The sequence below is a fragment of the Amphiura filiformis genome, chromosome 12 (assembly GCF_039555335.1).
Source record: "Amphiura filiformis chromosome 12, Afil_fr2py, whole genome shotgun sequence".
Taxonomy (NCBI): Eukaryota; Metazoa; Echinodermata; class Ophiuroidea; order Amphilepidida; family Amphiuridae; genus Amphiura; species Amphiura filiformis.
This window is the reverse complement of record NC_092639.1, coordinates 1,140,937-1,393,107: the sequence shown is the minus strand read 5'-3', so window position 1 is coordinate 1,393,107 and position 252,171 is coordinate 1,140,937. Positions and strand designations below refer to the sequence as shown.

Below are 252,171 nucleotides of genomic sequence, written 5' to 3'. Positions count from 1 at the left end.
ATCGATTTTAAGCGGATTTAATCCACCCAATTTGGCAATACTTACTCGTTTTCGTTCGTTGAAACGGCACACCATACTTCCTTATAAATCGAATGGCAATACTTGTAAACATTTTTACCACAAAAAGTAAAATAAAATAATTCATACCAATACCAGTAGGCTATAATCTTATATATAAACACAGCCGATCTACGAACCAAATGCCAGCCCGTATGGGCTGGCGAAAATTCAATTATTTAAGGAAGTTTCATGGCATAAAAATCAAACAATGAGAGACCACTGATATCAGATGGTGTATCAGAACTCATGAAAGAAATGAATTTTGGGGACTCGGTTCGGAAGATATTTTTGACGAATCTTATCAAAATACTTGCAGACCATTACAAAATGATATTCATCTTCAATATTCCCATCCCTGCACAGATCACAGAACCGGTCCGCCTAATCCAATTTCAGTCCTCTACCTGTTTCAATCTTGAGAATATGACTGGAACACCTTAATTTTACTAAGAACGCCTATATGAGGCGTGTTTACTTCAAAAAGATATTTTTCTGGAGTCAAAAACCCCGAGTTTTGTATGAAACCCTGGGTTTAGTACGAAACCCCTGACACTCTGGATTTGGTACGAAACCCTGAGTTTTGTGTTCTGTATAAAACCCTGGGTTTGTTATGAAACCCTGAGTTTTGTGTTTTGTATGACACTCTGGGATTGGTACGAAACCCTGAGTTTTGTGTTTTGTATAAAACCCTGGGTTTGGTACGAAACCCTGAGTTTTGTGTTTTGTATGACACTCTGGGTTTAGTACGAAACCCTGGGTTTTGTGTTTTGTATAAAACCCTGGGCTTGCTACGAAACCCTGAGTTTTGTGTTTTGTATGAAACCCTGGGTTTGGTACGAAACCATGAGTTTTGTGTTTTGTATGACACTCTGGGTTTGGTACGAAACCCTGAGTTTTGTGTCTTGTATTACACTCTGGGTTTGGTACGAAACCCTGAGTTTTGTGTCTTGTATAAAACCCTGGGTTTGGTACGAAAGCCTAAGTTGTGTGTTTGGTAAGAAACCATGGGTTTAGTACGAAACCCTGAGCTTTGTGTTTTGTATGACACTCTGGCCGGGTTTGGTACGAAACCCTGAGTTTTGTGTCTTGTATTACACTCTGGGTTTGGTATGAAACCCTGAGTTTTGTGTCTTGTATAAAACCCGATGCTTCGTCCGCAGCGCTGAGTAGTGTTTTTTGTAAGAAACCCTTTGTTTAGTACGAAACCCTGAGTTCTGTGTCTTGTATGAAACCCTGGGTTTTGTACGAAACCCTGAGTTTTGTGTCTTGTATAAAACCCTGGGTTTGGTACGAAACGCTGAGTTTTGTGTTTTGTATGAAACCCTGGGTTTGGTACGTGAGTTTTGTGTCGAAACCCTGGGTTTGGTACGAAACCCTGAGTTTTGTGTTTTGTATGAAACTCTGGGTTTGGTACGAAACCCTGAGTTTTGTGTTTTGTATAAAACCCCGGGTTTGGTACGAAATCCTGAGTTTTGTGTCTTGTATGACACTCTGGGTTTTGTACGAAGCCCTGAGTTTTGTGTCTTGTATAAAACTCTGGGTTTGGTACGAAACCCTGAGTTGTGTGTTTTGTAAGAAACCCTGGGTTTAGTACGAAACCCTGAGTTCTGTGTCTTGTATGAAACCCTGGGTTTGGTACGAAACCCTGAGTTTTGTGTCTTGTATAAAACCCTAGGTTTGGTACGAAACCCTGAGTTTTGGGTTTTGTATGAAACCCTGGGTTTGGTACGGAACCCTGAGTTTGTGATAGGGTTTTGTGCAAGGTAGCAACTGAATTTTAGGTTAACAATATTTTGTACAGAAAATGTTACATATTTCCTATAAAACCGAGAGTTTTACACTGAAACCGAGAGTTACGTCTCAGATAAAAAAAAACTGATCAAAACCATGGTGGCAAAGGGTCATTGTGATTGAAAACCCCGTTTTTTCACAAAAACCTGGAGTTTTACAAATTATTGGACAAAATATACTTCAAGCTTTGTTGTACATATAAGTATCCTTTTAAAACTTCAGCTGCAGTAGGTCTGAGTTTTGGATCCTTACTACGACACTTTTGATGAAGTCTGGACAACATGAACATGACTTGTTTTCCATAGGCCACGTTTCCCATCAAGTACTCCACTACAACTGGAATCTTCCAGATGTCTGTCTTTTCGTCAAATTGTGCTCTGTGAAGCCTACCATGTATATGTTTATTGTATTGCTCGGGAGCAGCAAATCGTTCCCCACGGACTATTCCCAAGATCCACAATCTGTTTTAATTCCCTTGGACGAATCAACCACAGGAACCACATCTAGATCGTTAGCAATAATATGAAGATCAGATGTCACCAAAAATTGTGAGAGAGTTTTAGTTAAGAAACCACTATCGCACATGACATGAGTACCCGTTGGACTGGTATGAAGGTAATTTATTATTTTAACATAATCAAGAGAGATTCTGAATCTGGTGGCCACATTGTCTTGATGTTGATCCTTTAAGATTCTGTTGATGTTTTCTAACGATCCAAAGCTGTGATATTCCGTGACTAAGGCCGGAATTGATGGACAAAAACCAAGAAATTGAGTCACAAAAGGACTTAGTTGAAACTGTCGCATATGCCTTGCCTCAGACAAAAGTAATCGTCTATGCGAATACGACGACGGGCGATTCGAACACACGAGGCTTACTGTGTAATCCTTCCATCTAGCAAGATAAACCTGGTCACAAAATGAAGAATATTATTTTCAATAAAACAATGACATGGGTACACCTGTATGGGTGTTGTTAAAGGAAAGAGATCATAGAATGCGTGTTTTACAGTCTTCTGTTTTTTGTTCTTTGTTTTATTAAAAAAGGGATTTGATCTCCAATAAAGTAATTTTAACATGAATTTGTGAAATTATCCACTATTAGCGGGATGCCCGTGCGCTCTCCCAACGCGGCATAAGTACCCGCTATATGCGTGGTCCAAAAAAGCGGAGAAACCTGGTTTGTTGGTCGAAAATCCCGGTCCAGGATTTTGGATTATCGACTCAATTTTGGATTATTGACCGTGATTCTTGATTCCTCGTTCATGTTTCACTCATCGTCTCTCGATCAAAAATCCGTCGATCGAGAATTCTGGAATCTTGGAGAGAAACCTGGTTATTCATTCGGGAGCTCGAGAAAACATGGTTTCTCAATCACACACACACACATAAAAAAACAAAAAACCCGCAAATCAAAAAAAACGTAGCTGGTCATTAAATTGTCAAATTAATATTTGGTAAATCTTAATTTGGAAATAAAGGCCAATAAAAATTAAAATGTAAAGAATATAAATAAGAAAATTTTACTTCGTCTCTCTCAATAACTCAACTGAAGAAAAATACTTACTGTTTTGATTGCTCCCGAACCGATTTTTTTAATACGAGCGACGTTGTGCTGAATATCCTTACAGGTTAACCAACGATGACAAACGCCATCATTATTGAGTTGAAAATATCCCTTTCTACAATGTCTGTCAGTGTCATTCAATTGGTGTTTAGTACCATTATCCTGAATAAAACAAAATATGAAGAGCAGTGGCGGACTTAAAGGAGGATTTCGTGATCCTAGCATCCTCTTTTTATGACATGTTTCAGTACATATCCACGAAAAAAGCCTATTCCCAAAATTTCAGTTGATTCCGATTTTGCGTTTGCGAGTTATGCATTATTCTGTGTATTACACTGCTCCATAGACAATGCGTTGTAATTTCGTTCTGGTGCACCAGAACGAAATTCAAATTTCACGATATCTTAGCTAAACAAATTACTCTGCAAGAGATATTTTGTACATAAACATTATGTAGCTAGAGGTTTCCAGCGATATAAAAATCTCAACTTTTTTTGAGAAAAGTGGGGGATGAGGCTGTGGATCACGAAATGCCCTTTAAGCTTTTAGCAAATCAGCTGGTCAGTTGCTGACACCTCTTGATATTTTGGCCTTCGGGCCCCCTGTTTTGTTTTGTCTATAGTAACTTCTTACAGATACGTTACAGACGTCTTCAAAGGTGGTTTACTTATTCTTCTCTTCCTTCCTCATTACATGCATGAATGACATATAACAGCCCTAGCTCTACAACTACAAAAGTCTGAGGTCCAGTATATATGACACCCCTAGGGCTCTATACCTCGAAGATATGCATTTTGGGCATTTTGAGGCCGAAGATCTGGGGCCCTAGGGGCCGAAATGTAATTAAACAGTCAATCAAAAAGATCAGGACTCCAAGTTGGTATTTGATGTGATCATTTATTAGTTTTTCAAACAAAACATCATGTACAACCCAATTTTAGGCTTAAGCAGCTAAACGCGATATCATGATAATGTATACAGATGCTTTTGAGTCATTTTCAACTTTAAATTTTTTAAAGCTTTTCGAATATAAAATGCATCTATTTATGACAAAATTGGTGGCGCTATTTAGTTACTGAAAATTACTCTTTCAAGCTTTTTACAAACAATTTCTTTTATTTTTTGATGAAATATGTTTATAAAATTTATTTGCTGCTTGTTTCACCTATTCCATCTGTTTTAATGGCAGTATTGATCACCTAACCTTGCAAATTAATACAATCAGATCAAACTATTGTTCACTGGGCAAATTTTTGAGAATACCTTACTATTGGGCCCCAGGCTATTTTGCTGACAGTGCCCTTGATGAAGAGTGCAAAATTATAACCAAAGCCGTGCTTATTTGTGCAGAGTCTGTCAAAGTTCGGTAGTATTGTTGAAACCGCGCATCTCAGGTCTTGAACGATAGCGTGACTTGAAAGCTACCAGAGTACTGAAACTGGCTTCGCATCAGTTTCAGTACTTCGGCAGAGACTTCTATATGAGCGTGTTTATAGTGAGCCAGCTTATCTGTTATTAAGCGTATATTAGCGTATAAGTACTGCGAAATATATTGTTATTGCAGTAAATTCTTTCCGTATCAACATGATATTGAAGTGAGTAAATTGGTACCGTTATCCAGCTAAAGCAAACGCTCTAAGCTAAGTGACTTCTTTACTCGAAACCAGAAGTTCCTTGGAACCACTGCCCTTTTGTCCTTTTATTTATGTCTACCTTTTGTTTGTTTCTTTTCAGTCAAATTGCGAAGAAGTGCTCGCGACACACAGTTTGTGAAACTTTGCCTTTGCTTTAGCTGGATAACGGTACCAATCTACTCACTTCAGTATCATGTTACTCAAGTTCAGCATGTGAATGTAAGAATCATCTACATACCGAAACATGAATATTCTTCCTTACCTAAATCAAATTATAGTTGATCACTCTGACCACCTGGTGTTCATCTCGACGACGCAAGGGAACAGGTGCATCGGTTACCAGTGAATTATTCACCACAACAAATATTTCCCCCGGTGAAAATCTAATGCTGTTCCATCATGTGAATGTAAGAATCATCTACATACCGAAACCAGAATATTCTTTCTTACCTGAATCAAATAATAGTCTGCCACTCTGACCACCTGCTGTTCATCTCGACGACGCACGGGAACAGGTGCATCGGTTACCAGTGAATTATTCACCCCACCAATCAATTTCCCAGCGGATACTATATCCCTCATCCGTGGTACATTATTATCCGAAGGTACTCGTGTTCGTAACAAGCCAATAGCAGTGAATGTTACTGATGCTATCAAGACGAAGTAGAACATTGATTTGATGGTCATTTTGAATAATCTCATCTGTGGGCAGATACAATTCAATTAAAAACGTATTTTGTGATTCTAGTATCCTCTTTTTATGATATATTTTGAGTAGATATCCACAAACAGTTTATTACCAAAATTCCAGTTGATTTCGATTATGAGCTTGCGAGATATGCAAATCAGAGACATGTTAGGCACCACGTCTTATGGTCATGTTGAGGCATGTGGTGTTTAACTCAAGGACATGAAATCGTGAGTTCGAATGTGCTGGTTAGAATTCAAACGCTTCTGATTTAACTCTGCTTTGTTATAGTACAATTCCGCATGAGCTTCACTACTTCATTTATTAAATATTTCTTATGCATGTATCTTTTATGATCCTCGCACACATTACTTAATATTGAAGAAGAAGAAGAAGAAGACGAAGAAGAAGAATGAAGAAGTAGAAGAAGAAGAAGAAGAAGAAAAAGAAAAAGAAAAAGAAAAAGAAAAAGAAAAAGAAAAAGAAAAGGAAGAAGAAGAAGGAGAAGGAGAAGAAGGGTACGATAGAAAGAGTACTATCGGTACCTAATGGGCACCGATAGTACTATGGGGCCAAATTAGACGCTGTACCTTAACTTGGGTGGAAACGTGACGTCCTTGAATTTTAACAACTTAAGGTGGTACTACACCCCTGATAAATTTTGTGACTAATTTTGCATTTTTCTCAAAAAATAACTACACACTGGTAAAGAAAAGTTATGCATATTATAGGGGCAAGGAATCCAATTACTTTACTGAAATTTCAGTGATTCAAGACGAGTGGTTCATTTATATATGTTAAGAAATGAGGTACATTCTAGCGGTACCTCTTTTGCATCATAAGTAACGTACCGCTGGTCTTGAGTCACTGAAATTCCAGTGTGGTAACTGGTAACTGGATTCCTTGTCCCTATATAATATGCATAACTTTTGTTACCAGTGTGTTATTTTTTTTGTTGTTGTAGAACAATGCAAAAATAGTGACAAATTTATCAAGGGGTGTAGTACCACCTTAAAGTAGTACAGTGACAATTGATGCAAATGAAACAAAAATCTCCTCATGCGTATATGACTGATACAAATCGCAATAGTTTAAAATAGTTGCTACGAGTACCTTGACAATATTTTATAATAGAAAGACATTTTTATGTCCTCTTCAACATTCAAGTTGGCGCAATCAGCGTCATAACAAAAAATCCCGAATGGAAGTATACAGATCGCTGCTTCGAGTTCCTTTTATAGACGAATCCAATTTCACGCATTCCTACTCCTCAATGGCAGCCATAGCCACGACGGGGACGAATCTATCTCACCTAAAATGTGAAATGATGCGGCCTTGAAGGGTATTTGAAACTGCATTCTATCACCCGTGTTATACGTAGACAAAAGACTGATGACAGTTTACAACACAAATTATTCTAACCCTCGTTTCATCTTTTCTGTTTCGGGATTTATGTGAATTCTGTAGTCAACAAAAGACTAGAATAAAAGGATTATTCACACGTTCCATGCTAACACTTCAAAATAACAATGAGATCCGAAACCGAAACCGAAACCGAAAAGATAGAACGACAAATGGGGTCCTTTCATCTTTTCTGTTTCTGTTTCTGTTTCCGGTTTCGGTTTCGGATCGATGTTATTTTGAAGTGTTAGCATGGTACTAACTAAGAAGTGTCTAAATTTTACGGTCGTAAATTCGCGATAAATTGTACAGCTTCAATTGACTTGCGTTGGGTGTATAGGTACTTCAGCCTAGGCGGGAGTAGCTCGTGAAAATAGCCCAACGTAGAAATATACATTAATCACTAGTAATCAGTGTTGCCAAGAATTACGCAGGTGGTGTATGACATGCAGTCCCTAAATTCAGTAAATTTTCATCGTCAACCGTGTAATTGAATGGGATTATTTTGAAATTTTAAAACGCTTGAAATATCACAAACAAATAGGCCTATGTTGATAAATAATATAAATACAAGCTAAAACCGTTGGGGTTCGATAATGAACCCCACAAAACTAACCTAGTATATGGAAAATGCCATACGGCCGGGCGGTTTCACGAGTTGCCGGCTCGATCATGTCATCCGCCGCCTGGAATTACGTATACTTGTTCGTGCAATTGCGCAAAATCGGTCATATGATTATGTAGAGATGAAACCGGGAATTATTTTCGTCTCAAATACACCTTAAAACTTGGTAATATGCAACACCAAAGAAGTGCGTTGAAGTGAAACTAATTGGATTTCTTTCATCGGAATTGGTAATCCGATAATTGCTTCAGGCAAAATTGCCAAACTCAAATCTATTTTAAATGTATATTATTTGTCATTCATTGGCCAGCGAAAGGGGCGCTAGACCACTAAAAACACCAGTCTTCCACACACTGTGGGTGTTCCCATAATCTTGTCTTGTACAATCCATCTGTATTGAAATCAAACTTAACAATGAATTCAAGGAACAGATCAATTCACATAATCCCCTGCGTTTTCGTTTCTGAACAAAAGAGCTCCCGAAACAGAAAAGATAAAACGACAGCAAGATTTCCAGGCATGGACCATGTGGACGTTAACCTTATGTTCGTGGTAACGGTCACATGATAAAGTGTAACGTGGGGAATGTTTGTACTTAATACAAGAATTTGAACACACTGTGTATTAACCCACTTGATGTGTAGATGCGTCCTTTGTGTTGTATCGTGGCCGAAAGGATACTCATGATACTTGACAGTAACAATGGCAAACTGTGGTAGTTTTTCTACTCAAAATTCAGATTTTGGTACCTTTGTCATTGTCTTAGATGTGCTAACATAGCCTACTGGTGGTTCAGCCGAAAGCTGTGTATTTAAGACAAAATAAGGTATTTACATAAAATCTGTATAATCTATATACCGACAGTATATAAATTAGCTACATCTACATGTATTTGAATGGGGCTTCAACTTTGACAATACTGCTGTTTTCCCGCTCATTTTTTTGCCAAATTTCAAAAATACCAAATGATAATTTTAATGACTTATCCTTCACTTTTAGGCAATTTATAAATAATTTTTTTTTTTTTTGCACTTTCGCTGGGATCACTGAAAGGACCTTTAAGGTGGTACTACACCCCTTGATAAATTTGTGACTGTACACACTGGTATAAACAAAAGTTATGTATATTATAGGCGGGCAAGGACTCCAGTTACTACACTGGAATTTCAGTGACCCAAGACACGCGGTACGTTATTTATGATAAGAAAAGACGTTCCGCTAGAATGTACCTCATTTCTTAACATCTATAATGAACTGCTTGTCTTGAATCACTGAAATTTCGGTGAAGTAATTGGATTCCTTGCCCCTGTGATCATCATCAGTCGGCTGCAGAGCAGGCGACTACAAACTTTCTCCAACTAATGCGATCTTGGGCAAGCGAAACAATTTTGTTTGGCTGCAGCATCCCTTCAGTATCTCCCAGGAGGTGCTGGACAGTACAGTGTAAGTACAGTGTGCGCGGCCGTCCCGGTTTCCTCTTCCCATGTGGTGGAATATAAAGCGCATATTCTTTCACAGGCTCGCCTGAAATATACGTAACTTTTATTACCAGTGTGTACTAATTTTTGAGAAAAATGCAAAAACAGTCACAAGTTTATGAAGGGGTGTAGTACCACCTTAAAGGCCCGTCAGTGATCCCAGCGAAAGTGCAAAAAAATAATAATTATAAATTGCCTAAAAGTGAAGGGTAAGACATTAAAATTGTCATTAGGAATTTTATCAGGGGCTGTAGTACCACCTTAAGTGACGCCTAAACCATGTAAATTGACAGTCGAGTTATTTCTCACACACTCAATAATTGTGATTTACAAATTACAATGTTTGCATCTGAAAATGAAAAGGTAAAAAAGTAGTATATGATTCGGTAAAGATATATATAGTAAAGGCGATAGGGCCACAAATATCACTAAATTTACAACTATTACCACAAAATAGTGTGATTTAAAGAGAAAATATCAATTTTTTTGCCCAAATATTTTAAATATGTCCGATCTAACCTCAAGGTGGAGCGCATACGCGTAGCCAAAGCGTATGCACATTCCAATAACACAACCTAACATTCCATTCTCCCCTATAAGCAGGTATGCACATACAATAACACACCCCTGACATTCCATTCTCCCCTACATAAGCAGGTGTGCTGTGCGCTCTGCTGTGCGCTGTGATGATAGAAGAACATAAAGTTCGTTGCCCTTGACACTTTATAGCTAATTAATGGTCTGTCACGTGACGCGTTTCAACAAATCACAGTGCGCGATTTTGAATTTCGATGGGTCGTGGGGGTAATAGAAAATAGAAATAAAGGGTGCAGTATTATCCTTTACACGCAAATAATGTGTCCTCGGCAGTAAAACGTTTAAATAATGGGTTCGGCTGCGCCTCACCCATTATTTACGTTTTACTGCCTCGGACACATTATTTTCGTGTAAAGGATCATGCATTACCCTTTATTTCTTAAATATATAAACTTACCTTTCCCATCATCAGATTATTTTACCTACAAGCAGTAACTTTTCTAAGAATTAACCTGGTTCCATTGTGTGAATTTACATAACGGTACTGCTTTTGAGTTGATTGTTGCTCAAATAACAAAAAATACGTCAGCAATGCATACCACCTGACGTATTAAATACTATTTAGTTGAAATGACCCTCGTAATAATGGTATGTAGGAAACATGAAGCATTTATCATGTTAGGCTTATAGTTAAAAAATTATAATGACAACACTCGTTAAAACCAAGCACAAATTGGCACCACTACACAAAACAGCCAGTTATAATGGTGATTTAATTTATATTTCGTTTTAATTAATCTTGTTAAAGGAGGATTTCGTGATCCTAGCATCCTCTTTTTATGACATTTTTCAGTAGATATCCACGAAAAAAGCTTATTTTCAAAAGTTCAGTTGATTCCGATTTTGCGTTTGCGAGTTATGCATGATTATGTGTATTACACTGCTCCATAGACAATGTGTTGTAATTTCGTTCTGGTGCACCAGAACGAAATTCAAATTTGGCGATATTTTTGCTAAACGAATTAATCTGCAAGAAATATTTGGTACATAAACATTATGTAGCCAGAGGTATCCAGTGGTGTAAAAATCTCAACTTTTTTTGGGAAAAGTGGGGATGAGGCTGTGGATCACGAAATGCCCCTTTAAATGAACCCAACGAAAGTGTAAAAATATAAAAATTGCGTATAGATTGTATAGAAGTGAAGAAGATTAGGTCATTAAAATTGTTATTAGGTATTTTTGAAATGAAAAATTTGGCAAAAAACAAGGAAAACAACAGTATTGACAAAGTTGAGACCCCATTCAAATTCATGTAAAATGTCTTATTTTATACACGGCGTTTTCGGCTTCTACCACTATCAGGCTATGTTAGCACATGATAACAACAAAGGTAGCTAAAAGGTGTCAAAATCTGAATTTTGATTATTTTCATGATCAGGATTCTCAGGATCAGTAAATCACTGAATAAGCATCTAAAGTAACATAGTAGAATAGGCCCTATTGCAAAATAATTAATTCAAATGTACAGGACGGTAATGTTTTAGGATTTTGTATTACTTGTATTATTTTGGTTTCTATCGATTGAAGACATTTAAAATAGTAAACCAAAAAGTGAGACTGACTTTAACCCCAAAATAAGTTTCTCCTTCGGGACAACTAATCACAACTTTAGGATCTCCAAAAAAAAGGACATTCACCTATTGAGCAGTACAATAAGGGAGCGATCGTTATTTATAGCAGGGGGATGGTAAACTTTAGGGGGGGGCATGAATTTTTAGTTGAATCAGGAGGGGATTGTTAAGTTTTAAATGGAGAAAATTGGGAAAACAAGGGGGAACACGAATTTTTTTGTCGATATTTTTCCAAAACGCTCATTACCCCCTGCCGTAAATAACATTGAATTAACCTTCCACACATGCAGGCAAGGAGGTTGTAATAAACACGGAGATCCAATATATTACATAACACATTTTCCTTTGATGTCGATTTGATTTGCAGACAGGCTATTCATAAAAGCGGTACCATTGTTTTGGACGAAAAGGCTTCGGCAATTGAATTGGTTACATGTAGGCCCTACCATAGACTGTAATTACGGTCTATGCATGTACTGTCCTGCCAGCATAATTATAAATGTTCTACTGCAGGTGACTGTGTCAATAATGAAAGAAAGTTATGTATGAGCGCCCCCACTTGAGAAAGTGGTGCCATTGTCCTCACGTACCCCAAAAGTGTGTTTTATACGCCAACACTTTTGATTCAAAATACAGAAATACAATAATTATATTTATACACAAAAATCAAGCAAGCAAATGAACAAAATGTAGATAAAGACAGGCCTAAATTTCTTCAATTTTTGACTGAAATTGGCATCAATTTAAGGGATCGGATAACTACTATTGGAATCATAAAACTAATCATCTGGACCCACTTTTAGAGAGACTACGGTATCGCACTTTATCTTGGTGGCATCTTCAGGCCGTCTGATGATCCAGCGGGAAAAGGTCATTGACCTGTGACAAGGTGGTGTTGCCAGAGGTCGTTGATCTTGAGTCAAACTTCTAATGTTCTTAATGGCAGAATTGTAGGTTCCCGGCCAGTTGTGGCGCAGACCGCCTCCCCTGTTCAATGAGTGTTGCTCTTTCTTTACGTGGATCACTTCTTTGACGCCCCTTTCGTACCACCTGCGTTCTCTGTCCAAAATCACAACGTCTTTATTATCAAAGTTGTGATGGGTAACCAGTAACCAGTACTATACTAGCACGTCTGTGTTGGTACATGCGTTTGGTTATAGTCTGGTAGGTTTCACTCGCACCACCCCATAGTACACAAGCTGGGGGGGGTTATTCGCACACTGTTTCACAGAGCGGACACCATCTCTTTGAATGAGACCTTGAAGAAAGAGGAACACAATCACCTCAAATCAGGGCGGGGTGTGTGCGGGTATCGCCAATGGACTTTCCGCAAAGCTCTTCCTGTCAACAAAGCTTCCAAAGAATCCCAACACTCGCGACACGCGAAGCGACGACACGCCTATTGAGTGAAAGAATATCACCATACCCTACGTGTCTGAACTGTCGGAGAAACTTCGCAGAATCTTCGGATCCCTGTTTCGTTCAAACCAACCAACATCTTGAGACAGAAGTTGGTTTATCCTAAAGACAAGCAGCCTAGGATAAACAGAGCAATAGAGTTTATGCTATACAATGCAAGGACACTGATTGCCAGGACTTGTATATGGGTGAAACCAAACAGACTTTTGCCAAACGCAAGTACCAACACAGACGTGCTAGTAGTGGTTGCGAGGATTCAGCCCTTTGCACCCATTTGGTTAGCACTAATCACAATCACACCTTCGACAACAAAGACGTTGTGATTTTGGACAGTGAAGGCAGATGGTACGAAAGGGCGTCAAAGAAGTCATCCACGTAAAGAAAGACAACCTTCACTGAACATCAAGTTGTGGTCTGCACCGCAACTTGGCGGGCCGACAATTTTGTCATCAAGAACATTCCTAAGAAATTTGACTCAAGATCAACGACTTTTAGCAACACTACCTTGTCACAGGTCAATGACCTTTTACCGCTAGATCATCCGCGACGGCCTGAAGATTCACCTACGATAAGGAGCGATACTGTAGCCTCTCAAATAAAAGTGAGTACAGTTCACAAACGTATCATCGGATAGCAACGTTTGCACAGTATTATTGTGGGACCTGAGAGCACATCAGGCACACAAAATTGCATTCTGAATAATAATACTGTTGATATCAAATAGCCCATGGATAGATGGAATAAATGCTGAACTACTTAAACACGGACCAGAGAAACTGCACGAGGAGATTGCGGACATATTCAACGAAGTAGCTGAAACAGGACAAGTACCATGTGAACCTCAGCATGGGAGTCCTGATGCCGACCCCGAAACCTGGGAAGCCCCAAGGACCCCCGGGAAACCTCAGGCCGGAAATTCTACTGTCAACTCTCAGACAAATATTAAGCATTTGCATGATAACTCGGATTCATCAAAACTTTATTTAAGAATCCCGAACTCTCAAGCAGTATACAGGCCTGGAAGAAGCACCACGGCACATGTCTTTAGCATTAAATGATTGGCAGAAAAAGCAATAACATCGTCAAATTACGAAATTATCATTGACATACTCGACATGAGCAAAGCTTTCGACACGGTAGACAGAGGAAAACTATTACAAATACTGTCAAACGCGCTAGACAAAGACGAACTAAACATAATGAAAATACTCATACAGGACGTCGAACTTCAGGCATGTCAGGTCAAGATAGGAAGCAATACTGGACCCGCCATCAACACGAATGTCGGATTGCCACAACATGCACAAGGTGATTGCCTTATCCCAGTTTTATTCACCCTTTATCTTGCCGCAGCACTTGATGACAATAATAAACCAGCTACAGGAGAAGACTTACTTCCTAAACACCTGAAAGATCATAACTATGAGAGAAGTTGAAACGGCTCATGACAACTGTAAGCACAGTCAGAGTTGGAGACTGATTAATGACATTACAGGAAGAAAATCGTCAATGAGAGGCCAACTGAAAGGAGACACTCACATGGAAAGTTAAGAGTTAACAACTGGTATCATGATTTCAAAGATCTACTAGGAAGCTCCCCAGATATAGAGGGAGAAGATGATATGATAGAGCCCATCACAGGTGATCTCACGATTGAGCCATGAAGAATACACTAAGGCAAAGACAGCAATAGCAGAAGGAAAGAGTAGTGGAGAGGATGGCATCCCACCAGAAGTCTTAAAGAGATAATTACCGTGGCATCAGCCTATCCTCAATAGTGGCCAAAACCTTTAATAGGTTAATACTCAACAGGATAAGACCCAAAGTTGATGGACTTCTAAGAAACAACCAGAATGGCTTCAGAGTGGGAAGAACTACTGTCAGCCACATACCGGCTCTTAGAAGGATAATAAAAGGAGTGAAGGCCAAAAATCTACCAGCCATTATAACATTCATTGACTTCAGAAAAGCCTTCGACACTATTCACCGAGGCAAGATGCTACAAATCCTCATAGTCTATGGGATACCAAAACAAATTGTGGACGCTATTGGAAGGACATACAAGACAACCAGAGCCAATTTCCCCTGATGGAGAAACTGAGCTGTTTGACATCGTAGCCGGTGTTCTACCAGGAGATACCCTTGCCCCGTATCTGTGTGTGATAGTGCTAGATTATGCCTTGAGAATGGTTATATAGATGGTAAGGAAGAAGCACTAGGATTCCAGCTAGAAAGGAGAAAAAGAAGACGAGTTGGGCCAGAAGTGGTAACAGACCTAGACTACGCTGATGACATCGCCCTCCTGTCAGAAGAAATAAAACAAGCTCAGGAACTGCTACAAAGGGTAGAAACATCAGCCGGAAGAGTCGGCTTAAAGATGAACGCCTCCAAGACAGAGTTCATGTATTTTAACCAAGATCAGTCAGTTAACATCAGCACAAATAATGGCACAAAGCTAGATGAGGTGAAGGACTTCAAATATCTTGGAGCATGGATGGCTAGCACAGAGCATGATGTCAAAACACACAAGGGAGCAGCTTGGAGAGCATGCAACAGCCTAAGCAAGATCTGGAAGCCTGCTCTATCTTCAGCGCAACAGTAGAGTCTTTATTAACATACGGATGTGAAGCCTGGACCATAACTCCCAAACTATCTAAAGAGCTAGAGCAGAGCTGGACGGCTGTTACACCCGAATGCTTAGGGCAGTGTACAACATCCATTGGAAGCAGCACATTAGCAACAAAGAGCTGTATGGAGACCTTCCAAGACTCTCACAGAAGATCAGAGAAAGGAGAACACGCTTCGCTGGGCACTGCTTCAGGAGCAAGTGTGAACCTGTAGCCAACTTGATAAACTGGGCACCCAAACATGGAACAAGAAACCCTGGTAGACCACCCCTTACATAATAATAGATATATACTCAAGCAAGACACCGGACTGGAAGCATCTGACCTGGGAACGGCGATGTAGACAGGAGGATATGGAAAGCTGTTGTGGTTCGGGAAAACCACCCAAAATAAGCAAGTAAGCAACTTTTAATAATTTGCCATAAAATATGTATTATATATAGAGAATGTATTCAGTACCAATTTGGTATGTCTGATGTCCCACAAAATACTGTGCAAACGGTGCTATCCAATTCTTTAATTGAAGTTCCAAATTATTCGGAGCTGTATAGCCTAATTGTTTCTACATCGGTTTCTTCCTTCTTTCTTCAGTCAAGCAGAACGTTGGCCGGACTATTAATGTTTTTCGGCAGTTTCTTTTTATAATTTGCTCTAGCTCCTTCATTATTTGACCGATTATGATATGATAAAATTGTATCGACTGAGCGCATATATTTTGGTCGAACTTACGAGCTATGAGTTTTAAAATTGGAGATTTTTTCTTGGTTTTTTTTTTTTGTTTGTTTTTTTTTTGCTAAAACCATGTAAAATCAGCCGTTTTGGGGGCCAAACTTGATTGATTTTGACTGAAATTTTTTGAATATGTTTGCAAAAAATAATCAATTTTTTTGCTAAATTTTCAAGCTTTTGGTGATATTTTAGGGTCATTTTTATAGCCTGTAGAAAAGAAATCACGACCGACCAATCCTATACTTGAAAAGTCCATCCCATGGCTAAAGACTAAAGAGACGAAAAAAAGACAAGGCCCAAGCATCCTACTTATCTGTTAAAGCCTTAAAGACCCATTCATTGATCCCAGCGCAAGTGTGAAATAATTAAAATTGTTTATGAATTGCTTAAAAGTGAAGGATAAGTCATTCAAATTGTCATTTGGTATTTTTGAAGTGACAAATTTGGCAAGAAAACAGCAGTCCTGACGAAGCCCCATTCAAATACATGTAGCAAATTTAGGTATCTAAATTACAAATTCGTGTAAAATGTCTTACTTTGTCTTAAATACACGGCTTTCGGCTGAACCACTCGCAGGCTATGTTAGCACATTTATGACAATGACAAAGGTACCAAAATCAGAATTTTGATGATTTTTACGATCAGCCGGATGAGCAAATCACTGAATGGGCCTTTAATGTACGATTTCCTTTGAATTTTTAATTGGTTACTCTATACTCAATATGCTGAAATAACACTTATCGGGAAGGGTTTCTGCCCATTTTGAGCTGAAATAATAAGGTATAAAGTCTTCTTCTTCTTCTTGTTAGATACTGGCCAACATCCCTTTGCGGAATCAAGCGGTCAGGGTGTTGCGCATGCAGATGGTGATTTAGTTGTTCTGGTTGGTTGCTTTGCTTTGGTATTGTTCAACTGCGTTTTTAAATTGGTTGGGGTCTGTTATTGCGACAAGTGCTTCAGGTAATGAGTTCCAGTCTTTTATAGTTCTGGGAAAGAAGGAATGCTTGTAACAGTCCTTTGATGCTGACAGTGGTGTATATGATCTGGAGTTGAAGTGCCGTGAGGATCGTTGAGTAGGCTGAAGGAGGGTTCCAACTGGTAAGGATAGGTGACCGTTGATTGCCTTGTGGAGAATGGTGAGACGCCTTGATTGTCTAGTCTTGACGCTAACGATTCCCATTTCAATTTCTCCAACATTGCTGTAACACAGCCTTTTGACCTGCTTTTGTAGTCCTTTAGGCAGAACCGAGCACCTCTCCTTTGTACGCCCTCCAATTTATTTGTGAGAACTTGGGTGTATGGATCCCACACACTTGACGAATATTTATTTATTTATACCATTCGGCCCGTAGGCCTGGCACAGCCCAATATTGCAAAAGCAATAAATTAAAGGGAGGCTTGATTGATTTTGACTGAAATTTTTTGAATATGTTTGCAAAAAATAATCAATTTTTTTGCTACATTTTCAAGCTTTTGGTGATATTTTCGGTGATTGGTCGAACCAAGGTTTTAAATGCTGTCTCTTTAATATGTTGTGGGCATTGGTACAGATTTCTTGAAATGAAGCCAAGGGTCCTATTTGCTGTTGCAGTTACGTTGTCAATATGCTTATTCCAAGTGAGGTTGCTGGTTAAGTTATCAAAACTCCAAGGTATGGGTGACTGTCAGTCTGCTGCTGCTTGAGGAAGCTAGTGATCCAGGCATGTGTTTTGTTATGAATGCCGTAGCGTTTGAGTTTCTGTAAAAGGCGATTGTGAGGGACGACATCAAATGCCTTTGAGAAGTCCATTATTACCATATCAATTTGTGTTTTGTTGTTAAGTGAAAGAGCCAGGTCTTGAATGGTGAGAATGAGTTGGGATTCTGTGGAATGTTTACTTCTAAAACCATGCTGTTTGTCTGTGAGAATTGAATGGAAATCAAAGTGATGCATGATATTTGAATGAATTATATGCTCGAGGACTTTGCAGCATATGCTGGTTAACGACACGGGCGATAATTAGATGCCAGGGTCCTGTCCCTTTTCTTAAAAATTGGGGAAATATTTGCTTGTAACCAAGACTCAGGGAGCTCACTGGTGTCAAGGGATCTCTGAAAAATGACACTGAGTGCCGGTGCTAGTTCATCAGCAGCCAGCTTGAGCAGCCGGGAGGATATCCCGTCAGGACGTTGCTTTACTTGGATCCAAATCGTTAAGCAACTTGGCAACTCCCTCAGTAGAGATGAAGATCTCCCGGGGAAGATCTCTGGCATGCTGGGAACATGCGAACTTGATTCCTGGGGAAGATTTGGGTTTTCATCAGTGAAAACTGACTTAAACTGATCATTTAAGATCTCGGCCTTGAATCTGTTTTCCGATTCAAGTTTGCCATCCCTTTTCAAGGTTGGAATACCTGTTGTTGTCAGTGTTGAGTCAACTTTCAGACTCTTGATAAACGACCAAAACTTTTTTGGTGAATCAGAACAAACAGATGATATGTAGCTCCTGTATGCATTTCTTGTGACCTTGTGCGTATTTTTACGCTCATTTGTAAATCTTTCAAAATTTGGTTGGGTGTTCTCCTTTTTCAGAGCATTAAAAGCCCTCTGCTTGTGTTTATGCAAGCGACGGATCTTCTTTGTGATCCATGGGGATTGAGTACGTTTGGAAATTATTTTTGTGGGTATGTGGCGGTCCATGGCTGTTTCTACAGCTGTTTTGAAATCATCATATAGCTCAATCACTGTTCTCTGGTGTGAGTCCTTGTTGGTTTGCACAAATTCATTTGACCATTTATGATAGTTTAAGATCATTTTTTTAAAGCCTGCTCATCCGCTTTATGGAACAAATATCTTTTGAAAGGTCTGTGTTTCACAATCTTGGGTTTAGCACTTATGATTATTAGAGGGATGCTGTCATGGTCACTGATTCCAGGGACGGTGGTAGATCTCTCAACAAGAGTTGGATTCGTTGTGAGAAATAAATCCAGAATATTTTTCATTCTGGTTGGCTGTTTCACAACTTGTTCAAGACCAAAATCAGCTGCAATTTCCAGAAATTGTTTAAAAATTGCCGGGTAAGAACCCCCTGGTTTAAAACAATTCTGATCCCAATCAATGTCTGGGAGATTAAAATCTCCTGCTAGCCAAATTTGCCCTTTATTAGAGCGCTTAATTTTGCTAAGTGACTCTTTCAGCTCATTCATATAATCAGAAGTGTTCCCAAACTGCTGAGATCTGTAAAAAGATCCTATGGTTATGTCTTTAGTACCTTGGATCTTTATAGTGACCCAAACAATTTCACAACGAGAGTCCTGGTCTACCCGGTGGGTCCCTATAAGGTAAATATTTCATAGTATTAAAAATCGTTGTTTCATAATTATAGTGGTGTGCCCCCTTAAGACTAGAAATGGCATGAATCGTTTCCAAACAAGTTGGTGCATAACTTCCGTGCGACAGGTTGATTTGGCCGTGAACTTCGTGCCGTGTCAATGAACACAATGAATGCAAAAATGCCACTGTAAATATCCTTATTGTACGTGTCATATGCCCTCTCAACCGTGGAATAATCCTCATGATACAATTGTCTTTGCATTTTAGTTTTTTCTATTACTTGTCCCGTAAATATGGTGTAAATCATCCCAAGATGAGGCGTCGAAAGAGGGTACTGCTCATCCTGTTCACGGCGGCTTGTGCCGCTGTTTTCTACGGGTACATGCGGGGCAGCGAAGACACGGAATCTCGGCATAGAGAGGTAAATGTACACGGGCGCAAATTTCCATTTGATAGATTTGACGATACGCCTTATGATATAATAAATCGCAAACCAAATAGTAATGGTATTGGTGATGTTGAGAAAAATTTAAAAGGAAGACAAAAACCTGGAGTTGTCGAATGGGCAGGCCAAAATGACAGACAAAATAGTGGCATGATTGATGGCAATGATGCATTCATTCAAAGTGACACAGATAGTGGCAACGTGTTCAAAGGAAACAGAAAGAAATTCCTTGAACCAATTAGTCTAAAGCCTCAAGCTCCAAAGGTTGAAGATGGCAAGAACGCAGCTGATGTCGTTCACGTTCAGAATCAGCAAAATAGCTTGCACAATGGTGCAAAGAAGCAGGTAGGTCAAAAGTAATTGTGAGTGAAATTCTGCACAGCACAGAAACTAGCACGTTTTGTGCTATATCAGAGTGAATTCTTGAGAACTGTCGTATCTTTGAATTTCTATTTTATTGGTCATTACATTTACTGCCATCAAACGTTTGCCATTTGCTCGAGAAGTCTAGCCAAGAATTTACTCACCGATAGCTTCACATTCTAGGGCTAGGCTAGAGGCCATTGCATTCAAAATCTAGTTAGATTCGCTGAAGCAAGACACTGTGTAAAGCAATGGAAATTCAGAAGTAAACACAGCCGATCATGACAGGCAATTGCATCAACAATTAATGTTGGTAAAATTACACTTCAGCACGCGTGCTAATTCGAAACTAGAGTTCTCGTCTCTCGAGTAACCGGATACCTTTAAATCCATTGGCAAATTTATGATCTGGTGAATAACCGATTGCCGATAATTTCTTCTTAAATCCTGATTCCGAGAGGAAAAATAACCATGATAACATGTCCTACACTCCCTGAGAAATAAATTAGGATGCCCTCTATAGTCAGCAATACCCGAATGTGCATCATTTTGAAAATGGAAAATCAATTCCTGTAATAAACAGTATTAAACACCTAATTAGTACCGGTAATCAATATTTGCGGTACCGGTAGGCCTACATCAAAAAATGACACCAACTTTACTTTAGGATATTTTCTGTAATTAATCAAAATTGAACCATAAAAAAAACTTGTTCACATGAAATAAATGCCTCATCTTTGATAGCCCAGTTCACATGTGACCAATAGTGTTTCAAACAAAAATTATATTTAAAAAATAAAGATTTTTAAAGAATTACAAGAAATGTTTGATATTGAAACAATGTCTGATAAAAGTTTATGTACCATATAAATTATTGACATGATGGTACAATTTTCTTGCACTACACTGTACAGTGTATCATATAAACACAGCCAAATTAAAAAAGTCTCCACTAGGCACTAGTGTCATCCCCATAATCAGAGTCTGATGAGTTTGGCAAAATGATTTATAATAATTTTCTATGTATAGGCCTACATACACTTTCCTTCGAAGGGTGATACCAAATTTGATATCAAAAGTTTAATCATCGTGAGCATATATAGGAACCATTGTTTGTTAATTCGTGCAATTTAAAAAATGACATAGGGAGTTGTATCAAGCGGCAGAGCTAGCGTGAGTGTCAAGAATTACGTCGCCTGAATAGGCTGGTAGGTTAATCGATTATAAACCACCTCTTTTCAACATCTACACATCTACACGCATCTGAGAGGTCTAATTACCCTTAATTACCCATGCACGAGATTGCACGTCAAAATGCAAATCAAATACGCCGCTCTTTTATTGTGAGCAGGCAAGTGTAGGCCTACAATGATTCCTGTATGGGTTGATTATTGCATTATTTGAATAAATAACAAATAAAATAAATATTGCTTGACATGATGACTTGGAAAAAAGTTAGAAACAAGTATGCAAATGTGAAATTAGTTTTGCCACATGATCTTCTCTCCCGTCAAGCTAATGTGGACCCTTTTTAAAAGTTGTCACAAAAACAATAACAAAATTATGGTTGCAAGGAGGATAAAAGTGTGCTAAAAACACAATAAAAAAGAAATACTGCATGTAACTTGATTTGAAATACAAAAATAAAGATACATGTACATAGCTTTTTGCCAAATGTTTCTGAGACAAACTACTTTGCAAAATGTTAACTTTCTCACTGTCAAAGTGTTCTTGTTGATTGGACAGCTGGATATAATGATTTTTGGTCAAACTTTTTACCTTGGAAGTATTATGTACAATATTTTTGTAAAATTGTTATGACAGTTATGTACATTTTAAGGGGGTACTACACCCCTGCCCAATTTTGTGCCTATTTTTGCATTTTTCTCAAAAATTATAGCGCATTGGTGACAAGTAAGATTTATAGGGGCAAGGACTACAACCACTGCGCTGGAAATTTTATTTCAGCACATACAACAATTGTGGAGTTACAGTCAAAAATGAGGGAAAACCAATATTTGATCAATAAGTCAATAACTACTTGCCTTGACTTGCTGAATTATCAGTGCAGAAGTTGTAGTCCTTTGCCCTATAATATTATATCTTACTTGTCACCAATGTGCTATAATTTTTGAGAAAAATGCAAAAATAGGCACAAAAATGGCCAGGGGTGTAGTACCCCTTAAATGCATAAATTTACTCATCAGTCATATTTTTGCAGGTAGCAAACATACATGTACATATATATGTACATTTTTACAATGCATAATGCGTTCCATTTGCTTTTATGTTAATGTGTTTATATTGCACGCATATTATCACAAGCTTTATACATGTAGTTTGCAATATGCTGTCTCTTTTGATGGCTATTAATTTTCAATGTTTTATAACATCTTAATAATCGGTGTTATACAGGCCTGGGATTTAAGCAACTGCTCCGCTATCCTACATGTACATGCACACTGTGGACACCAAATTTACTTAAAAACTTCCTAATATTCGGCGTTTCCTCATTATAGGCCCAATCTTTCTGCCTGTCAAGAGGCCTTGACTGCCATGGTCCGTGGCATATCCTGTTAGACCATGTTTTTAATGGTCCGTTGCATATCCTGTTAGACCATGTTTTTAATGATACCAATTTTCATTCAATGTTAACATCTGGAACAATATTACTTGTACATCTATGTATTTAGGCGAGATACGTGTATACATATTTTTAGTATCTAGCAACAGTTAATTAACCATTTCTCCACACTTGTATATCAATTGAAGAGGCGTGACCAGGTCGACAGCCTCATCCCCTCACTTCAAACACATTTTTGCGTCTATATCAAAAATGTTTGCACAATAATTTATCCCAAAACTAAAACTTAGGAATCACATATCTTATTATTTTGATACAGGCATCAATGTGTACGTAGTACAAAAACAATGTGACAAAATCGGACCATCCACCCATCTTTAGACAAGTATGAACTTTCTTTCTATCGAGTGCATAATGTATTTACTAGATTATTCTCATAAATGTTAATGTTGAACTGACTTGTTCATTTCAGGATGCAGCACCTCCAGGGTACGTCCCACCAAAGAATGGACCAGCGCCCCCAGGAAAGCGTGAAGACCAGCAACGACTACAAAGACTACAGCAGGAACTCGAGGACCATCAGCGAGAGGTTCAAAGACAGCAGGCGCTGATCAAAGCACAGAATGATAAGATGCAGCAGTTGCAACAGCAACAGCAACAGCAAGATGATCAGTGGAAGAGACAGCAAGAGGATCACCACAGACAGCTTGAACAGTTACGTCAGCAGCAATTGCATTTTGAGCAACAGCAGCAGCAGCAGCAACAGCAAGGTCAACAAGGATTCCAGCCAGCTCAACCACAACAACAGTTTCAACCCCAACAGCAACCCCAGTTCCAACCACAACAACAACCCCAGTTTCAACCTCAACAGCAACCCCAATTTCAACCTCAACAGCAACCCCAATTTCAACCTCAACAGCAACCAGGTCAGTTCCAGCCACAGCAGCCAAATCAGCAACAGCAGCCAAATCAGCAACAGCAAGCAGTACTTGGTAATCAGCAACAACCACTTAATATTGTTGTGCAAAATAACCAGGGGGCACCACCCATGAACCAAGGTGGGAAGCAGCCTAGTGGAGATGACTACATAAAGAATCTACTGAAAAACAAGTAAGAGCTATATTTATTTGATTTGTGTAAGGCACCAGAACCAAATTTGTTTGATCTTTTGGATCGACCGTCGATGCTGCTTTGATGCTTGTTATTAATGAACTATCAACTACTTAATCAGAATAAAAAAAATAGTAAATTTGTATTGGTCAATATCATTACATGCAAAGATTCATATATAATCATAATTAACAGAGTCAATTAAGGGGGTACTACACCCCTGTCCAATTTAGTGCCTATTTTTGCATTTTTCTCAAAAATTATAGCGCATTGGTGACAAGTAAGATATGTATATTATAGGGGCAAGGACTACAACTACTGCACTGGAAATTTTATTTCGCACAGACAGCAGTTGTGGAGTTGCAGTCAAAAATGAGGGAAAACCAGTATTTGATCAATAAATCAATAACTACTTGTCTTGAGTTGCTGAATTTTCAGAGCAATAATTGTAGTCCTTGCCCCTACAACATGCATCTTACTTGTCACCAATGCGCTATAATTTTTGAGAAAAATGCAAAAATAAGCACAAAATTGGCCAGGGGTGTAGTACCCCCTTAATCGATTTTCTAAATAATAAGGATCAACCCAAGCATCAATGGTTAATCAAAAGATCAAACTAATTGGGCTCTATTGCCTTAGAATCCATATGTGAGGTCAAATTTTGCTCAGTTACGGGAACATAACAGAAACATTTAAACATTTTTTATTAATTTTTTAACATTGATCTAGGCGACAATTTCTTATTTTTTTAGAATTTTGACCACCTTGGAGAAATTTTCACCAAAAATGGTTGCAAAATAAATATATTCTTTCCAAATTTCAACCATTTTTAGTGAAGTTGATTAAAATGAAAAAAAAAAAAAAAAATTAATAAAAAACCTGTAAGAGATATTGATATCTAGTTTTTGAAAATAAAAAAAAATGAATAAAAACATTTTTACTGAAGAATGTTTTTGTTTATATGTGGTCTGCAAAAATTTTGTATTGATTTTTTTTGTATTTTTTCCAAAATCTAGCATTTTTGCCCAAATTTGACTTCACATAGATTTGTCAAGTCTTTCCTATTCTAAATATGTATATTATATACTTTAGACCAACAATATACTAGTAGTAGTTATGATGCCCAAAAGTTTCCATACTTCAAGGATAAAGACCAACCTTAACATCCTGGTTAGTACATGTACATGTACATGTACACATGTTGTATACTCCCAATGTCCTATTTTATACATATAATTTAATTAAGAGTTTTATTAACCACCAGATGCTCTATAGGCCTACAGATTAGTTACCATGGTTACTGCATGAATATCCCATAATTGTTCTACAGATAGTACTATGCAACATAATAATTACAGTTTGTCTGCTATGCTTGCCTGCTTCATTTAATAGTTCCAAATACACCATGGTGTGATCAATGATGTGATCAATTTACTGGAGGTATGGCATATTGTGGTCAACATGCACAGCAATTATACATCAAAATTACACATGCGTATCATTTATGCCATACCAATTGTGTACCACATATGTGACCCGTTCTGACAAAACCAGGAACAAGTGGCATTTTTGACATTTCATGATTTGAATAAAAATATAAGCACTAGACAATAAAGCTTTAAAATGATACCAAAATTAGATACATAGCATCAATACTCTTCAAGATAGGGATAATTTTGTAAATGATACCTTGATAGTTTTGCCAAATTGCTACTCTGAGTAATGGGCTAATTAGTTTCCTGCCTTACACAGGATCGAATAGGGATTATCATAGTTCAATTGTTAATTATAGATTTAATAAACCTTGTTTTGATAAGTACTTTCAATGATATGAATGTCCACTTAGTCCCACAGTCAAATACCATGAAATTAAGAATTCCAAAATTTGATTTCTTTATGGGAATGTCATCTTTAAAGGCCTATAAATAAAAACATGCCTGGCGACTTGTTCCGGATTTTGTTGGAGCTGGTCACATATATGTGAAAAGTTAACTTTCACTATCTTACAGGGATACTTCAAAAATGACTTGAAAATTTAATGAAATAATAAAGTATAAATTAAACAAAAAGTAAAGTCAAGAATAAAAAACTAAAAAGTAAAACTAAAAAAGCATTTCCAAAAAAGAATTCAATTATGTTTTCTGCTATACTAAGTGCATAAATATAATATATGAGCAAATAATTGTCATTGTGGATAATATTTGTTACACCCCTGACAGAATTCATTTATCTGTGGTATGTTGTGGAGACAGACTTGAGGAGACCACCATTATGTTGAAATCAGCTGTGGTTTTCACTCAAACACCCATGCACTTTCACATTTTTGCCGAGGACCAACTTCACCAAGATATGGCTAGTAAGGTGAGTGTTACACTTAATACCTCAGGGTGGTTTGCTTGGAGGTGCCCTATGTGATGCCTTTTCAGAGTCCATTTTAACTGGCATCGCATTGCAATGTGCTACATAATTAAGCATATTTGGGAAAAAAGTAGGTAATGGTGAATCCAACGGACGAGGACACAAAACACATCAAGGATCAATAAATGATACATGAGGATATACCTTGAATATGAACAACTGAAAAGAAAGAGAGCAAGGTATACCAACTTGATGTGGGGAAACAAAATACAGACTAGACGGTATGCAGAGGGGGTCAAAAACATCAAAAGTAGGCATAGAAGTAGGTAAAGTTCGATAGCCAAAAATTACCAATTCCAAGGCCCACAGAAGTGTTAATAATAATAATAATAAAACAGCATTTATGTAGCGTATTGTGAATCTCAGATTCCTCAATGCGCTTTACAGAATTTAAAAACTACCAAACTTAATTTACAATATATGATTTTAACTTAAGAATTATACAAACAATACTATGCATAAAAATAGCAGACCAGCTGCAAGCAAACAACTTTAGAAAGGCAAGAGTAACACTAACACCAGTGAGAGACCCACCGACAAAATCCCCAAGTGGGACTGTCGGTGCACCTCACACCGGCATCATCAATACATCAATATATAGCAAGATCAAAATAAATACAGTTTTCCATAATAAAAATTACACTAATAATCTCATATAACAAAAAAGCATACTGAAACCAAATGCAAAGGTACACAACCATCTCCATCCAAAGATGGAGATGCCAGTGTAGAGTGTGTGAGAGACTCATTGATGTAAACACATCCATGAGCCTCCCACACACAAACAAAATTATACTCAACAGCAGAAATACATGGCATAACAAATAAGCAAAAAATAAAACCTACTCCATCCAAAGGATGGGCGGGGATGTCTATGTAAGAAGCATGAGAGACCCACCGATGTAGCATAAGAGCCAATCCGTGGGCCTCCCATGCCCCTTGAACATAATCAATGTAAAACCAAATGACACCAATGTAATATTATGACCACACTAAATAATACATTATTCCTGGTGTGTAAGAGACTCATCGATGCAAACATCCATGAGCCTCCCACACACCAAATAACAATAACCACATCAATAAATATGACACCAATGTAATAATATAACCATAGTAAATAATACATTAATAAAAATACCACACACAAAAATTGATAACATATAGGCCTACAATATTGAGCTGGGAGACTACTGTACAATTTAAATTGCACTAAAAACCACATATTAAAGATAAATAAATGACACTATTATCATCATATAGCAAAAACACACCGAAACCCAATTTAACTATACACAACCATCTCCATCTGTGGAGAGCCCTGTGTGTAAGAGACTCATCGATGAAAACATCCATGAGCCTCCCACACACCAAACAAAAATATACACAGCAGCAAAGTATGGCAAAACAAGTGTTAAACATTTGGGACACAACATTCTTACATGCATCATATATTTGTGATGAAAATATTTGGTTTTGAACACTGATATTAATCATGTTCACAGAAGTACAAAACAGACCACAAAACCCAGCCAAAATGATCCCTCGGAGGTTTGGCTCATCTTCGATCAGTAACACAACATCCGCTTCACAGATCAACAAACTTTTGCTGCTCTTAACATCAGTTGGCCTAATGAAGCATCCGATCTAGGATGTGAAATATTGCCACTCATAAAATGTAAGTCCAGTAGATCAGATTATAATCTTAAGCTCATAATTTCAAGAGAACAATATTTTTGTAACTTAAAGGTCCGTAACCCGATCGACAGCATCATCCCCGATTTTTTCATTGTTGATGAGGTTTTGGTATCACATAATAGATACTATTTTTCTCATTACTATCCTGAAATTTGACGCTCCAAGTCGATGTATTTCGGAGAAATCATGAATCACAGCGGTTTTACAGGTATACCAGTTTGTAAACAATGGTAAATACTTTGGAATTCTGGGAGGGAATTATGAACGAAATATCAGTCACCGCAAGACGGTGCGCCGTATATAGTTATGAAAACGGCAACGATAACCGTGGTGTGCTAAATAGCTCAATTGACTAGCGCGTTTGTTTTTTACCCGAGAGGTACCCGGTTCAAAACCCGGTCTCGGAAGGGTTTTTTTCCTCTCCATTTTACCCAAACTTTTTATATTCATTTGAAATGTACATATTGCAAGGGAAATATATTTTGTTTCCTTTTTTTTTCTGAAACGGTACGAAAATAAAACATTTTCCGTTCAATACGGGCCGGGCATTGTACAGCATGTCAGCATTCGTCATTGCTCTGCCCAGAATGCAATTCACGATACCAAGGTATTGGATTGCAAATTTGGCTATTTATTCACATTTACGCTGAAAATGCTCTCGTTTTTTCACAAAGCAGCATAAAGGAGGCGATATTTGATATTATTATGTAATTTTAAAGACAATCCATATCCAAAACCAATAGGGTTACCCCCCTTTAAAACACATGCGTTTTTGCATCTTTTGTTTTTCAGTTAAATAGTTGGCCAGCAGCTTTCAGGAGGAAGTTTTCTTTCAACATCTACCCCATTACTTTCCCTCCAGGTGAAGATCCTGCAGAATGGAAGAAAGTCTTCAAATTGTGTGCAACACAGAGGTTATTCTTGCCAGTAAGTACAGTAGCCAGGATCTTATGCATCAGATCCTGGATTAGACTAATTCCAATCAGCCGTCTACACTTCGCATGTACTGTGTATGCTTCGTAGTGACGACTGATTATCTTACAGCCAATATCATGACGGATTTCTGAAAACTATTCAATGCGACTTCAGTTGTGCGCCGTAGCGCGACTGACTAGCGGCGCCCGCATACCGCGTCGCTGTACCGCGCCGCTGTGACAAGATCGCGCTCTGAACTTCTAAAAACAACAAACTCGGTCAAAAGGTCAATTTGGACACAACTGCGCATGCTCTATGCCACAGGAATCCTGTTGCAAAATCCGTCACTTTTTTTCCACGTAGTTTTCTCAGTCGTCAATCCAGACGGTTGACGACTGAGGGCAGCAGTCTAATTCTGGATAGTCATAGAATATACAATAGAAGAGGTGGCTGCTCCATCTATCGTATGTTCTACAAGGAGGCTCCTGAGTTGTTATGCCAGCTGATGCCAGACATCCATGTCCATGACCCACAGGTTACGACGGTCTGTGAGATCCCATGAACTAGCAGTGGAAGTCCCAAGATCAAACCTTGTCAGCCATGAAAGATACCATCTACAGCCCAAATATGGAATTCTCTTCCTGCCCAAATTCCACCCATTAGATCGAGGGCCAGCTTCAGCAGGGAGGTTAAAGGTCCGTAACCCGATCGACAGCATCATCCCCGATTGTTTTCATTGTTGATGAGGTTTTGGTATCACATAATAGATACTATTTTTCTCATTACTATCCTGAAATTTGACGCCCAAGTCGATGTATTTCGAGAAATCATGAATCACAGCGGTTTTACAGGTTACCAGTTTGTAAACAATAAAAATTTCTTCGGATCATGGGAAGAGAAAAAGCGAACTACGCTAAGTGTAGTCTCGCGGCCAGACTGTATGTGGCTATCACGAGGATCGACGAGTGTCAGACCGACGCAAACTGGCTGTGTAGGAGACTACGCTAAGTGCTGAGGAGACGGTCCGCCGTATATAATTAAAACAATTCCTTGATTATTTCAGTTGGTGAAATAGCTCAATTGGCTAGCTCGCCGTTCTTTTACCCGAGAGGTACCCGGTTCAAAACCTGGTATCGGAAGGTTTTTTTCCTCTCCATTTTTAACCCAAACTTTTTTATATTCATTTGAAATGTACATATTGCAAGGGGAAATATATTTTGTTTCCTTTTTTTCTGAAACGGTACGAAAAAACAAAAAAAAACAAAAACAAACAAATATTTTCCGTTCAATACGGGCCGGCATTGCAGCATGTCAGCATTCGTCATACTGAACGGGAATTGTTGTTGTTGCATGCCTACCCAGAATGCAATTCACGATACAAGGTATTGGATTGCAAATTTGGCTATTTATTCACATTTACGCTGAAAATGCTCTCGTTTTTCACAAAGCAGCATAAAGGGGAGATATTTGATATTATTATGTAATTTTAAAGACAATCCATATCCAAAACCAATAGGGTTACCCCCTTTAATCACTTCCTGGTGCTTCCTCGTTAGCAGCTTCAAAATGATTTTTTTTTTGTCTCTGCTGTTAATGCCCAGTTATGCCATGTCGTAAAAAAAAAAATAAGGCTCTTTTTCCTGATTTACCTCCTCTCCATTGAGTCCATTCAGATTGATACATATGTAGATGGGTACTTTTCTAGATTATTTTACTATGTGCCTGGCAAATTCAGATTAAAAGTGTGTGGTTATTTGTACTCTGCATGTAGCACCAAAAACCCCTCCCTAAGCAATACATGCGAAAAGCTTTGTAACACTCAAGCCCGGGCACTCAAGCCTAAAAATACGCCCGTTGTTCTATTTCGAGGTTTAATCAATAAAAGTAATTTTGAGTCGGTACTCTTTGGGTTATAATGCCTTTGGTACTGGCGTATGTTGGGAATGTAATGAACTGGGAGAAGAAACTCGCCCACAGCAACATATTACACATAAGTCTGGCCGAAGAGAAATTGGTGTGCATCTATGCAGCGGTATCCAAAAAATGTGACCAGATATTGTTATAATTGTGCAAATTCTAATCATTTTGCTTATTCCTTGTTGCCAAAGGCAAATAGTCTTCAAGTTTGATCAATTGCCTATTGAGACTAAGGTGTATGCTGTTACTAGGTAAAAACAATTATAAAGAAGCAGGATCTGTATTTCTAAGATTGTTTCCACCTTTGTATTTATTTTCAGGAATTACTGTCGAATGTGGATTCGGTTCTCTACGTGGATACCGACATCTTGTTCATGCGCCCTCTAGAGAAAATCTGGCATTTCTTCAAAGAGTTCAACTCTACGCAATTTGCAGCCATGACTCCTGAGCACGAGATTGCCAACATTGGCTGGTACAACCGATTTGGGCGTCATCCGTACTACGGTCTAACGGGTCTTAATTCCGGGGTTATGCTGATGAATTTGACAAGGATGCGTTCATTTGGCTGGACCAATCGGATCATTCCATTGTATAGAGAGTACAAAACTAAGATTACATGGGGTGATCAGGATCTCATTAATATTCTGTTTCATTTTCATCCAGGTAGGTTGATTACCCTTCCCAGAATCCTTTGCAACATGATGCATCACCTTATTATAGCAAAGGACACTATTATTACTTTGTACAGGTTCTCTTTTATTTCATGTTGAGAGTAGACTGGCTAAACATGGGTCGATAGTCAAGAAATAATCACGATTTAGATATGCTGTATTCATTGAGGTACATTTTTTCACTAGCGACCCATGTTGAACTAGATAGCAAATCAGTAGAGAAAATTGAAATGGAAGAAATGCATTATGGGAAGTGCAAGATATCTACTGTGGGTTGATTCCAAATTGATACCTTTCAATCAATCTGCTTATCAAAAGAATTGTCCTGGTTTTAGTTCTTGTCCCTTTACGAACGAATAAAATAAAGCCAATTCAGGAAATCTAAAAATGTTTGAAATTAAAAAAAAATTCAGTATTTGCATTCTTTACAGCTTTCACAAGCCGAATTGGACTAACTCTACTGCCAACATTAAGCCTATGAGAACTACCTGCCGATTGGCCAAAAAGAAGTTTTCATTATCAATTGGACCGATCAGCAACATTGTTATTGTAACATTTGCAAAGCTCCATTCTGATTGGTGATTAAAGTGAAGATATCATGCAATCAGAGGCAATGTTAGATCGGCAGGTAGTGCTCAGGGGTTAGTGCTTTGTTAAAGCCAATAGTATTTTGGGGAAACTGTCTGCAAAAAAATGTAAAAATGACTCATTAATCAATATGACCATCTTCCGTAATAATATTAATGTCACGCCATTTTCTTGATTTATTTTGTACAGAGGGTGTTTATGTGTATCCATGCGAGTGGAATTTCCGTCCTGATGCCTGTATGTACAGTCTGAATTGTCACCGTATTAATGACCATGGTGTGTCCATTATTCATGGTAATAGAGGGGTCTATCATAACGATAAACAGCTTCCATTTAGAGCAATATACGAAGCCTTTCGAAGTGTAAGTATGGAATTGATAGTGTTACATTATAATTGAGTTTTGTTTTGAAAGAATGAAATTTTTGTTTACTCCCTTTGCCCCTCTTTCAGTTGTTTTTCCACTGGTGTTAAATGTAGACTGTGTGCTAGACTGTTGTTACATCTTAATATAATTTGTTACTATGTTTAGCCAGGTGGTCTGGGTGGACACACACTTGGGTCCTGATATGACCAGGCTCAAGCTAACTATTCAAGCCAAGCTGAAAATTATATTAGCATGTTGGTCTGTATGAAGAGAAAAGAACAAAAAAGAATTGAAGAAAAGAGCAAGGAACAGAAAGGCCACTCCCAATTAATCAAGTGTAGCCCAGGTCGAGAAATACAAAATTTGAGAATTCTGTTTCCATGCTCCAATACAAATGCTTGAGTGTGTTTGTCACAAACAAACAAAGATGTCATGAATTCCTAAATTGTAGGTGTTCATGTTGCAACACTTTCCAATGCAACAACTAACATGCTTTTGTTGTAAGCAGGGTTTCAAGTCACAATGGTATTTGGTGCATTTATTATCTTAAATTAATTTACTTTTTTGTCAATCGATAATTATTAATTGTTTTGTTGCATTATAGTTGATTTTTGTTTTGCAACTCAAAAAGTAAGGTCACTTTTACAAACACTTGTGTTTGGATCTAGTCTTTATAAACATAGTTAATTTAAGATTCCAAACTTGAAATCCTTGACCTGGCCTTACCCTTGCCAGGACTGTTGTTTTTGAAGAAAGTTGCTCAACCATAACTTGTTTATGTATTTCTTGGTTCACAATTTGAACTGTAATTGTTCATAATTATGATTTTGTTATTCTCTTGTTTTCTATACAGTATGAATTTGGCACCGATCTAGAGATAGGCCTTGTACAGGGAATTAAACAGCGGTTTGGGAACCCTAATCTCATGTCTATGTACTGCACCAAGGCCTTGTCAACACCGCTCATGAACACGCTACGAGAAAGTACTAATCTTGTCAATGGGTTCATCAACACGTCGTGACGACAGTGAGATGTCATAGGGTAAGGTAAGAAGTGTGAGTAATAAGGTAGCAATTGGGGTATTTATCTAGGAATGGGGCTCTTGCATCAATACTCTACAATAGAGATGTATATATGCAAGAAAGGGGATCTTGCACTACACAGGAAAGTGCTTAGTCAATGGTCAGATCAACTGTCATCATAATAGCCATCACAGGAGCAAATGTCTACTGCAAGTGCTGATCAGACAACTAGTCTGGGAAAGGGGATTTTGCACTCCACGGGAAAGTGCTTAGTCAATGGTCAGATCAACTGTCATCATAATAGCCATCACAGGAGCAAATGTCTACTGCAAGTGCTGATCAGACAACTAGTCTGGGAAAGGGGATTTTGCACTCCACAGGAAAGTGCTAAGTCAATGGTCAGATCAACTGTCATCATAATAGCCATCACAGGAGCAAATGTCTACTGCAAGTGCTGATCAGACAACTAGTCTGGGAAAGGGGATTTTGCACTCCACAGGAAAGTGCTAAGTCAATGGTCAGATCAACTGTCATCATAATAGCCATCACAGGAGCAAATGTCTACTGCAAGTGCTGATCAGACAACTGTACTAACAGTGGTGACTTCAAGTGTGTGTCCGGCTGGATAGAGTCCCCTCCAGGATCAGGGTGTAAACAAGATTTATTTTCTTTTGATAAATATGTAATAAGCCAGAAACTAACAGTGGAATTGGCTAAGTTAGTGTTTGGTCTATCCTTTATGTAAGCCTACACAATACTGCAATCCTAGAAAAAATAGTTGTGCTAAACAATTGAAATGTGTACCCTATAGCAACATTGGAGAGGTGAGTGAAACATGCATGCAATATATGTGAAGCACAGACTCCCTTCTGTGTCACACCCTTCCCCACTCCCCATCTTTCAATGTTGGAGGGTCTCACAGACCTGCCGACAACATGGCTTTGTCCAACATTGAATTGGGAGAGCGAGGGCAGAGATATACCAAAAGACAGGCAAAGTGTCAACATTTTTGGCAGGATTGTAGTCTTATTGTCATTCAATACAGCTTTATTATATATGTAGCTGTGTCGTCAGGAAATTTCCTGATTTCAGGAAATTTTGCTTGGTCTTCCCTGTACAAAGTATAGGGAAATACACATTTTCAGGAAATGTTAAAGCAGTTTCAAGAAATTATGTCAGTGCTTGTTTTCATCCCTGCTGTCTTGATAATTAGGCTGACTCCGAGTAGGCTTACATGAAGGTAGTTGGTAACAGTATGTAATTGTTGAAATCTAATCATAACACATGAAATATTGTAAACTGCTATTCCACATTATTAATTTCGTAACTTGAATGCAAGAAGGTTTTAAGTGAATGGTGAAGTAGTAATAAATATTTAGAACTTTCTTGCAATCAAACTTCAAATTAAACGGTTCTATCATTTTGAGCTTTCACATATTGAATATTGAAGTGTGTGCAATTTAATTTTGGGCCAAAATTATGAATACTTTGGTGTGAAGAATGCCAAAGCACTGATTTCAATTTGGTAATTGATATTTGTGAATGCAATGCATAACACTTTTTAATCAAACTCTTCATATTTTCTAATATTCCAACGTACTCTTGTGGGGCATTAGCATTTGATTTTATAATTGTTTGTTGATTACGATAGGGCTGCTAATATATGAAGCACAACACTAAATGGATTAGGTATCACTTTAAAATTTATTTTGTCATTGTTCAGGAAATTCTCATATTTACATTTTGCCATTGAAATCAAACATCATAGTGATCATTGGCCCAGTGTGAATCCCAATCCTATCAGGGGTGTGAGTGACCTCTATTGAAAAAAAGAGGAACTTTGTTCAAAAAAGGAGGAAAAGCACTGAAATATGCTCAAAATGGGCTGAAAATGAAAGAAAAAGCTAAAATTTTGCCTCAAATTTCCAAAAAATAGGAATTCAGCTTCAAAGAGGAGATTTCACACCCCTGTCCTATGTGCAAAATTTGTTATAATATCAAACTCTCTTTAGTGTGGTTCGTCTGAAGTTGAGAGTAATGCCATGTGGCAGTGGCAGTTTTGAATCACCTGCGCTTACCTAATCCCGTGGGGCGTATGCACAGTTGTAGAACACGGCTGTTTGATGTATATATAATTGGCTTCATTATTAACTAAATGCAAACTATAGGTGGCGCTATTTATCCTAAATCATGTTTCCTAATTCGCCAGGGGTAGGTAATCAATACTGCCATTAAAGCTGATGGAATAGGTAAAACAGGCAACAACAAAATTTTATAAACATATTGAATAAAAAATAAAAGGAATTATTTGTATTAAAAGCATGAAAGGGTAATTTCCAATAACTAAATAGCGCCACCAATTTTGGCATCAATAGATACATTTTATATCCGAAAAAGCTTTAAAAAATACTATAAAAGTGAATAATTTTGTAAAGAGGGAAATTAAAGTTGCGAATCGACTCAAAAGCATCTGTATACATTAGCACGATATCACTTTTAGCTGTTTAAGCCTAAAATTTGGTTATACATGATGTTTTGTTTGCAAATCTAATAAATTATCCCATCAAACAACCGTGAGAAGGGAGATTTTGTCTGTATGTTTGTGACGTAACTGCCTAAATGCACCGATGGCACCCTTAACAACTTTCAACTTGAGACGAGACAAACTAGAATGAAAAAAAATCTGAATGTGGACATTCTGATGTGAGTTATGCTCTCAGAACAGTCGCAGTGGACTATAATGCCAGAGGAAATCCATACACCCACTATGGAGGCATACACCCACCGTGGAGGACATAATATCCCTGCAGAGGTGTTGTTGGAGTAATGTTTTGCACATAGAACTGGTTTTGAACCTGGGTGTACGTTTACATACGATGTATTGATTTCAAAGGTCAAATAGTCATACAGGTAGGAGGGGTTTCCTGCCTGCCCAGGAATGATTGCTAAAATGACTGATACCTGCCAGGATGCAGGCTAGTTTGAATTTGAGCCTCGAATGCATGCAACCTGCATGTACAGGCATTCAATGATGATGCAGTTAGCAAAAATATCTAAAAATAGCTGGGCAAGTTGAAATGCTTGATGGGCAGAATCACATAAATATACCGTAATTGGAGTCAGAGATAAAGAAACTAATTTGCGTCTGACATCATCTGTCAATCCAAGGTCGGAACGATTGTTTACAATAATGTTATGATGATTAAAATTTGTAGTGATTACAAATTTTCACATGTATAAACATGCAAACCATCTCAAAAGTCAGATCTTAGTAATAGGAAACTCTCCTTGTACATGTACCAAGTCAACGTGGTAAAGAAAAGTTGCTTTTTGCTTTGTAAAAGTACCGACATTGTTTGACATTTTCTGTGATTCCTTTTCTCTGATGAAGGCACCAGATGAATCAATCTTCCTTTTATGCGCTACTAACTAATCACTGGCTGTGGGGATGTGGTCGTCAGATGTATAGTGTCTTTATCACTGACTTTTACTAAATCCAATCTGGGCCTGTAAGTATGGCAAGCAATAAGTTAGGTGTGAGTCATGTTCTATACACATATGAACTCTCACTGAATGTGATTACTCCCCGAGCACTACCTGCCGATCTAACATTGCTTCTGATTGGTCAATTACATGATATTTTCACTTTAATCACCAATCAGAATGGAGCTTTGCAAATAATTCACCCCAATTTTTTGTGCGGTGAAATTATTCTAACAATGTTGCTGATTGGTCCAATTGATAATGAGAATTTCTTTTTGGCCAATTGGCAGGTAGTTCTCATGGGGTTAAGTAGGGCTTTTTATGTTCCTGATTGAAATGTACAAAAATAGTTTGATACTATTGCAGAACTATTATGCCTCTCTTCTGAACATAGTCAAAGACTTGTTATCTATGTTTTTAGTAAATAGGCTATTTTAGCAATTGATATTATGGAGATAGTGTACACATGTATATTTAGTTAATTGGAAATGGCAAGTTTAGTTAGAAATGTGTGTGGTGTGTATTACAAAAATAGCAAAACAAGGTTTTAAATAGCAGGCTGAAAAAAGAAGATGTTATTTCACATTATGTGCCTTCAAATGAATTTTTGAATTATTGATCTGATAAAAATGAATTCTATCAAAACTGATTGTGTGATATAGAGAAAATAATTTTTATTAATTCTAACAGAAAGAGGAGAAAATTCACTCAGATTTTCTTGTACTTAAAGGAAATCTCCGACAATCTTGACATTATGCTTTATATGTTAGAAAATAATGATCAAGTAGAACTCATATTGACCATAAAAAATGAATAAAAACAGTCGTCTCTCAACATGCGATATTCAAAATTCCCGGGCGCCAAAATTGTCTAGTGCAATGATGTTATGGTTATTTGTGCTAAAATGTCGCTAGCATCCATTGTATTACTGGGACGTTATTGCACTAGACAATTTGTCGCCCGGAAATTTTGAATATCGCATGTTGAGACACCGCTATTTTTATTCGTTTTTTTATGGTCAGTATGAGTTTGTTTAAAAATAAAACCATGTGATTCGTGCTCGATAATAATTTTCCTAACATATAAGCCATAATGCTGTGCTTGCTGGGGACTTTCTTTAACATTTTGGATGAATTTGGAATACAAATGATTGTATGATATTTATATATGTTACTTTTGGGTGTGTTATAAAAGGAAAAGCCAGAGTTTTATTTTGGTATGTGTTGAAAATATGCCATCAACAGTGTAAATATTATTATGACAAATTAATTCTATGAATATAGAATAAGATACCACCTTTGATAGATAATATTTATAGGGATGTGTGATGTGAGTGTGTTTAGTTATTTTTGTATTATCAGTACACAGGGTCAACGGATCACTAGATATACTTGTAATTGATTATTTTCGCCTATGATACATGTATGTAAACAATTCACATTTGAGGGCTTGGAACCTGTACACTGACTGTGTACAACATTAAAAAAGAATATAGCCAGGTTATGGTTTTAACCCCCTGAGCACTACCTGCCGATCTAACATTGCCTCTGATTGGTCAATTACATGATATCTTCATTTTAATCACCAATCAGAATGGGGCTTTGAAAATAATTCACCCCATTTTTTTTTGCGCAGTGAAATCATTTTATCAATGTTGCTGATTGGTCTAATTGATAATGAAAACTTCTTTTTGACTAATCGGCAGGTAGTTCTCATGGGGTTAAACCTTCAAACTCTAGCATTACACAAATTGTATTATACAAACTAGACTATATTGTAATACTGGTAGCATATATGATATGTATAGTGTATTTTTTGAAGGGATGTATTATACACATTTGTATTAACTATAAGGTAATTGATTTGTAATCGTATTGTAGATTCAACCCAATTTGGCACTTGTTTCACTGGGACGAGGCTTAACCCAAATCCAAACTCCTTATAGATGTAGTCATTGTGACGTCATCGCCGCCATCTTGGTTGCTAAGATCACCGCCGCGTTGACGCTTGACTGAAGAGGTGGGTCACGCGCTGCGACTTCCGCGTAATCGGGGGCGTAATGTAGGGCTGCTAAAAATACGCGATTTTGGAGGCCAAACACGCACCCCGATTTTCCAAAAGGACATCTGTATTTTTTTTGCGATTTTAAATTTGTTTTTCGCAGATTTGGAGAGTCCATGGACCTAACATCAAGTGCTACCATCATTAAAAAAAAAATTAGAAAAAAAAAAATTAAACAATTAAAAAAAATTAAAAAAATTAAAAATTGCGTATTTTAAAGATATTTTGTTGATTTGGAGAGCCCCTTGACCTAGAGTGAAGTACTGCAATCATTTGTGGTTGATTTTAATACATTTGGAAAAAAGTTACCAAAAAATTACAAGTTTGTATCCAAATGGGACCGATTTGTAACTTGTGTTCACTGCATAATCTATTAAAGATATAAAAATGCATTAGTTTTGTACACAAGTCTATATCTTAAATAGATTTTGAAGTGAACACAAGTTACAAATTGGTCCCATTTGGATACAAACTTGTAATTTTTGGTTACTTTTTTCCAAATTTTTAAAAATCAACCACAAATGATTGCAGTACTTCACTCTAGGTCAAGGGACTCTCCAAATCTGTGAAATATTAAAAAGAAAAAACACAATTTTTTTATTTTTTATTTCAAAATATCAAGGTATCATTACAAAATTATCCATATCTTATAAAATATTGATGCTATGTATATAATTTTGGTATCATTTGAAAGCTTGTTTGGTGCTTACATTTTTATTGAAAACATGAAATGTAAAAAATGCCCCTTGATCCTGGTTTTGACAGAACGGGTCACATATAGGAATATTACAAGGTGAACCTTGAAAACACCTGTTTACAAGCCAGTACTTGTTAGCTATAACCTATTAAAAATACCTAATCATCTCATCTCCCATCACCAGGCCATGTGGCATTTGGGTTGAATCTATCATAGCAGTGTGTGCAATGGTAGCTTATAGTATATGTTCTGTGTAATTATTATCTCATTATGTAGATCATTACATTGTAAATCATGCTTAAAACCCCCCAGTCTTGTTACTTTGTAAATTTTTGAAATAAATATTGTAGATGATCGATTCATTTTCATAACATTGGCAGAAGTAATATTGAAATGTGTGAAATCATGAGAAAACTGGGATCACTATATTCAATATATCGTCACTGGGCGGTAAAAACCTCATTATGTACATTTGGCCCTTGAATATGGATGAAGCAAACCCTTCAATATAAAGTCTACACCCACAATGCTTTATTCATGTTCAAGGGCCAAAAGTACATATGAGAATTTTCCCGCCCAGTGACGAATATAGTTTGTAAATATTTTTTGTTCTTTTTGTTGTTTTGGTTTCAATGAAAGTATTTGATACTAAATTTGTCTGTATTGACAATCTGCAAGAAAAACAGCTCATATTGCAAATTATGGTGGAAGATTTTAACCATCTTTATTTGTATTTTTTGAGCTTTGACTTCAAGTCAAGTTGACAATGTAGCTTGTACATATGAGGCTTGTAACTACAATCCCCGAAAAATGTCGTTGAAACGCTTTAGGCATCTTGAATGAAATCCAAAGTGTATATTTAATGTGGATAAAAATGTTCAATATTTGGAGTTAGAAGAAAGCTGGGCCATCAATTAACACTTTTCCTTCCCCACCCCCATCATTCAATGTTGCGACACTTTGGAGACACGCTGAACACATTTGCGTTTCAACATTGCACGGGGAGTGGGGGACTAATTTCCCCTAAAGGCGCTTTAATGTTTCAAGACATATTTCGGGATTGTAGCCTTACCAAAGGCCTCACAGTTTATAGCTCAATCAGTGAAGTGGTGTATATACAGCCAGGCTGCATTATAATTTGTCAAACTTTTTTGCGAATTGACATATGGCCAACATTCAGGTGGTAGTCGCATTGCTTTCTCTAAATTCAGTAAATTTTCATCGTCACCCGTGTAATTGAATGGGATTATTTTGAAATTTTAAAACGCTTGAAATATCACAAACAAACAGACCAATGTTAATAAATAATATAAATACAAGCTAAAACCGTTGGGGTTTGATACATACGGCCGGGCGGTTTCACAAGTTGCTGGCTCGATCATGCCACTCGCCACCTGGACCTGTTCTAAAAGAGAACCAGACATTGATAAGAGAATGCTTATCATCAAAAAAGATGTATTGCAATTTGAAATACACCTACCTATACCAGCTTCCAGAGAAGTATGGCAGTCTTTTGCTACGATTGAAGCGAGTACCCTGTTAATGAGCGACATACGCGGAGCTTTGTGTTCCCTTCAAGAGCGCTACTCTGCAGCGACAAACGTTTTGACACGTAATCGGCCAATCAGATTATCGGTTTGTTGATTGTCAGACGATTGAATCAGCCAAGAACCCCACTACTTCTGTGTTTACACTGTGCACGCTCTCAAAATGTAAACAAATGCTGTTCTTCTCTGTCAAAAAAAATAGGATGGATACTTTTTATTCTGAAATTGAATAAAGTCCTGTAAACATGGAAGAAGATGACTGTATCAGTGTATGCCGTTTTAGAGCACATTAAATGTGCATATTTCATTTTTATTGCATTTAAATGCAAAAAGTGCATAAGCAGTTTATCAGACAAGCTTCCATGAGTATCTTAATTGGCTTATTTGTTAATTTGATTTTGCCAAATTTTGAATGAACAGTGTATGATTTTCAAATAATGTGTTGGTTTAGTAGTAATGATTTGTAAATGAAACCCGGGGGGGGGGGGGGGGTACGCACGTTGGGATTTGGAAGGGAAGGGCCGCGGGGATTTTGGAAGGTGACCCATAAATATACCAATTTTTCAAGAAATTTGGACCCATTGATATACCAAAAGTCAAAATGTTCGACCGAATTTAACCAAAATTGTCTTAGTTTTTACAAATTTTCCCAAAATTTTGGGAAAATTTTAGCTAGATTACTGGAAAAATTGGGCTGTTTTCCGAAAAAATTGAGAACATTTTGAAAAAAGGACCCATTCATATACCAAAATAGGCTTTGAAAAGGGGTCATTGATATACCAGAAGGCTGAAAATGCTACCCATATTTATGCACGTCCCGTATGGTCATTTGTACTGAGTACCCCGAAATGAAAATACAGTACTTTTGATTTTAAGCCAATGGATTGTATGAGAATTATACATACATATATATGAAATATGGCTAGCATTTGGTCATTTGTGTAGCACAGACTATCTAATTTATGTGTGAAGGAATAGCCTGCGCAATATTTGGGTCGATTATAATAATAGAGTAGTAATTGTGCATAATTAGTTACAATAATTATAGCTCTGTAATTGTAATTAATTGCAAAATTTGAAGATTTTGGTGGCACATGAAACTGTTATTAATTGTAATAGAATCTTTTTCATGCATTTGCAATTGGGCAGTTGTTGTTAATCACAGGCTATAAATTGCTAATTGTCGTCTGCTTCACATACTGTTGTATCTCAAAAGCTGCCTTGTGTGGTTATTATTATTATTGTTGTATTTTTATATTTCAGCATGCTTCTTTCTTTTATGAATGGATATGGAGTTATAATATTGTGATATTACTTCAAAATTAATATATCATGTTAATTTTACAGTGTATGTCATCACAATTAGATAACATTAATAAAAATTAGATAATATAAAAAAGATCACACAGGGCAGCCGTTTGAGATACGACAGTATGTGATACTGCAGACGTTTTAAAAATGTCTGCTTAATATAGTCAGACAGAATTGAAAACAGAATTGTTGTAATTGTGACAACTACATCAAATTTCCTAGATCCGTTGCTGATCTAATCACAGTGTGTTTATATCAGAATAATGTGTCGGGTATATTTTGAATGATCCATTCACATGTATTTTATATTCTATGTAATTTAAGACGTAGAAAAATCATTAAAAATAAGCAATTGATGTTATATTCAAAACAAATAGATTGTGATGATAATTGATATGAAGTTGCAACATTTGATAAGATATTTCTACATAATCATGTTATAACAAAAATTGATAAAACAGCAGGGTATAGAAATCTAGAGAGTCATTGTTTATATGTACAAAATGTAGCCTCTCTGCATCAGGAGTAACTAACTGCTTTGTATCTGGGAAGAAGAGAATATCTTCTACAATCAAGGAAATTAATGTTGGCACACTCTGGCATACGAAATGTAAATTGTCGCCCCTCTCCCACAGTTCAATGTTGATGAAAGCACTTTTTCCCATTGGGCTCTCCAGTCTCCCCAACATTGATTGAGGGGGAATGGGGGAAGGAAGGGGAAAGGAGAAGGTATGTACATCTCATCAAACATGGTTAAACTAATTACACTAAACTATCAGAGCGGCAATGAAGAGTTCCAACATATTGTCAAGGTGTGCCAACTATCAATTATGTTGATTGTAAAAAAGTACTTGATCTATTGTACTAATGTGACATCATCTCATCCATTGAGGTCAAAGGGCAGGGGTATTTGGGATTTTGGAATAATTGCCAAAAAAATAGGATTGAAAAGCAATACTTTTTTTACATTGCGCATATTAAATTGCAGTATTTAGATTGAACAGGTGGTATTAATGAAGGCACTTAGTAGGGCCATACTCTACACATGCTGTATTATGACGACATTAAGAGATGGATGGACCGTAATTCTAGACTGGATAAATGTTTATATATTATCGGCCTGCTATGCTAATTGAGAGCAAAGTTCAAAATATGGTTCCAGCATGCATTTATACATAATTATTCACCAATAACAAGAACAAATGATAATGATACATTAGGGTGATTATGTTACTGATGCATGCTTGAACCACAATTTGTACTTTGTTTGCAAAATTACAAAAAACAAATTATTGTATTAGGTGACGATATACATTTTATAATGAACTGATATCTTATGATGATATTTGCATTAAAAATACAAGAGTGCCATGTATAGGGCTATTGCATTTGAAATCCATTATTACACAGTGGGTGTGAATTTCAAATGGATTTGCCCATTCAGGTAACCCCATTTGAAATTCACACTCCCTGTGTAGAAAATTAAGGTCATGTCTTCCATAGGGGGTGTATGGATTTCAACGGGAATAGTCCCACTTCAACAAAAACAAAATTGTGTTTGGATCAAAAGTTTAAATCAAAATCATGATTTATACCAACACAGATGAACTTTCATGAAAAACCAAAATTGGTTTGATGAAATGATAAGTCTATTTCCAAAAATGCCTTCTTTTACTTGGCTTGCATAAATCTGATGATATCACATATTTATTGTTGTAGTTATCATGGTAATAACTAGATCAGTATAAAAGATTATAAGCTTTACTTTTATTGTATTACACGTCTGGCTGAATATAGTATAAATTAGGAACACCACAGTCTGGGCATGTCAAATTAGTGATGTGATATACTGGAAGTGGCATTGGTAATTATTAAGTTTCTTTGGTACTTACTGTTTTAAGATAGTTTCAAATTCTATGCCTCTAGCTGATATTGATCTTTGATCCATAGGCCAATGCCCATTTTCAACTGAATTGAACTGAACATATCAGACTGGTATAACTAATATGTTCAGTTCAGTTAAAAATGGGCATTGACCAGTTGTGTCATTATGCAAACTGGGGTGTTCTTGGTTACACCGGTAGTTTAGAAATAGATTTAGTGCATAACCTATCAAGGTCTTTCAACGTTATTTGTGACTCATTCTCATAAAACCAGGAACACTTCCAAAATTAAACAAAAACATGAGTGTTTGGTATCAACAAAGAAAGTATATTCTGGGCCTTAATTTCATGAAATCATGCATGTTAATTAAAAAACCTGATTAGATGCACACTTTCTGTGTGTGCCATGTGTAATACTGAGCTTAAGCAGGCTGTCAGTGCCCACTGCCCAAAATGTATTAAATTTTTTACTGAATTGTGGATTGAATTTGATAAAAATAGATTTTATGACAAAGTAGATACATATATTTTCACATTTCAAATTGACTACAAGCAAGGGTGGGGTCAGTTATCAATTGTCAATTACAATCCCATTTGGGTTACATCTATATATTATGAATGTGTAATTAGTTAATTGAAATTATTGCAATTGTCCCTGCTTAAAAACAAAAAAGTTTTTTCATGCTTCTAAATTTTCAGTTAGGCAGTCATGATCCAGGTTTTGTAGGAATGAGTCACTGGTTCATATTGTATTGCATGGATCCTTTCCTCATCACCTTTTTATACTTTATATATGAAATATTTATTGTCTTTCTTTGAGCATGTATATTATTATTCTTGATTACAGTGAAACACTGAACTAGATAAGTTCATAGTGATTATATGACATTTTTTGTGTAAATGCGTAATAATGTACACCCATCTGTATGGTTGAAGCAACCTTTGCAGGGTAGGGCTTTACAAAAAATGCTAACACCTAGATTTGAGTAGAGCATGATTTGCATTTTTTAAAGAATTTTTTGCAAGTTGTAAATATTGCCATTGGTTTGTTATGCTTTAGGAAATTTCCTGCAGGTCTTGATGTATGTGCAGGGTGAACACAATGTCTTGCATTTTACATTCTTTATTGTCCATATATGCATTTACCTACCAACTGTACTGGTACCAAATTAATCTGATTTTATCTAGATTTGAGTTTCTGAACCACCCAAAATCTGAACAATCAATTGTCTCAAACTTGACAAGGAACATATTACGGCCATCGTAATGATTTAAATTTAGGACAGACACAAAATGACCAGTGGCGTAACCAGGAGGGGGCAATTTCCACCCCCCCCAAATATTCAGGGATGAAAATGTGGATGGCAAAGAGTGTCACTCAAATGACTAAAAATGGGTCAAAAAATTGGGAATGAAAATTTGACTTTGCTCCCTCACACTAAAAAGCTGGCTATGCTGCTGCCCATGACATTTGTCTGATATCAATAACAAGGGGCTTCTGGGTTGCTGCCCTTGGACCCATGCGAGGGCTCTGGATGTTCAGATTTGGAATTGCCCAATGTTGACAGGTATTGCATAGGCCTATGTGACATGAATATAAAATGTAAAATGTAGAGCAGGTAATAATAGTATTGCAAACATATTCTTTCTTCCATTACTATACCCACCACTTTGGAGCATATTAGTTTTGATGTCATTTCATCTGTCTACTTGGATTCTATATTATGATGACATAGCCTGACTTATATATATGGCATATAACAAAATTATGTTGGCTGGGGAAAACGAACATACAATGTATGGGAGAGAAATGAGATGAGTGTACATATGGGTTATTCCATTTAATATCCACACTACCCCTGTGGAAGATTTAGCTCAAGTCTTCCATAGAGGGAGTATGAGTTTCAAATAGAATAAGCAATTGGACAACTTCCACTTGCAATACTCACTCCAGGTGTGGAAGATTTAGGTAAAGCAATAATACAGGGGGAGTATGAGTTTCAAAATGATTAAACCTGACCAATTATAGTATACCCCCTGGAAGCTATTTCCAAAATCTTCCACAGGGGTAGTGTAGATTGTTACTGGAATAGCCCAATTGCTAATTCATTTGGGGTATGGGGAGGAGGAAAGGTATGCCCTGTTCCCGTCTAGGTATTCTTCTACTCCATGTGATTATTATTGAGAGGGGAACTGACAACAAAATGCTTACTAACAGTCAACATTAAGAGGTAAATTTTCACGGGAAAATCTTCTGGACACGTGACCAATGCGTATCAATGTGAGTGTAACCTCGAGCCTGATATTTGACCCCCGGCGGTGACCTCGCTATTCAAGTCTTTAGTAATTTTGAATTGGAATAGTATTTTTGACCGCAATTTTGATAGAAATTTGTGCATTGCAAATTTATTGAATATTATGTTAACTTAATTTTTCACAATATCATCAAAACGTAATTTCAAAAATATCTATCTACGGAAAAAAATATTTATCTACGGAAACTCTTATCATAACATTATAAACTTGCGACAAGTAACTTATTTTGCATCAAAGAAGGAATTTTTCCTATTCAAATACATTGGAATAACACCCGCTGTGCTAGGGGTCACATTCCATAATGCTAATATGTCTGCGCCCATGGGTGTCAGGTGTCCAGAAAATTTTCCCGTGAAAATGTACCTATTAATTCTGACTGACTAATGTGATTTGTGTGCCTTTACAAAGTTATGTTTACTGATTTGGAGCAAATGTTAATTAGTTTTGCTATAAATTGCTGCATGATTAACATTCCTTTTCATTTTTGACTTTCTCGGTTTATTCCTTGGTTTTAGTTCATTTCACAGAACTAATGACAATCCAACATTTTATTATGATATTTATCTGAAGTTCATGTTACAATTTTTCTTACGCTACAATTTTTTTACGCTACAATTTCCCTTTGCTACAATTTTTCTTACGCTTCGTATTTTCATTTTCTGTTTGTTTCATTTTGCTTGTAAAATTTGTAATATTTTTGATACTTTAGGTTACAGGCATTTGTATAAAAGTAGCTACTTCATTTCTGTTGCATTTATAGCTCACCATTTTTTTTTTAATGCTGCACGATGTCTGGATGATTCCTAGCATGTTGTATCTGTATATATTCTGCTCACCAAATATTAAGCTTGGAATCACCAATATCTTATATTTTAGCATTAATTTTTCAAGCAAGGTTAACCCATTTGAATAGTACCAATCATAAGTATACCCCGGGGGGGGGGGGCACTTGTATTTCAAGGTGGACACCATGCTCGTGTAAAAAAACAAGTAAAAAGGGTTGTTTTTCATCATTGGGCAAGTACAGCGCTGTACCTGTTTAGGGTGTCAAAAACGCCAAAAATCAGGAAAAATGGTATACTTTTCCAAGCAAAATACTTGCTTAGGCCTTTTTAGGGTACCAAAGTTTAATGGCAAAATAAAAAAGGGTGAAATAGGCCCTATGTTTGGCTTCTATCAGAACAAATCGTAGGGTAAAACATTAAGAAACATTAAACTACTTATAGTAAACAAGAACCTGAACATGAATTTTAACTTTCTTAGTGTTAAAAAATGGCAAAATACTTGTTTAGGGTATGTTTTGCACGCGCTGAGTAATACTCGTTTAGGGTGCGTTTCGAGAGTCCATAAATGAGCATGGTGTCCATCACGTAATGTAATTGCCCCCCTCCCCCCCGTGAGTATACCAAATGTTTGGATTTCCCCCTTTGTAATTATATACCTTATATTGGCATGGTTTTTACAATGACTGTGATATTTATGGTTATTATCAAATTTCCCATGCTCCTATTTTCTATAAAGTGAAATAAAAAATAAGGACAATGATGTTCTGATTTTAATTCAGACAAGCTTTCAAGACAAATTAATTTGAAGGTGGTGTGAGGCTGTAAAAAATACAAGTTTGTTTCTTGTAGGTGTACCAAATGCATGGTGCATTTTGTTGTTTATTTGTTTTTATTTTTATTTCTTTGCAACAGGATATAAGGCATAAGATGCTTCAATGACAAATATATAATGTCACATCTGGTCAAGATTGATTTCAACAAATGAAATTATTTTCATGTAAATGAATTCTAGGAGAAAATCTTTTTGGAAAATCTTTTGGTAAGCTTGTTATGCATAAAAAAACTTTTTTTTTTTTTCAAAAAGAAGCAAGTTATCATGTGCTTTCATGTGTGTGTCCTACAAGAAAAAAACTGGGTTTTTTTCTGTTAGCCTAACATTACGATGTAAATTTAAGTTCTTTGATGATAAAAACCCAAATGTGCCTTTATGGATATGTAAGTTGACTACTGTATCAATAAATCTATGTGATTATCCTTGCTGAAAGTATGTAAATGACATTGTGTATTCTTTCTGTTTGTTGATGAAAGCATGGTATGGGAAAATGTTCAACATTTTTAACCACTTCCTCCCTGACTACTCCCAATTCCAGAAAAATACAGCACTAATTTTTTGGGATTAAAAAGTATTATCCTGTTTTGCCAAATGAAACAAAGCTAAATCCTAATCCTTTAGGTAATCCTAACTAGCAATAGAAGTCGAATTTAAATATTTGGCCAATTTTTATAAATATAAAGGCCAAAAACATGCGTTTTAGGGTGTTTTTGGTATACTGTGACAATCAAGCCCAAAGACTTGTACTAAGACTTCAGTTTATGCATTCTAATTTTTGGAAAAGATGTGTTTCATTCAAATAACCAACCATTTAGTTAAGGGATCTGGAATGAGCGTTTTGAGCGTTTTAGGGTGTTTTTGGTATACTGTGACAATCAAGCCCAAAGACTTGTACTAAGACTTCAGTTTTTTTCTAATTTTTGGAAAAGATGCGTTTCATTCAAATAACCAACCATTTAGTTAAGGGATCTGGTTTGAGCGTTTCGACAGTATTTTTTGTGGGACATGAGAGCACATCAGACATATCGAATTGCATTCTGAATATGAAGAATGTCTTTCTGATATCAAATAATTTTCATTTTTTGAAATTCACGATATAATACAAATTTTATGACAAATTATTAAAATTTGATATTTTTCACATTTTTGATACGGTATATAACAGTCCTCAAAGTAAATTTGATAAATCTAATGACATATTCTTAAAGTGTATGTAGCTGGGAGTAAAAGCCATCGATCAATTGAAAATTTTGACCTTTCATATTGAAGATATGGATTTTTTTCCCAAAAAGACCTAATTTTTGTGTGTGTTTTGGGGAAAAAATCCATATCTTCAATACGAAAGGTCAAAATTTTCAATTGATCGTCGGCTTTTCATCCAAATTACATACACTTTAAGTATAAATCATCAGATTTATAAAGTTTACTTCAGTACTGTTAAATATCAAAAATATCAATTTTAATCATTTGCCATAAAATGTGTATTACATTGCAAATTTCAAAAAATCAAAATAATTTGATATCATCAGGACATTCTTCTTCAGAATGCAATTCGATATGTCTGATGTGCTCTCATGTCCCACAATATATACTGTCCAAACGTTCATACCCCACCCCTTAAAGTATTGATTACAAAAAAGTGAAAATTAGAGCAAAATTTCGGCAATATACTCAAGATTTTGAATGCTTAGACTTGTTCAAAGTCTTGCTTTTTGTGACTTGATTGTCAGAAAACATGCCCTAAATGCATGTTTTTGGCTCTTTTTTCAAGAAATTAGTAAAATAGTGAACTTTTTCTTTCATCTCCAGTTAGGACTAAATGAATGGTTAGGATTGAGCTATGTTTCATTTGGCAGAACTTGATAACATTTTTTAATGCCCAAAAATTAGTGCTGTATTTTTCTGGAATGTGAAGTAAGTAGCCAAAACAGATTGAATAAAGATTAATCAGAAAATAATAGAACACCAGAGAAGATGATAAAACAAACCAACCAAAAAATGTATGTATTAATTATTAATCATCGCATTTTAAACTTTAAACCCTAAATATCTCGGAATGCCCAAGGGTACCCACTGGGCACCTGTAAGGGGCGCACCATTTTGGTTTCCGGCGTGTGAGTTTTTAAAAAATCGCCCACTTGTGAGATGAAAAAAAAATCGACCCACCGGTGAGTAAAAAAATGTCCCCCACCCAACTCTGCATAAAGGTAAACATTAAAATGAAAAATAAGATGCCACAATCGCCCGACCCAAACTCCCTGGAAATCAAGTGGTGCGCCCATTTTTTTCATGTTGATGTCAGAGGTATACGGTAATTATTATAGAATTATTAGAACCACAATTCTATACCCATAATTCTATACACTTAGCTTTACACCCCCGACCCGGGACTCACAATCAAATTCTATGTGGCTCTTATTCGCACCCATGTAGTACCATGAAAAAATAAAACAAAAAACAATGACACAAAATTCAATATGTAAACTTTCTCTGGTGCGCCAGAACGTAATTCAAATTTCACGATATTTTTGCCGTTAATCTGCAAGAACGTTTTTGTACAAAAACATTATGGAGCCAGAGGCTTCCAGATCACTTTTTTGAGAAAAGTGGTGGATGATGCTGTGGATCACGAAATGCCCTTTTAAAACAAAGGTCATTTCTTAAAGACAAAACAAAATTAACAAATAAAGTGGTCGATAAGATGGGGAATTTTGTTCTGCGTATTTTGATACCTCATTTCGCATGATACGACTCTATTTCCCTAACTTACAGTAATTTGAATATAAAAAAGCTTTTCAAAAGTGAAAAAAAAATTACATTGACCTTTCCCTTGAAGCGTGCAATTTAGTTTCAGTGTCGTGTTTACTTGCTAAACAAGCCTCTTCTCTTGTTTGACTAAAATTTAGTCAATCGTGCCTCCCCCTGTTTTAATCGCAGATTTCTCCAACATCACCCCTCTATGACAATACGGACTGCCATAGTACCCCTCTGCATTTCGCAGCCACGCAATGGGGGCGTAAAACATTATACTCGTTGTATAAATAAAACCACTAAACCAAATCGATACAGACCAAACGCATTGAAGTATTTTACTAGTGATTTCTATAGACTTGAAATAGTACAATAGTAAGGAACCTCACTTTCCAACGTAGTACACATGGTACAAGGACAGACACCACTCTCAACTAGACTCTGACTCTCAACACAAAATATTCACCAAACTACCAACCAACCCGGAAGGATGGAAGTCACAGTGCAAGGGAATCTATACCAGGTAAAGCTACTTTGCTAACGTACCATACATGTTGTTGCTTCCTGTTATGAAAGTGTTTTTCATGTTGTGCGCCTTCATGGCGCAGTATTATTAAAATGTATTAAAAGGCCATTATCATTCATATCATCATTATTGACAATATATTAATAGACCTGCCCACACATAGTGTTTCTATACTACGACTTGTAGAAATTGAACTGAATATCAGCTTGGAATTGAATACGGTTATATATATTTACTGATATATAATAATTTTAATACTTTCATGATGTCATATTGTTATGTTAGGCATAATTATGTTAGGCTATTGGGTGCATTGTCACGATCATGTCAGTATGAATGTTACTGCCTATTTTTTTACTGGAACTGATTACTCGGTATTCGGACTTGTGCATTGTTATGCAACATGTCGAAACAACCCTTTTACAGTTAAACCTACATGGTTCAACTTAGAGAGTTTTATTTCACTATGCGAAATAATATTATTTCTGATTAGCTGGTTTATATATAGAAGCTTATAGAGTGGTTAATTTATCGTATAATTTTTGACCCACGCATTGCATTTACATGACTATTTGAACAGGTTATAAATGTGTTCATCAGGGCGTAGCATAACTTGAGCACTTTTACTGTATAAATATGGCGTAGCTATATAACGATATAAAATATTGCATAGAAGGTATTATGTTTAATAAATTGATTAAATTAATTTGCAAATTCATATTCAAATTCAAACACAATGCATTCCTGGCATTATTGTGCTTGTATAATCGATGAATATAACGTCGATATGTGTTCAAGGCATATGGATATCACATATCACTATCGCGTAAAAATTGACTTTCATGATTAGCAAATTTTTCATTTTTGTTTTTCAGGAAAAAACAGTGTAAATCCGAGATTAAATGAAAATCAACCTTGATCAGTTGATATCCAACACGCATAAAGGAAAGCCAGCTTCTCATGGATAATCCGGGTGAGCAACATCAGAGAGCAGATGCCGAGGAACTTGTCGGTAAAGTGCAAGAAGATTGTAAGAACCAAATTATTCATATTCGTCACCGTATTAAAATAGTAATATACAAAAGTCATATTTGTACCACTTTGAGCTTTGCCTAAATCAGTTCTTCATAATGAGAGCCACCTGCAGTCAATTCACACTCTCACTCTGAACATTGCAGGTATACATGCTTTGTTGCCACACTGTAAAAATTTGACCGTAAATTTTTACGGTAGAATACCTGGCAACTAAGTTGCCAGCATTCAATGAGGAATAATTGCATAAGTCAAAAAATGACAAAAATGACGTAGGCAGATCTAAGTTGTTTCTAGTTTTGTCAAAACTATATAATAAATATGACTTGTGCAATAATATTTGAATAAGGTGACGATATACAATTTCATTGCAGATAGCCGAGCTATATAAATCTCTTATCTATTTATTTATGTTGTCGTGGGGATAAGAAACTATAAGAAGCTATATATAAATTATAAGAAGCTATATAACATGTGTGTTTAGAAGATACCCGAAGAATAAAGAGTCCCAACCATACGTTTAGGCTTCATTCTATGCTTCTAAAACAAAACTTCATCCACTTTCGAAACTTATCAGGGTACTTGTTCTTAAAAGAGTGGATATTCATACGTAGTGGTAGATAAAATGGATAAAGAGTTTAACTTGGACACTACAGTTTTTTTCTCTCACCTGAAACGTTTTCACTAGTTCGACATCACCATCTCAGCAGATGGTGATGCTGTGATGATATCTTGTCCACAATCGGGATATTCCTCACTGATGACATGACGTCATGATTCATGAATATCCCGATTGTAGACAAGATGACGTTATCAGTGAGGAATATCCGATTGTAGACAAGATATCATCATAGCTTCACCATCTGCTGAAGACGCTAGATAACTATACTGCGCCAATAAAGTATCCTTACACTTGGAAAAATAATCATAATTTCTGAAAAATATTGGGGTAAATTTGTTTTTTAATAGATGCACTATCTAATCATGCACATTATGACACCACATTGAATCCAATGTGACCTCAAGAGGTAAAGTTACAAGCAATAGACAAAGGTACAGTTTTAAAAGTGACAAACTGGCCTATACAAGGCGCACAAAGATTCCAACAAGCGAAACAAAGAGACAACACAGCTTCTTTAATGAAGCGTTATTTAAAGCAGTTTTTATTTCAATTTTTGCTTCTTTGTACTTTTCATAACTTTCATTGTATTTGTCAGTTCTTTTGTTTCAGTTTTCTTTTGTTCCTTTTGTTCTTAATTAAAGCCAAACGCATAAATTAGCCATTCACCACTCTCAAACCCAAACCAGATGTCTAGTCTGTGGAGTTCTGAATAGGCCAGTTTGTCACTTTTAAAACTGGACCTTCGTCTAATCAAATACTTGTAACTTTGCTTCTTGAAGTCACATTGGATTCAATGTGGTGTCATAATGTGCAGGATTAGATAGGGCATCTATTAAAAAAACAAATTTACCCCAATATTGTTCAGTTTGGAAGTTGTGATTATTTTTCCACGTGTAAGGATACTTTATACTAAGTAAATATGAGTAAGATTTAATCTTTCCCTAGAGAAGTCCTTTTCAGAGGGCAGAGCTTTCGGAACTCTTGCAAGTGCCATCTTCATAGCGAAGATCAACTTTTGGCTATACAGAGTTCTGAAAACTCTGCACTATGAAAAGGACTTCTCTGTGGAAAGATTAAATCCTACTCACTATAATCATACTGTTTGTATGAGGCGATGTGTTATTATTTCAGCGTTGGTTTGTTTGTACTTGCAGCGCCTTGGATCATATTTATTTCTAGATAAATGTTGCTTTACAAATGCTTATTTCTATACTTCTATTTCTTTTCACAGCCTCATCTTATGATCTGATACAAGTCCAGAGCCAACTGAAAGCAGACTATAAAGCTAAGCGTAATGGTTTCGTATTTGTACCTGGTGTTACAGACCTGCCACTAGAGGACTACTTCGTAGATCTCAGTATCATACGACGAGAAAGTAGACCAACGGAAGTTACGTTACACGAACTGACAACGTATACAGACCTGGTCACTTTAGAAGACAATAGGAAAGATCAACTAACCCATATACTTGTTGGTGCCGATGTTGGGTTAGGTAAAACAACTCTGATCAACAGACTTGCACTTGACTGGGCTTCATTACCACAGGACGACAATAGCAATGATGTTATCTGTTTTGATAAAACTCAAAATCCTTTAGATAAGTTTGAGCTTGTATTTGCTTTTGATGCCAACAAATTACAAACACATATGAATCTTATTGATGCAATACATAATCAACTGCTTCCTGGTATGTCTAAGTCTGCGATAAAAGCTATGCTTACAGCTCATGGAGATAAGATTTTATATCTATTTGATGGGTATGATGAGTTGAAATCTCATCAAAATGTGCTGAACAGTAAACACTTAAACAGAGGTTATGTAATAGTGACAACGAGGCTGAACATGGTTGACGAATTCTCCTCCCATTACGACAGATACGTTCATGTCGCAATCGTGGGAGTGGTATGGAAGAGTCGCAAAACATTTATAAACAACTTCCTCAATCAAGCTGATAGACGGGATCATATCAGTAAAGATGCAATTGATTTGTGGGAACATTTAAACCAATCCCATCTTAATCAAATATCATGTCATCCATTAATGCTAGCAACAACATGCTCGATATTTAAAAATAGGAGAGAAATTCCACTACGCATGACGACATTATACAGCCAAGCAATCTATGATTTTGCTATGCATTTTTACGCAAAATCGATCCCAATAGAAACGTGTACTGAGAAAGAAATTTCGGAAGTAGATGAACTTATCTTAGCTCTCGGATCACCAGCGTTGAAGGGTTTGCTTTACAAGGAAACAAAGTTGGTGTTTGATAAAGAAGATATTGATACTATAGGTCGATTTCAGTTTGTACCTACTAATGCTTGGCTTGTAGTATCATGTAGTGTTTTGTGCGCTTGTATCGGATTGGAAGTAGGATTACGACTGGAATCCTTGCAATTAAGCTTAATATTAGCAATAGTTGGATTTATTTTAGGTACCATCCTGTTATCAGTCAAAATCAATCATTTCTTTAATATTACAGAAAGAGGTGAAAATATAGGACTACTAAAAAGGGTAAGTAACCCAGGCAAGACCGCTACAAAAAGAGCACAATATGTTTTCCTTCACAAGACATTTCAGGAGTTTACTGCTGCTAAGTATTGGTCAAGTCTGGTACTTATAAACAGGGCCAAGTTCGACTATTATCTGACTCATATTACTAGGGATAATGTTGTGGATGTACAATACCTTATTAGGTTTTGTTGTGGGTTGGACAGTGAATCGGCTTCAGTTATTCTGCAGCACGTAGGTACTAATTGCGAGGTAGATGGACATTTCATACAAACGCTTTTATTTGAGGCTGAAACAGACTCAGATGAATTACCGAATCTACAAGACATATTAAGCTGAAGTTGCCTAGTTGTTTGTTCTGACAGTTTCGTTGATGTACCACTGATTTCATCAAAGCTGATATTGGTGTGACGATTCATTAGCTGAATGGCGGGAAGTACGCTAGATAAAGGAGGTTATAATTTTAGTCATGTCTGATACACTGCTTGAGACTGCAACATGCAACAGCCTATCATTCCTGGAGTGACATGACTTTTCGCCACTCAGCGGTTCGATCGTCACATCTAAATCAGCTTTGAAAAGGTTGTGGAACATTACCGGAACTGTCAGCAAAACAATGATGTAAAGGGTTGGACAGTGAATTGGCTTCAATTATTCTGGAGCACGTATGTACTAATTGTGAGATAGACAGACATTTCATAGAAACGCTTTTATTTGAGGCCGAAACAGGCTCAGATGAATTACCGAATCTACAAGACATATTAAGCTGAATTTATTTAGATGTTTGTTCTGACAGTTTCGTTGATGTACCACTGACTTCACAAATGCTGACAATTCATTAGCTGATTGGCGGGAAGTACACGAGATAAAGAGCTTACAGGTTCAGTAGTGTCTGATACACTGCTTGAGACTGCAACATGCAACAGCCTATATTCCTGGAGTGACATGACTTCCCGCCACTCAGCGGTTCGATCGTCACATCAAAATTAGTTTTGAAAAGGTTTGTGGTACATTAACGAAACTGTCAGCAAAACAATGATGTAATGGGTTGGACAGTGAATTGGCTTCAATTGTTCTGCAGCACGTAGGTATTTATTGTGAGGTAGACGGACATTTCATACAAACGCTTTTATTCGAGGCTGAAACAGACTCGTATGAATTACCGAATCTACAAGGAATATTAAGCCGAATTTACCTAGTTGTTTTTGTTGATGTACCACTGACTGAATCGCAAAGCATGCCGTTTTGCCTGGTTTAGCAGATAAAATATCGTTTTAAATTTTGTTTAAATATCTCACATTATTTGTGACATGTTCGTATCGTGTTGCATATCAATTTATTCTCCGTTACAATGACACCACATTGGAAACAATCGCCCTTTCAACGGCTGAGTACACGTCTCGTGAATGTAGTGAGGTGTCAAACAGGATGTGCCAAATTGACAATTATTCTGTACTCAAAAAACACTATAGTCGCTAACCTCAATAGTGGGTGGAAAAAACAAACGCAGCCACAGCAACCTGGCACCTCCTCATGTTGCTCACACAGCCTGGTCACACGTTGCTGTGTGATGGCATTTCATTCTTCATCGCAGGTCATTCAATGTGGTTGCATTGGTTACTCTGGCACGCACAGCACGACCAAGCTGGTACCACAAGTGTTCAATTGAGTTAAAGTCTGGGCGGATGTCAATCCATTCCATTCTCGGTACTCTGTACCTAATTCTGAAGGTAGTAGTTGATTACCCTGGCTCTGTGGGGGTGAGCATTGTCAATTTGGAGGATTGCATTAGTTCCTAGATTGCGAAGATATGGGATTGCAGCTTGCTGTACAGACAAATATTATGGTCAATTTGGCACATTGTGTTTGAAACCCCACTACATTCACAAGACGTGTACTCAGCCGTGTAAAAGGTGATTGTTTCAAAAGTAGTGTCATTGTAAAGGGGAATAAATACGCTGTTCATTGATATGCAACACGATATGAACATGTCACAAATAATCTGAGATATAAATACTTGAAAAAACTTTCCAAACCTTTGTTGAGGAGTTTACAATCAAATAAAGTGACCTGTTTGCCTGATACTATTTTCTAAATTGTGTAGATTTTTGTTACATCCTGCATATATCTGCATGCAACATCAAAACACTTAACTTCTTTTGTTCCATGATGGTTTTCACTACTTACAACATGACTTACAAAATATATCTAAACTATGCTTCATGTATTTCAAACATTGAGCTAGACAAATCCAATGAGGAAGTAACTCACTACTTTAGCTTTCGCCATCAGGGCTGACGGCTTGATCACAAGTGACTTGGTCTACTGCTTTTCCCGCGAAACGGCTTGTTGACATTTCCCGGAAGTGATGATGTTTTTAGCAGTGGATCGTATACGTGATCTAGAGAGACCATACCATCGTCACGGTTGATTGCTTTGGCCCCCTTTTTGCGAATTTGGATTGCTTCTCTTATTCTCCTGGCGAAATGGAGCTGCCATGGGCAGCCCAGTCAGTGCGATTGTCGCAAATTTATTCATGGAGTGGCTCGAGAAGGAAGCGGTTGCCACAGCGCCTCTTGATTGTAAACCTAAGATCTGGAGAAGATATGTGGATGACGTGCTGGAGATAATACAGAAGGACAGTACTCAAAAGCTAACTGATCATCTTAATTTAGTTGATCCGACGAGAAATATAAAGTTTACCTTCGAAGAAGAAGACCAGGGTAAAATCCCTTTCTTGGACACATTAATCGTCCATAAAGAAGACGGGTCCATGAAGCTTTTGGTCTACCGTAAAAAAACACACACGGACCAATATTTAGATAAACTACCAAAAGCAAGACAGAAACAGAAGGACGACGCCCCATCCAAAGGAATGGTGGTCATTCCCTACGTAGAAGGCTTGGCGGAGAGACTCCAAAGAATATTCAGGAAGCACAACGTCACCACAGCAATGCGACCTACCAACACACTTAAAAGCCTGCTTGTCCACCTAAGGACAAGAAGGACATAGAGCAGACAAGTGATGTCGTATATAACATCCCGTGCAAAGGGTGTGATAAGTCCTACGTAGGGGAGACGGGAAGACAATTTGGGACAAGGCTCAAAGAACATAAGAAAGACTCTGAAACAATAGCGGAAAGAAAGTTCACAAGAGCAAACAGAAAAGAATCCATTTCTGAACAACACAAATCAGCCATTACTGACCACGTCGCACAAGAAAATCATATCATCGAATGGGAAGGAGCAACAATACTTGACAGAGCCTCAATCGCGTCCACCAGGAGAACAAGAGAAGCAATCCAAATTCGCAAAAAGGGGGCCAAAGCAATCAACCGAGACGAAGGTATCGTCTCTCTAGATCACGTATAGAGGCCCTGCATGAAATTATCGATTGGCTCCAAACAAAGGATTTGAGCCGGTGTCCTTCACCGTAGTTATGGAGGAGTGCAGTCCATTCAATCAAATGTTGTCATCAACCTATTTGATCGTAGTGCAGGGTTATGTGTGTGAGACGAACTGTCACGGTAGATTGCAATCATGATTTTGTTGAATGCATTTGAGTAGTCCGCCATATTTATGCAAGGCCTCTATACGCTGGCGAAGTTACGTAATAATCGGATTAACTACCATAGCAATAGGTGAAAACAATTTTTGAATATACCGCGCTGCACTGATACGTTCACGCGGTACCTCTCTGCATTGAACCATATCATGCTAATCACCTGCACCTGTATGATTAGTATCATTACTGAAAACGAAAGTTGGTCAATTGACTAAAAAAAAATAGTCATTTGCTATGTCTTATTTGACTAAGAAATAACTAGTCATTAGTTCTTGAATTGACTAATATTAATTAGTCCTTCAGCTTATGTCTTATTTGACTAATCCAGAAAATGATTAGTCTAGCACAAAATTAATTAGTCCGTAATTAGTCATACACTAAAATCGATTAGTCTTGTATTAGTCTCTTGACTAATTATCAACTAGTCAAAGGCATTAAAATTAGTCTTAATTCGTGAACGAGTGCCTGCAGCGTATACGCAATGGTCTCTGACGCGAGCGTACATTTTCAAGGTCGTGGTGTGCGCGTCAACTCAAGACTCTCGAGTACGCGTTCAGGAATTAAAATCCAAAAACAGTAGTAGGTCTATTCATGTCATGATTGACATGAGCATGTACATAATCATGCAATGCCAATGCTTTCTATTTTCTATAAAAATGGCCACAGATTTAATTTTAAGATTTTAACTACATTCCCTGGCAACACAGACAATGCCAGATGACTTGCATAAAAACTTACATTCACAATGTCAAAGAGACGACCGTCGTGGAACGAGTCGTCTGCTGATAATTTACATAAGCTTAAGCCCCATAATCATGACAATATGCAGCATGAGCCACGACGACTCGAATTACCTCCAACAATGGGACTAAAATCTGAGTTAAAGCTACGACCGCGAGTGTAATATATAATAAAATGTACACCTTTAATTTATGTTCCATGTGTACTTGTTAAAACGATTTTATACGTGTAATTCTGGAGAAAAAAATCACGAAAGCTTACCTCCAAATTTTGCCTGGCACAGAACTTTCCCGCTGGCCCCGCTGTGTTAAGTTGGAAACCCGTTTTGTCTGGACGAAATTAGTATTTCGACAATTAATTAGTCTTGCAATTAGTCGAGTGCGTGATATCAGTCAAACCTGTTCGTATTGACGAAGCGCCATTAGTCAATCAACACTGAACGAATTAGTCAAGAATTATCATTTGTCCTGCATTCGTAATGACCAAACTTTAATTAGTCCATCATTAGTCGACAATATCATGAAATTAGTCCTGTGCCGTTTTTAATAGAAGACTAATTATTTCGACCCACTTGACTAACTATTTTCGGAAAATTACTAATTTTCGTTTTCAGTGATTGAAAAGACCAGTATTGTATTCAATCTATGATTGCACACATACACAGGTGATGAGTTTAACCTGATTGTAGTGCAGCGCGATATGTTCAAAATTGTTTTCACCTATTGCTATGGTAGTTAATCCGATTAATTACGTAACTTCGCCAGCGTATACGATCCACTGCTCAAAACAAAAACATCATCACTTCCGGGAAATGTCAACAAGCCGTACCGTTTCGCGGGAAAAGCAGTGGACCAAGTCACTTGAGATCAAGCCGTCAGCCCTGATGGCGAAAGCTCAAGTAGTGAGTTACTTTCTCATTGGATTTGTCCAGCTCAATGTTTGAAATATTTAATCTACAATCGTACAAATGCATCTATTTACTAGCTTAATGTATAATGTATTTAGAGTCCTGAATTTAATATTTTAAAAGAGTCATTTATTATTTATCAGTTAATTGACACCAATGCAGTGCTAACAGCCATTGTTTGACAACAAACAAACATTCTCGTTTCGAATTTTTAGCCACGACTGCAGCTATACGAATTGGTTCTTCGCCAATCTTTGGTCAATTATGCCCTATGTATCCTGAGACCCACCAGCACTGCACACACATTGTGAGCCTCAACATGGGATGGTCAGACTCGTTTTCTAGTTAATCGGACATAACTTTTTAACCTAACCATTATATTTTAAGAAACCAATTAAACAATTTGCTAAGCAATTGCTTCTGGTAGCCAATATAACATTACTTTAATGCAATGAAATATGAAGCTGTTGCGCACTTGCGCTTTTTTATCTTTTACTTTGAAACAATAAAATGATTGTATACTTTTTTGTTGAAACAATGTGATTGCATACTTCTGTTGTTGTTTCAGCCTGTACTGTTCCCATGATTTGACGCACAAGATAAGTTTTTGTGGTACCCGTATCTCTTCACAATAATATATTTTTGTAACAACATACCTGGGTGAGATAACACTATTTCATTTGATTTTATCGAGCTTTGTAGCTTTCATTTGATTGCATATTACGAAGAATAACAATAAATAATAAATGGATGAAAAAGCCCAGATATTAAAATTCAAGACTGACCTATCAAAAGAATCCAAAAAGTGAGCGTTTGCACTTCAAACCTAAACTAAATAACTGGATCCTTTGGTATAACTATTCCATAACCATACTAACTGCATGGGTTGTTATTATTGAGTTTTGTACAAGTACAAAAGAACAAGTACAAACTGCAGTTGTTTAAAAACTGGAAAAATATGGCCTTAACAAAATTTAAAGCATACATGAAACAATAAATTTTATCCGTCCTCTAAAAAAAGCGCAGTGATTTATAGTGCGCTACGCACAGGCACAACGCCTTGACGTTGATCCACAAGCCTCAGCACACTTTACTAAGTATCACCTATAAGTGGGATATCCCCATGGAAGCAGGAAACATAACAAAGTGTAGTGTCATGATATAACTTATGCTATCTTGTTATTAAATCCAAAACATGAGTAGGCCTATTGATTTGGAAGGGGTCACAATTTTGGACAGGGCGGAGATTCCGCAGGGGCGTCAAGGAAGCTATCCAAATCAAGCGCAATGAGAGTGATTTAAACAGAGACAAGGGGCGCCACCACCTCCCATCCATTCATCTGACCGCGTCGGAGGTCAACATCCGTTGCTACTTCCGGTCAGATGACCCGATCTCCCGCTACCAACAAACCAACATCAGCCGGCATTGAAGACCAGTGGATGCTGGTCGCAGGCCACCAACCTCCACAATGTAAGTTGTGAGAACTTTGTTTAAATATGTACTTTCCAGATATGAGTTTGATTGTTTCAGTTTCATTATCTTTTATCTCTGATACTGAACCTAGAAGTACCACCCAAAGTAATAAAAAAACAAACCGGCAAACATGCCAAAGCAAACGCACTGTACGCACATCTGATGTAGCCTTTCAATGACAGTTTTAATTATCACTAATATGCAAGAGAGGAAGAAACGGTATTTAAATGAACAGTATTGCCTGTCGTTTTTAGAAACAGGTGAATGATGTAAATTTTCCTTATTTTTACACCGTTTTATTGTAATTTTGTGTTAATGTATATGCGATGCCGAGCAAACGCACATCTGATGTAGCCTTTCCACAATAGCTGTAACAATAGTTTTAACAACAATATTCAAGAGAGGAAGAAAAGGTATAAATGAAACATTACCGTATTGCCTGTTGTTATCAGAAACAGCTGAATAATGTAAAACTTTCTTATTTTACACCTTTTTATTGTAAATATTACAATGGAGGCCTATAATGAATGCGATGCCGAGCAAAATTAGTTTAAAATACAGAATAAGTCCAAAATACTTTGCTTGACTCATAATTAGAAAGAATTGAAAGTTTATGAGACGCATAATTACTGTTATTTCACCATTAGAAACGTCAAATATCCAGTTCAGAATTTGAGTTGTTGTTTTTGCTTTGCTGGGGGTAAATTCGTGCGGATATCTGTAAGTCAATCCCATAAATGTGGCGGATAATACTTAACAGTTTCATTACCAATAAAACTATAGTCAATAATCCAAAACCCCAGTTTCTTAAATCTATCAACTTTGACATCATGTCCAATAACCCAGTTATTATGTAGCATAACCGGTTTAACATGAGGATTTTGCAATCGCCACTCGTCGTTAAAATAATCACGCCCAGACACAAATGTATCTGGTTCCATAACTTTCCACTTTAAATCTGTTATAGATTTATTCCTAATAAGTCTATTTAACATTTGTTGATCTGGTATAGTGTGATTTGATGTTTCCATTCTCTTAATCCAAGTTTCGATAAAAGTGATCGTCATTTTTGTAGCACGATAAAATACGAAGCCAGCACAGAGTACTTGAGGTTTTGGCGGTCCTTGGTCTAATTGTATAAATATATCATAGTTTTCTTCAAAATATGGGAACGGATTGCTCACCCAATATGTGTCAACGTCAGAGAATAACACATTATATCCACTCTGTAGATATGAAAGGATGTATTCCGCACGCTTATTTACAAAGCGTTTGTACTCCGGTGTATCGAAAACGAGGTTCTCACCAGACGATAATTGGTCAGCTCGAGTCACGTGAATATCAATTAAGTACTTCCGGTTTCGTAGCGTTTGGTAAGCAGCCTCGTCCTCGGCGATAATGGTGACGTTAGGCCACACTCCACAGTCTTGCATACTTGCTATCCAGTTTTCAGTAAAATCAAGATAGGCTGAATTAGCTGTTGCTAGGACGACGGTTTTAGGGGGACCTTTGGAAGGCACTGCCACTAATCGTAGACGTGGCTTTCTTTGAGTTATATTCTGGTTCGTTTGCTCAAATTGATGACGTAAGGATAGAGTTCGATCCTCCTCATGATCACCACGTGAGACTTCACCTAACATTCCTGTAAGTAGAAATAAAATTAAAATTAAAATGACATACGAATTGAATTATGTTACTGTTATGTACCCCCAAAATATTCCATAATATTCATTAACAGTTATGTGTTTTGTCATTAGACATTAATATTTACTTGTTCTGATATTCATCTCTTATGTGCAATATTCTAGAAATTCAATGGAAAATGCTAGTAAATAATCGTACTAATGTAAACCACTAGAATGATCATGATTGCCACACGATGACGTGGTGGCGCTATTATAGTAACCATGTACAGGTGAATGATTCTGATTGGTTTGTGTTGAGGTAATGAGCTATTTTTAGAAATTATGTAATTAATATGTTGTAATATGCTATAAATAGTGATGATAATTCTAGAATGGTAACAAATTATATGTAAGGTCTGGAGAATCGGTAACAAAAGACACCAGTGTAGAGTTATAACAGGGAACTCTGTGAAACTTATGTTAGCCAGTGGTGGTACAAAAGTTACCATATGCCTATTTGTGTGAAGTTTTCAAACTTCGGTTCGAGGTTTTGTGTGATGGAGAGAATAAAATACGCCAAAGGCGGTAGTGAAAGCCAAAAGTGCTTAATTGTCTTGTCAATTCAAAGAAGTGACAGACTGAAATCTACAACAATGAACTGTGGTATTTTGCTGGCGTAGCAGTATGTTACTTGACTGTCAAGTAGAGCAAATAGTTTGCTCGAGTGATCTCCAACAGAGGAGCTTACAAGGTCAACATAAAAGACCATTTGGAAAACACTAGCATAGAAGCTAGGATATTGACTGAGACTGTGGCGGACCGGGGATTTCCATTGGATAGACAGGATCTCGGACATTGCCGGATCTTGGATCAAGAACTGAGACCATCAAAGGAATCTCATCAGAAAGTCAGCCAATCAAGATCTACAGGCCATACAGGCTGAGATATAAGTAAGCATATAGCGGGGCATATAGCAAAAGTAAATCTTGTATGATCTTATATTGTAATTTGTTGACAGCCATACTGCACTAATTAATAAACATAAGTTGTTCTATATAATAATAGTCCGACGAGTATGACCTGTATTTTCTTAGTTACCAACTATACTCAGACTCTGATCGCTCAAGAAAGATTAACCACGAAAATGCACTAACCGCCCGCCCGAAAAACACAAACGACGTTACTGTCGTTTATTGTAGGGCCTTTTTTCGGGCGACGCGGTCATTGCACTTTCGCGATTCCTCTTTCTTGCGCCATGTGAGATAGCGATAATGGGCTGAGTATAGTCTAGTAACTAAGAAAAGAGGTCCTACTCATCGGACTACCAATGAGCGTCAAAGTGGAGTGAGTATCAAGGAGATGTTTCTTTACCTGTTATCAGGAGACAAATAGATGACAACCCCACGATGGATAGGATCACATTCTTTGCATTAAATCTTGAACATGCGCTGCGGAAACAAGTAAAATAAACACAGATTTTTTCAAAAAACATTTTTCAAAACTAATAATAAACTATTGCATTTACCTTTTCAGTTCTATGAATTATAGGAATTTTGAGAGTGCAATTAAAAAGCTTATCAACTATCTGCCTACTATTACTAACTGATTGGAACTGATGTAATAATGCAGACTTGTTCTCCTAAATCTTAGTTTTCTGACAATTGGATTTAGTATTTTTACATTTTTGCTTAAGGGGGTACTACACCCCTGCCCAATTTTGTACCTATTTTTGCATTTTTCTCAAAAATTATAGAGCACTGATGAGAAGTAAGCAACCACTGCACTGGAAATTTTATTTCAGCACAGACAACAGTTGCGGAGTTACAGTCAAAAACGAGGGAAAACCAATATTTGATCAATAAATCAATAATTACTTGCCTTGAGTCCCTGAATTTTCAGTGCAGTAGTTGTAGTCCTTGCACCTATAATATACATATCTTACTTGTCACCAATGCGTTTTAATTTTTGAGAAAAATTCAAAAATAGACACAAAATTGGCCAGGGGTGTAGTACCCCCTTAAACAAATAATGTTTATTGTTTAATACATTTGAATAAACAGGACAATGAACACGTACATTGTAGGTTGGATGGTTCAATACGAAATATCCAGTAAGTTAACTATATCATGAACACAAAATTGGACTTGGAGTTGTGTTAGCCTTGAAATTGGTTACTAAGGAAACGAAAGACAGAACAAATAAAGCTTAAAACAAGTTCAAGTTCAATGCGGGTTCCTTAAGTAATTTTAAACATCACCGTTCTTTGACCCACATATAAGTTTTCAAAAATTAAAAAGTTCAACGTGGTCATGGTGGTTCCATATTATTAAGACGTATTCTTTGCTAATTTTTTCACCCATGGTTGTACAAATCACCTGACATTGGTAATTTTAGACATAAAGTTCGAATAATATTATTTAATTCACACAAGGTTACTAATTAGAATTAAGATATTATTCATGTAAATTTCGAAAATTGACAAAATAATTCAAATTTTGGTTCTGAAATAAAAGATGATGGATTTATTGCATACATGTTTTTCGGAAAGACGGTGTTGGCAAACATATACAGTACATTCCTTAGTTTAAGGTGGTTCTGGACCCATTTTGGAAGTGCTCTATTTATGTTTTAAACATATTAATTGAGTAGGGCAGAGAACACTGTTCCATATGCCTTTTGTTTGAAGCTAATCGGACATACGGTTTTCATAATACATACATTTTAAATGTCTTTGTATTGTATTGTTTTTATCAATAATCAATACAGTTAATGAGCTAATATGACTTGAAAGTGCTCATTAATATGTAATTTTGCCAATATTTTGCTAAATCAATGCATAAATGTTCATAACATTTTTATTTAACAGAATATTGGTTTCAAACTTGGTCAAAGTGTTCCTAATGACTTCCAGATAATTTATGCATAATTAATGAGCTAGCCGCCCTGATTTGCATAATTAATTAGCATTTATGCAAATTAGCTCATTAATTATGCAAATATGCAAATGAGGGGCGGCTTCACTATATAATACATTAGAACATATTAGAAACACTTTGACCAAGTTTCAGGGCAAAAGTATGCAAAATAAAAGTACCATGAACATTTATGCATTGATTTTTAGCAAAATATTGGCAAAAATTACATATTAATGAGCCTTTACAGTCCTTTTAGCTCATTAACTAAACACAGCCAAAAAAGAAAGTCTCCAGTAGTTTCCATCCCCATTTAATCAGATTTGGATGAGTTTATGGCAAAATAATTTATATAATAATTTTCTGTACACTTTCCTGCGAAGATTGATACCAAATTTGATATCAAAATTTAATCATAATGAGCAAAGGAGCCGTTGTTTGGAAATTCGTGCAATTTTGAAAATGACAAATTACGAATTGACCACGCAAAAATCAATGCATGGTATCAGCTTATTATGTGGCCTGAAGCATGCCCGTACAGGAATCATTGCACCCTTGCCTGCGCACAATTGAAAGAGCGGGGTATTCGATTTGCATTTTGACATGCATGGGCAAACCTTTAACCTGCCGGCCTATTCAGGCGACGTAATTCTTGGCACTCACGCTAGCTCTGCTACGTGATACAATTCCTATGTCATTTTTAAAATTGCACGAATTTCCAAACAAATGTTTCTATGCTCACGATGATTTAACTTTTGATATCAAATTTGGTATCAATCTTCGAAGGAGAATGTATAGAAAATTATTATATAAATTATTTTGCCATAAACTCATCAGAATCTGACTAAATGGGGATGGAACTACTGGAGACTTTCTTTTTTGGCTGTGTTTATATTGATTATTGATAAAAACAATAAGATACAAAGAAAATATAATTTGATGTAGTATAGAAACCGTATGTCCGATTTGCTTCAAACAAAAGGCATATTGATCAGTGTACTTTACCCTACTCAATTAATCTGTTTAAAACATGCTCAAAGCATTTCCTTATTTCTAGAAAATGCATCCAATACCACCTTAAAAGAAATCATTAGTGCTGTATAAATATGTGAACAAAAGACTCACTCGACATGTAACCACTACTTTGATAAATAATAACCATTCATAGCGTATTTGCCTCGCTACCACTTGTATAGCTATTTGCTTAAATCAGGGATTTGAGAGGACTCAAATGTTATAGTGTTGTAATTGGTGATACGTAACATATTCATATGTAGCCTATCAGTTATTCTTTCTAAAGTGCTTTATCATCATGTTTACTAAAAGCATAGCTGCGAAATATGCGTTTAAGTAGTTTCTTTAATAGTCAATGGAGAGTGTATCCATCCACGTGGCAGGTTCCAATGTATTTTTCAAGAGGATAACTGCATAATTATTTTTAACACCATAAAATATTCTCTAAAAACACAAGATTTTACCAAAATATTAAAGTTATATTCACAACTGTTTAATACTTGCATCTATCTCAGTTTGAAAACGTTTGAATCGTGGTAATGTACAGGGTGTATGTTCATGCAAGATATTAAAAGTAGGCCTATTGTTGCTGAAAAGGACACTAGCCAAGGAATCTATAAATAAACACATAATTTATTTGGTGTAAAAACAACCATTTTTGCGGAAAATCGCATTTTTTACTTCAAATTATTTGAGGCAGACTATAAAACAGAGAAAAATCCAAAATTAGTCAAGAAATCTAAATATAAACACAGGCTTGGTGTAAAAAGAAACATTTTGGAGAAAATAACAAAAAAAGAAAAAAATTGCCTCAAATTATTTGGAACACGCTAAAGGAAAAATACAAAATTTAGCTTGTGTGTAATATAAATTTAGACACTCCATTCTAGGATGATGCGTTTTCTGATTTTTTTGGTCATTGGCCTTATTTTGTGATTTACTGACCAAATAAGGCAAAAGGTCATTTTCAGTCCACAATTGGTCTTACTTAATGGGTCTAATTCCAAAAATTTAGCCAATGTCCAAACAAATGAAATAACCTTTCCTAAAATGGAGTGTTTAGATTACATAAAAACACACAAACGACAGATTTCCTTTCCAAAATGTATGCTTTTATATATTTTACATCAGTTTTGATTAACGCATTATTTCTCAGATTTTTTTTCAATATAAATAATCAGAGATAAAATATTTGCGAATTATTAAGCAGTTTAATATTGCCAAAAGCAATTATGGAGACAGAAACTGAAATTTGACTGTGGTGTTAAAAAGAAGGTGTTTGTATAAACTTACCACAGTCTGAGTGTGTACACCACCCGTCTTATATCCATGGTCAGCCGTGCAGTGGTCAGTGGTGATGAAGATTTAGCAGTGGCAAAATAAGTTCGCACAATTGAACATTCTTCAGTTGTAGCAAGCGTCATGAACACACGGCTTGGCATTAGACATTATTATGAATCACATAGTAGACTGAAATGACCGATGTTCTTACACGTACGTAGCGTAGGCATATCTCGTAATTTAAAACGCTGATCGATTTGCATATTTATCGACGGACACCACTAGGACACACCACTTCACAACACTCATCAAGCGACTATTCAACTTATCAAACAAAACGACTGAACAACACAAATTACCAACATCACCATGCCACCGTCACGCTCAAACGGATAGCATTTGTCGTGCTTCTGAATATAAATGTACTGTTTTGACTTTTCTAGCTTTTTCTTAGGGCATAATGGCATGTAAATGTAGACCAAAATGATCTTTAATTAAAATTATGTTCAAACGTTTAGCGCGCATGTTCGCGATGTGTGGCGTGTTTTGTTATTTTGGTACACTCGTACACTCCGAGTTTACCAAAATTAAAAAATATTTGAAAAATCCTGCGAAGTGCGAACACATGGCTCAAGGTTCATATTTGTATTGCATGTGTTTGTATAGAATCTAATAAGCATTTATATTCGCTTCTCTTATCTGTTCTTTAATTCGGGAGGATTACAACAGAAATACGCATTGGAAACTTTGTTTAAAATGCGTAGGAATTCCACAACGACCAGTGGAGATGGTTTAATCGGCTCGCTCGCATTACCACTACCGCTATTCACGTCAAGCTGGCACTCAACAAAGACTTTTATCATCCGGGCCGGGGGCACTCCAACTTTGGAGGTGACGCGTATGTAGGGCTGTTAAGACCCCTTTTCAGCATCGCTATCACCCAAAGACCCCATATTTTTTGATGAGCGCATGCTCTCTTACCCGAAGACCCCATATTTTGTCTTTAGATCTGTCACCCAAAGACCCTTTTATTTCCATTTGAACAGCAACGAGTCATCTATAGTGATTTATTGCGCCATACAGTAAGACTTACGCCATGCCCAGCGCCATGACAATCCTTTTTGGACAGTACAATGTTTGCTATAGCCTTTTTAGTAGGCCTAACAACCATGGAAATATTAATATTATGTTGTCTGGTCAAGTTGTACAATCAAGGTTGGAATACAGGAACACCGAATTGTTCACCAAAATAAGGAAATCGGGCATCAAGGTCATGATAGATATCAACAGCTCGTCTCATCCTCAGTTTGGGGAAATCGGACGGCGTACCCATTGGGAGATTCCAGGGGGAGATTCGCATTCCTCTTAAGCCCAAAAGATATAGGAGAGCATTAGTATCTCTGCGTCACCTAGAATATTTTGCATGACATGGCAACCCTAAGACTACTAACAGTTATTGTCACCAACTGTCCTACAAACGTGTCTGAGGAAATAGATGGGAAACACTATTCCAACTAGTACACAGAACGATAAGACAAGTTTCAGCACACAACTTTCTGGTCGTTATGGGCGACCTCAATGCTCGTGTAGGCAAGGATTACTACAACTTTCCACCATCATGAAACCACCAACAGAAATGGCAAAATGCTTCACAATATAGCCGGGCTGAAAAATGATCACAAAATGTTTGTTTGAAGAAAGAATAGAGACTTTGAAAGTGTAGCTTACCATCTGGATTTAAGGCGCAGATAGGTTTCATCCTAGTACGCAGAAAGTACAGAATTGTGTTAGCAGATGTTACCAACTCCTTACCAGCTCCTACAACCGCTTTGCTAGCATAGGATCAGACAGCTTCAGAACACCGCATTCTGACAGCCAAAGATTAAGTAAAACTAATTTACAGGATGGTGAACTTCAATTGCGTTAGACTGCAAGGTCTATCCAATGCGGTGTACTAAAGCAGAACTGTGATGCTACAGCAGCGTATGCTTTATCCAGGCTAACGAGGACGATGCGGAGGAGCTGATTCCAAAAGCTCGGACCGTCTTAAGGAATCAATCGGGAATGATCCCAGGATTGAAGAAGCGAGGAGAAAATGACATCAAGTGTAACTCGTGGATAATCAAGAAGGTTCAAGCATGTCAAGACCAGAACTGTACTAACTATAAGTATAAGAGGAATCATCTGAGAAATTAGTATGAAGAATCCAATAAAACAAATCCAGACAAGAAAGATCAACGAGGTGGAAAATTGTAAATTCAACTGCAAGCTTACGGAATTAAGGAAGCCTGTGACCTCGACAATGAAGTCAGTGAGCGTAATAGGCTACTAAAAAGGTCAAATAAAAGGAAACACACAAGATGAAAGATTGAATGATTATGTTCCAAACACTTCCAGCAACTACTTGCAGACCCACCAGATGTAACCGGTGAGTATGAACATGAAGCCATAGATCAAGTATACCAAGAGTTTAGCATGCAAAATGAACCTTTTCATCATAATGAATATGAAGCTGCCAAAAAGGACATTTCCGAAGGGAAAAGCCCTGGTGATGATGGGATTCCACCTGAAGTCCTAAAACCTTGCAACCTTGATGATATAGCCCTAAACTTCTAATGAGGCATTGATGAATGGAAAGAAACCTGAACAGTGGTCACTTCTAATGCCAATCCCCCAAAGTGGAGATTTAAAAGAAGAGATGAGTAAAGGGGAATATGTTTGTCATCCATTGTACACACCATAGTCTTATGGCCAGTTATTGGGTGGCCCCGCATAGCAGGGAATGCAGGGGCTACTAAAAGCTGGAGTAGCTCGACAGTAACATCAGTGCTACTCCACAGCTACTTCACCACTATGCAGTTCTACTTCACCACTATTGTATAACTTCCATAATTAATTAAAATAAAACGTAAAAAGTGGGTACTGGTGAATCCAACGGACAAGGATACAAAATACATCAAGGATCAATAAATGATATAAGAGGGTACCTTGAATATGAACAACAGGAAAGGAAAAAAGCAAGGTACACCAACTTGACCATGTTGACGTCGGGAAACAAATAAAATACTGTAACAGTAGACAGTATGCAGGAGGACAAAACAACAAATGTAGGCAAAAGAAGTACAGACCAAAGTTCGATAACCAAAAATTGCCAGTTCCGAGGCCACAGAAGTGCTAAACCTGTAGAAACAACAAGGATCAATGGGAATACAAAAGTGCACTAGAACAAGTGATGAAGATCATTGTGCATATAAAACACCACCAAACAACCACTGTAGGCACAAAACAGGCAAAGTTCGATGGCCAAAAATTGCCAATTCCAAAGCCCACAGAAGTGTCTGGAAAACAGTACAAAGGTACACTGGAAGTGATGAAAATCACTGTGCACATGGCCCGGGCACATAGCAGACAGAGAACCAAACAGACAAATACCACCTTCAATTGGAAATGAATGCTTCAAAATTACAGGTCAGGTTCCAGTTTTTAATTGGAAAGGTGTTCGAGAAGACATTGATTACCCAGTTTAATGAGCACATTGAACAAATCGATCAGATCAAATCTGCCAGTCTGCGCGTTAGTACCGAGTTTGCTTTACTGAAAGTGAAAGATCATTTATTTGTGGAATGTCTAGGGTGTGCGATCTTGTAGCAGCAAAGTCCCTGATTTGTTGTTAAATGGTTTATGGAATGACGTGGGGCCGTAGTGGTTACCCAGCAAACACAAAACGTTTTCGACATCATTCGCAAAAGGTTATTAAAGGTTGTCAGAAAACGTTTAAATGTCGGGGTTATATAAAGGCTATATTAAGAGTATAAAACGTTTTCATAACGTTAAAAAACATTTTTTGATTATGTACTGCTCAGCAAACAAAAATGTTTTACAGAAAACGCAGAGGATGATTTAAGGAAGCCCCATCATGCACTGTAAAAGTGTTATCACTAGAGTTTCAACTGCCACTTTACTTTTCAAATCCCATTGAACTCTGTGCAAAAGATGTTGTTTTAGAATTGCCCGTGTGTCATTATTACTCAGTCGATTTCAGATCTAAAGTGATGTATGCATGAAGGATAATTCACACCGTCTGTAGATAACATAAAATGTGAAATCGACCAACCTTTTGAAGGAGTTTTTATTGTAAATATATCTGTCAAAATTCAAATATCACCATGCACGTGTGTATGCAGTGGGCGGGCAGTGGTGTCATGTTCACTCACGCAGCTGTGCTAACCGCAAGACTTGCTGGGAAGTGCTTAAATCATCCTCTGCAGAAAACGTTTAAATGTCGGGTTATATAAAGGGTATAAAAACGTTTTAATAACATTCCAAAAACATTCTTGAAAACTTGATACAAAACATTCTAAACAGAATGTTACTTTGGGGTTGAAAAAAAAAAAAAAAAAAAATGTTTGCCCAAAATATTTTCAATAACGTTTTAAAAACGTTTTCATGACCTTTATATAACCCGACATTTAAATGTTATTAAAAGGTTTTGAAAAAAACATTTTAAGAACATTTCTGTGTTTGCTGGGTTCACATATTTTAACATAATGATATTTAAATGTGGACACAATATTTGGCAAAAATGTTTGCAAAAATAGTTTACAATAACATTTTTTGAAAACATTTAAAAATATTGTTGTAGTGTGTTGTCATACAAAACGTTTTAAAACGTTAGGTGACCTTTACATAACCCGACATTTTAATGTTATTAAAACGTTTTTACCTAAACCCATTTTTTACCTTTTTCCCATAACCCAATGGGGTTTCTAGTCTGACCTTGGTATGTCTGGCTTTTGTACACATGTGGCACGGTTTACCATACCTTGCATTGGGATTGTGTGCAAATATCTGGTGTTTTCATTCTTTTATTTAACATTCAAAACATTGAGACTTAAGAATAAAATTAATGCAGTGGGACAATATGAATGTTTCCTGTAAGAAAGTATAAGTTATAAGTCACAACTATTATAGCCCGTTGGCTGCAGTTTAAAATTAGCATTTTGTGTGTGTGTGTGTGTGGCAACTTTGCCTTTAAAATAGTGCATTGTAGGAATGCCTTTAAGCCTCCTCTGACTAAATATATTGAACACCTAACCATGGATGTTAGCCACTGATCGGAAATGAAAACTGCACCGTGCATTATAGTGCCCTCTTTGTCTGGCTACCGAAAATTAGTAAAGCCGTAGAGGGTTGTATTCTGGGGTTGGTCTTGTCCTTAATCTCTGGAACTGCTGGGTATAATACCATTGCAAGATTTGAGTCTTAAATATATAATGTATTTTCAATTCTTCATTCATAAGCTAAATTAAAGGATGACTCCGGCAATCACAACATTATGCCTCATTATTATTTTAGAAAATTAATTATGAAGCACGGACCACGTGGTTTTATTTTAAAGAAACTCATATATTGACCATAAAAACGAATTAAAACACCCGTCTCTCAACACGTGATATTCAAAATTCCCGGGCGCCGAGATTGTCGAGTGCAATGACGACCCAATAATACAATGAAGGTTGACAACAACTGAGCACAAATAACCACGACGTCATTGCTCTGGGCAATTTTGGCGCGGGAATTTTGAATATCGCGTGTTGAGAGCCGGGCTGTTTTTATTCATTTTTATGGTCAATATGAGATTGTTTTAAATAAAACCATGTGATTCGTGCTTGATAATTTTTTTTTTTAACATATAAGGCATAATGTTGTGATTGCTGGAGTCATCCTTTAAGGCCACCGAGGGACGTAGCCAAGATATCGTTTAAATGGTTCTGACCGTTATTGTAGACTGTTTGGCGCAAAACCAATTGCGTTAGCTCAAGTTCAATTTTATTTAGAGAATAAAAGATAGGATTTTGTCCTTTGCCTTTCCAATATCGTGTCATAATGGATGGGCTGGCCAATATTTTGAGTAGTGGATGCGGCCTCAACCAACGGTTGTGCGGTGGCGATGTGTCCTAATATTAAGAGGGAAGAAGAGCATCTTCAATTATATAACCAGTCTAATGACACTCATCGCGCAATTTGACCCGATTTCTTTTGCATGCAATCGGTCGTTGTTTGAAGTTGGCTAACGGAGCTCAAAGAAATGGCAAAAAGTAATGAGGCGGGTCTTATTTGAAGAAGAGCCTTCTTAGAGCTTGTTCCTTTGTTATGCTAAACCCTTTCCCTATTTTCTGTGCACAATGTCCTTCCTATACAGGTGAATGAAAAGAATGTATCGCGCGAGTTTATCGTGCGGAGTAAATATCAGTGTACCACTCAGGGAATGTAATAAGTAGACCATTTAAAGCCTGTGGTGATTTTTGGGAGGGGCGACTGCGCCCTTGGTATACACACTGTGGGGACAAAGGTCATCTGTGTCGGATATTTGTATCGTCCAATGTTTTGTTTATAATTTTACTTTTTTTATAATGATAACACAACCTTAGTAAATCAACACGGACAAGTCAGTTTATTAGCGCAACAACTAGTTTATTTGACATCACGCAAGAAAACGAGAACTATAACGAGAAACAACGAGAGTTGATACTACTCAGCAAATTCAACCTTTGCCTGGCCTGAGTCATTTCCGCCCTCTGTTCGTCATAACATTGAATAACACAGAATCCATCTGTGCGTAATGATAAACGATGATAAGGACTCATCGGGCCGCCCCCATAAAAAAGAATAATCATCTCGAATCAAGAGTTCGCCATTAATTTATCCCACAAGTGATACGATACGGTGGTTTAATTATAGACTCCATTGTGTAAAAGTAGTTCCAACTTTCGTTCCTTCAAGCATAGAAATTTACACCACAGAATAGGTAGGTTTATAATTAATATCATACATCGCCATCGTTCAGCCTGCTTATAGCTTGCTACACTGCGTTGGTTATATCGAGTGAAAAATTAAGCACTGGCGTAAGAGATTAATTACTCTATTCCAAACCAATATCGGTATAATTGGGTTTATTATTTCGGAAGGGTTAACAATTCTAATTGATCACATTTCTGAAAGTAACAAGAAAATCGGAATTTGACTGGTACGATCTTCCCTTGAATAGATCCACGTGGACTTGTGGGTGTTTCATCTTCTGCAACCAAGCAGTGGAGATACCAATTGGGCATAACGACGTTTCCGTGGTTGACACGCAAGGTTCTGTATAAAATTCCCATTAAAGGGAAAGCGGTCGTATCGTATTTTTTCTGCAATGCATGTGCAGACGAACTGCATTGCTGAAATGAACGTAGCGGAGTATGAGAAACCGAAATACAATACGGATTACGTTGGTTACTCGCCCAATTGCAGAGACTCCGTCAGTCTATTTAAGGGGTTGATTTAACAACCAGTCTTATTCCTAAAATAATCAAAACACAGTGTAAGTTACATATAATAAATTTTACAAACATTTACACTATATTATGTATAATTGACATACAATGTCAAAAAATCAAGTAAATCAGATATTTTAAGCATTACACAGAAAGTAAAAACGTGGAAAACTTTTAGGTTACTAGAATCCACCTGTATAAATTATCCGCACTAGACCGTTTATACCTACGTTTAATCTTAAGAAGCGATTTTTCTCTTATAATAATAATTTCAAAAATTACTTGAAGCATATTTTTGGAAGTTTAAATGTCAACATCAAATAAATAATGGAAAATTCGTTTTGAAGGCACCTCCGTTACACAACTTTTAAATTCAGTGTACATTACCTCAAGACTTTAGTACAACTGTAACTTTTTTTAGCAAAACATGTGATGCCACTATAGAATAAGGATTGATTACGTAATCTTAGCAGCATAATATGTACTCAAATGACATCATTTAGTCTCTGTAGAGTTATCAGATCTCGGAAAGGAAACATCGGCGTAGTATCATCATTTTATACGATAGTAAAAATTTGTCTTCAAAATAGTTTGTTCTCTCATTTTATGAAGATAATATTGTTGTACAAGTCTTGGTTCTATAATGGTAATGTCTTACATTACAAAAGGCCCTTTCTCATGAACCATAATGCTTAAGTATTGCAACCAATATGACGTCATCAGTTTACAATATTACGTATTTCATCCACATTTCATATTGGTACTGATGACGTCATATTCGTTTGTAAATCTTAAACATTGTGTTTTATTCAAAAGGGGGCTATAGTAGGAGCGAAATGCACCGAAGTAAAGAGGTGGGTCTGATTTGAACAACTCCCGGGCATCGAAACAAAAATGATCAATATATAGCTATAGATAATAAAATCGTGAAATGTTGTCCAAAAAAGAACAAGCACCATTTCAAGTCGAAAGCAAGCGTTATACCGCTACAGCATTGGTATAAGAAGTAGGCACGGTAAATGCCTCATCTCATGCAAACGTCAGCCATTTTGTAATATGACATGAAAACTGAGTTCTGATTGGCTGTCTAGGAAGGTGGTCACACAACACCAAAGTGCTCTGACCTTCTCAACACTAAAACACATTGTGTTTTCCCATAATACATCTTACAGCAGCGTGCCACAATACCCAACATACAGTTGAACTGTTATTTTGAAAATCTGGGAAAATATCATCCCCAGTGGGCATTGTTTGTGTGCCAACACATCTATTAATACCCGAAAGGGTAATGAGGTTGGCCAACTTAAACTTGAAGTAAATCCTATTTTGTGTTTGTGACGTAGCATATCTATGAATGACTGACATGCAGCTCTCACGATGTCTTGATGTATTTTAAATGATACACGAGAACAGATACAACGCCCTACAATCGGTTTGCTCAGTTGACGAAACACTTACTCGATGTTGGAATCATGCGTTTTTATGCGTTTGTTTGAAAGGAAATAACCCGTGGACGCTTAAGTAAGTTCAAAGGCTTGAAGTCTAGAAATTGTACTTTTAAGAGCTGTCCAAACTTGGCTTGCATGTATGCTGATTCAAATGTCGGGTACATGCCGTTTAAGATGAAGGGCGCAAACGCCAAGAATTCAACGGCGCATTTTATTTCTTCAAAAGAGCCTCGGGAAAAATACTGAATGCTATATATTCCACACGCATAATAAAAATCTTAAAGAGCAAAAAGCAGAAAAAATACAATAACATTATATTCCCAACTAAAAGAAACAACATACTGTAAAAATTATACAAAAATAAACTTAATATTAAGCAAGTAATAAAACAATAATGTTAGACTTTTATAATGATGCTGGTAATGTCAATTCAATTTTGTCGGTGAAAATAATGCCACAGGGAAAGCTGGAAGCATTCTATATAGAATTCGGTGATTTTTTATGTGGAAAATCCACCCACAGTCTTACAGTTGTAAAAAAATCTCTTCTATCTATTCTATTATCAATCTCTAGAAACACCGATACTCTAATCACGTCATAATGACGTAACGACCTTACCCATAAACAGACCAAAAAGCACCTTTTTTGTAAGACAGAAAGAACATAATTGAAAAATGTAAGCCTACAAAACTTGAAAATATTGTTAACTTAGAAAAAAATCAATGTAGAGAACACTTAAATAAGTATTAAAATATATTTCACACTAATGTTTTCATCCAATTAAAATGGCTACAGAGTACGCAAAATGCTTTATTTGTGGCAAGAATTAAACCCGGCCCTTACCAATTAGATGGTTCCATAATTGTTGTTTTACTGTTAAATACAAGATACAGCACGTGATTTCATGTTGATCACGTGATACAAGCGTTGGGCAAAGCTACCTTACCAATCAACAGACGATTACGAATGGAATGCATTGATTTAGAGCAGAAAATATACAAATGCTCGACTACAAACCTTTCGGCTGGTACCCAATGTACCCTTTGATCTCTTTGTTCAGCTACTGTACAGTAGATAAAACAAGATCAGTAGGGTACCAGCGAAAGCAACAGCCGGTGATGGCGTCTTTCATTCTCTGAAACATCTAGTCTCCCGTCCCTCACGTTCAAGCTAGACATATTTTACTTTATACAAGAGCTAATTAGTCAAACAACCATACTAGTACGATTTAATCTACAAACAGTTTTTGTGTAGGTTTGTTGTACAAATTACACGTTCTTTTTAAATGAATTCGTTACCATGGCGACCATCAGATACCTTAACACTGATTGTTCCATGGAATGTTGATGAAATAATATAGGTATACAACAAAACAATACAAGCATTGTGTTAATGCAAATGATGGTCGGATCATAAACCGTCTAGTAGTTGGGTATTTTACGCCGCCATTTCACAGATTCTTGTTATTTACAAGACAACGCGACTGAAGGCAGTCGATATCCATCTAATATGGCGGTGCTTTTGAATTTGAAGTAGTAACATATTTTCAATGAATCAATCAACACAAATTGTCCAATATTATGATTAGTCATGAAGGTGCTGCATTATACATGGCGGCGGTCACATTAACCAATACAAACGTTTTCTTACGACTAACTCTATCTGTAACGATGAATTCGTGGTTATCACTAATTTTCACTACAACACTAGGTAATACTACATTACAAATATCTCACAACCATTAATTTATTTAGCAGTATAGACATTGTTTATGGAGAATATACAGTGATCGTGGTTTTTTCCTTACAACACAGCTCACATACCTAAAAGACAAAATTGTCTAAATATAACAGTTTTTATACACTGGTTAACTAAATTTTGGAAGCAATTTCAGGTCGAAATTTAGTGACAAATATTTTCATAAAAAGTTGACAAACGTGGTTGTCGTGAGTGAAATGAGTTATGTTCAGTAAAAAGTATCCTTCACAGATTATTTTCATCCTATCAGAATAGAAATAAGTATCTTTATAAGAAGAATAATTGCTGCACGTGATTCATTAACAAGGGTCACGTGATCTTTTGACTTTTGACACATGTAAAATAGCCACGTGATATATAAATTTGATCACGTGATCTAAACAAGATCCGTATTGTCACGTGATCTTGAGAATGTGTCATGTGACCACTATATGTGTCATGCGCAATGAGGATTTGTGTGACAAATAATGCCTCCGACAATAGCACCAGACATAAGTATAGAGAAACAGATATCACAACAAATAGGCCTCTCTCACTCCCTAACTCACTATTAACATGCATTCTTTTGACACTAACATTTCAGTATCAATATTTATATATTTTGAATAACTTATTAACTTATTTAGAAAGAAAACAAGTTTAACATTTTACAAAATAAAATCATCTAACTAAAAGAAGAACCTCAAAGCTTCTGCTTTTATAAAACACGTGCGCCATCGCACGTTATCAAATTCTTTTTTTTTTTTAGATTTTATAATTTTGTTTTCAATAAAACATTATACACAAGTTGTACATTAATTCTTAATAGAGCTTTTCAAGAAGGTCTAGAAACTCTGATAAATCCATAATAAAGGCCCGGTACAAACTGACTGCTTTAAAAATATGAAAAATCTCCAATAAAAAAGGTAAGAATCTTAAATTATACATATATGTTTTCAACCATACTCTATATTTAAGATTGAAAATGTCTTGAATAGGCCTACCTTGGGTAAACTCCCTAAATTATGTGATGTGTGTTTCATTTTGAGAACTCACAAAGCACACGACCTTCTTAAAAGGAACTATTATAACTCTATCATTAACTCAAATCTATTCACTATGAGTTTGACCTATTGACCTTTGAGTTGACCTTTCAGTTAAACTTTGACCTTTGTGTTAACCTTCTGACCCGTCATCGTTTATTCGATTGGAAAAGCACAGAATACATTAGGATATATATGCGATGATATATTCTCAAGGAACATTTAAATGCAGGCCGCCTAATTAAAATGATCATGACACCCGGGTCAGTTCTCAAGGTCGAAGGTCAAACTGAGCAATGTTACTAGAAATCTACATGGCCCTATCCTTCATTTTGTGGGGTGTTTTAAAGTTTGATTACGAAAAGATTTCTGTTTATGACTTTTGTTTCATCCAAATACATGTTCTTGCCCGTTTGATCATTTCGCGCTCACTCGAAGTGAATCTTGTTCGTTTTGAGTTCTTAATGGTTTAAACTTGTAAGACAAATATGGCCAATATGTTACAATATACGGCTACAGTTACTTTAAACTCAGGGAAGTATTACAAATCTTATCCCTACTGATTCGCGGTGGTTCCATAAGAAGATAATCAAAATAAATTGTAAGGGAAACCAACGAATTAAGCCAAAATATTTATACAAAGTACCAAAAAATGATCAATTTTTGCGTGTATGTGTGTTAGACAACATCACGGTGTTCCTCATAATACGGGTAATGCTATATTTAGTGATTTTTCAGAATATACAACAAACAAAATCAGACTAAACGCTAGTCTTTATACACTGTGTGTGCTAAAAGGTATACATTCCAATGTCAAATCCATGCATTTTGTAAAGCATCGAATTGAACAAAAATAACCAAAATCAAAGTGATTGTTTATTTTTACAGCGCTGTCCACAATCAAAGTTTACTACCTTTTATACGCCTATAAAATGTACAGTGCGATCTCACATACAGGACAATGGATAAAATCATATTTTGGAGCCACAATTTTAGCAATTGTGCAATTTGCCAGAATGGACATTCTAGTGATCTCAGTACACTTCTTAAATCCAACTTTGTCATAAAATATTATACAACTTGGTGATTTTTTCAGTCAGTAATAACTGTGTATTGAACTGATATCATTCATAGAACAAACATCATCATTTCTGGTAATTCACGTGCACATTAATAACACAGTGCACATGCGCACAACTACTAAACAGATTCCAGATATTTCTTACAATGAAATCGCGATCATTCTTAAAAATCTCCCAACCCACTATGTAAACAATTTCTCATCACTTGGCTTCTTCCGCCTTTTCTTCTTCTTTCTTCTCCTCCTCTGCTTGTTCACCATTTTCTTTCGGTTTTTCCTCCTCCTTGTTTTCTTCCTCTGCTGGTGCTGCTGCTTCTTCATTCTTCTCTTCCTTCTTCTCTTCTACTTCTTCTTTCTTTTCTTCACCGTCTTCCTTCTTTTCTTCTGCTTTCTTTTCCTTTTTGGGCTCTTCTTTCGGTGCTGTTAATTTCTTCCAGTACTGTATAATAGAAAAGTGCACCACACAAATTATACATTACATTATGAATAGGTCTAATGTTAATGTCCACCCATAGAAAATATGACCACTTTGTATGTCGTCACAAGTATAATGAAGGCCACAGCCCACATGTTGCAAGGGTGTTTGCCAAAAGTTGCCGAAAAACGTCAAAATTGTTTGAAATGTTTCAAAGTTGCGGAAAGTTGCAGCTCACTACATAAAGTGGACAGCAATCTCTGGCAATAATTGGCAACTTTGTCACCATGGTAATAAATCTCAAGCTATCTGAAGCAACCTTGCAATTTTGAGTAAAGTTAAGCAATTTTCCCGGGGGGATCACTCAAATATGACATTGTACGCATGCGTGACCAAATCTTTTTCAAACACCCCCTAAACGAGTTTTACCCTACCAGCAAATTTAGCCCCTTAATAAGGTAATTCAATATAGAATTTACCCCCTAACGAGTTTTTGGCCAGTAAAAATGAAAAAACGTACCCTTTTCGGACTCGTAATTTACCAAAAATTTGAAAAGGTACCCTAAACAAGTTGTTCAGTTTCAGAAAACTACCCTTATTCTTGAAAATCAGTGTTTTTTAGACCCTAAATGCGTCACTCGCGTAACTCGTCTTGCCTAAAAAAACCACCCCCTTTTCCTTGTTTTTTTGGTCACGCATGCGTACAGACCAATTATGTGAGTGGCCCCCCCGGGGCAATTTTGAACAAGTTTAACAACATTTTGGCAAGTTTTTGCATATTTTAGCACGTTTTTGCAACTTATTATGCATTTGGTACCTTTATGCGAAATATGCATACTCCCCAACGACACAGAGCCTGTATATGAGCAGCCTATATCGTGACCTTGTTAATAACCGCTGGCACCCCTTCACCCACCCCCTTGATTATTTATTCTTAAACACTTAAGAAAGTTCCTGTAATCTTATTGGTCATTAGCCGTGTAATATGACACGATATCACACACTTTAGCGCGTGCGAGTCGACGTGATTCTCGAATGCGCTATTTGAACCAATTGGAGGTGCATAGCAACGGGACTGATTGATTCTAAGCCATAGGTAATTCCTTGTAAAACGTAGGATTTAATTTTATTAAAATTTGGTATACTTATGATTAATATAATTTGATTGAATTAAAGTGTTTAAGAATGAGAATAAAGGCATTATTTCTAGCCGCTGTCGTGCATCTATCGTCTCATTATTTTTGTCGTAAAACAACTCGGCTTCGCCTCTTACAATAATGATGTCGCCCGTGTTATATGAGACGATAGATTCACGACAGTGGCTAAAAACAATACCTTTATTCTCTAAATACAAATAAACAGATGCTCTTCCACTTATCAGGCATGAGACTGCACTTTCCTAAAAAAAACTGAAAAAACTGAAAATGCGCGTGAAATTGGGCAAAAAGTACCAAAAACAGGCTGAAATTAAATAAAGTTGCGGAAATTTTGACTATAAAAAACTGAATTCAGTTTTTAAACTGAAAATTCTCATGCCTGACTTATCCTGTTTTTGATTATACATGCAATGGTAACCAATGTATATCTGTTCGCAATCTAGTCCATCGCTACCCGATCTGGTCGGATTAATTTCGACCAATTCCTAAACAATCGGATAGCCTAACCCAATACTACTCTGTTCACAATTCTTGACCCTCCACTCGACCTGACCTCCTTTTCCACCTGACCTTTGGTAAATTGTGACGAATCCCTTACCTGTGATAGATCATCATGAAGTGATACAGGGTATCCCATTGTTACTCTGTTGACGACCATTTTAGGCACCCACCCTTTGAGGCTGATTTGACTAATCCATGTCAATTTGGTTGTATTTTCTTCTTCCTCCTTGGGTCTGATAACTACACCCATCAGTGTGACGTCAGCTCTGCAGTTTGTGAAAGAGATTATTAAGAAATTACATGTTAGCTTTGTTCTACGAAACATTAAATAGGCCTATTCTATTTTTTTCAGTCAAAAAGAATTCCAGCTTTATGCTATGACACGATATCACACACTTTAGCGCGTGCGAGTTGACGTGATGCTCGTATGCGCTATTTGGACCAATTGGAGGTGCATAGCAACAACGGGACTGATCGAACTATAACAATCGCAAAAACCGATAACCGCGAAATCCTAGTTCTTTAGACACTGTAATTTAATAATAATACTATAGGCTTAAAGGTTCGTGTGATCCCGATAATAATTGCTACAAAAATATTGCACTCGTCTTCGACTCGCACAGTACTTTTCTATCTCTTCTCTATATTCTTGTGTTACACTAAAAGCCATTCAATTAATATATATAATTATTGCCCTATACAGGGTGTATCAAAACGATTGGTACTTATCACTTTCCAATCATATGGACATGACTGCCGCATCAAAATGCAACATAGGATCCACATAATTTGTTGAATAATGTCATGAACAGTCATATAACTATAAATTACTGTCATTTAGCACTTTTAGTAGACTTTTCAATAACCATCAAAACTGATGGGTACCAATCATTTTGATACAGCCTGCATGACATAGGCCTACTTACCTGATAGCACCCTTATTTGGAGGTTTGTTGGGATGATTGCAAGCTTTATAAAGAAGCACGTGACGTTTCTGGTCTGCGTCTGAGCGCACTATTGTGCTTTGTACCATGTCTCGGTCATCGCATGCTGTTGGCATTTTGATCACCCTGTAAGTGAAAGAAAATTATAATTATTTTCCTCATAATGACTTTTTAATAATAATAAGTATGAGAACGACCTGCCGAAAAGAAGTTTTCATTATCAATTGGACCAATCAGCATCATTGTTAGAATAATTTCACCACGCAAAAAAATTGGGGGGAATTATAAAGTGGCAAAGCTCTATTCTGATTGGTGATTAAAATGAAGATATCATGTTATTGACCAATCACAGGCAATGTTATCAGCAGGTAGTGATCAGGAGGCTAAATTAGCTATCTAACATGCATCTCACAGTACTGACAATATTTTATTTCTCGTTTGAGACATTCGACAAGGTCTGTACTGATAAATATGTCTTCAGTATTACATTATATTCACTCTTAGAAAAAAAGGGATATTGACTGTCCTGTATGTAGAACCCACAAGAGAAAAGGGTTCTTGAAAATCGAAAGAACCCAGCGGTTCTTTCTATCCTTTCGAGAACCCTTTTCTGTTCTTCGTAGAACTATTTAAGGTACTAAATACAGGACAGCTCAAGAAAGTTCTACTAGAACCGTTTTTGCTAAGAGTACGGTATGTGTTGGGTTTTTTTCACCCTAAATGCTTGTTTGCCTACACTATGTAAAAGGAACTTAGAACACTGTGTGTACTCCCAATCATCTCCGAGAACGTGGAGAAAATTCAATTGTGATGAATTTAATCTGGTCAACCAGAAAAAACCCCACTTTTTGGTTAGATGGATTCACCGACGTGCGACCAAAACGTTTGGTCTTCAGCTGGGTGGATGACCTTAGGTTGTCAGCCGGTGACGAAGTTGTTTAATGACCCGATCCCAATTATCGAACAGGTTAACTCTAACACACCCTCCTGGTTGTTTGGCTGACCTGTACGACCATAGGTCATCCACCCTGCTGAATACCAAAAGTTTTGGTCACAACATCGGGGATTCGGACTATAGACGAATCCAACGAGCCAAGTCATGGTCAGGATTTGGTCGGCCATTTTGGGTCCCCGCAGCACCGAACTGGTGTTGTGACTGCCCAATTGGGTGGATTAAAGCCGCTTAAAAATCGATATTAGATTCTTTTGTGTTATAAACTGTCATCTTTCTTTTGTCTGACGTGTAACACAGGTGATAGAATGCAGTTTAAAATACCCTCCAAGGCCGCATTATTTCACATTTTAGGTGAAATGGAGCCGACGGGGACCCAGCTAATGGCTGCCATTGAGGTGTAGGAATGCGTGAAATTGGATTCGGACTATACTCACTGATAGATAATTTTGAAGTCGTCCCGCTCTTCCAAGACTTCGTATGTTGGGGTTTTCTTGTTCCATTTCTTTCGTTCTTCTACATTGGTAAGTAATTCAAGCACTGCAATATAAAAATATGAAAGTACTGACGATTACAAAAAAATTAAGAAAATTCAAAATGAACTCATTTTTTATGAGCAGAAATACAGAAACGATTATGTCGTTAATACAGATTTCTCATTTTTTTGTATTACTTTGTCCTAAATATTAAGTTGTAGTTAAGGGCTTCGGTATGAATGTTTGACCAGTATTTTTTGTGGAACATAAAAGCACATTAGACATATCGAATTGAATTCTGAATACGAGGAATGTTCTTCTGATATCAAATAATTTAGATTTTTTGAAATTCGCGATACTAATACAAATTTTATGACAAATTATCAAAATTTGATATTTTTAAAATTTTTGATATTTAACAGTCCTCGAAGTAAACTTTCTAAATAAGTGTAGGCCTATGTAGCTGGGATAAAAAGCCTACGATCAAATGAAAAATTTGACCTTTTGTATATTGAAGATATGGATTTTCCCCCCAAAACACCTATTTTTTTTGGTGTTTGGGGGAAAAATCCATATCTTCAATACGAAAGGTCAAAACTTTCATTTGATCGTCGGCTTTTCATCCCAGCTACAAACACTTAAAGTACATATCATTCGTTTTATAAAGTTTACTTCGAGGACTGTTAAATATCAAAAATTATTGCATTTATTAATCATTTGCCATAGTGTATTATATCGCGAATTTGAAAAAATTATTTGATATCAGAAGGACATTCTTCGTATTCAGAATGCAATTCGATATGTCTGATGTGCTCTAATGTCCCACAAAACATACTGTCCAAACATTCATACCCCATCCCTTAAGCGAATCGAAATCGAAAAGACCTTGAGCGTTACTGCAAATGCGACCGAGTAAAAATTCAGCTTCACTTTGCTATAGATTAGAAAATTCAACGTTTTAAACTGATATTGAAACGGTTTTGCAATGTACCGATATACTAATCCATTTGACACACCCTGTATGTTCCATTACGTATTTGAAATTGAAATTAAGGTAAAAATTGTACATGCCTTGCAATATTAATCTGCTTTTTAAATCCTCTGTATATGAATAATCTTCAAATCGCAGATTTAAGGCAATAAACTTAAATTAATAATATCATACAATAATTTTACGAAGCACCCTGGCCTGCATTAATAGCAATAACATCCCAGATCGTTATCTGTGCCAAACAAATAAGTCATATTCGATAAATTAGGCTGAATACTCGCCAAGTATAGTCAGTCAGCAATCTGATTTATAATTCAACACGCATCCTATCTTAAAATGTGTGATGATTAATTACACGGGGTATTTTGATTATTAAATAGGGTATTGCGTTATGCAAATTAAGTTAACACTATATGAACTGCATGTATACGTGGGCTGTATGATACATAAAACATTCATAAACCTATTTGTTCACACAATTATTACAGAAACATATATTATTAATAGTGATTAGGTTAAATAAATTATCAAGAAAATAGAATAGCCATTTTGTAGCCCATAGCATGCAAGATCTAATGGGTGAAAGGCAGCACACCACTATAAAATGTTGTTCAAAAGCCGTATTATGACCATAATGGAACTACACTACCTATGCAGCGATGATTTTGTATATCGATGTGTTATGTATTCTCCACACCAAATATGTTTTAAAGAATTTTATATAGTTTCAAAGATATAGCTAGTTAATATGTGACATTTTGGGGAAAAATTGAGAAAAATCTTTAAAATATGTTTGGTATTGGAATTAATGCTATCTATAGGAGATAGCATTGAGATTAATGCTATCCACTGAAGATATCATTGAAGTTAATGCTATCTAATGAAGATATCATTGAGATTAATGATATCTACTGAAGATAGCATTGTAGCATTGAAGTTAATGCTATCTAATGAAGATAGTATTGAGATTAATGCTATCTACTGAAGATAACATTGAGATTAATGCTATCTACTGAAGATAGCATTGAAGTTAATGATATCTACTGAAGATAACATTGAAGTTAATGCTATCTACTGAAGATAACATTGAGATTAATGTTATCTACTGAAGATATCATTGATATCAATTCTATCTACTGAAGATAGCATTGAGATTAATGCTATCTACTGAAGATAGCATACTGAAGATAGCATTGTAGCATTGAAGTTAATGCTATCTAATGAAGATAGCATTGAGATTAATGCTATCTACTGAAGATAGCATTGAGATTAATGCTATCTACTGAAGATAGCATTGATATCAATACTATCTACTGAAGATAGCATTGAGATTAATGCTATCTACTGAAGATAGCATTGAAGTTAATGCTATCTAATGAAGATAGCATTGGGATTAGTGCTACCCACTGAAAATAGCATTGATATTAATGCTATCTACTGGAGATAGCATTGAGATTAATGCTATCTACTGAAGATAGCATTGAGATTAATGCTATCTACTGAAGATAACATTGAAGTTAATGCTATCTACTGAAGATAACATTGAGATTAATGTTATCTGCTGAAGATATCATTGATATCAATTCTATCTACTGAAGATAGCATTGCGATTGATATTAATGCTGTCTACTGAAGATAACATTAAGATTAATGCTATCTACTGAAGTTAGCATTGAGATTAATGCTATGTACTTGAGATATCATTGAAGTTAATGCTATCTACTGAAGACAGCATTGAGAATAATGCTATCTACTGAAGATAACATTAAGATTAATGCTATCTACTGAAGATAGCATTGGGATTAATGTAATCTACTGAATATAACATTGATATCAATTCTATCTATTTAAGATAGCATTGAGATTAATGTTATCTACTGAAGGTAACATTACGATTAACTGAAGACTGAAGACAGCATTGAGAATAATGCTATCTACTGGAGATAACATTGAAGTTAATGCTATCTACTGAAGATAACATTGAGATTAATGTTATCTGCTGAAGATATCATTGATATCAATTCTATCTACTGAAGATAGCATTGCGATTGATATTAATGCTGTCTACTGAAGATAACATTAAGATTAATGCTATGTACTTGAGATATCATTGAAGTTAATGCTATCTACTGAAGACAGCATTGAGAATAATGCTATCTACTGAAGATAACATTGAAGTTAATGCTATCTACTGAAGATAGCATTGAAGTTAATGATATCTACTACAGATAGCATTGATATTAATGTTGTCTACTGAAGATATCATTGAGATTAATGCCATCTAATGAAGATAGCATTGATATTAATGTTATCTATTGAAGATAGCATTGATATCAATTATATCTACTGAAGATAGCATTGAGATTAATGTTGTCTACTGAAGATAACGTTACGATTAATGTTATCTGCTGAAAATAGTATTGAGATTAATGCTATTAAGATTTAGGCTATCTACTGAAGTAATATATAGCATTGAGATTATAAAACTTATTTTGTTATTTATCGATATGAATGTTGTGCTATTTTTGTTTATTTTCTTGTTTTGCAATTCTGTGCTAGTGTGCTCTTTAATTCTGTATTTTTTTTTAAATTATAACTTATATTGCCTATCACAGCTGGTATGATTTTTAAATATATTTTTTTATTATGCTTGGTGTAAATATGTGTAGTAAAGGCCTTTTTAACTTTTATACTGAATTCATTGTATCTCCATTTTGTGATTATAATATTTTCCTTTTACTTATTGTAAAGCGCATTGAGGAATCTGTGATTCAAAATGTGCTCTATTAATTCTGTTTTTTTTTATTTATTATTATTATTTATGCTATTTACTGAAGATAGCATTGTAGCATTGAAGTTAATGGTATCTACTGAAGATAGCATTTAGATTAATGCTATCTACTGAATATAGCATTTACATTAATGTTATCTACTGAAGATAGCATTTAGATTTATGCTATACAGCGTTTATATTTATGCTATCTACTGAAGATAGCATTGATATTGATGCTATCTACTGAAGACAGTATTGGGATTAACCATGTTACCTGCTGATTGAGATCTACTGAAAATAACATGTATAAATAACCATTTAGTTTATCTTACCTTAACAGTAGCATATTTTTTGAAAAACCTAATAATTAGTTTAAGGTTGAAATTATGAAAACATTTGGGCTTCATAACTTGGTCTGTTAGTCTAAAATATTTTAGTATACAGAATGGTACACACTTGACAAATCGATCTGTGATGTCAGAATTTGGTTAAAATGACAAAATTTTTACACAAATTTGTTTTGGGCACCATAACAAACAAATGTCTTCAGCTTGAGAAATAATCATCACAAACGGTATAAAAAGTGGTAAATTTTGTTTTAAAAAATCACAGAAAGCATGATTTTTACCCACATTTGAACTTTTTTGATGAAATTTTAAAAGAAAACCTAGATATTTTATATCTATATTTTGAAAAATAATAAAACAAAAAAATACAGAAAACATTTTTTTATAGTTTTTTTTTACCCAAATTGTTTTGGGCATTTTCTTTGACGTCACATATGGATTTGGCAATTGTTTGCCATTCTAAATATCTATGCTTTTATACTTTAGACCAACAATGTAGCAGCCCAGACGTCTTCACAATTTCAGGGTTAAGACCAACCTTCATGAAGTAATACGTACCCTTATCACATGGAATGCCTGAAAATTCCATATAGGCCTGTAGAATAAGAAGAAAAAAGAAAACGAACGATAAGATTACATAAGTATTATTTTCCATTTAATAATTAATATTTATTCACGTGACAATATACTTTGCAACTGATCTGGCCATAAAATAATGAGATTTGAAACATATTTTACCATAAATCCTGACACAAAAATGAAACATTTTTTAGCTATTATATCGGGTTTATTCATCATGCATTCCCAGCAGATTTAACACAAAACCTTTTCGATATCATTCGAAAAAGGTTATTAAAGGTTGTCAGAAAACGTTTAAATGTCGGGTTATATAAAGGGTACATAAAAGGGTATAAAACGTGTTCATAACATTAAAAATATTTTCTAATAACCTAACTGCAAATATTTTACATAATGTTATTTAAGTATTGACAAAATATTTAGTTTACGATAATATTTAGAGAAACATTTTAAAAATATTGTTGGAGTGTGTTTTCATACAAAAACGTTTTAAAACATTTTCATGACCTTTATATAACCTGATATTTAATGTTATTAAAACATTTTTACCTAAACCAAAACATAACTTGTATAAAACGTTTTTTATACGTTTTTGTGTTTGCTGGGTTACTACTATTCATAAAATCTATCTTCACACATTCATTACTAATATTTGTCTTCTATTCTGAATACTGCTTACAATTTCATATATTGTATTTCAAATTGCATGGTTTACAAGAATTGTGTGTTTGTATTGTTATTAACTCATTGTTATATTGGTAGATGAGGATTCAGCTATTGAGTGGATTTTGTTATTGTGAGTTTTTCCGCGTAGTTTCTTCATATATTTTGTATAATTACTTCCTACACATCGAGTATATGCCTTCCTGAACGTTTAATAACTTGTGACATTTCTAATCATCGTTAATATTAAGGGGGTACTACACCCCTCGATAAATTTGTGTCTATGTTTGCATTTTTCTCAAAAACTAATAACACAGTGGTAACAAAAGTTATGTATATTATAGGGGCAAGGAATCCATTTACTACACTGGAATTTCAGTGACCCAAGACAAGTGGTTCGTTATTTATGATAAGAAATAAGGTACCGCTAGGATGTACCTCATTTCCTATCATATATACTGAACCGCTTGTCTTGAGTCACTAAAATTTCTGTGTAGTAATTGGATTCCTTGCCCCAATAATATACATAACTTTTGTTAGCAGTGTGTTATTATTTGTTGAGAAAAATGCAAAAATAGTCACAAATTTACCACAGGGGTGTAGTACCCCCTTAAGCTTTCAGAAAAGGTTCAGCCTTTAAAAGGAGAAAATGATTAATCTAGTGAGTCAAAAAATATATAATTATTCGACGTAGCTGATAATGTATTGAAAAGGTGTTACTAAAATGTAAACGGGCGTCGTAAAATTACTTTCTTAAAAACAGTGTGAGATTGGGATTTTTGCTCAAGAAGGCTAATCTTGTCCTTTAATTCAAGTGAGAAGAGCAAATCATGTCCATGACCTTCACACGTTGAGATGTCGGTATGGGTGTGTTACCGATGAGATGCGTGAAATGCTATTTAATGAGATGAATCAACGAGTCTCAGCCAGTCAGGCATACAATTTGACATATATTGGGGGGAGAGGTTAAGGTTTTATAACTTGACCATTTGCTAATTACGTTTGATAATATCAAATTATATATAGATGAGGTTCATATTAATTTGGTATCCTTTTGATTAAACACATATTAATACATGTATCTCTGGTCAGCGTTGGAATTAGTGGCTTGGTGTAGCAAAAAGCTACTCAATTTTATAAATTTGCTACGCAATTTTGGAATTGAATAGCATTTTTATGTCATAGGTTAACACACTGAAATGTATGAAAATATACCAAGAGATATTTTAACAGCAGATTTTGCTACGCATAAAAAATCTTAATTCCAACGCTGTCTCTGTCGACATGTATGACAATAATACTCTTAGTATAGAGCCTATAAAGGTTCAATAGCTGTCCTGTTTCTTGTACGAAGAACCTACAAAGGGGCTTGGAAGACCAATAAGAACAATTTTTAAACCTGGAAAAAGCTTCTGTAAAGGTCAGAAAGAGCCATTTAGGGGTTCTTTCAATAAAATATTTCTGTCTGTATCAAAACGTCAGTCCAAAATTACGATATTAAACATTTTGTAATAATTGCCATCAATTTAAGCGTTGATATTAATAATTGATAAATTCTATATAAAATCAGGTAATTTGGAGGTTTTATAAACGTGTGCAAAGTATGATCTCGTTATAGCTTTGTATCATTCTTATTATACAAGATAATTGTGAGATTTTCATCCTGATTGCTAAAGTAAAATGATCTACCTTTAGCAAGTATTGATTCTGAAATGATTTTTGAGACACACGACTTAAGGTGATACTACACCCCTTCAGTGAAAAATGTGTGACTATTTTTGCATTTTTCTCAAGAACTAATATTACACACTAGTAACAAAAGTTATGTTTATTATAGGGCCAAGGAATCCAGTTATTACACCGGAATTTCAGTGACTCACGACAAGCGGTACGTCATTTATGATAAGAAAAGAGGTACCGCTAGAATGTTCCTCATTTCTTAACATACACAATGAACCACTTGTCTTGAAGTAATTGGATTCCTTGCAACTATAATATACATAACTTTTGTTGCCAGTGTGTAGTATTTTTTGAGAAAAATGCAAAATTAGTCACAACATTTATCAGGAGGTGTAGTACCACCTTAAAGTACCTTTCATCTAAAGCACTAAGCAAAAAATTAATGTATATCGCTCTAACCATGCTAACTGAAACCATTTGTAGATAGAATCAAAAATTGATAATATTTTTAGCTCATAAATTGATCATATTTTTAGCTTATAAATAAATAATATTTTGAGCTCATATTTACATGCTTATCTATAATACCATCTGATGCAACACAGCGGAGAGAAAAATGGGAGATAATAGCAATTAGTCCAGACGAACGACAAATTTTATTACACTGAAACCATATCGTTGTGGTTGAAAAACCACTAACCACTTTCGCATTATTCAATAATTCATCAGCAATACCGTTTCATTTGAGCTTAATGATCATGGTTATATGTGACTATCCTCTTCCTATTATGTCTGATACATTATTGGAGATAATAAATCACGAAAGATAATAGAATTGCATCAATTAAACCAGACATTATGGGCGTACACTTCCCTGCTAATATAGGTATAGTATCCAGCTAAATGAGTTTGAAACAGAGCGATATGCCAAATGCCAAACGGTCAAGCTATCATGATACAGGGACACGGAGCTTTTATTTTTTTTCTCTACTATAAACATCTGGTTCAAGTACGGAGTATTGCGTAACACGTAACGTAACGCTACGACTACGGGTAAATCGATGTTTAACCAGCGAATCGGGATTCCGTACGCAGATGTGTGCTCAATGTGCAATATTTCTGCATGCCAAGTGCTCGGGGCCAAGTGTGGACGTACATGTATATGTCTTGAACCTAATAACCTTTTCAAAAGGAGGGCAGTGTTCAATCTGGGTAAAACCCGGCAAATTCAAAAGACTTTACCCACTTCATGCAGCGCCATATTTCGAAAAAGGTTAATTGCCCACCGCAAAACATAATTGTCACTAAATACAGCACTTCCCCAGAAACTTTATGCAACCCTAATCATATATCTGCCAAGAGGACAAGCTTAGGACGAATAAGATACAAAGCACCCTTAGTTGTGATCTCCGCAAACAGACGAATAATGGTATGAACCGTCAATGACCGCATCACTTTGTATATTAGTCTGACTACAGAGGGCGGCGTTTTGTTTACAGTGCAAGACCAGGCGGCATAGGAAGCGCAACACGTGACGTACGAGGCTGGCGAAGATACAGGGCTGACAGCCCCATTCAAAATACACGGTTAGCATTATTACAAATGGAAAATTAACATACTTGCAGTGTGGTACACGGTCGTACCCCGACGGTTTTAGAGTAAGATAATTTTGCTTTGACACCACATAACAAATTTAGAATTGTTTATGAAGATTTCATGATTATGTGTCAAACCAATGGCGACCTCAAAATTGGCGATATCGCTTCCATCACCGCCTGTGCAAGACCATTTTTTGTTAGATAGGGACGGGTTATAATCATCTGCTATTCGGCATTATGCGAGAATAATAATATAAGCAATATAACAGATATAACACTAATACCAAAACAGTTAAATTTTTTACAAGTTTAAAAGATGGATTCATAATAATAATTTATGAACTATATATAATCTAATCAACTGGAGTTACTATATCTGAGTGGGAAAATTTCACGTGTAATCCTGAAAGCATCATCTGCCACACAGTAAAAAATATTTTAAACAACTGTTTAAAATTTTTAAACAACAATGTTTACGCCGGTCACTCTAACAACTTCTGTTTAAAGTTTAAACAACCAGTTTGGGTTGTTTAAACTTTAAACATCAATTGTTTAAAATTTTAAACAATTTTTAAACAACAGTTTTAAACATCTGGGTTGTTTAACTTTAGTTGTTTAAATGTACACAGTTGTTTAAAGTATTTTAACAACAAATGTTTAAAACAAACAGTTGTTTAAAGCTGTTTATGGCTGTTGTTTAAAATAGTTGTTTAAAACATAAATAGTTGTTTAAACTTGTTGTTTAAAAGTTTTAAACATTTTTGTTTGTTGAAATCAATTTACTTGGGAGAATGGGCAAGAAGAACTGACTGTAAAACATGCACAATCAGCCCCATGCATCTGTGCATGAGCATGGTGAATGTGATACATTCAGAGGTAAGTGTTTGGTTTATTGTTTGATGTGGTAAGCTTACACTCACACTGCAGTGCTGTACTTGTCACGGCTGCATACTACTGCACAGCTTGCATCATTTAGCATGTACAACACACAACTGTGTGTTCATATAATACTCTATCACATCAAACAATATTTAAACCAAACACTTACCTCTGAATGTATCAATTAGGTCTGGCATTTCCCACTTTTGGAGCAAGTCAATCACATAGTCATCCGCCATGATGATGAATTTGACCCTGATTTCAAGGAAGGAAACCCCTCTTTTGCAAAATTCAACGTTGTTTAAAAGTTCCTTTTTTGGTATTATTCATGAATTAAACACACATTGTTTAAAATTCAAGGACTGTCTTTTAAACAATGTTGTTCAAAGTTTGAACAACATCGTTTTAAACAGCGACATTTTAAACAGTGTTTTTGCTGTGCAGGCTGATCTTCTGGCGGTACATGTAGAAGTTCATTGAAGCGGGTGTTGTTGTTTCACATGTCCAATTTGGGTTCAACCTGAGGTATCTTCCGAGCTCTTCCGGATTGATGAACTGTAGGCTCTGGACTCTGGCTCTCCTATTGAATTTTTACCGCCAGAAGATCAGTAGGGCAGAAGACGCGTTAAGGATTAGACGTGAAAATTTGTCACTCAAATATTGTAAGTCCAGTTGACTAGGATGAATGATAATCTTTGATAATTTTGAACCAATCAAGGAGGGTATTAATAAGATCATCTGTAAATGCAAGTTTCACCAGTTTAAAAATAGTTTAAAGTCATAATTGGCAATTGAAATAAGCATTTCAAGTTATCAACCAATCAAAAATACTGTTAGATGACCAGCGGGTTAATTAACATATCGTCTGTTTTCATTTCATCATGTGTAAACCTTTTATTGCAAACTTCACATGACCAGCGAATTGTGTTTTTCTGAAACATGTTATCATTTTCTGTGCTTATAACATTAGGTATCACTCCCTGAAGAGAATTGATCAAAAATTGAATTCCCTCCTGAGGTTGGTAGGCCTATCTGTCAATGGGCTGGCCAGTTCACCAGGCTGTCATTATTATAGCTATAGATGCATTATATAACACAAATGGCTCAATGAGTTACATAAAAATGACCTTGTGTGGTATTTTAGTTCCCAGGAAGTTTTGCCTGATGCAATTTGTGGTTAAATGTTGATCTCTCACTATAAGAGTTATTACCGTCGATTTGGTTGAAAAAGGAGGTGAGACATGACCAATTCTGATCTGTTCAGGCAGTGAAACCTTAATGAAACGTGTATAAATCTATGTCTATGATTGTAATCAAAATAATTAGTTATTCTTGTTAAAATGCTAAGATGATTTCAAGTCTGACTTGCAGACGATTATGTAATATTGGCTACCTGTAGCAGTTACATAACATCTGGTGAACAGATGGCGTTAAAAGTTATATCAATGGAAAGAGTAAAAGGCAGCAAGCGGAAGATACAACGGTGAATATATAATTGGGATATCACCCAAGTGTATTAAAGCAAATAATGTGTTCGTGTTTAAGACATGTAGACAACGACAAGAAGATGCAACGGTGAATTTCAAGCTTGTTTTTTTCTCTATTTTAAAAATACGCTCATACATGATTTAAAAGGCACAAAGTGCTGGGTTGAAAAGCATGCAGCATCACAGAGCGCTCTCATCGAGTCAGTACAAAGTTGCCAGTTCATTTCACCCATGCCATGCAGCATGGATTGACATGATCGAGACAGTCGATCGAAAACTAAAAGCATTAAATGATTTGATATTCGTTGTCTACTTTTATCTCCATATAAAAACATGAACTTGTCAGTACTATTTATAACAGCGATTTTAACCCTGACAAATATTATCGCTTATCGTTATCACATTTTTCCGACATCATTCATGTTCACTATAAGTTTAATAGTATTCATTCATCTAAGACTGCAGGTGCAACTGAATTGACTAAGATGATGCTTTTATCGTATTTGTGGTGTGCAATATTAGACACAAAAAATCAAGATAATCAAAATTTCAGATGAAACATTATTTTACCAATTTGACGTTATCATGGTTTATAATGCAGTCCCTACTAGCTTATTTTATTTATTTTAGTTGACACCGCGATGTGCGCCAATGCAGTTCCTAGCTTATTCTACTCGGGAGGGCGAGTTAGCGCAGCGGTAGATCCCTCGCTTTGCACCACTGAGGTCCCGGGTTCAAGCCCCGGCGCGGCCCAAGGACTCATGTGCACTTGGTTTTATCCCGATTCCATGCTCGCTCTCGCAGGTTTTCTCCAGGATCTCCGATTTCCTCCTGTATCGCAAAAATCGGTGATTAGTTGTTTGGTTATCAAAAACTTCCTTCACCCACTGGAATTTGGGGAGCTGCACAGATAATTGGTGGATGTTACAATCTAAATGCGGATAGGTGTGCGCCGTTCGGCAGCAACCTAGTTGATGCGATCTGATTGTGATGATTCACCATTGCAGCGAAATTACAGCGCTTTGAGTCCTCTAAGATCTGGAGAAAGGCGCTTTATAAATCCAAAATTTATTATTATTTATTATTATACTTTACATTTACGATTGGACATCTGCATAACACGTGTACCTAAATTGACCCAAGAAATCTAATATTCAATGTTTTATGAAATTGACTCCATTCTTTAATCAAGTGATCATTACCCGACATCATAAGATAACCATGTCGTCCCATACCTGGCAGGATATTATTACATCTATCCGTTTCCATGACAATTTATCTATTTAAAGATGCTTGTGCAGGTGTCTTTTGTATCCTCCTGCTTCACCGTGTCTGCTGACTGACCAACCTGGCTAGATAGCCATGGGTCAATACTGTCTACTGACCGTTGTCGCCGTCCGGCCATGCCGGCCATCGAGACAACTGCCTTGATGATGCGACACTGGTCAAACAAATGGGTATATTGAGTATCCCACAATACGTTATTATTGCAACAGACGTGTATCAATGATATTGCAAATGAGTTGAGTTTATTACAAAACTGAGCGCTTTAACCTTAACCGACAAAAAAAGTTATCGGTTCCAGACGTTGGTTCCTTCGTCACCTTAAACGAATCATTAAGGTGACAAAGGAGTACCATGGTAACACTATAACTTAATGATGTCCGATGAGGACGCTTGAAATGCTAATTCCAGTCGTTTATCTATAATAGTTGCAATAATGGTCCTAACTGGTCCAATCTGGGGAAAAGCATTTATGGCAGGGGACGCAATTTGACAAACAATTTTAGGCAGCAATTACTATTATAGGCATAATGATCAAATAATTATGCAGCTTTCAATGACATTATTAAGAGCAGTCAACATGTTAAGTTTAATTTCATTTTATTTTGGTTTCCAACAAAATCGGATGTGCAAATCAGGGCAAGCATTCATTGGAACATCGATTTGTGCTGGTGTTGGGGCATGGTGTAAATGCACAGCCCCTAGGCTTATTCGGAGACGAGAGAGAACTTGATTGAAAATACCTGTCCCGACCACTCTGTGTCCCGACCTACCGTATTTTATTATTATACTGGTCCAATGCTTAATGATCTTAATTACTTGTACCAACATAAGATTAATGATGATTTTAACACCCATCACCATTCACATGAATCAGAATCCATGCCATGATTGTATGTACATACTTATTTGTGAATGCTATGCATAATTAATAGCGTTGGCATTATATTTGCCTATTTGTCTCGTGTTGCATTGTGGGACGATATGAGATAGTCCTGTGGCGGTCACCGTCCGCTCACGATTCCCATGATAATACAACACGGATATGCACAAGTCGATACGATTTTACACCATATTAGCGCCTTCATTAATAACTATGTCAAGCACCGGTCAACGGATTTTTTTATTCAAGTTCAAAACGTAAGTATCCGGCAGCGAGCAGCATCTTGGACACTACCCAGTTACTACTACACGGAATAAAGCAATTCTATTGTGGTAACTTGGTAGTATTGCTGGATAGTTTTTCAAAATTCGGCTTTCTGCAAGGATCCGGCCTGGGATCCGGTCAAGATCTCAAGATGGAATAATGCCCGGATGTAAACAGAAGATACTATTTGAGACACGTATTGTACGGTAATGGATGTTCTTGTGTCCCAATTTCATATGAAACACTTGGCCTAGAACATTGTACTAGCGTCTTAGACGTGCCAGAAACCAGGAACATAATTATAGAATGTATAGTCAAGGAATTGGAAACCTTAAGGGCTGGGGTATGAACGTTTGGACAGTATTTATTTTGGGACATTAGAGCACAGCAGACATATCGAATTGCATTCTGAATACGAAGAATGTCATTCTGATATCAAATAATTTGGATTTTTTGAAATTCGCAATTTAATACACATTTTATGGAAAATCATTAAAATTGATATTTTTGATATTTAACAGTACTTGAAGTAAACTTTATAAATCTGATGATTTATACTTAAAGTGTATGTAGGTGGGATGAAAAGCCGACGATCAATTGAAAATTTGGACCTTTCGTATTGAAGATATGGATTTTTCCCCAAAACATTTTAAAAAAATTAGGTCTTTTTGGGAAAAAAATCCATATCTTCAATATGAAAGGTCAAAATTTTCATTGACCGTCGGCTTTTCCTCCCTGCTACATACACTTTAAGAACATATCATTAGATTTATATAATTTACTTCGAGGACTGTTATATATCAAAATTTGAAAAATATCAAATTTTTATAATTTGTCATAAAATTTGTATTATATTGTGATTTTCAAAAATTAAAATTATTTGATATCAGAAAGACATGCTTCGTATTCAGAATGCAATTCGATAGCTCTGGGGTGCTCTCATGTCCCACAAAAAATACTGTCGAAAAGCAATAAACGCTCATTCTAGATCCCTTAAGGGGGTACTACACCCCTGCCAAAATTTATGCCTACTTTTGCATTTTTCTTAAAAATTATAGCGCATTGGGGACAAGTAAGATATGTATATTATAGGGGCAAGGACTACAACTACTGCACTATAAATTTTATTTCAGCACAGACAACAGTTGTGGGGTTACAGTCAAAAATGAGGGAAAACCAATATTTGATCAATAAATCAATAACTACTTGCTTTGAGTTGCTGAATTTTCAGTACAGTATTTATAGTCCTTGCCCCTATAATATACATATCTTACTTGTCACCAATGTGCTATAATTTTTGAGAAAAATGCAAAAATAGGCATAAACTTGGCCAGGGGTGTAGTACCCCCTTAAGGGTCTGGACAAATTTTCAACAGCGGAGGTATTCATACATTCTACTAACGAATTATGTCACAAACACTAAGATTTTTATTTTCAATTAATGTTCAAATGTTTAAATTATAAGTACACCATGATAAACTAACGGTTGTTGTTATGAAATGCTATATTGTTAAAATTCTTTTAATTTAAATGCATGTCAAAAACACTCTTGATCGATATCTTAATGATTATAATCAATATAATCGATTAAACCTATGCATAAATTAAAGAAATTTGGGCCTTTAGTATGTCATTAATGTTGCTATCAGTTCAAACAATCCTACATTTTATACGTTAAAAACAATAAAATGTTTCAAAGTTTTTCAACGTCAACACGGTCACCGTATTGACTTATCCAATAAATGACTGTTTGTTGATGTAATTTGCCATTAGCATACGTTTACATTCTGAGAACAAGACCAAATTACATCATCGTGTAAAGGATTCTCGCTTTTACACCTCTTGTCCTTAAAAGCTGAAAATATTAACCCCAAGACTAAATCAATTCATTTGCACTCATTTGTCGACTCGGTGCATGCATAATACACAGCGACCAAAGCTATATCTCAGATCATGTACCCTCACATATTGAACGCTTACAAATTCCCACGACTTCAAATCTGTAACATGATGATTTACTCTTGAATTTGGTCGATTAGGTTGCCATGGAAACTGTTCATTTGAACCTTTTTTGATAATAATCGGAGTAGGTTAGTTGCATAATTATGCCAAGTTTAGGACCACGCGTTTAGATGGGGACGAATGATAATCACGCTAATTGGGTGAAGTAAGATCAAACTTGGATGTTGTTATATAAAGTAACATCTGTAACAGGTAAACTTATAAGGATGATTGTCAAATTGGGCACACTTATAATTACTATAGCTAGTAGTACAGATAACTTACTAAAAATGGATAATTCAAAAGGATTTTTTAATTTTCCATGTACCTGCATAGACTCTCATTAGCACTGTAAAAATCGGTGACGTGTGACGCGTTTAGAAACTAAATATGTGACATGTGACGTATTTAGAAACTGAACACAGTGTTTAGCTGGGAAACTAAGTGTTTAACTGGTAAACACATAAATAATGATTGATATGCTAAACATAGTGTTTAAAATTGGTGATGTGTGACGCGTTTAGAAACTAAACATGTGACATGTGACCGAGAATGTGACGTGTTTAGAAACTGATCACAGTGTTTAGCTGGGAAACTAGCAGTGTTTAGCTAGGCAGTCAGGCTGTTTATATAGCTAAAAGACGTATTTCTACATCACCGGGAAAAATCTACCATGAAATTACATCTTTCATCACAGCAATTCAAATCCTACCTTCTTTAGCATGCATTACCGTCCTTGCATAAGTAAATTAAACTTGATCTTGTAACACTTTTTTACAGCTATATTATATGTGAAACAGTTTTTAAGTCAAACAAGAAATGTCTTTAAAAATATCGTCTAGAATAAATAGAACGCAAAGTCAACATTATCTATACCTCATACAAGTAGCATTCAGGTTGAAGTCAAACAACAAGAACAAAAAAGGATGCAGAGCTATATTTTCCACATTTTAATTTCATACCACATTATCTCAAGAACCACAGAACTTATTGACATAAAAGTGACATATTGACTGCCCGATTCTAGCACTACACACTTATTTGAAAAAAAATTAAACCTCTTATAAAAACTGACATTTTTCATGTTGTAGTTTGTCATTTATCCTTATCTATATAGGTTTAGTATCGTTTACAGTGCGGTGGGCATGTACTTTTGAATTTGACACTGATCAGCAGTTTGATTGATATCTTTAAAACTCAGGGATACCCATGTGAAAGCCTTCTTGTATGCTCAATTTAAAGCGGCGATACAGTCAACTTTATATACACCTGTCCAAATGTATGCTATGGTTCGAAATTTGCTCAGGGATACCCACGTGAAGGCGTTTTTGTATGCTCAATTTAAAGCGATGACACAGTCAACTTTGTAGTTATACACCTGTACAAGTGTATACTATGGTTCGAAATTTGCTCGAAGTTTAAAAGGTCTGTTAGAGCAAATCAAATGCATGAAGTCAAATTTGGTTCATGAGCTATCTACAATTTCGACTGAAATTAAAAACACGAAATATTATATCATACCTAAACTTTAATAATGCATGATTTAACTTTTTTATTCTTTGACAAAATTAACCTGAGTTCTTACTTGTATTTTGGTATGTTACTATTTGTCCAAATTTGACTTTGACTGAAACTTCAATTCAATTCAAGAAACATTTATTTCACGACTTATACACGATACAGGCTACGGGTAAATTACTTTAAGGTTATATTATATCTGTGGAAATTTAAAAATTTTAGAATCACCAAAAAGATCGTGTTTACATATTGAATTTAAACAGCCGTGATTTGTTCCCTGCTTCAGCAGCGCGCAGCGCCCTGGTTAAATTTTAAACAACGTGTTTCATGTCGTAAATAAGTTGTTTAAAGTTTCAAATGAAATCTTAAACAACGTGTTTCATGTTGTTAATAAGTTGTTTAAAGTTTCAAATAAAATATTTCTGACTGTTTAGCCGTGCTTTAAAATTACACACCTTGTTCACTATGTTAATAATTTTAAACGGGCTCTTTTAAGGGGGTACTACAACCCTGCCCAATTTTGTGCCTATTTTGCATTTTCTCACAAATTATAGCGCATTGGTGACAAGTAAGATATGTATATTATAGGGGCAAGGACTAAAAATACTGCACTGGATTTTTTTAATTTCAGCACAGACAACAGTTGTGGAGTCAAAAATGAGGGAAAACCAATATTTGATCAATAAATCAACAACTACTTGCCTTGAGTTGCTGAATTTTCAGTGCAGTAGTTGTAGTCCTTGCCCCTATAATATACATATCTTACTTGTCACCTTTGCCCTATGATATTTGAGAAAAATGCAAAAATAGGGACAAAATTGGCCAGGGGTGTAGTACCCCCTTAAACTGTGACGTAGACAGATTCGTCCCACTTATATAGCACATACACAATAGAGTATGCCGTATAACATAAGTTTAAAATTAAAAAGCGTAATCAATTACATATTTTAAGATTTTACTATTTTAAGCAGGTCGATCACTAAAAATATTCGAGCCTTAATCATAAACATCAGCATTAACTCTGAACAAACATTAATTGAGTAAAAAATTAAAGCATCTTTTAGCAGCGTTTAGTGACAGTAAAATGCCGTTAAACTGGGCGTTGGTTAGGTTTAGTATAATACTAATGGATCCGGATGATATCGGAATGCAATCGGGCCTATGATGAGAGTCATTAAAACAAATTGCACTTGATGAGATTAAGAAGCTATAATTAGTTGAATATAATAATTATACGCGCTATTAAACCAGGTCTAAAGTACTAGCTGCTAAGGCATATACAAAATCAACATTTAGAATTTGAAATGTAGACCCTCATTGTACTTTTCTTCTCAATCAAAAAATCACTCTGGCTCTGTAACTTAAGAACCACTGGGTCTGATTTTATGCAGTTTATATGAACATTTTAGGCGAAGCACTTACATAACACTAGGATCCACAACATGCTCATCTATCAGGGCACAGTTCTTTAACCCCTATACATTTGTACATTCATTGAATGACCTTTGAAAACTTGGGTACAAAAACTCATACTCTGCAACTTGAGGTCAAATTTGCATTACCAGTGTTTAATTGAGGTTATTGAAGTATGCCATTGGGATGAGGCCATTGTGGTTCATAGTGTAAGGTTTCATTCGTTTTAAGGCGAGTGGGATGGCAGAAGACATATTTTTCCAGGTTTAACCATTTGACCAGAAAAAAACCCTCAAATTAATAGTACTTTGTAAGGGACCGTTCATTAAAAACATTTAAAACGTAACATTTCCCCCTCATGGGCTCGGCTTCCTCCTTAAAACTAGCACCCCCTGGCGTAAATATTGAACGGTCCCTTGTATTAATATATTGATCTTATAGAAAATGAGACAAGACAATCAATAATTATATTTCCATAAGTCTCGTGGTTCCTGAGTTAACCCCCTGAGCACTACCTGCCTATCTAACATTACATCTGATTGGTCAATTACATGATATCTTCATTTTAATCACCAATCAGAATGAAGCTTTGCAAATAATTCACTCCATTTTTTTGTGTGGTGAAATTATTCTAACAATGTTTCTGATTGGTCCAATTGATAATGAAAACTTAATTTTGACCAATAGGCAGGTATTTCTCATGGGGTTAAGGCCAATAATATATCAAAATGAAAGTGTTGGTCGTTTTTCCCCTCCCGAGAAATATCATATACACATGGGGTGGAAATTACATCACTTATCATCTCTTTTATAGAATCCCTACCATACTTCTTGTGTGTCAGCTTTATTTGTCTCAATATTTGAGTGCAAGCATCGCTAGGTCATACTAGCCTCCGACCCGCCTGAATACCATCATAATCAATAAATCAGTGTTATACGAGATAAGTGACTTGCCTACCACAGCAAACACAAAACGTTTTACAGAAAGCGCTTAAATGTCGGGTTATAAATGGTATAAAACGTTTTAATAACATTTAGAAAATATTTTTGAACAACTGATGCTATTACATAATGTTATAACGTAAGTGTTGACAAAATGTTTTGCAAAAATGTTTGCCCAAAAATATTTGCAATAACATTTTAATAACATTTTCAAAGTGTTGATGTAGTGTTTTTTTCATTAAAAAACGTTTAAAAAATGTTTTCATGACCTTTATATAACCCAATATTTAAATGTTCTTAAAACGTTTTGACCAAAACGCGTTTATAACATGTTTATAACGCTTTAAAAACACTTTTGTATCATTAAAGTTGTCTTCTGACTTTACTGGGCAACATTAACATAACTGTGAACTGAACATTTCAAGAATTATATGCATGCTATGAATTTGCTGCAAATAGCTTTATAGTGACATGATATTAATCATTCTCTGTTTGAGTACTGAGCATTATATTCACGGTTGCTTCTGTAACAAATCAAAATTAATGATTTATATGTTCTAAATAAACGTTTACAAGGATCAGAAATTGATTGCATATGCCATATTCATGATTCGTACATCCTGCATGACCCAATTTTTTGACTAATGATTTGACTAATGATTTGACTAATGATTTGACTAATGATTTGACTAATGATTTGACTAATGATTTGACTAATAATTTGACTAATGATTTGACTAATGATTTGACTAATGATTTGACTAATGATTTGACTAATGATTTGACCAGTTACTGTTATGAATAGTGATGAGGGAGGGTTTACGTTTATGGTTATAATATCAAGTTATAATAGAAAACCGTAAAAGATAAACAGGATCAAATTTACCGTAACTGCAAAAGCTATGTCTAGAGATTGGACACGTTTTTGTCCTCAATTTGTAAACACGCGTAAAATCTAAACTGTCAAACTTCAAAACATCAAGTGTTTAATATCTAAACATAATTCTTAAACATGTTAGCATTTAAAATTATGTTTACAAGTCGAGGACAAGGAGGTGTCTAGAATAGTGTTAAATCTTTAGAAACTGTTTTTGCAATGTAAGTTTGACATGTTTCACGAACCATCAATATCATTCAAATAAAGAAATTTATGTCAACTTAAGGCGTAAGTAGCATCATAATTTATCAGATGTCTCATGTAGAAATTTTTAAAGTAAATGTGAAACAGAATCGGCATAATGATAAATGTCCATATTGTTACTAGCACACTCTATCTGTCAAATATAAATATACAGAAGATTTATTGTATCATCTTGAAGAATGTGTTTACGCAGTTTGCTACTGCATGAAAATTATAGTAATATATAGTTATATATTGAATAAAACAAAATATAAACTACACTCTTATTTCTTCGGGGTCAAATTTCTGAGCAATTACTCCCAGCACACACGAGTTAAGCCCGATCCTGACTCCACATCGCAGCGCGATGCGATTCTGCGATGCTATAAAAACTGTAATCTGAGCCAGGTTTTTACGAGCTCAGCGGTGAAAATTCTCATCGCGCGGTGGAAATTTCGGTCCGCGATGGAGTTGAACAATGTTCAACTTTTTCGCATCGCGCTGCGCTGATTGGCTGCTGGAAAATCAAGGTCGATAGAATGACCTTAAAAGGAGATGCAGACCCCACGTGCTTTTAAAACATCGCAACATCGCACGATGAAATTAAAATGTACATTTTAATTTCATCGCACGATGCTGCGATATTTGAAAAGCATCGCAACATCGCATCGCGCTGCGAAGTGGAGTCAGGATCGGGCTTTACTGAGTCAAGTGCTAGTTTGACTCGAAATCCGAGTGTGATGGGAGTCATTACACAGAAATTTGACCTCGCAGAAATAAGAGCGTATGCAACAAAATAAGCGTATTATATCATGCAATACATTGTGATGCTAAAAATTATATCAAAAAGTGATAAGCATGTTTAACGCGCATTTCATCGTATGAAATCAACTTAATTAGATAAAAAATATTGCATTGAAAATACACACAAACTTATACCTATCAGTTAAGTTGTACATAGTCCCCATCCTCGCGTAAAGGTTACATAGTGCACAAATTGGCTGTTCCAGTTCAAATTCATACACCCTTTATCATGTTTATGGAAGACATTACATTAATCTCCCACACAGGGAGTGTAGATTTCAAATGGATTTACCTATTGTAACCCAATTTTAAATTCACACTCCCTTTGTGGAAGATTTACTCAACCGTTCTAACAGTGTATGAATTTTCAAATGGAATAGCTCATTTTCCCTGACATTTTAACGACGTGACATATATCGTAGGTCCTAAGCACGTCGTAAGTCCTAAGCACGTCGTAAGTCCTAAGCACATTATATGTCCTAAACACGTGTAAGTCATAAACTCATCGTAAGTCCTGAGCACGTCGTAAGTCCTATAAGCACGTCGTAAATCCTAGACACATCATAAGTCCTAAGCACGTCGTAAGTTCTAAGCACGTCGTAAGTCCTAAACACGTCTTAAGTCCTAAACACATCATAAGTCCCAAACACGTCGTAAGTCCTAAGCACGTCGTAAGTCCTAAGCACGTCGTAAATCCTAAGCACATCATAAGTCCTAAACACGTCGTAAGTCCTAAGCACGTCGTAAGTCCTAAACACGTCTTAAGTCCTTAACACGTCGTAAGTCCTAAACACGCCGTAAGTCCTAAATACGTAGTAAGTCCTAAACACGTCGTAAGTCCTTAACACGTCGTAAGTCCTAAACACGTCGAAAGTCCTAAACACGTCGTAAGTCATAACAACGTCGTAAGTCCTAAACACGTCGTAAGTCCTTAACACGTCGTACGTCCTTAACACGTCGTAAGTCCTAAACACGTCGTAAGTCCTTAACACGTCGTAAGTCCTAAACACATCGTAAGTCCTAACAACGTCGTAAGTCCTAAACACGTCGTAAGTCCTAAACACGTCGTAAGTCCTAACACGTCGTAAGTCCTAAACACGTCGTAAGTCCTAAACACGTCGTAAGTCCTAAACACGTCGTAAGCCCTAAACACGTCGTAAGTCCTAAACACATCATACGTCCTTTGAGTTGTGATGAGCTCGGGATTACGATGGGTTATACAGGTATATCAAAATGATTGGCACCCATCAATATCAAGTGAACATGGCTAAGACTACCACATCAAAATACAGCGTAATATCCACCTAATTTGTAGATTTATGTATAAATAAAGGTCATGCATGAAACTATAAATTGTGGTCATTTCAAAGGGATCTAATGTTCAATTTGGAAGAAGCAGGCGTTCCACAAGACAATATGTGCCATTCAGTTAGTAGGTTATTTCAATTATCAATTAGTTTGTTATGCTGTACACAGGCATGAGAATGATCATCCATGAAAAACCTGAAGTGTTTGAAAAAAGCCTGAAAAAGTGCGTGAAATTGGGCTAAAAAAGCCCCAAATGGGCTGAAATTAAAAGAAAGTGCGGAAATTTGGACAACAAAAAAGCCTGAATTCAGGTTTAAACTTGAAAATTCTCATGCCTGTGTACAAATGATTTGCCTATCTTATTCTATGCCTATATCAATAAGAAGGTGTTGAGCCTTTTATGGTGTACAGAAACACACTTTTGTGCTGATGTATAAAAACGGAATCAAACTCGTGAAAATCACTAAAACCGAGCCCTCTGATACCATGGATACGGAAAAAGAAGTCGCATTGAATATAAACAGATAATTGAAGAAAAGGAGGATCCGCCATCTTACAAATAAAGTGAACAGTTTACTCATAGCCTTTGGGTCAAGATAAGGGGACGTCGCTTCCAATCTTATCTGCCATGTAGGTTTAGATGCAAAATACTTAACAAATCAAAGACATGCATGTGTGATATCAACTTTGGCACTTTGTAATTTGACCTATATAACCAGCAAAGATGCATCATTTTAAAGAGATATATCACCAATATTCACCGTTTCATTTTGGCCCTCATCCCCGCCTCTTGCTTTTGATAAAGATGTTTATTAATCGCTAAATGTTCCTTGTAGTCTGCACGTATATTTGGACCTGATGTTCAACAATGATGTCGACAGTTATAGAACTCCCTTGAACCTCCTTTCGATATACATCTCTATATCTCTCTCTGTTGCTAATGACAAACAAGTTAGGACACGAGCCATTTTATTCTAGCAAACCTACCTGGGTCACTTATTGTCTATATAATAAGGCATCTCAATTTCACTCACGACAGACCACCATCAATCTGCTTCGCAATATGTTTTCATTGCAAAGAGCAGGTTAGTTTGCTTGAAAACATTGCTATAGGTTTATAATAATGGCAGTGTTTCAAATTGAGTCCCTGTTACTTGAGACACCTGCTAAAGATAGGCCTCATTAATCTTTTTGAGCGAATTGAATGGTAAAAACAAGTCAACATTGTAACATTACATGTTATGAATATTAGATACATCGTCCACGACCAAAATCCTAAATATTTGACTATTATGCTGAGAAGCTATTACATGACAGAGACGGGGGACGATAGATTTTACCTGGAGCTTATGTGTCATAGGGTCAAAGGTTACGGATCACAACAAGTGATAATGTTAAAATGACATGAGCAGTGTTAATATTGACTGATATCTAACCATGAATTTATTAGAGTCATGTAAGACAGACAGAGAACCTGATCCAGAAAATTATATGTCGAAAATTGATATGACCAAATGATATGACCATTTGGAAAACCAAAAGCCCATGGGTCATGAGGTATATATCAATCCATGTTATATCCAATTACTATATACCATGTATTGCGATCAGAAAAAAGTGAACTTTGCAAGTATAGAATACAATTGATATTATATGATAAAGTCATTAATAGCCATGATATGACTCGCGTAGATCTTAGAAATTACCCATTATCATGATTATGATGCTAGTCAAGTACACTACCGTATATGGTTTAAATTAAATGCTTCCATCCAATAATTTTCCAAGAAGCCGTGGCAACCAATTCGGGTTCAAAAGATTCAGGATATTCTATAGAATTCACCACATGTATATCATCATTTATATAGAGCAGAGCGGCACTATGGTACACCCACCGCTTGGAGGAATATATATCACAATAATTCGATCAGTGAGCCTGATGAATTCAGCAGTCAGGGCAATGAACTCATGGGCGTGCTATTTCCCTATTCATGGGTCGTTAGGTGAAGGAATTAGGCTCATTTGCCCATCGTCAGCGTAAAACAATACACTATTACGGAAGTGTTGGCATTTCAAAAGGTATACATCATGCAAGTTGTTTCTTTAGTGCATATACCGGTAGCTTATAATGTGCAGGGCAAGAAAATAGCGTCAAAATTAGGGAACAACAATAGAAACTATTACAGGGAATTAATATTGTTAATGCTGTTTCTGAAAATCAAACTATGTATTTCCCGTTGGTCTACAACGTTGACAGCAAAACTTATTTTACATTAAAAAAAAGTACATTTTCTCCGGCATTTACTCGACACGCGCTTTCTACCGTAGATAGCAATATACTAGTATAAAATAATGTATGCTTTCTTGTCTACAAAAACATAATAGTAAATAGTAAACCACATATGCATACTGAAGGAAGAACTTTGAATAGGTTATAGGTTTGGGACGCATACTTATATACATATTGCAGCGTAAAAAATTGTGAAATTTGTAGAAATAGCATTAAAAGTGAAGAATATTGTATTTTTTCATGTGAAACAATGACCAAAAGGAAGAAAGCAGCAGTGAAGCTCTATCAAAATTAATTATGTGTTGCTGTTTAATAGTGTCCGTACGGTCACAGACCTTCAATATTGACTGATGTGAATATACGAGTGGGAGATCGTATAGCCTAATGGTTAGTGTATTTTACCAGTCCCCTTTGGTGCATAAGGTCCCTGGCTCAATCCCTGGTGGTGGTAAATTGATGGGGTAATGGCTTGGAAAAAAAGTCTGCGTTTAATTGGCAACATCTGCAGGTTCGGACTTTCTTTATCCCCTTGGTGCATTTGGAATTGGATAAATAAACCATGAGAACCCCTTTTCTTTTTGAGGGGACCTTAAGCCATCGGCGTCTAGTACATGTATGATATAAACGAGCAGGCTTAAAAGTGGCAAATCAGAGCTTATCAATGACCGTCCCGTATATTGGTAATTCTTACAATGTTCCCAATAAAGGGTTTAACCGAGAAAAATGTTGGCTATATCCTTTTAACGTTATTGCTACTTTCAAGCTCCTATACCCAACCGATTGCTTTCAAAATTTGAGTGCACATGAAATAACTATTATGCGCCAATTAGAGTGCTTATATTACCATATGAATATGAACATATTGACCTTTAGTTACATTTGGAGTAAGCCTGCCCATCAACTAGATTGCTGTTCATGTCATTCCATTTACGTAAGCCCACGTATACCATTGCTGTGAATCATTGTATGTTGATGGAAATGAATAATGGTACATGTCCTAGAAAAAGTTTGGTTGCAAGAGGAACGGTTTTGTAATATGCAATTCGTCGGCACAAATCATAGAATGTTAAACGGTTTATTTTTAGAAAATACGTTTGCATGGTTTGTATTGTGTAACCTAACATCATAGCACAATCATAATACATTAGGTTTGTATGATTATATAACGACACATAATTTATTACTTTCTAAACTCGTATATTGCGTAGCAATATTTAAGCTGTAAACCATGATATCGACTTACGGAGGCGTATGTTTATAAAACGTCTGAATATTGAACTTATCACAATATTCACGCTGATTTAACACTGAAACCTCCAAATAGGATACAACATACTGCACGGTTAATCTTTTTACGCGTGCCAAGATTTCAGAGTAACTTTGAAAGTCCTTTATATACTTAAGCTGCATGACCACCGAATATTGCTATCTTCAGTAGATAGCACGCACAAAGACATTCAAGTCAAAAAGATTCATGCATGCACTGTTCTTTTTCTTTCTATATGTCAACAATACCTATAAATATCCATAACACAGCTGATGTTCATAATATTGATGGTTTAAAAAAGTTGTAGAATGTTGCCATCTTCAGTAGATAGCACGCACGAAATATTGCCATCTTCAGTAGATAGCACGCACAAAACATTCAAGTCAAAAACATTCATGCACTATTCTTTTTCTTTCTATATGTCAACAATACCTATAAAATATCCATAACACAGCTGATGTTCATAATATTGATGGTTTAAATGTGGAAAAAAGTTGTAGATAGTGCGTCTGGCAACCCTGTTTTTGTTTAATGTGACATGCCAGATCAAATTCTATGACACTTTTCATCGCACAGCCAGCTATGCATCTACATGATCTGAACTCGGCGTGACTCACACATCAGTCGCTTCTACAAACATTCAACCACTTGCTGCACGACATACTTAAACCACTTGCTGATCTATGTATCTTTAATGGGCACATTTGCTTGTCTTAATAAATAACTACTTATTGTAGCCCTGGGTGGCAAATTATTATAAAATAGTAATGATTAAACATGTATTCGTTTCTATAGATTCAGAAATTAGGTCATATCGACATTACCAATAGATGTGCAGTGATCATACTTTTTGTCGCAAGTAAAATAATTTTTCTTAAAAATATAAAGTTCTTTTTTTTTTCACTTTGAGTTAACTTAATATAGCAGATAGCTAATAATGTTGGGCAATAACATATTGCTTTCCTTCTCGATCATATAAAATATCGTTTTAATTATTATTTTACAACTTCAATACATATATCTAATGAGAAGCTTTATATGTTTTGTTTTTCATTAGATCAACAAATTGCGATGAAATTGATTAACCCCCTGAGCACTACTTGCCGATATAACATTGCATCTGATTGGTCAATATTACCGTATTACATGATATCTTCACTTTAATCACCAATCAGAATGGAGCTTTGCAAATAATTCACGCCAATTTTTTTTGTGTGGTGAAATTATTCTCACAATGTTGCTGATTGGGCCAATTGATAATGAAAACTTCTTTTTGGCCAATCGGCAGGTAGTTTTCATTGACAACCATAGTATATGCTTTCATATCTACAGCCTACAAAATATGTAAAAGGTTAATTATAGAATTAATGACATATTTCTATCGGAGCAATTCTCTTGGTAATGTAAAATCGGGTCAAGTACGTTATCACGATATCATTTTACTAGATAATGGAATGGAACCGTAATTAGCTGGCGTGTAGGAGTCTACAAGATGATATACTCTAAACTATACTTTGATCAGCTCGTAATCGGCGGGACTTATAACATTGCGGATTAATATTAATATATTTTATTTTGAGAATTGTTTTGTGACATTTCTTCAGAAGCATCACAAATTATTAATTCAACTCCTAGACTTTGTCTACTTTCTTTAACACGCAAAACAGAGACCTGGCAGGTCAACTATAGCACTCTTATCGTGGATCTACTTTTCGGCGTATAAGCCTAACATTTCTCGCCGATTACGAGCTGATCAAACTATACAGTCAAATGGTTTCGACAAAGCAAATAGAGGTGCATAAATATATAGCGTTCTGACTTATAAACAAGAAAGTATAGCATGTAGGCTATATACCATTTACCATTCACACATCCCACTATATCAGTATAGTTCAAATCAAAATCGGAAAGATTCCTGTCAATTACGAAAAAAAGTTCCCTTTCATGTTACCTTTTGATAATCTGATTGTTAGTGATTCAAATTTACATTTTTTTTAACACGGTAGCAAAAATATAGCAACATTATGAACTTCAGAATCGTTTAATCAAAAAGTAACGCCTGAATACAATAAAGACGTCCCACAAAGCAAATTGAGAGGGGATGCTAAACATGCTTATTTCGTTTAATCTTAATTTTTTATTCAACCTTACAATTAATTTTGACATTTAAAGAAGAAAAAAACCCATGTGTCTCAAAATAATGAAATGGAATTATACATGTATATTGTCTGATTTATCGTGTCTTATTATAACAATGGATTGACAAAGTATCCGAAATCTACAGGAATAGCTTAAAAGTGAAGGATAAGTTTCAGAAGGTATATTTTTTATGTGAAAAATTGACAAAAATAAGAGTGCAGCATTACTGAAATAATGAATGTGAAGCGTCAATTGCTGTCAATGAAAATGTCCGTATAAGGACTAACTCCTCCTGCATCGACTAAAATGACAAACGTACATTAGATCGCTCTGCATCAGGTTGTAATATTAGTACTTATTTACCCTTTACGAAATTGCTAAAATCTCTTCTTCTTTTTTTTTCTTATTTGGCGAATCATTGATGTTTTTTCTTTTCTTTAATGTTATTTGAAAGTTGTCTATCAGGTACATTGTGACATATCTAAAGAACGAATAGTTTCCGACTCTCTGAATTATCTACATACTTAAACGAGTTTTAAGAAAGAAATTACAAATTCTTTATGGCATGCATATAACATTTTCGATCAAAAGTATATCTGATGTTCACAATATTGTTGGTATTATCTTTGCCACCATACATAAAGCAATATCATTATGCTATCAAATTTAATATCCATTATTTGAGTGTCTTCCTGTCCATGGATACCCAAAACAATTAGTAATTATAATTTGCAAATGACGCATGCACTTTGACGCACATCCTCGCGAAATTGGTAAATTATATGCACGAAATTTAGAAGAAAACAATTGTATATATAAAATATTTTTAACGTTTAATTTTTATAGAATTAAATTTTTAATGAACGACACAAACTGTGGTAAGATGAAAAACAAGTGGTTTTTAAAACCCAAACACCAAGTTAAAGCATACACCGTATATATTGTTTCCAGGGGCTATGGTTTTAAGGTTATATGTCCTTAAGGAGCAAAATAAAATTTCTTTTGTTTGGATTTGGTGGTTCAATCATTTTCCACACAATACTTATTTTCATTTCCCCCCTTGTTCGCTCATGTATACAGCGTGAGTCAGACGTCGACCTACTTTAATACTTGAAGCAAATGATAAGAACAAAAGACAAATTATGACGCTAAGTGATCAAAGAATATCGCTGTAGAAACCACCAGGGCCTTGTTTTGCATTGTAATTAGTGTGTCTGTCTCTTAACTATATCCCTTTATATGCTGATGACTTAAATACGCAATTTCATATTTTCAAGATTCAATATTAACTTTTTGTGACTGGAATTTGTTTTAAGCGAGTTCCAGTAGTTATCACATGTATAAAACATTGTTGCATAACTCGAAGACGTTGTCTAGACCTCTTGGGGGATTAGTTATGTAAAAGGCTATAAAATATAGAATATCGGATGTCTTTAATAACCATTATTTCATATTTTCAAGGTTTAATATTGTATATTTGTGAGTGGTATTTGTTTTTAGCCAGTATGTTTATCCCGGGTGTTTATCAAAATGTATAAAACATTGGTCTATTTAAAGATACTTTAGCTGGACCTCTTGGGAGATCAGTTATGTATATTGCTGATATATTGAAAGAGCTTACCAGAAAAAATATATATTTGACAACATAGTCCCTTTATAATGTAAAGACTCTTCAGATTTATTTAAATCATTTATCCGAAGCTGTCATCTAGATCTGCCACACAGACAGTCACGTTAAAAGCTTATTACCACGATCATATAGTTAGTATAGCTATAGCTTGGTTATGTTACTGCTTTGTGAGTACATTTGAAAAGATTATTATGAAAATCCTACGCCTAATAATGTCTAGCGTTCTGCGTTCTGATTGGTCACCGCCAACAAAGACATCTTATTAATGTATCATGGCCAGACGACATTAATGTTACTCATAATGAATAATTCAGTCATCCTATGCGTGTTGTTTTTATCAGGGTTTGTATGACATAATGCAAGCAAGTCAGATAACAGTCATGGTTATTGCTACTGCACAACTGATGGCAGTCATACACAAAAATGGTAACCCCCAACATGTTCATGTCTTTGTTTTTGTTTTATTATAGTTTGAAGAAAACCAATTTTTTTAATTAAGCTTTTTTTTTTTTTTTTAAGTTTCCTGTATGCCACGCGTATTTTGCTGTTTTTGGGAGCAATTTTACCACACTTCGTTTTTAATTTGAGAAATACAGATTTTTCAAAAAAAAAAAATAATAATAATAAAAATAAATAAATAAATGCTGCAAATTGTTTTGTATTAAAGATATTTTTCTCATATATATTTTCCAGCAATATGAAATCACTAAAATAACAACAGTATATGAAACAAAATTATTTTCAGCCTTTCACAATGACCTTTAAACATAAATATGTGTTTTTCTATTCTATTCTATTCTATTCTATTCTATTCTATTCTATTCTACTCTATTCTATAGATTCTATTCTATTCTATTCTATTCTATTCTATTCTATTCTATTCTATTCTACTCTATTCTATTCTATAGCTTCTATTCTTTTCTATTCTATTCTATTCTCAGTTCTATAGCTTCTATTCTATTCTATTTTATTCTATAGCTTCTATTCTATTCTATAGCTTCTATTCTATTCTATTCTATTCTATAGCTTCTATTCTATTCTATAGCTTCTATTCTATTCTATTATATAGCTTCTATTCTATTCTATTCTATTCTATTCTATTCTATTCTATTCTATAGCTTCTATTCTATTCTATTTTATTCTATTCTTTTCTATTATATTTTATAGCTTCTATTCTATTCTATTCTATTCTATTCTATTCTATAGCTTCTATTCTATTCTATTCTAACCTTCTATTGAATACTATATACATTGCAAAAGTCATTACTATTATAATCTTACGCTTTTATCCTTTTTTCAAGGAGGGGCAATAACATGTAGCAATCATACCCCATCAATTAACTTGCCATGTGAATAATGTATCGACCTCTCGGCACATTCTGTCACCATCTATTTATAGTAACAAGCCGCCATTGCGAATGATAAATTGATTGGATCCTCTAGAACTGATTAATGTGTCCGATGAAGCTGAAAATGAGTCAGTAATGAATCTACCTATATCGGGTTGGAAAATCACCTAGTCATATTTTGTGATCATCATCATTATTTAGACGTTTGCAAACAAGATATTGCTCGATTAACATATTCATTATTAGTTCGTGGAAAGCATGAATGAAAATGTATTTTAACTCTCTTCACGCGGGCGTCGACTGCAGACGACAAGTCTCAATTTTTTTTTTAAATCAAAAATTTCAGAAATGTAAAATTTCATGACCAAATTTGGAATCAGCATGAAAAATGCATTAAAATGAGTACAAACAAGCCTAGTATTGGTTCAGTAGTTCTTAAGATACCTCTTGATATTTTAAGAAAATATTTCAAAACATTTTTGATCAGGAAATGAGGCACATAATTTGATAACAGTGACAGCCATAACCCCCTTTCAGTGACAGAGCGTAGCTGCTATTTTTAGCGATAAAGAGCAACCTATTTCGCAAATAATGCTATCTTCAGTAGATAGCACAATAATTGCGCAATGCGCGAGGGATATGGATATAATCCCGTGTTTTTGTTTTAAGTATAAAATAGTAAAGGAACGTCGTAAAATATTTAAAGTAATTTATAATTGATATAAACCAATCACAATAATGCCATATCTTTTGTTTTTACAATATTATCTAATATTTATCTTTTGTTAAGACGATAGAATTTGAAGGATATTAAAGCACATACACGTAGTTGTATTAAGCGTGACAGATAACCGGAATGTTACTCATTTTAAAAATGTTGCATAGTCAGGTCTGCTAATTATCAGATCATGATTAGTGCATTCTATCCAGCTAATTATTACGTTTGCTTCATACTGAACTAACATTAAACTTCTTATAATATACATGTAGCTAGACACTGTAATAATTCAACTGTACCTGGGAGTCGTGCTTATTTCAAGGCCAGACAACGCATGTACACGGATTGCTACAGCACGACGACCCTCGGGCTATGCTAATCACACCTACGTGCGAATACAACCAAATACAAAATGTCAAAATCATAAAACACATTTCAAAGTCATGGTTATCTCAAGAACCACTAAACCAAACGAAAGCTGTTTGTATTCATATTAAAATAGTTATATGTAAATCTTAAATACATTGATGAAAATATAAAACTTTGATGTTTTTCTCTCCAAATTTGGTATATATAAAAGATGCCCTTTATAGTCAGTCACCACTCCCTAGCATAATAAGGGACATATCGTATCGTATCAACAGTCCTATACACTTGTTACCAATTCCTAACCGTGTGTGACGGAGGTACTTGGCTACATGTCAACTCGCTCTTGATCAAAATAAATGAATAGGAAAAAAAATACCCCAGTGTATTTTTAACATTTTACAAAGTTCGCTGAAAGTGCAAGAGAATAATTTAAAGCTGATGCAAAATATTTTCCCAGGTAAAGAAAGTGGACATGTGTATTCATTATAATGCAAGGGACAACAGGTGGTGTAGGGTAATAAGCGGAAAACACAATAATTATTGTAAACAAAATATTGATAGGCCTATAATAATTGTGTGCGCATATGATATGACAAAACCTATGTTTTTTTACATAAAAGTATAAAACTTGTATATTCTTCAATCGTAACGTTGAGCGATTGAGACCTAAATATATGGATGGCGGAAACCTTCAAAATACGCCTAAGAATACGCCTATATAAACAATGGGTTGGATTGTTCCTGGAAAAACAATCAAAGTCATTTTGTTATTGACAAAGGCCACTCATTAATGACGATTTAGCCTAATAAGTGCTCAAGGAAAACGAACATGGTTGAAAATAACATGTTTTGTTGAAGAATATTTGGAAACATTTCTTTTAACTGTATAGTGAACAACAACACCGTCCCTTTATGCAAAAGAACTCTTGTATTACGTTATCGTCATGGTTGTATTTTCTGAAGATAGCATTAAATATTACAGGCAGAGACATTTGGATACAAGGACATCTATCAAAGATGTTTGTCATCGCCAATGTATTGGATTCAAGTAGCACATTTTTTTGATCAAAAGTATTTTCAAAAGTTTGCATTAATTCTTTAATGAGCTATTTTAAAGAGTTCTGACGACAGTTCTACACATTGTTATCTACTGAAGATAGCACGTACAAATGGTATAGAACCATTGTATCATTCTTTCTTTCTTTTTTTTTTTCACAATAATGTGTGCATTAATTTTGATAACGAACCATTTTAAAGAGTTCTGACAGTTCTACACAATGTTATCTACTGAAGATAGCACCGGATGTAAAACATGTAAAATGTAACATGTAGAACCATCGTCAAATATACGTATCATTATTCTTTGTAAAGGGTGTTCATACTTTGAAAAATACAATGGTTAATTTTAGATAAAAGAAAGCAGAAAATGCTACGACCTGTTAAATTAACCGTTAATTGCTCGGGATTTTTTTTCTCAATAATTATCAATAACAAAGACTAACCACACAAAACAAAATCTGTCTCATTACATGTGCATAAACCGTCTAATGAGAATTGTAATCGATTTGGTTTTAAATATGATTATTGATAAATGAATAGAAGCCTTTTACTATACATAAATGGGTGTCAGGTTTAATTCGCGCGTACATGGCTTCTTGCCAATTAGCCGCTATCATATAATAGTTAAACCAGGTGTTTTCATTTGACATAAATGAATGCATTGTACACAGCATAAAGTGGTATACGGTTCTACTGTATAATAAATACATAACACTGTAGTGTGTTTTAGTGATCTAGTAACAAAGAGATATGAACCTTTGATATATCTATATTTGAGATATATTTCTTTACTTCTTACAATGTTTGTTCGTTGGGATGTTTGTTTGGTTGTTCTGACAGTTTTACCCAATGCTATCTACTGAAGATAGCACGTGTATCTATTGTATCAATATTTCTTTGTGTATCAAAGTGTACTTCATTGTGACTTACCTATACACGCATTATGACGTCATCAGGACAAGCATGAAAAGGAAAAACAAGAAACGAAGCATACATTACAATATTATAGAGAACATATTCCTAGCATAGATCAAATTGTAATCTTAAAAGCAAGACAAAAAATTAAGAAATAAATTAAGGCCATGACAATAATAATTATAAATTAGTCTATTTTAAGGATATTTCAGGTGGGATGTAACCACGGTAACGCCTACATTAAGGATTTTGTAAGCAACAGCTCGGCATATACCGTAAAACTTCGTCTACTAGCATATAGAGTGCTTCTGATGAAAGCTAAATTAATCCAGGCGCCATTATGGAATTTGAGCAAATAAATTACAGATCCAAACATATACAAAATAGTATTATTGTCAGACCAATCTATTGTATTGGAATATTTACGCATGTATCGTATTAATTTAGCTTTAATCAAAAACACTATATATATGCTTGTAGACGAGGTTCTACGGTATGAAAACGGGGTCATTAAAAGTGACCGATTTGAAATCTCATCCTCACTTACCCCTCATCAATGTCCTGTAACATTTAGAAGCACAAAAGATTCATTTTATCTCAAGTATTGAAAGTTCAGCTGTTATACAGCTAAGCGCCACATTTTGTGTCCAAGAGCCTCATTTTCCTTCACCGTTTCACACAAATTGCTATGACTTCAAGGTTTTTCATCAGTCTGACGAGCATATTTCATCGTAATGGATTTTCTTTGTTGTGTAATGTTTCTTTGACATTTTCCACTCGGGTTTTGTATCACGTGATCCGATCAGATTTATCTGAATATTTGATAGAATATATAGGATTTTTGCTAGAGGAGAGTGCATTTGTATAAGACATGTAGTGCGACCCTGGATCGGTTTTTGTAAGTTTATGCTCATAATGATATTGCATTAAGCGTAGATATCCTAAAATAACTGCATTATTGACTAAACAGCCATTTCTTATATGAATACAGCTTTTGATCATTTTGATCATTTACTGATAACTTTTGCATTTAGTTAAAGTAAAAAAATGTTCGTTGCTTCTAATTGCTTTATGGTGTACTATTTTAAGGACACATAATGGAACATTTATATCATGGTAGTAGGCCTATTATTAATATTATCATATTGTTGTTGTCGTCGACGTCATCGGTTACTGTTAATTTGTTGTTATTGTTGTAGGCTATGTTGCTACTTCTACATTTTTCTGCTGCATGTTGTTGTTTTCAGTTTCCACCTTTGTCTTGCATTTCCGAATTTAGTCACTTGACAATGACTATCATATCTAAACTATGTATATAATTATATAACATAATAGGCAGAAAAAATATGTTTTGGTTCTCACCCCTCCCGTCTCAATTTTTGGAACTTGTCAGATTGTGTTTTTTTTAAAATAGATTTTGCCATCAATTTAAGACTTTAGAATGCTTTAGGAAAACTTTATACAGATTTATAAATAAGCATCACACAGCACTTCAAAACAGCAACACTGCTGATGAAGTCAACCGATGGTTGATGAAACGTCCAGAAAAACATAAGTTTAGCCTTGATCAGATGAAATTTCTTCATGTTAAATTTATTAGATATTAGAGAACATGGATCACGTCCAAGTCTTGTTGTACTCTAGGGCGCTCGCTTCGTTCTAAATCAGTGTAGCAGCACTATAGATATATTTAAATGTATGTGTGTATGTATTTAAAAAAAAGAAGAAGAAAAATGGCCTCCTCCTTTCCACGAGCACTGCTTGAAACCCGGGGGGGGGCACTTCAATTTGAAATGGATATAGGTGTAGGGCTGGCGCTTTCGCACTAAGGGGCATTCAGTGAGAGCAACATGTAAAAAATATGGGGTCATTGGGTGAGAGCATGATTTTTGGCATTCGGTGAGAGCAAAATGTAAAAAAATGGGGTCATTGGGTGAGAACATGAACTTTTTTTTAAATGGAATCTTTGGGTGAGAACCAAAACAGCGCCACAAAAACCTCGAAAATCGAATTTCTAGTTCTAAATGGCTTCAAATTTCTTTATTTTTTCAAAATAAGTAACAAAATCAGTGATAAATGAAAGTTGCTGTTCAAATTGAACTTGTAAGGGTCTTTGGGTGACAGATCAAATGGAAAAATAGGGGGTCTTTGGGTGACAGAGCGCGGAGCGAGCATGTGTTCGTAAAAAATATGGGGTCTTTGGGTGACAGCGATGCTGAAAAAGGGGTCTTAACAGCCCTACATACGCGTCACCTCCAAAGTTGAGTGCCCCCCCGGGGCTTGAAAAAGACCCAAAACTACTGACACTGTTAATTCTACATTGAAGCAAAAAACATCAAGTGAATACCAGACAAATAAGGGAATATTTGCTGACAGTTTTGACAGTGTATCATCTCAAGATCAACCAGTAAACATGATAATTGTTAATACCATCACGTTCGTTTAATACCGGCAGCAAACATTAATTTTGTCAACATCTGTGAAAATATCAGACGTGTTATTCCTATATGACTCGCCATGTTTGATGCATAATGCATTACATACATATTTATTTTGCATTAAAGGAGGATTTCGTGATCCTAGCATCCTCTTTTTTATGACATTTTTCAGTAAAAAAAAAAAAAAAAAAAAAAAAAAGCTTATTTCCAAAATTTCAGTTGATTCCGATTTTGCGTTTGCGAGTTATGCATGATTATGTGTATTACATTGCTCCATAGACAATGTGAACGAAATTCAAATTTGGCGATATTTTTGCTCAACTTTTTTTGGGAAAAGTGGGGGGATGAGGCTGTGGATCACGAAATGCCCCTTTAACACTACCTTGCCTTCAAGTATATATGCGTACGCCGAGTATGTTAGAAAAGACAAATTCACCGGTATTACGTAACCATTTTTTCGAAGAAGCTGAATAGTTTTCATTAATGTGCTAAAGCGTATGCTCTAAGAATTTTCATCTTATAGATCTCTGTGATAATACTATACAGTCTTACTAACGTCTGTAGAAATTAAGAATACTCAGCTTTTCGATGTTCGATTTGCCTATATCCTAATTCCAGAGAATGCTAGTTTAAGGTTGGTCTGAACCCTGGAATTATGGAAACTTTCGGACCTCATAACTGCTAAATTATTAGTCTAAAGAATATAAAAGTATACATTTTTAGAATGGAAATGACTTGATAAATTCATCTGTGGGTCCAATTTGGGCCAAAATGCTCATTTTTGGAGAAAATCCCAAAAAACAGGTTTTTTATTATTTTTAAAAACTAGATAAAAATATCTAGGACCAGTATTTTTATTTTTTTGAATTTTGACCAACTTTGAGAAATTTGCACCAAAATGGTCAAAATTTCAAAAAATCATAAAAACCCTGATTTTCGCCCAAATTTCAAGTATTTTTGGTGAAGTTGGTCAAAATTCAAAAAAATAAAAATACGGGTCCTAGATATTTTTATCTAGTTTTTAAAAATAATTAAAAAAATTTTTGTTGGCCAAACAATTTTTTTGTTACGTTGCGCGAAAAAAATTTGGGCCAAAAAACCTGTTTTTTGGGATTTTCTCCAAAAATAAGCATTTTGGCCCAAATTGGACCTCACAAATGAATTTATCAAGTCATTTCCATTCTAAAAATGTATACTTTTATATTCTTTAGACTAATAATTTAGCAGTTATGAGGTCCGAAAGTTTCCATAATTTCAGGGTTCAGACCAACCTTAATACCCCTGAGCCCGGCCCACGCGAAAGAGTTGATTTTTAAATCAATAGCTTCTACTGCCCTTTCTTTCCATATAGGCTCATCTTTTACTCAAAATGATCCCTAGCTGCTTAGGAATCCCCTCTTTTTGTTTCAAATTACATACTAAGGTAAGGTCCTATATATTTTAAAATGTTCCACGTCGTATTATCCCAATGAAAATGCAATTGGTTGAATGCCCTTGAGTGCATGGACCTTTTTTCTGACACCCTACCGGAATTCCATGCATCAAACTATTTCCCTCCGCACACAAATTGATACAAGGTGCATAAAGCCATCAATCGAACATAAACCGGAACCGGATATTGTGGGAATATCGTCTGCGAAGTATCAACTAGTGCATTGTGGGATACGCTTGAAAACGGTCCAGATACAAATGTCTGAATGCGACGGATCAAAATTACACATTGCGCTCTTTAGTTGGTGATTTAGTGGTCTAGATCTAATCAGGTTTGAAGTGAGTTACATTCGTGAATATCTTATTTGAATGTATGTCTTTTAGCATGCATCTTTTTCATTGTATGTTTAAAAGCAACAATACCCAGAGGGGGTGGGACACATATTGATTTGCCTGTTGCCGCTGCAGATATTGCAACATTCAAAATACATTATAGTATTAAGGAGGCTCATGCATAAAATGTTCTTATACGAGTCGCTATGTATATACATGTATAATTATATCTTGTACAGGAGAAACAGAAACATGCAGTGTGTTGAGATATTACACTCTTAAAAATGCCTTGTCGAATCTGACTATAGATTCCTCACTATAGATATCACTAAAAGCGTGCTTTTTAACACTATCTTGTGTTAAAAACAATAAACATCTTCATATGTTTACGTGTTTTAGCATTTATGAATTAACACCCCTATAATACCGTCACTGTAAAAACCTTAGCCATTAAAATGTTCAAGTCTTTACTATAAGTGTTGCTCTGCTATTTTTGCAGTATAACGCTATTAAACAGTAGACAGGTTGAGTTTAAAATTGCAGATGTTAAAAAAATCGCATTATTTTTTGTGCATGATTAGTTAATTAACAGATGATAGTCATATTGATTTTATAGTTTATTATCTATGTATTTTGTCACAATTGTAAAATCCAAACTAAAACAGCTGGCACGTATCGATATCTATGAATATTAATTAGACAAACTTGACAAAAACAATTTAGCTCATGGTATGTCCAGCTCTCATGCATGACATGTTTGCGTATTCTATTTTAAAATGGGAAAATACTAAAGAGAATCTGCTAATTCAAATATTCTATTCCTAATTTTGAAGATCTAAATAAACACGATACGTTCAAATTTTAACTCCATGAACCAAACGATCTGTTGATTGGCTAAGGCTATAGGCCATTGAGCCAATCAACAACATGGTAAGAATATGCAGTTTTACCGCGGGAGTTTTACAGCTGAAGAAGTCTGAGCTTAATTGGTTTTACGCGTGGATATATCAGAAAGGCTGTAAGAAAGACGACCAAGTGACGACAGGTCGTGGCGATTTGACCATATCTCGTATTATGTCAAGAATAATGACATTTCAACCAGTTGATCTCATAATTTGACAAATAACGGAATATACGGTATGTGCCTAAGATACATTTGTCATTTTAAAGATATGCTAAAAGTCACAATTAGTAAAGAGAATGTCGATTTTAATCTTTATAAGCCTAAATGAATACAAGCCATGTCGATAACCAAATACGGTTAAATCACATCTACTCATTCAGTTTAATAAATATCGATTTTAATGACATATCGACTTATCAGGACTGGTGACAAGTCATTATAGAATCAAGGTCATTGACCTATCCATTTTTGTCCTAGAAATGCTACAAAATTGCCCCGTTACCATAGTAACAGAAAATCGCAATTTGATGAGATATATATGTAAATGACGTGTCAATTCAGCGTATTCTATATCAGTCTGTCTGTCTGGCTACGCGATGTATTATTGATATCATATCCCGAGGGCTACTATCGTAGTAGAAAATGATGGCACAGTTGAAATGAGAAGAAAGAATTAAAAACGAGGCTAAAATTAGCATCCGTCGGCCATTATGTACGCACGGTACAAGAAAGATATTTTCACCGATTTATGGGACTTTACTTGTTGCCATATATCATAGCTTTAATATGAAATGAGGGAAAAGTATGTTGTAAAAAAGACGTTTTCGGACAAAGGGCTGCAACACTTTTGTAAAACGTACATAACTCATTAACAACAATAAATCAAGCAAGCTTTCAAAGTATATGATTTATAGAATGAACTTTTGCAAAACATCGAAGTGTTATTTTCAATAAAATATTGATTTTGATAATCAAAATCGATTTTTTGGCTGCTTCGACCAACAATACATCGTGTGTACCCTTAACATTGCCAACATTTGACTTCTTGTCTCATGCGGCCATGCGGCTTGATCAAGTATTCATGTATTCAGTTTTGTCACCGTGGCCCACTCCTCTAATTTTATTATTCAGACCAATATGACTGTCAATATTATTTAGAATTTACTTTAAGGATCTTGTCTAGATGAGTGACAACCGGATATGACGACATAATAATTATGAGAAAACATGCCGATTGTTACTTTAGTATTCTAAATATTATGCACTAATAACAATAAATGACAACTATTTTAAGTTACATACTGTTTATGCAATGTTTTCAGAAATTGTTTCTATTTATTTGATTGCAACATTCCTCCAGGGGACTCCGGGATTAGATAAAAGTAACTGCCTGTCTTTTCTCTAACCTTTCTCGAGTGTTACAATTAATAAACGAGATGAGTTTTTGATTTCTTAATTATTTCCTTGGATTGTAATGTACAACTGAATAGTGTTGCTAATGATCCGGCAACCTTGTCATTATTATTCCACAATCTTTGTGTCGCGGCTGTATTTTGAACAAAAAAACATGACAGTGTGAATTACTAACAGTGGTATATAAGCGCTTCTAGTAATGACTCATATTAGTAATACATGCTAGGAACCTCTTGATAAACATTTAATATGCAAAATGACAACTCACTATATCGCACGAAACACATATTCCTTCCACAGATTTAGCGGTATGCATTTACGTACATAAATAAAAGGAACATAGAGTATCTTTATGAATTTATTTATAAGTACTTAAATATCATAATGTAAAAAATGATTATCGATCCTTGTAAATTAATGGTAGTACTGTTTAACTCCAGGGCTACACGGGAAGCAATGTTCCTTTTCTTGTTTTAAATTATTATAAAAAATCTGTTACTTTGATCTACATTTTGATAAGGATGTATTCAGTAACACTTGTGCAACAACAGAATTATGTACAAGTTGTGTCTGTGTTACGGTGTCTGATCTCCGCCAAACTCCCCCTTTTATAATTCATATCCCCAAATTTTTAGTTTTCCTCCTTTTTGCGAAATGCTTTCCCCCTTTTTCAAATATTTCCCCCTTTTTAACTTTCCCCGTTTTCAAATAGTTTCCCCCTTTTCGACTTTCCCCCCTTTCATTTACCCCCTTTTCAAATAGTTTCCCCCTTTCGACTTTCCCCGTTTTCAAATAGTTTCCCCCTTTTCGACTTTCCCCCTTTTCAAATAGTTTCTCCTTTTCGACTTTCCCCTTTTCAAATAGTTTCCCCCTTTTCGACTTTCCCCTTTTCATATAGTTTCCCCTTTCGAATCCCCCTTTTCAAATAGTTTCCCCCTTTTTAATTTCCCTTTTCAAATAGTTTCCCCGTTTTCGAATTACCCCCTTTACAAATAATACCCCTTTTTATTTTCACCCATTTTGTAAATAGTTCCCCCTTTTTACAAATAATCCCCTTTTAACTTTCCTCCCGCTTTTCACAAATAGGTTCCCATTTTAAATAGTTTCTCCCTTTTTAAATAATACTCCCTTTTTTGTTTTTAATACTCCCTTTTTGTTTGGGTACTCCCCGTTTTCCGTGCGTAGGCTTTACCAGTAAGCCTGGACCCTGGAGAGTACCGTGCACTCACTAGAGCTCATTTCGCTACATCCATTATTGGAAAGGCGTTCTACATGAATTTGGATACCAACGTAGGTAGATTTATAGCCTGTTGTGCAAGCGCCGCTAAATTCAATGGGTTAGGGATCCGTCAACTTTATGCACGTTTATAGAGGGGCTGTACAAAGAGCAAATCCGATATGATTGATAAACCAAATGATGTTCAGAATGTTAAACGGGTGAAATGGCATGCATAAATATTTATGCTGGTCAAATTCATAGCAATGATGTTTGAAAGTCTGTGAAGAACTTGTCTATAAACAGGGATATGTCAGAGACAACAAACAACTGGCTGCCATTGTTACAGAAGCCTAGATATTAAATAAGAATTGTTTGTGCTATATAATTATTCAAAAGTTTTTTTCTAAAGTTAGCACCAAAGTTTAAAACAAGCGGTCTTATCAGTGAAATGACAATAAAAGCATACATTTATAAAACGGGCCTGGACAAAATGGGCATTGCATATATTTATGACAAGTGTGGCTGTGTGATTTTATGGAACTTTATTTTTAAGCCAGTTCCGAGTAATTTTCTCTATTCTTTGTTTGTCAACAATCCCGTTAACAATAAAAATGTGCTTTCTAATCAAAGGCTCTATGGCGTATATTCAATTGACCAGACAAATGAAGCAGGGACTTCGGTCAGTGGTGCACGCCTCAAAAATCCAAAAAGAATTAGTAGGCCCTATATGTTAGATGAAGAATTAAGTAGCAATTAAGGGGTACCGGTACTACACCCCTGCCCAATTTTGTGCCTATTTTTGAATTTTTATGGCGCATTGGGGACAAGTAAGATATGTATATTATAGGGGCAAGGACTACAACTACTGCACTGGAAATTTTATTTCAGCACAGCCAACAGCTGTGGAGTTAAGCGCGCTTCAGACTCCATATTGTACGTACAATATTGTATGTACAATACTTTTCGTGACGTCAAAAAGTATTGCATGTGCAATAAATAGTATGTACCGGGAAAGTATATATTGTGCTACAATCGTTGGTTGCTTAATTGATACGTAGTTGCCAAATTTCTAAGAGTGGTAAATTTAGTGAGTGTTCGTGCACGGAATGATGAACATCTTTTTATGTCTTTTTTGTATTCAACTGTACTTAATATTAAAAGGCCTATTAATACTAACGATATCAATAATATTAAAATTGTAATAATAATATAAATGGCGCATTCAGTTCTTATTCATTTATTTATAGATTTATTTATTTAGGCCTATTTGTTTATTTATTTATTTGTTTATTTATTGATTGATTGATTGGTTGATTGATTGATATTAATATTAAAAGGCCTATTAATACTAACGATATTAATAATATTAAAATTGTAATAATAATATAAATGGCGCATTCAGTTCTTATTTATTTATTTATAGATTTATTTATTTAGGCCTATTTGTTTTATTTATTTATTTGTTTATTTATTTATTGATTGATTGGTTGATTGATTGATATTAATATTAAAAGGCCTATTAATACTAACGATATTAATAATACTAAAATTGTAATAATAATATAAATGGCACATTCATTTCTTATTTATTTATTTATAGATTTATTTATTTAGGCCTATTTGTTTATTTATTTATTTGTTTATTTATTTATGTATTTATTTATTGATTGATTAATTGATTTAGCGATTCATTTATACTGACATTTAGTCATATATTGATTTAGTCAGTTTCTTAAGTATTATTTGTAGGCCTATGTATTTATTCTGGTTTTGATTTGATTGATACTGATATTTTTATTGTTTTTTAAAGTTTTGGCATATAACATTATACATTATAACACGTTGTGTTATGAATTTGCAACAGCTTTTTACATGTTGATATCGTTGAGGCATGTTATGATGGTGTATGTTATAGACTACTTATGATCATCCCAATACATCCATAAACGTGTTAATGTGAAACGAGATTACTTGAAATATATATTTCAGAGTTGAAAGAGTTTCAACTACGAACATAATTCTAAAATATGTCTCTCTGATTGGTTGATTGTCAAGAGGATTACGGCATCCTCAAAGCCTCTTGCTGTAATTCTCTAATCGATATCTATTATAGGGCCGATCTGAAATGAAATAGTCTCGGATCATAGTTTGTGGACGATACAACATTGATACGTCAGATTTCGGAATTGTATTAAAAATAGGCACAAATCACATTGAAAACAGGTTGAATGCTGGCAAAAGTAGATAAAATAACTATGGGTCGAATTTACATTAATCAGTGTCCTGGGCCAGGATAACATTTAGGACTCCTTCGCATTCTAAAACAATACTTTGAACACCAAATGTCCTTGCTTTCATTTTCTCATTTAATTTGTTTTAATTGTAATTAATTTCTTTGTCCACTGGCTCTGTGGTAAATCCGGTATTGCCCAATATTTATCGCCCATTACCCGTGTTAATCTATTTATTTATTAAAATGCACCATCTATTAAATTCCTGTAATACAATGTATAGGCCTAGTGTATTTGATAACAAATTCGTTTTATTTTTATTGAATTTGGGTGCCATTACACGATTTCATATATATAAAATTTGTTTGGTCATGGCGGTATTAGTATATGATTAAAGATAGACATACTCTTAGGCCCCCCTTTTTAATGTTTGTACATTATTAATATTAATATTTATGTACAAAATGCAAACGAATGTATATATATTGATTGTTTTGTAAACATTAAATTTGATGTTTACTCATAATTATGTCTGGAAAGTCAGGGAAAAACTAAGCAGCATCGGTATTTAGTTTCCTGGGAAAGTGGATCAGATGAGCAGTGAGTAAAAGCATTCGCCCTAAATCTTTATTTGATTTTTATCTTTTATGAATTTATTAGGCCTACTGGTAAAGTGCAGAAAAAACCTCAAAACGCACTCTAGGATTTTTCATCAGCAGCAGTAGAAATTTATCTTGCATAGATTTTCTGGTGTCCTCGCTTGGATTTAGCAAACAATGAACCGTCAGGGTTTTAATCTGATTCAACTAGTCGTGGCACGTATATTTATTGCACGTGTAATACTTTTTTTTTTTCACGAAAGTATTGTACATACAATATTGTACGTACAATGCGGAGTCTGAAGCTAGCCTTACAGTCAAAAATGAGGGAAAACCAATATTTGATCAATAAATCAATAACTACTTGCTTTGTGTTGCTGTATTTTCAGTACAGTAGTTGTAGTCCTTGCCCCTATAATATACATATCTTACTTTACACCAATGTGCTATAATTTTTGAGAAAATTGCAAAAATAGGCGCAAAATTGGACAGGGGTGTAGTACCCACTTAAGCCTATTCTTTTTTTTTTAAGTCGAGACAAGTCCAAAATAATAACGATTAATAAGCCAATCTAATTGATTCGAATTCCAATCTCCTGGCCTTTTCCTGGGTCTTTATTTAGTTGCATGATATAATTCAGATTATGATTTTTCTTAAATGTAGATCTATATCCTATAGAATTCATAAATTACATAATAAGTATCATTTTATTCATTTTATTTAGCTCAAGAATTTGTATCAGACAATCACGTGCTTTCAACGTGTAGGCCGGACCTATTTCAATATCGAAGTACATGGGACGTGAATGCACGGTACTATAGATGGTCCGTGCCTACGCATCGTGAAAAGGGGAATAAAAAAAAGGGAGTAAAAAAGGGAATAAAAAATAAGGGAGAAACTATTTTAATGGGGGAAAAATCTGTAAAATGGTATTATGTAAAAGGTGAAAAGAAAATTCGAAAAGGGGGAAACTATGTGAAAAGGGGGAAACTATATGAAAAGGGGGAAATTCGAAAAGGGGGATACTATATGAAAAGGGGACTACTATATGAAAAGGGGGAAATTCGAAAAGGGGGATACTATATGAAAAGGGGGAAATTCGAAAAGGGGAAACTATATGAAAAGGGGGAAATTCGAAAAGGGGAACTATATGAAAAGGGGGAAATTCGAAAAGGGGAATTATATGAAAAGGGGAAAGTCGAAAGGGGAAACTGTATGAAAAGGGGAAAGTCGAAAAGGGGAAATTCGAAAAGGGGGAAACTATATGAAAAGGGGGAAACTCGAAAAGGGGGAAACAATTTAAAAAGGGGAAATTCGAAAAGGGGGAACTATATGAAAAGGGGGAAAGTCGAAAAGGGGAACTATTTGAAAAGGGGAAAGTCGAAAAGGGGGAACTATTTGAAAAGGGGGAAAGTCGAAAAGGGGGAACTATATGAAAAGGGGGAATTCGAAAAGGGGAACTATATGAAAAGGGGAAAGTCGAAAAGGGGGAAACTGTATGAAAAGGGGGAAAGGGGAAACTATATGAAAAGGGGGAAATTCGAAAAGGGGGGAAACTATATGAAAAGGGGGAAATTCGAAAAGGGGAATTATATGAAAAGGGGAAATTCGAAAAGGGGGGAACTATATGAAAAGGGGAAAGTCGAAAAGGGGGGAACTATTTGAAAAGGGGGAAAGTCGAAAAGGGGGAACTATTTGAAAAGGGGGAAAGTCGAAAAGGGGAACTAAAAGGGGAAAGTTAAAAGGGGGAAATATTTGAAAAAGGGGGAAAGCAGTTTCGCAAAAAGGGGGAAAACTGAAAATTTGGGGAGATGAATTATAAAAGGGGGAGTTTGGCGGAGATCAGACACCGTACTGTGTACAGACCCTTTATACACGAGTATTCCTGACAATCCACGGCCAGATATAAAATGTTTCCACAAATACTATTTTTAAATTGTTATGATTGTATTATATGATATAATTTTATTAGATATACGAGGGTCATTCAAAAAGTTCTACCAAATCTGTATTCAATTTAACAAACATATCTAAACAACCAAAATTTTCATCAAATAACTTTCATTTTGTAGCCTAGATTTAGTATAATCATCAGCAATTTCAATAACCTGGCACGTAAAGTGGTAGAGATGTGATGATGGAGGCAGAACTTTTTGAATGACCCTTGTATTTCAAAGTATCCATTCAAATCAGCAGACGTATAGGATATTTTTAATTTTCATATTAAAAAGTGAACTTAAAGGTAAAATATATTTGTTCATTATTTTAAGCACAATTGAATTTATTAATTTCGGGATATCAGCTGTGAATAATGCATAAATAATAAGTAAATAAGGAGAGGGAATTATCCAACTCATCTATGCCCGGGGAAAACATCCATCGCTTCCTTGAGATAGCATCCATATTATTCACGGTGGACAACACTTACATCGAGAGGCGATGTAATATATTTTTATATAACTTCAGAATAATTTTCTCTTCACCGCAACAGGTTACAAAAAAAATTGTATTTTTTTCTCTTTCTCTCTACCTAGCTCATTTCGTCATTACCCAGCAAACACAAAACGTTTTCGTCATCATTCGCAAAAGGTTATAAAAAGTTGTCAAAAAACGTTTAAATGTCGGGTTATATAAAGGGTATATTAAGAGTATAAAACGTTTTCATAACCTTAAAAAACATTTTTTGATAATCTACTGCTCAGCAAACGAAAATGTTTTACAGAAAACGTTTAAATGTCGGGTTATATAAAGGGTGTAAAAACGTTTTAATAACATTCCAAAAACATTCTTGAAAACTTGATACAAAACATTCTAAACAGAATGTTATTTTGGGGTTGAAAAACTATTTTGCGAAAAACGTTTGCCCAAAATATTTTCAATAACGTTTTAAAAACGTTTTCATGACCTTTATATAACCCGACATTTAAATGTTATTAAAAGGTTTTGAAAAAAACATTTTAAGAACATTTCTGTGTTTCCTGGGTTCAAATATTTTAACATAATGTTATTTAAGTATTGACACAATATTTTGCAAAAATGTTTGCAAAAATAGTTTACAATAACATTTTTTGAAAACATTTAAAAATATTGTTGTAGTGTGTTTTCATACAAAACGATTTAAAACGTTATCATAACCTTTATATAACCCGACATTTTAATGTTATTAAAACGTTTTTACCTAAACCAAAAGCCAAAATATAACTTATTTAAAACGTTTTTAAAACGTTTTTGTGTTTGCTGGGTAGCCCTCTTCGCTCGTCCCCTCTTTATCGTCTCCCTCTCTCTCGCCTCTCTTATCTAGTTATCTATCTCAATTCTCCTTGTAAAATAAATTGATATATTTGTTTGTTATATTTTGGTCGGCACAGTGGCACAGCGATACGGGTTCTACCTTGCAATCGAAGGGTTGTGAGTTCGAGCCCCGGTGTTGCCTGTATTTGGTCGGTATAGTTCTTTTAACCCCAAAATTTATAATGACCAGCACGTTATATGCAACATGCTAATCTATAACTTAAGTGGTTTAATAAATTTCCATCAGCAATTCAGTCCGCAAAATTGCTATCAGCAGTAGATAGCACAAAGAGTGCTAGTTGAAAACATCGTTACGATTTTTTGAGGGCGGTATGACATTAGCATTAGATCAACAAAGAGAATGCTGTTTCACCTCTCTTTTAAATTAACACAGTGACCGATGATTATTCAAATTTCTTAACATTCTGATAACATCGTAGAATTGGATTCTGAAGAGTTAAAACTAAAGTAGTCACAATTAACATGATTAGCATGCATTGTGCAATAGATAGAGCAGGAGTTTGAAGGGGAATTATTTTTCTGGGATCTTGATTGGGAATCTAAATTTTTCCTTGAACCATGAGGGAGGACTGTATAAGTTTTAAAAGCAAAAAAGGAGGGAAACAAAGTTGGTCCAAAAATTTGAGCGACAAGAGGGAAGAACGCAATTTTTATTTTCAATTTTTGTGTGTGAAAAACTCCCACTCCTCTGGTGTAAATATTAAATGGTGCCTTAAGCATGTAAAATAAGTGCTATTTGGTTGGTAGTGTATATTTGGTTGATATTCTATCACACAACAGCCTTAAAACTTCATATTTCGTAGCTCTTTAGAACTATTATATAAAGATGTTCATCATTAAATATTTTTTGCGCTAAAATTTATCGTTGCACTTGCATTTATGAATTAATCTATTATCTCGACATGTCATGCATTAATAGCAGCATACACATAATGATGATAGCACACTTTGAACTTGACGGTGCCTAACCTATGGGCACGCCGATATTACCGTAAGCTTATTACAATACTTCACAATGTACAGCCCAGAGACATCGAGGCAATGATGTCGTTATTATGTACCAGGGCACTCTAAGGCTGGGATTTTATATGTGCCGACTATATCCTTTAGATTTGTTTCATGCTAATGTACACGTGCATTGTTTTTGTAACCGTGTTTAGCTTCATAGAGACATGGTGTACACACAAAACAGTCAATGGTTGAAAAAGCATTAGAATATTGTGTCGCCATTTTCAAACAAATTCATTAGATAGAACCAAATGTGCATCAAGTTAGTGATTTACTCGTAAAATATGTCATGACAAACACGTTAACATGCAACATGCTTCTCAACTTGCTATCAGCAGTAGATAGCACAAAGAGAATGATGATTTTGAACACATTTATTATTTCTTTTGAGGGCGTAATGCTGTTTATATGCAGAACTAAATTTAGTTCCATGCATGTACGGATATCGGCAAGTTGTTTCAAAATTGTGTTCCCTTTATATAGACGAATCCAATTTCACGCATTCCTACTCCTCAATGGCAGCCATAGCCGCGACGGGGACCCAGCTATCTCACCTAAAATGTGAAATGATGCGGCCTTGAAGGGTATATTAAACTGCATTCTATCACCCTTATTACACGTAGACAAAAGAATGATGACAGTTTACAACACAAAAGAATCTAACATCGAATTTTAAGCGGCCTTAATCCACCCAATTGTGCAGTCACAACACAAGTTAGGTGCTGTGGGGACCCAATAATGGCCGACCAAATCCTGACCATGACTTGGCTCGTTGGATTCGTCTATAGAACATGGCTGTTTGATTTAGTCGTTAATGTAAATGATTGTAATGCCACGTTACACCGAATTTTAAGTGGGTTAATCCATCCAATTGGGCACTCACAACACCTGTTTGGTGCATGCGGGGTACGGTACCAAATATGGCCGACCAAATGACCATGACTTGGCTCGTTGGATTCGTCTATAGGAATAAATGTTCAGATATAATGTATATTTCATACGTGTCACTGTTCTTTAGTACACCGATTATTATGTTGTCAAGTGTTACCACTCAGCCATATAAAGTGCTTAATGTTACATTTTGATTTGTCTGTTGAGTAGGCGTATTATTTACAGTATTTAATGACTCTTGATTAATTATGTATAAGAATTTTAGCTCTTAAAACAAGAGTCAGCTGGGAACTAATTGAAACTTTAATTGGCTTTTGTATACAGGTGGTGTAGTGGAATATTTTCTCACGTTAAAACAATTCAAAATTAATATATTGCTATATAGATTTGATTGTAATATTACAAACAAAACGGTGAAAAGAGCTATAGGCCTACGTAATTCCTTATTTCACAACGATGTAGGCTTGACAAACATAGTATATAACGCTTAAGATTTCACATCACCAAATAATGTCTCTTGTGGGATTCCGTCCTGATCTGCGGTGTTTTTACATTTCGGTAAAAGTTACCCACCTATAAATCAATATTAAAAAACAAAAAAATTGTGCAGATTTTGGTAAAAATTTGTGCCAGATAATAAATGTAGGCTTGAATCTAAGCATCTGCCAAGATTGGAAAAGATTCTGGGCTTTTATTCAGATTTTTCATGTATTTCTCAAACCGGCTGCTTCTAGGTAAAATCACAAGTGCTTCTATTTTGAAAATTGGGTGAAAAAAGTGTATTGCATTCGTGGTCCGGTAGCTCGAAAATTCAATGGTCACCAATATATTTAATTTAGTTTGTTTACTTGCTTGTTTGTTTGTCAGTCAGGAAAACATCACTTTGAAAAATTGAGTCGCTTCGTAAGGTATGTAGAGCCATTTGAAGAGGCCATTTTGTACACAAAGTATAGGGAAATTTATTACTATTGTGCACCCTCAAAGGCGGACGGCACGATCGACCCACTCATCCTTAAATTCTTCCATCAAAATCTCCAAACAAAATTAGACAAACTTTTCAAAGTCCAAAAACGTGCAATCCGCATTATCACAAAGCCTGATTACCTATCCCACACCAAGCAAATATTTCACAACTTCATGACGCTTAACATACCGTAAAAACTCGATAGTTAGCATAAGTGCTTATACTATCGAGCGCTTTTGAAAACATGAAATTGTACTAAAGTCCGGCGCTTTACCAACTAAGCTAATGGGGTTGAAATACGGTTTTGCAGGTTTACTTGTTCTTATATAACTATTATGTGTATCGATGATTTGCTCAAAACCCTTTACACTTTTGGATGGGGCACTTCATGTTTTAAAAGCGCTCAATAGTAAGCACATATGCTAACTATCGAGTTTTTACGGTATTTGATAATAATCACAAACAGCACCCTTCATGTATCGTTACAACAGCAACATTGTCCATAACTCATTCACAGGAGGAACACGTTCTAAATTATTTGTCGCTTGTGTTAAATGTAGTATTTGGATTAAGCTATATGTTTGATTTTTTAATCGGGGTATATGATGTGTCATCTTCTATGTGGTATATCAAGCTATATGCATATGCAATAACTACAATGAAAATTACAATGCCTGAAATACATACTATATTAAAAAAAAAAAAAAAAAAATGGTATGCCTAAGGTAATTAAATGGTCTGATGAAAATGCAAGTTGTAACGCTCCATTTTATCCAATAAACCATAGAACCTAGTGTTCTGCGTCATTTATCAATTTGTCTTACATGAAGTATACTGATGACAGCTTAGGGCAAAAGCCAATGCATTATTAATTACTGACCAAAGCAAAGATGACCTAAAATTAAATAAGTAATTAATAACAAGAAATACATAAGTTGTCTACCAAAGCATGTTATTTGTTTGCAATTTGTCTTTTGGGTTATTGTACTGAGGAGCACGTGTGGCCGAGTGGATAAGGCGCCCTACTCATAATCCATATGTTGCGAGTTCGATTCCCGCTCGTGCCAACGTGTTGTGTCCTTGGGCAAGGCACTTTATCCTCATTGCCTATATGGGGGATGGATATTTGCTTGTTTCAATGTGGCAATATTGGCGCTGATTAAGCGGCTGCCTCCAAAATTGCATTGTGTCTGTTCAAGTGTGTTTAATGTAAATCCTAGTAATTTGACCTGCGGGTCACCATTAGAGTTTGAAATAAAACCTTCCTTCCTTTTGTATATTTGTGTATATTCTCTTCCTTTTGTGTATATTCTCTTCCTTTTGTACTACAAACAGGATGTACATTTGAAAGTTACGAAAAAGGCCATTTTGATATCAAACATTGCAGTATATTTTGATATGAATTGATGGTGGTATTTTCTTGGAGTAAAAACACTGGATTCGAATATATAACACCTGTACTATATTCGGTATATGCATTTGATGATAGAGTCACAATGATTATCAACAAGCAAGCTATAAGGTGTCAAAGCCGTGTTATTATTTGACAGTTCCTATTTTATGAGCTGTATTAGATTACACGCATAACCCTGGATCCAGGTTAGAGAACAGCCATGCGCTTCAACGGAAAAAGTGGAAGTTTTGAAATATTTTCTCAAAATATCAAGAGCTATCTTAAGAACTACTGAACCAATACTAGGCTTGTTTGTACTCATTTTAATGCATTTTTCATGCTGATTCTAAATATGGTCATGAAAATTTACATTTCTGAAATTTTTGAATTTTGAATTTTTTTTAAAAACATGTCGTCTGTCGACACCCGCGTGAAGAGAGTTAAAATCGATGACATGTAACAAAATAGAGGTGTCATGGATGATGGTAAAATAACAATTTGTATAGAAATATCCATATGTTATTTCATAATTCAGAATAATTAATATTTATATAGTATATAAAATATCATAATGCTTGATGTTATAGTCCTAATATAATATTACAATCATATGGGTTTGTGATTTACTGCTATCAGCAGTAGATAGCACAAACAAGTGGTTGAATATGACCACACATATGTTATTTCATAATTCCGAATGATTAACATTTATATAGTATATAAAATATCGTAATGTTTGATGTTATATAGTCCTAATGTAATATTACAATCGTGGGTTTGTGATTTACTGCTATCAGCAGTAGATAGCACAAATAAGTGCTTGAATATTACCATTTTTTAAAGCATCCAAGATGATTTACAAAAAAAACCAACTCTATAACAGCATGGACTGCTCAAAACGTGGATGTTAGCAGTAGATGCACAAAAATGATTTATTGCTATCAGCAGTAGATAGCATAAATGAGAGTTGTTGAATAGGGAAAATTGGACGGCATCCAAGGTGGTTTTAATATATAGAAATAACGGCATGGACTTAACATTGAATGAATTCATATCAGACAATGGCTATGCGATTAATTGCTATCAGCTGTAGAAGAGGCTGAATTGGAAACGTTTTCGGCATGATCATTTAATTGCATGGTTTAAAAATTAAAATCGGCATCGCACAGTCAAAATGGATGTAATTAGTAGCTGGCAAAAACAAAATGTGTGATTTATTGCTATCAGCAGTAGATAGCACAAACAAGAGGCTGAATTGGAAAACGTTTTTAACATGTTCATTTGCATGGTTTAAAAACTAATATCGGCATCATACAGTCAAAATGGCTGTAACTAGTACTGGCTGGCAAAAACAAAACATGTGATTTATTGCTATCAGCAGTAGATAGTACAAACAAAAGGCTGAATTGGGAAACGTTTTCAACATGTTCATTTGCATGGTTTAAACATTAATATCAGCATCGCACAGTCAAAATGGCTATAATTAGTAGCTGGCAAAAACAAAATATGTGATTTATTGCTATCAGCAGTAGATAGCACCAACAACAGGCTGAATTGGAAACGTTTTCAGCATGATCATTTGCATGGTTTAAAAATTAAAATCGACATCGCACAGACAGTCAAAATGGCTGTAATTAGTGGCTGGCAAAAACACAATATGCGATTTATTGCCATGCTATCAGCAGTAGATAGCACCAACAAGAGGCTTAATTGGAAACGTTTTCAGCATGATCATTTGCATGGTTTAAAAATTAAAATCGACATCGCACAGACAGTCAAAATGGCTGTAATTAGTGGCTAGCAAAAACAAAATATCTCATTTATTGCTATCAGCAGTAGATAGCATAAATAAAAAATGACATCAGGTTGGACAAAAAGTAGAATAAGCATAACTATTTGGTAAATTAGCAATAATTAACTGCAATTCTACTTCATGTGTAGACTGATTATAGATGTATATCCGTGTTAATACATCACTAGCAATGTATGAATATGACAGATACTAGTAACCTGTACTATGCCCGTAAAGTCATTGAAGTACAAGCTATAGTCATAAGAGACCAGGATCCAATTCATTAGCCAGCATGCTTTCAATAATAACGACCTGAACCACATCTTACTTATCCGCAAAGCTTATGGCTTGTTTTTACGTATTAATCCCAGGTTCACGATATAGGTATGATTGCATATTGTCATATGTATACGTTCGTATTTTCATATATACAACATATAGCTGCCTACTGTACAAATTAGCTCGTGGCAAGAGTGACTTTGTGTTATATAAAACTTAGGAGGTTGACCATGCGATCAAAGGCTCTTTTCAGTGATCCCAGCGTAAGTTCAAAAAAATTCAAGTTGTTTATAAATTTTAGTGAAGTGAAGGATAAGTCATTAAAATTGTCATTGGGTATTCTTGAAATGTAAAATAAATGGCAAAAATGAAAAAAAAAACCAAAACGGTAGTTTTGACAAAGTTGAGGCCTCATTCAAATATGTGTGCTAATTTGTATACTGTCAGCATATAAATCACAGATTCATGTATAAATTGCCTTATTTTGTCTTAAATACACAGCTTTCGGCTGAACCACTTGCATGCTATGGTAGCACATCTATGACAATCACAATAGTACCAAATCTGAATTTTGATGACTGTTTTCAATTGTTGGGATGAGCAAATCACTGAATGGGCCTTTAAAAACGACGCACGAAGACAGAAATTAAGGTTATAAGAAATGGCGCAAAAGAGCGAAAATCACTATGCTTGATTCAACTTAATTTGCATCAATCACTTTGAAACTTAATAAAATATAAGTAAAAATTCAAAAATTCAAAAATATAAAATATAAGTATAAAGTGACCGTGTGTTCTTCATTTGGCCTGCACAAAGTATGATATTTGATGTACAATTTAAGTATAATGCTACATATTTGCGTTGCAATCAATTATATTTGCATAAAAACAACGTGAAACAATTTCGATGTGATATTTACACAACCGATGCAACATGTAACACCATTCAACGTTTAATATATATATTTCTTCTTCCTTCGTAGCAGCTATGGTTGTTAACACTGTCCCCTTCCCTATTGGTAAAGTTCTACATATTTTTTCTTGATGTCATCGGGCTAATGAAATGTCTGTTTAATGCATCATATGTTATCATATATCGGAGCTGATCACGTTGTTGTGTATGTCAGTATATGTTACCAGGCCAGCCATAGGACCCTAGAAAAAAGCCTGATGAGATGAGAGGCAAGCCTGTACCATGTGGCCACCTGTTATGCCTATAGATGATTTAAACTCGCTATTGATGGAATATCTGGTTCACGTTTGTCACTAAATTAGAACAGAATCTTCTTCTTTTAAAATAAAATGCTGAAGCAAGGTTAAATTCTGCAGACAGATCCACAAAAGTATACCAATATTTTTAGTTCAAATTACCGTTTTCTTTATCTAAAATAACACACTTTCAACTACTCGATAACACGGGTTTATTGTCACAAATGTATTTTGTGACATGGAAAATGATTGTCACTTTGCTGTACTAAATTAGAATAGAATTAGAATAGATTGCTGAAGGAATTCTACAGGTTAATTTCTGCAGACAAATCCACAAAAGTATACCAACATTATTTTAGTTTAAAACTGCCGTTTTATTTTGGTAAAATAACACACTTTGAACCATGCACTTGATAACACGGTTTTATTGTCACAAATGTATTTTGTGACATGGAAAATATCTGGTTCACGATTGTCACTTTACTGTACTAAATTGGAATATAATCTTCTTCTTAAAAAAAAATGCTGAAGCAATTCTACAGGTTAATTTCTGCAGACAGATCCACAAAAGTATACCAACATTATTTTAGTTCAAATTACCGTTTTATTTATGTAAAATAACACACTTTCAACTTCTTGATAACACGGTTTTATTGACACACACTTATTCAGAAACAAAATCAGCTATGGGTGTTTACATCATTATCCAAAATTTATGTAACTGAATAGAAAGCGAATATTGTCATTCTAAAATTTGCGTTAAAATTTATTCAAATACTCCTTGTGTAATCTGTTTGGCCAAAGGCATTGCATGTACAATGTGTATAGAAGACACAGCATATCATCTGCTACAGATGGATATAATGTGTAACCATCATGCATTGCGTTAAAAATGGCGTCAATTTCTGGAAGGAATGATTTTGGTATTATTTGGTATAATAGATTTCTGATTCATACTGGTCTGTATATATACCTGAATCATTAGCGAAATCAGAGCTAAAATTATTTGATTTTTGCATTCTTGTATATTGTTAATATCATCATTATAATAATTAGAAAATGTTTCCCCATTTGACTTTTTAATCGGTATACTTATTGGCTCGAAATGCGTTGTCTCTGCAATATTCTATGGGCTCTATAAGCCCCCAAACCAAAAAACAAACAAAAACAAAACAAAAAACAAAACAAAACAACAACAAAAAACACCAAGAAAATGATTTAAAATAAAATATGTATGCAAACTTCGTATATTGTACATGTATATGTATCATGCATGACCCTTACGATAAATTGAAAATAATAATAACCTCAAAAAAACCAAAAAAAACCAAAACAAAACAAAAACAAGTTTGTTTCCTGTAGCTCCGGCGCATTTCGTTTTTGACGGCTTATTGTGCGTATTTGATTTTTTTTCACTTACAAAGAAAATAAAACAAATAAATATTCTTGAATATAAAGAAATATGATTTTGTGTGTGGGGGTGTGTGTGTGTCGAAGAAACCCACTGTAAATTCCCATTCCAATTTGCAGTGAAAAGGGTATTTTTCCATTTCAAGGCATGGATTTAAAAAAAACAAGAAAAAACCGCATTTAGCAATTTACTTTTTGGACCTGCTACAGGAAACAAACATGTTTTATTTTTGGCCTTATAGCGACGAAAACTTATTGCAATAAATATGATAAAAATTTTGCTAACTACTGATTTTCAAACAAATCAATATTATTTTAATTGCACCATACCGATATTTTGATTTACATAAAAATATCTGCGTTGTCGCGATTGAATTCCGATGCATTGTGGGATAGTATCAAATCTTCCTGCGATCATCTTTGAAATCACCTGCGAGTCGTATTATTAGGCTTATTATTTTCATCCTAGCTCCACATAACATTTCCTGTGTGACAAGATGCAAACAGATTCCATGAAATAGTTACTACCTGATAAAAATGACTCAAGGGCCCGACGAATTCCGATCGTTAGTAGTCGTATATTTGGATAACGAGCCGTCTGTTTCCGCGCTACTCCTACGTATGAATTTTTAAAAGTTTCTTCCATCAAAGCGTGGAAAAGGGTTGAAATAAATGCAATGGATTTTTATTTTGGTCTTGTTATTCCAATTGGAATAAGTATGTAAGAATTGAAATTCAATACTCAAGATGCAGGTCAATATGAGGAGTGCTACTTTTAACATGTTTAAGTCAATAAGATGTATTTTTGAAGAAAATCATATTATTACTGTCTTTTTTCTGCTCTATAGCGTTGGTTAACCGTGGTGGTTGATTTCCGACTTGAAATACGTGCGCGTATGTCAAATATAAAGATATCATTATTTCACAGATGAAAGTTAATCCGTTATCAAATACATATTTGTTGTGTAGTTTCATATAGCAGTCTTAATTATGCATATCATACAGGATTCAGGGACAGAAACTCTGTCAACGTGTAAGTTATTATTTTATAAAATCAACATGATCAAAGAGCGACAACTGGGTGTGAGAGGTTGCGGGTTCGAACCCTGGCGGTGCCTAGTACGCTCTCGTGGAAAAATTGAGTTAGCTTGAAATTCCCCTGGACAAGGAACTCGCTGCTAATTTGTCTCGTTGTAACCAGTACGAAATTCGGGGAGCTGATCCTGGTTGCGATGGTTATTTGTGGAATGTCTAGGGTGTGCGCTCTTGAAGCAGCAAAGTCCCTGAATTGTTGTTTAATGGTTTATGGAATGATGTGTGGCCGTAGTGGTCAGCGACAACCTGTAAAGTGTGCTGAGGCTTGTGGATCAACGTCTAGGCGTTGTGCCTGTGCGTAGCGCACTATAAATCACTGCCCTTTTTTTTCAACATATTCAAAACCGAAGTACGTCTCACTAGATCTGTAAAATATCTGCATGTTTTTACACCCAATATAAGAAAGCAACAGGAACATCAATAGTCCTGGTCCTGTTCAAGACCTGGTCTGCAACTCATCCGCCATAGATTTTGAAAGTTGATTTGTGTTGGTGGATCACTAACCTTCAAGAATCACACAAGTGAATTTTTCAAAGCCCTTGCCAAAATGGAAATGCAAGATGGCCGCCGGCGGCCATATTGAAAATCTCAAATTTGCAATTATGTTTGATATGAAGTCAATTATTATTCCAAAATTTCCTTAGCTCCCCATGAGATGAATGTCTGGGACAATTACAGATGTCCAATGAGTGCAAAATAAAGTGTTTTGTGATACTCATTCAATTATTGTGTAAAGTAAGTCATGCAATAATTGAATGAATAACATAAAATAAATGACATGTTGCTCTTTCCATGCCAGTTCTTATGTTAATCCCATGAGAACTACCTGCCGATTGGCCAAAATGAATATTGTGTCCATTTTTGAACCAATCAAAGGAGGGTATTAATAAGATCATCTGTAAATACAAGTTTGACCATAAATAGTTTAAAGCCTAGTCATAATTGGCAATTGAAATGAGCATTTCAAGTTATCAACCAATCAGAAATGCTGTTAGATGACCAGTAGTGTCCAGGAGGTTAAGACTAAGGATGGTGGGGATACTGATTTGAAACAAAAATAACACATTCGAAAAATAAACAAAAACATAACAAAGTTGATTTGTTTTTTGAATTAATCATACACCATGCGTATCGTCATACCTTTTGATATTTTATATTGTAATTTACTTGCACATGTCAAGTCCTACAGCATGTAAATGTATTATTTACCCCAATATATGACGATTTCTCTTTCAGTGTTCCGTCGTTTCCGTGGTCTATCTATACGTGCCTTGGTCATCGTTTTTATTAAACCGAGCTACAGGGCATAAAATCGCCTTACGATGTCCGTTCACATGATGGTAATGATAATGTGTTTGACAATTCTAAATACTGCCTCGAAGCGTATTTCTTCTAGGTCTCTGATTCGATCGGTGCAACTAAATCACCATTAACGATTTGGACATTTTCTTTTTTTGGAGCCGAGAGCGATAATTCTGTCCATATCGAGTCAAGTCGAATTCATGGTGGTTTGGCCATTTTATTTCTACTTGAAATACTAGTACAGGTACAGGTACATACATGAAGAATTATGTAACTCATAAAGTGACGTAATGCATGCTGGGAGATGCCATACAGGCATGCTTTTCCCGTATCAAATATAAATACGAGGCAACGAGATACATGATTATTAACAGTAATAGTATATAATAACTTAATACTTATGTCTAATACCCCCCCAAATAATAAAACACACATGCGTATAACTATAACCCTAATAATCTGATGTCAGCTTTATCAACATTTACTCAATCTTATAATGAGCTATCTTCAGTAGATAGCAACATTAACACTCAATCTGATATCAGCTATTTTCAATAGATAGCAACATAATTTAAACACAATCTGATATCTGTCATCTTCAGTAGATAGCAACATTAACACTCAATCTGATATCAGCTATTTTCAATAGATAGCAACATAATTTAAACACAATCTGATATCTGTCATCTTCAGTAGATAGCAACATTAACATGATCTGATATCAGCTATCTTCAGTAGATATCAACATTAACACAATCTGATATCAGCTATCTTCAGTAGATAGCAACATGAACACAATCTGATATCAGCTATCTCTTTTACACCGACAGAAAATAATTAAACGCGAACACCTACACAACCACTAGCCGGCCCTAACCAAATTCTAAAGCTCTAGACAACCCTAATACTACAAGATGTAAATTGAACGTGGAACCAAACAAAGACCACAATAACACAGTCTATAATTTTGGATTAACCAGTTTAGCCATTTTTACTTATGCTATATACCTTAGATAACACTCTTCTTATTTTCTTTATCATGCTATCTACCGTAGATAGCATTTATCTTATTTTATCTACCGTAGATAGTGATGAGTATTATTATAATATCTGAGAACAAATAGCCCAAAGAAGACTGTTTTGTGTACGTCAAATTGTCATAGGATAATAAAGAAATACATGACATTTATTTTTAACATGTAACATATTTTTAGCCCATATGTATTCATTGCATCTCTTCATCTACCACACCCTTTAATGCTCTGCGTGCTATCCATGCGCCTCCATGGAAAAAGTTCAAGTTTTGAAATATTTTCTCAAAATATCAAGAGCTATCTTAAGAACTACTGAATCAATACTAGGCTTGTTTGTACTCATTTTAATGCATTTTTCATGCTGATTCCAAATATGGTCATGAAAATTTACATTTCTGAAATTTTTGAATTTCTAAATTTTTTTTGAAACTTGTCGTCTGCAGTCGACAACCGCGTGAAGAGAGTTAAACATCCCAGATATACAAAATCATACATCGCTCTAACCATGCTAACACATATAGTCTCACACCAGTGACTTTTAAGGGTCATTAGTTCATACGCTCAGTCAGTAAACACGCCTGCCACTTTATCATGGTCTGTGACACACTCTGCTATCACAACGAGTCGACCAGAAGATGAGACGCTAACCCTTACAAACCGCCTAAAAGTCTTTAATAATTGGTTCAAAAAAATAATTGCGCATCCTAAATCCCATAGGTGATGAATATTCAATGAAGAAATGGGCAAATATCCCAAGATGATAAGCATCGGTACAGTAGTTCTTGAGATATATCCTAAGGGTACCTTGGTGTATATTGAAAGATGATGTTTCCTCTTTATGATAGCCTTGTGCAAAATATTTATGCAAAGAGAGGAGTAAATATTTCATCCCATCATTATCGTAACTCCCTGGTGACTCTCAATATATGCGTTCCACTGAGAATGGGCTATTCTGGTTGAAATGCATACACCCTATGGAAGATATTACCTTAACCTTCAATTGAGGGGAGTGTGAATTTCAAATGGGGTTGCTTGAATGGGTGACTCAATTTGAAATCCACACCCCCTGTGTGAGAGATTAAGCTCGGGCCTTTCATAGGGGGTGTATGCATTTCAACTGGAATAGCCTGATAAGTGGATGGGAATCAGTCCTAAGGCAGGCCGTTTGCCTGTGTTCTACTAACCCACACTTTTAGACACGCCAATTCATCACAGAGACAGACTAGTCTATGTTATGTTACGAAATTCGTCGGCCGTCACTTTGGTAATCAAGTCTTTGACAGAGTCTACGCAAATATACAGCAGGGGAGGATATATTTTGTTCAGACTTACTCAGCTCGACAAGATGCACTTTTTCATAAGAAATTTGATGTTATCACTCGCCATTTGATATGTCTTTACATCTATTTGACGTCAGATGGCAAAGTTATCATCTTTTGTCTCAAATTTGTGCCTTATTTTGTTTACTTTAGCTATAAAATATAACTGCATGACGACAGATATGCAGAGATGCTCACAGTTGATTTGGTCAGATAATAGTGTAGGCTAAATTTGTAAAATGCAGTTTTACAGATGAAATACAATGGTTAATTGTAAATAAATAACTACGATGTACAATGTAACAAATTGGCAACGATAAAAATACTGGTATTACAATGATAAATGTTACATCTTGACTTATATCCCAGCATCAGTTAACCGTGGGGAACACTTTCGTAATGTATTTAACTTGTCGCAATCAATAATAGTTTGAATGTTGAATTCATAATTATTTTGATAAAAATTTAAATTACAACTAAGCTTCGATGGATCTTTAAATTCCAGGAAGCAGTTCGAACTCCCTAGGAATTTATGATAAATTATACAACAAAGAAATAACAAAGACGTATATGTAATAACTTTAATCAAAACAGAAATTATGATTAGTAGATGCACATCAAAGAATTCTACGAAAGTGTCTAAGAAAAATTACAAAATAGCCTCGTACCTAGCAACAATCTCCTTACACTCAATTATACGAATCAGGGATCCCTATTGGGTCTCATCCGCTAGTAACATTAGTACCCTGGTCACGTGAACAACTTGGGATTCAAAAAGGATCTCATGTCATCGCCCACATACGGTTGTCATGGGAACTATTCACTTGTTAAACCCCTTAACATTTTGTTAAACTTGTAATATTTGATGTACAGAGCAAGGCTGCTGCAGGACTAATGGCTCTTTAGCTGTAGCACTCATTTTAAAATTGTGAACAGTCACGACTGCGCTGTATTTGCAAGTGATATGTGATTTATTATTATTATTATTATTATTAGTGTTATTATTATTATTATTAGTGTTATTGTGTTAGGCCGTATAAAATTAATGTTTTGGTTTTCGTTCCCTCCCTCCTCAATTTCTGTGATTTCTCGGATTTTTGTATAGATTTTTCAATTTTTTTAAAGACTTTGGAATACTTTAGGAAAACTTTATACATAAATAAGTTTATTAGAGAACGCAGATCACTTCCAAGACTTTTTTGTGGTACCCTAGGGGTAGTATTCCTCAGAATCTCACATTAAAAAAAAGGGGGTGGGTGGGATCCTCTTTTCCTTGAGCACTGTTGGAAAAGACCGAAAACTACTAACAAAGCTATTTTTGCATTGAAAAAAAAACTCACTCCCTCCCTCATCAGTACATGAAAATCCTCTGGACGAGAACCAAAACATTAATATTATACGGCCTTATTAGTACTATTATTATTAGTGTTATATTATTGTTAATGTTGTTATGTTATAATATTTCCCTATGTTCTCGTAATTATCTAAATGTGCATTTGCTGCATGATGTACTTGTTTGTGGGTATAGAGGGTGTGGGGGTGGGTGTGTGTAGGGTGGGGTGGGGGTGCGAATGTGTGATGGGGGTAAACAGGTAACGTGGCTAGTGTGGGGGCTTGTATATTATGCACAGGAAAATTCGATAGCAAAGTACGCTTTCCCGGTTGTGGTTCTCCGGGGACTTGCAATTTACTTAAGTATTTACAATGGACTATTTCAGTTCAAATACATACACTCGGGCAATATAGCCTACTCGGCTAGATATGGAAGACATGACCTTTCGCTTCCTATTTCGTGAGTTTACCTGAATGGGTGACTACATTTGAAAAGGAATATAGACATTTTGTATTAAAGTAAGGTATTTTGTTCAAATTATTTATATTTCACCACCTTTCTGTCACATGAGTTCAATCCGCTATCTCGTGACATCATTAAAATTCAATTTCAGTCTGTTTATTAGCACGGGTTATACCAGTAGCTAATTAAAATTCAACTATAAAACTGACTTGTTAAATTATGCATGCGATATCTTCGTTTTATTATTTTCAAACAGATCAGTTTCTAAATATAAGTATAACGTGTAAAATAATTTTGGCTATAAAATTGCTGAAATATTTATCAACATTTGACATCAATTTTAGTTTGAAGTTTAGAACTTTCATTTTTAAGGAAGGAGTTGTCCACCTCTACTTTTGGCCTTTTAGACGGCCCGCAATGTCAACTTATAATAGTCTCATGCAATTCACTTATTAACTTAAAACATATTTATGTTATGTATATATTGTTATGCATGTATTATATTGGCATGGAAATATACAAAGATCTTTACCAATGTTACATTCAAATGCATGGTTTGAACATAGACACTCACAAACGGGTCCACGGTTTGAATGTAACAAAATAAGTTTACGTAGACTGTGCCCAAATAAAAAATTAATTGATTTGGTATTTTTTACTGTCAATATCTGGCTATTATTTTGTCTGTCGATGGACTAGGTATCTCGTAGTATAGCTGGCTACTTATGCGTACTATATGACTTCCTCTCTAGACAGGCAGCATAATGATCTCTTGTCAATATAATGACTCATCACCTGTACTGCCAAGGTGGAACTTTGTGTGTCATTGCATAGATGATGCAAGAATTGGTCATTCTGATGAGTGTGGGTGTGTAATGTGGGTGGAGTGTAGGGTGGGTGAAAGGTGTGTGCGGTACCATTCAAAGCGAGGATAGTACTGAATACACACATTCAAAGTGAGGACAACTTAAGGGATCGGATAGTGACGTTTGCACAGTATTTTTTGTGGGATCTGAGTGCATATCAGACACACCAAATTGCATTCTGAACACGAGGAATGTACTTTTGATATCAAATAATTTAATTTTCAAATGATGGACGGCTTTTCCTCCCACCTTCATACACTTTAAGTACATATCATTAGATTTATAAAGTTTTCTTCGAGGACTGATATATATTAAACATGTTAAATATCAATTTTTAATAATTTGCCATACAATTTGCATTATAGCATGTATAGTGCGATAAAAATTATTTGATATCAGAAGGTCATTCCTCGTATTTAGAATGCAATTTGGTGTATGCTCTCAAGTGAAAACAGAAATACTGTGCAAACGTTGCTATCCGAAGTTCCTTAATGCTCTGCGTGCTAGCCATAGCCTTCAACATAAAAAAATCCTAGTTTTGAGATATTTTCTCAAAATATTAAGAGCTATCTAAAGAACCACTGAACCAATACTAGGCTTATTTGTATTCATTTTCTTGCATTTTTCATGCTGATTCCAAATATGGTAATGAAAAATTAAAATTCTGAAATTTTTTAAATTTTGAATTTTTTTTATTTGTCGTCTGCAGTCGACACCCGCGTGGAGAGAGTTAAGGAAGCGAGGACAAAGTGATGGTCCTCTCTACGTTAGGTGGGATGTATATATGTACTGACTGTACTCGCTTTGTATAACTCTGTATGAAAGAGTCCACATGTATAATTATGTCTCACTTCGTATGAGTGTAACATTTGTACCTTACTACTCCTTATTCCAGAAAAATACAGATCTAATTCTGTTTTGGATAAGTTTTTGCTAGCTATATAAAATGTCCTGCCAAAGGAAACATATATAAATAGCTAAATCTTAATCCATTAGTTCAAACTGACAATGAAAGTTTTGCAATTTGAGGGAAAAGGCCAAAAACATGTAATTTTGCATTGATTGGTATATCAGAAAATGTGTTTTCCAAAAATTAACCTGAAATTAGTCTTAGTACCTTAATAAGAAAAACACATCAAAAATGCATGTTTTTGGCCCTTATTTCCAAAAATAGCCCAATATTAAAATGTGACTTTTATTGCCAGTTAGAACTAACTAACGGATTAGGATTTAACTATGTTTCATTTGACAAAACAGGACAATATGTTTTAATCCTAAAAAATTAGTGCTGTATTTTTTGGAATAGGGAGAAGGAGCTATATTACATCACGATCCTCACTTTGTATGGTGCTCCAAGATGCATGTGAGTGTATGGCCGTATGATCTCCTATAAGGCACTGGTAGATCTATCACATTCAAGCCACATGTACTAGAGTACGTTTTCCAAGTTGCGGTTCTCCATGCGACTTGAATAATTCTTGTCGCTTTTTCAGATTCATAATCGTGCATGTGCACATACTTAAGTGTTTACTTACCTATACAATCAATTCATAAGGAGTCATCGGGTCAGAATATGAAAAATGAAAGAGAAAAGAACATACACTAAGATTAATAAATGGAACTAACTTGGTAGTATTAATATTAATCAAAGGAAAATAAGTATGAATAACACAAGCAGGAAATACAGCGCGTCAACGGAAACTTTGACGGTGCACAGAACTTCTCATTCAAATTAAAACGTAACTTTAAACATTCATAATGTTATTTTTTTTAATCATAATTTCTTGGGCGCGTGCATCATTTCTGATCCTGTCTGGTTCGCATTGTCTTACGCCCTGCATTTGGCCACTTCATTTCTTCATTAAGATTGTTTTAATCCAGAAAGTGTGGAAAAGCTCAAGGAATTCAAGTTCTGTTGCCTTACAATATAGCCTACATTATAATCTCTCCTTTCAATATAGGTTTAAATGTGCACAGCACTTATGTAAGAGAAGAGACATGCGAGGCAAGTTGAGAACAATATCCCTTAATTTCCCGTGTGTGAGGCACTCTTGTGAATGCACACCGATGAGGGCTTATTAGCACCCGTCTAAAAGACACGTATCACTATGAACCACAATGGCCTCATCTCAATTGTATAGTTCAGTAACCTCAATTACATAATCATACTGCAAAATTTGACCCCAAGTTGCAGAGTATGAGTTTTCGTTCCCAAATTTTCAAAGGTCATGCAATAAATGAACAAATTTATTGGGGTTAAAGAACTGTGCCCTAATAGATGAACATGTTGTGAATCCTAGTGTATGCACATTTACACAAGATGATTGATGGATATTTTAATATCCCTCAAATACAAGTATTCAGAAGTATCTCAGTCAGCATTTCAGTTTCATTGATTAATGTTACTCCGGGTATTAGCCTATTCTTTTAAAAATGTTATGTGACCATTAATTTATTTCACACATGCACGCATAGTCCCTTAAAGGTGTGTGATCCTGTGTTTTTTTTTTTTTTTTGTTTTGAATTGCTAATGTATTCTACCTTAAATGGAAGCCTATCATCAGATCAATCTGACGCCAAGTTATATATTTGTCCAGGGTCCTGATTTGTCCCACTTTGAGAAACGTGCATCACAATATGACCCATAGAACCACAGACCCTAGAAAAAAAGGGTCTGTGATAGTAAAGTGCGGATGGTGCATCACCATATGGGACGAGGCTACCACCGTTTGGTACCATATACCGTGATATAAATCATACCACATAATTGAAATATATTGCCAGCTTTTACATTTTACTGGGTTATGATAAAATATCATCTTTTCTCTGTGCTCAAATTTGATGGGGTAAAGGCTCCTTGCTTTGTCTGCCTTTCAACATGTTCAAAGACAAATAAGATCTAGTAACAGGTTATTGTTTATTCATAATCATAATCAGCTCTACAAAACATAAGTGACTTTTTCGGACCCAGTCACGCCCATGTCGAGAAAAGTAAAGGTATTACATGTAATAATATTGTTGCTCAATGAATAAACTTGCCTATTTGCATGCAATCTGTCTTCAAATCTAAATGTTTCCATATCTTTATAGATATCTCCCACGTATACTATAAATATCTAACGTTCCTGACAATTTGCAAAATAAAGTGCCCGTGTAACCATGGCAACTGCACATTGTATCTGACGTTAGACTACATTATTTAAAATTCAGTCCTGCATCCCCAAGAGGCAATTTTAGTCAAAGTGTCTTATCATTCGTATTGGTCAATTTTAGCCCTTAATGTAAGTCCTTTCTCACTAGCAGGTCATCCGACGTGCTTTGTATGTGTATATGCAACGAAGCAACACAAGTAAATCAAGTATATTTTCATTTCCAACAAATTCGTCTACCCCTGATCAGGTCATGGATGACTTCGATCCGCACTGTACATCATGTAGCGTAAAACAAGGTACTCGCCTTTCTTGTACCTCCATTATATCAATAACCTGCCATAAGCTATCATTAGGTTATGTTATATAACTTGGGAACCACCTATTTGTTGACATGTTGTGAATTATATAGACCCTCGTGCGGCATGGGCTGTTGACTCCGCTCATCTATCCATGCTTATCAATTTATTAGAAAAATGGTTATCTGAAGGTTGTATAGACAAGGAAATTTATATAATAAGGTTAATCAATTCACTTATATCTATCTGCCTGTTTGTCTCCCAGTTTATACGTATGTCTTTCTGTCTGTCGTCTCTCTCTACACCTGCCAACATCCGACACCCCTCACACACCCCACACCAGCACGCCAGTTTGTCTTTCTGACTCCTCCCAATTTTTTCTATCTCATGAACGCTCCTCCGCCTTCTTTGCCCCGCGCTAAAAAATCTATTTCACAAAGTAAACGTTTTACAGGTACAATGTATATAATCTTAATGTATTTTGCCCACATTGTAAAGCACTTTGCGATGATTTGCCGTCCATTCCCCTCACGATTGTCTCTACATCTCCATACGCTTGCTGTTACCTTATGTTCCACATATTTTCGCGACGAACTTGTTTCGCGCTTAGAAATATTAAAATGTTAAATCCATTATATTCATCTCAAAATCACATCATAGTATAGTGTTATAATGAAGTAATTCGCATGCTATACACCAATCCGAGAAGCGTTTACTGTATTTGGCCCTCTATTGACGGCAACACAGATGTACCAGAGCGGGAGATTTAATTCGTAATTCAATACTCATGATTGTGTATTGAATATCACTGTTGTGTACAATTCCCGGGTACAATACTATATAGCACAAAATAAATAATGGATGGAACCCCCGACCTCGGGACACCGCAGTTTTACATCGGGGACACCGCAGTAATGGCGAAGTCGGATAGGTGTATAACATTATTTATTCAAATTTCATTGTACCAAACATCGTGAGCATTATCATGAAATTTAAACCATAATGTAACTTCCCAGGGTCGCAGAATGGTAAACGAACTCGTCAACAAGCATAGCTTTAGCTTTCACTCGCTAAGACGGCAGTGTATCAAACCACGACTTCAATTTTACACGAAAATACTATTTTGTCCATTGCTACGTTATCATGTCTATAAATAAAACGTAGCCTACCCCTCATAGGGAAAAGTGCCGAGATATCCGCCCGTCTACAACTGCATGCACAGCATCTACTTGAGGCAGATCCTCAATGCTTTTACTTTCCATCATTCTTCGATCTGAACATTAAAATATCCTAATTTGTCCAAATATCATATATATTCCTTTATCGCAAGAATAATTGAACGACTAGGTCTGTTTGTACTTGTTTCGATTACATTTGTAAGTCCGCAACACACATGACATAACGGTGCAATTTAGAAATAAGAAAATACAATTTTCTTTATCCTGCCAACTTAATATCCACATGTGGAAGGTTTACATTATTCACACACAAAACGTTATATAACTCGATGTTACCTGCAAGGGACTTTCATTGCCGATATTTTCCATAACTAAATCACCTGACAATTTTATTTGTTGCTATTATTATCATCCCTTAGAGGAGTGTGTAAAGATGGGAGATCTATGCCCCGGTCAGGGCCGAGGCAATAACAGAGTTGTCATGTCTCCGATATTACCAAACAAGTAATCCCATGTCACCGCATTTCCTTTACCATTTACCTGCTATACTGCTATTACACCACGATATATCCAGAGCAACAGGAATAATTTAATAAAAAATTGTCCTATATTTTTTTTGATTTATGAATTTTAGTATGCAACAGAGATTCATTATAATTTTGGTTGCAATCGTATGATAAGTTTGGCTCCGACATTTTGGAGTCTTGAAACACGTGCAATGCGGGCTTTGACAACTCCTACGGATTTGAGAGGGTTAACAATGTGTCCAGTGGTCGCATGCCAAGATGGCAGCGTCATTATCTCCTTAATGCTCTGCGTGCTAGCATGCGCTTCAACGGAAAAAGTTCAGGTTTTGAAATATTTTCTCAAAATATCAAGACCTATCTTAAGAACTACTGGATCAATACTATGCATGTTTGTACTCATTTTAATGCATTTTTCATACTGATTCCAAATATGGTCATGAAAATTTACATTTCTGAAATTTGTGAATTTAAAAAAAAAATTTGAAACTTGTCGTCTGCAGTCGACACCCGCGTGAAGAGAGTTAAAATAAAGACAGGCTACAACAAGAACATTAAGGAGCAACATGCGAAATGTTATAAATTGGACAATATGGTCAACATGGTCAATAGTAATTTAATTAATGTCCGTTGCACCATTTTACTTGATCGAAGACTCTTGAGTCTCTTGCACGCATTTCAAAACCTCCAATTGGTGCTTTTTGAAATAATGTGGCATCGTTTCTCAAGTAAGCTTTGTTGGTTTATAAAACCAATACTCTCAAAATTGGTGCTTTCAACTCTTAAAACGGGAAATGTTTACACATTGACTATGGGCCGTTCCATTTGAAATCCGTACACCCCCTGTGGAAGACATGACATTAATCTCCCACACAGGGGGTGTAGATTTCAAATGGAGTTACCCAATGAGGTAACCCCATTTGAAATTCACACTCCCTGTGTTGAAGATTAAGGTCATGTCTTCCACAGGGGGTGTATTGATTTCGATTGGAAAAGCCCATTCTTGGGAGTATAAAAGGAGTGACCTAGCTGCCTGTAGCTGGTCGATTGCTTGGTCTGTCCGTCGACTAGACTGTATAGAAACTAGTGAATAGGGAAGAATTAATTCCCGTCATTTGATACATCGGGTTCCTACTATGGGTGGTGTAACGTGGCATTACAATCATTTACATTAACGACTAAATCAAACAGCCACGTTCTATACATTGACCAAACCATGGATGAAGGTTGGATGAATTGTTAAATCTTGAGCAAAAGTTTTTATTTTTCAATTTCTGGTATAATACATTAATAATAATTGATATACAGGGTGGTCCAAAAACAACTTTACCCAATTTCAAAGTTTCATATCTCAAAATTGACAAGTCTGTTTCAAATTGTTGTTGCAAATTCTTAACAACCATCTTTCTAAGATTATTCGGTGAAACAAATTAATAAAAAATAATTTAAATTACAAATGTGGGGGCAGTTTTAAGTCAAATGATCAAAATTGAGTTTGTCTGTCCACGCGTAAGCCTATGGCTGCTGCGCCACAAAGTAGGCATCAGTGTACCTCTTGGGTAGGCAGCAATTGGAATCTGGGAGTGCATGTTTTATGTTGATGTTGTCCACTATAGCTTTGTATAAGATGCTAAATATGCCTGTGGTGATAAATAAGCTAAGTTATCTAAATACACGAGTACTCTATTATAAAAGAAATTCCGTTTCATTGAGAAAGCGATGAACAACATTACAAATACATTTTGAACTAAAATAGAGCTTTGTTAATTGTCGTTATTATTCTCTGAACATGTCGATCGTCTAACAATATTGTAATAATAACAACAAAAAGAGGGAGAGATATATTTGTATCACAAGACCTAGACGGAAACACACATTTCATATTCTAAGTAAAGTATACGCTATAGGGTCAGTCCATGTCGAAACAGATTGAGTGTACACCCACCCTCTTGGATTTTGCTCTCCTTTGGCTCAGGGGTACCTTTCATGGATCCCTAGGTGAGGTCACAAAAAAAATTCAAATTCCATTTCGTTTGCGAATGGCGGGCAATCAAAGTTTGGCGACCTCGACCAAAATTGTGAATTTAAGGGTCCAAATGACAAAGTGCTCTCTTTGAGGGCACTTTCTTCTTAATTGAATCAGTTGTGATCCTCTTTTTGAATGTGGTCACTCACTGGCTGTGTCTGAAATACCTAATGCCAAAAAGATAGATTTCGGAATTTCGTTGGGATTTCAGAGGGGGTCAAAATCAGCACTTCGTACTGTTCAATCAAATTATCTTGATTTTGAAGGACCCATGATAATGTCACAGTGCACTTATAGGTCCTAATTATGTTCAGAATGGATTAACCATATGCCAATGTCTATGAGCAATTAAAAAAAAAGAGAAATTTCTAGACCCCTACATAATTTTAGGCCACCCCTAAAGTGGTTCAGCCACAAATGGCACTTAAAGTCGGCAAATTTTGACCCCTAATAACTTTAGGTGTACACCAGATATGAATTTCTAGTCTTTTGCATCTGAAAGAATGTAGTTTAATGTTACTAGGAACATAACATTTGTTTTGTTTTTTTTGTGTTTTAGTATTAAGTTGACGCTTTCAAAAATAGTCATTTTTGCCTAACATACCATGCATACAGGATACGGTACAAAATGCCAATTTTAGTATGATATTTTTTTATATTTTTGATCACTTTATAGCCATTTGTATTATTTATCCTGATATTTCAAGTTGCTCTTGAGTCAAGTAATAAGAAAAAACTACTTTCTAATCCCCTGTATGGATTTTAAAAAAAAAAAAAAATGCACTTCCTGGCAACGATGCACATGCAAAGTACAGGTTATGGGGGTCAAATTCTCAGAATGCTCCCAATTATGTCAAGTAATATATCAAATTACTCGTATGGTCATGAGGATTCCAAAAATGTATAGTTTGTTATGTGTCAGACCTTTCAGGAGGGCGCTATGACCAAAAATATTCATAGGTCAACGACCTTTTGAAAGTATCAAAACACAAAAATACAAAACAAATCTTATGTTCCTAGTAACATTAGACTACATTCTTTCAGATGCAAAAGACTAGAAATTAATATCTGGTGTACACCTAAAGTTATTAGGTGTCAAAATTTGCCGATTTTAAGCGCCATTTGTGGCTGAACCACTTTAGGGGGCCTAAAATTCTGTAGGGGGTCTAGAAATGTCTCTTTTTTTGAATTGCTCATAGACATTGGCACATGGTTAATCCATTTTGAACATAATTAGGACCTATAAGTGCACTGTGGCATTATCATGGGTCCTTCAAAATCAAAGATAATTTGATTGAACAGTATGAAGTGCTGATTTTGACCCCCTCTGAAATCCCAACGAAATTCCGAAATCAATCTTTTTTTTTTTAGGCATTTCAGACACAGCCAGTGAGTGACCACATTCAAAAAGAGGGTCACAACTGATTTAATTAAGAAGAAAATGCCTCTCAAAGAGAGCGCTTTGTCATTTGGACACCTTAAATTCCCAATTTTGGTCAAGGTCGCCAAACTTAGATGGCCCGCCATTCGGAAACGAAATTGAATTTGAATTTTTTTCTTGTGACCTCACCTAGGGGTCCATGAAAGGTACCCCTGAGCCAAAGGAGAGCATAATCCAATAGGGTGGGTGTACACTCAGTCTGTTTTGACATGGACTGAGCCTATAGTCACTTATTGCCGTTTGTTGTTTTCTAAATAAAGCAGAAAACCTTAAGTGTTGACGTTTCCATCTTCCCTGTCCCTGCCTCAACTCATAATTCAGATTCCAATACAAGCCTCCATGATAGGAAATTGTCTATATCATCGTGACTTTCCGGTTTGCCTGTCCTTAAATAAATATACATCATTTTGCCTGCTTCAATCAAGTGATGCAGCCCCTGCATGCCAGCCTGATGCATCATACGGCTGGTAATCAAAATTCACAGCTGTCCGTTATTACTACCATGATTACTACGGACCCTTGTTTTAAATTATGAAGATAATATGCATGCCTGATGATTTTATAATATCTGATCCTGTGTGATTTGGAAATAAGATTTAAAAATGAATTAAGAAAAAATGTGAATTGTTAATTATGTAATCAATATCAAAACTATGAGTTACTAATCTTTGGTAATACATGATGCTAAATTAATATTATGACAAACTGAAAGGTATGTCATCCATTATGCTGAAATGTTTTACGTGGTATTAATGTATATACTTACATCGTAAAAATGGTGTGCATCTTGGTATAGTGGCCTCACTCAGAACCACAAAAATAAACTGCAAATTACTCAAAATAAGGTTGCTCGTTGGGCAACATGAGCTAAACCTTGTGAATCTGTTGAAATTTTGTGACAGAGTTAAACAGCGGAGGCTTAATCATGTCCTTAACATCTACCATTGTCAAGGTGCACTTTATCTTAGTCAGTATTCACTAGAGCATCAAATGCTCACTTGTGGAGCCAGATCAAGTGAGTCTAATTTCATCGTTCCTAGGGTAAAAGGTAGTACTTCAAACACATTCTGCTAATGTACAATGCCATTTTGGACTGGAATGCATTCCCATCAAACATCAAGGGATTACCTAGTGGCTACCAAGTCTGCATTTAAACCAAAGTGTCAAACAACATCTGGTCAGCAACTATCTCAGTCAAGAGACGTCTGATTTCACTGTATAGGCATTTTTCCCCTTTTGGTCTCTCATCTTTTCTTGGGACCCCTTCTGAAATAAGCTTGCCTTTTCTGCGGACTTATAAATGGGTTATCCTGGCTTGTCATTTTTTTTGTCTGTGTGTCCTGATCCCAAATGGCTTTATGGTTGGATTTAATTAAGCTTTAATTAATTTGTCACATTGATGTGCTTTTTAATGATTTTTCTGTCTCATTTGTTTTTGTATTCTAATGATCTTGTCAAATAAAAAACAAACAAACAAACAAACAATTGTTGTCTTAGCAACTTCTTGTCAATTGTGTTTACAAAAGTAGACATGTCCTTATACAATATGCAACTTTAAAAATAAACACAATCTAAGACATATAATCAATAATTGAGACAACGTCTTAAACAGAAATTCAAGTGTAACCATGACAATCAGACGACACAAAATCAAGATGTGTCTCGGCTTGAATGGACACGTCTTGTATTTTAGACTTGTCTTCCCTAGAGACATGATTTGTGTCGTAAATTTCAGATGTCTTACGATGTGCTCTATCGCCAAAGTTATTTTTGTTGAAGTTACATGTTTATTAGGATCTCGTGTGTAAAACGCCATTGCCAATGGGCTATTCCAGATGTATTCCGCACCCCCCCTATGGAAGACACTTCCGGAATTCGGGGCTAAATTGACAGCCGGAATTCACATGTCAGGAAAACCCCATGGAAGACCCTGCCGGAATTGTGGTAATATGGCCAGCCGGAATTCAAGTAAATGTAAATGTCTTCCATAGGGTTCCAGCTGGAATTAGAACATTTTTTCAGTTTCCAGCCAGAATTCAAGTAAATTGTAAATGTCATGCATAGGTTAATCGAGATGGCGACCATAAGTGAAGATCCTGCCGGAATTGGAGCATTTTTGACCATTTTCCAGCCGGAATATTAAGAAATATGAATGTCTTCCATAGGCACATCATGGCCTTTCACAATCCCCACTCTTGTTTTTTTTGTTAATTTTAGCAGCCGGAATTTCACCTAATCTCAATGTCTTCCATACCCTCCAGCCGGAATCTGTGTTAAAAATGACTGCTGGAATTCTAGACACATCTCAATTCCAGCTGGAATGGTATATTTTTTTAAATGTCTTCCATAGGGGGGTGCGGAATACATCTGAATAGCCCAATGTATACAGTAAAACATGACGAGAATTTGTGCACTAACACGAATGGCCCGATTGACTCTCCGGATATCGGGGGGGGGGGGGGGCACAAATGCTATATAAGTTTAATGCGTGGTCAACTTTGGTTAAATTGGAACAAATTTGCACAAAATGTGCACAAACTTCGGAAGCTAAAATCATAGTGAAATATGAGATTAATTTGGTCAACATATACACACGCAGGCACAGGCGCCAGTTTTGGCCCCTCTAGATCGTGACCCCTGGGCATGGGCCCGGGCCACTTGGCCCTGTGGTAAATCCGACCCTGACAAGTAAAGTGAGTATAAATATTTTGAAATGTGCTTAAACATTCAGTATCAAAAGGTTATATTTTAAGATCAAAATGATTAAACATATTTTTGAACCTGTACGTTTTTTAATTGTATACACACAACATTTTTTGTCGACTTTGCAAAATGTCAAACTCAATAAAGGAGTAAGTCTTATTCCAACAATTTATTATAGTGACGAATTTCTTGATGAAATTGTGACATTCAATATCTATGGCAGAGCATTGTAACAGTTAAAACAAAAACCCGACAAATCTTACACTGGCTCACGCGTCCCTTGAAGGTAGATGTGGCCTTTGCGTAAGACTTTACGTCGCGTCTCACCGGAAAATGACAAATTCTCAGCCTTTTATCTCAAAAATGTCAATAGCTAATAAGTCTCAGTAAACGGACATTTAAATCAAAAGTAAGCATATGTGCGCTGCTGGTGTGTATGGATCGTACCTCTAACTAAATAATGCTGACGAAATTGTAAAATTGTGCATATTTTTTGCATATTTCGTGAAAATTGAAGTATCGTCTGCAAAGAGACAATCGTACGCAGACGGATAACTCGCTATACACGACCTCATAAATGTCAAGGGCGCAACCCAAGAACTGAATAAAAACTATGAATGTTTGTATTCTTAACTTTCCAGTGTATTTTAGTGGTTGTAATGGTTATATGTAAAAATTAAGAAAATGTAAGAAAATTTTAATAAGAAAGATTTAATATATCGTCTGTCTGCCAGTGACACCATAGCACATCCTTGCATATTTCAGGTATAGCAATGAACACGTCCATACTCACTCGCTACCTGCCATAATGCACGTAGACTTTAATACATACAACTAACATTTATGCATTTGCCCACAGATAATATCTCAAACAGATTTTTGTGCCATTTCAATTCGATCAATATCGGATTTACTCGAACCACTGCCCCGATTTATTTCTACCGTGAACATTTCCTCCCAAATGACAACATTTTGAGAAATGATTAATAACTTTCTTTGTAATAAAATTTGTTATTTTCTTGTTCTCTGTTGCCTGCATGCAGTCGTACCCAGCATCAAGAAGGTTGATTAATTTACATGGGACGCGCCTTTTTTATCGATATAGTCTTTGAGCCAGTCGTGTATAAACTGAATACCGTTCAACATTCATTAGCTAATGTGTGTATAGATGATGTATTATGTTAGGACTCGCGTAAGAGACTACACACCCACTTGTGCAATACTAGTGCTGTGAGCTCTGAGTCATCAAGAAGACGAGAATCAGAGAAAAACTCGACGATTCTTTAAATCAAAATGTATGATGAAAAAATGAGTTCCATACTGTAAAAATATGTACAATACTTGCTTTTTTATTGTCACAAAGAAGTGCATTATGATCAAAAATTACTTGTCAGGTCGGGGGTTTAACGCGTGTAATTTGTAGACGCCTGTTAATATCTGCTATCTACCGTAGACAGTCATTAAGCGCAGGTGCTATATGTAAATGCATTAACCTTTCAAAGTGTTTGGTTTTTGCTGTAAATACAATCAATATTATAAATCGATAGAGGAAAGGTACAAGAAAATTGCGTGAATGTTAGAAAATCATTTTGGATTGATGATGTTGCGAAATAAAATGATGAATCATTTTGTACTGTAGGAATTGATTACCAGGCGGCAATACGGCAGGGTCAATCACTAATACTCTCATCTGGCACGACGCAGTTCTATGTATCTCAATGTGTTTGTATATCCATAGAATGACCTATATGTTAGGGGTAAAACACATACTCCACAACTTGTTGTCTTATCCCTCTCCACGCGGGTGTCGACTGCAGACGACAAGTTTCATTTTTTTTTTAATACAAAAATTACAGAATTGTATATTTTCATGAACATATTTGGAATCAGCATGAAAAATGCGTTAAAAGCCTAGTTTTAGTTCAGTGGTTCTTGAGATAGCTCTTGATATTTTGAAAAAAATATCTCAAAACTTGAACTTCTTATGTAGAGCCCTATGGCTAGCACGCAGAGCATTCATGAACTGTGGCACAGTAATGTGTAATGTGACATGTGAAGTGCGATCAGTGTGGTTCAAGGTGTCAACATACACATTTGTAATGAAATGCAAAACAGGCAAAGAATGAGAGACAAGATATGCATGTAGACTGTATAATGTTTATACAGATTTTCAAATCATTTCAGCCCTCCCCCCATCTCTCTTCTATTTTACTCATTATCTTTAACACCCTTTCTCAATTTCTCCTTCTCTCTCTGCCTTACACACGCACCCCCACGCCCCCCCCCACACCCCCAACTTTCTCTTTCTCCGTTTTCCTGTTTTTCTCTTCCTCCTCTCCTCTATTTGTTTCACTCAGTCCCGTCTTAGTATTTCACAATATATTTATATTTTCCACCCTCAATCTCACACTCTCTCTACTTTTTTCTTAAACTATCATTTCCATGTCTTTTCCGTGAACATTGTAAATTAAAGTGACTTATTTGCCTACAAATACAACAGACAACATGGAACCACCTTAGTAACACTGTTACATTATCATTTGATTGAAACAAAACCTTGCAGCTAGCATACCTCCCACAAGAGATAAGAATTTAAATCGACATACATGCCTCAATCCAGACACAAAATTGCATTCATTAATTTTAGTCTTATTACTCCATAAAACTAGATCAAAGCTATTTCATTGTTGCCACTATTACTTGAGTTAGGTGAGGCAAAATGCAATTCTATTCTACATGTTTGAAGGGCGTATTTCGTATTTTCTTTTGGAATCGAAATTGTTTAATTGAGGATGAGATTAATTCAAAACTGTTATCACATTATATCATAATTTCTGCTGATGGTATCTTCGTGGCTCTAAGTGATTTGGAAGTGTATAGTTTTATAGTAATGAGGACTCAGCATGAAAACAAATTACGATCATTGTGATTAGCCTTCTAGTTCTGAACTATTTTTGTCATGAGCTGTGAGCAATAGCAAATTGTTAATTGTAATAATCATGATAATTGCTTACACTTATCATTAGCAGGTTGTTATCTAGTTCTAATTTTATTTAAGATTAATAATACATTTGTGTGTTTTATGGATCATGAATATGGGGAATTTCAGCCGATATTTTTGAATAATTTCGAATAATAACACTTTCCCAGCATTAATTTGAGATTCTTATTTTTTTTATATGTTATAGGAAAAAGTTTTAACAATTATTTTATTATTTTTATTTTAGTATTATTTAATTTTGAAAAGGCAATCACACTGTCACGTTGTATACTCAAAGTATAAATTTCCCAAGCTTTCGCAAATAAACGTGTCACACACTGGAATTTTAGTATATGAAATGAATACTACACTGTAAATTGGCCAGAACACATGGAACGCGTTCATTAATGTAACGGTTTTTTAACACATGACACGTGTTCAACTATTTTAGAGAACACTAGTGTGAACACCTGAGACGTGTTCATAAGATACAGTTGAACATATGACACATGCGTAATAAGGGTTCTAAAATATTTCAGAACATCAGTGTTCAAACTACAAGAACACCAGTGTTCAAATGAAACATAGAAAGAGAACACGTGTCAAGTGTTCAAAAGGTTTACATATGTGTTCTAAGTTTTGAAAATGCCTTATTTTTCAAAATCAAATATTAATGTAACGATGTTTCTTTTTTTTTGAAAGTGCTCGATAAGAAGACACTATTTAGGCCTAAGGCAAATTTTAGTATGGATATGCAGACATCTTTTCATAATTAATCTTGGAAACAGAGTCAGAACTAGTGTCAATTGTTCTATGACTTTTAAAGTGAACAAAGAAAAAATACTAATGTGGATTAGAATCACAGTCTAAAAGGTGAACGTTGTTGAGATCAGCAGAGCGTAACAAAGGGAAGACAGTCGCACGTGCAGTGGTTGGTTACATGTTTACAAAGTGCTATCTACGGTAGATAGCATTAATTCCCGATACCACTTTGCTATCTACTGAAGATAACAAATGATATTAAAGGCTAAGTGTAATTATGTAACACACTTGGTAAAGATGTGAGTAATGTTTGGTTTTGTTAGTCATTTTGTTTGGTTACTTGTATTATATTTATCATGTTTATGTAACTACTTTTTAGTTACTATAATATTAATTCTGAAGCCAAAAATCTAATAATTTTTACAAACTGGATTTTTTTTCATTAGATAACATCGTTGTCATATAGGGAAGCTAGAATTGCCGAGGGCTAAAGAAATTATGAGCAATGTTAACATTACTTTTAATTATATTTGAAAAATATTTCTTTAATTTTAAATTTGCCCTTTTTGCAGAGCAGAATCGTTCCGTTACAATGACGCATCCAGATCTAAATCCTCTTAGTATAGTACACGCCATATTGACCTGAAGCCAAATCCGCCTTAATTTGGTTAATAATATGGACTTGGGTGTATGTATGTGCACATGCATTGTGATGTCAAGTTGGATATTTCCCGAAACTTAGACGGCCCGTCTCAAGAAGCACTATGTCATATTTACAATGCATTGTACTAATTTGAGTGCGTTGTTGATACCTATTTCAAATATGTTTAAAAAATAAACTTAATTTTGTGATACGCTTTATTCTAAAAATTACCCATGATTCTATGATATGTTTCGGTACATAAAGGGTTAATATGTTACATGTATCCTCCATGTTTCACACCGATTGTATAGAGTATAGTTAGTTTATCCCTCGTCTGAGCCGAGTCTCTCTCTTTTTGGGTCAATTACGATCCCAAGTGCTTAAGTTAATAATAACCACGCATGGTGGCAAAGTTGGTGTGTATTCAATGGGTAGAAGTAACGACACGGCCAATTTTGTCTAATGGTCTGGTGTACTGTTGGTATATATCATATTTTTCAAAAGCTTTCAAGCTTTTAAAATAAAAATTAATAGCAGTCGTTGATAAATGTGGTGTGTTTTGCAGCAAGATGTAATAATGCATCAGCTTTTCTTCATCTTTTGTATCAACAGTGTAAATTATTTATTTCTTAGGCGACGAAAAAAAGAAACCCTGTTCTACGGGCGGACGGACCTTTCAAGTAGGGTCAGTCGGTCGGGCTTCTTTTTTGTTTGTTTTGGAAATGACCCCAAAAAATCACCAAAATCTGTTAATATTTTGTGATTTTGGAGAAAAAAATTTTGTTCCTGAAATTTTCGAAATTTGGGTCGGCGTTCATTTGTGCAGGAATTTCCCCCCCAATTTGTTCAAAATATGGGTCGGTCGGGCCCGTAGAACAGGGTTTTCTTTTTTTGTCGCCTTAGATTTAATAAAGCTCCTACTTTCTTCATTTCTTTTTGTATTGTCATATTTCTTTTATCTCTCTCTCTTTTACCGCATGTGTCTGCTATTCCTTGTTATTCTTTTGAAGTCATTTCGCATTAAACCACTTCATTTTTATACGAATATTATTTTTCAACTATTATTATAGCCACCTTTAAATTTCAGATGGTTCTCGGTGCACGGATAATAGTTCTATGATTCGTGATCGGTGACTCGTTTGGTAAGTATGTTGTTATGGTCTGAGAAAAGAAAAACAATCTCTACATCTCTAGATCGTTAGGTCAAATTAACCCTCATCCCCTATTAGAGCTTTTTAGGATACAAATCAATACGCTACGCTCAGTTTCTAGGCCAATTTGATGTTCTTTTACTGCTCAGTTTTGTTTCTCTCTCAAAAGAATTGGATGCTTATCGGTATTGGTTGACTAGGACCAGTGTTACGGCCAACCTCACAGGCCTGAGGCAAGTAGGGTAGCGATAAGCATAGAGGTCAATTCTTACAAGTGTTTTGATGGTAGAGAAGTATATAAAAGTACTTAGCTGCATTGTTTGCTCTTTGCACAATATAGGCTAGTTTTTGAATTCATTTTCATGCAAGGGTACGACGGCAGGTCATGGCGTTTTATTGGTATAAAGAACCTGTACATTATAATATCATGAATAGCGAGGCAAACCACACGGTCGTAATTGGACCCAGCTGAGCTAAGTTTTGAATATATTTTTAAAAGATTCATTTTCACTTTAAGCAACGAAAAAGCTCTGTTATGGGCGGACGGATTTTTCAAGTATGGTCTGTCGGTCTTATATTTTTCCTGGAGACTATAAAAATTACCCTAGTAAAATATCCCCGAAAGCTAGAAAAATTTGATGAGTTTTTTTGCAAACATATTTTGAAAATCATTTGATTTTTCCCAAAAATGTTCAGTCAAACATTCAATCAGTGTTTGCCAAAAAACGGATGATTTTACATGATTTTAGCAATGATGATAATTAAAAAAAATCTACCAAAACGCAATATCTGGGTCAGTCGGTCATAAAACATCGTAAAAATGACATTTATTAACGCGGGAAAATTATTTGCTCGAATAATCGTGTGCACTATAACTAAAATTAAGTTATCACTTTTAGTTTTAAAAGCTCTTAAAACTTTCAATCTTAATTATTTTTGTTTATTTCTTAGTTTTGCTTTATTTATGTGTTGATACTTTCAATTTTTAGTCCAAACATTCTCTGTGATTATCTATCTATATTTTCAGTGAAAAAGGTGGGTATTAAAAAAAGAAAAGAAAAGTGCATTTACCACTATTTCATTATCAAGCGCAGGAAGTGTTTTCGTCGATAATTTAAAATCAATCTCATATAAGCAGGGGTTCAAAAAGATCAAATTAAACCATTTGATAATATTATATTAATAATGCATCAAAACTAGCATCAAAATTATATCGCTATTTGCAAACCACAACGCTTGGGGTCTTTAAATATTTATTTTATTGAACTCCAATACAACGGACAAGTACAGTAGTATTGCATCAATTTCATATAATCAGATCATTTAATTAGGGCTGGTCAAAGTGCTTCTCTTGCTGCAAACACCTATCGATTTCTATCAGCGATATAGCTATACACACAGATTTAATATATCAACCATTTGCATAAAATATCAATCAATCTTTGCTATATAGAACGCAAATAATTTAACAAGCATTTGATCAATAAAATCAACTCTATTATTACAGTAGCGTCATTTCTATAAGGGTTAATTTTGAGAGCAATGAAAACGTAATAAATATATGCCTAGTTTGTTTAGATATATGCTATGTATTACATTGGTGGCTGTGCGGACAATTATAGACTGGGCTATTTTAAGACACCGAGGGATATCCCCTGATATCAATTTAGTCGTCAATTAACCCTCAACAAGCGTTAGTTTTTCAAAGTCAATTCTGTAGAAAATAAAATCCCAATTAGGTTATTTACACGTCTATCGTTGTCAACGTGAAAAAAGTAATCAGTACAAATACATTAAGGCGGTGTCTTGGGTATTTAAATCTTGAAATAGACCAGTTTTAATAAAGAAATAGCTTTACAATTATGGCCAGAAACTTTTCGCCGTAGGTAGATCGTATAATGCAAATGGAATCAACTTGACCGGGAGTTTTATTGTGTTACGTGAATTGGAAATGGAAACGAAGTGAAATGTAATCAACATGACACATCAAGAACGATGGAATAAACTGATCAGGTTATTATGGAAAGTAAACTAATACAATTAGAACACGGTCGGTATATATTATTCCGAACTTAATAAAAGCGTATTTTTATGCAATTTTAAAGAGGATTAGTGATAGTTCTAGAATTTATAATAATAATATATTATGAGTTTCTTCAGGGTGTGTCGGTGTGTTGTGTTAATTGCGATGCACAATGTTATTGCACATATGAATGCTATCTACTGAAGATAGCATTAGTACACATATTACAAATACGTGATTAGCAAGTGTACATACTAGAAAGTGATAGTTCTAGAATTTATTCTACTAATATATGGTTTCACCAGGGTGTGTCGGTGTGTTGGGGGTGTTCAGTACCTGCGCTAATTGCGATGCACAATGTTATTGCACATATGAATGCTATCTACTGAAGATAGCATTAGTAAACATAATTGCAAATACGTGATTAGCAAGTGTACATACATAATCAATATCTATCTATACATGCATGCCGCATTATAATGTATACTTTACATCTACTATGGTCACTTTGACCCTTTTATCCTGTACCCCACCCCCCTTATTGCAACTGATAGAATTGATGAGGCTACCGCATGGGAGTCTTGAAGTCAAACTTTAATCAACCATCGATATTCGTACACAGTTAATGAGGTTATGGAACAACTGTAATCATTAAATGTCCCTGGTGACTTCAATTGTTTTGTTTCAGTTAGGCTATATTTAGCACCACTGTCTGATCTGTAAAAGGTCCTTGTACTTTTCTCCCGGTTCCTAGAATACAGTCTATACAGATATATTGCCAAGTATATACACGTACAAGGATGCAGTCCAACAATAATGTATAGTGTCTAATATTTAACCTTATTATATTTTCTAGAACATTTTATCAAATGGATATGTTATTATCTTAAGACACTTATTTTATTTAAACTTATTATTTCTAGAATATTATTATCTTAGGACATGTTATTATCTTAGGAATGTACAATTTAGAAAAAAAATGTTATGCTATTTAAAATGTGTCATAATGTTATATTCGTAATGAGTATCATTTTGATTTGACCTTATTAGTTAATTATTATAGAGCCCTCCTTGGCCAACTTTGGACAAACGAAACTGAACTTTGGCCAACTTGGGACTAACGAAACTGAATTTTGCAGATATTATGTAATATACAATATACCTACAATGCCCCTTTGATCTGGAACAATTTACCGTCCTCTGTGCGAAGTGCTCAAACAGTCTCTACTTTTAAAAAAGGCCTTAAAACTCCACCTGTTTCCGTAAACATAATTTTGCTTGCTTCATTTTTCTTTTGTTTTTCAATTGTTTCTTGTATATATTTTGCATATGTTTTGGTTTTTCACGCTGTGATCTTTTGAAATGGCGTGTAACAAAAGCTCTAATGTATAATATAACCATACAAAATGATACAATGCTATGATGTTGAAATCAGACTATAGACAGAGTAGATAAACAAAGTATAACTTATTCAAAAATATAGTCTATGGTTTGTTAATAAATGTGTTGATACCGGCCACAAACTGGTATTAAGGATGAATGAGGTGAAATATGTGAATGCTTGCAGTCCTATCACTCCTATGGTAAAATATAGGCCTATGTCTATGTATTTTATTTATTTCTTACTTGTAGAGCCTATTATACCTTAATGTCACTATGATCATTTTCCTGTTAATATCAGTTGCCATGGTAACCGTACTGCGACCTTGTCTTTGTGGTATTCGATGCTTTGTCTAATCAATGTCATCAGTGTCATTTACTCATTGTCATTTGTAGCGTTTGTTTATTAACTTTGGAACGTAATGAAACAACTTTGTTGCTGTATAATGGTCGTTTTAAAGTTTAAATAGATTTATTTATTTATTTATTTTTTAATTTGTGTTTGATTTGTTCCCCTTTTTTTCATTGTATGTTAACGAATTTAAATTTGTCTTTTTTAATCATTACCATTATGTTTTGTCAACATCAGACATGTTTTCTTTGTCTTACTTTAGACCGTGAATGCCACGCACTTTTATTGTTATAACTATAGGCAGACGGCCACATTTTGTTCACTACTGATAATGAATAATGCACTCTTAGAAAACAAGGTTCGACTTAGACACTATTTTGTCTTTTATACGGGACTCTCAAAAATTGCTCTTTGCATAACCAAAAAAAAAGTTCTTTTAGCTTTGTACCAAAAAAAAGTTCTTTTAACTTTGTTGATTCTACAAAGAACTATTTTTATGGGTTTAAGAACGTTTTGGGTTCTATACAGAACCTTTAAAATGGTTCTTTGTCAAGAAACCATTTTAAATGGTTTTCTACAGAACCAAAAAAGTTCTCAAACCCATTCTTTGCAGAACCAAAAAAGCTGATAGAACCTTTTTGGCTCCCATTATAGAACCATTTGTCGGGAAAATTGTTCTTTCTAGAACCATTTGCGAGATGGTTCCGTATAGGCTACAGGACAAAAAAAAATCTAAGTCGAACGTTTTTTCTAAGAGTGTGTTACTGCCTGTTATTTTGGTTACTTAAGCCAAAAGACGTGTAACTTTCACATGATTGCTTAATCGCCTATGACATTAACGACAATCAAGAAGCCAAAGTGCAAAATAAATGTTATAATAATGTGTAGATGACAAAGACAAAATTTGCTTACAATTATGGTTCATATGAGATCATTATGCGGTTTGGCTTTCATAATAAATTCAATACAGCGTATGGTATAATAATAATAATAGATACCGGCTTTCATTATACTCCATTCAGGGTAAGGTGGACATTGACATTTTCTTCCATGAATCTGGTGTCACTGACATTCCAAACTGTCAAATGCAATTATATCTTAAACAGATTTTCAATTTATTTGAAGACTTAAAATACAAAGTCAATTAATTTGGCATCAGGCTATTGAAGAAGTGTTTCATAATTTCTGTATGAGAATTTCAGATAGGGCCCAATACAAAATAAAACTAAAAATTAAAAATTAAAAAATCAAAGAAAAAATTCAGTCATTCGTTTATTTATCTATATAGGCCCCCTATCTATATTACTTTATCCATTTGATAATTTATCTTTGCATTAATAATGCTATGGGCTAGCTGATCTGTTAGGCCAAGTAAATAAAAAAACATGTTTCTCTTCCCCCCCCCCGCTTCCTTTTTTGAAGATTTTGCATTTTTCTTTTATTTTGCAATCTTTCTGTCATAACTTTTTGTAAAGATGCTAGAGAAGTTATAAGCCTTTACAATAGTATTAGAAGCATTTGTGAAGTGTTTTGTGATGACCAGAGGGGTTGACATGTTATCTCAAAACAACAAAATAAAAAGAGCCTCTTCATGTTTTCAGCTTCTAATCTTTATGCTATAAAAAGGATAAAAAGCGTCTAAATATGGCAATTTATGGCATTTTTTCAATAAGAAATAAAAAAAAAAGCCCTCTTCCTCCTATTTTTCCAAAACCTGGATGAGAAACATGTTTTATTTTTTTCTTTTCCTTACCTTTCTTGCAATAAATGCATTTAATATAATTTCCTACTAATCACTGATTTCAGATTAATCGCGGTAGTGTAGTGTTTTAAATGTAGTAACGTGCAATAGTTAAAACTTGTATAGACATATTATAACTGTAAATGTATAATTATATCTGTTTAAGTTGATGTGGTCAATAGGCCTAAAATATGGGGGTTAACTATCAAATAATTATAAACAGCCTTTAGCTTGTGTATTTTACGGGCAGATGTTACTGTAAATCACATGCATCAATTTCAACCTTCTAGTAATAATATTCACGCATCATTGATTTCGTTGAATATGAAATAATTACACCAAATCAATGGTTCAACTTCAGGCGCAGATGGTCCTGTATTTTTCTGACAGTTCCTACGTGCACCAACTATCGCGCCTTTTTCCACATTGTATTGTATTCTCAATATGTAGTGTTGTCAGTGTTTATTTTCCAGATTTTTACAGAATTAAGGTCACCGCGGGCATTACAAATGGCCGTTTGTAATAACAAACTTGGCTCAAACTAACATTCCTAAACTTCCAAAATGAATAAATATTTTGTTCACGTAGTAAACACCTTTCTGGATGATTTACGATTAATAATGGGTATATTTATAATTTTGTTATCAAGTCCGTGACATTTTGCAGCCGTGTCATCAGTATTTCTTACTTCGGACATCAAATTACGAAGACATCATGATGACTAGGGCTACGCCTGTTCGGGCCATAAAGCAGACGTGCCTAGTTTGTAACATTCCTCTCATATATTAAGGTGGGGGAGTGATGGACAAAAACTGACATATGTTGTCTTGTGCACACTGAAATAATCAAGCTCTTTTAAAAGTTAACTAGCCAAATTTTGATTCAAATTGAAATGATTAAATTATCACATTTTGTAAATTTTTCTTGGTAATTTTTAAGCATATTAATACAGATTTATAAATAGCTACTTTTTAAAAAGTAACGTAAAAATCCAAAGCTCCCGGGATAGACCCTTTTTTTACAGGGGAAGAATAAATGGCGAGTGTTTCTAGATAGTGTTCGATTGTAGTGTTATTCGGCTCATTTCTTACGCAGCCAACTCCGTCATCTAATTACAACTAGACTTTGAACAAATTGAATAAAAATAGCGCCAAACAATGCACTAATACTTTTAAAAATATCAAAGTGGCTTTGTAATTTTACTGATAAATTTTACTAAAATTCTGTTGCATTTAGACAAAGATAAAAATGATGAAGTAGATGTGCACAAAATCGACAGTAAGTTTTTTTCCAACCCGACAAGGTGGCAACAGTGCATGTGTGTAGGGTGTGTCTGCGGAGCAAGCATGCAGCAGTACACTGTCTGGAGCACATACCTACCTTAATAATAGGCACTCCATTCTTTTCGCTCTTTTTAAACACGGTAACTCCTTTTTGATTTTTTCCTTTTTGCCAGCCACTATCCTCGCCTTCACTGGCTTCCAATTGAAGAATTTGTTCCAAATCATCTTCACTGAAAGGATTTTCCTTGGGTGCCTCCAGATTGACTTCTTCTTTCGCTTCTGTTTTACCCTCAGCGGCGGCATTTTCTGTCGTTGCCTCTGCCCCTCCTTCTTCCTTCTCTTCTGTCTTCCCGGCATCTCCATCTTCTTTTACTCCATTCTCTTCAGGTTTTGGAGGTTCCTCTGCTGGAGTAGCATTTTCCTCCTTTTTTGGCTGCTCCTCTGTTTGTGGTTTTTGCTCGGTTTCCGACATTTTAACAGTCTATAAATTCTATCTACAGCGCCAAAAAATCCTCGTATTGAGAGAAAATCAGAAGGTGGTTGGGTAGTACACTATAGCAGCTATACAGCTGAAAAACAGGCGTGCGATTCATCTGCGCAGGCGCAATAGCCCTATGACTCGACCATTGCTCAGAGTGTAATGTAATAATAATCAGAGAACGTACGGCACAAAACACTCACAAATTAGTCATGATTTTTCACCAATTCGTATTGACCAAGGGTTAAAATATGAGCAAATCAAAAATGACAATTTTACATTATTCTTGTCTTATTCTTAGCATATGACGTATAAATCATGTTTATGTCCTAAAAACTCAATAAAAGTACTTTTACGATGCGGGTGACGAATTGGGGGGGGAACAAAGCCGTCACAAAGGGATAGCCTGCGTTTTGCGATTTTAATTATAGCATTTTGCGAAACAAGTGATGCCCAACTAATCCCTGGATGAAACAATGGTAGCGGCCGTCTAATGTGTAATTATTGAGCTCCGGGGCTAGTCAATTCGTCAACACCGAGATGTTATAAATTTACCAGATTTAGGCATTTTTGGTGCTTGAACATTTTCGTGTTGCGACTTGCATAGTGTACTATGTGAAAGCCCAAGGACGAATAAACGTGTAAGAAAATAGCGAGCGAAGGGTCGTACCCAAGACGACAACAATTTCTTCACTCATAATTTATCATTGTGAGGAAAACAATCTTTGCATAATGTGTCGCCTTTGGTTCTTAACTTTAAGTATCGGTGTATTACAATTAGTCCGGCGAAATAAACGAGCGCCAATAATGTATATGGACAGCTATATGTGATGAATAGCGGGCAATAAAAATGGAAGTTGCAGATTTGATCAAGTTGAGAATTAAATGTAACCTTTATAATTGATTTAGACATAACCTGAATTAGCATTATTGTCAAAACTGTTTTCATGGCGGCGCACTTGATCATGGTGAGGTAATTCCTTGAAATAGGCACAATGAGAATGTGGAGAGGATGACAAAGAGTTGCATCATAATATTAATGTCTGTTTTTTGATAGCGCTACCCTATTTTTCATTTCATGTTTACATTAGCGTTCTGTTCTTGCGCAATTCGATTACTTTTTATCAACATCAACAAAACTAAATGTGTGAACACAGCATTATGCATGGCGAAAAGAAGAAAACGAGAAAGATGAAGAAAATAAATGAAATGTAAATAAAATCAAAAAGAAAGAAAGAAAGAAATAGAAGAGAAAAAAGGAGCAATAAAGACAGAAAATGAAAGAAAGAACATGAATGAAGGGAAAAGGAGAAAGGAAGAAAGAAAGACAGAAATAAATAAATAAAGGAAAAAAAATAGAAATAGAAGCGAAAGAAGGAGCAATAAAGACAGAAAATGAAAGAGAGAAAATTAATGAAGAGAAAAGGAAGAAAGGAAGACAGACAGACAGAAAGAGAGAAAGAATGAAAGAAAAAAAAAGAAAAAGAAAGGAAGGAAAGAAGGAAGAAAGAAAGAAAGAAAGAAAGAAAGAAAAGACGGATGAATGAAAGAAATCTTTATCATCAACTTGCAAAATACAATGAATGTTTTGAACAAATGAGATATGGTTACACCAAGAAAAAGTTTGTCTTAGGCCCCGCCCCTTGTCTCATCAACCCGAGCGCACAAATACTTTTTGAATTTGGATTTGCTACGTGACGTTACGTGAACAGCCCATTTTAGGGCTTTATTTTTACTTGGAAAATTTACCGCAAAAAAAACAAGCAGGACAAAAAATTCAATGGAATTACTATTTTTACCAAAATAATGTTCCTATAAAGGAAACTGTTCATAGACTATCGATACAAAATAATCTGCTATCTTCAGTAGATAGTAAAAGAGGGTGCTATTACAATGTGGAGTTGAGAGCAGCAGAGTCCGGTAGATAGACTTTTTTCCCCCATGTGACTAACCACTATCTACTGCTGGCGCTATAACCATGCAGAGAAACGGTTCCTAGCGGTGTTCAATGTAGCCTACTTTAACTGCACGATCAGTTAAATATAGTCACCATCTATATATCGAACCATATTGTCGATGATACAATGCATCGTTAACTATTAGATGATGGAATTTCCCCTATGATTGAGAGTTTTGAGATAAGTCAGCCAGATTAGAAAACTTGCCGTTAATGAAGTATACTAGGGAGTTCTAAGTAAACTGTGAATGATCTAACACACAGCCTAAAATATATAGGATATGTGATGGTAGCCGTGGTAGCCATGTAAATCCTTAAGGTTATGAAAAGAGTCTTGATAGACTTGGATCTCTAGGTGCAAAAACAAACAAACACACCCCGTCCCCCCCAAAAACCACAAAACAACAAAAACAACAACAACAAAACAATCCCAAAACTAAGAAAACAAACGGAAACAAATAGAAAGAGAAAACAAAAGAAGGAGAGAGAGAAAAAAAAAAATTAAGAATGACTATGAAAAAGAAAGAGAGAAAGACAGACAGAAAGAAAGAAAGAAAGAACTAAGAAAGAAAGAAAGAAAGAAAGAAAAAATAAGAAAGAAAGAAAAGAAGGATGAATGAAAGAAAGAAAAATGATCAATCTTTATCATCAACTTGTAAAAAATACAATGAATGCTTTGAACAAATGAGATATAGTTACCAATGGTTACACCAAGAAAAAGTTTGTCTTAGGCCCCTCCCCTTGTCTAATCAACTCGAGCGCACAAATATTTTTTGAAAACGGATTTGCTACGTGACGTTACACGAACAGCCCATTTTATAGACTTCTCCGTAGTCAACTTGCTCATTTTGCATACGCTGGCTATTACATGTAAACATAAAACTCTGATTTGTATTAATTTGTGTGCAATTGATAGATTTTCACATCTGATCTTTTCAGTCACCGTACTTCCTCTGTTTGTTAGCTTCTCAAGTGGATTTTTTACTCGGGCTTTCACGATCAATAAACTGGTAGATTCCAAAATCAGAATTGTTCAGTATTAAATTGTGCAGCCATTTATAATTTTTATGTTGCATTCAATAACATCATGAGTATACTTTACTTTTACTGTCACTAATTATATAAACTCTTTATGACCATTTTACTATTAATTATATAAATACACATCAGTAAAATTTTGAGTTCCAACAGGATGCGTTCATCATGATTAATAGGCCCTAATAACATATTTTTATTTATCAAAATTCGACTATGGCATAGTCTACCCATTTTAGTGCCTTTTAAAAATTTTACTTGGAAAATTTACCGCAAAGAAACAGGACAAAAATACAATGGAAATATTATTTTTACCAAAATCTGTTCTTACAAAAGAAACTGTTCAACATTGGTCCCATCACCACTCATCATCATAGACTATCAATACAAAATAATCTGCTATCTTCAGTAGATAGTAAAAGAGGGCGCTATTACAATGCGGAGTTGAGAGCAGGCGGTGGTGGATGCGATATCGTCATTTTTGACGTCGCCATTGGATTAACACATAATCATGAAATCTTCACAAACAATTCTAAATTTGTTATGTGGTGTCAAAACAAAATTATCTTACTCCAAAACCGTTGGGGTACGACAATGTACCACACTGTAAGTATGTTGTTTTTCAATTTATAACGGCTAACCGTGTATATTTTGAATGGGGCTGTTAGTCTTGTATTTTCGCCAGCCTCGAACGTCACGTGTCGCGTGTCCTATGCCGTCTTTTTTTCCACATCCAACTAACCACTGTCTACTACAGGTGCTATAACCATAGAGGGAAACGTTTTCTACCATCGGTGTTCAATGTATTCATCTGCACGATGTGTTAAAAATATCCTATCTATCGAAACATTATTATCGAGGATACCTATACATTACATCGTTAACTATAGTTGATGGAATTTCCAGTAGCGTGGTCAGCGGGCGGGTGTGTGTGTGTGTGTGTGGGGGGGGGGGCAGGGAAAAGTGCCCTGCCGTGACAAAAAAATGAAAGAAAAAAGTGCACCTCTGAAAAAAAAAATGAAAGAGAAAATCGAGGGCAAAGGAAAAGAAAAGGGTCAAGGAGCCATTTTCCACCAACATTCACACCGATTGCTCCAATCGGCTTTTAACTCGGGAAAAACACTGTTACGAGTCGTACTGACTCAAGGCCAAAATCACATTTTACCCAAATTCACACGAATGCAAAACACAAATACACTGTTTGGTTAAGCCAACAAGATCTAAGTCTTTAATTGAAGGTAAAATATGATTGGTACATAACACAATTGCACATCTTAATACTAATTATAGAGAGTTTGTCCGTCTGTCCGCGCGCTATCGCGTGCTCGCGGAGCTATCGCGTGCTCGCAGAGCGAGTACGCGGCGTATCAACGGGCGTGTGCGCGGAGTACCGTGACGGGCGCAGTGCGGGTATCGCAAAGCATTACAGTGTGCATGTGACTAATTTACATAAAATAAAACAAACGAAGACGGGAAACAGTTGTACATTAGCAAATTTTCGGTACTGGGCGTACCTTCTTTAGGCTTTATTATAAATCGGACCAGAACCAGGTAAGGCCTATAGCCCATTATATTGATCACTATTAAAGACGCAGGCCTATATCATTGTAGTTTAAAAGGTCAGGGCGGGTATATGGGTAACGGGTGTTTGGTAATTAGAGATAGGCCTATATAATCACACAATCACAATTATTTTAACTATAACTACTGAGTACTTAGTACTTACTGCGAAAATCAGCGAAGTCCATTGTATTTGTGCACTTGCCTTTATATATCCTAGCGTATAAAATCAGCTTTTGAAGTACAACATGACCAACATATGATGATATAATGATGTCATATTATCCATTTTACAATCTAAGGGATTTACCCAATGATGTATATGAAAATGTTCCAGAATAGTGGGGGATTCCCAGATCATTAATAACTCTGATTGAGTTTGTTTACTGTAACCAAAGGGGTTTCCCCTAAAACATGTCATAACTCAAAAACGCTTGGTCTTCCCCTTTCTTTTATCTATATATCATGAAATGCTTTAAACTTGCAAACAAAGTTAAATTAAATTAGATTAAATTACCCAGGGCACATCACAACACCAACACGACCCGGTTAGGTCTGTGGACTTCGACCACAGTTTGGTGTAGTATAGTTATGTCATGATAAGAAACGTTGCTACTATTAAAAAACCGAAAAAAGGGAAAGGAAAAAAAACCCCAAAAAACAAAAACACGAAGCTTAACAGCTTTTATTTGGTTTAATCATTGTTTATTGAACTACAAACACATGACATATATCAGAAACATTATCATCTAAAATACACGTTTTTGATTTACTTCAACATCAGTAATATTATAATTATTATAAAATGAACGCATTCAGTTGAACTCGAAATTATACTGATATTTATTACATCAAAGTATATAATGGTTATGAAAAAGTTTATATGATTATATATGGAATTAGAAGAATTTTTGACTTCAACACTACTTAAAATTTGATCGCTTACCGGGAGCGCTTTCACAGTACCAACTGCGTCCTCAGCCGGATGTTATGGCTCTGATGATTTATGGCTTGTTGACAACCTTCAATGACGTCACACTAGAAGAAGATGACGTCAAAGGTGTTGTCCTCGTCACCCTGGTGGTCTTGGGTATGAGTAGGTTGTCCCAAACTGGATCTAAGTCCAGTCCAGTGTCTCTGTTCAAGTTTGGTCCTTTTTTCCTGATGTGAATGGCTTCTAGGACCCTCCTGGAAAATTCTTTGGGTTCTTTTTCCAGCACATTTACGTTTTCCCAGTCTATTTGATGGGTGTTTTTTTCTCCTGGAAATATGCTCATGTACAGCAGATTTGGAACCGGCAGCCTTTGATTTATGTTCAGATAGCCGTTTTACCAACTTTCTACCTGTTTCACCTATGTACATAGCATCACAGTCTGAACAGGAGATTTCGTAGACGGTCCCTGACTGTTTAAATTTGTCTACGTTATCTTTCGGTGACACAAGTGTTTGCCGGAGTGTGCGGTATGGTTTGAAAGCTGTGGGAACACCTGCTGTTTTGAATGCTCGGCGAAGCTGCTCCGAAGTTCCTTCCAAATAAGGTAAAGTTATTGTGAACCCCTGGAAGTTTCACTATCCGGTTCGTCCTGTGAAGCTGATTTTTCACGCTTCTCCTGGGCTCTGAAAAGGTCCAGTCGCGATAACCGCAGTTTCGGAGTGCTCCTTTTACGTGTTCAATTTCCTCAGCTCTATCCTCCGGATCCGTAACAATTTCACTCCTATATAGCAATGTCTTGATCGCACTTAGTTTGTGCTCCAGTGGGTGGTGAGATGCGAAACTTAAATACTGGTCAGTAAGAGTTGGTTTTCTAAAGATCTTGACCTTCACACTGCCATCGCTAGCCCGCACGATCAGAGTGTCTAGGTAAGGAAGTTGCCCGTCTTCCTCTTCCTCTCTGGTGAACTTAATGTTGTTGTCTTGCGAATTTATGTGATCTGTAAATTCATCCACGTGCGAAGTTTTTATAACGCAGAATGTGTCGTCGACATAGCGAACCCACATGCGTGGTGGATGAGGAGCGGATGACAAAGCTCGCTTTTCAAAATATATACTCCATATACGCGTTGGCCACCAGGGGACTACAAGGACTGCCCATTGCGCATCCATCCTTCTGTTGGTAGTATTTCTCTCTGAACACAAAATATGTCGTACTCAAGCAAAAGTTCAAGAGATTAATGATGTCATCCACCTCTAGATTTTCCGCTGTCCCTACTTTCCAGGTTTCCTCACTTTCCAACAAACTGCGAACGACGACGAGGGCTTCTTTCACCGGGATAGAAGTGAACAATGCCGACACGTCAAAGGACACTATAGACTCATCAGGCTCTACTTTTAAGTCTTTGATCTTGTTAACAAAGGCCTGAGAATTAATGATGTGATGTTCCGTTTTTCCTATCAAAGGTGATATAATGCCCGCAACATATCGCGCAAGATTATAGGTCACAGCACCGATGCTTGGCACGATGGGTCAAAGGTGCCTCGGCTTTATGTATCTTTATGAGACCATAAAATCTGGGAACATCAGCTACGGTAGGATATAAGTCCCAATATGTCTTGCTAGTTATCGCACCTGTTTCTTTGAGTTCTTTCAGCAACTTGATAAGTCTGTTTTGAAATTTCTGAGTGGGATCTTTTTTCAGATTCTCATAGATACTTTCATCTTGCAGTAGAGCTAAAGCTTTCTCTTCATACACTGAATTGTCTATTACAACAGTTGCTCTTAAAGCCATAAATCACCAGAGCCATAACATCCGGCTGAGGACGCAGTTGGTACTGTGAAAGCGCTCCCGGTAAGCGATCAAATTTTAAGTAGTGTTGAAGTCAAAAAATTCTTCTAATTTAATTTATACCACTACGTATGAATATACAATTTTATATGATTATATATATTTGTGACAGTAAAAGTATAAAGTATACGTAGGCATATATTATTGAATGCAACATATCATAATGGCAGAACTATAACGGTACTACAATACTGAACAATTCTAATTTTAGAATCTGCCAGTTTATTAATCGCGAAAGCCCGAGTTAAAAATCGCTTGGGAAGCTAACAAACAGAGGGAGTACGGTGACTGAAAAGATCAGATGTGAAAATCTATCAATTGTGCACAAATTAATTGAATCAGAGTTTTAAGCTTAAATGCAATAGCCAGAGTATGCAAAACATACTGCAGTTACTGTCCGTTTTCCTATACACAATACACAGTGCTCTTTCCCATTGACGCGTGACCCTACAAATAGCCCTACGTTAACAGTATGGGGATATGACTAGTTAACGTCGCTGTGTGAAAAATAACCGGCCAATATAAAAAGTACTCTTCTAAAGTTCTAGAAAATATAGTTTTTAACATGTCCTAAATTTTTAGCTAATTTAGATGTTTGGAAATATTCGTACTTTGGTGTTTTAGTTAATGTTATAGGTAATAGTACATTGCCTAGTTAACGTCGCTGTGTGAAAAATAACCGGTCAATATTAAAAGTACTCTTCTAAAATTCTAGACAATATAGTTTTGTAACATGTCCTAAATTTTTAGCTAATTTAGGTGTTTGGAGAGGGTCGTACTTTTGTGTTTTAGGAAGGACATGTAAACGACAGATAACACCAAAAATATGAAGAAATTATTTCCAAACCGTGTTAAGTCAAAAATCATTATGTTGCTCATTTTCAAGAATGCTGGTTTACAAAAAGCACGCCATTGTCTGATTTCGTGAACAAAGCCACACATAACATTGTTTCCTTTCGTTTCCTTTATAATCGGTTACCCAACTGAAGCTATGAATACCAGCTTTATTGCGATATCGCACATGAAAACAGTCACTTGTGCACAACCAGAGAAGATCCGATTTAATCAGTTGAGCTGTTTCAATGAGTGTTATCTTGGTTTAATAGCTTTTAATGGGGTTAAGTCCTGCAAAGGTCGAGATGAATTCTACTGTAGACATGACTGCATCATGATGGGCAAGTGGACTACGGAGAAGTCTAGACGTAACGTGAGTGGGTCAAACAGTTATGGCTTTACAATGGGTGAGGGGCCAAGTTGCACCCAAGTTGAAGGTATTTCTGAACACTCCTTTACCTGAGATAACTGAATATTAGTTAACTAAATATCCGAATCCCCCAGGATGTACCAAATCGGATTAATGGAGGCACTTATAGGTACTATAAGAACCACCATCCATGTGTACAAAGTTAATGGAATTCGAACCCCTGCTTGAGAGAGGGTTGACATTATGATGACCCAGCACATAAAATTTGTACCAACGATGATATAGTAATGGGAGATCTGAATTCAAAAGTTGGAAAAGACTGGCAGAAATGGAACGCGGAGATGGGAAGATATGGATATGGTTATACCAATGCTAGAGGTGAAAAACTGCTATGTTTCTGTGCAGCCAACAATCTCCATATTACAAACACAATGTTCAAACAAGCCAAAGATTCCGCCAATGGACATGGGAATCCCCTGATGGAAAGACTAGAAATAAAATAGACTATGTAATGATAAACAACAAGTGGAAGACAATCATCTCAAACTCCAGAAGTTTCCCAAGTGCAGATGTTGGTTCCGACCACCAGCTTGTAATATCCGACCTCAGGGTCAAATTCAAAAAGAAATAGAAAGCACCATTCCAAAAGTGGTATGATGTCTTTAAACTCAAAACAGACTCAGTCAAACAGGATTATGAAGTTACCATTGGAGGTAAATTTGCACCACTAATGAATCTTGATACAACAGATGTTGAAGATATATGGACGGGTGTAAAGATAGCCTTCAATGACACATCAAATGCAGTTTTAGGAAGCAAAAAATCAAACAAACAAGAACAATGGATAAGCGAAAAAGTGATACATCTCAGCGAGGAGAGAAGCAAAGTGAAACTCAAGAAACTTGAAGACCCATCTTTGAAACCTAGGTACAACTATCTCAACCGAGAGATCAAGAGGAAAACAAAGGGATGTAAAGACATGTGGATCCAGGGACTTTGCACGAAAATGGAGAAGGCGCACCAAGCAGCTAAGTCAAAAGAAGTCTATGCCACAATTAAAGTAATCACAAAGAAGCCAACCATCAGAATACAGACCATTAAAAGCAAAGATGGTAGAGTCTTAACAGAACAGGGGTACGGAGGTGAAAATCAGATGGAAAGAAAATTATGAAGAACTGTATAAAGAAGGAAACCCAGTAAACCTAGAAGCAACAGAAGCACTACCACAGATGCCAACGACAGACATCGAACCAGAAATAACCAAAGAGGAAGTAGCATCAGCTATAGACAAAGTTAGAGAAGGAAAGGCCCCTGGCTTTGATGCTATATCATCAGAAGAAATCCAAGCTGCAGGAGAAGGAGGCACAGACATAATTCACAAACTATGCAATATAATCTGGGAGACATTTCCAGCAGACTGGGGGAAAGCAATAATCACCCAATATATAAAAAGAAAGACACACTCGACTGCGGGAACTATCGTAGAATCAGCCTGCTTAGTCATATGGGTAAAATCCTAATTATTATTATCCAGAAGAGGATTTTAAGAGAACTGAAGAGATATTATCTGAAGCGCAGGCTGGATTTAGACCAAATCGATCAACCGTAGACCAGCTGTTTATACACTACGACAAATCATTAAAAAATACCTGGAAAAGAATAAAAACTTGTACCTATGCTACATAGAATTCCAAAAAGCATTTGATTCCATCTATCAAGAAGGACTATGGAAAGCAATGAGGTTCTATGGATACCCACAGAAGATCATCTGTCTACTGAAATCACTGTATGACATATCACAGAGTGCCGTGAGAGTCAATGGAGAACTGACCGACTGGTTCCACACAAAAGTTGGTGTGAGGCAGGGTTGTGTGATCTCGCCACAGCTTTTCAACATACTTCTGGAACTAGTTATATCCTCAGCACTAGAAAATGAAGACGCAGGAGCAGTTATCTCTGGCTTCAAAATAAATAATCTTAGATTTGCGTATGATATAGTTCTAATAGCAGAATCACCAGAAGAACTCCAAACCCTGGTAAACAAAGTTTACAACTAAAGCAGCAACTATGGACTCAAAATAAATATTGCCAAAACACAAGTTCAAGCCATTACCAAATATAACCACAGACTGGATATTACAATTGGAGGAGATAAGCTGGAACAAGTAAAATCATTTGTGTATCTGGGCGGCACCATATCTGGAGATGGGACATGTGAGGAAGATGTAAGGCACCGAATCAGCAAAGCAGTAGGTGCAGTTCAAAGTCTCCACAGCATCTGGAAAGCAAAAGACAGCAAGCAAGACACCAAATTACAATTGTACCGAACACTCATCCTCTCTGTAATACTATATGGATCAGAGACTTGGACACTCAGAAAGCAGGACGAAAACAGGCTTCTGACTTTCGAGATGGCATGCCTCCACCGAATTGCTGGAGTCACCAGACTAGATAAAATACGTAACCAGGCTATCCGGGAAATCCTAGGCAAAGAACACACAGTTTTAGACACTATCTCAGAAAGAAGACTGAAGTACTTTGGCCACATTAAAAGGATGGAGACAAACAGATACCCAAATATAACCATTGAGAGCAAAACACATGGAACAAGACCAAGTAAACGATGGCTGGAGTGTGCTAAAGCAGCCTGGCTGGAGTGTGCTAAAGCAAGAGGAATACCAACCCTAACAGAAATGAGCAGGCTAACAACCAACCGAGGCAGATGGCAGAACATTGTGAAGCAGAAGCCATCACACAGCCCACTGCTGGTGTGGACGGCATAAGTATGAAGTAAGTACGTTGATATGCGGCGCGCCATACGATCATGTAAATGCCCATGAGAAAGACAGCTATAGGTCAATTTAAAATCAAAAGATTTGAAACGGTTTTCGTGTAACTCTTCTGTTTTGTTTTTAAACGACACAAACACACAATGACATTTTCAACAATAGTTGATATGGATAATGACCATATAAATAGTCTAAGAGTTTCATCGAGCGTTCGTACATAAAAAGCACTGTTTGAGCTTCGATGGAGACACACTTATCGACGGTCTTGTGGTAACATAATCTATGGTCGTCGACGAATCTCAGAAGAAAAAAAATCATGATATCTTCTGGATGACAATCCAGTGAAATTGTGAAACGTTTGGAAGAAAGGTGAACAAGGCACACCGTCATCGTCCCTATATCTTCGTGTTAAAAATTGCCGTGATAGTACGATGAATCCTCACGTTTTTCAATAGCTACGCATGGTGATTTTATTCGAGATAGGCCGAGCGACTTAGGCTAAGCATACAATTTGAGATTTTGAGAGCCTGCCACACTGTTTCTATTCTATGTTTTACGATTTTCGCATGATCAGTATATGGCTGGCCGTAACCGCCACAACGTGGAGCTGCTACGCGTAGCTTACTTTTCGCTTCGCGGAGCTAAATTGACCAATCATGTTAGATCTTTTCATTACGCGGAGCTAGTGGATGCATCCTCGTTCCAGAGAGAAAAACTCTTGCCAAAATTAATGTTTACTATGGGGATTTTAAATGAATCGATTGTAAATAAACCACGACCAGTTGTACAGGATCAATACCATTGTTTGATTAGTGTATAGTCAATGTTACCTTGCATGCATGTGTCATGTGTGTGGCGTGTTTGTTTGTTTGTTTGTCTACTGTGTCAGGCCAGGATCACTGACACCCACGGTACTGATACTGTCATACTATCACGGTGATCATATTGTTGAATGTTGTTGACTTTAAAATAATCATGATGCAGTCATGTCTACAGTAGAATTCACCACGACCTTTGAAGGACTTAAACCCCATTAAAAGCTATTAAACCAAGATAACACTCAATGAAAACAGCTAAACTATGTTACATCAGATCTTCTCTGGTTAAATACATACTGCACTTGTGTCTGTTTTACCTGTGCAATGAGCAATGAGCTGGTATTATAGTTTCAGTTGGGTGAACGATTATAAAGCGAACGCAAAGGTAACAATACTGTGGGCTTTTGTTTACGAAATGAGACAATAGTCTGCTTATTGTTAACCAGCGTTCTTGAAAATGAGAAGCTAATTTCTTCATATTTTTGGTGTTATCTGTCGTTTACATATCCTTCCTAAAACACTAAAGTACCAATATTTCCAAACACCTAAATTAGCTAAAAATTTAGGACATGTTACAAAACTATATTTTCTAGAATTTCAGAGAATACTTTAAATATTGACCGGTTATTTTTTTACACAGTGACGTCAACTAGGCAATGGCATATACTTCTAACATACACTATTTGTAGAGGTCACGCGTCAATGGTGAGCGCACTGAGTATTGTGTATAGGAAAACGGACAGTAACTACAGTATGTATGGCCTACTACTAGTATATAAAGTAAATCCGAACTGGTTTGCAGTTTGCTGAAGGTCGAATTCCGCAGGGACACCGCGCAAGTTATACAAATTAGCTCCCGGCGACACACTGGCTGCAGATCGCAGAACTGTGTGCATAGTTTACCAACACTCTGCCTAGCTATATAGTTATGTACAATACTGTATGAGATTCTTATGAGTGCATGTCCATCTTAATAATAAGTCAGTTCGTACTTTTCATAAACTACTTTTTGAATCATAACTTTCGTGACCGAGGATATCTTGCAACTACGTGACGCTCGTCTGGCAAATTCTTAATGAATAAATTCGCTTCACGTAATGAGTAAGTCGTAGTTAATTGGTCAGTTTTACCTCCGAGTAATGAAAAACTCTAACATGATCATGAGTGGTCAATTTGGCTCCACGGAGCAAAAAGTCAGCTACGCGTAGCAGCTCCACGTTGTGGCGGTTGCGGCCTACCATATCAGTATCCCATATGATATTTCTATTGCAAGAAAATGTTATTTGTTGTCAGGTTTTATCTTAAATACACTAACTGGAAATTAAATACACTAATTCGTTCGGACTAGTATTTTGCTGTGGATATGTTTAACTGCAATTTGCGGGTAAAAATTTGAAATCCTGGGTAAAAATTGTGATCATATTCAACTCTTTGAGAAAATAATAATATAAAGGAATGCATGTAAAATCCAGCTGCGAATACAATGTACATTATTGACACACTATCACTCTCTTTATCTACGGCAATAATAGAATATCGATTTCAATCGAATTGAATACGTTGCTCAGTTTTGAGTTTGTAGTTGACTACTAAGCGACCTAAGCGATCGATTGCTAGCCAATCAGATAGAATTCCTTTTATTGCGTTCGGTGAAATACCACTCGCCCGTCGCTCACCAACGGAGTATTCAATTTATATTTATCGTATAGGACGTCGACACTGTGCAAGGTGAAACATTACGTTTGCTAATGTCAAACAAACTTAAAACCAAATTACCAAATCATCAAAATAATTTTCTTCCATGGTAAATTGATTTTTCTGTATTTCAAATACCGATGCAGCTTCCATATAATCTATATAATGTAAACCGATCAAAAAACAGCAACTACCCCATAATGAATGATCATTTTTCAAAACTGTTTATTGTATGTATGTGGGAAAGGCATTGTAAGCAGTATAAGCCTCGGTCTCTCCCTCTATTAATCAAAAATTTACGATGTGCCACCCGGAAAATATTGTTAGCTGTATAGATAAAAATATTTAAAGCCTAGATTTAAGGCGTAGATCGAATCTAACATATTAAGTCCATAAGCATGATAAGTAAATTTCTAAATGAATATAACCACTTAGCCAAAATGTGATAGTGTACCCATCAAGTGAGTGGACTCTCATGTCTAGAAAGCAAAGCACTGCAATTACAATATCTTTTACAGCACTTACAATGACAAGTGTAACACTTCAATTTGTTCCTTAGCGTTCAAGATGTGTTCGTATCAGAGATACAAACACCAGTTTTTGACTTTACTGCTTCTTTATTGACATATATGACGTGTGAATTAATAAAGAGTCATATACCTTTTAGTTGTAAAACCGCAGTTTTTAAAACGATTTATCGACCTCATGATGTGTTAGTAAATAGGGACTAATAATTTGTTCGTGTTATCCATTTTGTGTGTTACAATAATTTGAAAATACGTATGAGCATACAGTGCCAATAGGAGTATAAGCGCCATGCAGTACTTGTGAAACCTCTCATGGATGATATGAGGACTTATTGTTGCTGCTGTTTGTTCATGTCATGATAGATATCAAGAAACACATTTTATGAAGTAAATTGTGTACCCTTCTCCAGATACGATGTCCGACTAATTGGTGCTACTCATCTTTGCGAGATGGCCATGACGGCGTCTTTGTTATCGAGTGGAAATGACACAATCAAAGCAAACGGTATTCCGCAGTCGTTGGAATTAGCATTGGGAGTCATTGGACTCATTGGAAACTTGGTCGTCTGTGTCACAATTTTGGGCGCCAAATTTCTTCATAGTAAAACAAATTATCTAATATTCATCCTCGCATTGGCCGATTTGATTGTTTGTTTTCAAGCTATCACCACACATTTCACCGTACACATTCCTCAGGCAGATTATATTGTTTCCAATATTGTCAATAGCTCTCCTCGAAACAGAATCACTGGAGAACTATACTGTCGTTTTGTTACTAACAAATACATATATTGGGCGAACACCGTTGCTTCTGTTTACTTTCTTGTCGCGGTTTCATTTGAAAGGTATCTCGCTATTGTGCATCCATTCCAGTACCTACGATTTTTCACGACAAGACGACTTGTATGGATGACTGCTATAATATGGATATGGAGTTTCTTTGAGGAGAGTTATCTTGCAATATTTACGGAATATGACGCACGCGCAGCATCGTGCAATTACGATTTTGCGCATAATTTTCTGCAAACCCTTGTCCCCATCTGGGCGTTTACCTTAAGCTTTTTAGTACCATTAAGCGCTTTAGTATTCATGTATCTTCGAATTATTATCACCTTAAAGCGCAGTTCTAAAAGGCACCTAAATGGAAGTCGTCACGCACCAGCGTTACAACTAACATCAGCAAAACGAAAAGTAGTCAAAATCCTACTCGTTGTATTCGCGGCTTTTGTCATCTTTTGGACTCCGTGTCAGGTGACATTCTTTCTGTATCATTTCGGTATTTCTTTCAAAGAGAGTGGAGATGTGATCACAGCGATGCCTTATCTTCTCCCCTTGGCCAACTCGGTTATAAACCCAGTCATTTATTGTCTTATATATCATCAATTTAGAAAAGGAATACTTCATATCTTACGTGGATGCCCTAAAATGGAAAATGTACGCGTACATGTACCTCGAGTGACGGCTAATAACGCGATGACATCTTTATAACAAAACGTTGTTCAATCAATTTTATTAACTCAGCAAGCAAAATACATACTTGCCTGCTTGCTTGCTTATTTCGAGTGGTTTTCCCGAACCACGACAGCTCTCCATATCCTCCTGTCCTGCATCGCCGTTCCCAAGTCAGATGCTTCCAGTCCAGTGTCTTGCTTGAGTACATCTACATATGTAAGGGGTGGTCTACCAGGGTTTCTTGTACCATGTTTGGGTGCCCAGTTTATCAGGTTGGCGACAGGTTCACACTTGCTCCTGAAGCAGTGGCCAGCGAAGCGTGTTCTCCTTTCTCTGATCTTCTCTGAGAGCCTTGGGAGGTCTCCATACAACTCTTTGTTGCTTATGTGCTGTTTCCAATGGATGTTGTACACTGCCCTTAGCATACGGGTGTAACAGCCATCCAGCTCTTTGGCTAGTTTGGGAGTTATGGTCCAGGCTTCACATCCGTACGTTAACACAGACTCCACTGTTGCACTGACGACCCGCAGTTTGAAATTCTTTGGTAGAGCAGACTTCCAGATCTTGCTTAGGCTGTTGCATGCTCTCCAAGCGGCTGCCTTGCGTGTTTTGACATCATGCTCAGTGCTAGCCATCCATGCTCCTAGATATTTGAAGTCTTTCACCTCATCTAGCTTTGTACCATTATTTGTGCTGATGAAAATACATACAAGCAGGTAAAACAATAAAGATTGTATACAAATGCCCAGTCATGTACAGCAAAGCTGACCCGGATACAGTGCAGGGCTACACACAAGATTTTATTGCAGAAGATTGACAGGAGGTCAATTTAATCCCGAACGAACCGCAAAGCTTACACACTTAAAAATAGGTAGTCAAAAATGACCCTTAAGTAGTCATTTTTGACCCCATATGCAGGGTCAACTATGCACCAAACCCATCGAAGTCATTTTTGACCCGGTACATGAAGTCAAATGATTTGACCCAATTGTAGTTTAAAATGACTACATTTAGGGTCAAAAAATGATTTTACCCCTAACAGAGTCAGTTGAAAAATAACCCTATTAGTGTCAAAAAATGATTAGAAAATTACCCCTAACGTACAGTAGTTGAAATGACTACATTCGGGGGTCCCGGTTTAAAAATGACCCCGGAACGTGGGTCAAAAAATGACTATATTTGGGGTCATTTAAATATGACCCTTTTAGGGGTCAATTTAATATGATGTCAACAACTGAAAATGACCCCTAAAGTGGTCAAATTTGACTTGACAGGGTTATTTCAGAGGAGGCTTAAAGGCATTCCTACAATGCACTATGATTGGGAAATTTGATCAATATAACCTAATTTTAAAGGCAAAGTCCCCATTGCCACACACACAAAATGGTTATTTTAAAACTGCAGCCAACAAGCTAATAGTTGAGACTTATGACTGATATTTGATTTTCTTACAGGAAACATTCATATTGTCCCACTGCATTAATTTTATTCCTAAGTCTCGATGTTTTGAATGTTAAATAAAAGGATGAAAACACCAGATATCTGCACACAATCCCAATGCAAGGTATGAACAACTGTACCACATGTGTACAAAAGCCAGACATAAAAGGTCAGAAACCCCATTGGGTTGTGGGAATGTCTTTAAACATCCTCTGGGGTTATTTCAAATTGACCCCCTAAATTAGTACAAATTTTGACTACCTATTTTTAAGTGTGTAGGACTCCCATTGGAAGATCATAAATAATTGGCCTCCAAGAGAGATCTGCGCTTGCCGATTCCATTAGCTTCAGGCGTTCGCCGCATTGAACTATTTCTCCAGAAAGCAGCACGGTCACATGGAAATGACGTCTTTGACCATTTGCTTGAATGTGATTGTTGGCCAATTCGTCTCACTGTCTTCGTTATCAGAAACTTAACGATATTTTTCTTCCAACCGCATTGAACCATTTTTGGGTTTTTTCGCTTCCATTTTGACTCCCTGTCTACCTGACTCCATTATGCATGAACTACACGAGAACCAGCTTTAACCATTATACAACGGCTATGTCAAAGTATGCGATTCTATATTTATATCGGAAACACATAAAACAATTCTCAGCAACAAAAATGCAACTTTCCGCTCCTGGCCCAGATGGCATCGCGTATGAAATCCTTAGCAAGATTCCCGCCACGCAATATGTTCTGGCTACCATTTTAACCAAACTCATGTGTTCGGGGGACACTGGTCAAGCAGCTCAGCCACCCTCACTTACAAAGCAGGAGACCGCAAATCATCAGAACTTTCGCATGATCGCGCTGACGTCATGCGTTGGGAAAGTCTTCCACCAAATCATATCTGACAGGATCTCTTCCTACATGCTGCAAAATAACTTGCTTGATTCCAGCACCCAGCACCATGAATATCCTTGATGTAGGGCTATTTATTATCATTTATATATGATATAAATAATAGGGGTCCAAGAATTTACCCTTGTGGTACACCACAACTTAAATTTTAAATCTTAAAGTTTAAAAAGCTTGGAATTAAAAAAACAATTAATAACATAATAAGGTTATTGTCTAGAAAGCAAAAATAAAACTTGTTGAATTTTTTCAGATATTGGCGTAATATCATCGTAAGGACAACTTGTTGGGTTTAAGAATATTTTACACGATTGGTCACACGATTAAGAATATTGCAAATAAATAATCATGTTAACCGAACTGTTCTCATTACTAGTATTTTGTTATGCCATAACTACATAGCTACAGAAAATATAGTTGTCATATGTGACCGTACACCACGAATGAGCCGTAAATTCGGCCCGATCAATTTTGTTTTATTTCGTGTTTAGAAAATATATATCATAAGCTTTAAAATGGTATATCATTTGATTTCAAACGATATGCAGAAGCGGGGTTATGGTTTGTTTAACTTTGCTCCTTCAACAAAATGGTAACCTTTTTTTCGGTTCTACATGTGTCTTTTTCCACATTGCTGGTAATAAATATCAAACAGTCATAATTACCGGTCATTTCAAATCATCTCCAAGTTAACGATGGTCAGGAATGTCCTCTCATTTGTTAATTGTTGGTTTTATATACTTAGACAGCATACAATGATCTGTAGGTAGAAGCTTATTATCCTCCTCTTCAACAATAGGATTATTGATTGGTTTAAAAGGTGTTTGACTGGTGCTATCAAAATGAGATACCTGTCGCACCAAATTGAGGTACCTATGAATACGACCTTCATGCACATTTTACACTGTAACTCAGAATACAATAATTTAGGACATTCGTGGTGTACAGTCACATATATAGATTTTGAAAGTACATATGAGTCCATTTATTGTCATTTTATGAGCCTAGCTACAGCTCGATGAAAGTACACATCGGGGTTACGAATATGTTAAATTAGCGGTGATATGTTTTATAAAATGGTAATTAGAAAATAAATTGGTTGGAGTTATTTAAAAGGGTAAGTTTCATTTAAAATATAAATCCATTTAATTGACATGTCATTATTTTTACTTAGCTACAGCTCAATGCACACCTGGTTCATTAATGTCACGTTAACGGTATTACGTTTACAAATGTTAATCAGAATGTAAAAACAAAGAAAAACTTGGCAAAATTGCACACATGTGAATTCAATTTCATATAATTACAATCTTTGTGAAATGGGTTGATTTACAAGCGTACAGGTTTTCATTTAAAACGGCAATCCATTTGACTGACTTTAAAAAAAATCTACAATCATGGAAATAAGTCTTGGGACAGGTTTAGAAGCATGCACTGAAATCGATCCTCCCCGTGACAATGTTGATCGGGGTCTTATCATCCGGCTCCACGTTGAACTCTGCAACATTGATTGGTGGGGGAGGGAGGGATTTATATATATAGCTTACATGAGGGTTGTAGCTAAATTAACGTGACTGAATGGAATCAAGGAGTAAAATTGACCACGTGTCCCAACTCATTTTTACCATGATTGTAGCTGCAGCTCGATGAAAGTACACAGTTGGTTTACAGATATCAGGTTAAACTGAATACGATTAAAAAAATAATCAGCATAAAAACGCATGCAATGTCTGCTAAGTTGCATGAAATGCCCAAAGGCGCCTACAATTTCTTAAAATGTCACACAGTGGCATAAATTCTCAAAAATGTGATAAGATTTCTGTAAATTCCGCAACTCAAATGTGAATATAAGATATCGGCAAATTATGTAAAATTGGACAAAGTTGCATACAAACTTTATGGCAAAAATATTAAACAAAATGTTTATGAACTAAATGTATAATAGTGCTTTCAATACTAAGATGTTAAGTTCATAAACATTTTTCATGAAAAATCGGGGACAACTTTCAGCTAAAAACAACCCCTTCTTGTGGTTTTCAATGACTAGAATTTCAAACACCCCTTTTCAATGACACTCAATATTGACATAAACTTACCCGGATTTTTCCAAGTACCTCTTTTATCCTAATGTCGCGGACAGTGCAAATTAAATACCCCTTATTTTGCCGATTTCGCGATCCCTCGCTATTGGTAAAAAATTATCCATTTGCCGCAATATTTGGTAACACGCATGGTTACCAACTTTTATGTTGAGTTGGGCCGGCCTTTCCTCGACACCTTTATCGTGCGGGTTAAGCATTGTGAAGGTCAAAGTCTTCAGAAAACCTATCCAGTGGGCACATGTTAGGATTTCGACGTTGAATCAACGTTGATACAACGTCGAAGTTTCAACCTAACCTGATTTCAACATAGACGTTAGTTGAAATCGGGTTGAAATTTCAACGTTGATACAACGTTGAAATTTCAACCTGATTTCAACTAACCTCTCTAGTAGGTTGAAATCGGGTTGAAATCCATCAGGTTGAGGTCCATTTGCAAATACAACGTGATTTCAACCTGATTTCAACGTCGAAATTGATTTCGACGTCGAAATTTCAACCTGATTTCAACGTGATTTCAACGTCAGTTGTGCCCACTGGGTACCTATAGACCACTTGACATCACTGTTTATCAACAAAGGCGAGGGACTCGTCTATCGATATGCCCGAACGAGCCGCTACACTGTTCAATGGCTTTCCTGTACTATATGAAATGTGGCGGGCGATTTAAAATGCACGTGCCCTTAGCAGACTACGATGCGTACGCACACTGCAGGGCAAAGAACAATTGAAATTGCCATAATGCGCGCGCATACTGCCGGGCAATGACGTCAGATGCCAAGTGGTCTATACTGACCAATACTTAAGTTTACTCCCGCACCCTCTGTAACTCAAGTAAATTGTTGTTAGAACGCTGTTCGGTTGAACAGAATCAAAATTGTAATAGATCCATCAGACAAAGAGAAGGCAACTCACGTCAAGGCAGTTGTGGATACATAGATTGTAGTTTTTTCCATGCTCATGAAAATAAAAGAAATTCAATTCACAGGAAACAATGGGAAACGGTGTTCAAGTAATGTTCTGGAAGGCACCGGTCCTCAAAGTCCGTGCATCCGCGGGTATTCATGCTCGTCGAAAATTTCGCGAAATAAGGCGTGTTATCATATGAAGAAACGCGATTCGCAAAACACAAAAAAGGAGTGTTTTTTCAAACCACGTGTTCGCGAAATTAAAAAAAAAGGGTATTTTCATCGAAATATCACTTCTCTTGCTTTATCTTCTGTGGTTTTACGAAAATATCGCAGTTTCACAATTTTCCGTTCGGCGTATCCCGTGTGCACCCGGCCAAGTGTTTCGCGTTTCTGCCAGAAAATGGTATATTAGAAACATTGTTCGCGTTTTAGCGAAAATAGGGGTTATATTGTCGAAGGGCAAAAAATTCGCGAAATCGCTAAAAAGGGGTATTTTTCCCCTGCAAACTTCGCGAAATGAGATGCAAAATGGGGCGTTTTAAAAGTTCACCGAATAGCATAAATACCAGTGGATGCACGGAGTGCGGGGACCGGGACCAAGGCACAGGATTAAAATCATATCCGGTGTGGGATAACCTTTTTAAGTCCAGCCAGATCAGGAACAAGAATTTTCTAACTTCGGTGATGTCACCTATACTCGGAGAGCTAGGTGCTTTGCACCCCTCAGGACTGAACCAAACCAACCTTTAAGTTTCTGAGATGACCCAAAAATCATAATCAGGATATTCACAAAAATATAAACCGGCCGCAATGGGGAAAAAGCTCATCGAACTTTGCACAGGGTCAAATCTCAAATTATGTATAATTTGACCTATCTAGGACGTACCGGTCTTGAGTTATAACCAAAAAGGTCAAAGGTCATGTTTTTGGCTCTATTAGTGTCAAAGTGCTCTGATTTTGCCACAAAAGGTGTCAAAATGTTCGTGTTGATTAAACAATTCAAATAAGGATAGGATTGCACCATCTTTGATGTTTCGTTACCAGGTAACACAGCGAAATAGGTCAAGGTCAACAAGCCTCAATGGTACTTGACCTATTTTGTCACCTAAGGGCGCTTTTTATATTGCTCTCCCCCCTCTCGCCCCGCCAAAAATTGCTTGCTCCCCTAGCCTGCCAATTTGCAAAGCCTAAATGGTCTAGATATATGTATTGTGAGAGCAGCCATGGACAATTTCTTATTATTTTTTCATTTACTGGTTATTCATGCAAGAAAACTATAGACCGGTGCTGGCAGAGTCTGTTTCAAGCCACAGACTTAGGGACCATTCACAAACACTTGTTAGGGGGGCCTGATACAAAAAAAAGAATTCATCGGGACAATTTTTCGGGCCCCCTTTACAGATCTCAACAATTTCAGGGCCCCCTTTTTTGACATGAAAATTATGGATCAACCCCATAGAAAAACATATAAACTTAATTTTCCCAGGAAAGTTTGTGGTCATTTTTTCAGGCCCCCCCTAGGAGTGTCAATTTTTTCAGGGCCCCCCCCTTTTCGCATCAGGCACCCCTAACAAGTGCTTGTGAACGGTACCTTATCATAAATTATTTCGCTGTAATTATTCCTGAGATAGATGTTGTTACCATTGAAAACAATAACTATCATATGAAGCAGAATCACTGGAGAACCACTCTATCGTTTCTATAAATCAAGACGCAAAATAACATGGTGACATGTAGGCTATAGATAAATATAATTTAAAAACTAGATTTAAGAGATAAATTTATAAGTAAGAAATAAAAATGAAATAGGCTTAGATGTAGTCTACCATCAACTGAGTGGCCTCACATGTCTGGGTCTGGAAAGGAAATTAAGCACTACGATTAAAGTATCTGTTACAGCCGGGGTTACAGCACTTGCAATGACTAGTGTTACAACTCAATTCGTCCCCTTAGCGTTCAATGTGTGTTCGTATCAGAGATACAAAAACCAGATTACTGCTTGTCTATTGACATACATGACATGGGAGGCAACAGTCATATATACCTATTTAATGTTCTAATTACCAACTAAAAACTGTACAAATGGAAGACAAACATTTGTGATTGAAAGTTTGAAACGATTTATCGATCTCATGATGTGTTGTTGAATAAAGATTTGTTCGTGTCAAACATTTATTTTCCACGGCGTAAAAATCGTACTATCCATTTTGTGTGTTACAATTTGAATACACGTATGCGCATGCAGTGTCAAGAGGAGAATTAACGCCATGCTTTACTTGTGAAACCTCTCATGGATGATTCGGGGATTTATTGTTGCTGCTAATCGATCATGTCGTGATAGATATCAAGAAATACATTGTATGAACTAAATTTTGTATCCTGTTTCAGATACATTGTCCGACTAATTGGTGCAACACATCTTTGCGAGATGGCGATGACGGCGTCTTTGTTATCGAGTGGAAATAACACAATCAAAGCAGACGCTATTCCGCAGTCGTTGGAATTAGCATTGGGAGTCATTGGACTCATTGGAAACTTGGTCGTCTGTGTCACAATTTTGGGCGCCAAATTCCTCCATAACAAAACAAATTACCTAATTTTTAGTCTCGCAATGGCTGATTTGATCGTTTGTTTTCAAGCCATCATCCTTAACACATATTTCACCGCACATATTCCTCAGACAGATACTGTATCCATCGACAATAGCTATCCTCGAAACAGAATCGCTGGAGAACTATACTGTCGTTTTGTTATCAACAAATATATGTACTGGGCGAACACCGTTGCTTCTGTTTACTTTCTAGTCGCGGTTTCATTTGAAAGGTATCTCGCTATTGTGCATCCATTCCAGTGAAGATGTGATACATTTGATACTTTATCTTCTCCCTTTGGCCAACTCGGTTATAAATCCAGTCATTTATTGTCTTATTTATCATCAATTTAGAAAAGGAATATTTCATATCTTACGTGGATGCCCTAAGATGGAACCTCGTGTACGCGAAACTCGAGTGACAGCTTTATAAGAAAATGTGTTGACATTAAGGGTAATTTGACATTAATTTGAAAGTTATTGTTAGTTTCAATTATACAAACTCATAATTCGGGATATGCTTCGGGGCTGCACACTTCGGAATATTCATTGGTTTCAAAACACAATGTTTAGATATTTCACAATCCCCTCTAAACAACCGATGCGCAGTCATCAACCTCTAAATAATTAATATTTAATGCAAAAAGAGTGCAGTGATTTATAATGCGCTACCGTGACGCACAGGCACAACGCCTAAAGCGTTGATCCAAAAGCATCCGCTCTCTTTACAGGTTATCGCTGCACATCATTCCATAAACCATTAATTCCACAATTAACCTCGCAGCCAGGATCAGCTCTACGAGTTTCGTACGGGTACAACGAGACAATTAGCAGTAAGTTCCTTGTCCAGGGGAATCTAAAGCTAAATAAATGAAATAAGTTATAAATTTCAAACAATGTTTCTTTTATCAAGTTTATGTTTCTTTGACATGTTTAAACTACTTAGTATGTATACAGTATGGCAAACTAAACAAAATAACATCCCAGGTGAAACGATAGTCCATGAGCGTATTTGCCATAATCTGCGATGTGTTTCCTTCATTTGGCTTGTGTCACCCAGCGGGACAATCCATAGGAGTATTTGCCATAACCTGCGATGCGTTTCTTTCATTTGGCTTGTTGGCACATTAGGATTAATCCTGCAATTTTCAAGCACTTAAAAAATGTGGATACCATCTCTCGTTTCCAGAAGCGTCAAAGCTAACAACATCGGCTGAGGAAGTTCCTTGAAAGCGCTCCCGGTAAGCGAAATAAACAAGTAGTGTCGAAGTCGAATTCTAAATTATTCTTATTTTATTAGCACTACCATGACTATACGTATGAATCGGCAATTCTATATCAAGATTTTAATTTAGTTTGAACTTTGAACTTGCATCAACTCTAATATATATACAACAAAATATGTCTAATTTTTTCGTCTAAATATACTATGTTGGTTTTGCCCATAGATTTTAAATCTATGTTTTGCCTTACAGTGTTATAAGCTACTTAAATCATCAGATCCACCAGCCTCTTTTACCAGCACCATGTACCAGTCTATCGTTTTCTACGCAAACTGTTGAGGTTTATTGATAATTAAATCATGGGCGCTTTGGAGAAGAACGCGAATATACTGACATAATGATCGTCGGCTGTATCACATAGTGACGTATTTGCAATAGCTGCCTTCAGTGATGTTTATTATCGTTGTTGTATTTTATATATTGTTATTTAATATTTCACACGCTTCTTTCTTTATTGAATGCACATGGTATTGTAATATTGTGATACACTTTAACAGTATAAATTTATAACATATATTTTTACAGTGTATACCGTATCATCACAATAATTAAATGACAATAATAAAAGGTCACATAGGGCAGCCATTGCAAATACGTCAGTATGTGATACAGACGGTTCATGACGGGGGTATACATAAAAATGGTATGATCTTCACCATTCAATTTAGTTGTGCGTTTGTTATAGATTTGGAAACATGCCGAATGGTTAAATAAATTTAAAAGTAAAAGAATATGCTTTTTTTGGCGGATTTGACTTTTAATTATATTTTATACAGGGTGTTTAGATAAGAAAACGATATATCGCTGCTGCTAGAGTATGTTTAAATCCACAGAACTAACACATATTTCGCTGTAGTTATTCCTTATATAAATGATGTTACCATTAAAACATTAAGTTTCCTTGAAACAGAATCGCTACAGAACTATCCGGAAGTCGTCTCGCACCATCAGCGTTAAAACGAACATCAGCAAAACGCAAAGTGGTCAAAATCCTACTCGTTGTATTCGCTGCTTTTGCCATCTTTTGAACTCCGTGTCATGTGACATTCTTCTCTATCATTTCGGTATTTCTTTCAAATAGAGTGAAGATATGGGATCAACTCCCTTTGGCCAATTCGGCGATAAACCCAGTCATTAGTTATATATCATCAATTGAAGACCTGAGCGCAAGAAGACCGTAAGTCCACTTTGCCCCTCAACATGTATTCACTAAAGTTTCTCAGGGTTTTATAATGTTTAATACATATTCCAGGGTGAAAACATCATGAAAGGTTGTGAAAGATTTGTTTTGGCCACTGAACATGTATAAACCAAACTACGAAACTGGTCGAATCCAACGAAAAGTGTACACGGCATGTTCAGGGCCATAACTTAAAAGTATTAATCAATTGGCATTCGTTTTTGTATTGTGTTTATTCGCCTTGATCATACGCTTCGCGCCATATATAATAAGACCGCCTTCTGTGAAAAACTTAGACACAGAGACCCCAAAACATGCTATTTTTACCCATTTTTTCAAAATATTTCTTAAAGTATTTTTAAAAACATATAAATCAGTTATGAAAAGAAGTGATTGGATTGAATCTAAATTGATTTCCAGAAAGGTGTGTATTCAAAGATTGCCTGTTCAATTTTTCACATATTTGTACATAATTATGATATTTTTGTGATAATTTTTGGAGTGGTATTTTTTTACATTACCTACGAATACAATTTTTCATAGCACTAGATATATCTCTAAAAAATGGAAATCACTAATAAATGCGCAATTGATACAAGCTTTGATATGTCCAATACTGAAATGCATTGCATTCGGACATCTTTATTATTGTGTTTATCTGCCAGAAATTCTAAATGGCACAAAGGTAGGATTGGTAAAAAATATGCATTACCTCCGAATACATGTTAAAAGCTGTGTCATTTCCACAAAGTGAGAGAATAGTAAACAATAGTTAAGCAATAGGTGCAGGGTAATACACTCTTTATTTCTACCAAGTTTCAATAGCCTGCGTTTAAATATTTCTGAGATGTCAACAATAAAAGCAAGTATTCGTAGGTAAATTTCGGTAACCGAATGTTACCTACGACTACACTTTGACATCATGACAGTATTGTGAAACACCGCCATTCATGCCAATGCCCATATTGGTACATAACGAAGGCCTGTATGTTTGCTATCAAATCATATGTCAATGAAAGTTGCGAATTCACATACATGCCCACCATGCAAAAGTGAATACGGCTTAATTGTTGAAAAATATGTACTGAAATAGACGACGGTCTGCTCATTTGAAAGAAAAATCAGATTCAAAGAAGATTAGAAGGGGATAAATACTTGGATTTGTCAACTGTCATGTGTGCTTCATTTTAAATGTTTACCGACCTTCTGGTTTCTGAGTAATTTGTGTCCAAATTGACGTTTTCGCTAAGGTTACCTACGAATACCATGGAAAAAACGACTGTTCTCATTGTCTCATGATCTAGACAACACAGTGATGGACCCTGGTATAAAGCTAATTGTAGTTGCCCTCAAACGAAAGGCCACAAGACGTAACTGACTCCAAGATGGACTTCACAAGTCTGCAATAACGGGTTTAAGCGATTTTGGTGCAATTAAGCAAATTAAAGTCACTTTAGTGCCTTTGTTTCTTACTTCAATCCTCTTTCAACCGCTGTGAACCGACATTATTAATACATGATAGGGTCTAAAGTATCAATAAACGCACATATAGAAAATAATACATTCAAAGTGCTTTATAAAATGAAGTTTTGATTGCGATATCCACCAAAAGTCTAATTCTTACCTACAAATACTGAAATGTTACTTACGAATACAGCATAATACATGACATGTGTAATGAAGTGTCCCTACCAATGGAAATTAATTGTCAAAACTTTAAGCGGTACCCAGGACACTATTATTACCCATATACGGATTCATTCAACAATTATTTGTAATGTAAAATTGCTGATTAACTACTTGTATATCAAAATGAAGTGGTCAAAATCTTGCTAAAAGCATCAAAAATTTTGATCTAAGGTAATAGCATTTATTCATTTGGACTTACCATCTGAAAGAGATCTAAAAATTACCATTTTATTAATTCATTACCATAATAGCAAAATTTAAACCTCTAAACTCAATATAGATATTGTTAAATCGCTCATTTTACCTACGAATACCCGGGTTTCTTCACCTTTTCATTGTATAAAGCGTTAGGTGTATGCGTATAATTCCTAATATTCTTGAAAACATTTATCCTACTCGTTCTTATACAATGTGTAAATTGATTCATACTCATTTGATAAATAAAATACAGAAACTGACCTAAACTTCATTTTCAAAAATAAACTAGCATAAATTGACTAGATCATATTGATCGCGTTATAAAAATAAAAACAAATATTTTCTGGTTGAGCTAGCATTTTCCTGACACCCCGTGGTCTACATTACACGAAAAAATCGTTAATGGGTTTATTCCATTTGTTTTAGGTTGATTAGTATTGCGATAGTGAAAGCATCCTAGTGGTATTCGTAGGTAACATTGGGTTTTGATATCACATTTACTATCACACGTCCTGGATTTATTTTTCAAGATTAGTAATGGCACTTTTGGTTCCTATAAGGCCAATATGTCATCAATCAATGGGCTGGGAAAAAAAATGTGGAGACATTTTTATTTCGGACTTTTATTTTTGGCCCGTGGACACTTTTGGTTGGATTAGACCAACTATACGCAACTTGAGTGTATACTTCTTGCGCTCAGGTCTTCAATTTAGAAAGGCAAAGAATATTTCATATCTTTTGAGGATGCCCTACGATGAAAATGTTCGTGTACACGTATCTCGCGGGACTACTAATGTGACGTCTTAATTAGAAGTGTATTGGACAAAAACACTGTCAATTTATTGCAGGGTTGCGTCTGTCAGAAGAACTATGAGAAAGGGATATCTCGCCCAAAAAGTGCTGATGAAATTTCCAAACCGTGCTTGTCTATTGGCAGCAGGGTACTACATGTAGCTGATACTGAATCACAGTGTAATACACCATTTGGATGTTTGCACAGGGATCGATACGAAGGGATAAGCATCCTAGGTTACATAACCAAACCGGAAGATGTAGCCTAGGTCTAGACAATAGGCGGATTAGCGGCCATTTTGTCTTCTACATGATTTTATTTACGTGTCCTTATACTTTAGTACACAAATATATAAGTTAACAGGGCTACAATTTTAAAATTATATTTTGTGTATACAATATATTCTGAAGTAAATCGATCAAATGACGGTGATTGTTCATGTATTATATGCTTGATAAAATTAAATTGTCTGACCAGCTAGTATTCTCCTCCGCCGTCAGTGTGATTCCAGTCACTCCACGTACCGTGTTGCGCAGGTGGAGGAGACTATAGCTGTATTGACGAACACGCATGCGTTAAAAATGATGTAGCCTTAGTCGAACAATAGCGTGACGTAGTTCGCGGCATTGTTCCTATGCACTTTCACCCTCCTGGTTTGCACCACAAGATTTGGACATTTTTTGGGAAAAGCCAAAACGTACCTTGACCCAGTTCAATAGTTCAATAGGGCATTGTACTCCTGGAGATGGTCAAAATAAGATTGTAATAAACCAGCCTCCTTCACTGACCAATCACAGACGCCGAAACCTTAAGGAAAATCCATAAAATGTGAGTACCGAATTAACAGTAGACATGGTAGATGGTAGTGATTGTATAGTAGATGTGGTGAAAGTCCCACATGGCTTTATACCTTATTGCTTGCACTTTGACTATACATTGAAAATACCTTAATATTCATATTCTTCCATTGACATAAGCGTGCGTTTTAATCAATTTTAGTACACATTGATATGTAATTCGAATTCATTAAAATCGCCAATTTTTTTTAAAGAAAGTTGGCCACTGACAGATATGATATTAATAGTTATACCTAAAGCTTAACCCTTTAGCTTATTCATTTAATCAGGCATGAGAATCTGCTATTCTAACCCGAACATTGTAAAAAAACCTGAAAAGTAGCGTGAAAATGGCCAAAAAGTTGGCAGTTGTTGTTTCGTATTATTACACATGATCTTTAATTTATAAATCGAGCATGAGCCTAAAATAATCAAAATATTTGCTAGATTATATTCAGATATGCCATCCATAAATAACATTTTCTAAATATACGGTATGTGCTTACTTGCTTGCTTGCTTGCTTGCTTAATTCAAGTGGTGTCCTCGAACTGTGATGGCTTTCCAGAACTTTCAGTCCTCCATTGCTGTCCTGAAGTCTGCTGCCTCCAGTCCAGTGTCGTCTTTCAGAATGTCTATGTAGGTCAGAGCAGGTCATAACATAATGTAAAACGCTCTAATCTTTTGAATGTGACATAATAGAGGTGGAACAGTATCAATTTTAGAACAGATTTTAGTACAAATTGATACTTAATTCATTGAAATTGCCCAATTTTTCAGAAAGTTGGCCCACAGACATGTTACTAGTTAACTCCTTAGCTAGTTAACCTCTTAGCTCAGTCATTTAATCAGGCATGGCTATTCTAAAAAATGAACATTGTAAAAACATTTTCAAGATTTATCATTTTCAGCCCACCTTGCTCCATACAACCTGTCATAGTTTTTCCCTTTACCTTTTCGGTACCTGAACCCCAAAAGAAGCTTAAAGGTAGGTATGTGTTTATTGATAGTTTTAAAAACAAAGTCAGGAACATGTTAACAGCTGGCATTATACAATATTGTGCCCTTTACATGTGTGGAAATGTGATATAGTGTACCCATCTAGTGGCCCATCATGTCTGGCAAGCAAGCGATGCAATTAAAGTATCTGTGACAGCACCTGTAATGATCGGTGAAGCAAGTCAATTTGTTCCTTAGCGTTCAAGATATGTTCGTATCAGAGATACGAACACGAACATTACTGCTTCTTTATTGACGTACACGACGTGGGAATAAACACTGAATCATATTATACCATTTCGATGTTTGTATAATTACCTACTTGTAATAAAAATTCCTTTAAAAGGAATAGAGCGAGCAAGAGAGGAACTGTCAAGATAAAGGTGTAGTTATGATATTGACACTACATGTATGCACACAACACAGGGGCACTCACAATAGGCAATTGAACCCTACTATTAGCGCTGCGTGTAGCTATAGGGGATTAACTAGTTAGCATCATATATCAAAAAGTATAAAAGCTATGATTTTAGTACTTGCTCTATGTTTTAATTACTTATTCTTTTTCAAATATCTGAATCTTCAACCCGGTACAAGCTTTAATAACGGGGGAACATACATTTTTATGAAAAAGAAATCCTACCATCTATCCAAACTCGCCGTGTTATTCCAATGCACATTTTGCTTCACCGGGCAGCCCTGGCTTGGTCATATTTGGAAGATTGGTGTCATAAAACCGTCATAGGTACAAATTTAGTACTTTCTGTCAATCATGGCTTATTCTCTACATGTCAATCTTTAAATAATTGGCATAGTCCTTATAATAACGGTGGTCCGCCTTGATGAGTAAATGACAGCAAACAGCTGCCTTTCAGTGAAAAATACCCCAAAACTCGGTCAGTGGAGCTCCGCTCGTACATGTTAATAGCGTCATTATCGATTGGATTAGTCGTCCGTAGCGGACAATTCGGTCGCTCATTGGATTACTATTATCAGGTGGTAATAAATTTGCATTGGACATATATCAGTTTAATCTTCAATAAGCGGGTTTGTGGCTGGAAAGGTCACGGTGAATTTGCCGTGGACGTAACTGCACTATGATGAGTCAATGAGCAGCGAAATGAGCAGGGAAATGAGTCGGTGAGTAGTGACATGAGCAAGCAAGTGTTGCTCATTTCACTGCTCATTGACTCATTTCACTGCTCATTGATTCATTTCACTGCTCATTGACTCATTTCACTGCTCATTGACTCATTTCACTGCTCATTGACTCATTTCACTGCTCATTGATTCATTTCACACTCGTTTGCTCATTTCACACCTCACCGACTCATTTTCAAGACTTGTAATCATTCCACGTTTATTCGATATGTCTAATATAACCGTTTGACGCAATTTGACGCATTTCGTTACGCATTTGACGCAATTGGACGCATTTCGTTACGCACTCGACGCATTTTCGTTACGCAATGATACGTCTTTACGCATTTCGCTACGCGTTTGATGCACTTTTACGCATTTCGTTACGCATGCCACGCAATTAGACGCAGCCTGCTCATTTGCTAATTTCCCTGATTATTCGACCGATGGCTCTCGTCATCGAGTGTAAACTCGATGATAACCCATCGTTCGTATCAATTTTTATGCCTCTAAAATTATCGAGCGTTTCGTATTTCCTCGCCAGCGTGTGTAAAGTAAATGGGATTTCGTCGTATTCGCTCGTATCAACTTTTGTACCTCTATATTTTTTGAGCTTTTCGTATCTCCTCGGCGTCTTGTTTAAAGTCTATATGGGATTTTGTCGTATAGAGGCCGTCAGCCTTTCGCCATCTTGTGGGTACAAATGACCTGCGTGTTCATGCATCGGACACTACGCGCAGGGCGCAGCTTACCACGCAGCTGTTATCACGCGTCGACGCGGTGATTTTGCTGTTCACGCATGGAGATCGAACGACCATCGCAGTGTGTACCCACAAGATAGCGGCATATGACTTCACGCTGACGGTCTCTATTGGTTCGTATCGATTTTTATGTCTCTATAATAATCGAGCGTTTCGTATTTCCTCGCCAGCGTGTGTAAAGTCTATGGTAACCTGTCGGATTTCTTCGTATCAATTTTTATAGGAGTTTATACTTAATTACGATAAAATAACGTCGAAAAAATGCTAGTAAACACATCACATTAACTCGTTAGTTGTTTTTGGAAATAATATAGGGTAACATATTATAAATATCGTATATATCTTTCTAAATATGTACATTTGTGTTTATAATATAGGAAGTTTGACGTATAGGGTAAAATATTGTAAATACGGTACATATCGGTAATCTGAACACCCATAACATTAATTTCGAACGTGCTCGTTCGACATGTTCGAAATGAGTTGAACACCCCAAAATCAGACTTCACGAGCTGACGGTCACATAATAAACTCAACCAATAAAGTATCGAAATGTATTTAATGTATATAAAAGCGCAACTTTCTCCTGCGCATTTTGATACCTCTTTTGTTGCTCTACGATATCATTTAGTCGAGTTATGGGCGCCTGAGTGGCTTCAAGTCAGATTTTAAAAGTCGCACTTAGCTCCTATTCAAGCCAAATGCGTTATACTGTAACCAATAAATGACCATTGCTTTTCTCCGCCAAATTCAAATGAGTGTGTGTGTGATGGTGGGCACACCAAGTATTGAGATGTCAGCAGAAAGAGTTCATGATCGCTACTCTGCATCTTTGCGAGATGGCTTCTTTGTTATTGAGAGGAAATTACACAATGAAAGGAGACGATATTCCGCAGTCGTTGGACTTAGCATTGGGAGTCATTGGAAACCTGGTCGTTTGTGTCACAATTTTGGGCGCGAAATTCCTTCATAACAAGACAAATTACCTAATTTTCAGTCTCGCATTGGCTGATTTGATCGTTTGTTTACAAGCCATCACTCTTAACACATACTTCAATGTTCATATGCCTCAGAGAGATGATGATTTCATCGACAATAGCTATCCTCGAAACAGAATCGCTGGAGAACTGTACTGTCGTTTTGTTATCAACAAATGTATTGGGCCAACACCGTTGCTTCTGTTTACTTTTTAGTCGCGGTTTCATAGGTATCTCGCTATTGTACATCAATTCCATTACCTACGATTTTTTCACAACAAGACGACTTGGTTGGATGACTGTCATAATATGGCTATGGAGTTTCATTGAAGAGAGTCATCTTGCAATATTGACGGAATATGACGCACACACAACATCATGCAATTACGACTTTGCGCATAATTTTCTGCAAACCCTTGTCCCTATCTGGGTTTTTTATTACCATTAAGCACTTTAGTATTCATGTATCTTCAAATTATTATCACCTTAAAGCGCAGTTCTAAAAACACCTGAATGAAAGTCGCAGCAGCGTTACAACTAACATCAGCAAAACGCAAAGTAGTCAAAATCTTACTCGTTGTATACGCTGCTTTTGCCATCTTTTGGACTCCGTGTCAGGTGACATTCTTTCTGTATCATATCGTGAAGATGTGATCAAGTTGATAACTTCTCCCTTTGGCCAATTCGGTGTTCGAAATGAGTTGAACGCCCCAAAATCAGATGTCACGAGCAGAACGTCCCATAATATTAAGTTCGATACGTTAAATCGATACCATAACGTCCCAAAAACTGAACCTGGCGAGCCGAACGTCCCAAAAACTGACTGTGGTGAGATGAGCGTCCCAAAATTGATCGTGACGAGCTGACGTTTGAGAATCGAGTGTTGAGGGTCGAAACTTTGAACGTTGATCGATGGTCGGAACTTCGAACGTTGAATATGCTAATTAGCCACGCCCACCTTATTAATATTAATGAGCTTATGAATATTCAAAAACGTCCGTACAGCCATGTATACTACTGGCCTAGATAGACTCTACCATCAAGTGAGTGGCCTGGAAGCAAATTAAGCGCTAAAATATCGGTTACAGCACTTGCAACTACTAGTGTAATATTACAGTTCAATATGTTTCTTAGCGTTCAAGATGTGTTCGTATCAGAGATACGAACACGAACATTACTAACTTCTTTATTGACATACATGACATGGAAGTTAACAGTTATATATACCTTTTCGATGCTTTAATTACCTACTTGTAAAATGGAAGACAATAATTTGTGACTGAAAGTTTTGAAACGCTTTATCGATCTCATGATATGTTGGTAAATAATAATTTGTTCGTGTTATACATTTATTTTCTGCGGAGCAAAAACCTTGATATCCATTTTGTGTGTTAAAATTTGATAACACGTATGAGCAGTGGCAAGAAGCGTATAAGCGCCATTTGTTATTTGTAATACCTCTCATCGATGATTTGGGTATTCATCATTTGCTACATTTTTACCGGATTAAATTCTTTACTTCTGTAAATAACATGTATTTTTGATAATGTGTTATATCGTATAAGCAAGACTTAGCAAGTACATCATCACATTCATTGTCAATTTTCGAAAATGGTTATCTTACTGGAAATTTCAGTCAGGTTCGTTATTCCATTCGATCATGTCGTGATAGATATCAAGTAACACATTTTATGAATTCAATTGTATACCATTCTCCAGATACGTTGTCCGCCTACTTGCTGCTACTCATATTTGCGAGATGGCGTCTTTGTTATTGAGAGGAAATTACACAATAAAAGGAGACGACATTCCGCAGTCGTTGGAATTAGCATTGGGAGTCATTGGACTCATTGGAAACTTGGTCGTCTGTGTCACTATTTTGGGCGCTAAATTTCTTCATAACAAAACTAATTACCTAATTTTCAGTCTCGCATTGGCTGATTTGATTGTTTGTTTACAAGCCATCACTCTTAACACATACATCACTGTTCATATTCCTCAGAGAGATGCTGATTTCATCGACAATAGCTATCCTCGAAACAGAATCGCTGGAGAACAGTACTGTCGTTTTGTTATCAACAAATATATGTATTGGGCGAACACTGTTGCTTCTGTTTACTTTTTAGTCGCGGTTTCATTTGAAAGGTATCTCGCTATTGTACGTCCATTTCAGTACCTACGATTTTTCACGACAAGACGACTTGTATGGATGATTGCTATAATATGGATATGGAGTTTCTTTGAGGAGAGTTATCTTGCAGTATTTACAAAATATGACGCACACGTAACATCATGCAAGTACGATTTTACGCATAACTTTCTGCAAACTCTTGTCCCCATCTGGGGGTTTACCTTAAGCTTTCTAGTACCATTAAGCGCTTTAGTGTTTATGTATCTTCGAATTATCATGATTATTATCACCTTAAAGCGCAGTTCTAAAAAACACCTAACTGGAAGTCGTCACGCACCAGCGTTACAACTAACATCAGCAAAACGTAAAGTAGTCAAAATCTTACTCGTTGTATTCGCTGCTTTTGTCATATTTTGGACTCCGGCGCAGGTGACATTTTTTCTGTATCATTTCGGTATTTCTTTCAAAGAGAGCGGAGATGTGATTAAATCGATACTTTATCTTCTCCCTTGGCCAATTCGGTTATAAACCCAGTTATTTATTGTCTTATTTATCATCAATTTAGAAAAGGAATACTTCACATCTTATGTGGATGCCCTAAAATGGAACATGTACGTGTACCTCGAGTGATGGCAAATAACGCGATGATATCTTTATAGACGAATCCAACGAGCCAAGTCATGGTCAGGATTTGGTCGGCCATCTTTGGTTTCCCGCTAGCACCAACCTGGGGTTTTGAGCGCCCGATTGTGCAAATAAAAGCCGCCTAACACCTAGAGAAGATGCAAAGACGAGGAGGGTTAATAGAATAATAATATACAATAGAGGTAATCCTGTCGCATCTATTCATACATAGTCCTTTTGTTCATCCATTTGTACATCTATGAATAGATGCGACGGGATTACCTGCGGAATTATCTCTATTGTATTATTCTATTAACCCTCCTCGACCTTCTGTAGGTGTAAGGCGGCTTTATTTGCACAACTGTTGAACTGTATTGTGTTGTTAAATCATTCTTTTGTCTACCTGTGTTTTCGCGGAAGGTGTAAAACGGGTGATGGAATGCAGTTTAAAATTTCCGCCAAGGCCGAATCATTTCACATTTTGGATGCATTGTAGCTGACGGGGACCCAACTAAAGGCTGCTAGTCAGGTGTAGGAATGCGTGTATTTGGATTCGTCTATAACACACTGTATTGACATTAAGAGGTAATTTGACATTTGACAAGATTTAATAGAAATACTTTTAATAATAAAAGAAATAATTAATAAATAAGTATTATAGTATTATATAGCCAATTAAACGAAATAACATTCCAACAAATAAGCATCCGAGAGAGCAATCACTCAAACAACTCTAGAGCCCTTTTCCATTTGGTAGCCCTTATGCACCTGTTCTAATGAGCATTGTGACCGAACGCAGCGATGTCTGGTCATTATAAATGGGACCAGTTGTGTCATACAAAATATGCCATTTAATTTAGTGTGTGGGTGTATGGAGGGGGACGGTGCACCCCCGCAAATCGTAACCGTCGGTACATCAGTGATCGTAGGTAGACGAATCTCCCCGGGCGGGCGGACGGGCCGGGTGAAACGACAGTCCATGGGAGCAATTACCAAAATCTGCAATGTGTTTCTTTACTTTGGCTTATTTCAGCCCAAACATGCCAAAAGTAATCAATTGTTTGCACGTTTCAGGACTAATCCTGCAATTTGTCGCGCGCTTAAAAAAACTTGAGAAAAAGGTTTGTCTCCACCAACCGCTCTAGAGCTTATGGTCAACATAGAAGACCATTTGGAGAACACTAGCAGAGTAGCTACATGTAGGGTAGTGAAAGTATAGTCATCAGGACTTTGGACTGAGATTGTGGTAAACCAGGGGTTTACCTTGGATAGACAGGATCAGGATCGTGGACATTGCCGGATCTTGGATCAAGAACTGAGACCATAAACGGAATCTCATCAGAAAGTCAGCCAACCAAGATCTCCAGGCTTAGCTAAGTAACCATAGCATAAAGAAGTCTTTATCATAATCTTACGTAATTATTGTAATATTGTATAAGCATTGATTGATAGCCATACTGCACTAATTAATAAATAATCATAAGTGTTTTAAGTAATAAACAGTGTGTTTGGTGTTGCGTGAACCCGAAGCAGGTGATTTTGGCCTGGGTCATTTTAGTGACCATAACACGCGGTTGTAATACGGTACGATCCTCGGGGTGTGTGTAGTCCGACGAGTAGGACCTTTTTTTCTAAGTTACCAGACTATACTCATTTCACACTATGATCACTATCTGACCAATCTGACATGGTGCAAGAAAGACGAATCGCGAAAGTCCAGTGACCGCGCCGCCCAAATTTTCGGGAGGAGGCGCGGTTAGTGTATTTTTGTGGTTAATCTTTCTTGAGCAGAGTTAGAGTATAGTTGGTAACTAAGAAAAAAAACAGGTCCTACTCGTCGGACGGGGTGTGTGTGTCTGTGTATGGTGTATCCCGCACGCCGTGTACGTACTGTGCATACGTGTTCGACTAATATTTCCATCGTAATAATAATACGCCGGTTCCTCGTTTTATTCAAAATCTCGGATTTTGACAAAACTACAGCACCCAAAGTCTTGATTTTTGCAGAGTATCTTTATTGACTAAAGTACATTACAATCGTGTAAAAACCAGAATTTAAATTTTTTGAGGGCGTTCTCCTCAGCAAATGTTATAATATGGCTTTAAGTTTAAAATGATTTGCAAACACCTGCTGATGGTACCCCATGTATGCCAAAGTTGCCCATGTTGCCGTACGACAACAGTATATAGCAAGCACACACAAGTATCATAGTATGTTTAAATGAACAAGTTTTAAGAGAAATTTCGAGACTTTTTTCCAAAACGTGTTATTAACAACTTATTGGTATTAACATTAATATGTTGAGTTATATAACATGTATAAAGATCATAAAAACGTTTCAAAACACAAGTCCATATTACAAAATACGCTATCAAAACACTTAACATTTTTATGTTGGCAAAATGGTAAACTCGTCATGTGTTTTGAGCTGGTAGATTTTTCGGTACCCAAAAGTTTTTCCCCTTTGCACGCTTTTTGATACAAATATAATTATTATTGTGTGTTAACTAAACACACAAGTACAAGAAAAGTATACATTTCCTGACAGGATATTAGGCAGGTATCCCCAAAGTGATATTAGTGATTTCCAGTAGGAAGATTGGTTAGGGACAAGTTGAATACCAACATTTTCCATAAAATGTTCTATCTTCAGTGGGATATATTCTTACATATCATACCCTATACTGAAAAAAACATCATATTTGAGTTCCTTGGCTCAAGAGCTTTAACAAAATGTATACTTTTTTGTGATACCTGCTACAAGTTTTAGCGTGAGCAAACAGATTTGAAACACACATTTGAGGCATTCCGAAAAGGAATTTACTTACAAACAGTGCAATTTAAGGCATTTTCTATTCACCAAGTGATTTGCACTAGAAATTCACTCAATTCAAAGACAAAGTGAACCTTTGTTACTAAATAATTCGTCGCTGTTTTGGCATACTGTCGTATGGAGAAAAAATGCAGTTTTAAGAAAAGTTTTTCTAATGTTTGAAGACCCACTGCAGAACACCGAAGTAAAATATGTTTATTATTATCAAAGAATATAAATCAATAAATATTTGTCTTTGTTCTCAACATAGTACAAACTTTTTATTCATTCACTAATTAGAAGTAATTAATCTGCAAACTCATACGGCAGTATGCCAAAATATGCACAATTTGACAACCTATGTATTAATATATGATACGTACGCCATGTGATACGACAGTATGCCAAAACAATAGGAAACTGCAGTTACACGGTGGCCTTGAAACACACATTTGAGGCATTCCGAAAAGGAATTTACTTACAAACAGTGCAATTTAAGGCATTTTCTATTCACCAAGTGATTTGCACTAGAAATTCACTCAATTCAAAGACAAAGTGAACCTTTGTTACTAAATAATTCGTCGTTGTTTTGGCATACTGTCGTATGGAGAAAAAATGCAGTTTTAAGAAAAGTTTTTCTAATGTTTGAAGACCCACTGCAGAACACCGAAGTAAAATATGTTTATTATTATCAAAGAATATAATCAATAATATATTTGTCTTTGCTCTCAACATAGTACAAACTTTTTATTCATTCACTAATTAGAAGTAATTAATCTGCAAACTCATACGGCAGTATGCCAAAATATGCACAATTTGACAACCTATGTATTAATATATGATACGTACGCCATGTGATACGACAGTATGCCAAAACAATAGGAAACTGCAGTTACACGGTGGCCTATGGCGATGTATCATGATACGACTATGATACGACTGTATGCCAAAACTTTAGGAGTGTTACATAAGAAAACATGTCGTGTCATACTAATTAGTGCCACATCTCATTAACTAATTACATTTAGGTCTCAACATTTTGTGAATATAGAGTTTCAATCATAGATTTTGAAAGTTTATACAACTCATTTTGCCCAAAAATCGTCATACGACACTATACCAAAACAGCGACGAATTGTTTGTAAGTCTTTATTTACAACATAAAACAAACTAAAATAAGCAAACATATCAATATACCCCCATTTTTTAGAATTTTTAAGTTACATTTACACATCAATCCTCCATATCAATCCTCGACTACACCCTGTCATTTTTTCACTAGAATCAAAATAACTTAAAGGCACTGTCCGCCGGCCCAATTCATGTGGCAGTATACTAAAATCTGTTTGCTGCCATCTATTGACCTGTTTTACTTAACACTCTCATTACCAGTATGCATACTTAATTATAGTCACACAACTGGAGATGCAAGTGGGATGATAAATGAACTACCACTAAATGTTCCTGTCAGTGCTGCAGTGCAATAATTTTCATGTCAAAAAAAGGGGCCCAGAAATTTTCGAGGTCTGTAAAGGGGGGGGGGCCGAAAAATTTTCGCAATAATTTTTTTGGCATCAGCACCCCCCCTTACAAGTGTTTGTGAACGGTCCCTAAATGGAAGTATTGCCCTTTTCCTAAATATAATATTTGAAGGACACTTTTTGGTTCAGCGATGATTAAGGCTGAATGATTACATAAATATTATATTCATAAAGACACTGATCTGATACTCAAATCAGTCGACAAAAACATGATTTATAAAAAATATAATCACAACAATTTGCTGCCGATGATATTTCTAAATTTACTCTTCTCCCCATTAGTTTACGTTTCTGGATAATCTATTTTAAGAAACATAATTGATTTGCTCCAAACGCTTTATGAAACTAAAAGCATCACAAAAATGGTAAGGTTGCAAAAAACCACTCAATAGCGTCAAATACTGACATAAGATTAAGCACCTTCGACACCAACAGATGGGAATTTTCTGTGATAAGAATATACCACTGATAAGTTGACGATAAATGATGTGGATCCATGAATCTTCGTGTTTTACTTGCAACAAACGGAGTGTTTTTTTTCTATTATTAACAACCACTATAACTATCATCTATGTATTGTATTGTCTACCGTTGGAAAGCGAAACAATACAAAACCATGATAACATTTACAATAATACTGATGCTTTATCATCGAAGATATACAAATATATTGCTACTGAAATTCCTAAACAGAATTCACCATCATCATCGGAGTCTGCAGTAGTAGGAACAGAAGATGAAGATCAGAGTCGAAGGACACCGAGTGATATGACAGAGATGTCAGCACGATATTCAAACACGTCTTGTGATTTAAATTGGAAAATGGAACCTGCTTACGTGGACGATTTAGCGTCTGATTCCCGGTTTGATTGCCCACGTGATCGCCGACGACATCGAAATATACCTTATCAGGTAGAGTGCGATCCACATCTAAAAACATATGTTACTAAAGTTATCGGTAGACTTGAGCAATTATCAAATAGTTTGCGCGGTTTGGTTGAGAAATTACACCAATCTGTGTTTCAAAATGTAGCTACAAAATGGAAGGTTTTAAGGGATATGTTGAATCGATGTGGATACGAGCAGCGTCTTCCGGATGTTATAAATATTGGAGTCAAGAAGTCTGGAACAACGATGTTTCAAACTTTTTTTTACCAAACATCCCCAAATTGCTCGCGCTCTACAGGGCGAAGTTCACTTCTTTGACTGGAATTACAACAAAGGAATAGATTACTATAAATCACGCATGATGTTTGCATCATCAAACATGTTAACTTTCGAGAAGACACCGAGATATTTCAGAACAGATGATGCGCCTTATAACATAGTCAATGATTTACCAGACCATATTAAATTTATACTTTTAGTGAAAGACCCAGTCAAAAGGTCTATATCTGAATTTAAGCATAATTCACAGATAAAATTACGACACGGCGGTATCAAAAGACGACAAATAGCCCAAAGAACAGAACACAGCGAGGGAATACGCTTTGAAAATGAAGTACTACGACAAGACGGAGAGATCAATCCAAACAGCGAGATAATCGATACAAGTTTGTACGCCAAACATTTTAGCAATTGGCTTGAGTATTACCCACGTGATAAGTTTCTCATTATTGATTACGACAAATTGGTGCAAAATATATCATTTTGGCTTCAAAAAGTAGAGACATTTTTAGGCTTACATCCATTTTTTCAACCGGAAATGTTCAGATTGGGTAAGCATAATCGGCTTTGCTTCATACCGTCACGTAAGTTCAAATCAGAGAGTGTGTGTCCTGGTTCAGAAGGATTTATCCCGAATGCTAAACCAAGCAGAGAAACTTTGCTGAAACTTTGTCATTTCTTCCAACCGTATAATAAAATGTTTATGCGTCTTACGAATATGACATTCAACTGGCAATGTACCGACAGATGATAATCTCATAACGTTTCAAGTTATAACATGGGATAATCTACCTAGACATTCTTAATAGGGATGTGTTGTGATTGAAAAATGGTATAAATAGTTGTTTAACGGGTGAAAACTAAAAAGATCATTGTCTTTTTGTTAATTGACTTAATTGAATCATTTTTCAAAACCACACCTTTTACCCAAATTCACTTAGAATGCACAACAAAACACACTGTTTGTACAAGTTAACAAAACTCAAACCTTTGAAGAAAAGTATTCAAACTTCTCCTGTGAAGGTCATTTAATATATTATATCCTTGGCGTAAAAATCCTTGCACAGATGATAATTTCCAAAACTGCCCTGCTTTCACCATTCACACACTTTCTTCAGGAGTCATGCTTTTAGTCGCACTGTTCCACTTACATTGACATTTTTAAAATAAATCAAACGAAAGCTAACACATCCCCCTAAAAATACTTTTCCCCATTAGGTCAACAGATAACGCAATTCAATGTTATAGCAAGGCGAATGTGGTAAATCTGTTGAAAACTATCTATCTAAGCATATATTTTGACCAAAATGTAGGTTTTAAAAGTCAAAACCTCAAGTGTTCATTGATATACAGGGTGGGCCATTAAAAAGTTCACACTTTTTCGATGGCTTATTTCTCAGAAATGAAAACACATATTGAAATAAGTTGAACATATTTGTAAACCTCTATGTCTGGACTGTCATTGCTGAAAAGGGCATTAACATCCATGGTCTAATTACAAAATGGCGACCATTTAAAGCGGAGGAGTCAAAAACCACTTTGCACACACGTAAGACTATATATAGACAATGATCATGCATATTAAGTTTTTAGGCTTAAGCAAGTTTTAAAAAATTTGATGACTCTATATGCATTTACTTGAGTGTCATTGCCGGGGTCATCGGACTCATGCGTGTATGAGTTGTTTACTGTTTGAAAATCATTCACCTGTGAAATTGACACAAAAGGCTGATTGGACATGCTCATTTACATAACAAATACACTAGTTTTGGAGGGAACTTCAAATTTAAAATGCCTTGCGTGTGTTCTTGTCATTCATGTTAGAGATACCCGTGTAAGTACTTTGAGGTGGTTCTTGCTGTTCAAAATGCGGCAGTTTACAAAGGAGGAACGAATTTTCATCGAGGAGGAAATTTCAAGAACCGGAAAGGTGCGCTCTGTTCTGAATGCATGGCCGAACCAGTTTCCGAATACCAGACTTCCTAGTCGCCGACATATCTATAATATTAAACAAAAGTTTCACTTACATGGAACTGTTCTCAATCGGAATAAATCTAACAGTGGGAGACCACGAACAGGAAGATCAGCCAATCACATTGCCGATGTTAGAAGGGATTTGCAAGCTAACCCAAGATTGAGTACTCGACGGAACAATTGTCCCCATATTCCAAGGACAACGTTCAGACGAATCATCACTCATGATATCGAATGGCACCCTTACAAGATCCTTAAGCGTCATGGACTGCAACCAGGAGATCCAAATCGGCGACTTCAGTTTTGTAACTGGTTAGTTAACAGAGCACGTCGCTTTCTTGATACCACTGTTGCTGTTGACGAGGCAAACTTTCAAATGGACGGGTCTGTCTCTTCTCAAAACGTACGGATGTATGCACCGAAAGGCAATCCTCCGAGAGACTTTGCTTTTAACGTTCCACATGACAAACGCAAAGTTAGTGTTCTCGCAGCCGTCACAGGAAACAACCGGTTGATAGGACCGATATTCGTTGACCAGAACATAAATGGAAACGTTTACCTCGACATAATCAATGATCAACTAGAGCCTCAACTGGTCCAAATATTTGGACAGGAAGCGAACGGGGCCATCCGCAGGGCGTGGTTCTTTCAAGACGGAGCGCCAGCCCACCGTCTTATCGCTGTTAGAGACAGATTGCAGGAGTTGTTTCCGCATCTTGTTGTCGGCCTTGGACATCATGTGGAGTGGCCTCCGAGGAGTCCTGATCTGACACCTTTGGACTTCTGGCTTTGGGGTGATGTCAAGGCGTCTGTGTATGCCGAAGGTCGCCAAGGAATTTGCAGGAGCTGAGGAGACGTATTACAGATGCGTTCACAAGGATCCGACGCACCAGGGTTACTTCAAGAGCAGTTCACCATATGTACGATCGTGCGATGATTTGTATTCGCGAGCAAGGAGGCCACGTTGAAGGACGATAAGAACACTTTAAAGACAGAAGCATTTTCACTGTGGCATGCATAAATACGTGACTTTATGGAACCATGATAAGCAGTAATGAAGAACAGAACTATTTTTATCAGAGTCAAATATGATTTTACTTGTATTCTTACTTTTCTAGTGTAATATTTTTAATTTCATGACAATTTGAGACAAATTACTCGTTTCCATTGAAGCACTGCTACGGTTTACATGTGTCTATATGAAGAAATAATTGCCGAAGAGAAGGAGAGACATTCCTGACACCTATTTATAAATTTATCTTGTTATATCTCTATATAAGATTTATGTTATAGTGCAATAACCATCATGAAGACTCGGGTATAAAATTATGCACATTATCTAGAATGCGACTGCAAACAAACGTTAACTGCGCAGATTATTTAAAGCTACTGTTACATATTCTGTTCAACTGGAAGGCTACATATTCTGTTTGAAAAAGAAATATTTATTTAAATATGGTTAATTTACAAGAGAAATATTGACAGAACTTTCATGCGTACTGTTATTTTTCTACCTTTGTTCCTAATCCATTGTGGTGTGAACCAGCGACCACCATATATCGCGTGATCATCCGCTCCATTTGACTTGCGTGTGTGCAAAGTGGTTTTCGACCCCCTTGCTTCAAATGGCCGCCATTTTGTAATTAGACCATGGATGTTGATGCCCTTTTCAGCAATGACAGTCCAGACATAGAGGTTTACAAATATGTTCAACTTATTTCAATATGTGTTTGCACTTTTGAGAAATAAGCCATCAAAAAAGTGTGAACTTTTTAATGGCCCACCCTGTATTTTTCAAATTTTATGTCATTAAATGAAAGAACACACTTATATTACTTTCATACGAAACAAGTAAAACTGGAAAGTCCCAGTTCTATTAAAAGATCATTCTGTCACATTCACCTCATTATAGCCACAGGATTTTTTCACGTTACAATACAATAATAACATCATAACATTGTATCTAGGGATTCCCAATCTATTGCATGATTAATATCATGATAAGGTAGTTTCCCCTATTCCCATGATACATGATTATACAGGGTATATTGCATACAAGTAATGTAAAACTAATCTCTTATTGTTATTTGGGTCCAAGTTCCGAAAAAAATGATAGCCACTTAAAAAAGGAAACAAAAATGTTGTTAAGCCAAATATATTTGAAATAGAAATTACATTTTTTTAACAAACGGTGCCTTACATGAAAGACATATACACGTATAATTTAAAGATATACATTGTATATCGACAAAAAAGTTTAAGGGAAGGGGTATGAACGTTTGGACAGTATTTATTGTGGGACATTAGAGCACATCAGACATATCGAATTGCATTCTGAATACGAAGAATGTCCTTCTGATATCAAATAATTGTGATTTTTTGAAATTCGCAATGTAATAGACATTTTATGGCAAATCATTCAAAATTGATATTTTTGATATTTTAACAGTACTTGAAGTAAACTTTATAAATCTGATGATTTATACTTAAAGTGTATGTAGGTGGGATGAAAAGCCGACGATCAATTGAAAATTTTGACCTTTCGTATTGAAGATATGGATTTTTTCCCCAAAACACCAAAAAAATAGGTCTTTTTGGGAAAAAAAAATCCATATCTTCAATATAAAAGGTCAAAATTTTCAATTAATCGTCGGCTTTTCCTCCCAGCTACATACACTTTAAGAATATATAATTAGATTTATAAAATTTATTTCGAGGACTGTTATATATCAAAAATTTGAAAAATATCAAATTTTAATAATTTGTCATAAAATTTGTATTATATTGTGATTTTCAAAAAATGAAAATTATTTGATATCAGAAAGACATGCTTCGTATTCAGAATGCAATTCGATACGTCTGAGGTGCTCTCATGTCCCACAAAAATATTGTCGAAACGCCATAAACGCTCATTCCAGATCCCTTAAATTATCGTAAAATGGCATGTAAGTGTTTATGTTTGTTATGTTTACGTAACTAAATGAGTACACGAATGTCTAATTATGGCATAACTATAGACACACAGTTAATACATTGTAGAACATTGGACCATTTCATTTAAAGTCCACACTCCCCAACTGTAAGATTCAGGGTAAATCTCTCTCAGAGGGTGTGTGAAATTCAGTTGAAGCTGTCTAATGCGTTCATATTTTCCACAGGGGGGTGATTTTATATGAATTTTTTGATTAAGCTAACAAAATCTAAGTCTTTAATTGAAAACAAAGTATGATTGGTACATATAACAACAATTGCATATACAATAAAATCACACAATCACAGTTTTATTCTATCAGTACTTAACCAGCGGTTTTCTTGTTGGTGATCCTAGAGTTCTTGCAATGTTCTGGACGACTGATGTAATATATCCTTATTCACTTGTCCTGCGAAAATCAGCGAAGGCCATTGTACACTTGCGTTTATAAATATCCTTGCGTATGAAATCCTCACACGAAAATGATGCTGCTTTCTCCAATCGCTTATCTTCTTGCGCTGCTTTCTCCACAAATATATCTCTTTGCGCTGCTCTCTCCAAATATGGTGTTTCTTTCACCAATCACTCTTTCTCCAGGGAACAGGCTTCTTTAATAATGCTCCGCTGTATATGACAGATGTGTGGTTTTCACAATCACAGCAAACTCCACCAATTCGACAGAAGAACTTTTAATCCTTTGATGAGGAAGAGCACATTCACGTACTCATAAATCTCCTTCGTTGCTGTATTAAAAATAGCTCAGTTATTGGCTATGTAAACTGGTTAAAATGTACTTCTTTTTTGAAGCACGAAGACCATCACACACATGTGGAGTTTCACAATCTCCCATGACATTCTGTCATAATAAATAAAGGCTATTGCAGCCTGCCAGATCTGTATCCAGATGATAATAATTGTAACATTTTCCATAAAGTCCTTCACAATCCGCAGTAGACCCTATGTCTTACTTTGGTCCATTTTCGTAGCTTCAAAATAACCATACTTCCAGTGATCTTATTTCATATTGTTATAAGCAAATATAATGTTCCAGATAACGCTAGTTAATAAATACATTTAGAAAAAGTACCATAAAATTGCACTTTCTGTTAGTATTCCTTTCTGGACTTAAACTTTTTAACATGTTCTAGCAGCCCTATATACATGTAAAACCGTGACACTCGAAAGGCCATATCTCTGGAATGAAATGTCCGATTAAGATTATTTAAGGAAGGGGTATGAACGTTTGGACAGTATTTATTGTGGGACATTAGAGCACATCAGACATATCAATTGCATTCTGAATACGAAGAATGGCCTTCTGATATCAAATAATTTTGATTTTTGAAATTCGCAATGTAATACACACTTTATGGCAAATCATTAAAATTGATATTTTTGATATTTAACAGTACTCGAAGTAAACTTTATAAATCTGATGATTTCTACCTAAAGTGTATGTAGGTGGGATGAAAAGCCGACGATCAATTGAAAATTTTGACCTTTCGTATTGAAAATATGGATTTTTTTTTTTTTTTTTAAAAAAAATAGGTCTTTTGGGAAAAAAAATCCATATCTTCAATATGAAAGGCCAAAATTTTCAATTGATCGTCAGCTTTTCCTCCCAGCTACATACACTTTAAGACTATATCATTAAATTGATAAAATTTACTTCGAGGACTGTTATATCTCCAAAATGTGAAAAACATCAAATTTTAATAATTTGTCATAAAATTTGTATTATATCGTGAATTTCATAAAATGAAAATTATTTGATAACAGAAAGACATTCTTCGTATTCAGAATGCAATTCGATAGGTCTGATGTGCTCTCATGTCCCACAAAAATGCTGTCGAAACGCTCAAAACGCTCATTCCAGTTCCCTTAAACGCCAAAATGTTTCTTTCATCAATTCCCAGCAAATAGGTCTGAATCAATTTAAGAGTATTTTAATTTATATAGTGGACATGCCTACTATTATAAACTGTCACAATTCTTGCATTCCCCATTGAAAAACCTACATAACAGACTATCTCGAAATTCCGTAGTACAAGTAAAATGGAGTTCAGTGTCTTTATAAATTATTTTAAGCACATAGGCCTGTATAAATGTTTTGTTGTGCAAGTTTCAGATCCCGGGAGAAGATCTCAATTGATCATGTTGATGGCCAAGAAAAGCTGCATATAATATGGCAACTGTCACATGGATCATTTTAAGACACCATGTACCATTAGTCACGAGCAATAAACTGTACCAAGTATGGTTTTGGTGGATTGGCTATACCATTGTGACCTTTCAGTGAAAGAGATGGCGAATCGTCTGGTTTCTTGAAGGTGAACTGATGGAGCAGATGCGTGAAGAAGATATAAAGTTCCATCTTGGCAAGCTGTTCTCCGAGACATACGCGACGACCTGAGTGAACACAGAAAACATCACACGAAGATGTAATTAGCAATTTTAGATATGAGTATTATATCACCTATCAGACCTATTAGGCCTCGTATCCATAGGCTGTTCCCTTGTGGCGTGTGCCCTTGTTCCGTGTTCACTTGTTCCCATGTGACCTGCCACACAGACAACGAATCTTTGTTTTGCTTAGTGGCCGTATCCATAGGTTGTCTGTGTGGCAGGTCACATGGGAACAAGTGAACACGGAACAAGAGCACACGCCACAAGGGAACAGCCTATGGATACGAGGCCTTATAGAGGCATCGAGAAGAGCTAAGGAGTAGCATCGACTGCGCTCCCATATGACCGGCCACTCTCTTAAGTGTGTGTATGTTTGCATTGGACAAAGTGGTATGCAAAATGAAGGGACAAATCTTCTCGTTCTACTGGTGGCATCGGTATCAATGTAGCTTACATGCTTTTAAAGGTAGAAGCCAAAAGGTGGTACACGAACAATGTACCGATGCCACTTTGTCCAATTTGTATTTCTCATTTCTTCACAAAATGCAAAAATAAAAAAATCAACGGGTGTAGTACCCCCTTAAAAATGAAGGATAAGCCGTTCATATTGTCATTTGGTTTTTTTTTTTTTTTTTTGGTTTACGAAGCAGTATTGACTAAGTCGAAGTCCCATTCAAATACAATGTAGCTAATATACTGTCAGTATTAATTAAATACTTTTTTGTCTGAAATATACGGCTTTAGGCTGAACAGCTAGCAGGCTATGTTAGCACATCTATGGCAATGAGAAAGGTACCAATATCTGAATTTTGATGATTTTTGAGATCGTCTGGATGAGCAAATCACTGAATAGGCCTTTAAAACCTAAAAAACAAGGGATAAGATTACCGTATGAAACGAATGCGAAATCAAATAATGGCGCCAAATTAACAGATTACATCACGGATGCAAAGCCAACCAGTTTAGTAAAAAACTACAAAAGCACTAATTATGCATCAGCTGGACGCGTCCTTAAAGAACTTGAGGAAAATTACCCTCGATTAGAGAAAAGCGAGGGCAATAAATCTTCTTTCCCTGGTCTTATTTTCACATACCACTGTCAGCAGGAGGGCTCCCAGCTCCAACCAAACCATGAGAAATAACCCTTTCCCTTCTTCCCCTTTCCCTTCTTCCCTGGACCTCTGTGCAACTCAGTGGTATACACTCAGTAGGCCTATGTGGTAAAGTTCAACATTGTTATTCAATATGCAGAGGTCAATTTCTTATTTAGATAGTTATTCTTTCTTTTAATATTTTCTTTTTAAGATGGTTCTTTCTCTTAATAATATTTTCTAAACCTTTATTCTTTATGCAGTAGCAACAATTTTACCTTGGTTAATGTTGAATCTTGATGAATTCTTGAGCATGCAAGGAGTTAATAGACTGCCCATGGCATTTTTTGCCTGCCTGACCATAGACACTGATATTTTATCCTATTTTATTTTTACTTATTTTCACTTCATAAATTTTCCTCATGTGATTATATGAAAATAATTTAAGCTGTTGTTTTAGTGCAAAGAATCAATTTGAAATACCAACAGAAACATTATAACAATGATAACCAGAGTCTAGAACAAAGTAAAACTTGTAGTGAACATAGCTTGGTGCAAATCCCATTATGGAATAGTGGTTGAAAGTAACCCAAGCACTGAATTGCCGGAGGGCATATAGTATGGTGACCCAAGTCCAGTTGGTTATGATGACAGGTGGACCACTATGCCCATGGCAATTGCCATGGCAACTAGCTGTCACAGCTGAAAATGGCTGGAAAAAGCATGCATTGAAAACTTTTAAGGATATGTAGACCTAATGGATTAATATGAAATTAGTTACCTATTGCAAAGGGAATTACTTTCCCACTATCGTGGAAAGCCCCGTCTTTGTCCAAGAACCGTTCCGGTTTGAATTCATCAGGATTTGGCCACGAATCTGGGTCATGATGGACGGCCCATATATTGGGCACGACTATGCTTCCTTTGGGAATGGTGTATGGCCCAAGGGTGGTGTCTTTCCCACACGAATGTGGGACTCCCAGAGGTACAATGGTCGCGATTCGCTGAACTTCGAACAGCGTTGCGCAAGTAAATGGTAAATCTGCTTTATCCGCTAGCTTTGGTAGGCGATTTCTACCCACAACCGAATCGAGCTCTTGATGAACGCGATCTTGAATCTCTGGATAGGCCATCATATACAATACTGCCCAACGCAAGGTAGTAGAGGTCGTCTCTGTACCAGCCGCAAAAAGCGCTCTTGTAGTCGCTGGAAGATTCTTGTAATTGACATGAGTATCGGAATTCAACATCTGCTTTTGTTTTATCTCATCAAGATACACGTCGATGTAATCACGCGGATCATTTTGGACATGGTCTTTCTTGTGGTCATTTATAATGCGCTTCATAAATTCAAGTTGGCTTTCCAAATTCTTTTTTATAGTTTTCATACCGGATGTTCGTAGATACTTGGCCAACGGTAAGAAGTGTTGCAGTCCAGCAGTTTGTGCATTCTCATTTATAATACGCATGAAGTGTTTAAAGCTAATGTCAGAATACTCAAATCGCTTTCCGAATACCACTGCACAGATCACATTGGACGTAGCGTTGCTAAAATAATCGCAGGGATTAAAAGCTTTGCCATTCAAGCTGCTGATCTCTTTCGCTAAGAATTCCGCTTCTTCTACGATATTTCTCAAAACTTCTTTTACCCACCCAAGGCCACGTAAAGCTGTCACTGTAAATCGTCTCTGCTCTTTCCAAGCCTCTCCAGAAGCGCCTCCTACACCTATAGAATAAGAGAGAATTTCACAAGCATTACTTTTATTGTCATAAATAGTTTAATATTAAGGGGGCTCGATCATTTGTGCGTAATTATAGAGGGCCAGGGGATTCACTCTATCATTAACAAAATTATTTGAAGAAGTCAAAGAGCCCTAGGAATAAAAACTGTAGTGTAATTCACGCCAGATACAATTTCTTTATACGACAAAATTAATTTTTGTAATCGATCAAAAACAAACGTTTTATATCAATTTTAAATTTAGCCTGAATCCGTAAATATGGTACCTCTCGCCCTTTTTTAGGTCAAGGCTATTTTTACCATTATGCAGCGAACCATTGTTGAAGCTATTTCACATACATGTACAAAACATTCTAGAGAAAGAATGGGGACATATAGTGTTGAAATATCTTTTGTTGATTTCGAATGATAATGTCATGAAGTCGTAAATTTTAAGGTCAAATTCCTAAAACCAAAACAAAACATTGCGACGCAGATAATTCCCGACTTACGCAATTTCATCATCACATCAGTGTCTTTATTATTTGTTTGAAACCTTTCCCAAACGTTCGTGCTATTTATGCATAAAACGGCTAATCTATCTTTACAAAACGCGTCTTTTTTAGTAAACAAAAGGCTAAAGATGGCATTATGAGATTTATCTTTTATCATTACACTCATCCGCTCAACTGCCACGGTGGCCGAGCGGTAAAATTCATGATCGCATTCCGAAATGAGCCACTTGTCGGTAAATCACGTATCGTATCCTTAAATAAAGCATGAAAAGAGTGTACAGAAGTTTTAGCTAATGCAGCTAACGTTGGATACAAACCACTTTGTTTCAAATATAAACAGAGCGGCCGCGCGTTTTTAATTAGCAGCCATGGTGGTAGGGGATTGGGCACTAAGTTTTGAATAAGTTTCAGAAAATGGCCTGGGGTAAATGGACACACCAGTTCATTTATGGTTTTTGGGTACCTTGTAGCGATTTTGGTATATCGATGGGTGGGTTTACAGTGGAGACTAATGCAAAAGTGCCTTAAAAAGCACACAATTTAAGCAAATTTGGGTGTTTTTTGTGAAAAATTGGTATACTGATGGGTTGCAAAAAGTAGGTATAGAGTAAGTCAGCATCCAAAAGTATGTGCGTGGCATATCCCCTTGCAATATTTTTCGAGGACCCCCGCGGTTACAAATTAGTCAATTCCCATTTGGCACACGGAAAAGCAGCCGTATGCGACGCGCGCACAAAAAGAAAGGGGCGGGGGGGAGGGGGGGGGAGGCAGGGGGGCTTGGTAGTTTTTTTTGAAAAAAAATGTCACGCCATCTGAGCAAAAAAACAATTGCTCTACCTCAATAATAATTTGCTCCATCTCAGACACGAAAAAAAAAAAGGATTTGGTGTCAAGTTTTTAAATTGGAATTTTTCCGCGCTTCACGTGAATTTGCTCCATTGTCATCAGAATGTTTATGTTAGTTTCAAAGTGGTAAGCATTTTGTGTGCATCTGTCTGTAAGCAAAAACACTTGATTTTGGCTTTTGGTTTTGGTAAAAACGTTTTAATAACATTAAAATGTCGGGTTATATAAAGGTCATGATAACGTTTTAAAACGTTTTGTATGAAAACACACTACAACAATATTTGTTTTCAAATGTTTTCAAAAAATGTTATTGTAAACTATTTTTTGCAAACATTTTTGCCAAATATTGTGTCAATACTTAAATAACATTATGTTAAAATATTTGAACCCAGTAAACACAGAAATTCTTAAAATGTTTTTTTTTAAAACCTTTTAATAACATTTAAATGTCGGGTTATATAAAGGTCATGAAAACGTTTTTAAAACGTTATTGAAAATAATTTGGGCAAACATTTTTCCCAAAATATTTTTTCAACCCCAAAATAACATTTTGTTTAGAATGTTTTGTATCAAGTTTTCAAGAATGTTTTTGAAATGTTATTGAAACGTTTTTATACCCTTTATATATAACCCGACATTTAAACGTTTTCTGTAAAACATTTTGTTTGCTGATGAGCAGTAGATTATCAAAAAATGTTTTTTAAGGTTATGAAAACGTTTTATACTCTTAATATACCCTTTATATAACCCGACATTTAAACGTTTTTGACAACCTTTTGTAACATTTTGCGAATGATGTCGAAAACGTTTTGTGTTTGCTGGGTGCCATACGTGGGGATGGGTCTGGGTATGTTTTTTCATGGATGTTTTTTGACATGGATCTCCTTTGAAAATGTCAAGTTTACGCTGCATGATAAAAACTCACCATGTGAACCAGTAGCATGGGGGGTCAAGGGACAGTGCCCCTGACAAAAAAAAAGAAATAGATGAGTGCCCGCCAAACTATAAATGAAATGATTCTACCTGTTCAATTAGTCCTCCTGTTTTAGTGAACGCTCCCATTTACTCATCTAGAAGCGCGGATGTCCCGCTAGTATTTATAAATACGCACGTGACCACCTCGGCGCTGACATAACAACTTGTAGACAGTAAGTTTCTACACAGCGGGTGGTCTTCCTGTACATCTAAATGCAAACGCGGTAAACACACGAGACAATTGTGCAGCAAATTTGTCTATTTTGTTCAACTTTGTGATTAAATTGTAAACGTTTCCGTCGATAAATATTATTTTTATCCGTTGGCAAATAATCTCAAACTGTTGTTTTTGATAACATATTACAAAATACGAATTAATACTTAAATTTGATGATACTTATCTGAAGAGTTCCCATCCTATTCTGCCTAGTCGTTAATGGCATGAGGATTTGGTCACGCTTGCTGATCTTAGTACGTTGTGGCCATGGGTCACGTGCGTATGTATAAATACGTATTTAGTATAAATATAGTCGAAGCATACTGCAGTTTGCACCTACACATTAGCATTGAACCCCACTTAAACAATGTGTTGGAAATTGCGATACAGTATTTTCAACTATTAATGCCACGGATGAAGACCATGTTTCATAATTTGCATTGATAGTCCATGATATGCTGGTAATTTGTTTTATGTGTAAATTAATTTCCGGATGGGACATATGGGTATTTATTGGTAAATACCACCAAGGATATAGGAAATACAAATTTACTCTTAAAATGTGTGCTAAGTATATCTAATTCAGAATTGTATAACAAAAATCTCCATGCATATCAATCCAAGCAAGTTTCCTGACACTCCGACAATCAATAGGCCTATTCAGTTGACCTCAAAAATATCAAAGGTTGGGTCATAATATTCAGGTTCAATAGGTATGCCAATTATCTGCAGTGCGTATCAACTTGAAAGAGAAGAAAAAAATAAAAGAAGGAATCTTTTAATAACACTTCCTATAATAAATAATACATTTTATTTCCGTATTTATTTAGAGTTCAGAAGAAAGTTGCTATGACAACAAAGAACTAACATTAATTGAATACCTGAGTAGAAAAAGGTCCAACTCCATTTTTTTACAAAAATGAGTTAGACCCAGCATTTTATTGCCAGCAGATTGTGCTCCCGGATTGTGCTTCCTTGTGTGTGAAAGATGAGCCAAAATCCACACTCTAAATAGTCTTCCAAGTACGGTTAATCATGGTTTTCATGAAAGAAAGGCCCAACTCCATGGAGTTGGGCCCTTCTTCCACAAATATTGGGTTATTTTTGTTCATCCACGAAATCTGCTACAATAAACTTTCTTGCTAACATGTTACATGCTTCTACTTGTGCAATTAATAATGGATAATTACCAAATTTCTGTAGCTATTTATAACATATCTGCTTACGGAACTGGCACTTGCAGTATATTAGTGGAAAAAGCGCCCAACTCCAGCTCGTATTAAGACCTGTATCGTTGCCATGGAAACATCATATAAAATTTCGAATGTATGTAATATTGTATGATCATGTATTAAAGGTCCCCTGAAGATGAAAACATTCTGCCTATAACACTTGTCCAAAATATTAAGTTTTTTCTTAATATCTCAAAAACAGTTTTGATAGAGTTGGGCCCTTCTTCCACTCAGGTATTCAATTATCAATGTATTAGAAATTATCAGTTCCCCCAAATTAAAATATACTAGGCGGTTACCCGTATTTGGCGTTTCTCGTCTGGGTGTGATTACCTGGCTGATGGGGCCAAGTTTCATGCCTATCCGACAGTTTTTACTAAATTGACCTCAGATGATCCCTGGTGACACCTAAATGACATTTCCAAAATTTGAGTCAAAATGGTGACTGTTACCACCAAGAATCATGACCTCAGATGACCCCTGGATGACCTCGGATGACCTTGACCCACTATCCAATACAAACTTTTTCTGCCTGGGGTCAAGATGCACCCACACACCCACCAATATTGAGGAACGTGCACCCCTAGTCTCTGAGAAAAGAGGCGGACAGACAGACAAAAAAACAAACAAACACAGATTGCGGTGAATTATAGTATTAGTTTTGCACATTAATCTGATTTCTTAAATCTTGTTGAACTTCCAGATCTGCAAACTTGTTTCTTTTCGCCCTTGTGCCCTGTGGTCAATCCGGGGGGGCACTCTCATATATTGGTACGCGTCATGTGTCTGTCAATAGACCCTTTTTAAGGCAAATATCTGCCCCCATTGACCCCTTTATTCATCATCTTACACCCAATGACCATTCTGCAAATGCTAGCACGCTTCGAGCGCATTTTGTACAAATATAAATTTTTGTAGCCATTTTAGTTTCAAAATGGCTAATTTTGACATCGATTTGCACATTTTCCCCAGAAAGTTACTTTTTCATGGTTAATAACACCCAATTTGTAGCGTTACCACACAAAATAACCATTATTTTCTTGGAGCCGCCATTGAAACACCCCCTTTTTTCGACAAAAATCGCCACCCATAGACGGTGTTGAAAATGGCATGAAATGGGTTAAGAGTAAATAAGGAATCAAGCTGAGTGTCAACTTTACTGTAAACATGAATACCTCGTTGGTCATAATTATCAGAGTGAACATTATTCCGCATGTTATACCACCTTTTTAGGCCTACTCACCTTGACCAGCATCCAGCATTGTCTGATGACCATCAAGAATTTTTGGCCTATCACTTATATCGGGATTGTCGAGACCATCCTTCACACATCTGAAGTTGTTTAAGACAATAACCAAGGTCCCTGCTATGTTCAAACTACAAACCGATCCATAGTCTTTTGCCAATGAATTGAATAGTTGAGGCAGTGGTAGCCCGGTACGATACATCGATATGCCCAAATTGGGTAGATATCCAAGAAGTGGCCAACCCCATGGTCCCGGTGGAAGATTTTGTTGAGGTTTACGTAGCCACCATGCTAGAACCAGGAATGCAACCACAAAGATTAGGATAGCTGGAATATTTATGTTGGCGATGAATGTCATGATTGACGACGAATAGTGTTGCAAACTCACCAGAACACAACTTGTATATGGCTACCAGTAAGAGAAGAGTCACCGGTTAAAGTGGCTGATGGTTAAACATATATAGTAAATGAATCATCGCACCTGTAACTGGCAGTTTTTATTCTCTGTACGAAGTAGGTAACAGGTCTTTAACTTGTGTTTGCTCACCTACTTTCATTGCTCAATGTTGCGTTTGACTAAGTTAAATATCACGTCACCACTGTTATCTTATAGCTTCTTATAAGGTCTTGTACAAGTAGGTGACAAGTCTTGAACTCGTCAATACACTATGGACCATAATAGCCTCACCCCAATGGCATAGTTCAATAAACCTCAATTAAACAATCATGGTGCAAAATGTGACCTCAAGTTGCAGAGTATGAGATTTTGTACCCATATTTTCTAAGGTCATTCAATGAATGTGTAATGTATTGGGGTTAAAGAACTTTGCCCTGATAAATGAACATGTTGTGGATCCTAGTAATTCCAATCACCTTTGAATTAAAACGCTTATGCTTGTACTTATAACCTTTTTTTAGTCATTACCCAGCAAACACAAAACGTTTTGGACATCATTCGCAAAAGGTTACCAGAAAACGTTTAAATGTCGGGTTATATTAAGGGCAAATAAAGGGTATAGGGTATAAAATGTGTTCATAACATTCAAAAACATAAAATTGTTAATAACATACTGCAAATATTCTAACAAAATGTTATTTAAGTGTTGACAAAATATTTGGCAAAAATGTTTGCAAACTATAATTTACAATAACATTTCGAAAATATTATTGTAGTGTTTTTTCATACAAAACGTTTTAAAACGTTTTCTTAACCTTTATATAACCAGACATTTAATGTTATTAAAACGTTTTAATCTAAACCAAAACCCAAAATATAACCTGTTTAAAACGTTTTAAAAACGTTTTTGTGTTTGCTGGGTAGGCCTATTTATATTCATTATTATACAATATTATATGTATTATAGAATCTATTATACCTTGTCTCATGACTAAAGGCTATAAGGGCAAAATTGTTATTGATTTTGGGGAGTGCTTTTTCCATGTCATGGACCATGCATTTGTAAACCATAAAACAAACAAACAAACAAACAAATAACAAACAAACAAATATGAGTCAATGAATAAATCCATTTTAAAAAGCCTGGATTGCCAAACAAGGTCGTAAGATGATATTTTGCCTCATCAAAATGCAGTTTCAGATGCAACTAAATTACATTAATTTTATACGGCCTAATTATTATGGTCACCCTCGTGTTACCTACATCCACTTTGTACATAATTATGTAGGTAACGATCGTACTGTTTTACTGTTAAATTTGAACTACATTCCCGGGCTACATTCAGCTGCCTTGTTTCCTTACGTACGATCAACTCCGTCGACGTCACGCATGAATAGACGAGTATAAGTGAAAGGTCACATTGTTTACGCTTAACGTATTCAGGTGACGAAGAAGTCGGTGAGGATTCATGAACTTGGCAGAACTAGTCACCTTTATCATATCAGTACCTACATTCTACACATTCATTATAGTACGACTAGTAAGGTTTTTCATATCATTTAGGAACGTTCATAAATACCTTGGTGGGGGCTGGAAAATTTGTAGGGGGGTCAAAAAGTTTTGACCTTCCAAAAGGGGGGTCAAGAAAGTTTTGACATGGAAAAATGTCCAATGTGCTCTCTTTGTGCATATAGGCCTTTACTAGCAAGTCATACCAGGGGACAAGTTATGATGGCTTAAATGAATTGGCGTTACCCACGAATTCAAAGATAAAGCACCATATATGTCATTGAATGCCCTTCAATCAAAATGAAATTATTACCGTTAGAAAGACGTTTGCATGATCTCTCATCATATGTAAAACGATTGAATTCCACCAAAGTTTGTGGACTGTAGAGGCCATTAAGTCAATTTGGCTAATAATTTTGTTACCAGCGTATGAAAAATAAAATGATCGTTCTGAAAAATGTTAAGTGATTATGCCATAAATGACTATATCATGAAACGAAGTTTCGTTCTATAATTCTGAGGTCCAAGTGATTATTTTATGCAAATATGTTTTACCCATAAAATTCCATAAAATCAAATTTGACGTTACCCACGTATCAACTGTTACCCACGAGTCCAGCAAATATAATTGCCATAACTTAAATTAACATTTAATGACTTCATCGTCATCGCTTTAAAAAAGAATCTACGACGGTTTAAACTTTTGTTACCCACGAATCCCGAATAGATGCTAACCTTGAAAAACAAGGAGATTGTTTATTTTAAGTTTAAATCGGCACATATTCAAGCCATGGGTATGCTATAATTTTTACAGTACTTACAGTTTATGCGACTAAGAAACGCAAACCCCAAACTGTACTATAGTATTTATAGCTTTACCCACGAATTCGGCGTTACCCACGAATCCAAGGATTTACTCGTAAATTATATGTTTCTTATGCATCTTAACATTTTGAAAACATGCGAAATAGGTTCCAAAACAGTCCTGTTTAATAGCGTCCTCTTGAAGGTATACTGAAGCTGTATCATGAAGTTTTGATTGATTATCCTAAATTACCATTTTTTGGGTAAATGCAATTGGTTAGAGAAACGGGAATCATTGAAACACAATGGAGGAATAACCGCATGATGGTTTCCAACCTTCTGTAATATTTTCTGTTTTGCCGCTTACCAATACATACCTTCAAATATGTGTTACCCACGAACATTTTGGTTACCCACGAATCCCTACTTAAATTATAGTTAACAATGTATTGATAGTGTTTTAGTTCATAGGAACTGTCAAACACGAGTTAATAGAATATTGCTGCATGAAAATATGGAATGATTTTACTAAAATAATAATATAAAACTGTTTGCTCTGTCTATTTGAATTTGGCAACTTCATTATTCTCACAATTTTTATACACAAAATGCCATAATGATCCATTCTAAATATTCCATGTAGTTTGTATTTTAGTGCCATTGCAGCCTAAATTATTGACATACGGAAAAGTATTTTTTATTTTTATTAAAAAAAAATAATAGGAATTGCTATTTTGCAGAATTGCTGTTACCCACGAATCCATCCGAGATCCTCATCCTGCGACGAGATACAAAATCTAACTTTATATTTATATGAAACATTTATTCTAATCTTTCGAAATAATACAGTAATGTTAAATAATAGCCACTTTGGAAAGAGTTCGAAGAATTGACACAATCTTAACAGTACACCTGGTTCTTTCTTAAAATTTGTAATAACCAAAATATTGCTTTGTAGATATATGTAATAAAATTATATTTTACGTTCAAAGTCTTCACCGATTTCTAGTGTATATGAGTCACACATAAAATATTGAAAGAAATTAAAGAAAGGGAAATTTTATGGCGTACAACAGGTGAAAAAGGCTTGAATTCGTGGGTAACATGCATATGCGCATTTAACACTTTATTTGGTATAGCAAGAAAAGTTATTTTTCAATCCGATGGCACTTCCACCTGATGATTCACTAGATATGATCGTCTCATTTGATAAGTCTAGAATTGAAAAGGAAAACATTTTCAAAATGGCCCCAGAGAGAATTTTGTCCCGTTTTGGCTGGAATTGACCATATATGTATGTAAAGCAACTGCAATTGTTTTTCGTCTGTGCCCAAAAATTTTATTTGCCACCCCCCCTCAAGAAAGCTGGCTACGCCCCTGATACATCCGTGCAATGACTTTTGAGACCTTATTTGAAAGCAACATTAGGCGGAGGCGCCGTGTTTAATGTTAGCTTTGGCCTACCCGGCTATCCCGGGTAGGATTTAATGGCCTCTAATGTATCTGACCCTGTTCTGTCAGTATCCATGACATGAAACCCGTGGCACACAGATTAAGTTTCACCATATGGTTTCACTCATCAAATTGCAGTGTGCACAACCATGCATGCCATGCATGGTGCTGTGCAATATGATATCTGTGATCAAACCACACAAGCAAGGTCTACACCACATTTCGCCATAAAACATTCTAGAAACGCTTGCTGTTAGAATAAGAAAAATTTTAATGCTAATTTATTGCACATTCTAGGGAAGCGTGGTTACCTTTTTAAAATAACCGAGTGAGAGGGTTTTCAAGAAAATATTTTTCCTGTCAAAACTGAAGCATCCTCTGTATAAAAGAAAATATGAATATTAACTGCACATCATATATAACGATTCGTGATACCCAATTGTGGCACATTTGATGTCGTTTAAGAAGCAGAGAATTTTATTTCAATTTTATATACGCCAAAATATTTTTTAATTGAGCAAGAATAAGGATAGAAAAAACGTTGAAAATCCTATGTGAATATTACATTAGACCCGGCAAAAGATTACTGTTTCGTTTTTATGGTAATCTAATCTTTTATTTCCTGAAAAAACATTTGGGGTCTAAAATGGACTTTTTATGTAATTGATAAAAACATCGAACGTGTATACAAGAAAATGGTAGGGTTTCCTCATGGAAATGTACTGAGACACAAGCACGTGTCAAAATCGATATAATGTATTGTCCATACAGACGCCCAGTTATGTTTATTATTGGAATTTTTTTGTATAAAACACACAGTTAACAATAATTGAGCGCTAATAATACACATAAATGTTTTTAGGCAAATAAAATTCCAAAATATGGTACGTTTTCTGCCTTTGCTTGTCACGTGGTAGGCCTATGTTGAAGTTGCGATTATATGTTCAAATAAGTTACAAATGAATTACAAGAAGACAAGTGGCCGAGTGGTCTAAGGCGCTGGGTTCATAGTGTATCCAAAGCAGTCCGCCGCCGTGAGTTCGAACCCCGCCTCCGCCAAACTTTAATGAAGTAAAATTAAAATTAAAATTTTACTTTAAAAAAATTTCATATTGGGGAAATGTGACTGGCAGAATTTATGTATGGCGTGGAGTGGTGTGAGCAAGGTCCAAGGATTTGCGCACTGTGCAATGTGATACGGTGATCAAACCACGCATGGAAGGGCCAAGGTCTTGCGCATGCACAACAGATGACCGCTATGATGGAATATTCCTACAACGTGGTACAGGGTTACAACTTATTCATATTCCTATACGATTATGACTTTATCCGGGAAGAATACACATCTTATCACACATGCAGCTAATCATTTATTCAAACCTGTGTAACTAGTGAAATCGCCTTAACATAGATTATAACTTTAAATAAGAAATTAGAGAACAAATACAAGTGGCAATAAATGGTGCTTATGAAGTCACGTTATTTAATTTAAATGGTAAGCAATAATTTTGAAATTTGTAACCCGTGCTAGATATTTGTTTTATACATTAAATTATCTTTATTTATAATGTCCTGTAGGCGTATGTTTGAATAATTTCTCATTTAAAAACGGAGCTCCAAAAAATTGCAGAACTTTAAGTTGCAATGAAGGAGTTTTTATGGAAATATTTCGGGCCACAAGTATGACGGCCTTTTTCTCCGGGCTGATTTTTCATTGAAATTTGCTAGGCAAAATCGTTAGCTATTTCCTTATTTTATCGATTTTGATCCGAGTACTTCACAAATTATTGTACTAACGTGTAGCTGGTTTTGGATTTTAATCTGATCTCACCATGCTCACTTTATCATGATAAATTAATAAGCCCGGGTTAATAAGAAATGAAAATCTCTGTCAAGGCGATTTCACTTTTCGTCATGTTTAGGCCTAAGTTTCCAAAAACAACCTGCTCTGCATTTTAAACTTCCCGGTTCTATACGCAGACTCTTGTAGAAAGTTAAGTGCAATATTTCAAAAAAACCCTGGTACAAGTTCGAACCTCTACGAATTTGGAATGTATAGGCCTAGATGTTATTTCACAACATTAGTGTTTGTAGTGGATATTTTCGGGGTTCTAATAAAATTTGCATTAAAACGCACGGTAATTCAAATTTTCGATGGCGTCATCATATCCACTTTCTGTTAACAGTTCCTTCTGTACATTAATTTTCACTACAGCTACAAAGACACAAATTTAAAGTCGCATCCCTTTCTCGCTCCCCTTTGTATATTAAGTCCACATCCTTTATATTATGGTATTAACATACAGGGAATAGGCTTAGGCCTACATTAAATTAACTGAACTGACACGTTAAATTTTAACATAGAAATTATAGTTCATAGTTAGATGCTCTGGCTAGCACGATCCCGCTCCCTTTCTCGTATTGTTGTAATAATAACGTGTTCAATTCATTGGTACATCGGCTAAGTCCGCATCCGTTTCTCCCTCCACTTTATAGACCAATTGGCATGTGACGTCATTGCCCGGCATTATGCGCGCGCATTATGGCAATTTCCATTGTTCTTTGCCCTGCAGTGTGCGTACGCATCGTAGTTTGCTAAGGGCACGTGCATTTTAAATCGCCCGCCACATTTTATAAGAAAGCCATTGGAACAGTGTAGCGGCTTTTCAAGCATATCGATAGACGAGTCCCTCGCCGTTGTTGATAAACAGTGATGTCAAGTGGTCTATACCATGAATACGACACTTAGCAGCGGATAAGTTGTATATATGCCTGCAACAAACAAAAGGGTGCGGTCTCGGGTTTTAATGCGGAATTTCTAGGTCGGTCATGATGTTCATAGATACTATAGCTCGCACCCCTTTCTGTTAGCTGCAGTTTTTCAGTACAGTACAAATTATGGGTGACTTTTCTTTACAGCTACAAAGACACACATTTAAGTCTCATCCCTTTCTCGCTCCCCTTTGTATATTAAGTTCATATCCTTTCTATTATGATATTAAATACAGGAAAATGAAAGGCACATGGGCCTACATCAAATTAAACTGACACGGTTGAATTTTGCATGGTTGAATTTTAACATGGAAAATCTAGTTCATATAGTTAAGCTGTGATAGGGCCAGCACGAACCCGCCTTTCTTAAATGGTTCTGGTGACATCTTGTTCAATTCATCAAGGAGTCCCTTTTCTGTACAACTATATACAACTATCGGGTAAGTCCGCATCCCTTTCTCGCCCCCTTTCTATTACCATGGAGGGACATGAATTAATACGACACTTAGCACCGGAAAAGTTACCATGTTTGTATAGGCCTGGAGCAAATGAAAGGGTGGAGGAAATGAAAGGGTGTGGTCTCGGATTTTACCGCCGAATTCTAGTTCGGTCATGATACGATAGCTCGCACCCTTTTCTCGCACCACTTTCTGTTAACTGCAGTTTCTTCTGTACATCAATTTTCACTACAGCTACAAAGACGCAAATTTAAAGTCGCATCCCTTTCTCGCTTCCATCCATTTGTATATATTTATTAAGACAAATTCGTTAACATAGAAATTCTTGTTCATAGTTAGATGCTCTAGCTATGATAGGGCTGGCACGATCCCGCTCCCCTTTCTCGTATTGTTGTAATAATAACTTGTTCAATTCATTGGTACCCATTCTATACAGCTACAACTATCGGCTAAGTCCGCATCCCTTTCTCGCTCCCCTTTCTATTACCATGAATACGACACTTAGCAGTGGATAAGATGCGTATAGGCCTGCAACAATAAAAGGGTGCAGTCTCGGATTTTTATGCCGAAATTTTAGATCGGTCATGATGTTCATAGACGTGATAGATACGATACTGTTATAGCTCGCACCCCTTTCTCGCACCACTTTCTGTTACTAAGCTGTAGTTTATTCAGTACAAATTATGGATGACTTTTCACTACAGCTACAAAGACACAAATTTAAAGTCGCATCCCTTTCTCGCCCCCCCCCCTTGTATATTATGTCCATATCCTTTCTAACATACATGGAAATGAAAGGCTTTATAGGCCTACATCAAATTAAACTGACACGGTTAAATTTTAACATGGAAAATCTAGTTCAAAGTTAAGCTATGATAGGGCTAGCGCGCCCAACCTGCTCCCCTTTCTTAAATGGTTCTGGTGACATCTTGTTCAAAAGGAGCCCCTTTTCTGTACAGCTACAACTATCGGGTAAGTCCGCATCCCTTTCTCGCCCCTTTCTATTACCATGAAGGGACGTGAATTAATACGACACCTAGCACCGGAAAAGTTGCCATGTTGCATAGGGCTGGAGCAAATAAAAAGGGTGGAGGAAATGAAAGGGTGTGGTCTCGGATTTTACCGCCAAATTTTAGTTCGGTCATGATACGATAGCTCGCACCCTTTTCTCGCACCACTTCTGTTAACTGCAGTTTCTTCTGTACGTACATCAATTTTCACTACAGCTACAAAGACACAAATTTAAAGTCGCATCCCTTTCTCGCTTCCATCCATTTGTATATATTTATTTAGACAAATCCTTTAACATAGAAATTCTTGTTCATAGTTAGATGCTCTAGCTATGATAGGGCTAGAACGATCCCGCTCCCTTTCTCGTATTGTTGTAATAATAACTTTTCAATTCATTGGTACCCATTCTGTACAGCTACAACTATCGGCTAAGTCCGCATCCCTTTCTCGCTCCCCTTTCTATGCATGAATACGACACTTAGCAGGGGATAAGTTACATATAGGCCTGCAACAATAAAAGGGTGCGGTCTCGGATTTTTATGCCAAAATTTTAGATCGGTCATGATGTTCATAGACGTGATAGATACGATACTGTTATAGCTTGCACCCCTTTCTCGCACCACTTTCTGTTACTAAGCTGCAGTTTATTCAGTACAAATTATGGGTGACTTTTCTTTACAGCTACAAAGCCCAAAAGACACACATTTAAAGTCGCACCCCTTCTCGCTCCCCTTTGTATATTAAGTCCATATCCTTTCTAACATACATGGAAATGAAAGGCATTATAGGCCTACATCAAATTAAACTGACACGGTTTAATTTTAACATGGAAAATCTAGTTCATAGTTAAGCTATGATAGGGCTAGCGCGAACCCGCTCCCCTTTCTTAAATGGTTCTGGTGACATCTTGTTCAATTCATCAAGGAGTCCCTTTTCTGTACAGCTACAACTATCGGATAAGTCCGCACCCCTTTCTCGCTCCCCTTTCTATTACCATGAAGGGACATGAATACGACACTTAGCACCGGAAAAGTTGTAATGGTTGTTTAGGTCCAAATGAAAGGGCGTGGTCTCGGATTTTACCGCGGAATTCTAGTTCGGTCATGATGTTCATAAACACGATAGCTCGCACCCCTTTCTCGCACCACTTTCTGTTAACTGCAGTTTCTTCTGTACATTACTTTTCACTACAGCTACAAAGACACCAATAATTATTTAAAGTCGCATCCCTTTCTCGCTCCCATTTGTATATGAAGTTCGTATCCTTTCTATTATGATATTAACATACAGGAAAATGAAAGACTTTACGGCCTGCATCAAAATAAACTGACAAGGTTAAAATTTTAACATAGAAATTCTTGTTCATCATGTTCATAGTTAGATGCTCTAGCTATGGTAGGGCTAGAACGATCCTGCTCCCTTTCTCGTATTGTTGTAATAATAACTTTTTCAATTCATTGGTACCCATTCTGTACATCTACAACTATCGGCTAAGTCCGCATCCCTTTCTCGCTCCCTTTTCTATGCATGAATACGACACTTAGCAGGGGATAAGTTACATATAGGCCTGCAACAATAAAAAGGTGCGGTCTCGGATTTTATGCCGAAATTTTAGATCGGTTATGATGTTCATAGACGTGATAGATACGATACTGTTATAGCTTGCACCCCTTTCTCGCACCACTTTCTGTTACTAAGCTGCAGTTTATTCAGTACAAATTATGGGTGACTTTTCTTTACAGCTACAAAGCCCAAAAGACACAAATTTAAAGTCGCATCCCTTTCTCGCCCCCCTTTGTATATTAAGTCCATATCCTTTCTAACATACATAGAAATGAAAGGCATTATAGGCCTACATCAAATTAAACTGACACGGTTTAATTTTAACATGGAAAATCCAGTTCATAGTTAAGCTGTGATAGGGCTAGCGCGAACCCGCTCCCCTTTCTTAAATGGTTCTGGTGACATCTTGTTCAATTCATCAAGGAGTCCCTTTTCTGTACAGCTACAAATATCGGATAAGTCCGCACCCTTTCTCGCTCCCCTTTCTATTACCATGAAGGGACATGAATACGACACTTAGCACCGGAAAAGTTGTAATGGTTGTTTAGGTCTGGAGCAAATGAAAGGGCGTGGTCTCGGATTTTACCGCGGAATTCTAGTTCGGTCATGATGTTCATAAACACGATAGCTCGCACCCCTTTCTCGCACCACTTTCTGTTAACTGCAGTTTCTTCTGTACATTACTTTTCACTACAGCTACAAAGACACAAATAATTATTTAAAGTCGCATCCCTTTCTCGTTCCCTTTGTATATGAAGTTCGTATCCTTTCTATTATGATATTAACATACAGGAAAATGACTTTACGGCCTGCATCAAAATAAACTGACAAGGTTAAAATTTTAACATAGAAATTCTTGTTCATCATGTTCATAGTTAGATGCTCTAGCTATGATAGGGCTAGAACGATCCCGCTCCCCTTTCTCGTATTGTTGTAATAATAACCTTTTCAATTCATTGGTACCCATTCTGTACAGCTACAACTATCGGCTAAGTCCGCATCCCTTTCTCGCTCCCTTTTCTATGCATGAATACGACACTTAGCAGGGGATAAGTTACATACAGGGTGTCCCAGAAAAAAATACCGGGCAAATGAATTTAAACGTAAGTCGAGAAATAGACATCAGAATCTAAAAATCTAAAAATCAGTGTGTAGCCCATTTTATTCTGCATCCTTTACGCTAATTTTATTGGAATCGGTTGACTGATTGCGAAGAAATTAGCGATTACATAACGCATGCGTCAATTCACTTCATTCCAAGTTTGAAAGAAAGATCGTTCAACACAATGCGCACTAGTGGTATAACTGTCAATGTGCTTCATATTTTGTACTGTGAAATCCTTTACGTTCTTCTAAATAATCTGTTTCTTGCAAAACATTTAATTAGGGTTTGTTCAAATTTGAAAACTTCCACGCTATTGAAAATGAAAGCTTGCATGTAAGATGATGCTCGATACTTTTTTCGTTAATGTTGATATAAATGTTGCATAGAGAATTATAGCATAAAGCATTCCATCTGGCTTAAAAAGATTCTCACACACATTAATGTTTTTGGAATATTTCAAAGAAATTGTAATGCAAAGTTTAAATCTTTTAAAATGTTAACATTAATGTTGCATGGTATCAAAAATCACACGTAAAGCTGTAAGCACTTGTTCATTGCCATTCTTGGCTCAAATGTTTTTTGGAAAGTTAAAATATGACATATTTGCACAACCTAAGGAATTAAAGTTAGGAAGCTGTCAATTGCAGAAAAAAGTTTTCTCGCACGAAATATGTTATTCATCTTCAGTGAAAGCATGAATAACATAACTCCGTCGGATTATAAAATAGATTATGTGGACTAAATTTAATGAGATACACAAACTTAAGGAAGCGGTGAGCGAGTATGAGAAAAACGCCTTTTGATCAAACTTGGAATGAACTGCATTAATGCGCGCATTATGTAATTGTTAATTTCTTCGAAACCACTCAAGCGAATTCAATAAAATTTGGTATTATGATGCACAGTAAAATAGGCTATGCGCTACATTTTAATTCTTTTGATTCTGATGTCTAGTTCTTGACTTACGTCCAATTTTATTCACTCGGTAATTTTTTCTGGGACACCCTGTATAGGCCTGCAACAATAAAAGGGTGCGGTCTCGGATTTTTATGCCGAAATTTTAGATCGGTTATGATGTTCATAAACGTGATAGATACGATACTGTTATAGCTTGCACCCCTTTCTCGCACCACTTTCTGTTACTAAGCTGCAGTTTATTCAGTACAAATTATGGGTGACTTTTCTTTACAGCTACAAAGCCCAAAAGACACAAATTTAAAGTCGCATCCCTTTCTCGCTCCCCTTTGTATATTAAGTCCATATCCTTTCTAACATACATGGAAATGAAAGGCATTATAGGCCTACATCAAATTAAACTGACACGGTTTAATTTTAACATGGAAAATGCAGTTCATAGTTAAGCTGTGATAGGGCTAGCGCGAACACGCTCCCCTTTCTTAAATGGTTCTGGTGACATCTTGTTCAATTCATCAAGGAGTCCCTTTTCTGTACAGCTACAACTATCGGATAAGTCAGCACCCTTTTCGCTCCCCCTTCTATTACCATGAAGGGACATGAATACGACACTTAGCACCGGAAAAGTTGTAATGGCTGTTTAGGTCTGGAGCAAATGAAAGGGCGTGGTCTCGGATTTTACCGCGGAATTCTAGTTCGGTCATGATGTTCATAAACACGATAGCTCGCACCCTTTCTCGCACCACTTTCTGTTAACTGCAGTTTCTTCTGTACATTACTTTTCACTACAGCTACAAAGACACAAATAATTATTTAAAGTCGCATCCCTTTCTCGTTCCCCTTTGTATATGAAGTTCGTATCCTTTCTATTATGATATTAACATACAGGAAAATTACTTTACGGCCTGCATCAAAATAAACTGACAAGGTTAAAATTTTAACATAGAAATTCTTGTTCATCATGTTCATAGTTAGATGCTCTAGCTATGATAGGGCTAGAACGATCCCGCTCCCCTTTCTCGTATTGTTGTAATAATAACTTTTTCAATTCATTGGTACCCATTCTGTACAGCTACAACTATCGGCTAAGTCCGCATCCCTTTCTCGCTCCCTTTTCTATGCATGAATACGACACTTAGCAGGGGATAAGTTACATATAGGCCTGCAACAATAAAAGGGTGCGGTCTCGGATTTTTATGCCGAAATTTTAGATCGGTTATGATGTTCATAGACGTGATAGATACGATACTGTTATAGCTTGCACCCCTTTCTCGCACCACTTTCTGTTACTAAGCTGCAGTTTATTCAGTACAAATTATGGGTGACTTTTCTTTGCAGCTACAAAGCCCAAAAGACACAAATTTAAAGTCGCATCCCTTTCTCGCTCCCCTTTGTATATTAAGTTCGTATCCTTTCTATTATGATATTAACATACAGGAAAATGAAAGACTTTACGGCCTGCATCAAAATAAACTGACAAGGTTAAAATTTTAACATAGAAATTATAGTTCATAGTTAGATGCTTTAGCTATGACAGGGCATGCGCGATCCCGCTCCCCTTTCTCGTATTGTTGTAATAATAACTTGTTCAATTCATTGGTGCCCTTTCTGCACAGCTACAACTATCGCATCGATCCCCTTTTACAATGAAGGCACCGGAAAAGTTGCCATGGTTGCATAGGCCGGGAGCAAATGAAAGAAATGAAAGGGTGTGGTCTAGAATTTTACAGCGGAATTCTAGTTCGGTCATGATGTTCATAACTACGATAGCTCGCACCCCTTTCTCGCTCCACTTTCTGTGAACTGCAGTTTCTTCTGTACATTAATGTTCACTACACCTACAAAGACACAAATTTAAAGTCGCATCCCTTTCTCGCTCCCCTTTGTATGTTAAGTCTATATCCTTTCTAAAATAAATTATGGTTAAACGTAACATACAGGGAAATGTAATATTGGCACATAGGCCTGCATCAAATTAAACTGACACGGTTAAATTTTAAAATGGAAAATCTAGTTCACAAATGAAAGGGTGTGGTCTCGAATTTTACCGCGGAATTCTAGTTCGGTCATGATGTTCATAAATACGATAGCTCGCACCCCTTTCTCGCTCCACTTTCTGTGAACTGCAGTTTCTTCTGTACATTAATTTTCATTACAGCTACAAAGACACAAATTTAAAATCGCATCCATTTCTCGCTCCACTTTGTATATTAAGTACATATCCTTTCTATTATGGTATTAACATGCTGCAGGGAAAATATGTAAGGCATAGGCCTGCATCAAATTAAACTGACACGGTTAAATTTTAACATGGAAAATCTAGTTCATAGTTAAGTTATGGTAGGTCTAGTACGAACCCGCTCCCCTTTCTAATATGGTTCTGGTGACATTTTGTTCAATTCATTGGTCCCTTTTCTGTACAACTACAGCTATCGGGTAAGTCCGCATCCCTTTCTCGCTCCCCTTTCTATTTTCTATTACCATGAAGGGACATGAATACGACACTTAGCACCGGCAAAGTTGCAATGGCTGCATAGGTCTGGAGCAAATGAAAGGGTGTGGTCTCGGATTTTACCGCGGAATTCTAGTTCGGTCATGATGTTCATAAATACGATAGCTCGCACCCCTTTCCTGCACCACTTTCTGTTAACTGCAGTTTCTTCTATACATTAATTTTCACTACAGCTACAAAGACACAAATGTAAAGTCACATCCCTTTCTCGCTTCCCTTTGTACATTAAGTCCATGTCCTTTCTATTATGATATTAACATGAAGGGACATGAATACCACAATTAGTACTGGCAAAATTGCAATGGTTGCATAGGAGCATAGGTCTGGAGCCCCAAATGAACGGGTGTGGTCGAGGATTTTACCGCGGAATTCTATAGTTTGGGTCATGATCATGATGATGTAGCCTATATAAATACGATAGCTCGCACCCCTTTCTCGCACCACTTTCTGTTAACTGCAGTTTCTTCTGTACCTTAATTTTCACTACACCTACAAAGACACAAATTTAAAGTCGCATCCCTTTCTCACTCCCCTTTAAGTCCATATCCTTTCTAAAATAAATTATGGTATTAACATATAGGGAAATGTAAAGCACATAGGCCTGCTTCAAATTAAACTGATACGGTTAAATTTAAAAATGGAAAATCTAGTTCACAGTTAAGCTATAATAGGTCTAGCACGAACTCGCTCTCCTTTATAATATCGTTCTGGTGACATATTGTTCAATTCATCAAGTTGGTCCCTTTGCTGTACAGGTATAACTAGCGGTTAAGTCCGCATCCCTTTCTCGCTCCCCTTTCTATTACCATGAAGGGACATGAATACGACACTTAGCACCGGCAAAGTTGCATAGGTCTGGAGCAAATAAAAGGGCGTGGTCTCGGATTTTACCGCGGAATTCTAGTTCGGTCATGATGTTCATAAATACGATAGCGCGCACCCCTTTCTCGCACCACTTTCTGTTAACTGCAGTTTCTTCTGTACATTAATTTTCACTACATCTACAAAGACACAAATTTAAAGTCGCATCCCTTTCTCGCTCCCCTTTGTAGGGCCTACATTAAGTCCATGCCCTTGTATTTGGTATACACATACACAATGCATACACTGTTGATAACCCGGTGAGATTGGTTTTGCCTGCTAGAACAAAATCTTAAGGCCCTTCACAAATATTGGTTTTGAGTTTAGCCTACTGTTTCCTCCCGCATCCAAAATTGAGAATTGCAAAATATTTAATTAGGTCTATTTGATATCATAGGCCTATTTGACATTTTCTCTATTAAATGACATTTTAATTACAAAATTTGCTACTCATATAAATTTGATCATCCTAAATTAACTATGATGCTGAACAAACAAAGAACCCCTCTGCATTATTATCAATGTATAAAATCAACCATAATTGCAATATAATAATAAATTTGATACGCTTAAAAAAAAAAAAAAAGTAATTAATAATTATTTAAAGCTACCCCGTGCCTTTTTTAAAAACAGAAAACAAAATAAAACAAAAATACACTATTATTATAAGGCTCATACGCATTTGATATTGGCCTACTGCAGGGCCTATAAATTAATATAGAATAATGAAGTTTCAAGTTTCAAGTTCACGGAATTTTATTCACAGTGGATGTATCACGTGTATAGGTACATCTCTGTGGGTAAACAAATCATGCGTTGTAGAAATATTCAATCGGAGGAAAATTTGGGGGTCATCTAGCTGTTGTGCATGCGCAAAACCTTGGAGCTAGCTTGCCTGGTTTGATCACAGATATCATATTGCACATACACACACTGCAGTCTGATCGGTGACACTACATGTTGAAACTTAATCTGTGTGCCACGTGTTTCATGTCACTGTGCAGGAACCCGGGCAGGGTCCAGGAAGAGTCCAGGGTCTAGAATTAATTGTTTATACTCTACATGCTTTGCCTGTCAGCAGTCAATTACAGGCATGCATCAAAGTGTCTCAAGAGAGCATTGGCCAAAGCTAACATTAAACACCGGGCCTCCGCCTAATGTTATTTTATGATGTCCTGAACTTATGGACAATTTAGGCCTATTATAGACATAAGGCCTTTAAGAGTGACACTGATAAATGATAAAGTATATTGCAGATCTGTTTGTTTGAATTTGTAACAAGGTTGAAACTGCGTTAAGTTTAATCCACTATACTAGTATTAAGCATTACCTATAGTGGAAACAAGAGCGGAGTATTTTTAGTATACCTTCATTATGTGTGCGGGGGGGTGTAAAAAGTTTGGGTGTATACAAAAGGGGGGGGCAAAAAAGTTTTCAGTCCATAAAGAGGGGGGGGGGTCTAAAAGTTTAACATACAGACAGAGGGGGGTCAAAAAAGTTTTGACATACCGAAATCAAAATTTTCCAGCCCCCCCTACCAAAGTATTTATGAACGTTCCCCTCGGCTTGATTTAAAATCAAGCCGACGACAAAGTCGGCTTGTTCTGTCGTACGCCAATTCGAGTCTTCTGGCAACCAATAAACTGCATCTAGCTCCGTCATGGATTAACAGAATTCAACCATACTTGACCCAAATGACCACTGGGCTAGGCCAAACCTTCCATTGGACTTCAACCTGGCTGTGACCTTTGACCTAGCTACAATGGTCAAAAATGTAATATCTCTTTAAATCATATCTTCTTCAACAAATAACATGAGATGGTGACATGGTTAAGTCATGTAACTCGACTTTGATCGGTGCATATGAGGTATTCACAGATAAGGGGTCAAAGATCATTAAGGGGTCATTTCTGGTCAAAGTCCAAAGAACTTCAAAAATTCATATCTTCTATTTGTGAAATAGCTAGGTGATGTCACTTGCACACATGCATGGCCATTGACTGATGTTTACTACGGGGTCACAGATTTGGGGTCAAAGGTCATCTAAGGTCTTTTCTGGCACTCGATAAAATGCTTAAAATTTAGGTAAATTAATTGGCTGTATCTCAGTCTATGGAAGACGGATAGGGCCCGTTATTGCTACAAAAAAATTATGATGCAACATTAAAGCCATATTATAACATTTGCTGAGGAAGACGCCCTCACTGAATTTTTAAAATTCCTTTTTTAACACGATTAAATTGTACTTTATTAAACCAATATACCCTGCAAAAAATCAAGACTCTAAGTGTTGTAGTTTTGTCAAAATCCGTGATTTTGAATTGAAGGCTGATTCAGCGCTTTATTATTACGATGGAATTATTAGTCGAACGCATACACGATGTTCATAACACACAGTAGGCCCTACGTCACGGCGTGCGGGACGGTGATATACACAACAAAGGGTCGTACCACAACATGACCGAAGGAGTGGTACGTATTGGCGACATGTGCGCTGGTAGTAAATTCCAATTTTCTTTGCTTTGCCGTAGTTGTTCGGCTCAAGAATAAAAGGGGATATATCTGACAGTAAAAGCTAACATTTTATGGCAAAGAAATGCTAATCTATTTTTTTTGAAAATGTTATAATATTGCTTTAATAATAGGGGAGGTCTATGATAGTCTCGACCCCATAGGTTCAAGTTCAAGGTCAAATGTCAAAATCTACAAACAAATTTTTACGTTTTGTAGTATCTAAATTTTGCATGGCACGAAAAACATTATTTCCAGCTTTCTTGGTCTGGGGGCAAAAGTATTTTTCGGAGGAAAAGACAAAACAAATTCATCAATTTGATATTGTTGGTGAGATATGTACATTCCTTTTTTTAGAGAGACTAAACAAGTGAATTAAAAATCTTCAAGCTTCCAAAAAGGGCTATAATGGGATAATGTGCGCTACGCACTAAAATATGGTATTTTACACTCATTTTGGTCCACGATCGGGGTGAATTTTGGTGGGAAACAGGCTCATTGCCCCTATTCTTTTTCTTTGCCTTCCTGATTTTCTCGTTCATTGTTTGTAAGGCGGGCACTCTTTTCTTTTATTTTTTGTCAGGGGGACTCTGCCTCCTTGCCCCGTGATGGTTACGATACTGGTTCACATGGTGAGTGTGAAGTGTTTTCGCACAAAATACTTACCAGTTCTAAGCAAAAATAAATATATATATGATGAAAGACGGAGCAAATTTTATCTAATCCGAGGTGGAGCAATTATTTTTCTTTTGGTCTGAGGTGAAGCAAACTGTTATTAATTATCTACATGTACTTTTTCAGAAAAAAGGTTATATATTTTGAAACATATTCTCCTACACATCACAAATCCAAAATAAAATCAACACCGTCCCCTGGGGAGGCACCCCCTATCTGTACAGCTGAAATGGCAGGGATGTGCCTCGACCATGTTAAAAGTAGGGGGCTTTTAGGTCAAATGTACAATTATATACAAAAATATGGGGTTATTCAGTACACAATAAAAATGGGGTCGGTATGAAACTTTGAAAAAAGGGGCCATTGAGGTAACAAGACCCACTGTAAATTTCCATTCCAATTTGTAGCAAAAAGGGTATTTTTTTCATTTGAAGACATGAATTATAAAAATATGGGGTTATTCATTCATTTCATTCATGGTTTATTAAAAGACACGGTAGCAGCTAAAAGCTGAATTGATGTGAAATGTACAATCATTAAAAAACAACAAAAAGCATGACACATTCAGTACACAATAAAAATGGGGTCGGTATGAAACTTTGAAAAAAGGGGGCCATTGAGGTAGGTAACAAACTGTAAAATGGGGGTAATTGGGTACAAGCTTGCCAAAAGACTGTCATTGAGTACATAAATAAGTGCCAAACTGCGAAAAAACAACTTGGCCATCTTGGGTATTTGAATCAAATAAAGGGTAATTATGATCTGGATGTTGTGCTGAGTAGTCATTTACATAAGACTACATTTGCATTTTTGGATTAAAATGATTTTCCTCAATCCCTGATAGGCCTTTATTTCGGGCCTTTAGTTTATTCGCAGCACAAGTTTTTGACAAGGATCGAAACCGATAAACCGATTGTAGCACTATATGTAACGAAATTGACGATGGATCAGTTTAAGACCTCCCTTGATTTTTACAGCTGATCAGTTCGAGAGACCCCCCCCTTTTTTTGTCCCGCCGATCAGTTTATAGCAAGACCTCAAGTTCTGAACTGACGGTGGCACGTACAGTCATACCTAAAAAAGTGCCTCCCGGAGCGATTGCAGCAATCTGAACAAAAAATTAATACATGTACTATAAACGGACGACTTGACCTGACAACCACAGAACCAAATACATCAAAAGAGAAGTAATACGGCTAAATGCTTCTATTTCGATTGCTAAATTAATCTTCAGGGTAGCGTTTCTTTGCCAAAAGGTTCTAATTCATGAATTTAAAAGACAAACAAAATATGGAACTGTCCAGGCCTAAATTCTGAGGTAGAAATAAAGAAATTATACAAACCGTCGCAAACAGTCGATTTGGAGATATCTTTGTT

The 252,171-nt window shown here is 36.0% G+C and overlaps 10 protein-coding genes across 13 annotated transcripts; 5 read left to right on the top strand and 5 right to left on the bottom strand.

The window, feature by feature from the left end:
- Positions 1-1,416: 1,416 nt before the first annotated feature.
- On the bottom strand, positions 1,417-5,750 carry LOC140165628 (protein O-mannose kinase-like). Its single transcript, XM_072188916.1, has 3 exons — positions 5,503-5,750; positions 3,419-3,580; positions 1,417-2,760 (listed from the first exon to the last, which is right to left on the bottom strand). The coding sequence occupies exons 1-3, from the start codon at positions 5,737-5,739 to the stop codon at positions 2,293-2,295; spliced, it is 867 nt and encodes a 288-aa protein (XP_072045017.1). The 5' UTR covers positions 5,740-5,750; the 3' UTR covers positions 1,417-2,292.
- A 12,067-nt stretch (positions 5,751-17,817) lies between these two features.
- On the bottom strand, positions 17,818-18,980 carry LOC140165560 (uncharacterized). Its single transcript, XM_072188847.1, has 2 exons — positions 18,263-18,980; positions 17,818-18,086 (listed from the first exon to the last, which is right to left on the bottom strand). Exons 1-2 carry the CDS (start codon positions 18,978-18,980, stop codon positions 17,818-17,820), a joined length of 987 nt encoding a protein of 328 aa, XP_072044948.1.
- Positions 18,981-19,628: 648 nt separating this feature from the next.
- Positions 19,629-37,177, top strand: LOC140165627 (glucoside xylosyltransferase 1-like). 3 transcript variants are annotated; one of them, XM_072188914.1, is made up of 8 exons: positions 19,629-20,289; positions 23,364-24,001; positions 26,221-26,362; positions 28,910-29,044; positions 31,270-31,612; positions 32,398-32,570; positions 33,427-33,614; positions 36,987-37,177. In XM_072188914.1, the coding sequence occupies exons 1-7, from the start codon at positions 19,741-19,743 to the stop codon at positions 33,592-33,594; spliced, it is 2,148 nt and encodes a 715-aa protein (XP_072045015.1). In that variant the 5' UTR covers positions 19,629-19,740; the 3' UTR covers positions 33,595-33,614; positions 36,987-37,177. The 3 variants fall into 3 exon arrangements, with proteins under 3 accessions (XP_072045015.1, XP_072045016.1, XP_072045014.1); XM_072188915.1 differs by lacking the exon at positions 36,987-37,177 and having other exon boundaries at positions 19,629-19,920; positions 33,427-36,023; XM_072188913.1 differs by lacking the exon at positions 36,987-37,177 and having other exon boundaries at positions 33,427-36,023.
- A 14,528-nt stretch (positions 37,178-51,705) lies between these two features.
- On the top strand, positions 51,706-57,150 carry LOC140165626 (NLR family CARD domain-containing protein 4-like). Its single transcript, XM_072188912.1, has 3 exons — positions 51,706-51,784; positions 52,663-52,817; positions 54,673-57,150. Exons 2-3 carry the CDS (start codon positions 52,748-52,750, stop codon positions 56,289-56,291), a joined length of 1,689 nt encoding a protein of 562 aa, XP_072045013.1. The 5' UTR covers positions 51,706-51,784; positions 52,663-52,747; the 3' UTR covers positions 56,292-57,150.
- Positions 57,151-58,449: 1,299 nt separating this feature from the next.
- Positions 58,450-58,965, top strand: LOC140165559 (uncharacterized). Its single transcript, XM_072188846.1, has one exon. The coding sequence runs from the start codon at positions 58,450-58,452 to the stop codon at positions 58,963-58,965; it is 516 nt and encodes a 171-aa protein (XP_072044947.1).
- A 3,849-nt stretch (positions 58,966-62,814) lies between these two features.
- Positions 62,815-69,682, bottom strand: LOC140165296 (uncharacterized). The gene is made up of 3 exons (XM_072188637.1): positions 69,484-69,682; positions 65,636-65,712; positions 62,815-64,281 (listed from the first exon to the last, which is right to left on the bottom strand). Exons 1-3 carry the CDS (start codon positions 69,630-69,632, stop codon positions 63,365-63,367), a joined length of 1,143 nt encoding a protein of 380 aa, XP_072044738.1. The 5' UTR covers positions 69,633-69,682; the 3' UTR covers positions 62,815-63,364.
- A 6,242-nt stretch (positions 69,683-75,924) lies between these two features.
- LOC140165636 (uncharacterized) lies at positions 75,925-175,291 on the bottom strand. 2 transcript variants are annotated; one of them, XR_011860746.1, is made up of 7 exons: positions 174,780-175,291; positions 91,211-91,247; positions 86,503-86,605; positions 85,096-85,239; positions 84,267-84,435; positions 81,154-82,535; positions 75,925-81,122 (listed from the first exon to the last, which is right to left on the bottom strand). XR_011860746.1 is itself a non-coding variant. In XM_072188929.1 (6 exons), the coding sequence occupies exons 1-6, from the start codon at positions 175,152-175,154 to the stop codon at positions 82,299-82,301; spliced, it is 1,065 nt and encodes a 354-aa protein (XP_072045030.1). In that variant the 5' UTR covers positions 175,155-175,291; the 3' UTR covers positions 75,925-82,298. The 2 variants fall into 2 exon arrangements, 1 of the variants encoding a protein (XP_072045030.1); XM_072188929.1 differs by having other exon boundaries at positions 75,925-82,535.
- A 23,175-nt stretch (positions 175,292-198,466) lies between these two features.
- On the top strand, positions 198,467-209,433 carry LOC140165558 (neuromedin-U receptor 2-like). Its single transcript, XM_072188845.1, is given in 4 exon segments — positions 198,467-199,185; positions 200,401-200,488; positions 206,413-206,634; positions 209,203-209,433. Coding segments are annotated over 4 exon segments (963 nt in total). The 5' UTR covers positions 198,467-198,763.
- Positions 209,434-210,538: 1,105 nt separating this feature from the next.
- LOC140165557 (melatonin receptor type 1B-B-like) lies at positions 210,539-211,438 on the top strand. Its single transcript, XM_072188843.1, has one exon. It carries the CDS (start codon positions 210,539-210,541, stop codon positions 211,436-211,438), a length of 900 nt encoding a protein of 299 aa, XP_072044944.1.
- Positions 211,439-223,845: 12,407 nt separating this feature from the next.
- LOC140165625 (cytochrome P450 2J4-like) lies at positions 223,846-232,723 on the bottom strand. Its single transcript, XM_072188911.1, has 3 exons — positions 232,246-232,723; positions 226,279-227,223; positions 223,846-224,409 (listed from the first exon to the last, which is right to left on the bottom strand). Exons 1-3 carry the CDS (start codon positions 232,604-232,606, stop codon positions 224,228-224,230), a joined length of 1,488 nt encoding a protein of 495 aa, XP_072045012.1. The 5' UTR covers positions 232,607-232,723; the 3' UTR covers positions 223,846-224,227.
- Between the last annotated feature and the right edge of the window lie 19,448 nt (positions 232,724-252,171).

Excerpts from the sequence above, each read along its gene's own strand:
- LOC140165628 (XM_072188916.1), bottom strand. The coding sequence starts at position 5,739 with ATGACCATCAAATCAATGTTCTACTTCGTCTTGATAGCATCAGTAACA. Across the intron at positions 3,581-5,502 it reads CAGACTATTATTTGATTCAG|GATAATGGTACTAAACACCA; the intron begins GTAAGAAAGAAT and ends TGTTTTATTCAG. Across the intron at positions 2,761-3,418 it reads GTTCGGGAGCAATCAAAACA|GTTTATCTTGCTAGATGGAA; the intron begins GTAAGTATTTTT and ends TTTTGTGACCAG.
- LOC140165560 (XM_072188847.1), bottom strand. The coding sequence starts at position 18,980 with ATGATCTTAAACTATCATAAATGGTCAAATGAATTTGTGCAAACCAAC. Across the intron at positions 18,087-18,262 it reads TCAGAGATCCCTTGACACCA|ACAAACAGCATGGTTTTAGA; the intron begins GTGAGCTCCCTG and ends CAATTCTCACAG.
- LOC140165627 (XM_072188914.1), top strand. The coding sequence starts at position 19,741 with ATGATACAATTGTCTTTGCATTTTAGTTTTTTCTATTACTTGTCCCGT. Across the intron at positions 31,613-32,397 it reads TCTGTTTCATTTTCATCCAG|AGGGTGTTTATGTGTATCCA; the intron begins GTAGGTTGATTA and ends TATTTTGTACAG. Across the intron at positions 32,571-33,426 it reads TATACGAAGCCTTTCGAAGT|TATGAATTTGGCACCGATCT; the intron begins GTAAGTATGGAA and ends TTTTCTATACAG.
- LOC140165626 (XM_072188912.1), top strand. The coding sequence starts at position 52,748 with ATGGATAATCCGGGTGAGCAACATCAGAGAGCAGATGCCGAGGAACTT. Across the intron at positions 52,818-54,672 it reads CGGTAAAGTGCAAGAAGATT|CCTCATCTTATGATCTGATA; the intron begins GTAAGAACCAAA and ends TTCTTTTCACAG.
- LOC140165559 (XM_072188846.1), top strand. The coding sequence starts at position 58,450 with ATGGGCAGCCCAGTCAGTGCGATTGTCGCAAATTTATTCATGGAGTGG.
- LOC140165296 (XM_072188637.1), bottom strand. The coding sequence starts at position 69,632 with ATGCCAAGCCGTGTGTTCATGACGCTTGCTACAACTGAAGAATGTTCA. Across the intron at positions 65,713-69,483 it reads GTGTACACACTCAGACTGTG|CGCATGTTCAAGATTTAATG; the intron begins GTAAGTTTATAC and ends TTGTTTCCGCAG. Across the intron at positions 64,282-65,635 it reads TATTTGTCTCCTGATAACAG|GAATGTTAGGTGAAGTCTCA; the intron begins GTAAAGAAACAT and ends TTCTACTTACAG.
- LOC140165636 (XM_072188929.1), bottom strand. The coding sequence starts at position 175,154 with ATGTCGGAAACCGAGCAAAAACCACAAACAGAGGAGCAGCCAAAAAAG. Across the intron at positions 84,436-85,095 it reads CCAAATAAGGGTGCTATCAG|AGCTGACGTCACACTGATGG; the intron begins GTAAGTAGGCCT and ends CACAAACTGCAG. Across the intron at positions 82,536-84,266 it reads TTCATGATGATCTATCACAG|TACTGGAAGAAATTAACAGC; the intron begins GTAAGGGATTCG and ends TCTATTATACAG.
- LOC140165557 (XM_072188843.1), top strand. The coding sequence starts at position 210,539 with ATGGCGTCTTTGTTATTGAGAGGAAATTACACAATAAAAGGAGACGAC.
- LOC140165625 (XM_072188911.1), bottom strand. The coding sequence starts at position 232,606 with ATGACATTCATCGCCAACATAAATATTCCAGCTATCCTAATCTTTGTG. Across the intron at positions 227,224-232,245 it reads AATGCTGGATGCTGGTCAAG|GTGTAGGAGGCGCTTCTGGA; the intron begins GTGAGTAGGCCT and ends CTTATTCTATAG. Across the intron at positions 224,410-226,278 it reads AGTAATTCCCTTTGCAATAG|GTCGTCGCGTATGTCTCGGA; the intron begins GTAACTAATTTC and ends GTGTTCACTCAG.